Below are 207,214 nucleotides of genomic sequence, written 5' to 3'. Positions count from 1 at the left end.
CCTCTTCCCCTGAGCTTTCGTAGCCCCAGCTTACCTGTCATTACTTTTTAACAGTGATAAAATAGTTGACTTGTGGGAGAGAGTGATGCTGGGGACTGTCTATTCTGCCATCTTGACCGGAAGTCCCAAATAAACTGCCAGCTCAGTGCTGCATCCCTGTCCTTGGCATTGTGCTCCAGGGCAAGCTCAGAAATGAACCTTATTTAGTAATCTTATAGAGATTTAAGAAGATATTGCTTTTATAAAACTGTAAATAAAGCAAGCTATGAATAGTAAAAATTGGATTAATAACTCTCTTGGAAATTAAAAGTAGATTGTTGAAATTAAAAATAGATTATTTACTCATCCTTATCTCCCGTATATTTAATAGGAGCATCCACAAAACTTTCTTTGAAAGTGTTTTCTAAAATCTGTTTGTATGGCAAACCTCTTGAGGCTATGTTTATCATTCAGGGTGACCTGAACACAGATGGCACTCTCAAACTTAAGGGACAAAGGAGTGAGCAAGGCACAGAAAAACAAAAGGGGTAGTGCAGCACCTGGCCGCTAATAACAACAAAGAACTCTTCCCACCCCTGGGCCTAAAGGGGAGAGGAGAAGATGGAAGAGGAAGAGGAGGAGAAACAGAAAAAACCGAGAGAGTGAGAAAGCTGTGTGGAGAGAATAACCCAACAGGAGGGAACTATGACCTTGGGTAGAGGAATGCAGCCTGCCCCTGCTACCCCTCGTGGAGAGTGCCATGAACGTAAATATGCTGACCTGACTTCTTCCTCTGATCTGCTGGAGGTCTCCATTCCCCAATCACAATCAAATGCTAAAACGGCTCTTCAATCCAGACCTGGATCACAGTGGTACAGGAGGATGGTTCTGGATGAACAAACAGAAAATAATCCAAACACTGCTAGCTCCCAGTCCCCACCACATCCACTGTGATCCGTGCATGGAGAATGGATGCCCCATGTTCTGCTGTTCGACACCGGAGAATGAGGAGCCCAGCCCTGGGACCTCTGCTACCGCTGCCGTGGAAAGAGTAAATGCCTCCATGACTGTCTTTGCCAGCAGAATCCAGATTTTTAACCACCCTAGTTTCAGTCATTTTCAAGGTGAGAATGCTGGGGCATACTCAGATTTCCTAGTGTTTTTATTATAATTTATTTTAGTCACCCTAACTTGAGCTACTTAGAAATGCAACAAACTTTGAGAGTAATTTTCTCTTTAGGTGAAAACATCTGTCTCTAAGGCGGATTTAAATGTGTTTCTTGTTTCTTGTAGCTTTCGTGCTTTTGGAGAATTTCTATTATACTCTTCTTCATATAACTCATGTTTATATATCTGCTAGTGTTTGCATATTTTGTTACTTGACTTAAAGTTCACTTCAACTCCTCCACATTATTGTTTTTCTGAGATAAAAAACACATATTTCTGAGATAAAAAATACTTATATTTTCCACACATTTGAAAGAAGAATACCTGCATTTAAAAAGTTTGCGACTATGATGATATCATACTACAGAAACAAATATTTACTTGAAGACGAAAGAAAAAGATACAAATTATGTGACAAGGTGGAAAAAGAACTTTTTTTTTTCTTTTTTAGAAAAGAACTAATCTTTTCTCAAATCGGTAGGGAAAATAGTCAACTGCAAACCCTGATTGAAGAGTAATTTTCAAAAATTGTGCATTTTTATCCTTTGGCTTAAATCCATTTGTATTGTAGTGAAAAATAAAAGGCTCTTTGATTCAAAAACAATACTCTTTATCAAGATTTCCAGAATGCAATTTTATAAATCTTCTTCTTGCTCTTTGTTCTACCTGAGTATCTACTCTGCATTCATCGCCCATTCTTTCCCTAGAATATGTCTTATCTCTAACTTAATACACCTGATTATGTCCCAGGTTTATTTGAGTGAAATCTCTCGGCAGTTCTTTTTATTGTAAACTTTTTATTGAAGTATTAGATATACAGAGAAAATTACACAATAGAACTTTTTTAAAAAAAAATACTGATGCCAATATTGGCTTTATTTTAAACTATGTCCCATATTTTTTTACTGAGTGAAATCCCAGCATATCCCATTGAAAATAATTGTCAAATAGCATGTATTTAAATTCCTCCAAACTTGATCATTTTTGAATTTCCAGAGAGACCAATTACTACATTAGAATCTCTGAAAAATTAAAAAATACCTACCAGTTCATCACCTTCAGAGTCATGGGTGACTGTGATCTGGAAAGCATTTACATGGATCATAACTAAATCTTCCTGGGATGGGGGGATGGTAGTTTTACTCTCATTTCACAGAGGTGTAGTCTGAAGCTTAGTGAGGTTAACAGAGGTAGAGTGGAATCTAAAATCAGACCTCTCTCCAAAGCCTGCTCTCTTTCCATGCCCCAGGGTGATCAGCAGCAGCACACAAGGTGAGCTTTTGGTGGTATGCAGTTGAACATTTTAAAATTTAAATGTTGTATATTTATTGTAATACATCTTAGAAAAAAATAATGATTATATCAAGCTTATGAGTTCTCAGATATACTTGCTTAGAAAAATGCTATCGTGAAAAATAGTAAAATTTTAAAAAAGATTAAACAAATATTAGGCTTGACAGTGATAGAAAAATGACTGAAGTTTGGAAAAGACTGTACACTACCAGCTGTCCTTACTAAACAAACTGTATCTGAAATGAGAACAAATATAGTTTGATGGCTCACAGAAAGGACTTTTAGATGGAAAGCACGTGAGGCCAGTGCTGAAGACTGGCTTCCTACCTCTAATCCCTCTTGCATGGAAAGGACTTTATTGCATACTGTAGTCTGGAAACTAAAGATTACATTCCCCAGACGCCTTAGAGGGTCTGGCTCTACTGGGACCTAGTGTTGGTCTGGGAGCTAGGAGACACACTCATTACAACATATCCACCTTCTACCACAGGTAACTGTCAGTTTATAATTTTTTAAGAGCATTAATGAAACTTAGGGCGGAGGAGGACCATCTTCTGCTGCTTGTGCTGCCTCTGCAGGTAAGAATGGCCACAGTAGCATTTGGTTTTCTGTGGCAGCTTTAGCAGAGGCCACCTTGACTCATGCCTCATTTCCATCAGTAATTAATTTCATTTCTGTGTCATCATATAGCATCAGGGTTAGGTTAGAAGCAACATAATACTCTGTAGTCAGTTTATGTGAAAACAGCTTAATTAGTAGTTTTGGGGTGACTCCCCAAATTTTTGAAAGGGCTTGGAAGAGCAGGCTCTAGGCTGAGTTTGCAGGAATTACCCTCATGAGATGTAACTGGCCTGACAAGAAGCCACTTCCTCTTCCATAGTTTGGAAGATAAGGAGTCAAGAAGCCACCACCACAATTGCTGGCTTCAGGACACATTGTTTATCATGACCCAAACACTACATGATTATTTCTGTATCCCTTCTTCTTCATATTTTTAACTAAAATAAACTCTTGGAAGTGGAAAAATACTGACCTGCCCTTTAAGTGTAAAAAGTTAATATTAGCTTACTAAATGCACGTAGAAAATAGACTGTGAAGTGCTGTACTTGAAAAAATTTATGTATTATTCCACTCCCTCTCTCAGACACTTGTCATTTTTTCCCCCAACAACATTCTGTAGGTGGCGCCATTGCTGCACAATGTCAGGTCAGTTGCACAAGAATTGGCCTTTAAGAGGACTCAGAGAGCAGGTTAATTTTAAAGATCATCTGGAACTCTGCCTCATGGTTGGGTAAGAATTAAGCATTTTCAAGTTTGGCCTGTGGCTAGATGTTGGCAAATTGCCTCTAATGTCTGGAAAGTAAAGGTAAAAATATGCTTGGAGGTTGCAATCCACAAGTGAGTTTGGAGCAGGAGAAAAGGTGCCACCCTTTAAAGTTTAGTGGAATGCTCTTGACAGCCCAGTTAATGTCTTGTTTTGTTCCTTTCAGGGCTCACCTGGGCTGATGTAAAAAATGTGTCCCCCTGCTCAAGAGTCCATCTTAGCCTGTGGAAATGTAGGTTAGGAGAGTTGCTTGGGAGAGGAGGACATGGTAGTGAGGGAGATGGTTTTCATTTTCATGCAAAGTCATGATTTTTCTTTCTTTTGTACAGATACCCTTTCTTACCTCAGTAACAAAGCATCGATTGTGTCTCTTGGTGACTTTTTCTTTATGGATTAGGTCATTCCCTCAAAACTTTATTTTTGGCATAAAATTAAAGTGGATTTTGAGTACAAGCAATAAAGCCCAAGTAAAGATAAATTTTGAGTCATTAACCTACTCAGAAAACCAGACAATGTAACCGGAAAGGAACATTGGCTACTGCCCATTCCTTTCAACTCCATTTCTTCTTGAAATCCTTCTGCAAATTTGAAAATACAGGGAAGAATAAAAATTCCTAGAAAACCTCAGCAATTCAGAAATCAATTTGTGTCACCTATCTGTGAAAGCATGCAGTTGCATTAATAACATACTCAGACGGATAAATAGCCCTAACGAATAGACATGCTTAGTAGAGATTCAACTCTGTGGGTCAGCTCTCTTTAGGATAGTCCAGTGTCTTTCTAGCACTATCATCTCCTATGAGCTTTCAAAGCACAAAAATCGTTTTCATAGCATGAGGACATTTTCAGTAGGTAAAGGGTTTTGTTTGTTTGAGCTTAAAAAAAAATCTCCTAAGTGATTTCTATATCTTAAAACAAAAACTTCTTAAGCCCCACCTGCAGAGATGATGGTTCAGTTCGGTCTGAGGCAAGCCTTGGGAATCTGTATTCCTAAATGCTCTATACATCACTCTGAGAATTTGATAAGTTTTTAAAGCCTGGTTTTCAAAGAAAGAGTAAGAAAATTGATGCTAGAAATCAAAAAGAACCTGGGAGTGGCTACACTCCCAAAACTTATGATACAATTTAAAAATCACTGCATTTACAAAATTGGAAATGAATAAAAGGATGGACCCAGGGTGAGAAGTGGAGATTTGCATTTCACAGCCCTGGAATCTAAACCCCTTACTGCCTTCTGACGAAACCTTAAGCAAAATTGCTCTCTGTCAAGTTCTTTTTCATATCTTAACATATTTACTTTCTAATGATATCTGGTAGAGGAACAGGATATACTTTTGGTGAAAAATAATGATCTTTGTGCTTGCCTAATTCTTTATGAGTTCTGTCCTCTTTGGCTTTTGAATGTGCTGAGTACTTCTCTTATATTTCTTGGTGTTGTAAACTTTTTAACTAAAGTGTCAAGAGAATTGGGAAGGTGGTAGAATCTAATACACACCAATGTATAATTTAAATTGACTTATAGAGAACGATACTCCCAAGTTGTGTGTATACTGGTAGAGAGTGGAAAAGAAAATGGAGACCGCAGTAAGGTAGGTGTTGTTTCTCACAGCATATTAAAATAACATGAAAAACCCAAAGTAGAAGCTGTTAGTTCAAATAGCTCAACCTTGTGTTAAAAAAAAAAAAAAGTCAAAGTTATAATCCTTTCATTCTTTACCGACTTAGGATACCTACTTTTGCATTAATCTAGTACCTTTTATTATTGGATTTTATCTCATCCATTAGCTTTTTTTGTTATACATTTTTGTAATATTATTTTAGAGGTTACCCAGAAATTACAAAATACAACCATAGCTTTAGTCTTTCAGCATGTCTCAAACACCACAAAGAGCTTATAATAATTTAACTTACAGTAGTTAACCCTTCCTATCCTTTCTGCTGCTATTGTCACATTTTTTTTTACTTCTGCACGAGGTATAAATTCCTATTGAACTTCTGTCCTTATACTTTTGTTCTTCCATCTGGGACCACTATCCTTTGACGTGAAGAGCATCCTTTAGTATTTCTTGTATTGCAGTTCTACTAACACCAGTTGTCTCAGCTTTGGTCATTTGAAAAAGTCTTTATTTCTTCATTTTTTGAAGGATATTTTCACTCTGTATAGAATTCTAGATCGGCAGGTTTATTTTGTTTTTCTCTTTTAGTTCTTTAATGATGTCTTCTAGCATGTAGTTTTGGTCAGTGGATTTCTTACTCATTTCTCCAGCGGTAGCATGTTTTTAATCTCTGTTCTAAAGATTATCTCTTTCTATTTGTTTCTAGAAGAGTAATACCCAAAGTATTCTTTGTTTTTATCTTGCTTGGGGTTCACTGAATTTCTTGAATCTGTGGGGGGTTTTTTTTCAATGAGATTTGAAAGATTTTTGACCATTATTTCTTCAACTATTTTTTTGGTCCCAATCTCTCTCCTCTCCTTAGGACTCTAGTTATGTGAGTATTAGACTTTTTAATTATGTCCCACATTTCTTATCTATTTTCTTTTGTTCCTTCCATTCTTTCTTCTGTCTGCACTTCTCAAATATTTTCTATAGACCTATTTCAGTCTACAAATCCTGTCTTCTACTACATTCAGTCTGCTGTTAAACCCGTCAAAAGAGTTCTTAATTTCAGATTCTGTGTTCTGCATTTCTAGAATTGCGGTAGTCGGTGCTCTCCAAAAAGACAGAAACAGTAGGATAAACAGATTTTGTTATTTACCTACCTATCTGTTTATTTATGTATTATGAGAAATTGACTCACACGATTGTGGAAGCTGAGAAGTTTTACAATCTGCTGTCTGCAAGCTGGAGACCCAGGAAAGCCAGAGACCCAGGAAAGCCAGTGGTGTAATTCAGTCCAACTCCAAAAGCCTGAGAACCAGGGGAGCTGGTGGTGTGAATCCCAGTCTGAGGGCAGGAGGAAATGCGATGAGGTGTCCCAGCTCAGCAGGCAGGCGGGAAGCAAAAGAGGCATCCTTCTTTCTCTGCCTTCTTTTGTAATCAGGCCCTCAACAGATTGGATGACACCCAAAAATATTAGGGAGGGCAATCTACTTTACTGAGTACACCCATTCAAATGCTAATCTCATCTGGAAGCAACCTCACAGACCTACCCGAAATAATGTTTAAGCTTGGCACCCCCATGGCAGTCAGGCTGACACATAAAATAAACTGTCAAAAGAATGTTTGTTTGACTCTTTTTTACAAGCTATAATTCTCTGTTGTAACCCTTCATATTTTCTTCAATTAGGTCAACATTTCCCTCTACTTTAACTTATTAATCATAGTTATTATAAAGTCTTTTCAGCCAGCTTCAACTTCTAGATTATAAATAAGCCTCTATTTACTGGCTACTTTAACTCATGTCCTCTTTGCATCTGCCGCTTTATTTTGGGCTTTTATACTATTTTGCATCCTCTTCCATTTCCTATACCATTTCTTTCTTTCTTTCTTTCTTTTTTTTTTTTAATTTTATTTTGTCGATATACATTGTGGCTGATTATTGCTCCCCATCACCAAAACCTCCCTCCCTTCTACCTCCCCCCTCCCCCCCAACAATGTCCTTTCTGTTTGCTTGTCGTATCAACTTCAAGTAATTGTGGTTGTTATATCTTCTTCCCCCCGCCGGTTTTGTGTCTGTGTGTGTGTGTGTGTGTGTGTGTGTGTGTGTGTGTGTGTGTGTGTGTGTGTGAATTTATATATTAATTTTTAGCTCCCACCAATAAGTCAGAACATATGGTATTTCTCTTTCTGTGCCTGACTTGTTTCACTTAATATAATTCTCTCGAGGTCCATCCATGTTGTTGCAAATGGCAGTATTTCATTCGTTTTTATAGCTGAGTAGTATTCCATTGTGTAGATGTACCACATTTTCCGTCTCCACTCATCCGATGATGGGCATTTGGGCTGGTTCCAACCCTTGGCTATTGTAAAGAGTGCTGCGATGAACATTGGGGAACAGGTATACCTTCGACTTGATGATTTCCATTCCTCTGGGTATATTCCCAGCAGTGGGATAGCTGGGTCATATGGCAGATCTATCTGCAATTGTTTGAGGAACCTCCATACCATTTTCCATAGAGGCTGCACCATTTTGCAGTCCCACCAACAATGTATGAGAGTTCCTTTTTCTCTGCAACCTCGCCAGCATTTATCGTTCAGAGTCTTTTGGATTTTAGCCATCCTAACTGGGGTGAGATAGTATCTCAATGTGGTTTTGATTTCATTTCCCGGATGCTGAGTGATGTTGAGCATTTTTTCATATGTCTGTTGGCCATTTGGATATCTTCCTTAGAGAAATGCCTACTTAGCTCTTTTGCCCATTTTTTATTTGGGTTGCTTGTTTTCTTCTTGTACAGTTGTTTGAGTTCCTTATATATTCTGGATATTAATCCTTTGTCAGATATATATTTTGCAAATATTTTCTCCCACTCTGTTGGTTGTCTTTTAACTCTGTTAATTGTTTCTTTTGCTGTGCAGAAGCTTTTTAGTTTGATATAATCCCATTTGTTTATTTTTCCTTTGGTTGCCCGTGCTTTTGGGGTCGTATTCATGAAGTCTGTGCCCAGTCCTATTTCCTGAAGTGTTTCTCCTATGTTTTCTTTAAGAAGTTTTATTGTTTCAGGGTGTATATTTAAATCCTTAATCCATTTTGAGTTGATTTTAGTATATGATGAGAGGTATGGATCTAGTTTCATTCTCCTGCATATGGATATCCAGTTATCCCAGCACCATTTGCTGAAGAGGCAGTCCCTTCCCCAGTGAATAGGCTTGGTGCCTTTGTCAAAGATCAGATGGCAGTAAGTGTGTGGGGTGATTTCTGGATTCTCTATTCTATTTCATTGGTCAGTGTGTCTGTTTTTATGCCAGTACCAAACTGTTTTGGTTATTATAGCTTTGTAGTATAGCTTAAAGTCAGGTAGTGTTATGCCTCCAGCTTTATTTTTTTTGCTCAGCATTGCTTTGGCTATGCGTGGTCTTTTATTGTTCCATATAAATGTCTGGATAGTTCTTTCCATTTCTGAGAAAAATGTCTTTGGATTTTGATGGGGATTGCATTGAATTTGTATATCACTTTGGGTAGTATGGACATTTTCACTATGTTGATTCTTCCAATCCAAGAGCATGGGATATCTTTCCATCTTCTTGTATCCTCTCTAATTTCTCTCAGCAGTGGTTTGTAGTTCTCATTATAGAGATTTTTCACTTCCTTGGTTAACTCAATTCCTAAGTATTTTATTTTTTTGGTGGCTATTGTAAATGGGCAAGCTTTCTTGATTTCTCTTTCTGCATGTTCACTATTGGAGAAAAGAAATGCTACTGATTTTTGTGTGTTGATTTTGTATCCTGCTACTGTGCTGAAATCATTTATCAATTCCAGCAGTTTTTTTGTAGAGGTTTTGGGCTGTTCGATATATAGGATCATGTCATCTGCAAACAGGGACAGTTTGACTTCATCTTTTCCAATCTGGATGCCCTTTATTTCCTTCTCTTCTCTGATTGCTCTGGCTAGTACTTCCAACACTATGTTCAATAGGAGTGGTATCCTTGTCTAGTTCCTGTTCTTAAAGGAAAAGCTTTCAGCTTTTCCCCATTCAGGATGATATTGGCAGTGGGTCTGTCATATATGGCTTTAATTATGTTGAGATACTTTCCCTCTATACCTAACTTATAGAGGGTCTTTGTCATGAATGAGTGCTGAACTTTATCAAATGCTTTTTCAGCATCTATAGAGATGATCATATGGTCCTTGTGTTTGAGTTTATTAATATGGTATATCACATTTATTGATTTGCGTATGTTGAACCAACCTTGCATCCCTGGGATGAATCCCACTTGATTGTGATGAATAATTTTACGTGTGTGTTGCTGTATTCTGTTTGCTAGTATTTTAGTGAGGATTTTTGCATCTATATTCATCAAGGATATTGGCCTGTAGTTTTCTTTTTTGGTTATATCTTTACCTGGTTTTGGTATCAGGATGATGTTTGCTTCATAGAATGAGTTTGGGAGATTTGCGTCTGTTTCAATCTTTTGGAATAGTTTGTAAAGAATCGGTGTCAGCTCCTCTCTGAATGTTTGGTAAAATTCTGCTGTGAATCCATCTGGTCCTGGGCTTTTCTTTGTTGGGAGCTTTCTGATAACAGCTTCAATCTCCTTTATTGTTATTGGTCTGTTCAGATTTTCTACATCTTCATGGCTCAGTTTTGGGAGCTTGTGTGTGTCCAGAAATTTATCCATTTCCTCCAGATTTTCAAACTTTTTGGCATATAGTTGTTTATAGTAGTCTCGAATGATTCCTTGTATTTCAGATGAATCAGTTGTAATATCGCCTTTTTCATTTCTAATTTTTGTTATTTGAGTCTTCTCTCTTCTTTTTTTTCTTAGCCACGCTAATGGTTTCTCAATTTTATTTATCTTTTCAAAAAACCAACTTTTTGATTCATTGATCTTTTGAAATGTTTTTTGGTTTTCTATTTCATTCAGTTCTGCTCTGATCTTAATGATTTCTTTCTGTCTGCTAACTTTAGGTTTGGATTGTTCTTGTTTTTCTAGTTCTTTAAGGTGAAGTGTTAGGTTGTTCACTTGCCATTTTTCCATTCTTCTGAGGTGAGTATTTAATGCAATAAATTTCCCCCTTAATACTGCTTTTGCAGTATCCCACAGGTTTTGGTATGATGTATCATTGTTTTCATTAGTTTCAAGAAATTTTTTGATTTCCTGCTTGATTTCTTCTTGGACCCATATGTCATTAAGTAGAATGCTGTTTAATTTCCATGTGTTTGGATAGTTTCCAGAGTTTCGTTTGTTATTAATTTCTAGTTTTAATCCATTGTGGTCTGAGAAGATACATGGGATAATTCCAATTTTTTTGAATTTAATGAGACTTGATTTGTGACCTAATATGTGATCTATCCTGGAGAATGATCCATGTGCTGATGAGAAGAATGAATATTCTGAGGTTGTTGGGTGGAATGTTCTGTAGATATCTGCCAATTCCAATTGGTCTAGAGTCTTGTTTAGATCTTGTGTTTCTCTACTGATTCTTTGCCTAGATGATCTGTCTATTATTGACAGTGGGGTGTTCAAGCCCCCTGCTATTATGGTATTGGTGTCTATTGCCTTCTTTATGTCTAATAGAGTTTGTTTTATAAATCTGGCTGCTCCAACATTGGGTGCGTACATATTTATGATTGTTATGTCTTCTTGATGGATCAGTCCTTTTATCATTAAGTAGTGTCCCTCATTGTCTCTTTTTATGGTTTTTAGCTTAAAGTCTATTTTGTCAGATATAAGAATAGCTACTCCAGCTCATTTTTCTTTTCTGTTTGCATGGTAAATCTTTTTCCATCCTTTCACTTTTAGTCTATGTGAATCTTTATGGGTGAGGTGGGTCTCTTGTAGGCAGCATATAGTTGGGTCCTGCTTTTTGATCCAGTCAGCCAGTCTGTGTCTTTTGATTGGGGAATTTAAACCTTTTACATTAAGAGTTGTTATTGAAAGGTGTTGATTTATTCCTAGCATTTTATTGGTTGTTTGGTTGTCTTAGGTGTCTTTTGTTCCTTGCTTTCTGATTTACTGTTTGTTTTCTGTGTTTGTTGGTTCCTTAGGTTGTAGATAGCGTTTTTGTTTGCTTGTTTTCTCTTCATGAATGCCATTTTTATTATACTAGTGGGTTTTGATTTTTCTTGGGTTTTTATGGCAGTGGTAGTTATTTTTCAGGAACCAAACCCAGTACTCCCTTGAGGATTTCTTGTAAGGGTGGTCGTGTGGTAGTGAACTCCCTCAGTTTTTGTTTGTCAGAGAAATATACTATTTGCCCTTCATTTCAGAAGGATAGCCTTGCAGTGTAGAGTATTCTTGGCTGGCAATCTTTGTCTTTTAGTATTTTGAAAATATCATCCCATTCCTTTCTAGCTTTTAGGGTTTGTGATGAAAAGTCTGATGTTAGCCTGATTGGGGCTCCCTTATAGGTGATTTGATGCTTTTCTCTTGCAGATTTTAAGATTCTCTCTTTGTCTCTGAGTTTTGCCAATTTGACTATGACATGTCTTGGAGAAGGCCTTTTTGGGTTGAATACGTTTGGAGATCGTTGAGCTTCCTAGATCTGAAGATCTGTGATTTTTCCTATACCTGGGAAGTTTTCTGCCACTGTTTTGTTGAATATGTTTTCAATGGAATCTCCATTTTCCTCCCCTTCTGGAATACCCATGACTTGGACATTTGAGCGCTTAAGGTTGTCTGATATCTCTCTCAGATTTTCTTCAATGTCCTTAATTCTTTTTTCTTTCTTTTTGTCCTCTTGTGTTATTTCAAACAGCCCATCTTCAAGTTCAGAGGTTCTCTCTTCAACTTCGACAAGCCTGCTGGTTAAACTCTCCATTGTGTTTTTTATTTCGCTGAATAACTTCTTCAGTCCAGCAAGTTCTGCTACATTTTTTTTCAGGACATTGATTTCCTTGTACATTTCCTCTTTCAGATCCTGTATACTTTTCCTCATTTCATCATGATGTCTAGCTGAGTTTTCTTGTATCTCATTCAGTTTCCTTAGAATTATCACTCGAAATTCCTTGTCAGTCATTTCAAGGGCTTCTTGTTCTATAGGATCTAGAGTTTGAGATTTATTAACTTTTGGTGGTGTACTTTCTTGATTTTTTGTATTTCTGATATCTTTTTTTTGATGTTTATTCATTGTGGAGGGGGTTTCACAGTCCACCGGTTTGAGACTAATGAATAACTAGGATGTTGCTGTGGTTGCCAATTTCGTATGGCTCCCTCCGTGACTGTTCAGTTGGCCTCTAGTGCCTTGTGTGTGTGGTTGCCTTGGGTCTTGGGCTTCTCTGGGGAGCCACCTTTCGGTCAGCTTGGACTCTGCTGGGCTGGTGGATCACGTACCACAGGGTGTGTGATCTCTGTTGAGCTTTCACTTCCTGTGCAGGACTTCTCCCTGTTCCGTGTGCTCTGGCCCAGGCTGTTGGATCGTGCAGTGGCGACCCCACAGGGTGTGTGGTTTCTGTCGAGTCTCCGCCTCCCTGGCCGCATGTCTCCCCACTCTGTGCGCACTGTGCTGGGCTGGGTCATGTCTTGTTCAACCCTCATCTATCAGCTGGGCCTTCAAGACCCTGCTTGGCACCGCCTCGCCCAGGAAGTCTACCAGGTTTCTGGTAGGCAGATGACCGGTCACTCTGGGTGCCTTTGTAGCACTGTGTAGATCTTTCTCGGGACTTGTTCACCTTTGTATCCCTCTGGCATAGACCGAATCTAGTGCCCACCTGCAGCCAGCTCTCCGGCAGGTTCAAGCGGACCTGGGAACTCTCCTACCACACTATTCCCAACCAGAAATTGGTTAGGCTTTTTTCCAAACTGGTGGCTGCAGAGATGGTATCTGCCTCCCAGTAACAGGAAGTTTACCGGGGGCCGAAGTCCAGGGTGTGGTGGAGTGACAGTCGGCCTGCCCGTACTTCCTTGCCCTCCCGACACTGGTTGGGGACGCCCCCGCCACCTGCCCCGCCAGAGAACCACGGAGGGAGTGGGAGGGGAGGCCGGCCCGCAGGCTCCGGAAAGCCCCGCGCCGGGCCAAGCAAGTGGGAGGGCTCAATGACGGCTGAGCCGGGCAGGGCTGCCAGCACCTGGGAAAATGGAGGCAGCCCCAGGGCGGTGAGTGGCCTGGTGATGCAGGTGGGAGCCGGGTGGGCGTCAGCCCCCCGAACAGAGCTGGGCCAGGGGTCACTCACAGTGCTGTGCCAGGTCGGGTGCTCACTCTCTGCCTCTGGTTTGTCACCTTCCCCGTCATATACCATTTATTTCTTATGAAATCTGTGGAGCTGCCACGTTATTTGGGTTTTTATAGTATTTATGGCTCTCTTCCATTTTCTATACCATTTATTACTTATGAGGTTTGTGTTGAAAGACCTTTTTGTAACATAGTTTTTAATACTAGTTGCAGAAAATTTGAATTCTCTTTATTTGTAGGTTGCTGAAAATTCACACTTTAAAAATGAAGTTTTGAGAAATTGCATTTCTGTGTCATGGCCACTGCATTGACTCGAAATGCAGGAATCTAAGGATTACTTCTTCTTATTCTACTTTGCAAAATGTCGATTGCATCTACGACTCAGGAGTAGCTTTATTTATCCATGCATTCATTTTGCTTTGTGACATTATTATTGCTAGTGATAGGGAGTATTTATTTTACTGTATACTCTCAAAAAGTGAAAGAAAAACTTTCATATTTTTTCCAAAGTGAGTAAGGGTCTCTTTCTGTTAAAAATCATAGATCACAGAGAATTCATGTTCTTCCCCATTTCATCAATCTCATATCCCATGTTTCAAATATTATTATTTTTTATTATTTAAACTTTTTACAGCTATATGAGCTATACAGACATTGTTTAAAGACTGATGCCAGAATGTTTTATTTAGTGATAACTGAATTTTCTCCTGAAAAGCTAATATTTTACATGTGTCTTGTACTTGAAGAGCCTGAGTCAAACACTATTTGAGGCCTACTTAATTCTAGAGCAGAAAGAAAAATAAATCTAGGATAATAAGAGAATGCAGTTCCTTAGTCCCTTATTAGATCAGCCTAATACATTTTTGAAGAAACTCATTTTCTTTGTTGTTCATTAGATTTTATGAAACCTTTACTCTCAGGAATGACTCATAAAGGAATGTGACTTCATCAGACAGACATTCTCACTTCTTTTAAGGTTGCCATGATCTAATAGTATTCTTTTGAACTTCCAGGAGAAGATAGCCTCATATTTATTTGTCCTTTGTGGCTCTTTCAGGGTACATAAAGTAATACATATTTGTTTTACATTATGAGCCTGTTAGATTATTAGCAACTTGAAGCCAAATACTGAAAAAAGTTGTCCTTTGTGCAACTTTGTGCTCAAGAAAAGGACTTGTCAAGTTCCAGCCTTCAGATAATAAATAGAGTGTTATCCCCATTATGTCAGTGAGACAATGAAAAAGTGATTTTCCATGTTTTCCCTGTGCCAAAACCACCACCAAGGCTAAAGGGGTAAATATATGCGAAAAGAGCCAAAAATCTGGGTGGTTAGAAGGATGAACTTTAGAATAAGTACAGACCTGGGTTAAAGTCCTTGTTTAACAAGTTACTTTTTAATTTAATCTTCAGACTTCTCATGTGCAAAATAAAAGGACTGACATTTTTGTACATTGAATTTGAATAGAAATTTAATCAACTGATAAAATTTCCCTAACTGATTTTTACTTGGATATTAGTCAAGACGAGAACCTAAAGTGCAAATGCACTGGGGCTTATGATTTTCTAAATGTCTCTCATTCCTGCCTTGCCCACTTGAATCTAGAGAATCAGAAGGATAGGGGAGGGAGAAGACTATACAGTCAGCTGCTCTGTGCTTTGGTGAGGAAATGAGTGTATGGCCATCTCTGGGTTCCACGAGTCAGTAGATGACAGAGAAAATTCTTGGGATTTCAGGATAGATGTTGTCCACTGGACTCTTCCAATTTGAAGTGTTGCTCAAAATGTTTAGCCACTCAATTGGGGGTAGGTATTTTGTGGAATAGTACTGGCTTAGAGTAACCACCTTGCATCCCAAGTGTCAGACCCTTGCGCTGGGCTGAGGGTCTTACCCTTATATCTGGCCCATGGAGCTACCCTACTCTTTAAAAGACTGGCAAAATTAGTGATACTTCCCTCTTATGGTCTATGTTGGAAGTTGAGTCTTCTGATTTTCCTTTTATTTTGCTGTCAAATGCAATGCCACACAAATGCTGCTTTTTGTGCTCGTAGGAAAAGACTTTTTTAATATACCAACATTTCTGGGCTCTCAAACAGCATCACTCAATTGTCAGCAGATGTGAACCTAGATGGTTCTTTTACCCACTATAGACTAAGGTTGATTTATCATGGGGATAACTGGCGGGATGTTCCTCCAGATCATTGGAGATGGTAATCTTCTGACCTTCTTTTCTGTCTTTACCACATTGTGGACCCATGGTGATATCCAATCACTTTTTTTTTTCTGTCATATTTGAATTACATGGGGAAAAATCTTTAACATTTTTGTGTTTTATATACACACACCCACACACGCATACACACACACACACATATGAGGGTATTTAAAAAAGTGTTCATGGAAAGATTTGTACTATCTTTTTTATTTATTTATTTTTTAATTGGTTATGAATATTCATGTGATACAAAGTGTATTATCTTTCAATTCTATTTTTCCACAAACTTTGTGAGGTATGTATATACATATGTGTGTGTGTGTGTGTATAAATACACATACGTATATATTTAATAAAATTCCAAGCAAGATTTATAAACAAATTTAAAGTAGATTTGCAGCAATTATTTGTTTGTCTCCCTCAAGGAACATAAAAAGGGGTTTTTTTAATTTAAAAAAATGGATACATTTATTATACCTTGTTTAACAACAGATAAGTCATACTCTGTTGAATCCTCCTGTTCCTTTAGAAAAAAAATCACCCATGGCAGTGTCAAAAGAGCCTCAGAGACATGTAGGGGATTTCTTTGAGGATTTCCAGTAATGCCCACCCACCTTCTTAAACTGTATTCTCTGCCTTGACATAAGATTCTCATTTTATACTACACATAGTTTTTCAATGAATGGTATTTCATTCATCAGATTTAGATTTACAAAGATTTTAAGAAGCAACCTCTCCGCTATCAGCACATATAGGGGGGGCCTTTAATATATCGTACCTATCATCACATCATCAATCTTCTGTCTAATACAAAGAACTTAATTTCTAGTCTTCACATACAGTAATCCACACTCATAAGAATATTTTCCAGCACTGAAACAGAGAATTATTAGAAATTATCACTGGAAAATTGATGAAAAAATCATTAGAACTTACCATTTGTAGGAAGATTGAGACTTTCCACAAGCATGCTCCCACAATGTCTCTCTAGTACATCTGATGTGGGGTTGCTGTGAGATTAAATGATGTACTGAACATAGTGTTTAGTATGATGCTGTACATTCAGGAAACTATTAGCTGTTTTTATTATAATTATTGATATTAGATGGAAGTGCACTTTCCAACATAGTACATGGCCATTGCACTTGACATCGTTGTGTCCCAGAGTTTTTTGTAATTAAAACATGAGCCATTATTGAAAAGCCATCTTTTTCCAAAGGACAAGTAAGCAGCACACGAGAACTCAATTTTATCCATTAAGCAATATCTGTACAATACTGCATGTTTTATTTATCCTTTGTTAGGACAAAAGTTTTAAATTTTGTTTTCAACTGAACAACTTACTTTTTGGAGAAACTTGGAACTGATTACTAATTTCATCATCGTGCAGAACAATGCTAAAAGTGTGGATCATGTTGGTAAAAGCATAGATCCTTGACTGAGCATAAATCAATGATAGAAGAGCTTTCTACCGGTCTGCATAGATGGCCATAGATACCTTGCTGAGGTCTGTGTGGGTGTATAAAGTGGTGATGAAGGACAGAGTGTAAAACAAGTCACATTTGCATTCTTTTAAATAGATTTCTTCTAATTCCCTAATGAACAGATAGATGGCCATGAACTGAATGGTCTATTATTTTTAACTAATTTTCTATTGTTAGGAATTCTACCTTTTTTTCCCAAAGAAATCAAGAAAATTTAGCAAAGCTCATTTCATTAATTTTCTATCACAAGGCAGGTGTGCTTTAGAAACATAAATGACTGTCATTTTTTAGGTTCAACATGTAATTAAGTGGATCACTTAATAATAGCATGGAGGTAGGAGGTAGCGTTATAGCTATACATTTGCAGAAACCCTGTTCGTGGCCAAAATTAGGTAGATTGTGTAATTTATTATCTAAGCTGGGGCACTTCAGAGAGTGAAATGGGGCTCTATTAATAAAAACAACAGATGAGGCATAAACTGGGAAAATCTGCTGTTAACTGAAATGTATGGTCACTTTATCCATAACCCTCCCAGGAGCCTGGAAGAATATTAGAGGACATGTAATGTCTTTTGTTTCCTTTTAAAATGTCCCATAGATCTATATTAAGCCTGGCTGAACCATAGCTTTAATAGTTAATGACCTTTGATGTTAGTTGGACAAGTACAATCTATTATACAGATAATAAACCTTACAGTGGAGATGAATGCATTTACCAGCAGGACTGGGGTCAACGGAGTGATACCTGAGCATGTTTTTCAGGAACCATATTGGAATATCTAAGCCTGCCTGGGCTCAGTTTTCACCAGGTGTTTCCACGAGGGGGCCCAACTCACATTTCTCAGATATTCAGGGGTTTGGGGCTCAGTTACAGGCCATCTGAGCCTCCATCATCGCCCAATTTGGAAGTAGATGTGGCAGAGCCAAGGAGAAAACTGAGGGCCTGGATAATTATGGCCTAAAAGTGAAATGGAAGTGTGCACAAGAGTTGTGACAGAGAAAACAGACAGCAGGACGAATCCCTGGAAACCATGAGTTCGCAAACTCAAAATCCAAGCATACAAAAAGAGTTTCAAATGGAAATGATGATTCTGCTTTGGGTACCAAATACATCTGAGGGGAAATGTTGAGCCTCAGAGGAGTGTGGGCCTGTGTGGTGCTTTGGGTTTATGAGAGGCAGATAAAGCACAGGTGAGGAAGTTAAATTTCTCAACTGGGACAGAAGGAACTCTCAGGCAGTGTCTGAGATCTTCGGCAGACCCCTCATCTGCAGTTTCACTTTCTGCAGTTTCAGTTACTCCAGGTCATCCTTGGTCTGAAAATACTAAATGGAAAATTTCAGAAATAAAACAATCTATAACTTTTAAATTGTGTGCCATTCTAAATGGTGAAGCTTTGTGCTATCTGCTTTGTCTTGTCCTGGGCGTGACCCTCCCTTTGTCCCACGTATCCACGCTGTAGACACCACTCACCCGTTAGTCACTTAGTAGCGTCTCAGTTGTCAGATCGTTTGTCGCAGTATCTTAGTGCTTGTGTTCAAGTCACTGTGTTTTACTTAATAATGGCCCCACAAGCACAAGAGTAGTGATGCTGGCAATTTGGAGATGACAAAGAGAAGACGTAAAGTGCTTCCTTTAAGTGAAAAGGTGAAAATTCTTGACTTAACAAAGAAAGAAAAAAACATCGTATGCTGAGGTTGCTAAGTAAGAACGAATTTTCTATCTGTGAAATTGTGAAGAATTAAAAAGAAATTTGCACTAGTTTTGCTGTCAGACTTCCAACTGCAAAAATTTCAGCCACAGTGGGGGAAAGGTGCTTAGTTATGATGGAAAAGGCATTAAATTTGTGGGAGGAAGACATGAACAGAAAACATGTTCTGATTGACAGCAATATGTTGCACCAGAATAACAATATTAATTAAATTAAACTTTATCATAGATATGTATGTATAGGAAAAAACATAGTGTATATAGCATTTGGTACTATCTGAGGTTTCAGGCATCCTTGGTGGTCATGGAATATATTCCCCAGTGGATGGATAAGTGGGGACTATTGTAAGTCCTTCATTCAAAGGTGCTGTGAGAGAGCGTGGCTATACCTGTAAATGGCTATGGTTCCTGGCATGTGTTAGTGCCTGCATCTCTGAAAAGATAAAAATACAGGAGAATGACAGTAAGTGGACAGTAAAACAAAAGCCTGTACTTTAATGCTAAATATTTCCACATATCTGAAAATTTCTAGGAAAAACCTCATTTCTATTTCTCAGATCTAGACAGCCAACAATCCCAAACATTAAGGATCACAGAGGTATAGATAGTTCTGTGTTTGTAAGTCTTACCCAAAGGCATGAGAGGAAAATAGGTTAGGGACTTCAAAGAATGACTATAAAAACATTAACAAAGCTCCTGCAATGTTACTTTTCCAGAAAAATTCATAGAACTGTAAGATCTAAGAACCAGAAGGAGGCCTGGAGACTGGCGATTCAGGTTCCCTCAGCTGGCACATGAAGCCCATGAGGCAGACGCATGAGGTGTGTAAGTTGTCCCAAGCTGCTGTTGAACAGCTAAGCAGTGGCAGAGCTAGGATTAAAACTCACTTCTGACTCCCAGTTCAGGGCGGTGGAGGGAGAATAAAGAAGTGTTTAGATGTTTATAGTTGGGCCGACCCTGTGGTGCACTCGGGAGAGTGCGGCGCTGGGAGTGCAGTGACGCTCCCGCCGCGGGTTCGGATCCTATATAGGAAGGGCCAGTGCACTCACTGGCTGAGTGCCGGTCACGAAAAAGACAAAAAAAAAAAAAAAAAAAAGATAGATGTTTATAGTTGACAAAAAGAGTTTCTAACTGACAAAAAAAAATTGTATATATTTATGGTGTACAGTGTGATGTTTTGATGTGCAGGAGCCCAGGTGAGTGCCGTCCCGCATGCAGCCAGCCCATGCCCGAGCAGGAGCTGAGGCAGCCCACCACACACTCAACTGCATTGATACAAGAAGAGTCACCAGTGATGTATGTATATATTGTGAAAATATTAAATCAAGCTCATTAACAAATTCATCACCTCACATATTTTCTCATGGTGAGAACATTTAAGGTCTACTCTCAGTAATTTTTAAGTACACAGTACAATTTTTAAGTATTTTATTAATTAAAGTATCATGCTGTGCCATACTACACAGTAGGTCTCTAGAACTTTGCTATGGTTTGAATGTGTCCCCCTGAGTTCATGCGTTGAAAACTTAAAGCCCAGTGCAACAGTGTCGAGAAGTGGGACCATTAAGAGGTGATTAGGTGAATGGATTAATGTTGTTATTGTGGGAGTGGGTTCCTTATCTGGAGGGTGGATTTGTTATAAAAGCAAGTTCAGCCCTCTCTTGCCTCTTCCTCTCTTGTACTCTCTTGCCCTTCCACTTTTCACCATGGGATGCCACAGCAAGAAGGTGTGCGATGCCTCACCAGATGTGGTCTCCTCAACCTTGGACTTCCCAGCCTCCAGAGCTGAAAGAAATAAATTTCTTCTTCTTCAAGTTTAACTTCTTTAGATTTCACATAAGTGACATCACGCGGTGCTTTTCTTTCTATGCCTGGCTTATTTCACTTAGTATAATGTCCCCCATGTTCACTCATGTTGTTGCAAATGACAAGATTTCCTTTGTTAGTAAGGCTGAATGGTATTCCACTGTAAATATATATACCCCATTTTCCTTATCCATCCATCTCTCAATAGACACTTAGGTTGATTTCATATCTTGGCTCTTGTGATAATGCTGCAATGACCATAGGAGGGTAGATATTTCTTTAATATACTGATTTCATTTCCTTTGTATATATACCCAGAAGTGGAATTTCTGGATCATATAGTAGCTGTACTTTAAGTTTTTGAGGAACCTTTATATTGCATTCCATAATGCCTGTACTAATTTACATTCCCACCAACAGTGAACAGGGTTTCCCATTCTCTACCTTCTTGCCACAACTTGTTCTCTTTTGTCTTTTTCATAATTGCCTTTCTAACAGGTGTGAGGTGAAATCTCATTGTGGTTTTAATTTGCATTTCCCTTATGATTGGTGATGTTGAGCATCTTTTTGCAAACCTATTGGCCATTTGTATGTCTTCTTTTTTTTTTTTTTTTTTTGTCTTTTTCGTGACCGGCACTCAGCCAGTGAGCGCACCAGCCATTCCTATATAGGATCCGAACCCGCGGTGGGAGCGTCGCCGCGCTCCCAGCGCCACACTCTCCCGAGTGCGCCACGGGGTCAGCCCTGTATGTCTTCTTTTAAGAAATGTCTGTTCAGATTCTTTGCCCATTTATTAATCAGGTCATTTGTTTACTTGCAATTGTGTTGTTAGAATTCCTCACATATTTGATATTAACCTCTTATCACATGCATGGTTTGCAATTATTCTCTCCCACTTCATAGGTTATCCCTTCACTCTGTTGATTGTTTTCTTTGCTGTGTACAAGCTTTTTAGTTTGATGTAGTCTTATTTGTGTATTGCTGCTTTTGTTGCCTATGTTTTTGGTGTCATATCCAAACTATCATTTCCCAGACCAATGTCAAAAAGCTTTCCCCTATGTTTTCTTCTAGTAGTTTTATAGTTTCAGGTCTTACATTTACTCCTTTAATCCATTTAGAGTCAATTATTACATACAGTGTGAGATAAGGGTCCGATTTCATTCTTCTTTGGATATCCAGTTTGCCCAACACCATTAATTGAAGAAACTGTCTTTTCCCATTGTGTTTTCTTTAGCACCTTTGTTAAAAGATTAATTGATCATACATACATGGATTTATTTCTGGGCTCTCTGTTCCATTGATCACTTTTATGATTTTATGTTGGTACCATGCTGTTTTGATTACTATAAGTTTATAGTATCTTTTGAAATCAGAAACGTGATACCTCCAATTTTTTGTTCTTCTTTCTTTCTTTTTTTTTTTTGTTTGTTTGTTTAAGATTATTTTGTCTGTCTAGGGTCTTTTGTTGTTCCATATGAATTTTACGGGGTTTTTTTCTTTTTTTTTAGTTCTCAAAAACTCCATTGGAATTTTGCAGGAATGGGATTGAATCTGTAGATCACTTTGGGTAAAATGGACATTTTAACAATATTAATTCTTCCAATCCATGATGCAGGATATCTTTCCATTTAGTTGTGTCTTCTTCAATTTATTTCACCAATGTTTTATAGTTTTCAGTGTACAAATCTCTCATCTACTTGGTTAAATTTGTTTGTAAATACTTTATTCCTTTTGATGCTATTGTTAATGGGATTATTTTATTGATTTCTCTTTTGGGGTAGTTTGTTATTAGCATATAGAAATGCTGCTTGTTTTTGTATGTTGGTTTTGTATCCTCCAACTTTACTGAATTCATTTATTAGTTCTAACAAGGGTTTTTTTGTGGAGTCTTTTGGTTTTTCTATATATACAATCATGTCATCTGCAAACACAAACTATTTTACTTTTTTCTTTCCAGTGTGAGTGTCTTTTATTTCTTTTTTCTTGCCCAATTGCTCTGGCTAGGACTTTCAGTACTACATTGAATAGAAGTGGTGAGAGTGGCCATCCTTGTCTTATTCCTGATCTTACAAGATTAGCTTTTAGCTTTTCCTCATTGAGTATGATGTTCACTGTGGGTTTGTCATATATGGCCTTTATTATGTTAAGGTACATTTCTCACATTTCTTATATATCTAATTTAAGAGAGTTTTTATTATGAAAAGATGTTAAATTTTGTCAAATGCTTTTTCTATGTCTACTGAGATGTAGATTTTTATTTTTCATCCTTTTATTGTGGTGTATTGCATTTATTTATTTGTGTGCATAGAACCATCCTGGCATTCCAAGGATAAGTGCAACATATCATAATCCTTCTAATGAGCTGTTGAATTCAATTTGCCAGTATTTTGTTGAGAATTTTTGAATCTATGTTTATCAAGGATATTGCCCTATGATTTTCTTTTCTTGTGATACTTGTCTGGCTCAGGTACCAGGATAATGCTGGCCTTGTAAAATGAGTTTGGAAGTGTTTCCTCCTCAACTTTTTGGGAAGAGTTGGAGACCCAGGCTTTAGTCTGGTCACTGTGGATCCAGCTCTAGGCCCATCTCAGTGCCAGGCCATCCCCCATGACTCAGCATCAAGGACTCCCCCAGTAGCAGATTGGTCTCTGTTGACTCAGTCTTTGGGCTGGCCTCTACAATCACAGGCTCCACGCTTGTCCTTGCAGACCCAAGCCCCAGCCATATCCCCACATACTCAGTTGACAGGTCACCCCAGTGGACCTGGGGATCAGGCTAGCCCTGTGGACACAGGCTCCAGGCTCAACCCTGGGTCCTTCATGCCAGGGATCATGGTTACCTAGATTATTTCTTTGATAATTAAATTTTAGAGCAACTTCCCTGACCCTCTTTGTTCCCTAACACCTACAACTTTTCTTATGTGTTATCTTAAAATATCTTAAAAAAAATTTTTTTTTTATTGTAACATAGTTGAATGCACATGTCTGTGGGGTACAGAGTTGAATACCAGTACTTGTGAACAATATGTGATGCTCAAATCAGAATAATTATTATGTTCAATAATATACACTGTTATTGTTATTCACAGCCCTTTACCAATTCCTCCATCCCCACTCCCTTCCAACTTCTAGGAACCTCAGTTCTCCTTTTGAAAGTTCAATCAATATATTATTGTGAATGTTGTATCTTTCTTTCTTTCTTTTATTTATATGCTCGTTATTTTAGCTCCCACTTATGAGTGAGAACACACAGTATTTCTCTTTCTGTGCCTGGCTTATGTCACTTAATATGATTTTCTCTAAGTTCATCCTTGTTGCTGCAAATGGCAACATTTCATTCTTTTTTATCACAGAATAATATTCCATTGTGTATATATACCACATTTTCCTTATCTGATGATGGACATTTAGATTGGTTCCAACTCTTGGCTATTATAAACAGATCTGTGATAAATATGGGGGTGCAGGTTTCTCTTCGACATGATACTTTACATTCCTTTGGGTATATATCCAGCAGTGGAATTGCTGACTCATATGGCAGTTCAATCTGAAGTTGTTTAAGGACTCTGCATACCGTTTTCCATAATGGCTGCACCAATTTACAATCACACCAACAGTGCAGGAGAGTTCCCCTTTCTCTAGATGCTTACCAGCATTTGTTGTTCTTCACCTTTTTGATGATAGCCAGTGTAACTGGGGTGAGATTGTATCTTAATGTGGTTTTGATTTGCATATCCCTGAGGCTGAGTGATGTTCAGCATTTTTTCATGTGTCTGTTGGCCATTTGTATATCTTCATATGAGAAATGTCTATTCAGCTCCTTCACTCATTTTTTAATTGGGTTGCTTGTTTTCTCACTGTTGAGCTGTTTGTGTTCTTTGTATATTCTGGATATTAATCCCTTGTCAGATGCATAGTTGGCAAATATTTTCTCCCATTCTGTAGGTTGTCTTTTTGCTCTGTTAATTGTTTCTTTTGCTGTGTGGAAGCATTATGGTTTGATATAATCCCATTTGTTTGTTTTTCCTTTTGTTGCCTGTGCTTTGGTGGTCATGTTCATTAAGTCTTTGCCCAGTCCTACCTCCTGAAGTGCTACCCCTGTGTTTTCTTTTAGTAGTTTTATAGTTTCACATCTTGTATTTAAGTCTTTAATCCATTTTGAGTTGATTTTAGTATATGGTGAGAAGTACAGGTCTAGTTTCATTCTTCTATGTATGGATATCCAGTTTTCCCAGCACCTATTATTGAAAAGGCAGTCTTTTCCCCATTGTATGTTCTTGTTGCCTTTGTTGAAGATCAGTTGGCTGTAGGTTTGTGGATTGATATCTGGGTTCTCTATTCTGTTCCACTGGTCCAAGTGTCTGTTTTTATGCCAGTGCCATGCTGTTTTGGTTACTATAGCTTTGTAGTACAGTTTGAAGTCAGGTAGTGTTAGCTCTCCAGCTTTATTTTTTTCCTCAGGATTGCTTTGGCTACTCAGGGTATTTTGTTCTCCCATATAAATGTAAGGATTATTTTTTTTATTTCTGTGAGGAATGTCATTGGCATTTTGGTGGGGATTATGTTGAATCTGTATATCACTTTGGGTAGTATGGACATTTTTTCACAATGTTAATTCTTCTAATCTAAGAGCAAGGAATGTCTTTCCATTTTCGTGTCCTCTTTAATTTCTTTTAACAGTGATTTGTAGTTCTCACTGTAGAGATCTTTCACCTCCTTGGTTAAGGTGATTCCTAGGTATTCGTGTGTGTGTGACTATTGTAAGTGGGCTTGCTTTCTTGATTTCTTTTTCTGCTAGTTTGTCGTTGGAGTATAAAAACACTACTGATTTTTGGGTGTTGATTTTGTATCCTGCAACTTTACTAAAATTGTTTATCAACTCTACTAGGTTTTTTGGTAGAGATTTTGGGCTGTTCTATATATAGGATCATGTCATCTGAAAACAGGGACAATTTGACAATCCAGCTCTTTCCTGAGCTGGATGCCCTTTATTTCTTTGTTTTGCCTGACTGCTCTGGCTAGTGCTTCCAGTACTATGTTGAATAGGAGTTATAAGAGTGAGCATCCTTATCTCATTCCTGTTCTCAAGGGAAAAGCTTTCAGTTTTTCCCCATTCAAGATGATATGGCAGAAAATTTGTCATTTATGGCTTTTATTACATTGAGATACTTTCCTTCTATACCTAATTTACTGAGAGTCTTTATCAGGAAGCAATGTTGAATTTTGTCAAATGCTTTTTCTGCATCCATTGAAATAATTATAAGGTTTTTGTCCTTGATTTTGTTGATGTAGTGCATCACATTTATTGATTTGCATACATTGAACCATCCTTGAATCCCTGGGATGTATCCCACTTGACTGTGGTGTATAAATTTTTGATGTGCTGCTGTATTTTGTTTGCTAATATTTTGTTGAGTATTTTTGCATCTATGTTCATCAAGGGTATTGGCCTGTAGTTTCCTTTTTTTGTTGAATCTTTTTCTGGCCTTTATATCAGTATGATACTGGCCTCATAGGCTGAGTCTGGGAGAATGGCCTCTGTTTTAGTTTTTTGGAATAGTTTGAAGAGAATTGGCATTAATTCTTCTTTAAAGGTTTGATAGAACTCAGCAGTAAAACCATCTAGTCCTGGGCTTTTCTTTGTTGGAAGCATGCTGATTACTGCTTCAATATCTTTGCTTGTTATTCGTCTGTTCAGGTTTTCCATTTCTTCTTAGTTTAGTCTTGGTAGTTTGATTGTGTCCAGAAATTTATCCACTTCCTCCAGGTTTTCAAATTTGTTGGCATATAGTTGTTCATAATAACCTCTAATAATTCTTTATATTTCTGTGGTATTGGTTGTTGTGCCTCCTTTTTCATCTTTAATTTATGTAATTTGGATCTTGTCTCTTCTTTTTTTAGTTATTCTGGCTAATGGTTGGTCTCTTTTATATATCTTCTTGAAAAACCAACTTCTTGTTTGATTGATCTTTTGTACTGTTTTTTGGTTTTCTATTGCATTTAGTTCTGCTCTGATCTTAATTATTTCTTTCCATCTACTTCATTTGGGATTAGACTGTTCTTGTTTTTCAAATTCTTTGAGGTATAGTGTTAGGTTGTTAATTTGAAATCTTTCTATTCTTTTCATGGAAGCATTTAATGCAATAAACTTTCCTCTTGGAACTGCTCTTGCAGCATCCCACATGTTTTGGTATGATATTTCATTATTTTCATTAGTTTCAAGAAATTTTTTGATTTCCTGTTTAATTTTTTCTCGGACCCATTTGTCATTCAGGAACATGTTGTTTAATTTCCATTTGTTTGTATAGTTTCTAGAGTTTCACTTCTTGTTGATTTCTAGTTTTAATCCATTGTGGTCTGAAAAGATACTTGAAATGATTTCAATTTTTTTGAATTTATTTAGGCTTGATTTGTGACCTAGCATGTGGTCTATGTTGGAGAATGTTCCATGAACTGATGAGAAGGATGTATATTCTGTAGTTGTTGGATGAAATGTTCTGTAGATATCTGCCAAGTTCAGTTGGTCTAAAGTGTGGCTTAAATCCTGTGTTTCTCTATCAATTTGTTGCCTAGATGATCTGTCCAATGTTGACAGAGGGGTGTTTACGTCCCCTACTACCCTACTATTGTTGTATTTGGATCTATCTCTTTCATGCAGTCTAATAGTGTTTGCTTTATATATCTTAGTGCTCCAATGTTGGGTGCATATATATTTATCATTGTTATGTCTTCTTACTGGATATATCCCTTTATCATTGTATAGTGGTCTTCATTGTCTCTTTTATAGTTTTTGGTTTATAGTCTATTTTACCCAATATAAAAATAGCTACCCTTGCTCATTTCTTATTTCCATTTGTGTGGTATATCTTTTTCCATCCCTTCACCGTTTGTCTGTGTGTGTCTTTACAGGTGAGGTGAGTCTCTTGTAAACAGCATATAGTAGAGCCTAGCTTTTTAATCCAATCAACCAGTCTGTGTGTTTTGAGTGGGGAATTTAATCCATTTACATTTAGGGCTGTTACTGAAATGTATTGTGTTACTTCTGGCATTTTATTGATTTTCATTTGGATGTTTTGAATATCTTATGCTTTTTTCATCCCCTTTTATTGTTTTCCTTTGGTGTCTTTGTTTTTTAGAGGTGGTAAGATACAGTTTCTTTCAGTTTCTCATTTGCATTTTTGTTCTATTGGTAGATTTTATTCTTTCTTGTGTATTCATGGAAATGATTATCATTTTTTGGATTCCAGATGCAGTACTCCCTTGAGGATTTTGTGGGACTGGTTGTATGGTTGTGAACTCTGGTAGTTTTTGTTTGTCTGGGAAATACACTATTTCTCCTTCATTTCTGAGTGATAGCTTCACTGGATATAGTATTCTTGGCTGGCAGTTTTTTTCTTTTAGTATTTTGACTATATCATTCTATCTTCTAGCTTGTAGAGTTTCTGTTGAGAAGTCTGCTGTTAGTCTGATGGGGACTCCTTTACGTGAGACTTGACACTTTTATCTTGCTGTTTTGGGAATTCTCTCTGTGTCTTTGACTTTGGACAGATTGACTACAATGTGTCTAGCTGAGGACTTTTTTGGATTGAAACTATTTGGGGATCTTTGAGCCTCTTGAATCTGAAGGTCCATGTCTGTTCCTATACCTGGGAAGTTTTCTGCTATTATTTTATTTAGTATGTTCCCAATGTCTTTACCTTTCTCCTCTCCTTCAGGAATACCCATGATTTGGATGTTTGTGTGCTTAAGGGTATCTTCTATCTCTCTTAGATTATCTTCATTTTTTAAAATTCTTTTTTCTTTTTCTTTTTTTGTCTGCCTGAGTTATTTCAAAGAAATTGTCTTCAAAATCTGAAATTCTTTCTTCTGCTTGCTCTAGCCTGCTTCTTAAGCTTTCAGTTGTGTTTTATATTTTGTTGGATGACTCCTTCAGTTCCATGAGTTCTGCTACATTCTTTTTTAAAGTATTAATCTCTTTGTAGATTTCTTCCTTCATATCCTAAATAGTTTTGCTCAATTCATTGTGTCATCTAACTGCATCTTCTTGTATCTCACTGAGTTTCCTTAAGATTTTTACTCAGAATTACTTTTCAGTTATTTCAAGTGTTCCTTGCTGTATGGGATCTGGCTCTTGAGAGTCATTATATTCCTTGGTGGACTCATATTTTCATGTTTTTAGTGTCTTTACATTGATGTTTAGTCATCTGGAAGAGCAGATGCTTCTTCTTTTACTCTTCCTCCCTGGACTCTGCTGGTGGCCCTCTTTGTGTCAACTCAGGTGAGTGGTTGGCTGTCTGCCTGCACAGCTACAGTGGCTGCTGTGGTAGCAGGCCACCCTCATGGTGGCGGTGGTTTGGCAGGTTGACTGCATGGCAGCAGTGGCTCCAGCAGTGGTAGGCTGCTTGCACAATGATGGTGGTTTTCTGGTAGTGCTGGTGCTGGCAGTGACTGTAGCAGTGGTGGTTGCAATAGTTACTTGCTTGGCTGTAGTGACCTCCACAGCTGCCTGCACAGCTACAGTGACTGCAGCAGCAGCAGCTGGGTTAACACACAGAGGCGGCAGCTGCACTGGTGGCTGTAATTGCCTCCTTTGTGTCTACAGTGTCCACAGTGGTAGTGAGGTTACTTTGTGAGGGTGGCAGCAGCACTGTCAGCTGCAACTGCCTCCCTTGACTTTGCTGTGTCTTCAGGGACAGCAGGGTTACCTTGTGGTGACAGCAGTGTTGCCAGAGGCTGCATCTGCTTCCCTCCTATCTGCGATGACCACAGTGGAAGTGGGGGAAGTGGGGTTACCTTCTGGAGTGGCAGTGGTGCTATTAGCTGCAGCAGCCTCTGATGCCTATGCAGTGCCTGCTGCAGCAGGGGGGTTACCTCGTGGGGGAAGCAGCACTGCTGGTGGTTGGAACTGACTCACTCTCATCTGTGGTGTCCTTGGTGTTGTCCTAGGTGGCAGCAGAGTTACCTTGTGGTGACAGCAGTGGCAGTGACAGCTGCAACTGTCCCACCCATGTCTGCAGTGGCTCTGATGGCTGCAGGGTCAGTTCACTACATGAGCAGCAGCTCTGGGGTTTGCAGTTGTCTTACTCACTCCCTCAGCAGCTTTGGTGGCTACAGGGTTAATTCGTGGTGGGATCAGTGGTGTGGAGTCTGCCACTTCCTTGCTTACTCCCTCTGTGGCTCTGTCAGCTACAGAGTTAATTCTCTGTGGGAGCAGCAGCTCTGGGGTTTGCACCTGCCTCACTCACTCCCTTGGTAGCTTTGGTGGCTGCAGTGTTAACTCATGGAAGGACCAGAGTCCCTGGAGGTTGCAGCCGCCTCACTCACAACCACAGTGGTCCTGGCCACTGCGGGGTTAATTCTCTATGGCACAAATGGCATGGGCTGTTGCAGTCTCCTCACTCACCTCCACTGTGTCCTTGTTACTTGCTGGATTAATTTGCTGCAGCAGCAATGGAGGCAGTGGTTGCAGCCACTTCTCTTGCGTCTGTGAAGAATTGCTGCTCTGTGATGGGCAGTGGTTCTGGGACCAGGCAATGGCTCTGGCAATTGCGATGGTGGTGGCAGTGGGCCTGTTTCGATCTTGTTATGTCAGAGAAACACGTCCCAACACCTCTAAGTCGCCATCTTCCTGCACATTCTCGTAATCTTAAAATGATTCATCTTGGTATCCAGAAAATTGGGGATGTGGGGTTATTGTGGGGTTGATTATATTCAGATCTAGCTTCTAAACTTTATGTACAAGTTGTCCAGAATGAAAATCTCTGGTTCATGGACACAGATGGCACTTTAAGGCAGGCTGGAATATTGCTTACATATGTCTCACCATATCTCTGTAATGAAATATTTATAATGTTCATTATTGTTCCTGAAACACTCTTCTCTTACTTAGACTGTAAACTCTTTGAAGTCAGTGATTAGATTTTATTAACTTGTGCAGGTCCATTACCTACCACAGGTCTGGAACATAGTGAGTGCTCTTTAAATTTTTTGAGTTCATGAGGGGTAGATGAATGAATATCAGTCTCTAATTAGATAACACAGAAATGTTGAATTGCATATAGCCTTTCATTCAAAAGAGAACTTGTTACTTATTATTGAGACAAGGAAAAGGAGGAAGTTAGCATATCAAATTTTAGCATTTTTACAAATGTGAAAAGCCCTGATAAAGTGTGATAACCAGGAAACTACTGGGGCATATCCTCCCCCAAAATAATTTTCCAAATATGTGAGCTTTTTTCATGACTCAACTCTTCTATACTTTATCATAACCAAATACAGAAATGAAGACAAGACAGGTCTGTGTAAAATGTATTCTCTTAACCTTGTTTCACTCCCCAACCAACAAAAGTCAAATAAAAACTGCTTGAAGGAGCTAAATTTTAATAAAACAAAATTTTATATTGAAATCTAAAAAGAAAGCACCACCTGGTAATGTAACTAAGTGGATCAGGGATCCTATTTTCTTTTTCTTTTTGTTTTGGCAGTTGGCCAGTACAGGGATCAAACCCTGAAGCTTGGTTTTATCATCACCATGCTCTATCCAACTGAGCTAACTGGCCACCCTTAGGGATCCAGTTTTCATTCTGAAGAAATTAAATGTCACAGCAGCAGGGAGCAAGCGTCACCAAGCAGGAATTGGACCACAGCCCTAAACCTCCCTCAGTATCAGAGCTCCAGGCAGGCTACAGCCAGTGCAGGCTACCAGAGCCTGGAATGAGGCTCGGTCAGCCCCACCAGGTTTCCCCAAGCCCCGCCTTGCAGGATCAGTTCCACAAATGAGTTGTGATATAAGTTCCCCCAGAAAAGTGGCCAAAGACAATTTTAAAGACTTTTGCATTGTTTTGACCAACAAAACAGTGGAAGTAGGGGATATCCTTGTCTCCTTAGGATAGCTAGCTTCTTTGCAAATAGGATGTATCTGGAAAGGAAGGAAATCTCAGATCATATAAGATGTAGTGCAGCCAAGCATCACAGTCCTCCATAACCCTTCACTGGGTGCACCACTCCATCAACTGGAGGGAAAACCTATTGGAATATGAAGCTAAATTTTTCAGCAAATGAACTCAGCTTCCTCAGGGCTCCTCTCTGCTCACTTGGCCCTACCTCAGTCTTGCCGGTTCCATTTCTCTTCCTGCAGTCTGGCTGCAACTCCTACTTGAGCCTCAGCTTGTGGCCTTAGATAAAGAGCATTCCGCTGTACTGTAGTGACACTCCTCCTTTGCCTAAGCTGGTTTGCTGGAAGCACTGCCTACTTTTTACATCCTTCCCAAGGGAACTCAAGATGATTTGAATATATTCATGCCCCCTGGAGTATGATGGAGACTCTGGAAAGTTATACTCAGACCCTTCACTCTGGCCGTGTGTGTGGAGCCCCAGACAAGAAAAGTACAGAAGTCCCTTTGCCCCTGTGCTCTGTGTGTGTGCATGTGTGATGTTTTTTGCATTGCCTTTACATTATTTACAATGACTTCTACATCCAGGACTTTTCCTCAGAGACAGGACATCCAGTAACTGTGTCTCCCTATGTGTTTCCAGTCTTTAATGCCCATCCTCCTCCTGCAATCCGGCAAAACAGGAAGGGGCAGACTTTCCCAATCTTCTTCCTCTCAGGTAAGGAATTCTTTTACAGAAAACTTAAGGATCAAATCTACCAGGCCAGGATTTTGATATGTTTAGTAGTTAACAAGTTAGAATATCCCTTCATATTTTGATAAAGACTGTGCTCCAGAACTGTTGTCCTGCTGTGACCTGAAGAAAGCCAACTTTAAGATGCAAGCCTGGTGGAAGACCTCCTGTTCTGGAAGGGATCTGCCCTCTCTTCCAACAGAAGGCCTAAGAACTCAGTCTAGTCCTGCTAGGGAGCAGGACTCATAGAAGGAAATGAAATACCACAGTCTATTTATGAATAACACCCGCCCCATTCTAGGAGTGGGAAGTGGCTTCTGGGGTCTGTTCTGTTCCCTCCTTTACTTTTCAGGCTCAGCTGTGCCATCTAACATCTCATAGACCACCCCCTCTTCTTTTCCTGGCTTCTTCAGAGGGGCCAATAGTGCTCCATAAAAAACCTGACCTCAATATTAATATGAGGACTGAGGAGGGAAGCATGTGCATGAGAAGGGTAAATGATTATATGACAACCAGAGACAACCTCAGAACCATCTCTCACTGTGACTAACAAGGAGAAAGTGGCATATACAGTACTTCCAAGTCCTTTCTACAGATGACAAATCCCTGCTTTTTCCTGCATACAAGTGAAAACAGAACACAAAGTCATTTCATAGTATTTTTCCCTCTGTCATCAAACCAGGAATATTGTAAACTCATTTCTTGCTCATGTTCAGAAATCCCAGTGTATTTTGTGCAGTTTGACAGAGGTGAGTGGTATATGAACAACAACAACAACAACAGTAATAACTACAGTTCTAAGCGAGTGGAGTACAGTCTTTTCTCAGTGAAGAACTGCACTGACTCTCCCAGAGGAAGAGCCGTTTGAGGCAGAACCCGTGCTTTGCATATTTTCCTCCACAGTGGTCATTTGTATATATTGTGACTAATTTAATACCCAGAATCAAGGCAAAAATTACGTTTTAATTCCACACTATTAAAACTGGGACAGGTCCAACTTGTCCTAATTCTATTTTATTTATTGCTTTTTAGCATTTTTTAGTTTTCTAATTCTCCTGTTTTTGTGATGCATTAAAGCCTAAATGAGAAATAGTATGAAAGAATCAGAACCTTTATACCTTTGTTAAAAACAACCTTTAGAGGACGTCCACCAACTACCAGTTAGCTCACTGCCTCCAGGATCCACCAAGTCCTCTTGATCAGAACTCCTCTGATGGAGGGTTGTGGGAAGGGAGGGCTGAGAACATTCTGAATGGCCAAGCGATACAGCTTGCTCTTGGAGGGCATGATTCAGAATCTTTTAAGTTTTAAGGAATTTTGTTTTTGATTTTCAGAAAGTGACCCTGCCCTTTAGTGTGCATAGCTCAGCTAAGGGGTAGGCTAATTTGCATAAGGAGCCCAAAAACCTTCTGGGAAGGAAAGGACATAGATCCACCTCTCCAAACTCTGCTCCTTACAACTTGAAGTTAGGGAAACATTCCATAGTGGAATGAGGTGGCCTTAACCAGAATCTGAGGGCAGAAAAGAACATCTTTGAGTCTTTAAGGGAAAGGGCAATGACCTAAGCTGGTGACCCAAGACTCATGGCCTGGGGCTGATTCTTGCACGTCATGTTCAAGATAGGAAGCCCCTCTGAACTCAGCAGAGTAAAGTGCTTGAAAACAATGGCTGAGCACATAGACCTGACCTTGTAGCCCATCATGGGCACCACCATGGCTTGGATGGGGATCTGGGCCAGCAAGGACATCCCCGTAGCAATGCAATAACAGCCAGCAGAGTACTCAGGACCCATACAGCAGACACTGCCTGATGTCTGGAAGAGGAGTTGCCTCTTTCTGGACCACATAAGCCCCTGAGGGCAGATGGAAGGAGCCTTGATTAACTGAAATGCAGTTAAGAGATGTGAACATACTTGCATCCTGAGTTGGTGAGTGAGTACACCCAAGTTAACAAATCAAACATAATTGCGATTAATTGAACTACTATGTACCTTGTCCTAGTCCAGGTGATTTTAGGAATATAAAGCAGTTTAAACCATGGTACCTGTCCACAAGGACTTACTGCTGAGTATTAGAGAAGGAATTGCAGACAAAGAATAAGAGAGTATGTTGAAGGCATTAATTGTACATAAATAATTATAATGCTAACTGAGTGCTCACTAGGTACCAGATCATATTCTTGGTAATTAACATCTGTTAACTCACTTAAACCTCAAAATAGTCTGTTATCTCCATTTTGTAGGTGAGGACATTGAAGACAGAGAGTTTAAGCAACTTGCCAAAGGTCACACAGCAGCAAATGGAGGAGCAAGTCTACTTGGCAGAATCAAGAAGATGAAGCTTGGTGTATGGCTATAGCTGAAGTGAGAGGAACATGGGGGGAAGGGAGGGTGTGGGTCAGGTACAAGGAGAACTTGGGCAGGACTGTGAAGTCCATGGCTGGAGTGATATGTAATGTGCCCAAGTCTTCACTCCTTCCCAGGGTTGCATTGCCTGGCATTATGCCGAGTCACCAGCCAGAACTTCCTGTGGGAACCCAGCCCCTTTTGATTCTTCATCTGCCCTGGTAAAAAGAAGGAGCATTATAGGCCATTGCACAATTGTGTGTTTACCCCTCCAAATAGTTTCATTTTTATTTTTTAGGACCAGCTAGTGCATGCAAGTACTGATTTAATGTTACTCTAGCAACAAGGAGAAATACTATTTCATTAAGCTTCCTAAAAGTAATTTAGACACTGGATGACCATGATGAACTCATTTTCTCTCAACAAGATGGCATCTCTGGGCATCTTTAATGGTTTAAGCAAAGGCAGGTTGATTTCTTTAAGCTACCCTTTGTAAGTGGTAAAATGAGGAACTTTTACAGAAACCATCAAGATTTAGAACATTATGTGCTCAATCTCAGAGGATAACCAAAGCAGCGTAACTTCATGTTCATATGTCTAGCTTCTTATCAAACTTTTTTTTTTTTTTTTTTGTCTTTTTGTGACCAGCCGTACCATGCTCAGCCAGTGAGCGCACCGGCCATCCTTATATAGGATCCGAACCTGCAGCGGGAGCACTGCTGCGCTCCCAGCGCCACACTCTCCCGAGTGCACCACGGGGTCGGCCCACTTATCAAACTTTTTATTCTACCCTCATTTTTGTGTTCATCTAGCAAATACTTAATATGTGCCAGAAATCATCCTTGCCTTAAAAGAACTTATAGACTAATGGGGGTGATTCACAAATAATCAAGCAGAGTAATAAAACAGTGCGAAGAGTGCTATATTAGTCTGTTTTCTGTTGCTTATAACAATACCTGAAACTGGGTAGCTTATAAGAAAACAAAATTTATTTCTTACAGGTTAGGAAGCTGGGAAGTCCATGGTCTAGGGGGCAGAACTGGTGAGAGACTTCTTCTGGGTGGGAACTATCTAAAGTCCGGTGGCAATTCAGGGTAACACAGAGCAGGAATGGAATGAGCAAGAGTTCTTTCATGCACTCTCATAAAGCCACCAGTTCATGCCCATGACAACCCATTAAACCATCAACCCATTACTTCATGAATGGATTAATTCATTCGTGAAGGCATAGTCCTCATAATCCAATCACCTCTCAAAGGTCCCACCTTTCAAATACCATAATCAGGTTTCCCTCCCTCTTAACATGGTTACAGTGGGGATCAAGTTTCCAACACACGAACTTTTGGGAGACATGTTTGACCCAGGAGCCCAAGGTGGGCAGTGACTAACTTAGTGGTGGGAGTCAGGTAAGTCTAGTCTGAGGAGATAATATTTGAGCTGATGCAGGGAGGAGTAGTGAGTGGAGGACAAAGGAAGCAGCACACTTAATGCCCTGGCAAGAGAACGTGTGATGCATTTAGAATGGAAGTGATTTAGTATGTATGGGGAGCTAATTTTATGTGGGAAGTGGCTTGGGGGGCATGGTATATGATGAGACCAGGGTCTTTTACACCAAGTTAAGACTTGTTCATTCTATTTTTGAGGACAATAGGGAACTGTGGAAAGGCTAAAAGTAGTGATGTAATAAAATCAGATTTGTATTAAAGAAAAGAATCCTCGTTGCAGCCTAGACCATTGTTTGGGGCTGCTGATACTGGGGCTGAGCTGATCAGTTACAAGGCTATAGCACTATGTCAGGTGAGAGATCATGATAGCCTGGCCTTAGGTAATGGCAGTTAAGATAAACAAGACATAGATTGAGTCAAGATATGGTAAGGAAGAAAACATGATTAATTACTGATGGAAGTAATGAACAAAGGAGAGAAAGCAGCCAAGAAGGATTTCCACATTTCTGCCTTGGTCCGATGGGTAGATGGTGATATCACCACATGCGATAGGTAACAAACTGAATTTGAGCTTCTTTAAGAACAATCATGTAGATATGACTGCTTGGCTGTGGCGATACTGCCCTGGAGCTGGGGGACAAGGGCGGGGGAGGTTCTCAATTGCCATTGATGAATCTGGACATGGTTGGCAAAGAGATGGGGACTGAAGCCATGAGAAAAAGTGAGATAAAGCATGAGAGAACAGTCTGCAGAGGAGAAAAGATCCTGAACCAGACAGGTAAGGACAAGTGTGACGTTTAAGCTTCCCCAGAGATTGTTGGTGATCTTGAAGAAAGCACATTCCGTGGGGTGAAGGTGGTGGAGTCATCCAGATGGGTTGAGAAATGAGTGCTACGTCAGGAAGTGAAGATGCTAAAACAGGCAAGCTCTTCATAGGAATATGGGAATTTAGGGGAGGGGTTGTTAAGATGATATCTAGGTAGCTTTTTCCCCGCCTCCAATAAGAAAGATAAAAACTGAACCCCAAAGGAAAATAGTACTTCGTTAAGCAATCTGACCTCTTTGAGGTCCTTGTTGGCCTCTAAGGGATCTCACTGTAAGGAGAACACTTTGCAGCTTTAAGGATGGCTGGGGAAGAAGAGAAAACTGAAACCCTGATGCAGAGGATTACAGCACGTTCATTCTCCATTCTCCCCATGCTTATTCCTCCTTTGCTGGACCTGGGAAACAGACAGTATTCAAGTCTTGTGTAGAACAAGGAATTTAGAGGAAATTTAATATTTGAATCTTTTGTTTCTTGTTGATTATATAACCTTCTTCCACCTTGTACACAGTCTGGGTTAGCTTAATGAAACATAATAAATGATTACTTGGTTAAAAACAAGCAGAAATCATAATCAATATTCATAAAAAAAGAAAAGAGCCTGAGCGAACATTGGTAATTGCCTTCAGGTACAGATATATTATGGACAGTTGAAAACAAAATAATTTTAATTGCCATGAAGTTTCACAGATTTATTTAATCTCATTTTATAAATATACACTATATACTCTTTCAGAAATATTTTTAATTTTTTTGCATTAGCTACAAAAACATAAAACTAATGTCCCTTTCTTTTCTTTTTTTTTTTTTCCCAGCAGACTGACCTTTGATTAAAAAGTAGCTACTTCCCCATTTAAAGGGCTACAAAATGTCGTACATTTGGTCTAGGGACTATTTATTCATCTGGAATTTCCTCCCCCTCACAGTCCCGCAGCCTACTTTCTCTACGTGAGAGTTGCCCTCTCTCCCACAGCGAGCCCACCTATGTCTGAATTAAACTGATTTTGAGTATTTGCCCCCCACACTCACAAGAAACCAAGCACATTGTCCCAGCAGTCCTTGCCTTGGACACCTTTATTTTAAGCTTTCAAAGACAAATGGGTAATAAAAAACTCGTCTATATTTAAACGTGATGGTAATAATCCACGACCTATTTTTCTATTTGTGGTCGAGAGTTTACATGATCTATTTAAACTCTTTATACTCTCATGCTCTTTTGCTCAATATAGTTAGTAACAAAACTAAATAATTGATTAATTTAACAAAGATTTACTAATGTATGCCAGGGTCTGTGGTAAACCTTGAAAACACAAAGAAGAATAAAACAAGGTTTTACCATCTAATAGAGGAAGACAACACAGAAAGAAGAAAGTTTACTAAACATGTTAAAGATGCTGTCATGAAATTGTGTTTATTGTGGAGTGCCCACAAAGAAAGGAGCAGTTGTTTTATTGAGAGGCTGTGATAGTTAGGGAAAGCTTCATGGACAAGGTGATGAGGATGAATGAGTGATAGTTCTCAAGTCTTTACTACCTCTCCATAGCAGAATTATGAGTCCACGTCATTTTCCATGACACTACTGTGACTCTGACCACTGAATAAGCAGAATATTTTTTTCCCTCTGGGGCGTGTGACTTGCCATTGAGCCATGGAATGTTAAGGAGCATATCAAGAATTGAGGCTTTCCAAGTGCCTGTGTTGATTGACTGGTTCTGTTAACCTGCTGTCCACTGGGAGAATAGGGCCTGGGTAGAACAGGTGCCACAGTGAGAGACATGAGCAGAGGTGAACCTGACCCACAGCCCAAAACAGAGCTGCTCATGCTGACTCACGGCATGAGATAAATGATTATAGTCATAATCCACCAAAATTTTTGGATTGCTTATGGCCCAGCACATAGCAACTGAAACCTCACTAATACGAGTACAGCAATCCTTAATGAAAGTGAAAAAGACATGTCTACCAGGAGATTGGGGTGTGAAGGATATTCCAAGCAGGAGGAACAGCATAAGCAAGTTCATCCAAGCCTTAAAAGGCTTACTATGTACTGCAAGTTTTTCAATAAACAGTGTGTCAGTCCATTTCTGATGCTTATAACATCAGAGCTGGAACTGAGTAATTTGTAAAAAAATGAAATTTTTTGCTTACAGTTTCAGAGGCTGGGAAGTCCATAGTCCAGGGAACACATCTGTTGAGGGTTCTCTTTAGTGGTGGCTTTACAGCAATGCAGGGGTCTCACATGGCAGAAAATGGCAGAGCAGAGAGAGACTAATCTCTTGTGTGCTCTTCTTTGAAAGCCCTCAGAACCATGCCCATGACCACATTTTTAAATCCATTCACTAGTCATGGTCCTCAGAGTCTAATCAACTCTTCAAGACCCCACCTTGCTGTTACCATAATAGTATTTCCCACCCTCTTGACAGTCACAGTGGAGATCAGGCTACTAATACGTAAAACTTGGGGGACACAATCCATGCAAAATAGGAATGTAGGATGTGAATGGGGCATATAATTAGACTGCAATAATCAGGAACCAGAGTATCAGAGAAGTTTATTGCCATATTATGAAAGTTTAACCTTTATCTTGCAGGAACTAAGAAACCATTAAAATAGTTTAAGCAGATAAAAAATAGAATCAGATCTGCCTTTTAGAAAGATTGATTTAGCAGCATTATAGGGGACAGTTTGGAACAAGGCAAGAGAAAGCAATGCTGAGGACTGAGAGGAGAGCACAGGCTCCCAAGAGGCTAAGAAGTCAAGACCGTTGTCAGGAGCTTATCATTTTTCACAAAAACTGCTGTCTGTGATGTTTTTCAAATTGAGCTCAGTTCTCAAAAAGTCAAATTCACTGACCTTTTTAGACAATTTTTAGAAAAAGCAATGCTCTGAAGGAATGATCAGTTTACTGAAAATCTGTTAGTCAAGGGCAAATTTCTGTAGAGGCAATGGGCTGAATGGTTCATTTTCCCCCAAACCATCTGATGACAGCATAAATGAGTGTAAGACCATGTGAAGGTGAAGGAGAAAGAGAGGCAGGGCCAGATGCAGGGTTAGTGGGGGAGAGGAGGGCCATGCTGGGGGGTTGGGAGCAACCTCAATAACTCAGCAAATTAGCTTTTGCAAACTGGCTTTCACTGATTTTTTGTGAGTTGCTCAGTTCACCAACTGGAGCCCTTCAGGAAGCAAATAGTACGCTCACGGCGTATAACTGAAGAGAATTTAATGAAGGGACAATTTAGAGAAGAGTGGGTAGAGTTAAAACCAACAAGGTCTAATGAAGCATCAAGGGATGGTAAAAATGCTTTTCCATTCTGGCCTGAAGAGACAGGGAAGGGAGGTGTTCCTGGCGTTCTGGAAGAAGGGGCTGCCCAACAGGAATGAATCATCCTGCCACAGCTGCCAGTGCCCCGTGCCCCCTCTTGAAACTGTGTTCCATGGCATCTGATGGGCTTGGAGCAGGGGTAGGCTGGGGAAGGCTGGGTGCATACGTGAATGTGTGCACACGTGTGTGTGTCTGTGTGTGCAGGGAGGTGGAGGGAAGGTGAGAAGTAAGGGGTTTGGACCTCTACCTTTGCTTCAGTTAGGACTGCTCCATTACTTATCTATGCTATGTATTAGAGTTTCATATAACAATGATAAAATGAAAAACAAAAACAAAAACAGAAAGACTTATTGGACTCCAGATCTTATATTATTTGTACTAGAAAATACAAAGCAATAAGACATGGTCTGTGCTCTCAGGAATCTACAGTTAAGGAAGGGAGAAAAAACATGCATTAAAAGATAAATAACAGTACAAGGTAATAGATACTGAATGCCAAATGAGGGCAATAGATAATTAGGGCTACGGAGTTCAGAAAGAAAGGCAGGGCTAAAATTGGGGATAGTGACTCTCTTCAGTTTATCTTTTAGATTTTGTGAATCATGTAGTTGAAAAATTTTCACCCTTTTTTATTTCAGAGAAAAATTTGTGGTGCATCCTCAGGCAGTATATTGAACTTTATGATAGGCATTTTATGAGTATCAACTTTGTCCCTCGCTCTGTTTTATAGTGTGGTCTTTGTCTTTTCCTTTGCTCCACCTTTCTCACCCTAGTCTACTTTAGTTATTTTAATTGTATTGAAATCAGAAGACTATGATTCAAATTCCAACGTTGCCAATTATTAGCTAAATAACCTCAGATAAATTATTTAACTTTTCTGAGTTTCCTCATTTGCAAAAGTTTAACCTAAAACAGTTTTGTGAGAATTTATATTCTTAGTGTGAGGCACAGTGTGTATAGTCTAATCTGAGATGCCTAGTAGTGATTTTCATAGACCATCATCTTCCAAATTCAGTTGAAGCTTAGGTTTGAGAACAAGAGTTAATAAGTGTCCCCATGTTCAAAAGAGCAGCTGCTGGAGCAGTGGTCTCTATGGGGGCAGTATCACTCCTTGATGGGGAGTTTCTGGAAATTTGAGGGAGTAATTTTGGTTGTCACAATGATGAGGGGGTGGGAGTACTGCCTGTGACATTTAGCGGGAGGAGGTGGGGATGCTTGACGTCCTGCAATGCAAAGGACAGTTCCACACAACAAGAATTTTCCCACTTCCCCCACAACCTTCAAATGTCCCATGGTGAAAAACCTTTTTGTAATTCTTTGAACCCAGAAATTAACACCATTCTATATATAAATACCATTATTTTGGGCATAGTTTTAACATACTCTGATTCCTCAAAAGTGGAACTACTGAGAATAAAGGGAAGCTAATATTTTTCCTGGTTTACAAATTAACCAAGAGTCATTCACCATTTCAGAAAGTCACACAGGAAGCCCAAGGAAACTCACAAATGTGCTCAGAAAGGGCATCTGGGCTCTGCCTGTCTCACAGAGTGCACCTACTGTCAGACAAAGCCTCTGCCAATCCTGGGGACCTTTAGAGCTTTGTGCCTTTCCCCTACTCCTAACTCCTGGCTGCCACACATCAGAGAAAGAAGTGACACATGGATGGAAGTAGCAGAGAGGGAAAAGCAGAAGGAAGAAGAGGCTGTCCGCTCCTCACTGAAGTTCCTGAGCGAAAGGAACACTATAAGATTAGTATGTTGATTATAAGAATATAAGAGTAAAGTTTGACATTGGACTGAACTTGGAACTTTTGAAGCCTGAAAACAAGTCCTAAGTATTGGTTAGAGGCATAACTGAAAACTATTGGATGTGTCCAAGATGATTTCGGTGGGATGTCTGACAATGGAGATATCTAAAGGCCATGATGAGAGGAAAATATAATCAATTCCTGATTGCTCCCCCCTTGAGATAAACTCATTATATTGACTAGTTGTGTAAGGGAGCTAGATGTTATCATTACTTATCCTTATTAGGGTCCTGAGCTTCCAAATACTGTAAGCCAGGTTCTTCTGGTAATGTCGTGTGAAGCATACTAGCTTCCAGGTGAGGCATGAAAGTCTTTTCCTTCAACCCTTTTTCCACACCATGCATCAGGGAACTCTCTAAAATCTAGCCGAAGAAAATAAAAATTTCAGTGACTGTCAATTAGACAGATTCATAAGGAGACAAAACTTGTGGGGGAGGGGTGAATAAAACTGGACTACTCCTTTCGAAATCCCTTCCAAGCCCAGGGAATTCTCCTTTAGGTACATTACATTGCTGGCTTGGCCTGTGGAAGAACAAGAGTGAAGAAATCTTCCCTGATTTCAAGGAAGATGAAGAGGAAATGGAGTCATGGAATTTGTAGCCTGGTGCTGTCTTCATGTTCATGTACAGTGGAAATGACATCACTAGGGTTGGCATGAAAATAGTGATTTAGGACCTGTGCAAGCTGGTAATCAGTAGGCTTACTTGATTAGTGTATACTCTAGCCACTTACTTCTCAGGATGTTGGTGCATTTGTAGGCAGTGAGATGAAGATTTGAAAGTTAGAATCCTGCCAAATTGTTCCTATATATCCCGACTACCAACCACACAACCCAAGAACAGACCATTCTAATAGCTTTGTTCTGCATTCTTTAATACTTTCAATTATTTTCTCTACTAGGGAAATTAGTTTTGAACATTATTTCATTATGATTAATGCTATGAATTTAATGTTCCCCAAACTCTTTGAAGCTTATCCCCATTGTAACAGTGTTAAGAGGTGGGAAATCAGACTATGGCAGTGTTGAAAGGTGGGGTCTTTAAGAGATAATTGGATTGTAATGACTATGCCCTCATGAAAGGATTAATCCATTTGTGGAGTAATGTGTTAACAGTTTAGTGAGTTGTCACAGGAGTGGCACTTGTAGCTTTATGGGGGGAGCAAGTGAGCACGTTAAAGAGCTCTTGCCATCCTTGCCATGTGATTTTGGGTATCACCATGGGTCTCTGTAGGGAATTCCCACCGAGAAGAAGTCCCTCACTAGATGCTCCTCCCAGACCATGGACTTCCAGGTCCTCAGAACTGTAAGAAATAAATTTTGTTTCTTTATAAATTACCCAGTTTTGGGTATTCTATAAGCAACAGAAAATGGACTAATACAATTAATAATAACTTGGGTTAGCAATTTGACATTTCATCTATTGGGCTAGGTTTAAGAAATACACATACCAAAAGATAAAAGTATCTTATTTTAGTGACTTAGGGAGTACTACATTTTGCACACTTATTAAGTAGTAAGCTTTTATTCTACACAACTTATAATAAATGTGTTTTCACCACATTGAGATATCATTAATTATATCTGGCTCTTATCAGTTAGACTGGCTATTATCAAAAAAGACAGAGAATAACAAATGCTGGCGAGGATGTGGATATAGGGGAACTCTTCTCCACTATTGACGGGACTGTAAATTAGTGCAGCCATTATGGAAAACAGTACAGAGGTTCCTCAGACAACCACAGATAGAACTACCATATGACCCAGCAAACCCACTGCTGGGTGTATACCCAAAGAAATGGAAATCATCATGTGGAAGGGATACCTATACTCCCATTTTTATCGCAGCTCTATTTGCAATAGCCAAGAGTTGGAATCAACTTAAATGTCCATCAATGGACCACTGGCAAAGGAAAATGTGGTTTATATACTCAGTGGAACACCATTCTGCCATAAAAAAGAATGAAGTTCTGCCATTTGCAGCAACATGGATGAACTTAGAGAAAATTATGCTAAGTGAAATAAGCCAGGCACGGAAAGAGAAATACCATGTCCTCACTCATAAGTGGGAACAGAGAGAGAGAGAGAGAGAAGAAAGAAAGAATCACAATAATACAGTAAACTTTCAAAAAAAAGAGGACAGAACTGTGATTATTAGAGGTGGGAAAAGGGGAAGGGGGGTTAGCGAGAAGTTAGTTAAGGGTCACAAAGATTGATTACGTTTTGTAAACATGAGTGTACTAATCATCCTGATTTGATCTCCACATTTTGTACACATGTATTGATATTCAAATCTGTACCGTACAAATATATGTAATCAATTATGTTTCAATTAAAAAGAAGAAAAAAGAATAATAAATATGTTTTCAGGAAATTTTATTTGTTATGAGTATAAATTTTGCTAAGTTTAGGGAGCAAAAGTATTTACATATTAAAATTGTACAGATTATTGTTGGAGCTAGGATAATTGTCATTGCATAAAGAAGAGCTAATCCTTGAGAAAGCTTATGTAGAATTGGCAATTGCCAAGGGTGGATCTGTGTTGATTTTAATCTGTGTCCAAATGACACCCTCCCTGGCTTTTCTGAAAACTTGTATGCCACTTCTTTCCTTTGGGTATCTGAGCCTGGACAGTATAATAGAATAGGACAAGAAGAAAAGGAGTAACTTTAATTACCAATAGTCAGTCATGGTGCTAAGTGTCTATTTGTTGTGGAAAAACTATGTACTGAATTTTAGAGTCTCTTCTTAATGAGAACTCTGGGGGGAAACTTTTTTCTTTCCTTCCTGTTGCTACTAACCTGAACATCAATCTTTTACATAACTGATGTATGTAACTGATCACACTTCCCTTTTTTGTTCTTGTTCCTTTTTTTCATTTGCCACAAAAATTAAAGCCAAAATTGAATTCTCCAGTTTGCAAGTATTTAGAGCATTGTTAAATGTATTTGGGGAAGATTAGCCTTATTTCTGTCTCTGATGTACAACTCAAACTTCTTGTCTCTTTACATAATCTTACTTATGGTATCTTGCTACTTTGTTATGTTTTTTATAAGATGCCTTACAATAAATATGTTTATATGCATACTAATCTTTCCATGAACTTTCTGAAGCACACTCGTGTGTGTGCATATACATGTATGTATATATATATGTGTGTGTATATATATATATACATAATTATGATCTCATTTAATCTTTGAAACTTCCCTACGAAGACCAGTGCTTTTTTTTTTTGATACATAAACACAGTCACAATAAGAAATAAACTTTATATTGCAGTGTAGCATACATACACAAACATATATGACTGAAACAAAACTTGCCCATTCTACATGTGATATACATATATACTAATTTATATTCCATTCTATATTAATTTAAAAAAAAATAATGTAGGTCTTGTTGCACAAAATTGATTTATCACCTACTAATGGATTTTTACCAAGTTTGAGAAGAAATACCACATCAAAATATAGTTCCATCAGGGTAGAGATCATGTCTATTTTGGTCTTCTGCTGTAGTCCCAGTGCTTATAATATTACAGGCTCACAGTAACATTCAATACGTTGCTGCTGTTTCTAGATATTCTCTTTATACAGACAAACTAAAGTTTTGCCATGCTCTTATCCATTAATACAAACTTCCTGTCAGCAATCCAAAACTCTGTAATTATTTTTGGAAAAAGAAATCCTGTGGCCTGTGATTATGATGACATATTGAAGTAGCAGAATGGCATATGGGTTAAAAACATAAATTTTGAGGCAGACTAGAGGAATTTGGGTTCTAGTCCTGGTGATTACTAGATGGTGAACTTTGGGCAAATTGCTTACCCCATTTTTGTCTTATTTTATTTATTTTTTAAGTGGAGAATGTCTATACTCTATAGAGTTATAGTAAAGATTAAATGGGTTCATACATGTAATGCTCTTAGAATATTGCCTAGCAATATATATTATATATAATTACTTATTCAGCAGTTGCAGACATTACTCAGGGAGAGAAAGCCCAGTAAAAATAAAAATTATTTTGTTGTTCTGGAACATCTAAATCCCTAAAGCTATGGGGAATGGGTTAGAAGTACCCTTACTTTCTATAGAAAGCTGCAAAATGTATCTCTATGGACCCACTCAAAGGTGGCTAAGCTGGTCCTTTGACTCTCCATCTCAACATCTACTTCCTGCCTTTATAAAAGTCTGGAGATTCTTTGAGAGAATTCAGTGACTATAGAACATTTAGGTGTTTTTCTCCCTTTCCTGCCTTAAGACTGTAAGGGACCTTCAAAAGAATCACATAAACTCTGAATATTTGTAGACCATCTCTATAAAGCCACTGGATGAGGATTTTGTGCAATGAAAGAGCTTTGGGGGAACCTGACAGATATTTCCTAGAGTTAGGAAATGGAAGCATAGAAACTGGTCCCTTCTCTCTGAAGAACTCTTGAAGACAGGAGGCTGGTAGGAACAGCTTGTAAGGGCAAGACAAGGAGAAAGGGCAGTGGTGTGAGCAGCCAACACTTAAAGAAAATTTATGGCAAGAATATGGGGAAGTTTTCCATTGGTGAATCTATTGATGAGTCCATCAAATGCATTCTTTGTTTCTGTTACAAAGTTTTTATTTGTAGCATTGTTTTTAGACTCTTAGAGTTTTTGTCTCTCTGCTTGCATTTGCCTGAACATCATCTGTTCTTGCACATTGTCTATGTTTTCCATTAGAGCCAATATCATATTAATAATTAGTTATTTATATTCCCTGTTTGATCATTCCAACATCTATGTCATATCTAAATCTGGTTCTGATGATTGCTTTGCCTCTTCAGAACCAGTCTCTTCTTGCCTTTTAGCATGCCTTATACTTTTTTGTTGAGAGCCACACATGACACATGAAGTTATAAGAGCTGAGCTAAAGGCCTTTATTGTATGTTTTCATGTTAATCCAGCTAGGAGTTGGGCTATGTTTGATATTTTCTATAGCTGTAGGTGCCAGAGGCTTTAAATTCCTATAGTGTTCTCATTTTTGTCCATCTGTTGTCTTTGGGTTTCCCTGGAAATTCCTTCATAAAGAGTCTGAGCCATGCAGCTCTTCCAGCTATAATGTACTGTTATTATATTGGATCCCTGTTGATGTGGTGGTAAGGTATTGGGAAGGGTAAGAGTTCTATAATCTCATGATTAAAACTCAGTCTTTTAGTGAGCCAATGCCCCAGGCTATGACCATCACAAGTGTTTCTTATTTTTTTCCCCTTTTTTTGGTGAGGCAGAAAGGCTACAAGGTGCTCAAGTTGGGTAAATGACATTCTTCCTAGATATGATAAGACTGCTAAAGTATTTTCCCCTGGAGAGTGGGCCTTCCTATGGAGAATGCTCTGAGCATATTTCAAAATGGTTATTTTTCCTTCTCCCTTGCCAGAGTCTCAAAGGGGTTTTTCTTGACTCTTCATTTTCTTGACTCTTGAAGATCTAATGGGATTCCTTGAGGGAAACCCATGAAATTATCCCCCCACCACCAACACTGCAGCTCCCAGGAATTTCTCACTCATATTAGACTCAGAGAAAACTCTCTGTTCTCAAAGGGCTTATTGACTTGCTCATGCACACCCAGAATAATCTCTTTTGCCATATAGTGTAACGTACTCACAAGAGTGATATCATATTCACAGGGTCCACCCACACTCAAAGGGGAGAGGATTATACAAGGGTGAGATTTAGTGAGGGTAATATTAGAATTTCATCTCTACTGCTGTGGCATTTTGGCAACCTAAATTAATAGTAGGAATTCAAGATTAATTGAGGTGCACAATAAGCAGTCCATCTTATCATCAATCTTGAATAGCAGCCATAAATTCATAAGTTAAAAGTAAATGAATCTTTCTAAGTTTCAATTTCTTCTTCAGTAACACATTTAATTCAACAAAGTTGTTGCAAGCACTTGTATCAATGATATTTATCACAGTGCCATCTGTGTAGTACTTGCAAATTATAGCTGTATCTGAATTATCACAGTAGGTTTGATTTTCTGTGTGGCAGGATGACCCTCAAACCCTGGCATCAGGAGAGAAAATTGAGAATTCAGCACAAGAGAGTGATAATTGAGTTCAAATAGTAAATGAAAAAGCACATTCTTGTATATTAAAGATTATAAAAGCAGTCTACAACAGTGAAACTAATGGAATTGACCTACAGCTTCCTCCTAAAATCCGATGTCCTCTTTAAGGTCTGAAATATATTTAATGGCCAAGGGATCAAAGCTATTATTAGAACAGAGAAAATAATTTTTCCAACTGATGGAGAGTTATATTCTTTATAGAAATGGATTATCTGAAAGAATAATCAGGCAATGATAACAAAGATATTTCTTAATAAATAATGTAACTGGTAATGGATATAATTGGGTATTGGTGAAGGAAACTAGTTTTACAAGCTACTATAACATAGAAGGATAAATAGTGTAGTATTAACATCACAATTGGAGCTAGAGCCATGAAATTGATAGCTATGCCCTAAAACAGACTGTCTTCTAAATTTTTTTAAAAGGGGAATTTTATGGTATCTGTTTGGAAGAGAAGAATAATTTGTGACAGTATAGTTGACTAATTATTTGGAAGAAAAATCAATTCATATAATCACCTTACACAACACACCAACATATATTCTATCTTTATTTGAATAGTTTATTACTATTAATATTAACATCAGCAACAATCATTACTATTGAGTAAACACTTAGTCCTTAAATCTCTGAGAGAGTTATCTGGTTGATAACAGCCATTGGTGCATGTTTCTCCGGTGAGTAATGGTAACCTGTCAAAAGTCCTGACAGGTCCCTTTTGCCCACTTTCCTGCAGACTAATACAAGGCCACAATCCTGGATAAATGCTTCTGTTCTGCAGGCTCTTTCTGCTTCTGTTGCTTGTAACAAAATACTTGGAACTGGGTAGTTTAGAAGGAAACAAAATTTATTGCTTACAATTTCTGAGGCTGGGAAGTCCAAAGTCCAGGGAACTCACCTGGTGAGAGACTTGGTGGTGGTGACAGTGATCCAGTGGTCTCACATCACAAGATGGTGGAAGCAGAGAGAGAGAGACAGATTGTCCTCTCACTTCTTTTAAAGCCTTCAGAACCATATCCCTGACCACCATTTTTAATCCATTTACTACAACATAGTCCTACAATCTAATCACCTCTTCAAGGCCCCACCTTTCAATTACCATTGTAGTGGATTGAATTATTTCCCCCAAAACTCATTGAAGCTTGAATTGTGTCTGCCAAGTTTTATGTAGTAGAAACTTAGCCCCCACTGTGACCGTTAAGAGGGTGGGAGATCCTATTACAGTAACTGAAAGGTGGAGCCTTGAAGAGATGATTGGATTGTAGGAAGGACCATGCAGTAGTGAATGGATCAAAAATGGTGGTCAGGGACAGGGGTGTGGTTCTGAGGGCTTTAAAAGAAGAGGAGAGTCTGTTTTTTCTCTTTCTCTTGCTCTCTCTGCTTCCACCATCTTGCAACGTGAGAACTCTGGGTCACGGTTGCCACCATCAGATGGACTTTGGACTTCCCAGCCTCAGAAACTGTAAGCAATAAATTTCATTTTCGTTATAAATTACCCCGTCTTGGGTATTCTGTTATAGCAACACAGAACGGTCTAATACATCCATAATAGGACTTCCCACCCACAAGAGTCACAATGGGGATTGAGCTGCCAATATATGAAATTTGGGAGACACAATTCAGTCAATCTACAGCAATGGGTAAGGATGTGGGGGAGTATATTCAAGATAAGTCTAGCAGAGAGAACTAGATGACTCATTTGACTTTCACCCCAAGCCATCTCCTCCAGCAGAGCTTTATCAGTAGTTAAGCTTTGATTTTGATCTCATCTTCTTGACTCTGTGGCTTTCTTCTAATTGGTACTGAACCAGAGCTGGGTAAAGTAAAGGGCTATTGTTTATTGGGTCTCTCAGTGGCCAAAACTGCCAGTACTAGCCACTGAAATACAGTTAGAAAAAGAAAGAAAGAGGATACAGTTTGGAAAGGAAAAAAGTTAAAATGTTTCTATTTGCAGATGACGTTATTGTCTATGTAAAAAAATCCCAAGGAATATACAGAAAAAACCTAGAACCAATAAGTGAATTCAGCAAGGTCACAGGATACAAGGTCAACACAAAAATCTATTGCATTTCTAAATACTAACAATGAACATGTAGAAATTGAAATTAAAAATACAATTCAGAACCCCCCCTTCTGGGTATATATCTAAAAGAATTGAAAGCAGGGACTCAAACAGACATTTGTACACCTATGTTCATAGCAGCATTATTTACAATAACCAAAATGTGGAGACAACCTGTGTCCAACAAGAAATGAATGGATGTACAAAATTTGGTGCATATTTACAACGGAACATTATTCAGCTTTAGGAAACAGTGAAATGCTACAAAATGAATGAACCTTGAAAATATTATGCAAAGTGAAAGAAGCCAGACACAAAAGGACAAATATTGTATGATTCCACTTATATGAAGTCCCTGGAATAGTCAAATTCATAGAGATTGAAAATATAATAGTGGTTATCAGGGTTTGGGAGAAGGGAGAAATGGAGAATTATTGTTTAGTGGGTACAGAATTTCAGTTTGGGAAGATGAAAAGTTCTGAAGATGGATAATGGTGATAGTTGCACAATAATATGAATGTACTTAATGTCACTGAATTGTACACTTAAAAATGGCCAAAATGGTAAATTTTATGTTATGTATATTTTACCAAAAAACAAAACAAAACAAAAAAACTCCAAAACTAAGCATGCAACTACTAAACGGCCCAGCAACTTCACTCTTGGGTATTTATCCTAGAGAAATGAGAATTTGGGTTCAAACAAAACCTTATATACAAATATTCATTGACCATGCAGTAGCCAAAACCTGGAATCAGTTCAGATGTCCTTTAGGGGGTTACCAGTTAGACAATCTGTGGTACATACTCACCTTAGAATAGTGCTCAGTAACAAAAAGGAACCATTGGGAAGGATCTCCAGGAAAGCATGCCAAGTGAGTGAAAAAAGCCAATTCCAAAAGATTACGTACTGGATAGTCCCATTTATATAACATTTTTTAAGTGGCAAAATTTTAGAAATGTAAATTAGATGAGTGATTTTCAGGGGTTAGGGATAGAGGAAGATGGGTGTGGTTATAAAAGAGCAATGTGAGGATTTTTGTGGTGATGACATTATTCTTTATTTTGACTGGACACAGAAACCAACACATGTGACAAAATTATGTACAACTGAATACAAACACTTCATACACATAAGGGAGTAAAAGTAAAGCTGGGGAAATTTGAATGAGATCTGTTGACTGTATCAATATCAATACTGTGGTTGTAATATTGTCCTTTTTTTGCAAAACACATTTTTTTTGTTTTGCAAAATGTTACCATTGGAGAAAACTCAGCCGAAGATTCCTGGAATCTCTCTGTATTATTTCTTAGAACTGCATATGAATCTGCAATTACCTTACTAAAATTTCAATAAAAAGGAAAACAAGAGCTGACATTACACATCCACAAAATAAAAAAGATCCAATGGATAGGAGTAAATAAAATGTTTCAAAAGCTGTGCATAAAAAATAGAACTTTGCCAACATTTTAATGCAAAAACAGAAAATTATTTCAATTGCAAATATTATAACGAAAGCTAATGTGTATAGTCTATAATGAGTCAGGAAACCTCCAACAGCCAAATGAGCAGAAGATGTGAAATAAAAAATTTGCTTTAGTAGTGGTCTTAATGTGTTGTCCACTGACCCCTGAAAGTCCCCAAGATACTCTGTGTTGACATTATACAAAAACAACGGAGGGTAAAACTGCCGATGGCTTAGCACAAGTCAAGACAGTGGCACCAAACCAGTAATTGTATTTTTTGCTGCTATGTACTTGTGACAAACCAAACCAAACAAAATAGAGCAAAACAAAAAGGTTAATTTTACTGAAGAATGTCCTTTACAGTAAAAGTTATATTATAGCCTTTATTAAATTTTGGTCCTTGAAGATAATGTTGTTGATATTTTGTGTAACAAAATGGGAGGCATTTTTGCTGAATACTGAAATATAACAATGTCTCAAGAAAACATGGCATGATTGTTCGAATTGCAAACTGAACTAGCCATTTTTTTTAATTTTTATTTTTAAATTTTTTTAGGTGTTTGTTGTTTTTTAGGTGTTTATGTTTTATATTTTTTCTGTATCTTCTTTTTCTCAGTCAACAACACAGAGTCCCTCTGTGTCTGCTGCCAGAGCTATAATGTGTTCTTTTATTTATTTACTTTTATATTATTTTTAATTGACAATTCATAATTGTATTACGTTAATGGAGTACAATGTGATATTTTGATATATGTATACAATGTGGAGTGATTAAATCAAGCGAATTAACATATCCATGACTTTACTTACTTGACATTTTTTGTAGTGATACATTTGAAATTCACCTCCTTAGTTATTTTGAAATGTACAGTACATTATTATTGACTATTGTCATCCTGCTATTCTTTTAAATTCCATATTATTCTACTGCATAAATAAACTACAAGTTACTAAGCCATTTTCTTATTGGTGAGGATTCATTCAGGTTTGTTTGTTTGCTGGTCTTTTGCCTCTCAATGGCAAAATGTGAACTAGCCATTTTTTTAAATGTAACATTTTTACTTGAAAGAAATGACAGACAAATTATAGTTATTCAGACCTAAATATTTGGCAGACATTTTTTTTGAAACTGAAGGAAGACAATCTGTCTCTTCAAGGAAAACAATTGTTACAAGTGATAAAGTACTGAAGGCAATATCTAGTTATGCTCCCTTTGAATTCTGTTCTTTCAAGCTCAGAGTCTCAGGGTGTGAGTCTTTCTTCAGCTCTTCAACCTCTCCACAGCCCGAGTGGTCAATGAGTCTCTGAGATGTTTTCCAGGACAGCTGGTCGGAACTTCAAACTGAAGATGGTGTTCCATGAAGTCAGTGTACCTCTTGAGTCAAGGTTGATTTGAATCTAGGCCAGGAACAATCCATTTTTGTGTATTTCTTGAACCACCCATTCACCAGCTTAACCTCCTATCTTCTTACTAAATTGGTGTAGGATGTCAGATTATTTTGACATTTGTTGACACACACCCGGGACCAAGGTTGTCTTCATACAAATGTTTTTGTTTGTTGGAGAGAGAAGAGGGAGACAGTCCTAAGTGCTGGGTACAGAAAGATTCACTCCCACCTGTCGCCAAGACAATAACAAGCACAGTATACCTGTTTTGTTGTTGTTGCTGTTGTTACAACTGCGTGTACCTCTTGAGCACGTCACTGATGAGGCCTGAGAAATCCTATCACTGACTTAAACTGGTTTTTCCTTCTCATGGAAGATAGATGCCATTTCTAGACTGTACTATTCATCATTTCTAAGCAAAGTACAAGGTCTGTGTGATTATTCTCAGAGAGCAATTGCACATCTGCTTCAGGAGAGATTTGTTATACCTTAAATTCTCTACAAAGAGCCCTACTTTAGGAGTTGAGCCCAACCTCTCTCCCTACTACAAAACCCCATTGTAGTAATCCCCTTTGAATAAAGTCTGCCTCATTGTCAAAAAGAGAGAGAGCCCTTCTTTATATAGAAATCAGGATTTTTGCTTTTTGATTTATTTTAAAATTTGGGGAAAACCTTCCCTTCAATGTTCAAAATGAGAAAAGAAGCAAAAAGCAAGTACATTTCCTCCCACTGTGTCAATTCTTGGAAAAAGTACCTACTGAGTCCAGTAGAAAGTGGGCTGTGAGTTTGGGCAACACCTTTCCCATCTGTTCCCAATCCTGGAGTGGAATCATTAGCTCTGGGGCCAGAACCATTTGGGCAATTTTACCTACAGGAAGAGGAATGGAATAAGTGCTGCTATTACCTGAATATCATTTAGAATGTCAATTTTTACAAGAAATAAGAGGGCAGCAAAACCATTTAGGTATGTCTTTGTCTCTTGCCTTCTGAAATTTCCATATCAGTGTGAAAAAATGAATCAAAGTATGATTTGGCTTATACGGGGAGGCATCCAAAAATGTGGTAGTGCACTAAATATTGTAGAAGAATGAATGAGTGAATGTTTCTTCATGTCCCTGGCAAAATAATCTTCACATAAAATCATAAGAGGTTATCTTAAAATAAATTTGATGTCTTTTTAAAATACAATAATTAGAAAAATGAAATATATTTCCCTGTGACCTAAAAATAGGAAAGTTGGTCTAGATACTTATAAGCCTACTTGAATCAATAATTTTTAGAAAAAAGAAGCAGAAAACATTAGCAAATTTATTAATTAGAGTCATGTTTACAAGTGCTTATTCAAAAAAATGCTTTAAAGTGGCAAGTGGATATAGCTTTTGTTCATTTGTGCCTCTCTTTCTCTCTCTCTCTCAATTCTTACCCTTGGAATTCATCCATCATTCTATGAGGACACCAAACTGCTATATGCAGAGATCACAGGCAAAGGTGTACTGGCCACACAACTACCCATGTGGGGTGAGCACACGGTGAGCCTCAGATGACTCAAGCTGCAGGTTTGGAGTCACCCCAGTTCTCAAGTTCAGTGGATCGGATACAAGCTCTTTCCCTGCTTGTACCCTGTCCAAATTCAGGTGAGCAAAATAAATGTCATTGTAGTTTCAAGCCAAGATGTTTTAGGATAGTTTGTAACAATGGAATAGAAAATGGGAACACATTACCTATCCCTAAATCCAAGATAACAGATTTTTTACCCTATCATTATGATAGAAGGTGTATATTTTTCTGTTATTTTTTCCTCTTTGCAGGAAAGGATATGCTATTCTGTCTTTCTCTCCCACACACTCTTTCTCTTACACACACACACACACTCACTCACACACACAAAGTTTCTAAGTTTTGTAATTACTTAAAGCCTGGATCAAAATAAATTCTGAGATCAGCCACAAAAGAATTACCTGAATCTGATTCATTCCAGTAACAGGTAGCCCAACAGTATGAATGTCTTCACAGCTCAAGCTATAGGGTGATGACTTATATCAAAAGAACACATCTGGAGATGACACAGCTGATTGTGAATGATGGCAGGCTTAACAGGACAGAGAGATGGTGTTTGGAGCAAACATTAGCATCTTGTTATGACTCACCATGTCCTCGGGCATGAGAAAGGCACGGTGTCTGTTCCCTTATCTTTAGAATATTAGAGGCATTTTGTCCCTACACTGCCACATTGAAAGAACAGATGACTAAGCAAGAAGCGTTGCCAGTAGCACTGATCCTTCTGGCTACATTCAGAAGATGTCTATTTACAATAACATAAGCATTTAATTATCTCTACTTTTATCGGATGGTCATCAGCTTAAAGCAACAAATATTCATTTGGTCTTTCTATGTTGTGTACTGTGCAAGGTACTTGAGTTACCATCCTGAACAAGGCACAACCCCTGGACATAGAAAGCTTGAGTCGGGAGGAGAAACAGACAAATATACAGACAACTTTAATATGGATGATAATACCATGGGGTGAAATACAGAGGTCTATGAGATCCCAGAGGAGAAGCACGTGGCCAATTTGAAGAGGGGTAGTTTCTAAGAAGAAAGTGTGATTTGAATCCAGACCTGAAGGAAGAACAGGAAGTGAAGGAGAGACGGATGGGGATGTGTGTGTACGTTAGATATGTTGGGTGCAAGGTAGGGAGGGATAGGCTAGAGGGGAGCTGTTTCATACAAAAGGCATAGGGTGTTCTAATGACCAGAAGCAAGACATTACAGCACCACTAGGGAATTAAAAGGCCTTTGGTTTTCCTCTTTTGATTAGTTGGCATTTTTTGGTTTTTTTTTTTTTTAAGCAGTAGGATGAATAGGGGTGCCAAGAGATGAGACTAGGGATGCAAGCCCCTGTCTAATCACAGCTGAAGCAGGGAGTAATATAATCATACTTGTGCTTTAGAAAAAAACCACTGTGGTTGCATCATGGAGACCAAGTTACAAGGGGCTAGACTCAGACACACTGCTAAAGAGGAGAGACACCTCTGATAATTCTCTTAGTACAGTTCCCTGCTCAGGGTCTGGGCTAAGGGTGATGGTGGCTTTTATGTTCAATGCCTTCGTAGTTCTCCTTAGCATGTGTGCAGTGACATCCTGCCGCCCCCTGTCAGTTTGTGGGGCTCAGCACCTTTCCCAGCACCCCAGCCCCCACAAATCAACTCAGCTAGTCATTTTGCCCTCCTGTCTTTTATTTAATTCTGCTTGTTATCATGAGTAAGGAGTGAAAAATAATTACCACCCTGATAATAGCTAATTATGAGATAAGGATCAGATGTTAATATTGTTATAATTTCTGAACATTTCTTAAATCCTTTCCCAAATACGGATGTCACTTTAAAGGTAAGACTTTAAGTAACTAACACAAAGAATAAAACAAAATAAATATTCCGATCCTTACTTTTTAGCAGAAAATAGATGATATGCACAATGTTTAATGTTTAAAAGTTGATGTATATTATTTTTAAACCCTAATTTAAAAATATCAAACCTGTAGTCATCTTCTATTGTGATTCTATGTAACTAACACTTTGACAAATAAGCCTAGAAACATCATTATACTACATTTTTGAAGCCAGCTTATGATGTTGATATTTAATTGACTCATTTCTTTTGTGTTTCACAACTGCTAAATTAAGAAATGGCTGATTTGGACATTTCTAAAGATGGAATCCCAGCAAGAATTTTTGGGTTGAGTGGGTGTGAGTCATGCGTGCAGTGTTTCTGTAACAGAATGAGGATATACTTGAAGGCTGGTAAAGCCAGGTCAGGAGAGGACCCAGGAGGGATCAGCCTGTATGACGCTCACTTCTCAGTAGTGACTGGAAACAATTACATTAGGCAATTTGTTTTGGTGGTTGGAAAGCATTATCCAGACTCTATAAAGCTAACATAGGGGATTCTTGATAAGAAATGTACCTTTGTGTGTCTGTACATACGTGGGTACTTCATAAAGTTTGTAGAAAAATAGAATTAAAAGATAGTATGAATCTTTCCATGAACTTTTTGATGATACCTCATGTAATCATGCATAATCCATTGAAACAATTGCTCAATTGAAAACATCCACCTAATGTCACTTAGTTTGCTCCTCTTAACGTCAGGTGAATTACGCACACTGCCACAGAAAGGAGAATCCTTTAGAATGGTGGGAAGTGGAAGAGTAAAGTAGTTAGCAGTGCACCCTCCGAAGTCTGACAAATTTCCACCTCCAGCCATTGCAAAGTAAGTAATCTGCTTCTCTCAGCAGTAGTCCCTCATAAAAATATAAGAATACCAACAAAAGTACTCTCTCAGAGAATCGTTCTCAGTAGATGCTAGCTGTTGTTATCATCCAGGGATGCTCTCTGTAATTGTACTACTTCCATCGCCACACACTAAACATAAATAGAAGGAAACGTAAGACCATGGGCTTGGTTACACATTCTGAGTTAGAAATCTGCCTTTACCACTTTCTAGGTCTATGGCATTAGATGTGCTAATTAGTGTTTCTAAATATCAGGTGCCCACCTCATTAGATAGTTTTGAAGATCAAATTAAATAATGCATATTAAATTATTCATAGTGCCTGGCTCGTAGTGAGTGGTCAAATTACGTTAGAAGTGATGAGTAGTCTCAGCTGCTACAGAGTTTTGGAAAGATAACAGACTAGGCTCTAGGACTTAACATGGAAAAAGACTAATTCTTCATTTAAGACATTATTGCATGAATGCATAGCATGTGCTAGGTGACGGGGTCATAGGCTGTCCAATCTGATGCAGAAGGGGAATTGGTGAGGTGGAAATCTCAGTGTAAGTACAACCATAGCAGAAATTTTGGCGCTTCAGAGGCTCACATTTACTGTGCTATGTGCTTTACATACACAGATTCCTTTGACCCTCACAACCACCTTATGGGGTAAGCAGGAGTGAATTCATGCTTTGTGATGCTTGAATTTCAAATAATATTTGAGTATCTCCTTAGAGAAAGAACATAAAATTACAAATACAAACTTAGATGCAAATATAACTATTCATTTAGAATGAGAAATCATTACAAATTTTACATTTTTTAAAAGATGGTTAATCATCATAAACATCACAAAATTAGCATAGTAATTGTATTAAATAATTGCCTGATGTACCTATATAACACTTTTTTGCATAAATTTTTGGATGCATAATCTTTAATTACCTCTTCATATAACAGCACTTTTGTAATACTATTTGCAGAGTGCTGAATTTCAAAAGTGGCTCCCATTTTCACCCTTACATATGTCCTCACTTTTGTCTTGTAACTTTGTAGTGTGCTCCCACTTTGACTTTGAGCTTAATGGTGTGACTGGATTTGGCTAATGGGATGTTAGCAAATTTGAAGCAAGTGAAGCCTTGAAAAGCACTTGCACAGTTGGGTTTCCTCTCTCTTTGCAATGAGAACATACTTAGACCAGCTTAGGAGACATGTGGAGCAGAGCTCAGTCACCCTGGTTGTCACAGCTGAAGCCAGCCTAGATCAGCCTACAGCTAGCTAGCCCCCAGACACGGGAGGAAATCAAGCCAACACCAAGAGAACCATCCACTCACCTATCTGACTCCATTCTCATAAGTAATAATGCTTATTGTTCAATGCCACTGAGGTCTTTCAGTTGTTTGTTACATGGCACTATTGAAGCAATAGATAACTGACACAGTGAAAAGAAAATTTCCTCTAAAATGGCTGATCAAAACTTTGTTTATTATTGTTGATTTAGAAAAGCTTCTTTCAACTTCACAATTCATTATCAATAATGTCAATAATGGTTTAGTAATGTTATTATTTCTAACTGATCATTTATCTTGGTGATATAACTTTTTGAGATTGCTATTAAATTTGGGAAAAACTCTATTAAGTTTCTTTAGTATTTGTCATAGATAGAACCATTGTTTACATTAATAGTGCTGCTATCGGTTTGTGTCCTGCAAACACAGGAATTCAGATAAGATCTATTTTGCAGAGTTTTTAAAATTGAAATAGGGCAAAAAGCATATAGTACATTCATATTTGTAGTTGCTGAATTACTGAATATGTTCCTGATAGGCAATATTTTTTTATTTTGAATAATTCTGTATGGATTTGAATCTTCTGTTTTTTTACACATCTGATTGGAAGAGATTTCTGCAAATTTTCTTCTGGCTTTGTACATGTTACACCTTGGTTTCTCTTCTGTATCCATGTACTTCTGACACTGGACTCTGCAGGACATGTTTATGTTTTGCCATGATCTCTGGTCCTGCATCTGCATCGCATAACATCTGGTGAGTTGCCACATGGGGCAGTAAGAATATTCCTGGCAGCCATTTCTGTGTGGGGATAGCCAGCAAATTTAATCATACATGAAAGTGATTGTAAAACACATAAATATATCTTTCTATACTCAAATTAAATGTGTCATCATCTAAGCATCTCCATAGCTGGATCCCCAAAATGCCTATGGCCACTCCAAATACCAATGAAGGGGAATTACAGCAGAGGAAAACAGATAGCAAAAAATATCTTACTTTTGCAGAATTTTCCAAAAGACTTGACTAAGTAAACACATCATGAGGACCCCTCCTCCCAGAGCTTTGAAGGGGTCCATGCAAGTGGAGAGCTTCATTTTGTGCTACTAACATCCCCTTTTCATAGTCGAGAGACATTCAGAGAGATTAAGTAATTTGTTCCAGGTCACAGAATTAGCAAGAGGAGAAACTGAGACTCAAACCCAAGCTGTCTAAATTCAGGGCACAAACATTTTAATCACCCTAATATGCTTACTCTTGTGTCAGGAAAAGCTTTGCCATGGCCTGACCTAGGGTAATGGTGGTGAGGAAGGAGCAAGAGTATTTAGAAGAAAGCATCAACCAAGTTGTTACTAATTTGATAAACTGGTGAGGAAGACCTGGAGGTTCAGCTAGGAACCGTCTACAGGTAGGGATTAAATAATCTCCAACAATGGAAAGAAAAGAGATATGGAGGCTGGAAAGCCAGTGGGGCCTGGATGTCAGAGGGACAAGAGAGTTAGCATGGACTGGAAGGCCTTTAAGTCACCGAGAAGGAAGGACGGTGAGGGAAGACAGGAGTGGCTGAAAGGCGGATTGAGTGGACAAAGAGATTATAGATTTTTGTGGCTGAATGGCATTTATAAAGTCTTAAATGTTTCGTGGTGGTAGGTTATATCTGCGGTAAATTCAAAATATAAGTCTTCAGAGTTAAGAAGAAACTAATTTTGAGGTCTGAAAGAATAGGGAGCTAGGGAAAGATGGACAGAAAAAATTCAAGCAAAGTATTAAAGGCCTATCGGGAAGATAAGAAAGAAATCCATTGCCTCCTGTTCAAAACCTTCGCTTACTTGAAAACTAATATAAATTTCTTTCAAACTTCTCTGTTAACCTAGAATAAACCTTTAGGACTTTATCAAAGAATGGTCCCAACCTTATAATTATTTTTGCCTCTGAGTACTCCTTGGGTTTTCTCATTTTCCATTACAGTATCTCCATAAGACTGTTGTACAACTTTCTAATAATGATCTGGCTAAGGTCAGCAATGGAGAGAGAACTGTATTCCTACTGGTAAACCACGGTACCATGTTAGTATCTGTGGTACTGTGGTGGTGCATCACCCCTGCTGGTATAAATGCAGATTTCACAGTATGCAGGGACTTAGGGGTGACCTTGTTAGTGTCTCCAAAATCAGTACTACTATGACTTCCCTTGCAGAGTTCATGGTTATGTGTTCACGAATACTGACATGAGGTCTAAACCAGATACACTTGCTCTCAGGAGACAAGGGCTAAGGCACTCTAACTCTACAATGACCAATGGACTGCGGACTTTGTTCTTTGGAAATACTTTGCAAGGAAGAGCTGTAATAAACTAAAGACACAGATGGACATGGAGAGGTTTGTTTTTCCACCTCAAATCATGGAAAGAGAGCCCAATCTTTTCTCCACTTGACATTCTATTTAGAGCACAGCACTTTGTCTTTCTCTTCTCCTGGGTGAAAGAAACCCCAGGCTAAAAGGAAATTGAATATCAGAGGCAGTCTAACATTCCTTCTTGGTCCCTGGGTGCACTTATTGATCTAATGGGTTCTATCTTTTGAAATTATAGAGAGTTGAGACCAAAGCTTTCATTTCTGAGATATCAAGAAATCATTAAACTCATAAAACAAATGATATCAAATGAAAGCTATGGTGTTCTTGATGTCTTGGGGAGAATTTCAGTTTATATCTAAGCTTTAATTGTATAGCTTTACAAAAAAACACAGAGCAATGAAATTACCGTGATTTGGAAAGCCCAAATCAAATAATCATAGGGGGAAATGGTTTGTTAAGAATATGAAGTGCAATTTTGGCTTGCTTCATTACATGAAGAGTTCTAATCCGTGCTGCTTTGAACCACTGAAAGGAACAGGTGACCTTGGAAAGACTGTTTACACTGTCTAATAAGAATAAAAAAACTAAAAGCAATTATAAGAAATAGCCTTTAAGGGAAATACTTTCATTGTTTTTATACAAAACTTGATATTGCAAAGAATCTATTTCAAATCATTTTAAGGTTTACAGTTTGTTCATAAATAAGAATTTCTTCTACCGGTACAATAAACGTATTTGGTATATAGGGCACATAGTATTGCTCCAGTTTATATATGAGGAAGCTGAGGATTTGTGATGTTAAGTTCACTTACAAAAGGCCACACAACTAGTAAGAAGCAGAGCCTGGACTTGAACCCCGGCTTCTGTCTTTTAGGCCAGTGATTTTCATATGCATTAGTCATGTTTTCTATGTTCTGTACTTTATGATACTTTAATATCTTGGAGCTTTGCTCACCCGGGAAAGACTGCTCCTTCCAGGGCTAGCTAATTCCTAGAGACAATAAACAATTTGCCTTTCATGTGCGAACCAACCAATCCAAAGCTCATATGCCTAACCACCTCCTTTGTTTAACTCTTACCCACCAACCCACATTTCCCCTACCCTAAATCACCCCAGATACCAGATACCAGACACTAGGGAGCATGCCTCTAGCTTGTAGCCCACTGAAATTATTCTAACTAGCCAATCTTAAACGGCTTTCCTTCCCTTGCCCATTTCTTCCTGAAACACACACACACTCACACACACACACACACTCACACACACACACATACACTAAAGACTTTTTGCCCACAGTCCCCTCTCATTCCTTGTGCCTCCTGACTGACCCTGGAGCTTCCCGATGTGGCCATGTGTGGCATGGCATGCCTCTTGGGAACCATGAGTAATAAATTCTGCCTTCAAGAGCAGTTGTCTTCGTGTCTGCCACCTTACCACACCTGCTTTAAACAAATTCCAGGCACATTTCAAGACATCTTACCACATCACCATCACACACTTCTTGTAATTGGTATTAGCCTTCCCTGTTCCTAGAAACTAAGGGAGGAAGCAACTTATAGGGTCCTCCAGAGCTCCCTCTAGGGTGTGCAAGCCATAGGCAAATAATTTTTGTAGGGCCCCTGTCCTTATTAACATTTTGATTGAAAATGAACCACAGGATTCATTGTCCCTTGAGAGGTACAGTGTTTTATTGATGAAGATTTAGAATAATGGATAGAGAAGAGGTACTTATATATTTGCTTATTGTCTAGTCAGTGCACTGAAAGTTCTTTGTGGTGTCCAGATATCATCTCTTTCTGCTCAGATTTAGGAACCATCTTTTCATATTCTTTATTAACAAATGTGCAGCTTCTGACTAATTTCATATCTCTTACCACAAGCAAATGGTAGAAATGCTATTATTAGTCACAATATCAGGGATCTTTAGAACCTGTTTTTATGGGGAAAATGCAGCTCTTCTTTCCTCTGTTGTTTCCCAGTGTCATTTATTTAGTCCTGGTTACATTATTTCTTTTGATGCTATATGATCCATCGTGTCACCCATGAGTATTGCCTTCCAATGATTCTCAGAAAGTTTGTTTCTGTGCTTTGTTAATGAAGCCTACTAATGCAAATTTTGCCCCATCTCTGCAGGGAAAAGTGAAAAATAATTTGTTTTATGGTCATGTTAAATTTACCATCCAGAACTGTGTAGCAACAACATATCTTCAATCATATCTTCTCTGAACTCTTTAGGCTGTAATCATTGTATTCTTAGAATGTTCTCTCTTTTAATGTCATCTGCATCACTACCTTCTACACACTGCCACCAACAAGAAGGATTAGCAAGGGGCCAATGAGTGGAGTCAGAAGGTCAGTCCCATTTGTGCTAGGAATGTCTGCCCTCATCTAACATGATTTAAGACAGACGTGAGAGCACAGCATCATAATATCAATCAGAGACAAGACAGGACACCGAATGGAAGGGCCCTTTGGCATTACTGTGCATTGATCTTGAATGCTTTCAGACTAGACAAGTGCAGCCTGTTATCAACCGTATGTGGCCTGGAGCCTGCAAGGGGGTGGGGCGACCACCTTGGGTACTAGCAGTGGGAGACACATAAGCTCAAGGATGCATTCTGCTGCAGACAAGAGGTAGCATCCTGGTTGGAACTTGGGCAGAGGAGAGCTAAGCCACAGGGCCACACATGCAGCTTGAGGCCATGGGTCTGCAGTAGACCAGAGTCCTGAACCAACCCTGCGTCTGATCTGAGTCAGAGCCACTTCAAGTCAGTGTGCCAGCATCATGCTGTAGCCCAATTTTTTGTGATTCCATGAAATAAATACACTAGCCAGCACAGAGCCACTTACCAGCCCAACCTCCTAGAACCAGGCCTGACCAGATAGCCTGGGGAAAACCCACAGGAATAAGTCTCAAAGTCAGAGAGTGCTCTGAATGAAAAGAAGCAAAAGCCAGGGTCCACACAGACCTGGGCTCAGACCATTCTGCCCTGGTGGTCCCAAGCACCAGAAGGGTCTTAGAAAATGTCAAGAAAGGCACTGAAAACCACAGGGCTCCTGAGGTACAGGGCCTGAGCTTATCCTGCTTGTCAAGTGGGTAAGATAATGCCTACTGCTTCTTGGTACTTGGTCTGGTTAGTAAGACAATCAAAAGGTACAACATATATGATTCAAAGCCTCACTCTCTGTGCCGAATATCATCCATTTGCCCCTCTAAATCTGGTTTTGCCCCTCTTCATCTATTCTCTGCTCTGGAAGGCTGACAGGTAAGGACTGCATCATCAGGGTCTGTGTGCCCTCTGACTTTCAGCTGGACTTTACCACTGGAGAGCCCTGGTAAGGGATCAAAGGGACATAGGCAAATAAGGTTAAGGAATTATTCTCCCTGGAACCTTCCTTGTAACGCTTTGGCTGTATCCCTTCACCAAAGGCCACTGCCCCTCTCAGGCAACACTCTCCACACTAATCTCTCTCCTGGATATCGGTGGTCTCTGTCTCAATGGAACAAAGTTGGCTGCTTCTTGTCCTGGGGTACTGTACTATCTGTAGGGGTGACCTCACCCTCTTGGTAATTAACCCTTTTAGAATTATCCTACATTGATACACTTACAAATGTGATGCTTTGTTAAAAGGTACATAGGCTAGAGAGACAGTCAGCAACTGGAGAGGGTTCCTGGTTGGTGGCCCATGTCAATGCAAGCTGCTTATGAGCCTCAGGAACAAGCTAACCTCATGCAATCAGCTACCATGACCCATGCTTTCTGTCTGAGACATGTGAGCTGTTTGCAAGAGAGGACCTGGGAGTCTTCCTGCTAGGCTCGTGGAACATGCCACTCTGGCTACTTAGGAAGCTCCATTTCCTGGTCCTCCACAGACAACATTATGGTTTAGCACAGGGTTACAGCCAGCCCATCTGTAAAATAAAAGGGTCACACTAGAGTATCCCTAAGGTCCCCTCCAGCACAAGCATTTGGGGTTTGGAGAAGTTACAGAAGTGGAAATGCCTCCTCCCAGTCCCACCCCTAACATTTGCAGGGCCCTGGTCAAGAATACGAATGGAAATCATCTCACTGTAAATCTAAATATTTAGAAGTTACAAATAACGTTAACAAAAATTAGATAAAATATGTTCTATATTTTCATCCTGACAAATAATTCTTTCATCACAATAAAATTTTTAAAATGTGTAAAGCTATAGTTTATTGGCAAAATATCAAAGAGGTATGAATTTTAATTTAACCACACATATCTAAGTATTATATTGATTGATACTGTTTGAATGAGTAACAAAATATATACACAAATTATAAATAATTTTGTATTAATTCCAAATTTTTTAAAATCTTTATTTCAGTAAATGTACTAATTATGTTGTTATCAAAATTTCTTCACAATTTGTGTTCTGCTAATAAGATCTAAATGATTAAAAACTAAATGCAACTGTATTCAAAGTGTACAGATATTTCCAATAGATTTTTTTTACAAATATAAATTACAGTGAAGAAAATCAAAACATCAGAATTATTTTTATAAATGTTGTTAGTTTTCTTCCAAATATTCAACAATGAGAATTAAAATGTAAAATAATATTAATGAATATCAAACATTCAAATAAAAATTGGTTAAATAGAGCTAAAAATTTTAGGTTTTGAAAATTAAGTTAAATTTTCTTTTATTAAACAACTCCCATGATTCTAGAGTTCAGCGTCCATCCAGTAAGCATTCCTTTTACACGTGCTATTTCTAGATCTTCTATATACAAGGTGAATGTGAATTGTTCAATATTTCAGACTGTTACTCACCAGCCACATGCAGCTGTTAGGAATACTAGGCTAATTTGTAACTACCTCCAGAAACACTAATTAGTACACAAAGAGAAGAAAGAAAATGGGCAGTTGACACTACCAAGAGATGATACTTCATTACTGACAGTGTCTGACACATGGTTGGGGCACAACTGTAATTATTATTAGTAGTAGTAATAGTTATTAGTAGCAGTGTAGTAATTCTGCTTATTTTTTATTTTGTGTCTCTCTGATTATTCGTTGCTCTGTCTTGCAAAATTATTTGAAGGCAAGTTTAAATAAAGACATCCTATTCGATTTCTCCTACATTTTGACCAAATTAAGTTCTAATTCTAATTCAGTTGGAAGATTAGAGGGTTAACTACTGCTGTCTTAACAGCTGTCTCAGTTTTACCTAGAGAGAAGAGATTCTTATAAATAAAATGATTATTCTAACTGCTAGAACCTAACTGATGTGTATTTAGCAAAAAGTTTTCATTCAGATACATTTTGAGCCAGATTGTCCTCATAACTTGAACACTGAATCATGGCTTCTAATTTTAAGGAGAGAAACATAACTGCAAAGCAAAGTTTCATATAAAGTCTAATACTTTATCTTTTTCAATTTCAACAAGGCTAGGACTGTTACTAACAGAACTTGAAGTTATCTTTGCATTCAGTGTCCTGTATCAATTTATTTATTTTTATTTTAACTTCTCAATATACATTGTAGTTGATTTTCATGACCCTTTACCAGTTCCTTTTCCTCTCTCCCTCTCTCCCAATGTCCTATATCAATTATAACTTTACTGCCATTTGCTTTTTCTAGTTTTTCCACTGACTTATCAAACAGAATTTAGCAGGGATCATGGAAATTTTCAATTTCTTTGATTTTCAAAATCCATCCTTAAAAAATGTGGATTAACTAATAGACCAAAAGAATAAAGTTGATCAGAAAGTTTTTGGTTTTCTGTTTTTGTTTTTGTGTTTGTGAAGAAAGCTCTTCATACCAACAGTAGCAAGACGGTTTCTGTCACACTGGTGTCTCTTGAAAATTGGGTTCTTTCTCTGCTGAGAAGAAAAGCAAAATTGGGTTTAAAGTAGTAATGGTACCTGGAAACATCGTATTTTAATACAATATCAAAGACCACCCCGAACAAAAATAACTTATCTTAAAACTGCTAGAAATATCTCCTAACTTCTGCATGTAGAAGCACTTTTTATCAGTTAAGGTGGAACAGTTTATAGATATAGTGATGACTGTGAGGGTGCTGGGATGCTATCCTGCTTTTTCCAGCTATTCACCAATTTCTTTTAAGGCTAGAGGCCCCAAATCCTTCTCTATTCTCACTAGTGAAATAGTTATATCTGGAAGAATTTCCTAAAAATTTCCCAAGACATTCCCAAGGCAACAAAGGAAAGCCTATAGTTAGATCAATAGACCCCGAATTCACTCCCAGCCGAATGCAGATTATCCAAGCCCTCTCTGATAATGCAAATATTCCTAAAGATCCAAACAAATGGACAAGTCTCTGAAAAATGGGGCAATAATCAGTGTCTCAAAAGGGATATCCCTGGTAGTCTCAAACATGGCTTATGAATATTTTTCAGCATCTTTATTTTCAGTGGCTAGACTCTGAAAGCCCCTGACATTAACATAACGTAACGTAACGTAACGTAACATAACATAACATAACATAACATAACATAACATAACATAACATAACATAACATAACATAACATAACATAACAAAATAAAATAAAATAAAATAAAATAAAAAAATAACCAGTGTATCAGGTCAGTCTCTTGAAGACTCTTAGAATGTTGGACCTGGACTAGATTTCAGAATTCTTTCTAAGCACTATCTTTTTCAGAAGAAAAAAAAATGACACAGAGAGGTAGTGGCCTGGCCAATGCCATGCATTGGACCTTGGCAAAGGCAAAGATAGCAAAGACTTAGAGGAAGGACAGTGTGGTAGAAAGAGCAGAGGTTATGTGAGGAGGCAAATTTGGTTTCGATCCCAGTTCTGCCACTTACAAGTTTATGGTGAAGAAGTCCCTCAACATAACTGAGCCCCTACTTCAATTTTCTCACTTTTCAGAATGAAGTATACCACCTGCTTATGGATTAAATAAAATAGTGTGTAAAGTGCCTACACAGCAGATGTATTGTGAACATAGATTATCTTTTTCTTTCTCCAATCAAGCATTCTCTGAACTACAGACCCTTATGTATGATCCCACTAAGGTCATTGAATAAAGGGAAATGTATAGTAATGTTTTTTTTAAAATCTCTGACCCAGAAAGTCCTTACTTTCAAAGCAAAGGGTGGCAGTGACTCATTACTATGGGACTCAAAAAGCAGAGAAGGGACGATAGTGGGGGTTTCCTATCAAAGCAAAACATAGAAAACAGATGAATAAAAATACACACATATATGTTTTATACACCCATGTTAAAGTATCTGCATATAGGTGTAGCTAGCTAAGAGAGTTTGATCATAACCAATTCTGCTCTCTTCTGACTCATAAACAGCATTTAGTAACTTCCTGTACTCTACAGAAATGAGTTCTCTCTCTGCCCACCCTAGCACCCTGCAGCCTGAGAACCCGGCTCTAGATCAGAAGTTGAGTCACTGCCTTTACTTTAAAGACCACTTCTGCCAACAGATTTCTCCATCCAGTTTTAGAAAAGAAAGATTCACAAAGTCAGGGTGTTCAATTCCAGCAATATCTTATTTTCCCTGGTGCAGGTATAATGTCACCATACATTTAAGGTCAACATCAAAGAAACAGAAAGGTAATTTTGAGAAGTCACAAAATCAAAGAAAATTATAAAATTCAAGCTAAAAGTAAAATACCAATATTTCAACATCCTTCACAATTAAATTCAGCTGCAATTTCTCATTAGCAAAAGGAAGTAGTGATTCATCTCAGTTCACAATGTGCCCCCCACCGCCGCAAAGTGCTAAATTTCTCTTGCTTTACTGAATCACAGATTCTAAAGGGACCTGAGATATGAGAATTAACAATGTGAAGATGTGAAATTGTTTTTATTCCCTTTAATCATATTAACTAGACTATATGAACTTCTATTAATTTAACACATTTCAAATTTAAAGGAAAGATAATTTTCTTAAGAAGAATTATAAATTCATATAGAATTTAGCAATAGACACATTAACAGTAAAACGTGACTTATCACATGAAGTAAAAAACTAATTGTGGTGAATATACCCAGTTTTAATATTGCTTAAAACTCCAAAAGTGAATCGTTATGTTGAAAATGGAAAGTGTAGTGTAGACTTATGGCATGGAAGATCATGGGAAATATCTCGTGATAATGTACGGTTATATCAGATACTTTTTGTCCATCCCTGTAGCTGTGGTTTGGAGCAGAATTCAACACTGTTTGCACATTGTTGGCATGGTGTGGCATGGGAAGCCCATGAAAACCCACCTGGAACCCAAACATGTAACCTGGAAGTGCTGGAGAGTGAACACCCATGGAGCACTCTTGACCAATGAAGGATGGAGCTGATGGAAATGCTTCCCCATTTCATACCCTAGATGGACAATTGTGACACACATTTCATAAGGCTCCTCAGAAGGCTCTGCTGAGTAGAGCATCAGTTGACCATAGCAGTGACCAACATGTCCTTATACTGGCTTTTTCTCCTCCCCTGCTTGACTTCCTGTATTAGTTATCTATCACCATATAACAAATTACCTCAAAACATAGTGGCTTAGAAGAACAGATACTTCTTCTCAAAGTTTCTGTGGTCAACAATTCAGAAACAGCTTGGCTGAGTGGTTCTGGCTCAGGGTCTCTCATAAGGATGCAGTCCAAATGCCAGCCAGGACTGTGTTCATCAGAAGACCTGACTGGGGCTAGAGGACCCACTTCTAAACTTACTCATGTGGTTAAGAGCAGGAGTACTCAGTTTCTCACCACATGGAATACTGCTGACAGCATAACAACTGGCTTTCCCCAGAGTGGGTGATCCAAAAGAGAGGGCAAAGGAGGATGCAAGCAGGAAGCCACAGTGTCTTTTATGACCTAGTTTCAGAAGGGACATGCTGTCACTTCTGCTGTATGCTATTGGTAACATAGACCAGATCAGGTATAACATGGGAGAGGAGCACAGAAGAGCATGAATACTAGGAGGCAGGGAACAGTGGGCCACCTTGGAGGGTGGCTATCACACTCTCTCTATGCCTTGCTGGTGATCCCTGCGGTCACTTCCAAAAAGTCTTTGCTATGAACTGCATGTTTGTGCCCTCTCCCCCAAATTTTTATGTTGAAACCCTGATCCCCAAAGTGATGGTATTTGGAGGTGGGGCCTTGGGAAAGTAATTAAGTCATAAGGGTGGAGCCTTCATGCTGGGATTAGTGTCCTTATAAGAAGAGACACTAGAGAGCTTTCTCCCTGCTCCCGCAATGTGAGGATACAGCAAGAAGGCAAACCAGGAGGAGGGCCCTCACCAGGAACCGAGTGCCTGTACCTTCATCTTGAACTTTCCAACCTGCAATACTCTGAGAAATAAATTTCTTTTATTTAAGCCACCTAGTCTGTGTTATTTTTCTTATAACAGTCCAAGCTGACTAAGATATACTTGTACAAAAGTCTTTTATCACAGGTTCCACTCTTGGGTAGAAACTATGCTAAGACAGTGAATGATTTTCTCTATGTTATTTTTTTAATGAGGTAGATCTATATGTATATGTGTCAATATGAGAAGATTTCCAAAATATATTATTAGGTGCAAAAAGCCAGATGCAGAACTGTTCTAGTATATAAGCATAAAGCCAAAAGACTATAAAAGTAGCTTAGTAATAGTTAACAGTGGTGATTTGAAGGGAGAAGGAGATAAGAGACATTTTCTAATTTTTATTTTATTATGCTCAGCACTATTTGAATTTTTAAAACACATTTATGTAATCCTTTAAAAAATACCTTGATTTTTTTTCAATGGAGAGATTGTGGGTAATTTTTAATTTCTTTATAATTTTCTGTATTAAAAGTACCATAGTACTTTTAAAAATAACTTTAACACTCAAATAAACTCTCTTCTGTCAGGGACTGCTGAAGATGTTTAAGAAAAGGCCTAAACAGTTCTAGAGGACCCCTGTGTTCGGTCTCTCCAGGCGGTGAGCTGCAGTGTAAAGCCAATTATTTCACACCAAAGGAGAAGTGAAGAGGCATTTCAAACTATAGGAATCCATGCTCAAGGACACAGCACCCTTCTGGTCAATCAGTCATTGTGCTGCTTACTGGGAGTCCATTCTCTTAACATTATATTTAAACTGAGAACACATGGAAGAATTGCCTAGAACCATGCCACAGAGTCTTGCTCTTGTCCTCTGTACTTTTCATATGTTTCAAATAATCATAAAACCCATCAACAATATGGTATCAAGATAACGTGAATTCTGACATAAAACAATTAGCAATTGGTTCCTATGGTTTCTCAAAGGAGAACGGGTAAAAGTTCTTATCTAGGAAATGACAGGTAACACTGTGTGGGAAGCAGGTAATAAACTGAAGAGTGGCTCCCTGCATTCTCAGTATCTTCCTAGCCCAATCTCCCCCAGTTAGAGCCAGTGTTATGGGGCCAGACAACCAGAACACAGACTCCTGGAATCCCATCATCCCACAGATAGTCAAGCTGTTGTGGACAGCTGCCACCAGGTGGCACCAAAGTGCAGGAAGGATTTGGATTACGCCTCCAAATATCTCTTGCCAACTGGATGTATAGATCCAACAAGCAATACATTAACCTCACAAATGCAATCCCACACTTTAAGCTTGAATTTTAAAACCCTACCTATGTAGTTATGGCAAGATTTTACTATCATAAGTAAAAGATGTCTCTTACAGCCCAGATTCTCTCTCAATAATGCTAACTCTTGTTAAAAACAGAAGAGAACTTATTCTATTAAATCTCTCTAAAAGTTTTTAAAAATACCTATTAAATATATATTAGAGAATTTGAGTTGTCAACTTCATTCAACTATAGTTGTAAGAAATGGATGAGACAGACCAAGATGCTAACAATATTTTTCAACATCTTTTTTCTTTTAAGGAGGAAAAAGATGATTTTTAGAAAATAAATGCCTTTCTCAATTAATAGGAACATAACCTGGTAAGCAAGTTAATTTCCTACAATTTTAATTGCAAATTCAAGTGTCCTTGACAAGTTTTTTATGTGTCAGTGAGGAACAGAGACATCTGAGGCTAAGGCATTAAATTCTTCAGCTGCTCTAGTTGTGACCACATTGCTGCTTCTATTCTGACACATTTGGAGGTAGCAGGGCATGTTATCATAGTCACTGCTGGAGACTGCGAATATCTGGAGTGCTAAGATCAGTTGGTAGAGTGGTTGATACCTGTTATATAGCATCATTTTCCACTCATCCCAGTATGAGTTTAGAGTATTCCCACACTCTCAGCTTACTCTCGTTTTTAGCAGAGTTGCAAATATGAATTAGATTAAAATCTCATTAATCTGATGAAAGTTCAAAATATGATGTAAATACAAGAAAAAAGTTGAAAAAAATTTTTCATAAACTGCCTGACATACCCTATACAGTTCGTCCCCTTAAAAAGTCATGGGTGTGCTATACTCTTCTCACTGGCCCTATGAGCGAAATTATGTGGACTCAAGACTAATGTATGTTGTAGGATTTTCACTTTTGCTTTCTAATGGTCAATAGATAATATTGGATTTAAGAACACATGGAACACAGTAGATTTAGCATGAATAAGACTACATGTGGATAAAAATATCCTTGCCAGCAACAGAACGATCAGTAACTATAAATTTAAATTCTATGCAAACCCACTTCCTACTGCTCATTTACCTTAACTCCCTTTTATCAAATTGGACTGAGAGGTAAATATTAATACAATATGCAGATTTATATAAAGTTTTCTCAGTGTTATCTTCTGTAATGAAAAATCTTGAACCACAGAGAAAGGGATTCTTCCTCTTTTTTCTGTCTCCTGTCATCCTTTTGTCTGGGAGAGATGCTGTTTTTTATGGTAAACCATTAATATTCCACTCTTGCCCCAATTAACTATTTTCATAATCACTATAAAATATAACCATAAAACTCCTCCTCATTACTTCAAGTTTTTTTTTATCCTAAAGAAAAAGTAGAAAAACATTGTTTATGTGAGTTCTCCATATTGCTCATGATTTAGAGGTGCTCTTTGGAAAAGCTTCCCAAAGATTCTTCTGTCTTCAAGGAAGTGACAGCTCATCAACTGCAAATACCAGCCTTAACTGAAAGTTTTTCTTAGACATGGAGAGTATTTACACTCTGGTTTTATCTAGAGAAATAAAAAAATGCCATTTGGAAATTGACTCAGGGATATCAATATAAATGTAAACAGCAAAGAAAAAAGTATTTTTCTAGCCACATTCCAAGAGTTTCCTCTTGGGAGAGATTCAGTTTGTGACTTAATGCTTTGACAAGCCTGTTTGGAGTGTAGGTTGGCTGGCACCAAAGACAGATTGAGAGGGATGAGAGAGAGCTCTACTGTCTGCTTGAAGGGAAAAGATTTGAGACTTCACAAGGAAAAGGTGGATAGAGGGAAACCCAAACGCTAGTAATCAAGAAGAGAGATTAAGAAAAATTTATTGTGATTTTGGAGTGAAATACCACGTGTCATGCGATGCAAGTTCTCCCTTAGTGTTTCCTATAAAATCATTAGTAAATTTACATTGCTCACCTATGCTTCGTATAAAAGAGTTCCTACAGGGAAAAAAGTACTCAATCCAGCTCTAAGGCTAATATAATTTGAAAGTAACTGTCCACAGAAAAAGAGATCACATATGAGATGAGAAAGGATTTCAGTGATGTGATTTTCAAGCTGAAGAATTACTTCCTTATCTAAGACTCCACATCTCTCATAATTTGCATGGATAGAACAGAAGCTTGGATTTCCTAAAAATAAACCTTTATAGTATTTTAAAGAGAATGCCCATATTTAGTGTGTACCACTCTGGATATGGAGAGAGCAAGGACTTGAAGACAGAAATATGTCAGCCTGGTGCCTGGAGTTCCCTAAACTGCTGGAACGGTAAGTTACATCTACCAGTGATTTTACATTTAGGTTGATTTAGTTTGAATTTCTGTCACTTGCGGTGAAAAATCTCCTGCCTTTGATGCAGAGAGCAATTTTAGTTATCATCAGGTCAGTCAGAGGAGGGAGAGTCACAGAGATGAGAGAGTGAGAACAAGGAAAGAGTCTGCTAGCTCAGGCATTTCACCCTCTATCTGATGCCTGGGTGCCATCAGTAGCCAAGCTCCAGCTTCAGCACTAGGCTGGGCCTCAGAGGAAGAAATTCCTTGTTTTCCCCATGAGACAAAAGTTCTATCAAACTTCATATGTGACGTGGGTATTGAGTAATGTATTTGTCCATTTCTGTTCCTTGTAACAGAATACCTGAAACTGGGCAATTTATAGAGAAACAAAATTTATTTCTTACAGTTTAGAAGCTGGGATGTCCATAGTTCGGGGGGGTGCATCTGGTGAGGGCCTCCTTCTTAGTGGGAACTCTACAGACTCTCATGGTGACCATGGTGTCATGTGGCAAGAATGGGCTAAACAAGAGAGCTAAGCTTCTCACTGTCCTTATAAAGCCATCATAACCACACCCATGACCACCATTAAACCATCAATGGATTAATCCATTCACAAGGGTACAGTCCCCACAGTCTAATCACCTCTTACAGGCCCTACTTTTTAATTACTATGATAGGATTTCCCACCTCTTAACACGGTTACAATGGAGATCAAGTTTCAGTGAGTTTTGAGGGACATCCAATCCATTGCAAGGAGCTTGCCAGCTGCTGACTTGGGCATGGAAGACGAGTGGGGTTCTTTATGGCTGGGAGTAACTGGGATGAGGAGTAAGAAGTGAGTATTCTGTGTAAAGGTGCACAATGAACCACTAAGATCATTCCTGGTCTAAGAACTTGGGCCTTACCTCCAAACCAGCTTTGATCACTCCATGGCCATGTCTCAATCGGTCTTTCCCACCTGTCTATTCATGATCCTGGCTGAAGCCTCCTCTGTCCTTGAGCCCACTGGTCCCATCATTCCTCCCCCATACCTCCCTGGGGATTGCCTGGGTCTGTCTGGCCACGCCTCTCTATAGCTGAGCTTGTGGTGGTAGATTTGGATTCCTCTGTCTGCTCCCTCCTCACACAGGCCCTCATTAGGCAGCCAACTCTCACGATGTTCTATCCATCACGTTTTATCAGGGCACTCACTTTGGCTGTTTGGGCTCTTTGATCCCATTTACTATTGTGAGAGTCATATATGCAGGCTTGTGGGTGGTAAGATCTGAACACTGCAGTCTAGGGAAGACACAGCTTGGAAGAGAGTGAGAAAGCAGAATTAAAAATGGCTAATAATATTGATATTCACTTTCTTTCCATTAAAAAAAAAATCTCTGTTGTGCTTTCTTCCATCTCCCAAAATTAGTGGAAGAATTTATCACGACTCCCAACTGGTTCAAGACGAGCTGCCATGCTGAGCTCTGATCATTGTCATCTGGCACATCAAGGCCTGAGTCAGAGGAAGGCAGCTGAACAGTAGAGTACCAGCTTAATACTAAAACTTGTTTTGACTCCCGAGTTCTTCTATTTTTTCCTAACTTTCTCCAGTATGGCCTCCACCCCCACCCTCTAACAAAGCAGCTCTTGTTAAGGTCACCAAATAAAGTCCACTTTTTAAAAACCAGTGAGAAATTTTCAGGCTGCTTACCCAACTTATCAGGAGTGTTTGCACCATAGATTTTTCTCTCCTCCTGAATATATTTTCTTCGCTTGACCTCCAGGGCATTGCAGGCGATTTTTCCCCTCACTAAGCAGAGCTTCTTCCCAGTCATTTTTTTCTGATTTGTCCTCTACCCCATTCTTTTAACATCGGAGCGCCCCAGGGCTCAGTCCCTGGATCTCTTCCACACTCACCATGTTGGTGACACCTCTTCCATTCTCAGGGCTTTAAGTACCCACTATATGAAAATACTTCCCAATCAATATACTGACTTGGGTTTCTCTCCTTAACTCCCAGTTAATATATACGACCTTTCACTTGGAGGCTCTACTTGGATGTCTAAAACTCATCTTAACTCTAACATATCACAAGTGAATTCTAGATCTTAAAACCTCCAGCCTCCTCCTCACACAGGCTTTCCCACTTCTGTGAGTGGCAACACGACCCATCTGGTGGCTCACACCAAACACTCCGAGGTCCTCCTTGAATCCTCTTTCTCTAATACCTCATATCCACTGCAGCAGAAAATCCTGTTGGTCTGACTCAGATTATATTCCACCCATACTCCCCTGGTTGTCAGAATCTTGTGTGTGGAATAACCTCCTAACTGGTCGCCTGCTTCTATCATGTGCCCTAGAGTCTATTCTCAACACAGCAGCTAGAGTCTTTTGAAAACAAAGTCAGATAACATTATTCCCCTGCTCAAAATTATCCAATGTCTTTCAATATTGCCCAGGGTAAAAGCCAGTGGCCTCCTAGAGGACTGTGAGTCCTAAGTTGTCTGCCCCTTTCTGTCCCTCTAACCTCATCCTCTCTTCTCTCCGTCAGCACTCCCTCTGCAGGGCCTTTGCTCTTGCTCTTCCTTCTGCTTGGAACACCCCCTCCCTCCCCCGATACCCTCATGCTCACCCCCTTAGATCCTGTGCACTGGGACTCCAAAGTCACTTTCCCAGTGGGGCTTCTCTAATTACCAAATCCCAGAGTCCTGCCCCTTCTCAGTTTCAAGTTTCTGCATATCATTTATCAACATCTGGTACATTCTATGTTTTACTCATTGTTAGTATTCTGTCTCTCTCCAGTTACTCTTATGCTCTACCTGGGCACAGAAGTTTGTTTTCTTTATTTCTGGTCCCCACCTAGAAGAGTGCCTGGCACACAGGAGATGCTCAATAGATACTGGCTGAGTGAATGACGGAGAAAAAATAAACTGACATTTCTACTTTACTATACAACTTCCCCCATTCCCCCAAAATAGAGAAAATTAGTTAGTAATACTACCCTCCACAGGCAGTTTTAAGGGCACAGTTTTTTTCCCACTCATTTGTATGCATCATGGTTTTACCTTACATGTTTCAAGACATTTAAAAATAAATAAAATTGATATAGAAAAAAACTGAGAGCTAAGGTTTCCAGAAAATTAAATGTAAGAAAAAAAAAGCTTAAAATATATAATAATTATAAAATATTTGGGGGGAAATCCCATTTGGAGGACATGAAAATCAAAGCAAACATTTAAAAAATTATAAACAGGTAGGTATAAACTTGGTTTTAAAACTTGAAGCCAGATGACAAATTTTCATTCTTGTTCTTGACCTGCTATGAAATCTTTATATTATAGATAATGCAGTAATTTGGAATCAAGAGAAGCTTTACTTTAGCCAAGAAGCCCTTCATCTCGTCTACATAATGCCAACTGGAAAAGCTCTGAGGTAATTACAATGACATTCAGCAGCCCCTGCTGGATTAGCAATGAGTCGTGGTCTGTCTGACCCGTGCCATTGTTCTGATAAAACATTAATGACATAGAAGCAAAGCCACTGAACAAAGGAACAGTTCAGTATTAAGTGACAAAATTCCAATGAAGTATCATTTTAATCAGAGGAGATGTGAAACCTTACTTTGTTATATTAAAATTAGTTTAGGTAATGTATGTTGTCTATAATTTACCTATGAAGAATTAAATCATTGAGATTTCAAATATGATTTTGTAAGATATATCCTAGAGATTTTTTTCTTTCACCAAATGAGTATTTAAGGCTGTCTTCAAAGGACTAGTTTGCAGTCATTTGAGATTGATGCTGAGACTCTCAGAGGTTGACATGGTTCAGCATGGGTTTAGGTTTGCTAATGATGGGGAGGAACGTGTAGGGGAAGATGTCAGAGGGTAACACCCTCAAATGTCCTGCTTCCTTATTACCACCACATCTGTCCTATGCTATTTCTGTCTACCAACCCCGGACTCTTCTGACAGCTCAAAATTCCCTGGGAATATTTGAGGCAGGGCCCTACTTCCCCTCTTTCCTTGCTTTGTGTCAACCTCGGTCTGCCCTCCTCTCGCCTTCTCCTTCCCTATCCCACTGGAATCATATCCTGCCAGAAACCCTCTTAATTAAATAGACACAGAAGCATTTTGTACATACACGACCCCCTACACACACATGCACACATGCACGCATGCACACAAGCACACATACATCCCATGCTATTCTCATATATCACCTTTTATACTACAGTTATATATGGTGTTTCTATAAACATGAGTACCAGTAAACTTGTTTATAGACCCTAAGACAGAAGCTGAAAAATTAAATACTAAGCCAACACAGGATTTTTAGTTGTATACAATTTATTGGTACCAAATCATTGGGGAAATGTTACTGTAAAATAAGCAATAGACTACAATCTGCTTTAGAATCTTATTTGTTGAAATTATTTTTTTCCTGTAGTGTTTAAATTTCCCTTATTTCACTAATTTGGTTAATAGAATTTTTTCCCTTTCCCCCCTCACTTTCCTTTGAATGTTTTCCCTGTCCCTTGGAAACTGTAAACATAGATGTTTTACTCAATCTACTTATAAGTACATTAGAAGCTTTTTAGCACATAATTTGTAAAAAAAAAAAAAGGGGGGGGAATCACAGGGGGAAAGTTTCACAAAAGTTTATTATTGTTTCAGGGTATGTTCTAAGCTCAGGTGGAGTGGAACACTGTACGTAGCATCATTGGTTTATACTGGGAGAACCATTCCCAGAATGAGCACTCTCACCCTTCAAAGGAAACAGATATTTTCATATCTAATCATGGGGTTCATTTCTTATGTCAGGTTTTCATAAATTTGCCTGCATTTTAATTGCCTACACTAAAAGTTTAGAGAGGCAGTCCTAACAAAAAGTTTCCCACAAAAATCATCATACATTCTTAATTTTTTCATGCATCGGAATGGGAGTTTTGCAGCCTTGTCCAAGTCCCTAAAGTTCTAGAACTGTCCTTCACACATGAATTAGTTTATGTGTAGCTGACGTGGATTGGGTATTTCTATTTCTGTCATCTAAATGTCTTTTGTTATTCTGAAACTCTTCATAAACTCCTTGGAGTGTTTTGCACATCTTTTGCCAATCTTGAGAGACTTAAAAAAAAAATAACTTTTTTGGAGGAAATATAATGAAGTAGTCATTAAAATTCTCTATGCCTCTGCAAAGGGTTGAACTTGGAGAGCTAAGTAAAGCACTTCATCCAGAAAGTGTCGCTATGATGTGGATGAAACGAAATGAAAGCAATCTTCATACAATGAGAAAATTTAGCCCCTAAGAAATCTTACAAATGCTTACTAGTTAAGTCTTTAAACTATGAGTCATGACCCATGATTAGTGAAGTATTCCTCCTCAGCTTTCAGGAACCATGAAGGTAGTTTTTTAAAAAGTAGTTTTTACCCTCCCCATAGTGATAGCTAGAATAGATAAACTCCTACACAAAGTAGTGGTGGGAGTTTGGGGGAGGAGGTTACGATCTGTGTGGGAAGCTGTAAGTTATTAGGGACGCTTTCTAGTGCCAGATGGGGATCCTACTCGTCTAGCATCAGCAGTTACCAGCCACTTTTTAGTTGCTTAATTGGTCTGTTCTCTCTCTCTCTCAAATCCAACACATCATTTCAAAAAACAGTTTACAGTTCTTATTAAAACAGTTAAGTTTGAATCAAATTGCATCAGCATGTGGAATGAACTATTAAGATCTATTCATATACATTGTATTGTTCCAGCTGTGTGTTCCTGTAAATATCTTATTGAGTTGTTACATTCTAAAATAAAGATGCTGTGTCATTCCATGTATTAAATTCAGCATTTCATTTGAAATTCCCCAAGGCCTTGGGTGATACTTTTCATAGCTGTCACCAAGGAAATGACTTCTTTGTATCATCCAATTTAAAATCGTGGCTCAAAATTACCTTCACAGAGAATGCATTTCACCACAGAAGCACTTACCAAATAGAAATTGCTCTTCTAAATTTCTTTTTTCTCTTAAAACTGAGTGAATTACTTTCAAATCTTTATAAAAATTGCAATTGGTTTTTATCCTATTAAAGACCAAGTAATCTCAGACTTTCAACATATTATGTGTATATTATGTAAATATACAAGGGGTCTTCAAACACTTAGATTTGTATTATCTTTTAATTCCATTTTTCCATGAACTCTTTGAAGTATTCTCTATTTATAGGTATAAGAATCTATGTTTTTATACATATTCTGTGTATATAGAAAAGGAAAGGAAATGAAAAATAAAACAGCAGTTATAGCAGCACGTTACATTTTCAGACCCCTTCTCCGTTATTTTTACCAGTCCGCCACCACACGAACAGGTGTCTGGCGAGCAGTGCTAATCTGAGAATCTGGCAGATGGAGAGGACTCCACGCACCCATAGTTTCCCTAAAGAGCTTTGAAACGATGATGAGGCCAGGCCTGTCTGTCTTTTCAGGAACACTTTTGTTCCTCATTAGCATGGAGCAATAAAACTGAGTGTAACGCTTCCTTCACGGTCCCAGCAGCCTCTTACCATACAACCTGGGAAGGTATTTCCTCTTTATCCGTAGTTTTGGCCCAAGCCTCTTTGGCTTAATTTTCAGAAATTAGGTCTCTCAAAATATCACCCCAGTTATTTCTGAGAACCCAAGGAGACCAGACCACGTACCCTGCAGGACAAAGCCCTCGGGTTTTCAGATTTCAGCAGATTTGTCCCGCAGTCACTCAGCTGTCGTGGTTAAGCTGACCGTCACAAGCTTGTGGTCCTCTAAGAACACCAGCCTTTTGCTGTGACTCTGCTGGTGCCCCTCGGTGGCTTTGGGGAGGGTTGCTGCTCTCCCTAATTCCTGTAGCTCAAGAAAGGCCAGGCTGTAATTTTTATCAAAGGTTTTATGAAGAGTTGAAGATGTCAGACACATAACTCAGAAGGGAGCTTGCTATTGCTACTAGAGATCCAAAAGTGGCCTTTATAGCTCTGGGTAGGCTGCAGCAAGGCCGGCCCAACAACCGCCCCCCTCTCCCCCAGGAAACTTCAGACATCCACACCCCAGGATCTAGGTTCCTTCTCTTCTGCCCAAGTTGATTGACAGAATGCCTGATATGTTTAAGCCTCACAACAGCCCTGTAATAATGATAATCATAACAACAACAACAATAATAATTCTCTTCACAGATAAGGCAAATGAGGCCCAAAGAGGTTAAAAGTTATCCTGGCCATGAACAAAAAGCCAGGATTTGAAAACCACAAGTGTCTGACTCTCACAGGCAACTAGAAGTCTGACAGTGTTCAGAGCACTAACCTCAAACACATGATTTAATGAACTCTAGAAGATTCTCAGGTGAAGGAGATGAGGGGTACTGGGCTAAGGAAGGTGCCACACGAGGGAGAGCAGCAACCCATACTGTGGATTGACAGGCTAGCAGGGACAGCTGACTGAAGTAGACCCTCATGGGACATTTGAAGGACCTTCTATTTGGGCCCACCAATCTCTAGTGGAGTTAAAGCTGTGTGCTCTGAATCCAGAGGAAGAAATGTTCTTCCTGGCAGCCTCATTGTGGCAAGAATCCCCATTGATCCTGACACTGCACTCCCAATATCATGTGCAGCAGAGAGAGAGAGATGATGCTATTTCTATCGTCCTTAGGCGAAAGTTCCTTTCTACTCCAAAGAAAGTCTAATCCTACAGACAACATCAGTTAAGCCATAGTTCGTCTGCTGGCTTGGACCACAAAGATGGTTATATATATGCCAGAAGTTACAGTGCTGTGTCACAGAAGCATGGAATGTGATGTGGAGACATTAGCACCAAAAGCTAAGACCTGGGGATCCAAGGCCAAGGTCAAGAGTGATGGTGTGTGAGCCCCACAGAGAAAGTTTACCTCCGGAGAGGCCAAAGTCCTGAAGATATGGTGGGTTTATACCTGGCAGGCAGGCAGGAGTCAAGCAATAAGGTCAAGGCAAATTATTCTTTAGAGATAACCAAGAATACAAGTTCTCCTCCTCAGAAATGTGGAGAATAATTTATAGCTCTACTTGCTTAACATGATTAAATTAAACTGTAGATGATATAATTCCTTGTATGGTCTTGTGGATTTTACAGTTACTCTGAAAATATAGCCATTTTGATGGCTCATTACTTCATTTTGTCTGATACCTTAAATTATTTGAGGCAACAATTTCATCTTCATGTCATAGAACTTTTACCTTCAAGATTCTACAAGCTCCAACTAGCAATTAGGGTGACAACAATTCCTGTAAAATGTATGAAGTGTGTACACAGGTCAAAATCTGAACTGAGGAAGTGAAATGCTTTTATGAGATTTAATTGCAGAGATCTCTGTACCCCAACAACATGAAACTATCTTCAAGGTAATTTATACACAACTGAGATAATACACTTCTTCCCCCGTCAGGCTAGAAACAGGATTACTAAAGATGTACAAATATTCCTGATCAACATATTTTAGCTCTACACTCTAAGTATAACTACACTTGACTTCATGATCCTAATTCTCAGGCTAATAGCCCCAAATCACCTTTTAACCACAGAACTTCGAGAGTTGCATAAGCCTCGTCAGGACAAGCAAGCTGCTCTTCTGTCTAAAGAATAGTGTTCACGTGAGAATCCTAGTATACGTTCTACCTGAAACAACCTTCCCTAATAAGTTATATTTTAATTAGCTTTTCAGACTCTGAACCAATACAATTTAGCACTTTCGTTCAAACACACACCATGCGCGATCTCAAGCCATCCTGTCGGTGGTTAAGATTACTAACAAATAGCAAATGGATGAAATAACACTCACTGAGGGGATATCTCCAGGTCAGAGACTGACTGTGATTCTTAATCCACACCTTTCTTTTTGTTTTTACAATTTCCAATTATTTCATTGAAGCCTTCCAGATATTTTCAAGTCTACTTTACTGGGGGTCATTGCTACATTCATGTCTACCTTGATTCTTCTTCTTTTTGGCTAACTTAGCTTTGCTGTCTACCTCTAACCATCACAGCAAGGAGTCAGGAAGTATTTTCAGTTCAGGCTAAGACCTTTAATCTCCACCATGGCTGTTCTATGACTGTGAGGATGTGGACCCAAAGAAAGGCCCTGAGAACTGGGTGATTTCGCTCAGGGTCTTTGACCTTTTTCTGCCTTCTGCTGCTCAGACCCAGCACGCTTAAGTTTCATGTTCTTCTTCACCCTGGGGTTCTCCTGAGAGTGGGGCAGGAAACACAGTCCAGTTCTGTTCAACTTTCCACGTATATAGACACACAGGCCCTTTTAGTAAGGCAGAAACAGGCAAGAAATCTTCTGGGGCACAATAGCTTTTTTATTCCTGGCTCTCAAGGCTGATTCCAACATGTGATAGCTGACACTGACCCAACATCCTAAGTACTTTGGCTTGTTTACCCCTTGGTTTTCCTTCCTGAGTTTCTCCAGCAATCTCCTATCCTGATTCGATGTTTTTGGCTGAGTTTTCTGTATTAATTAGCAAGCCAAATTCCCTGGCCTCCCACAGAGAGCACCCTGATGCCCACAGTTCACACACACAGCACTCCAGCAGTACTGTCAGCTGAAGCTAATCTATGCTGAGACATAACACATTAAGGTTCTAGTAACTACTAGAACAACAGTTGCTTTCTGATTTCTCTTGTTTCGGAACTACTAGCTAACTTGAGGAAGTTATATATATTTATAAAAAGTTATCTTCTAACTGTAAACTTTGTTGCTCTAAGTTTCATTTCACTTTGTTTTGTCCCTACTTGAACTCTAGTTTGGGTGCGTATTTTGGGGGTGATGTTGGCGATATATGTCCAGAAGAAGGTATATACAGTACCCTGTGTGAAGGTGTGAATGATTCATAGACTCTATGGCTCTTTTACTTCCACTTACTATCCCCAGAGGGTTTTGCTTAGGTGACAAGGTGGAGATGTATCTTTGGAAGATCATGAGGAGTTTTCCCTGGAACAAAAGCAATCAGAGCAAGAAAAGAGTCCAGCTTTCCAAGGAGCACTGGCCACCCTCCACTGTCTCTATGAGCGAAGGACCAGAGGACATGCAGCTGCTGGGTCATCTGGCTGCCCCAGAACGGGCAGGACACAGAGTCACTCCCTCAGAGAAGCAGCGTAGCACGGCTTTTCCAGAGACACACTGGGGCAGGCAAGGTGCTAGGCAGAATTTTGAGGATGGTTTCAGACGGAGGCAAGAAGGTCTCCAGCTCTGCTTCAGAAATTACAGGACAAACAACAGGGAATTGTCTGTATTATTTTGTTTGTTTTTCTTAGAAGTGGGTCTGGGGACTGTACATCAGACACCCTTAAAAGTTTTTCAAAAGACAAAAACAAAACTAGAATTAAATCTTAAGGTTTAATAGTACATTTTTTAGTATTTGATGGGGCAGTCTATTGGTTTTTGCTGTGTAGCAAATCACCCTAAAATGTAGTGATGTGGTGAAACAAGCAATTACTTAGCTCACAATTCCATGGACTGCCAGTTTGGGCTGGGCTCAGAAAGGCAATTCTGGGTCTCTACAGGGCTCACAGGAGCTGGTCAAGGTAGACAATTATGCATTTGAGAGTTGACAGGCTTTAACTAGGGGCAGAGTAGGAGTGGGAGAGGCACCTGGGAATGTGTGTCTTTTCTTGATGGAAGAACTGAGAAGTCACATTGCTTCTCTCATCAAGAGATAGAGTCTATTCCTCTACTCCTTGGGTCTGGACTTCCCTTGTAACTTGCTTTGTCCAATAAAATACTCAGGAAGAAAATTTGCACCTTTTTGGGGCCCAGGCTTTTTCCATCTGCCTTCTTTTTTTTAGAACCGGTAACTGTCAGTTACCGATGAAATATTAATAAAAGGTAATTGAAATCTGAATCACAATTTTAGGGAGAATGCATGGTTGAAAATTGGCTATTTCAAGTAGAGAACTAAACTTACACGATATTGTGTTGTTTCTAAGAAAAACTCAAAATCTCTCTTATGAAGTTGTGAACCTGTCATCACTTTTCACGCAACACTTGTGAAGCATTAAATTTCTAAAGACATGAAAAATATTTAGATTGGTATCATTCTTGTTTTGATGATTATACACTTACTGCTCTACTTCACTGATAGAGCCCAGCTTCCTTATGGAGGCAGCTATTACTGTGCAATCAAGCAAGCTTTTGAACAATAGGAGTAAAATATTTTTACCATAAACTGCAGAATTCACAGAGAACATTTCTCTAAGAGCCTAAGGAAGAAACTTTGAGTCTTGTTAGAATATACCAGTGACCCCGATGGGTTAGAAGCCTCAGAGTCTGAGAAAACCAACAGCCAAAAAAGAGATTCCAGGACCCAACTCTGGGGTGGTTAATGAATTCAGACACATGCAAACCATGTAGAATGGCCTCACTGCCCAAAAACAAGTGACCCAGAGTAGACAGTGATGAGGATTCACATGGCTTCCTGTCGAATTTTGAAAGGCAATCACACATATCAATCGGGAGAACTGATAGAAAGACGCTTGAAGAAAGAGAAACAGTCCAGGTCCAAGTGGAACATATTCATAGCCAAGGAAGGCTGAAAAATCTTGATATTCCCACACTGGGATGAAGTAGGAAAAGATAAATCTCTAGTGGTTCTCTAGGAGCAGGACAATGAAGGAGATACAATTCTAGAAAATGCAGTAGACTTTGAGAGCTGGAAATAATGTAAGTTTGCCATAGCTTCTGAAGTCAGACCCAACGAACAAGAACTCAATGGTGGAAAGACACAGTTCCCCAATACCTCACCCATAATTTACTCTCTAACTCCACATCCTCTGGTCAGCCTGGATTTGGCTACATTCATTAATTTGTCTTCATTTGGATGAGATGTCAGAAATGGGAGGGCTACTTACCCCTGGCAATTCACAATCCCTGCCATGGATAGGCAATGAAAAGACTTTCTCCTTGGTAATGTTCTGCTTTTTGATCTTGGTGCCAATTACACAGGTATGTTTCATTTTTTAAAAATTATCAAGCTGAAAACTTACATGCACTATTTCTGTATGTTATGCATCAACAAAAAGTTATAAAGAAAAAAAAAGATTATCTCCTAAATGCATCTAACATTGAGGTTTGGACATAACCCCACATTTGCTTTGGCTGTATTGGGAGGGGACATGTACTGGAAACTTGTAACTGTGAGACAATGCTTTCTAGATAAACAAATACTTCTTTTCACATTACCTGTGGTCACAACCCTACAGCACACTTCCTTTCCAAATCCTAGGAATGAAAAGATATCACACAGGCACTGCCCAGCTGAATCTGGCAGAGGCTCCTGAGAGCAGTGACATTGACCAGGGAGGAAGGAGATTATGAACAGAAGGACTCTGGGGAGCAAAATGAACATTGACTTCCTCATTACAGAAGATGACATAGATTTCAAGAGGGTTTCACTAGAAATATTTCATGATCATTTATTATGAGAATTGCAGTCACAGAGAGAAAATTACTACATTTTGGGGAGGTCCTTTCAGGTAAATGATGTAACCCATGGAAGGTTGGGTTCTATACATCCTCAGGGGACTGGGCTTTATTTCTTTGACTGAGACACCACACCACTTTGGCCCACCTGGGGCCTGGATATATTCAAGAGGAGTGGTAGAGCAGAAGGAATTGAAGAAAATGAAGAAATGAATGGGCAGAGGAAGATCCAAAACTGTGAAATCTTTTAAGTCTAACTTCAGATCTACCTCTCATCCCAACTACTTTGAGAAATTCTTGGTTTATTTGTATAACCATCATGATAATCACTGTAGGGTATGGTGGGAAAAGTATGGGCATCTGAAACTCACAAACTGGGTTTTGAATCCTAGCTATGCTAATTACTGGCTGAGTTATTAAATTATACAAGATATACAATTGTAGACTTTATTTCAGCAGTCAACTCTGTCCATATGTGTTTATTCTTTATATCACACACTTTTTGTATTTACAATTTTAAAAACCAGAGAGAATTATGAAAGCCTCTTGAATTTATGACATTTTTTAATTTTTTCTCTCCATGTAGTAGATACAAGAGAGATTATAATTTACCAGATTGCACAAAGTATTCTTAGTTTCACACAATTAGATATATTACTGCCAAAAGTAATGCTTGTTAACTTTATTCAGTAACAAAAATATTATGCCTGGTACAATGCCAGTTATGTATTTGAGAAGGAAAAAAATGGGAGGAAACTGCACCAGATTTTCTGAAAATTGTCATCTTTGGAAATCTCAGCCTAATATCACAAGTTGATTCTCCAATATTTTTCTTTCTGTATAATATAGCTCTATACTGCTTGAATTTTTCGGAACTCCTGTGTTTGACATGTGTGATTTAAGCATTTTTAAAAAATTATTATTTTGGGTCTTTGGCTATCTTTGACTTTCTGAAACTCTAGGATCTTTGTAAAATAGAGAAAATTTTCTTAATAGTGAAGCACTTCCTCTTACTGTCAGATGTTTTTACAGCACAGTGTACTATATGATGTGACAGTTTTTCCTAAGGCTTAGTTACTGATTGGAAGTAAATTAGGCATCCAGCTATATAAATTTTTAATTGTCTGGCAGTCTAACTCTTCTAGGTCTTTAATACTTTGGCTAAATATCTGAAATAGTTAATAACTTTTCATGAGTAGAATTAACTCAGAGTAGACATGCTGCAGAACAACCTGAGAGTCACATTTTGGGGATATTTTTTCCCAACTATACAAAGAATGTTTCAGCAAACATTTCATTCCTGAAAAAGACTATTAACCTTAAAAGACTATTGACCTGAAAAAGACTATTGATTTCATACCATAAAACCAGTCAAAATGGGGGGCCGGTCCATGGCTCACTTGGGAGAGTGTGGTGCTGATAACCCCAAGGCCACAGGTTCAGATCCCTATATAGGGATGGCCGGTTGGCTCACTTGGGAGAGCGTGGTGCTGACAAAAGCAAGTCAAGGGTTAAGATCTCCTGACCGGTCATCTTCAAAAAAAAAAAAAAAAAAAATCAGTCAAAATGGAAATGTGTCATTTGCCATTTTAGACTCCAACTTGGAAGGAATTTCTAAGCATAATCTACCTCAATCTCATTTTTAAATAAAAGAACTGAAACTTCCAGAAGTTAAGCACATCTGATATGTAATGAAGTTGCTACAACAAATGCCACTGGAGACTAATGCATTAGTTTAAATTAAGCAGATTTAATATCTGTTTAATTTAATCTTTTATAAACAGAATTCTCTCCTTCATATATAAAATAACTTCCCATACGAGCTTGAAAATTATTTGTGAGTTTCAAAGTGCTGGAGGCAAAATTTTACATTTGTTATGTAATCTTCTGAGTCCTTTGGTATAAAACAGCGAGGACCCCTCCCAAACTTCAGCTTAGTAAATGACTTTACCTTAAAATATCCATAAACTTAATCCTTTTAGTAACTGTTTTTGTAGTTCTAAAGTTCCTGTCTGTTCCTGAGCTCATGAACCTCACAACACTATAGAGTTGGAGGTAAGATCTAAAGATCACATGAAAACAACTGACTGTAAATGAGGGTAATAGAAGGTGGAAATCACAGCTTAACATCAGAAGTTATTTTTCCATTTTAGGTTTTCAATAGAAAACAAGAAACTGCTATAAGAAAAATATCCCTTCAAGTAGGATGTGTAGAGCTTCTATAACTGATCTCCATTTTCACATGGATGTCTTTAAATTATTCAATGTTGATCTTACAGAATTTGGTCCAAAATGCCTGGTTTCTGAATTAATGCTCTTTGGGTGGTAATCTCTATAATACAGGAGTGATCAAAGGCAAATTTAATGTTGAAAACAGGTATGGTTTCTGAAATTGGATGAGAAAGTATATGCATATGTATTGAAAACAGGAAAGGATACAGTTATGGTGAGGGTAGAAATCAAAGACACTGAGCGTCAGAGTTCTCCCGGGACTTGACTCTGTCAGCACCTGACATCGCCTTTTAAAGTTCATCACATCCTTTGGGCCTGGCTTGCAGTGATAACTGGACTTTGGTCCCAAACAGCTGCATTTCTGATTTATCTACATTCGTGATTCATCTCCACCCTTTCATCCTCTGTAGAGAGGAGATTTATGTCCATCCTCTGTCCCGATTGTTTGCATGATATATCCTCCTTTTGGCAGAATTTTGCAAAACAAAAGTTAGTTCCATTCCTTAGGAACAAGCAGAACTGTGATATTTTAGTGTTTTGAATCACGTGCTGTTTAGCCTTTTGCTATGTCTACAGAAGTTTTAAAAAGAACAAAGCACACACATATGGTAATGGGGGAGACCTCCCCCAAAATGCATTGAACCACCCATTTCTTTACGATAGTCTTCAAATATTGAAGTCAGCTAGACATCTAGTCGTTATGGAAGTTCAGCTCTTGAAGGAAAAAATGCCATTCTTTTTTATGAAGCAGAAAGCCCAAATTAACACAAAGGTTTGTTCCTAATAATCTGGGCTAGGTGATAGTCAAGCACAAGCATTTCTAGTTTGATATCCAGGTTAGCTGAGGCTCCTGGCACAACCATCTTTGTCCTTTAAGTAGTATTACAGGTGATGTTCTGAAGTCATAATGGGAATATACTCTCTGGTTTGGATCTCTCATCAAAGCCATGAGAACCGAAGTTTAACAAGAGGCCTTGACCTCCCTCTTGAAAGACTCTGGAGGGACTTCAAATGTCCCTGATCCACAGAAAGCTCACACCTAACAGACAGAATCTAATCTGAACAAGTCCTGAGGAAACTGCACGTGATTAGGACAAACATTGCTGGATTGTCTTTACCACACTTTTTAAGAAAACCTTATGATGGTGAAGTCCTTGAAAGTAAATTCCTCCCTGTGTTAACTACATTCTTGCTTTTCACTCGACTTCCATTTCTTAACCATGATTTGGAATCTGTATGTTGGGAGGCTAAAAGGGAAAGGAGCCTCAGTGTGTGGCAGAGTGAGAGAGTGCCTGGCCTCTCACCAGAGAGCAAGCATGTGGAAGCGTGGTCCCTCTTCCCAGGACACCCGCAGACCTCCTACACGTGAGACACACAGAGTCCACAGGAGCTTATTACTGAGTGACGCACTCAACTCATCCTTAGAGACAGGTTGGGTTTGCCCGTTCCCAAGCCTAAAGCTTGGAAGCTACCTTATGTTAGACTCTTTAATACTCTTGCTGAATAAATGAAGACTGCTTTCTTTTTCCCAAACTCAACTTGAAAGGTTTGTCTTTCTTCTCTAGTCTCATTTTGTCCTTTTTCTCCTTTTCGTTCAGACACTTGCACCCATTAAGACATGTGAAACTAATTTTGGATCAATCACTTTGAGGCACTGGTTTTCAAGTTTTATTAATTTTTTTCTAACTTATTTCCCTATTTTTCCCTGAAGGTGAATCACTAAACAAAATGCTCTTTTGTGAACAGTAAAAATTATTTAGTTGGCAGATAGCCAGCTTTTGCTTACAGTTGGTATTAAGTGACTTAGATGTACACAAGAAGCAATACAGCGCTGCACGGACCAGTAATGCTTTTATTTCATGGTGACATTCTAGAGGGTCCAGTTTCTCTTTTACAGTTGGAATGGTAGGAAGTAGTGATAACAAAGTTTGTCCTTTTCATAGACTCTTTCCCTCCCCTATAACATTTCCATGAAGTAAATAAAAATGGTGTCTTGTCCCATTATCCATTGACTAGCATCACTTTCCCCACCATCTATCCCATTGTTTTTAATGCAAATATCCTTCCTGCTTGGATCAGCAGACTCTGAAATATGCTTCTGTGCTTTCCCCACACCCTTTAATTTATGTGATTATCAAATAGAGAGGCACATGGCTTGAAACAAGATGGTCTTTGACACACTTTGGGAACACTTCAGCGTTTTAATAATAGCAGTCACATTCTGCATTTGCATAGCACTCTGTAACTTTAAAAGTACTTTCAGAAAATAAAGACATGAGTTAGATCAGAAGATTCCAGTTTGTAAGAACAGCTTAACTTTCAACCTTCTTGCTGTTGGCTGATGAATTTCTCCTTGTTCTTTTGACATCACACTAAAATGGCACATCCTTGTGAAACATTAATTATTTTTCTCACATGGGAGAAAAAAGGGTAAATATCATTTTGTGTTAATTCAAAAGATTTTTTTAAAGACATATTCAAAATACTTCAGGAGATCTTGAAACAATGGTATTTTCATATCAAATGTGTTTACTTTATTAACTCATGCTAAGGACAGACTGCTTACTTCCTAGGTTCTGTTTTATTTTATTTTACTTTTTTTATTTTATTATTATTATTTTTTTTTAGAATGATTGCATGTGCAAGCTACCTTGTATTATGGACTACTTTTTCTTTTCGAATTTTTAAAAAATACAGAAAAGCATAAAGAAAAATATAACACCTTCTTGACTTCACCACCCAGGATTGATATTTATAATATTTTGTAGTAAAAAAGATAATTGGGAACTTCCCTTTGTGATTCATTGACTTTACAAAGCATGTTTGTAAAAATGGAATTATAGTAGTGGGGTCATCATTAACTCACAGTGTCAATCTACTTCTCTGAAGTAACAGTGCCCGCTGTGATAGGAGCTCACGTGTAGCATAACAGTCAAACTTTGACACAATCTGTCTCCTCCAGCATATTGCCAATATGCTTTTTGCCATTTTATGCCTACCTGAAAAATGAATACTACAATATAAACAAATGGTGTAAATAACCCATAATAATTATTACTGGGTACTTTGTCAGCAAACATTTCATTCCTGAACTGGTACACATTTCTTTATTACTTTGGAGAGGTGTGTCATTGTTAATGATTATGCAGACTATTTTCTAGTTTAAGAAAAATATACATAATTCCTAATCCTATAACACTAGTGAAGCAGCATGGAGACTCAATATCATTTCCCATCTAAGTAAGAAAACCACTCAGCAACTCCTTTTTTAAAAGGTGACGGGCTGATTTCTAAATTATTTAAAAGGTGACTTTAAATGTTAACCTGGGTGCTAGCTCTCTCAGGGAAAGAAATAGGAAGATGAAACAGAGGAACATTCCTAGAAATGAGTGTGTGACCTATGTGGTCTTTACAGTAAATTATACTAATTCTAAATTTATGTTTATGTGTTGTGGCCCTATTAAGCTGATATAACTTTTCCATTAAGTGGGCAGGTGGATTTCCTGTAGTACCCCCGATTGCCTGAAGAGGTATATTGTTTTCTTGTGTTTCCATTACAACATAGAGACTAAGAGGGAATCCTCTGTGGTATTTTCACATAGGTCGTGAATCTTTTATCTGTAGGTTGTATTTGTATCAGCGAGGTGAATATTAATAGCCTCTTGGCAGCAGAGTGACTTTCTTAAAAAAGGGGTTTCCCTGTGTATGGGTGGATTAACCTTTCAAAATACATGTTTCTACTTAAGCCACTTAGTTACTGTTTGATTCAAAGAGTCCATAAAGACAAGGTCTCCGTACTAGACCTTGCAGTACACTTACCTAGATCTGAGAGGGACTTTCAGTACAGAACATGGTGAGTAACATGATGCCTTGTGCCTTTACTTTCATTTTGCTTACTTACCAGAGTTCGCTGAACCTTAATTTCTTTTTAAAATGCCTAAAGTTCTCGTATTCAAAAGGCACGTGTGATTGATTTTGAATTTGTAATATTAGCAATTAAGGTATGGTTTCATATGTTCCAGGTGGGAGATGGGATAGAAATTGTCATAAATGTAATAATGTGTGATGTTTTCTTTTAAAATTTTTATTTTAGAGCTTTTACCGGTTAGCCCCTTTGTCCACATGAGAAATAAGGTTTTAAGATAACATGTTTAACTATATGAATGTTATTTTATTTGCTTCATTATTTCTAGAAATTCTGTAAATATTAGCTAACTTTAACAATTCATATGAGTAATTTTGCTTATGGCTGTCCTCTTAGGAAATTACAGAGCTTAATCTTGATTAAGCATAATTAATACAAGCATCCATTCAATGTGTTCCAGTGCCAGGGGTAGTTTTCATTATATTCTTCGTGGTACTATATCATCATGTTAATGGGGAGCATAAAAAAAATTCTGAAAGAATGCATTTCTAACAAAAGTTACTGGACTTTTTTATATAAATAGTCCAATTTTCCACAGGAGATTGGAAAATAAACTTCGCTAGGAATAATTTCAGTGTAAATGGTCAAATTGTCTGCCTAGAAAGGTTAACCTTAAAATTCTGCAGTGGACAAAGGTAGACTAGATGCCTATGGGCATAGTGATGATGTTTTATTAATCTAGGAACATTAAGTTTCTGGTTTAGCCACACAATGGGCTGCACAATGATGAGGAACTTCACTCTTGGGAACTTCAGGTAACACACTGTTGCAGAAGCTCCGAGGGTGTTCTTAAAGTGAAATGGCATCCACAGACCTGTTGCCACAATGTAAGGCCTGCACAGGGCCTTAACAGAATGGGCAAGAAGTAAACACGTGTGGAATGAGTCAATGTTAACAAACTATTTTTAGATATAGTCTCCTGAATTTTTTGAGGCTCTTTTTTTAAAAATCAGAATTGTAGTATATTTTTAAAGTTCAGAAAATGAGAGAAAATATACCTCCTCATTTTCTCCTTTCCTTTTCACTTTGTCTCTACCTCTCTCTGTGTCTCTGTCTCTGTCTCCCCCTCACCTTGCCCCTGCTCTCTCTCTCCCACAAGTATACATTTAATTTGTATATCATTGGCTTCCAGTACAACTTTTCCATCGAAATTTGCAGCCACTGATCAATTTCCCAATTTTAATGAAATTAATAAGGCATGAGTGAGGAAGAAATAATAATTTTTAAACATAGGAAACTCAACGTTAAACTCAGTTCCTCCAGGTAAAGGAACCTAAAACACATATCTGTCAAAGAGACCTGTGGAACAATGTAGAAGAGACAGGCAAAGTTCCCATATACTTAATCAGCCAATGTCCCTGATTCCTTGAAAGTCCTGTGGGCCTCTTTAATCAGGTGGGAGTGGGGGGGGCAGGTGCACAGAGGTTAAGGTGAAGTGCTTACTAAGTTTTTTGTTAACTGAATACTTCCTGCTGAGGAGAAAATCTTAGTCCTCATTTTAACTGTTAACTTTTAAAAATTGCTCTTTAATGCTTTACTCTTCAGCTCATTAACTGTTAATTTCTAAAGATCACATTCTCATTAAAATTGAATAATGAAGAATTCTAAGAGAAAACCTTATTAGTCACGGTTGTTCTCCCATCTGTTTGGAGTTGTGACAGTTTGGATCTTACAACTATTTGTTTCATTAAGGATAAAGGCCTTAGAATAAAAGAAAATCACTTGTCATCCTTATGTCCTCAAGTCTTGCATAAAGAAGCAAGAATTAAAAATGTCTTTCTATTGAAATTGCACAGAGCAGGAATAAAAAATTAATTTTATTTGAAAATGCTACCAAGATTAAATATCCTCGTGGTTTTAAAAATAAAAGACATCACATGGCGGAAAATTATTCTAGTGGTTGCAAAACACAGTACAAACAAATAGAACCCTTGATTGATCTAAGAATGTAAAAAATCTTGGATGACAGAAACAGTCACAGCGAGGCAGTTAGTACACAGTTAATAGATTATTGTGGTAAGTAATTAAAGTTGATCATTTTCTGTCTTTACTAATATGACCTGTGTAAATTCTGCAAGAAGAAAGAACATAGTCTGTAATGTAGTAGTAAGCAGAGTAATTAATAAAATACATTTTAATTGGTAAAATACATTTGACCCCTTTCACAGCTTTAAATTATATTGTCAATTGCGAATGTGGTGAAATGTTTCCTCTTGATGTTGAATAAATATAGGTGAGTAGAATAGGTTATAGACAGATGTCTCTCAGGTAGATTGTGCACTTACACACTGTATTTAGTATTCTCTTCAGTTTGTTGCTGTATCCCCTTTTTTTCTGTCTTAGAGAACACATTTTCATTTTTTACAAACTTGGAAAGATGTTCATAAGTCTTCTGGGAAGATAACTTGCATTTTTTTAAATTTAAAAGTCAAGCGAACTGTAGATATTAAAATGAGAGAAACATTGTTCTGCTCAAATAGAAATGAGTATCCCTTTTTAACCTTTCTTGTAGAGAGAAACATAAAATATAGAAACAATATCAAAACAATCAAATTTCATTAATAATGAAAAGAAACACTTAATATCACTTAATTGAGAAAAATGAGTGGAAAGATTATCAACTTTAAAGTGTTTAATACAGACAAATTTAATCCCGCCTAAATATGGGTCAAAATAATAAGACAAATGTCTGCTTGGAGAGTTTTCTGCTGCTTGTTTTAAAACAAGGAAAACATCAAAAAATAAAACCATAAATGTTAACGTTAAAATATAATTCGTCTAAGAGGATTTTGAATTTCACACGTAATAGCCGAAAGATGGATTCTGTATCTGAAATCCAGTGCCAAGGAATCAAGTCTCATCTCAACTTTTCGTGATGAGCAGAGAGCATTCATTAAAATCACAGAGCCAAGCTCAGTCTTATTCACGATCACAGTTGAAGAGACATTTACTTTCATTTGAAGAATTGAGACAGGATAGTTTATTATATTTACGTTTGTTAATCTGGTGATAATCACCTGGATATAAAAATTACAAGGCAATTTCTGCGTAGCCCCAGGTACATAGGTTTAGCATATTTGATTGATCTTAATAATAATGATGACACATGATTATTTTTTGAATATATTGTCTCTTATACGGCTTCTCTCACTAAAAACTTGGTGCAGGTCAGAATAAACTATCCTCTCTCCTTACAGCTGCTTATGATCTGTTTAGTGACAGGAGTAAGAAAAAAAAGTATCACAATTATACAGATACCTACTGGGCTGGATGGATGGGAGAGCTAGGAAAGGTGTTCAAGGACCTCACAGCTTTGGCTACTCCTCACGTTCCGCCTCTAATAAGGCAATGATGATACATAGGTGTGGTCTCAAGGTACTCACTTTTTTTTCTAGTTTCTGTGGAGCCTTGTATTCCCCACCATCTTTCAACTATCCTTCATAAAATAATTAGAGCTACTCCAGCATTAAAGTTTGAATTATTGTTGTGCAAGACTAACTTTCAATTTGGTAATTATTTGCTAAGATGAACTACAATTTAATATATAATAATAAAACCAAATTTATTACTTGTAAACAAATCCTAGTACACAAAAATTCCTGATAAATTGACTCAGGCTGACCTTTAATACCCTTGCAAGTGGGTGAGAATATATCTGGATGAATCGGAACTGTAGCAGGAGGCTAAGGCTGGGGCCAAGGCTGACTCACCAGTAATGGATATGAAAGCGATTCATTACAAGTCTGACCTGAAGCACATTCACATAAACATTCTTAATCCCATATTCTCATGATTTTCAGCAGAGTAGTCAATATTCATAAGTAATAACATACATGATAATATTCATGTCCTAGAAAAATCAATTCCCCTAGTCTTTCCAGTGAGTTGTGAATATTAGAGATTTAGATTCCACCACATTTATTTAGAACTTACTATTTGTCAGGCAACAGTAGACAAATCATCTTGTAGTGCAGGTGAACTGGAAGTTGCTTTCAGATGCAGTATCTTGTTTAATGGTTATCTTCTTCTCTTTGAAGAAGGGAAGTATTTTCCTTACTTCATGGATAAGGACATTGAGGCTCAGAGTGCTGAAATAATATGCCAAAAGTCACGTGGCCTGTTGGGCATAAGAGAAAGTTTGGGATTCACATCTTTTGACTCTAAATTCAATCATCCTTCCAATACACATGTTTAAAAAGGCAAATTTTGCAATTTGAGGGACTTCAATGGAACTCTTCAGCAGAAATACATGATACAAGAATATTTTCCAAAAATTTGAACTGAGTAAAGACCCAGAATAAGAACATGCTTATTCTGCTGCAGAATGAGGGACCATTCTATAGACAAGATCCTCGTCATAGAATAAAAAATTGGCAACATTTTACTAAGCTTTTAAGACACATGCATCAAGAGCAATATAGCAATAATTCTGGAATGATCAATTTTCATAGCACTTAAATATTGGAAGGACTCTTGGCCTCTATAATGTCCAAGCTCTTCTCATTTCAAAGATAGCAATAAACACATCATTGGCTTATCCAGATGATATTAGCAAACTCAGTGACAGCCCTGATGGCAAACAGGTTCTTGGTCTCCTGACTCTTGGTTCAAGAACTTTTCCAATTTCATTCCCTGAAAGTCAGTTTTGCATATAGAAGAAACACAGGTGGCCTGATGTGATTGAGCTAGAGAGAAACTGTGGTGGCAAAAAAGCTTTATTGCTATAAAACAAAAGACTTCTTAGAAGGAAATAGGTGATAAAAGTCCCCTGATTTGACACCTTTCTCAGAAATATGAAATGGAAAAAAAAGAAAAAAAAGCTCTTTACCTCTGTTGGGTATTTCTTTCTTTCAATTTAGTCAATTTATGTATAACCAAAAATCTCTTTCTTGTTCTCAATTCCCCTTGAGTCATTACTGTAAATGACAGTGGATTGTGATTTTCCTCTCTTCCGAGTTCTTCCATACTACCATACTGCAATTAAAGGTCCTTCTACTTGTCAGGTACAGAAATCTTATTTGCTAAAGAAAATAAATGAATGAAAACATAGAAAATACGCTTTATTTTTTGAATGGCATTATCATATTCTTAAAAACTTTGAGTATTTGCCTAATTTTGCATAAAATTACATGAAATATTTTAATGGTATCTTAGCTCTGTAGTTATAAATTTAGGTTAGTTTTATAGTCACCTGATGTGCTTTATTTTTCCTGTTTGTAAGCTAAGTGGATTCCTTTATCTTATAACCCCAGGTCATAGGTTTGGATCCCCATACCAGCTAGCTGCCAAAAAGCACAAAAAACAAACAAACAAACAAACAAAAAAACACCTTCTATTAACCCATTAAAAAAAATTAAAAATAAATTTTTGTGAAGATGCAATGACTGATAGGGAGCTCTAGGAATAAGGCTTTTTGAACATGCAACCTGGTTATTCTATGTATAAAGAGTGATTTAGACTGAACTAAATGGTGAAAACATTATTAGAAAAACATTCAAGATTTTGTATTGAAAATGTCACAGTTCTATGCAGACTCACTGCTGGCACAATTAGTATTCTTCAATTCATTCATTCTATGTTTATGAGGCATTTAACATATTCCAGGCACTGTACTAGGTACTGGGGATTTGATTGTGAACAAAATGACACAGTCACACAGAATTTACAGTCTAGAGAAGAATAGCCTGGAGCAAATAGTCCCACATCTAATGAAAATAGTGAAATTACAATTACAATAAGTGCTACCACAGGGAGGTGCATACAGTTGTAAGAGTATATATTAAAGGAATTTATATAATACAGTAGTCAAAAAAGATTTATTTTTATTTATTTATTTTTTTTCCTCCTTTAATCACATGCAATGACCTGAGCTAATGTTACCCTATCCCTACTTTACAGATGGGAAAACTGAGAGATGAAGCAATTTGTTAAAGGCCACAGTGCCATTATGTGGCAGTCCTGGGAATTAAACCAAATAAAAAAGATTTATTTTTGAGGGAAGAACAACTCCCTCAAGTTCCAAGGTTGTGGCTGGAGGGAGCATGGCACCTTCAAGGAACTGAGAAAAAGGCTAACGGTGTCTGGAGGGTGATGGGAAAAAAGAGGTTGGAAGTTGCTTCTGGGTCAGTGGGGGACAGAGGAGCATTTTCAGTCATCATAATGATTGGGGGCCAGAGATGTCAAGCATTTGAAATACCAGGAAAGTTCCCACACAGCAAAGAACCATCACATCCTACTCAGTAGTGGCCCATCTGAGAAATGCTGAGCCCTTTAGCTATGTTAAGGACTTTTGTGCTGTAATGGAAAACCACAAAGGTGTTTTTTTGTGGGGGTGGGAAGAGGGGTAATGACAAGATCAAATATATGTTTTGAGAAGAGCATTATGGCTTCAACATGGAGAGCAGATTAAACGGAGCATGAACGGGAAGGGGCAGACCAGTTAGGACTTTACCATAATGGTCCAGGCAAAAATTAATGGTGTTGTCAGTGGTTTGAGAGCACTGGAGAGAACCTATAAGATGCTTGAGATTATTTCTCATCAGCCAACATAATAAAACACGAAGCACAAATAAAAGTTCGTTTGACCATTTAGCTCCCCAATTCATTCTTCAGTTTTATGCAAATCACTTAATTCTGCTTTAAAGAGAACGAAACATGGAGAACAAACAGCTTCTGTATTGCTCTCCTGCCTTAAGCATTAACCCAGTAGTGATCACACTACAGTCCCCAATGCTGACACTATATATTTGCCAGTAATAGTCACAGACTTTTAGACTTCAAGGAGTACCAAAAATGATCTAATAAGGCCTAGATTCTTCAGAAGAAGACTAACACTCAGAAATTGGCATGCTCAAGATCACACACCTAGTGCATTTAAGAATCAGACTAGCAACAAATAGGTAAAAAGAGAAAATAATATGATTTCTAATCTAGGGCTTTTTTTCTTCACACTTTTTCTTACTGATAATAGCAAGGATCTTAAAAAAGTTTCTCATTACCACCTACAGACTGGCGACAAATATCGTATGCCTTGGAAATTACAAAAAAACATGGAAAAGGAATTTTCATGAAGGCTGCTAAAAGTAAAAAGGAATTTTTTAAAGAACATTGTGTTTTATTTGTTCACATTGCTCTTTCTAAACATTAAATTTTAATGCTCTCAGGCAGGACATTCATTCACTGGTTTACCACAGTCCCTACCACCACCTATTGTCACTAATTCATGCTAGTTCCTGACTCTGCAGGCATTTTCCCACTCTTGACAGAAACGACTGCTCTTTTTTCAACCTCCACTCAACCAGCTCACAGCATGATTCACCATCTGTCCATTCCCTCTGTGAAACATACAGAGTGGCACTCAAAGCGTGCTAAATGCTCACAGCTAAGGACATTCATTTGTTTCCACCAGTAAAAGTCAAGTGGTACGTTTACCAAGGGTCAGCTTTGTTCGTTCCGCCAAGCTACTGATGACAATTTTACTTTTTACTTTTTTTTGAAATCACATAATTTAAACAAAATTTATGTAAGCTGATGACACATGAGTACAAAAAGGTAAAAGAATTGTTGTTTCTTTATAAGCTAATTTGAGAGCCTTGGAATGATCCAATAAATATGGGTTACTAAATTTAAATTGGATGTGGATGAAGCAAATACAAAAGATTGGGAAAATTTCATAAAAATTTAAAAGCATTTTGTTTTCAGACTGTTTCGTAGGTGCTTAAAATTCTTATTCCCTTGCATAGAAACTAAAACTAGAATTCACAGAGAATTCATTGTGGGCCAGAAAGCCCACGTGGAGAAGCATCAGTAGATCTGTACTTTAAAAAAGAGGGCTTGAGTATTATGTGCACTTACATATTTTAAATTACACTGAATTAATATGACATTAATATATTATTCTTTAATGGGTCTTAGTTTTAATCAATTTTTTTGATTCACTGACTACCTGTAGGTCTCTTATGTGATCAGTATGAAAGGATTTTATGTATTCTTAAATGCCAAAATTTAATTTCTAAAAAAATCAATATAAGTGCTTTTATATATGTGTGGGAATGTACATATATATGTATATGTACATTTTTCAGCATATCTTATAGAATCTTCACTATTATTTTCATGTATAGATATAAGGATAATAATTTTCATGATGGTTTAGTACTTACTGAGGACATTCCATCCTAAATATATTGAACCTGGTTAACATTTAATTTTGAATTTAGTAAAGGCAGATACTGGAATGAAAAAGAGTTTGTAGGCAAGTCTTATGAGGTCTAAATCGTATGCCCCAGAGAGAACATCTTGTACAGATAAAAATTACTTGTCATCTTCTAGTCCTTTCTGTCTTAAGTAAAGTTTTCAAGGCTTTGATTGTACTTACAATTTTGACACATTCCAATGCTATAACACAGACTTGACCAACATAACAAACTTATACCATCATAGAAGAATTCTTTGGCAGTTTTTAATGTGATGTTCTCAAGGTCTGTAAAGTCTATTTTTATAGACTTTGATTATGACCGGTAATACTCACACCCTAGCCCTTGAACCTGACTTTAGAAATCCAAGTGTATTAAAAGCTATCATCATGAATGGTGAAAAGCTCATAAAACTTGGTTTACTCCCCAAAGTAAGTTTATCCTCTAATGTTGGGTTATTTTGGAACTGTGGATTGTGTGAACTTCTGCTTAAACAATCAAACAACTCATGAACTTCACTGATGCACTGAAATTCATCCAAAAATTGAGGACATATTTTGCTTAAGTTAAACAGAAAGCAACAGCTGCTTATTTAGCAGTGTAGGAACTCCTTAAACAGAGGAGAAAGAGGAAGAGGAGAGGAACATAAAGGAGAAAGTAGTCAAATGATGGAAACAAATAAATGTGTTTGCTTTTAGCTTGAGAGGATGCTGTCAGCCAGCATCTTTCTTCTATGGTCTTTAATTGTAAATCTTCTTTGTTTTCAAAAATCGTGTTTGGTTCATACATGTCTTCTCCAGGAAAACAAAATTATAGAACAACTTTAGGTAAAAATTTAAAACCTTTTGGATTCAAATATCTTGATATAAAAAAAGGCAAAAGTAGAACAATGTAAATAATCCACTAAAAATATCTGAGAAACCACTGTTGGCTATAGTGAGTCCTATTATCCCTAAGGTCTTAATTGTCAATGCCACCTATTTTTCATTTTACCATCTTCTCTCCTGTACAGTTAGGTGTCATTCCTTCATTCTTCTGTTTTTAAAATACTAGGCCCTCACCATAAGTTTGGTACCATGCTGGGCCCTGGGGATACGAAAATAAGAAACACCTGGTTTTTGGCCTCTAAGACTGTCATCCTATTTTCTCCACAGAGTGATGAATTCTTTGAAGGCAAGCACCTATATCTTTACTTGAAATCTTAGAGTCATAGAATTTTAGAGTCAAAAGAGGTCTTAGAAATAATCTATACCAACCCCCCATACACCAAGCTCTCCCAAGATGGCTGAGAGTCCAGATGGTGAACTGACCAGAATTATTTACCACCTTCCTGCTAAAACTCCATTAAAATGACACCCATTAACAATTACAGAATACTAACCACATGCCAGGCACTACTGTACCAATTTTACACATATCGCTGTATTTAAGCCTCATAGCCGTCTTGTGAGGCAGGTACTATTATTACCCTCATCTTACAGAAGAAGAAACAGAGGCACAGAAAGATCGTCATCTCCCTGTTCAGAGTCAGTAGAGGAGCAGGGATTGTACTTGGACAGTCTCACTTCTGAGCCTGCTCTTAACCACTATGCTGCTCTGCTTCTGTAGATCAAAGAAAATGTATTTTAAAAGGCAGGTTATTAACAAGGGAAGAAAGCCAACTCTATTAGTTTTCATCCTATGATATTTTTAAGTCAGCTGATATTATGTAGCTTGACTTTCTTCATCTTATTTATCAAACTTTAACCTGTTAATTTAGGCCTTTTCTAAGAATTTCCAAAAGAATATGTGCCATATTTCTAGAAATAATTTCAGAAGAGGGGTTTCCATATTTAACTCATAGCAGCTTTGCTGGAATAAAGTAGATGCATTACGGTCACTCCCCTTAGTAACAATGATAGCATACTAAGGTTCTATGTCCCATGGACCACATACATGAACATATCTGAGCAAAATTATGGCTTCTCAGATGACCCTGCAGGGCAGAGAACAGATGTCACAGACATGAGAGAAAGGCAAGATCTGTTACTTTTTATCTGAAATCTAACAGAAATAAGAATACAGCAGGCAGACCCTGTGCACGACAATCAAGCAGTAGAAAATTGACTAGTTATATTTTAAGCACTTCAGGATGAAATATCTGAGAAATCAATCTTGAATGGGCAAAGATTAAGAGGGGTCAGGTACCCATCTTTTTTTTTTTTTTTTAATCTTTCTACTGTTTAGTATTAAGATACAATTTGCTTTTATGAAAGTCCACAGTGTATGTATCTTACTTGGTGGTTATATTTAGGATCTGTTTCAAATATTCAAATTGTTTAGCAAAGTAAAAATGTTTTGAATTACATTATACAAGAAACTAATGAAGGATAGTTAAAGGAAACTGCAGTGTGCTACTAAAATCGGGAGTTCCGACTGCAGTGTCTCCCGGTTTGTTATATTGGGTGTTTTCCTACTGTCTGTTTGTAGGTCCCCACACCAGCCAATAAAAATTTAGAAAGTTCATAATCTCCTCTCTGGATTGATTCTATGCTTTTTGCTCAGTGAAAAATTGTAGAAGAGAGAACTTAAGCAGAATTCCTTATCTTATGGTTTAACGTCACCCCAACATGTAATTAGCAGAGATAAAGTTCAGAGAGGCATGCAAATGTTTGCTAAGTCCTATGAGACTTCTGAAGTTGCTCATTTTGTCTAAGATTTTTAAAAAATGAGGTGCTGGGGCCCCACCTGGGGAACCAGGGCATCGAGTCAGGGACTGGACACCCCACCCACAACCAGGCACACCGCCAGCACCAAGGATCAGGCCAAAAACATCACCTCTGTGTGGGTGGCCTGCCACAGCCACAACAGTAACCATGGCTGCTGCAAAAGTGGTCAGACGTCACAACCACCACACAGAAGGTCCACCAGCCACTGGAGTGCATTGACGCAAGGACAGTCACCAGCAGAGACCAAAGAAGAAAAGAGGATATCTCTCTCCACACAGCCCATTCCAGAGTGACAGAAGAAACATCTGCTTTATGATAATATTAGGGGAACTGAACACACCTCTCAGCATTGGACAGATCATCTAGGCAACAAATCAACAGAGTAACCATTACTCTTTCAGGAGGAGAGAGAAATTTAGGGTTATCAGTGGTGGGACGGAGAGAGAAGGGATAGGGAGAGATTAGACAAGAGGCATAAATAAGTACAATTTGTAACAATATACATACTAATAATATTGATTTGATCAACCTGTCAACGTTGAATCCCAAAAATACGTATAATCAATTATGATTCAATAACAACAACAACAACAAAAATGAGATGCTGGTATTGAGAGGGCTCTGTGTCCTCAGGCTAAGCTTGATTTTATTTATTTGCTTCCACTTGAAAGAGAAGCCCTTTTAGTTGCTGAGTGTCTTTTTTCTGATTGTCTCCTTTGTTACTGTTCAGTTAGAAAAACACCTCTTTCTGTGGAAATGAAAAGGAATTGTGTTGGAAACAAACTATGGGAAATTATAATTATGCCTGGGATATTGTCTTTTCTGATTATCACTAGTTGATATTTTTTGGATAGAATAATAACAAATGTAAAATTCCAGCCTATGAAATTCTATCCAGAAAGAAAATGCAATATTTGTTAAAATAATTAATCCCTTTGAGATGATACCTGTCTTGTCTGTTGCCTTGTCTATCTTAAACTATAAAATTTTAAGTCTAGAGATTTCCCTTTCCATATGACATTTTGGGAATTTAATACCAGAGTTCAAATAATACAATGCCATTGCCTAAGTAATGTATTTTATGAGACTTCATTTGTAATGTAAAAATATTTCATATTACTTTAAAAATATATTAGTATTAAAATAAATCTCATTTTATTTCATACTTGAAATTTCACTTGTACAATGTTCAATTATGTAACAATAGAAAATCACAGACTAGGAGTAAAATTGCTTGTCGCTTAATTCTAGATTAGCCATGAATTAGCCAAGTCATTTGTCCTCTCTGAATTTCTGTTTCCTCTCTTGTAAAATGATGGTTATAATTCTTAGAATATTCTCTAAAGTTTCAAGTTCTGATATTCCAGGACTCCATGTGTAATTGCAGATACACTGGTAAATTAGCATTTATAAAATTTTTTTTTAGGAATAATTAAACAACCAAGGACATTTTTAAAACCTTACTATAAATTTATATTATTTAATTTATTAATTCAGTTTATAAAACCTCATCTTTCAGAAATAGGCACTTATTGCCAAGCCACTCTTTATCAGGTAGCATGTCAATTGCTTTCCTCTTTAATGCAGTAAGTTGCAGAATTGCATATCTCCAAAATGCCACATGAAGAAGCTGGACAGCTTTGCAATTTTGCGCAATTAAAAGATAGCTGTACTTGTTGGTGGTCCAGTTCCTACAACAGTCCTGAAAGTCATTTGCTTTCATCTAGTAACTAGCTACTATGGTGGTAACAGATGACTTTTAAACAGCTGTCACAAGCTGAAAACAAAACAAAACAAGCCACCCACCCATGTTATGTACAGACAGCTTGCCAATAGCTGAAATGAATCCTTCTTGGAGCATTTTAACAAACAAACTTTTTTTAATGGTTGTTACAATTAAACAGAAATTCACAAAACTCAGAGAAGTTGGCTTCATGTTTCCCGTAGACCTAATTCCCTATATTTTCTAATGGGATCTCAGTAATTAGTGGTTTTCCAGGTGCATTTAAAATGTGTTAAGTGCCTGCAGGAATTGGCTTTTTAAAACATGCACAAGCCTTCAAATTTTTCAATCTCAAGATTATACTACACGCCCCACAAGGAACTATGCTGTCTTATGTTTGTCCACAGTTTGGTGCTTAAGTTGCAATTAATATTAAATAGAAAAAAAATGAAAATGAAAAAATTCTGTGTCATAGGCACAGTTTTTCTTTTTTTAATTCCTTCTCTTTTAATTGTCACATTGCCGGTTTCCTTGTTATCCTGAAAATCATGAAAGTAATCACTAACTCCTACTGGAGAAAAAGCTGGGGTGAGTGGTGTTCTGGGAGGAGAGCTTTTAGGGTTTGGGGGTTCTTAGGCACTCCTGGAGAACTCATTCCTGGGCTGTGGCTAATTGAACTACAAACATGTCAGTCTGACAGCTGTAACGGCTTATGCCTTATGTGTTGCAATGTCTAGCTTTCTTTTACTTGCTCCTGGACAATTTCTCCCTGTCATGAGACTCTGCCTTCGCTGAAAGACTGAGCCTGTGTTTACACCTGTGTTTACCTTTGATTGAAACTAGGCAGACGTCAAGTTTGTGGTCTGTCTTCTCATGACTGGCAGGGCTAAAAACAAGACGTGAGAATAAAAACATGGCTTTTGATGAAAAATGCACTCAACAGGTGGTTTTCTCCTCTGGTGACTGACATAGTTATCTTCCCTTGAGACACGCCTGAGCCTCATGTCCTCTATATTTTTGCTTTCAGATTCCATGTGGACGCCTCATAAACAAAAATGAGAAACACGATGAGAAACTGGTAATGTTCACCAATCAGTCTGAAGATTCTGAAAGGTAATAACATTTTATTTAGAAGTTATATGCCCCTAATAGTAATGTACTGATTAGAGCATGTTTGCTTTCAGACAGAGATGACAAGTCTATTAAGATAGGAAGAGAACTATCTTGGTGGAACCTCATAGCGTAGGAAAGAAAAAGACGATGGGTCATGGTGTGGACTATTTAAACACCTTTCCTTTTTTTGCTCTCTGACAAGCAAGAGTCATGGCAGGTTATGGAGGTTATTTGGTTTTTAAAGTATTTGGTAAGTTTCCATTGACAAGCATTGGTGCTCAGGATGATTTCTCTTCAACTGAGCAAGTTTTCTCCTAGTAAACAACTCTGTTTCACCAGTAAGGTAAAGAAATAGCTTTATTTTTTCTCCTAATTTGTTTAATCTTTAGTTCAGGTACAGGGTGAGAAGTTTACTAAGAACCTTATCAAGAAATTGCTTCCTCAGCCTCTTTCAACATTCCATCACTCTTTCCAGGATTTTCTCAAGCCCCATTCTACTCATTGGCTCAGAGTTATTTCTTTACTTGTCTTTGACACCTTTTATGTGCACAGTATTGTGCTAGCTGCTTGCAGAAGATGAATCAGATACTGCCCTCAAGCTGCTTGCACATACCTGAGTAAAATACATGTTCTCATTTTACCTCATAAAAGAAGCACAGATAAACTGCTCTTGGGAAGTCAGAAGAAGGTGAGATTTTTAGATATAAGAATGGAGCATGAAGAAGTTGTTTGACCTAATTTCCAGCAAAGAGAAGATGGAAAGAAAGATGGAAAAAGAGAAGTCTTGCCTCCTCAATAAGATTTTATCTACCTTAAGGGAAAGACTCAGCATACAGCAGTATATTCCCCTTGAATATTGGGGGTCTACAATAAGCATTGATCTATTTCATATAACATTCTATGAAATGTAAGTAAAATATAAATTGACATCACAGGAGTTGTCTAAGGATTAACTCATTATATTGACAACCTCTAAGATACATAGATGTTATAGAAACATAAAATAATATGTATGATGTTTAATGATTTCTAGGAAAGGTGATACCCCATTTTCTTTCAGTAGCAGAAGTAAATATTTGGCAAAATTTTACAGTTTGAAAAAGAATAAAAGAGGGAAGAAAGGAAAGAAAGAAAAAAGAAAGGAAGGAAGGAAGAATGAAAGGGAGCAACCCATTATTAATACAAAGAGGTAGGGTCACCCCCACTGTCCCCCCATACCCACAAGCCATCTGCTTCCATGAGGAGAATTGTAAGGACTCTGTAAGCTCCTGAACACCACTCTGTTGCCTCCTCTTGACAGCAATGCATGTTAATGTTTAGATTCTATTTACCAATGACAGAAATTACAAATAATTTAGTAGTTAACATATTTTTTTCTGCAGTGGCTAAAAATTTGTATTTCTGAGAAAAAGGGAGAGGGATAGGTCCTTTGATAGTAATCTAAAATGTTCAGGAGATGATTTTCAAGTTAACCTTTAAGGTGTATATGACTTGGGGTGCAGAGGGAAGGACGAGGAGACAAGGCATATTCTACAGTCCCTGCCTCTGTCTCCGTGGAAGTGGGAAAAAGAAAACAGAAGAGAGATGAGGGCAAACGGGGCAGCAACAGGAGAGCCAGTGCCTGCATCATTTTTCCCTCTTTCTCTCCTGAACTCGCTCCTCTGGAATGAAAACTCTGTAGGTTCTGCAAGGGTAAAACCTGCCTTCTCTTGAAGTATTATATGTTGGTTCTATGGTTGCTATACCCAGCTTCCTTTCAAAGAAAAAGTAAAGGAGTGGAGGAAACAACGTTGATTCTCAGTGTGGGGGATTACCAAAGTAAAAACAATATTTTATAGTTTTTATATCTCCCTTTAAAATAGCCTTGAAGCATGTTGTTTTAAAAGCAGCCCTACTCATCACGTGAAGATCCTTGGGTCATCCTTTTTTTTTAGTTACTCTCATAAGCCCAGTTCCTCATTTTAACTTTTTCTAAAGCAGATGTTTCCCTGTCCTCACATTTATTTTTGAGAAGTGCATTTTTAAAAAGTGGATTATGCATTCAGAAAAGTACAATTATAACTTAGCAAGGAAAACTATTATGATTCACTTTAGCCTGAAGTAGAGCTCATCTCAGAAGAACAAAATGAATCCAAGTTCTCATGAACTGCCCCCTTATCTGGCGCTTAACTCATTCAAGATACAAGTCATTCAACCTAGTATTAAACATGACCGAATACCATCAGTTATTCATTGCCTTCTGGTACCAATATACTGGTTTTCAGATGCACTAAGGAGCTCTTATGTCTTTTCCTATATTCAAACCATTCAAATGTCTTTATGTAAAACACTGGCATACTTTAAGAATATTAAACAATACTTTTGTCTTTATTTATTTTTTTTATATGAATAGCACACTCCCTTCCAGATGCAGTATTTAACAGCCAAACAGCTGCTGGCTATTAAAACTCTCTTAAAGCTCCATTTATTTGTTCCTAAAGGGAAGAGAAGTGTAGGGACATTTATGAGGTGACAGGCAGATGTTTTAGTTGGAGCAAGACGATGTATGTGATAAGTGAAAACTAAAATGATCATTTGTATGATATCAGCATTTTTACAATTCTTTTGGCTTCTTTATTTTTAACCACCTTCTTACCTGACCCTAGATTAAACTATTCTAGAAAGGCAAAATAACAGGCCATTTATATAGTTGCTGGCCACACTGGAGAGAAGTTAATGGTATTATACACTTTTTCATGAAGACAGAAATCCTTAAAGATTATTTTCTGTCCCTTCATGTTATTTTCTTAGAAGAGAAATCTATTTCGAAAAGCTGAATAAGTATTTTTAATGACACAAAGAACATCATAGATCATCATAATTTTTCTCACAAATTTTACTAATTTGTTTATTTATTGCAATATAAATTTCAGAAATTACATTTCTTCCAATTAATAAACATCAAAGTCACTTTGGGTTTCTGGGCAACAGTCTGATTAAGTTTCTTCTCTTTCCAAACTAAGAAAGTAGCCTCTCAACCATGTGTTTATGTGTAATATATTAAGTGAAATTAACTTTTCTGGGGTGGATAAATTTACAGAGACTTAAGAGGAGGGGCTTTGGGAAAACTTGTGCTTTTAGCCGGGCTCCATAAAGCACATTTCGGAAAAGCCTCTTCCATGCAAACAACACCCATGGGATAAACACCAACTTTCCATTTTCTGAGGCCTTGCTTATACAGAAGGCCCAGAAAGATATCTACAGTGTATCTTTTGTTCTTTTTAAAATATTTTCTGATTGCAAAAACTCTTGGATTCAATGTAGCGATCACTTGTAAAGCTGTTAGTATGTGCTAGGAAGTATTTGGGAGATATTGCTGGCAAGAACAACAAATTAGAATTTTCCTTAGAATCAATTTATTTATTTGGGAAAAGTATACCGCCTGCCAGCATGAAATTTGAGTGTCTGGAGACTGGAAATCGGCCAGTTTTTATCTCAGTGGAAATGTCTTTGATAAAAGCTGTGGAGGCACAGAGCTTGCTTGGAGGTCTGTCTATGTAGGCCGCAGGCATGTAGGAGACAAGATGTAGGCAGTTGAATAAGTTATAAGTCTGTTCTTTTTGTGTGTGGCAACTGTTAAGGGTTGCTGTCTTTTTGCAGAAGGCTTCAGAGTTACTCCTTCTACTTGGTAATTAAAATGCACAGACCCTCGAAGACAGTACACTGAGTTTCTGTGGCTTGAATTTGAAGCAGTTCCAAGCTGATTAACATGATGGAATATATTGCATTAGCAAAATTCTCATTTGCAGGGCAATTTGGAAATACCAAATTCGCAACTCTCTCTGGTACTCTGACAAAAAGTTATGTAAATACATTAGGTGAGGAAATAATGGGAGAAAAAATGAAGGGACTCAAGTTTGGAAAATTCAATTTGGTTTTGGTTTGGATCTTTTCTCTTTTATTCCTTCACATAAATTGAAAATTTAAGGCTGCTGGGTGAGGGAGCCATGTGGAGCCGCAGTTCTGCTGGCTGGCACCAGGGAGGGGGGCAGGGGGAGCTCACCTACGCAATGCCGGTTCAGGGCACCAGGGCATCACATTACATCAACAAGCTCACGTACAAAGACCATATGATCATCTCAATAGATGCTGAAAAAGCATTTGACAAAATTCAACATTCCTTCATGACAGGCTCTCAACAAATTATGTATAGAAGGAAAATATCTTAACACAATAAAAGCCATTTATGACAAGCCCACCACCAGTATTATTCTGAATGGTGAAAAATTGAAGGCCTTCCCCTTGATAGGAACAAGACAAGGATGTCCACTCGCACCACTTCTATCCAACATAGTGCTGGAGGTACTAGCTAGAGCAATCAGGCAAGAGAAAAAAATAAAGGGAATCCAGATTGGAAAAGATGAAGTCAAACTTTCTCTATTTGCAGATGGCATGATACTATATATAGAAAAACCTAAAGACTCTATCAAAAAACTCCTAGAGCTGGTTAATAATTTCACTAATGCTGCAGAATACAAAATAAATGCCCCCAAATCAGTAGCATTTACATACTCAAATAATGAATTAACAGAAAGAGAAATAAAGAAAGTAAGCCCATTTACAATTGCCACAAAAAAATGATACCTAGGGATCAATTTAACCAAGGAGGTGAAAGACCTCTACAGTGAGAATTACAAACCACTTCTGAAAGAAATTAAAGAAGACACAAAAAGATGGAAAGATATTCCATGCTCTTGGATTGGAAGAATTAACATTGCGAAAATGTCTATACTACCCAAAGCGATCTACAGATTCAATGCAATCCCCATCAAAATACCAATGACATTCTTCACAGAAATGGAAAAAACAATCTTACCTTTCATATGGAAAAACAGAAGACCCCAAATAGACAAAGAAATCCTGAGCAAAAAAAACAACAAAGCTGGAGGCGTAACTCTGCCAGACTTCAAATTATACTACGAAGCTGTTGTAACCAAAACAGCGTGGTACTGGTATAAAAATAGACATTCAGACCAGTGGAGTAGAATTGAGCATCCAGAAATCACTCTTCAGGCTTATAGCCATCTGATATTAGACAAAGGCAACAAAAATCTACATTGGGGAAAATATTGCCTCTTCAACAAGTGGTGCTGGGAAAACTGGATATCCATATGCAGAAGAATGAGACTAGATATGCATCTCTCACCATACACTAAAATCAACTCAAAATGGATTAAGACCTAGGTATAAGACCCAAAACTGTAAAATTACTAAGGGAAAATGTAGGTGAAACACTTCAGCAGTTAGGTCTGGGCACAGACTTTATGAACATGAGCCCAAAAGCACAAGCAGCAAAAGGAAAAATAAACAAATGGGGCTATATCAAACTAAAAAGTTTCTGCACAGCAAAAGAAACAATCAACAGCAGAATGAAAAGACAACCTACAGAGTGGGAGAAAATTTTTGCCAACTATGCATCTGACAAAGGACTAATATCCAGAATATACATAGAACTCAAGCAGCTATACAGTAAAAAAAATAAATGACCCAATTAAAAAATCAGCAAAGGAGCTGAATAGACGTTTTTCAAAGGAAGACATACAAATGGCCAACAGATACATGAAAAAATGCTCAACATCACTAGTCATCAGAGAAATGAAATTTAAAAACACATTGAGATACACCTCACCCCAGTTAGACTGGCTATAATCAAAAAGATGGTGAATAACAAATGCTGGTGAGGCTGTGGAGAGAAGGGAACACTATTGCACTGTTGGCGGAACTATAAATTAGTACAACCACTTTGGAAAACAATTTGGAGGTTTCTCAAACAACTACAGATAGATCTTCCATATGATCCAGCAATCCCTCTTCTGGGTATATATCCAGAGGAATGGAAATCATCATGTTGAAGAGATACCTGCACTCCCATGTTTATTGCAGCTCTGTTTACAATAGCCAAGATATGGAACCAACCTAAATGTCCATCAATAGATGACTGGATAAGGAAACTGTGGTATATATACATTATGGAATACTACTCTGCCATAAAAAATAATGAAATACTCCCATTTGCAAAAACATGGATGAACCTGGAAAAACTTATGTTGATTGAAACAAGAAAAGCACAGAGGGATAAATACCTCATCTGCTCACTCATATGTGGGCTCTAAGAGAGAAAGGAAGGCAGGAAAGAAAGACCACAGTAGTGCTGTGATCCAACAGAGGGAGGGAACATTCCTAGGGCCACAAATTGGTGTTGAGGGGAGAAGGGGAAGGGGAGGGAGGTTGGGGGATAATTGGGAGGGGACAAAGGGTACAAAAATAATTTCTGGTAATGGGTATGCCACCAGTATGAATCTGGCCCCCACATCATGGGCAGGAGCGGGGACAGTCGGCTTTGTATCTCATGAATATTTGCAATAAATAAATAAATAAATAAATAAATAAATAAAATGTGAATTTAGAATTTTAAAGGTCGAGAAATATCTCAAATTTTTTTTTATTTGGGAATTCCAAAGAGTTTGGCCTCATTTTCCTACCAAGTATTTTTTTGCCCCTTTTTAATATCAATATCTGGGATTAGTTCTCTTATTAATAGACTTTTTCATGAGCTTAATTTTTAAAAAATAGTACAATCTTAAACCAAGTTCAGGTCACTGTAGATTATTCAGAAGATTACACAAATGCAATTTTGTTCTTTCCCATTAAATTTTTTTTTTCTCCCTCCGATATCTAAGTAACATCAAAGAATACTCTGGAAATTGGGTTTTACCTATAGTCCTTTTCAGCTAAATTCCACTACAAATGGTTTCTGTTATCCTGAATTTAAAACTGAAACTATACCGACCTGGAAGGAAATTTGGCATACAGTTTATTTTAACCTCCAGCAATACAGTCTTATTTAGAATATTATGCATAATTTCCTCCTCTAATTAAAAGATTACCAGTTAATTAACAAAATGTTATATAACTCAATTTTCTCTTTTGCTACCATAGACATTTTCTCTGTGGTCCTATAAATATGACTCTATGTTTTCTTAAGGAAATGGAGGAAGAAACTAATATTTGCTGAACATTGGCTATTTTACCAGACTGTAGTGGGCACATCACATAAACAATTTAATGTAACACTTTCAAAAAAAAAAAAAAAGAAAAAAAGAAAATTTAAATTTAATACCATCAGTGGATGGGTTGTTCATCTCTGGTAGGCCTGCACTTGGTGTGCTACATATGGGTCTGTTCAAATATGGGCTTATTTCAGAGAATAAGCAAGAGAGGTCAAGAATTCGTTTGAAATACATTGAATACAGCTCACTTTCAGTGATCTATATTATTTGCTAGTTTTCATATTGACATAAGACTCTAACCATCACTTCATATATAGTGCTCTGTTAGACAGGATTATAATTACTTAAATCACACATCACCTCACTTTCTAAGCCAACTGAACTAGAGAATTATTTTTCCATTTCACATCTAGGAAATATGTCTAAGCCAGGGATATTTCTGGTTTCCAAACCCAATTATTTGCATTGTTCCTACTATATAAGTTCCTTCATTCTCTTTATATTACCATACCATTGTTATCAATTGTCACAGAAAATACCAGCAAAATGAAAATGCAAAATGAAATTTATTTTAAGATTCAAACCATTTGGTGATTTTCCTTTTTTCCTTATATTTTTCTTGGTGCTACATCACACTTTGTTTTAGAACACAACAGTAGGCTGTGCCCTGGTACACAAACAGGAAGTTCAATGTAAATTTTAGCAAGAAAACTTAGATGAGTTTCTGCCCTATACCATCATTATTATTAATGCTTGAATATGTTACTATTGGGTGCTATTATTCATAATCATACCTCATATTTATGTAACGTTTTGCACAGTTTGGAAAATCTTTTCATATTTATATCTAAATTTAGAGTAGGTTACAATTTACATAGAAAGGTAAACTTCAGTGTGTGGTTCTTATTTCCAATTTTATCCACATCTTATCCATTGATTGGCTAGTTGCTCCTACAGGAAAAGAACTGTTCATGGTGAGGGGCGTGTGGTAAGTGCTCTGAAAATGTTTATTGAATGGATGGACAAGTGGAGCCCAATGTAGCCTGTAACGTTGCTCTGCTCCTATTCTAAGCAGAGCACTTCTCTGATCATTACAAATTAACCCCACCTTTCCATCTTTCTATCCTCTTTACTTTTCTCTTTCTTCTTTGAAAGTAGTTTTTATTTTCTAATTATAAAATTAAAGCATGAGTTATATTAAGTCAGTTCTTTCTGTGTATGGCAGTTCTAAGAGTGCTGTATTTATACACAAGTCTTTAGTGTTTGCAAAATATGGACAAGAAAAAAGAAAATAAAAGTCACATTTAATCCCACCATCCAAGATAACTACAGGTAGAATTTTTCAGATCTCTTTCTCCCTCTCTTTATTTTTTTCTTTAAAAGAGGGATCATAGTAAAAAGACTGTTTTTAAAACATTTTTTAAGTATGTATATTATGAATATTTTCCCAGGTAAATATTTATCTTTATAGTATCCAGTTATGTATCTGTATCAGTATTTATTTAATTAATGCACTGAAACATTTAGGTTGAATTCAGTCTTTTACTATTTTACTATTAGGAACAATGCTAATAAAAAAAAAAAAAAAACCTGTACTTAAATTTTGGGGCACGTTCACTTTTGTTTTCTTATGGTGAATCCTAAATGAAAAATTGTTGAGTGAAAGTGCAGAAAAACTTAAGACCTTTGATGTGTATTTCACAGAGGTCTCAAGCAAGACACAGCACCAATTCACCTTCCCTACAGGAATAAAGAGAGTAATTTTGCTACATTATTATTTCTCCAAGTATTATTCACCGTTGAACCAAGTACTTCGCTGTGGTCAAAATCTCTTTCCTAACAATGGATGCTGTTTTTCCCTGGAGTTGAAATTTGCTCTTTACTTCAGTTGGTTAGCTTTCTAGATAGATGTCCCTCTCACCAAATGAGACAACCTATCTACAGTATTTTCTCAAGAGTAAATCCCATTGGTCTTTTTTTTTTTTTCTTTTTTCTAACACACTCACTTCTGTCTTTCTCTCCAACCTGGATGGTTGCTCTTTAGCCTGCAGTGCAGATTTTTTCTGGAATTTTCTTTACCACCTCAGAAATTCTGATTTTGGATCTTTCCTAGCTGTTGAATTTTTCCCATTTCTACTCATGGGCATACAATATTTAAAGCAAAAGTACGGGAAGAGATATCAGACTACTGCAGTTCACTGTGGAGATTTCCACGCAGCCCTCACCTCCACCTCAGTCCTCCTCTGTCCTGAGGTCCTGAATCCAGAGGCCTTTGGTTTCCACGTCCCAACAGAATCAGTCTCTGGCCATGCCTGTTGTATTAAGAACAGCTGCCTGACTACATGGGTTCATGTGAGAAAAGACAGCAAATCTGTTCCTTTGTTTTCAACTTTTTCTTCAGTCCTCTCCAGTGGTCAGCCTCTCAGAGAGTCTATGGGGCAAACTGTTCTCACTTCTTGATGGCTTTTCTCTCTGAAGACATTTAAGGTCCTCTGCTCTGGTAAGTCCATTACAATTTCTGCTTTTCTTCTTCCAAAAATTGATTGAAAAAAACTCATCCACTGTTTTCTTCTCTCCCAATTCTTTTTGTCCTCGTGAGTTAATAATGGTTTAAAAAACCATTTCCTGGGATTTTAACAGAGCTTTGAGAAAAAGAGAGGAATGAAATTTGTATGTGCTATAGACTTTATCGATATAATGCTTATCAGCTTATTATTGAAACAGAGTAAACCAAGATCAATTTTAAGAATCGTTTTATAAGACTCAGTGTTTAAATATTAACCAGACTTAATGTTTTCCAACATTTTCAAAGTTATGGCCAGTGACAGGATGAATTATCCAGTGTATTTACTTTCAATTAACTTCATATAATATTAGCTTATCTTATTTAATAATTCAGGCTTTGCACCTCAATTCTACCCCACTCACCTCAATCCCCGCATTGTTACGTTTGTATTTGTCTGGTATACCTAGACCCATCCTTTATATTTTAGCCTCTCTGAATCAGTTGGTTTGGGTGTGCCTCTTCTATTCAGCATACATAGATTTGGGTTTGGCTTTGTAAGCCACACTGAAAATCTTACTCATTAAATAGCTGAGTAAAGCCTATTTAGATTTGCTGATATGACCAGTATATATGATCTCAATTCCGTCTCATTATTCAATATTAATATTAGATTTCTGTGTTTCTTTTCTTGATCTGTTTTCTTTGTTCATTTTTACTATTTATTTTTGTATTTAGGAAAGCTTGTATTTTGTTCTAGTGGCTGCCTTTACGCTAACTACTTTTAAAATTCCCTTAGTCCTTTTTTTTTCTTTACTGAGGCTTCTGCTATTTGGCTTGTTAGATTTAAATGATGTCCTGTGACTCCTATGAATTACCTATAAAGCTGTCACTAAGCTTCTCCTGAAATTTTTTAAATTACTTTTGCTCAGTAGGAACACATACCGTTTGCATAATACTTTTTCATACTAGTTCTCACCTTTGTTTTAATCTTGGGTATATTCTTAGACCTGATATTTTAATACTCTTCAGTAGTCTTTTTGCCAAAGTTTCCTTTAGATTTGCTACATGTAAGACAGCTTAGCTGGATACAAAATTCTTTACTCATACTTTCCTAAAATATTTTGAGAATACTGCATCTTTGTCTTGCTTTGCATGTTTCTGTCAAGAAACTTTGCAAGTTTTTTTTTTCCCTAAAGGATTGTACTTTTTTCTGATTCTTTAAAATTGGATAGTTTTACTAGACTCTGTTTTGTAATTTCTGAGGTATATGACAAGTGTTTTCAACAATAAGGTTAAGATTTTGGTTTTTTTCCTCAGAAAGTTTATTTAATTATATTTTAAAATTGTAGTTCTACTCTATTGTTTTCTTTTCTTTTCTTTTTTTAATTTTTTTGGATTGACTCTATTTTAATATTTCATTTTCATTTTCTGTTGGCTTATTAGCAGTCCCTTATTTTTGTTTCCATTGTTTTATTTTCTTATTTAGGAATATCCAGTGCATATTGAATCTTTTTACGCTGTTCTTCTAAATCTAGCACTTTTTTTCTGATCCTATTTTCTTCTTCATTTTATTTTTGGTCCTCTACTTAAAGTCCCTTATTACATTTGCAGTCAAATTTATTTTCCCTTGAATACTCTGTAATTTAATTTTCGCCTATGAGATAATTTATATCTTTTTTTTTTTTCAGTTTCTGTCTTGAATTTGGTCATCTCATTTTAAATTGTGCTTTTTGTCTACTTCTCTCCTAAATTTTTAAAATTTATGATTTGTCGTGTTCTTTTATATCTAAAAATGCTTACTTAGAGATGTTCAATGCTTACTGAGATGGGTGTCTTGCCATAGTTTTCCTCTGCTTCATGTTTGGTTTCTTAAAAAATACTTTCATTAGCTGAAATCTTTTTATTTTCATTTTCTATTTTCTTCTTGCAGTTTTTAATGGATGCTACCTGTCATTTTATAATGCTTTTGAAATGTCATATTTTCCTAGACCGGGGATAGTAAGTGTTTCTGTGTAGATATGGTGAGGGTGTGTCACTAGATTCCTTGTTCGAGAGTACCCTTCTTAGTTGATATAGATAAATGCTTTTTCTTTAATAGCTGGTGTGTTTTCAAGGTTGGTTTATTTTCTGATTTTGTTCTGTAGACTCGATTCCACAGCTTGCTTGCTTCTATCCTTTCACCACCAAGATTTGGCGCTCCTTTCCTCCTTCTTCAAGTCGCCATCCTCTCCCCACAGTGGTGGCTTCCCAAGGCTGCTGCTGTTGGGAGACAGTTCTCCATCAGTCTCTCACATTCATGGGTGTCTTTCGAGCACAGGCCCTGGCTGCCTTTGTTCTGGACTATCTTTCCAAAGATAATTATAAAACAAACATCTTTGGAAGATAAAAGTAATGTCTCTTTCTGAACCAAAGGGCACAATTGTTTACAGTCTTGGAAGAGAGTGTCTTCCTTTGTAGCAAGAGTAGACATTCACTGTTCAATAAAAAATATACAGCTTCCCTCAGATCAGATTTCCTCTTCCGTAATGCAACCCATTATTGCAAGTGCACCTTGCTCTCTTTGCACCTCACTGTGGGAATTTGGCTTAAGGAACTAACTCAATTTATAACAAATGCTGATACTATGGCTACTGCTATTGCTCTGAGCAATGAAGTCCATTGTCTCATATAAAAGTCCCACCTTCTCTGCCAGTATCCATGAAACAGTGACAGGCTAAATTGTTAGCTTGCATGTCCTCATATTTGGTCTTTGGGTCCCCAGCAGCCAGGTCTCACATATGTTCTGAGTATTTTCCCACTCAGAATAGGACTTTTTCTTCTCTCTTTTTTTTCCCCCCAAAATACACAATTTTTTAAAATTATGAATATTTTCAAACAAATACAAAAGCAGAGAGAATATTATGATAAACCCCTTCACTATCACGGCAGCTTTTATAATATTCAATGGATGACCAATCATTTCTTCTATGTCCATACCAGCTCCCCCAGCTTTGGATTATTTTGAAGAAAATCCAAGAAGTCACAGGAAAGGCAGGATACACAATTGATTCTTTCATTTACCTACTTTCAGAATACTGCATACTCTTTCTCTGGGAGTTTTTATTGTTCATCACCACTCAGCTCCCATGATTTGCTCCTCTTTTCAACCCAGTCTTCACCAGATTCTGCTCTGGCATGGCTTGCAAACCTGGCTCAAACCTGGTTTAAACTGAAATTTGTGGTATTCTCTGTCTCCTATTGCTATGGACTGAGTTGTGTCCTCCCCAAATTCATATGTTGAGCCCCTAACTCCCAACGTGACTATATTTGGAGATGGGGCCTTTAGGAAGTCATGGATGTTAAGTGAGATCATAAGGTGGGGCTCTGATATGATAAGATTAATGTTCTTACGGAAGAGACACCAGAGCGCTCGCTCTCCCTGCACATGCTCAAAGAGGTTGTGTGAACACACAGTGAGACGGTGGCCAGCTGCAGGCCAAAAGAACGGGCCTCAGAAGGAAATCCTCCTTCCGGCACCTTGCCTGGACTTTCTAGCCTCCAGAACTGCGAGGAATAAATTCCTGTTGTTTAAACCACTCAGCCTATGGTATTTCCTTATGGCAACCCAAGCAGACGAAGACAACTATTCATGCTACAGGTGCCTGTTAAGAATTTTATCTGGGGCCGAGACCGTGGCGCACTTGGTAGAGTGCTGCACTGGGAACGCAGCAACGCTCCCACCGTGGGTTCGGATCCTATATAGGACTGACCAGTGCACTCACTGGCTGAGTGCCAGTCACGAAAAAACGACAAAAAAAAAAGAATTTTATCTGCTTTTTTTGTTGATCTGTAAAGATTTAGGAAAATGTGTGGAGGAATTTGGATTAGGCAGCTACTAATATCTGACAGGCATCTAGAGGTCCGGGCAATAACGTATTGGGAAGTATTCCCCGAGAGAACCACAAGTACTTCTATTATCAAAGGTATGATTACCAAAAGTGATTCAACTTAAGACTATTAAAAAATGTCCAAGAGTGAAAGGATTTATTTCATCTCTATGCAATGGCAATCTTTCCTTTATCATATGGTATAATTTATTAGAGTATGGTGAAACCCCTTCTCATCAGCAGCTCAGGGTAACTCACATCTACCCTTTCGAGCAAGGGTACTCTTACTTATTTATGAATAAACAGCATCCATATCTCAATGACACACTTAAAATCAGTATTGTGGTTGAGTGTGGTATTTTGAGTCAGACTGCTTGAGTTCAAATCATACTTTTTAGGTAATTCTAATCTTTCTAAAACCTTCCCTTTCTCATCTTCCTGATAGGGATAATAATAAGATTAAATAAAACATTACTTGTAGAGTGCCTGACACTATAGTAAGCATCAGTCATTACAGAGATGTATTTAAAACAACCAACTAGGGTTATGGCATAGAAAATGGCTTACCTTAGAAATATTTCAAATTTCAATAATTTTCTCTTTACTTAGAAGCAGTCATGTAAAATTAGGTATAACTATACATCATCACCAAAAACGTAACACTTACTTATTTTTTTCAGTAAGAGATATTATAAGAAGCACCTAAGGTAGTTCTTGGCCCACAGTAAACTTCAATAAATATTTGCTGAGTAAGTGAATAAAAATTACATAATAAAATGATATAATTGATATTTATCTAACCCCATTTGGGGTCAAAGAGTAGAGGATCTTGAATCTTCTGCAATTATTTTATGAAGACTCAGAGGTCCAAATAAATATGATTTTTGCCATAATTTTATTGGTCCACATTTACAAGGCTAATCCAGAGCATTTTTATTTCCTCTGGACTCACTATTCCTTCTATGTATAATGTTGCTTACTTGGGTTCATGTAAACATCAATTATTATAGTGTGACGTCTTTCCTCTTACAACAAATGCTTGGTTTTTTCCGCATCAATTCTCCAACACCAACTGGCTGTTCCACAATTCAATTCAATTCTGACACTATTAGGAGTCAGGGCAGACCCCACAGGTTAAGGGCTTATTCTCATAAGACTACCCCCACTTCAGATGCCAGTTGCAAGTCCAAGTGACCATCCATACTCCTGATCAACTGACTTTAATTTCAAGGGTTCTCACAATCCCCTCCTCGGGTTTGGTAACTTGCTAGAGTGACTCACAGAACCCAGGAAAACACCTGTTTTTTACCAGTTTGTTATAAAGGGCACAACTCAGGAACAGCCAAATGAAAGAGATGCATAGGGCAAGGTACGAGTATGGGGAGGGCACCAGCACAGAGCTTCTTCCAAACGTGCCACCATCCCAGCACATCAAGGCATTACCAGCTCAAAAGCTCTCCAAATCTCCTTGTTCAGGAACTTTTGTCTCCCTATCTCCAGTCCCCTCCTCTCTCTGGAGGTTGGGGGTGGGGTTGAAAGTTCCTACCTTCTAATCATGCATGTGTTTGGTCTTTCTGATGACCAGACCCAGCCTGAAATTATCTAGTGGCCCCACCCTGAGTAACCTTATTAGCATAAATTTAGGTGAGGTCCAAAGGGACTAGTTATAAACAACAAAAGACATCCTATCATTTAGAACATTCCAAGGGTATTAGGAGATCTGCGCCAGAAACCAGAAACAAAGACCAAATATACTTTTTATTATATCACGCCCAGTTCTTGGCCTCCTTATCTAAACTGCTATTCTCTGTGTGGTCCACTGTGCCCCAAATCTGTAGGCTCATTGCTGTTGTTTTCTCAACAATACCTTCACTCAGTGTTAGAGCATTTCAACAGAGCATTTTAAAATCACCAAACTTATGAAGTAATACAGACAGTAAGATTTAAAGATATATAGCATCTGCATAGAATTAATTGCCTAATTAATTCACATTTAATTATTATTTCTTCATTGATGTGTCGGTTTCTACCAAATTGAATAGATTTAATTTTAATGGAATTTTCTTTGATTTTCCTGGGACTTGTTCATTGCTCTTTTTGATTTAGAAGTTTCTGCTTTACAACTGTCAAAGCTTACTGTCTTCATGTTCTGAGTTAAAAATATATCATTGATCATTGTTGTTTTTTTACTGATCTTGAGGCTTTTTTTCTCTGAACTTCTGAACAATTCTCTGACCATGAAGGGTCCCTTCATATTTCTTCTTCAATTTCCAGTAGTTAACCATAGCAACAACAACAACAAAACAGCAAACAAACAAAAAAATATCCAGACCATATTTTTACTTATATGACTTTTCATGACTGCTCTTTCCCAGTAAGAAGATTTTCCTCTACTTGACCACCTCTTTCACCTTTTAGCTCTTTGCCCTTTGGAGCCAATACTTAAATTTGTTTTTATTTTGAATCGAAAGGTGAAGGAGCAAACCCCATAAATACAAAATTAGATATTTCTATACCCTCACGAGCTTAGTACAAGAAAAAACTCAGGAAGTATCCAAATCTATCATTTCAACATCTTTAAATAAATTTGTCTTTAAAAATTCAGAACACTAATGTTTCTATGAGAAAATTCCTCTGACGATAATGAATAAGTTGTAGATTATTTTAAAGGAACAAGTTTATCACCATTATAATTACCTTACCTGAGGATCGGGGAATAACAGCAGTTTCCTTCTTGTGCTAAGGTGCGGATTGAATAAGATTACACATGTAAAGTGTTTAGCAAAAGGCTTACTTGGATCCAGGATTGCATATTCATTTGCCTCCTCAGTGTGTCTACTTAGGATGTCTAACAGACATCTATCCCAAATGAGGGTCTCAGAAAAAAAGAACTCATCTCTCTATCGCAAATTTACTTCTCCTTCAGTCCCTTTCTCAATAAAAGGCAACTTAATTTTTTGCAGTTGCTTAGTGTAAAATAACTTGGAGGCATCCTTGAGCTCTTTCTCTGTCTCTCTTTCTCTTCCTACAGGCTAAATTCAAATTACACCCAGAATCCAACCTTTTCTTTCCACATCCCTCATTACCACTAGTCCAAACCACTAGCATCCTTCGCGTGCATAATTTCAATAGCTTCCTAAATGTCTCAGTACCTTTATCCTTGCCTCCCTATAAACTATTCTAAACCAAGCATCCAGACTGATCTTTCCAAAATATGTTACATCAAGACCCCGTATACTCAGTGTTAAAAGCCAAAGTTTTTACAATACCCACACAAGCCCTCCTGGAGCTGGCTCCCTTTTACTTCTCTAATATGATCTGCTACAACTCCCTTTTTGCTCCCCTCTATTCCAGTCCTATTTTTCTCCTTCTAGCTCCATTCTAGTCATATTTTCCTCCTTACTGTTTGTTGGACACGACAGCCAAGCTCTAGCCTTAGAATCTTTGCACTGGCTACCTTTACAGGTAATACTTTCTCCCCAGTAAGCCACATGACTCATCCTATACGTCCTGCAAGCCTTGCTCAAATGTCACTTTTAATGAGCCCTACCTTTGATCACCCCATTTAAAATTACAAACCCTACCTCCCCAATCCAAAACCCCATAGTCCTGATTCCACTTACATTGTTCTATATTTTTTCTATGACACCTGTTATCTATTGAAATTCTAACTAGTCAAAGAACTATTGCAAATAGGAAAGGGAAAAGATATTTCAGTGGATTGAATGTTCCCCCAAACTCATTGAAGCTTAATCCCCACTGTAAATACTTAGAGTGGGAAATCCTACTATGATAATTGAAAGGTGGGGCTTTAAAAAGGTGATTAGATTGTGAGGACTGCGCCCTAGTAAATGGATTAATAGGTTGATGGTTTAATGGTGGTCATGGGCATGGTTCTGAGGGCTTTAAAAGAAGAGCATGTGAGAGTTGTCCCTCTCTCTCTACTCTGCCATTCTGCCACGTGAGACCCCTATTTCACTGTCACCACCAACAAGGCCTTCACCAGATGTGTTCCCTGGACTTTGGACTTCCCAGACTCTGAAACTGTATGCAATAAATTTTGTCTTCTTACAAATTACCCAGTTTCAGGTATTTTGTAATAAGCAACAGAAATACAGACATCCATAAAGAAAAATCAGTCAAGAATCATACCTAACAATTACAGAGGAGAATAAGCAAATGAATAATAAACAAATTGAAATATGATCAACATCACTGGTAGTTAGGAAAATGCAAATAGAAACAACAGTGGAATACCCATTGTTGGCAAAGATATTGATAACATCTAGGGCTGACTTCAGTTGTAGAAAAACAAGAATTCTTACATATAGCTGACAGAAATGAAAATTATTATAACCAATTTGTAAAATAACCTAGAAGCATTACTAAAATTTCAATGTTCATACCCTTTGACCCAACAATCTAACTTCGGTAAATCTATTCTACATAAATAAAATGCCAGTGTCTAAGAATATATCTAGACAGGTATTTCTATTATGCATTAATTGTAATGACATTAAAAAGAAAAAATAATTACAAACAACTTGATTCCATCATAGAGAAATGATTAAATAAATTTGGTCTGTTCATAATTTTTAAATATTATTTGGCTATTAAAAATAATTAGTTAGAGCCATATTATAAACATGGAGGAATGTTCAGAGAAATACAAAACAACCAAATAATTAGCAGAGTAATGTATGAGGGTACTTTAAAAAGTTCATGGAAAGATTTGTATTATCTTGCAATTCTATTTTCCCACAAACTTTTTGAAGTACTCTCATATAGGACTATACTTATATTTTAAAAAGAAAGGAAGAGGAGAAATATCCTGTGCATTAGCATGTACTATATGTTTATATATATACACACACATATATGTATACTCATATTTGTATGAGCACAGAGGAAAATATGGAAGAGTGGTGTTACTATTCATTATCACAGCAGAGTGGAACTGAAGGGAGAATAAGAATTCATTAACTTTTTTTATGTTCTCTAATGTTAGCTTATTATCTGGGTGTACTTTTATAATGTAAAAATGTGCAATAAAGAAAAAGTTAAACAGGCTACTATTTGAAAATACATGGTCTAGTACTTTTATAAATAAATAAAAAGTTTATGTATCATATCAGATGACCTAGATTTTTACCTCAGTGTTCCAAAAAAAGTGACATTTAAAATCAATTATATGATTTCAACCTTAGATAGTTCCTTTTATTTATATATGAGAAAAACAAGATCCTCATGCACACAGCAGGTTCTTGGTGTATGAATACTGAATAAATTAATGCACGTATTAATATTAATTAATACACAAATGAATGAGCTAAGTACTTGCTGAAATCACAGCTAGTTAGTATGAGGTATGTCTAGAATCCAGGTCTTCTGATCCCAGGTCCAGGGCTCTTTCCATGACAACAGTCTTGGGAGAACAATGTGCAGACATGTGTATTGCACAAAGCAATGATGTGCTTAGCTAGAAAAGGGCCACAAACATTCTAACACTAAATTTGCCTAAGGCAAAAATCATTATGCTTCTCGTGAAGAACCATAATTATGTTTTTCTTTTAGAAAACCTGTTGTTTTTTATTTGGGTTTTGGGGGTTTTTTGTTTGTTTTGTTTTTGCTTGTTTGTTTGTTTTTTGAGGTTTACAAAATAATGCTTAGAAACTAATTTTAAACACATGAAACACAAAACAATGCCTAATCACCAGATGTTCCACTCTGGAGCCTGCTGCTCTGTAAGAAGCCAGCCAGTGACCACACACCGTCTTGCATGGAACGGCCTTGTGGTTTCTGTGGGGCATCCTCCTGTGGTCCTTTCAAGCACTAAATGAAACATCAGTACGGCCACCCGGTTGTTCCCTGTCATGGAACATTTGATTAGCATGTTTTCTGGACTTTCCTCACACCTCAAAACTTCCTTTCTTGCCCCTACTCATCCAGGCTCATCAGAGGCATCCATTGATGTAGCTTAGAGTCCATTCACAAATCAACCATAGTTCTTACAGCCACCAAATTTTCCCCTTGACCTTCAACTCCTACTCTTGTCCCCAGAACACAGTTCCACTTTTACTAATATTCAGAGTGTCTTACCAAAAAGTGACCTTTACTTTCACTCTCCCCTAGCAGATCCAAAGAGCCAGTTTCACTTTGTGAAACTTCCCTTTGGGTTTAGTTCCACCCATGATAAGTTATTTTCCGGCACAGCTGTGTTTGTTCTCTTGATAGAGCCTGAGCAGAGGACTTGAAATGGACAGCTGGGCTGGGGTTCCAGATATCTGCTGAATCAAAAGGAACAAAAAGCTTTCTAATTAAATTAAAACAAAAACAAACAACAAAAAATTTGTTGAGGAAAAGATAGCTAAGGTGCCTGACTGCTGACAGTAATTCCCTAATAACGAAATCAATAACTTTGGTAGTGAGTGTCAGACAATTTCTCTTTGAATGAGTTTGACCTGTCATAGGAAAAGGGTTTTTTCTAATAGGCAGCTTGTTGGTGGTTACCAAATGCACCACAGGAGCCTGCTGGCCAGAACACATGTGTTCACGGGTCTCTTTGGGTATCTGGTGACTACCAGTGACCCAACAGCTGCCAACTGCCAAAACTCTGTGTAAAGATGAAAAACGTTGCTCAGAAGTGTGGAAAACCCCCTCAGCCTGACAAGTTTTAACTAGGTATAGTTTCGAGAAATCGGGTCTAAATAAAGACTGCTAAGGGCCCTACTATAAAGGTTTTGAGAAATCTTGGACTGTAAATATTCCTTTTCTTAGTTTAAGATTTCTCAAAGGGAAATGTGTAATTTTTATAGTGTCTCCATAAAAACTCTTCTGCATTTGTCCCAGTAAACTCATTGTTTAGCATTCTCAGGTAGGGAAGGTGTTACCTATTTGGTTGAGAACAAGACAAGAGGAAGTTCCATTAGCATGTCTGTGTCCTTTTGGGGGCAGTATGGGAACGAAGTGAAAGTGGTCGCAATGTCTCAACCTACAATGGAAGAAATGCCAAATGCCATCCCAATATTGCCAGGTAAAGGCTCTGCCTCTGGCAGTGGTTTTTAAGAGGTGACACAATTTCCAGAGCACTGCTAGCCTACGCAGTGCCTTTGTGTAATTGAGAAAAAGGTGTTCCTCTTCTGGGTATACGCAGCCCATGGGAGGGCTCCTGGCTGGGCAGTGGGCAAGAATGGAATGGGCAGGACCCCAGCCTTTCCTCCTGAGCCAGCTGCTCTTACACAGCAACCTACACAACTGTACTTAGCTGACAAATCGCCCGCTCTGATGTCACCTCAAAAGATTAAGCTTCCTCAGCTTCCTTTCTTGTCTGCGGGTACCAAAGGGGTGCTTCCCCTCTGGACATTGTGAAGTTGGGTTTACATGCTCGGCTTTCACTTCTCTGGGACATTCTTCTCTAGCTGTTTCAGCCTGGCACACACAATCAGTTCCAGTTGAATATGGGGGAATTTGGGAGATAAAAATCGGTTCGGTGATAAATTTAATCTCAGATCTCTCAGCTTGTCAGGGGTGGAAATCTTTAATCAATGGTTCCCAGTTGCCACTTCCTTTCTAATCCATTAGCCCCTGCTCATAACCAGGGCCTTCGAAGTCCCTGTTTTTCCTGCCCATCTACTGCTGGCAGGCAGGGGTATTTCCAAGCTACAAGAGTAGCAAGATTCTTTTCTTATAGGCCCCATGCCCAGCTTCTTTTACTTTTAAATGAAAACTGCTGTCTTAGTAACAACCAGCTTTGTAGGTATATCTTTAAGCTCAATATCCTACAGATATCATAAATACTCGTATTTTACCCAACACTCCCTAGCTCTAGTGTCCACCCTTCCTGGTTCCCCGTGGGTGTGCCACCACGCATCTCCATGAGTGCTTCCCAGGTTACCTTTTCTCTGGATTTTCTCTAGATTTTTTGTTTTAAGGTTTTGTCTGTTTTTCATTTCAAACTGTCTACCTCTTCTCTCTTATCCTTGTCCTGATGTTTTCAATTGGGCCTGCCATGTCGCATCTGGCTTTGCTCAAGGCTTTTTGTTTGTTTGTTTCCTTTGTTGTGTTTTGTTTTAGAATTTCATTCAACTTCCTCTTAATTTTTTACAACTTTGTATCTCTGGCCATCAAAGAAGATCTATTTCCTTTTTGAAAGATCACTTTGAAATGTTTACCATCTCTTTCTTATTACCCTCCCCAATTCTTCATTTCCATTTAAAAATTTTAGATACCTCAGAGCTATATGTATATTTTATGACATTAAGCACTAGATGCTCCTGTAGGGTCACAGATCAGGCCATACTCACTTTTGAGAGGAGGGATGTTCTTATATTCTATGATTTCGTTAACATTCTCTTTGAACCTACTTATATTTTCCAAACAGGTATACTAAATTTTTTAGCTTCATCTGAAGGCAATCAATCTTCCTCTTGATCAGTTTAGTTTACCTTCGCTAGATCTTCTGAGTCATGTTTATTAAAGAATTTCACTGTAAATTCACTATAGGTTTGTTCAGAGGCAGGACAACGTTGCTGTTTTTGTTGCTTTTAAGAGAAAGGTTTTAAAAGCTCCACAAAAGCAGGGATTTTTTTTTTTTTTTTCTCTTCTGTTTCATTCATTGATATGATATGCCAAGAAAAGTGTCTGGCCCATAATAGGTGTTCAATAATTATTTAACAAATGAATGATAAAATCTAGTCATTTAAAATTTTTGCTCTGTAGCACTGTGAGGATGATTTTGTAAGCAAACAATCTACAATGCCTTGTAAACCTCTTTGTAACTGAAAGTTTAGTCCATAAGTATCAAACCCGTGTGTTTTGGGTCATTTTTCCTCTGAATGCAGTTCTTTACAGTGAGGATCATGAGCTACTTTTTTAGCTTATTCCCATAAGCTTGTGCATCTTTCCTGTAGTTTGTTCCTTTTGCTTTAGCATTTTGGTTTGAAAAGGCTTAAAAATGTCATTGTTTACTTTATCTTTCCAGTAATTTATAAAAAAACAGAATGAAACTTCTCCTCGGCCAGGTCCCTAAGAGAACCTAAATATTTATACTCACCTAGAAATATGTCTATTATCCATTCCTTTTAGTTCTTTTCTAAGATCTGTTCTTAAAAACATAACTAAACATTTTCATATTTACCCAATTTTTAAAATTTCCTTTGCTTGTAATTTTATTGAATGTTTCACATGTGTATTTGTTCAGTCAAATTAAGATTTGTCCTTACAGAAACTTTTCTTTCTGTAGCTTAAATTACTTTTAAAGTAGTGACACTATATCATGACATTCCACTGCTCCCTGATAAGGTCTTTGACTTTCTTAAATGGCTCGTCTTAATAACAAGAATAATATCAGCAATCTTTATTTCTCTTTACAGTGGCTAACATATTTTGAGCAAGATTCCGAAATTTGCCCTCGAACTTCTTCAGAATTGGATGATTCCTGATTTTTCTTTTATGTTTAGTATCCTGGCTAGGTTTGGAATAGATACTCTCTGTGCTGGAGCTTGGATTTTGGTGTTCTTAAGGAGAACTTAGTGCAGGAACACCCCAAATCTTTAACAGTAAAGCCCAAAACCAAGTTTCTTAACTCTTAACAGCTATTTGCTTGTCACTTATGAGTACCATTTTACATTGCACTGATAAGTAGTCCCATCACTTTCTAACTGTTTTTTGCCCATCTTTGGTATATTTGAACACTGAATTTTTTAAAGTTCATTAAGCCTCACATTTTGAGTCAAGTCTGCTTGTGTTTGTTCTTGAGTGATTTAAACTGAATTTTTACTCTACCCATGGATCTCTTTATAAAAGGGATCCATGGGTAGAATAGAATTTTCTTATTATATATATATTTTTAAAAAGCTTTTAATGCTCTGATGATACATTAATCAGAAAAAGTAAAATATAAAACATTACCTATTCCTAATCCCAATTTCAAGAATACATCTATACATAGAAAGAAAATAGGAGCAAATCTACCATGATTTTATTCTAAATTTTCTCCCTTATTTATTTATTTATTTATTTATTTATTTTTGGCAGCTGCCCAGTACAGGGACCTGAACCCTTGACCTTGGTTAATACAGCATGCTCTAACCAACTGAACTAACCAGCCAGCCCCTATTTATTTTAACAGTTATTACAAAAATCTTTATACAAAAGATTAAAGTAATTGTTTTCCCTGTTTATTTATTCAGCATTTGTTGAGACTTTGCTTGCTACATATCTATACTTATTTTCAATATGAATGTTTATGTTTAAGCAGTTATTAATTTTTTCAACTTCAAACTATATACTTTATATCATGGTTAGTTTATAATTCCATTTAAAATATAAGTGTGACAGATTCTCTGGTTTTCCAAATCTCATTGGAATTCCAAATTTAATTGTTATGATCTCCATTACATAGTCAACCACACACAACTACTTCCTGAACTAGTTCCTGATTTTTAGTTCTTCAGGACCAAATATGTATAGGTCCACTTCTTTTCTTATGGTCTTTTTTAAAACACTATACTTGTTGTAGAAAAAAGATCTATTTATTAGTTTGTCTATTTATTAAAGGTGTATTTCTACCATCATTACTAGTTGATCTGTCTAATTCTTTACCTTCAGCAATTTACTCACACAAGTTTAAAATGGATCTTTTATCACAGAATTTTTTTTTTTTTTTGGCAGCTGTCCAGTTTTATAGCTTTTGCATCCAAAAATAATGCTGTGATAAAAATCCCTTTTAAACCATGTGATGTTCTCTGATGTCAAGGATCATAACATTGTGCTTTAAAGAAAAATATTTCGTTAAAGAAAAAAATCCTTTTATTAACATTTCTTTCTTCTGCAATCTCATCCAAAATTATAAGGATACAGGCAGTTGATTTTAAAGGTTAATGGGCCTCACACAAAGAGATTTTTTTTAAAAAATGGTTGTCGAATTAAATGGGAAAAATGTCTTTCTGTGTTTTTTTTACTGTGCATGGATATTAGCACTGACCCACATTTCTAAGGGCAGGCTTCTATAATCCAAGGATTTCAATAGAGCCTATTTGTTTATTATGAGAAATCCACAGGGAGGTGAAATGCCACCCATTAGATAGAACAAGGGTAAGGACATTCAAGGTTTGGGGTTTTGTTCATTTATTTTGTGTTTTTTACAATTTGGACTTTAGATATTATGGTGGGAATATTTTATTTCATTTTCTGGAATCCTTGGGAATGAACAGACCATGAAAATAATTGATTCACACAAATGCTCTTCCTCCACGTCCTTTTAGAAAAACAAAATAAAACACTAAATCATCTTAGTTGCTTTGGTTTGTGCTAATTTCACAAATCCCAAGAAAGATTTATTGGCCTGCATCTTAGTTCCTGCTACATAATGAAATGCTAATTTCATTTTGATAAAGTGATTCCCGCGGTAGACATAAGATAATTTAAGTATCAAATAAGATCTTATTTTTAAGTTTAATATTTTAAGTACTTTTTCTTTCACTTTTAAGATAATTCCTTTTTTTTTACATTTTTTTAAACTTTGTGTTTTTAAGAAATTTTAATTGGCACATTGTAATTATACATACTTATGGAGTACAATCTCATGTTTTGATACACATATATGTTGTATAATAATAAAGTTGGGATAGTTCAATCACCTCATGCATTTAACATTTCTTTGTGGTGAAAACATTCAAAATAAATTAATTTCAAACTTACCCAAAATTTCTAAGAAGTGTACAAAGACTTTTTCCTCAGCCATTAGGAAGTAAGTAAGTTACCACTGGGTGATTTAGTGTGCATTTCCTATGAACAAGGACATTCTCCAATATAACCACAAACAAACATCAAAATCAGAAAATAAACATTGATACAGTACCACTATCTAATCTTCAAATCTTGTTCAAGTTTGGCCAATTATACTGGTAAAGTCCTTCATGGAAAAAAGGATTCAATCCAAGATCACACATTACATTTAGTTTTCATAACTTTTAGTCTTCTGCAATCTGGGACTGCCCTCAGTCCTTGCTTGACTTTCATGACACTTTAGAAGATTACAGGCCTAGTATTCTGTAGAATGTCTCTCAATTTGCTTTAGGCTAATGTTTCTTCATAATTAGATTCAGGTTATGCATTTTTTTTTGGCAGAAATATCACAGATGTGAAGCTGTATTTTTTTAATGCATCCTATTACGTGTCGGACTTCAAATTTTTCTTATCACAGGTGATTTTAACCTTGGTCATGTGATTAAGATTCTCCAAATGTAAAGTGTGCCAAGATTCTCCAAATGTAAAGTTATTCTTCAATATTTCCTTTAGTATTCACTAAGCATTTTTTGGGGGGGGAGATTATGAAATTATGTAAATATCCCATTCTTCATGAAAATTTCAACCACTAGTTTTAGCATCCACTGATATTTCTTATCTGAATTATTTCAATGATGGTTGCCAAGTAGTGAATGGTTTTCTAATACCATAATCTCCTCTGCATTTACTAGTAGACATTCCAATGTAAAAATTAAAAAAAAGCTCTTTAATATAAAATCCATTTATGTTTATTTTAACATTTTTATCAGTATAGATTAATAATTCCTATTTTGTCTAGTAAATTATAATGCATTCCTGTCATTATTTATTTTGATGTTGAGAATGTCCCATATTTAATCAGTTCTTTGAGTTCTTCCTAATTTCAGGCACAAAAAATAAATTTGAGGTTCATCAATTTTATATTCATATCAACACCACAAAAGAAAAGAATAAATATAGATTATTGCAATCTTTGATAGAATCAACTTACATATGGCAACTCAATGTCTTTTAACATCTCCGATGGCATGTTCCCAATCCTTTGATCTAGCTGGTAAAGTGCAAGCCACTTTTTGTCAGATCCCTTGCATTAGTTTTGTTAAAGGTGGTACAAAATAGCTGAATCAAATCACAATCAGTTATTAGTATGTTAGGGCAATTCTATGTATTTATTTAATTTATCTATTTATCTATTTACTTTTTGGCAGCTGGCCAGTTCAGAGGTCTGAACCCTTAACCTTGGTGTTATCAGCACCAAGCTCCAATCAAGTGAGCTAACCAGTCAGCCCCTAATTTTATTTAATGAGAACTGTTTCTCCAAAGCTTACAGGAAGAAAGCTGCTTGATGTGTCTATTACATAAATATTCAACATTGATTGCAACTTAAAAAAAAACTTTATTGAAAAAAAATTGTGCTCACTTCGGCAACACATTACTAAAATTAGAGCAATACAGAGAAGATTAGCATGGTCTCTGAGGAGATGAAAAGGAAATTCACGAAGTGTTCCATATTTTATAAAAAGAAATGCTATCTACCCTAAGTGAGTCTTTGTGCAGTACATGTATGTATTGAAACAACACACTGTACCCACAAAATATATAAATAAAATTGAAAAAAGAAAACAGTTTTAAGATAAAACAAAGAAATGAGCTATAACTATTACATGCACACCACACATTCTCTACCCCTCACTCTCTGTCTCTGTGTCTGTCTCTGTGCCTTGCTTTCCCTCAACTAAAAATTCAAAAGGAAAACCTAAGGCAGAGTGTGAGCTACATCAGAAACTACTTTCTACCTGAACTAAATATAGACTGCCCTCTAGAGGCACCATAAAATAAATGCAATATTTCCAACAGCAAATAAATCTACTTAAAACTCTGTAGATTTTTCAGAAACAGTTCTTATTAGAGAATTACAGAGAATTACCCTACACATAATTATAACTTATCATGATTTTATTTGACATATTTTGTACCACCTATAACAAAACTAATGCAAGGGATCTGACAAAGAGTGACTTGAAGTTTATCAGCTAGAGCAAAGACTTGGTACATACCATCAGACATGAGAAAAGACATTAAGCTGCCATTTGTCAGTCTGTGTAAAACTGTTATGGAATATCCCAAAGATTCCATGCAAAAAAAAAAATGTTTGCAATAATTTATTCGATCATTTCTTTAACATCCACAGACAAATAAGGTATAGACTGAGACTGGCAAAGAGCTTCACCTGTCAGTCTCACTAGGCTTTGTATCTCCTTGTGTATGTGAACACAAACCCAAAAAACATTGAGGAGTTTAAATCAATAATTTTAATCTTATCTTGAAATGAAGTTCAAAAACATGTGTGAAAAATGTACATTTAAACTAACATTTCAAATAATTTTATTTTTCTCTTGTGGCTGGCCATTTCACCCTGGTCCATCACACCCTGAACGTTAGTGTTATCACCACCATGTCCTAACCAACTGAGCTAATTGGCCAGCCGTTCAAATAAATATCGTTTAATGATTAATTAAATAGAAAAGTAAAGTATTTCTACTGTAAACTTTTGTACAGTTCTCAAGTATGTGGGTATCTAAGTAATTTAATATCGGAAATATAGTCATGAAAAGCACACCTTTCTCACCATTCTTGCTATAACTTAAAAGAATTTGAATGAAATTATTGTATCAATGGTTGTTTCTTAAAGAAAAAAAGACATTTCAAATATTTGTCCTTATGAAACTCAGCTTTAATAATATTGTTTTGAGTTAAGAGAACTATTTTAAAATAGTAATGTTTTCTTATACTAAAACAACTTTTATCTAAATACATAGTCAGTACATAATATGAGAAACTAGGGAAAATATTGTAATGATGGAACATGACTTTAGTTTTTCAGTCTTCCTAGTGAATGTCACAACTTGGAATTGTATCTGTCTAAACATTAAGATAAAGTAGAGATTTAGGGCTGACCCGTGGCTCACTCGGGAGAGTGTGGTGCTGATAACACCAAGGCCACGGGTTCGGATCCTATATAGGGATGGCCGGTTGGCTCACTGGCTGAGCGTGGTGCTGACAACACCTAGCCAAGGGTTAAGATCCCCTTACTGTTCATCTTTAAAAAAAAAAAAAAGATAAAGTAGAGATTTGAGAGCAACATTTTGATAAATTAAAAGAAAACTATAGCTGACATAAAAATGAGGTTATATCAGGTGAGTATCTTAGACCTAATGTATATCCTATTTTGCTTTTGCAGTATAGACACAACCGTATAATGAGTCACTTAATGTTCCTGTAGAAATGCCCAATACCAAGAACATTAGCGATAGAATACATAACTTTGCTTTGCATGTATAGCTAGCTTAATTTTGTTCTCTTCCAGATGTTCAGAAAATTGGTGCAAAAGCATTAACCGGGTGATACAAATGTTAAAGTATAAGTGCCGAGGTTTTCTTAACATAAATATAGAAGCTTCACTTTGTTCATAATGTTGGTTAAAAATTATGTTTCCAAATTATATTAAGTGAAATAAGTCAGGCACAGAAAGAGAAATACCACATGTTCTCACTTATTTGTGGGAGCTAAAAATAAATAAATAAATACACAAACAAACGGGGGGGGGGAGAAGACACAACAATGGCAATTCCTTGAACTTGTTAAGACAAGTGAACAGATGTGATGTTGATGGGGGGAGAGGGGAGAGGGAGGGGGGAGGGAAGAATCGGTACAGGGACATGAATATCAACTACATTGTATATTGATAAAACAAAATAAAATAAATAAAGAGACTCTGAACTTTGAAAAAAAAAACTATGTTTCCTATTATCTGAATCTTTAAGATTGTTCACTTTTTATAGACTCTGCTTCTTCAAGAAAATGGAATCTTAAATAAATAGAAAACCACCTTGATGACAGCATTCCATACTAAAACAATAGCAATAACAAAAACATCAAGGAAGCTACTACCCCCTATTGACCCATAAAGCCATTAATCTGTATTCTTCCTGTGTTCCTGTCAGAGGAGAATTTTGTGTAATTTTCAACTGCGTAATAAATGGCAGGGAGAGCAGCAGTGCTTGCCTGACTTCTTAGTTTTTCTCATTTTTGTCTGCTAGGGTTCCTGCTCCCTGGAGTAGAAGAACTCCCATCTTAGCATACCTTGATCTTCCAGGCTTTTCCTATCCATGAGATCTAATGTGGCATCATTCTTCTCAATAAAAAATCATGAGAGTTTGTTAGGGGAGTATCAAGTTTACTATTTCCTTTGGTTAAGGTTTTATTCTTATTCATATTTCTTCTTGAGTATAGACCTGTGATACATTTAATTCCGGGGAATTTAAAAAGGACTTCTGATAGAAGTACATGCAGAGTAGAGTGCATCTGAAGAGGACAGGAAAGCAGCCTGTGCAGGACTTTTTAATAGAAGCTTCTCTTTCAATATCACCTTGTATCTGTTGACTTCAGATCTAGTTGTTCTTGATGATTTGTTCTCTTGTGGTTTAATAATCCTGCGAGGCTCTGGAAATGCAATGATAAGCAAGCTAAACCTGTTTCTGCCTCCATGGGGTTTATAATCCAATGGAGAATACACGTAAGTAAATACACACTTATAATAAAGTGTGATAAGCTGCATAACAGGTGAAGTGCAGGTTGTTATGGAAATACATAGTTGAGCAACTTACCCAACAATAGAGTTCAGTGTTCTTCCCACATCTAAGGTGAGAACTGGAGGACGGCTGAGATTTTGCCAGGCCCAAAGGCCAAAGTACGCATGTATCAGAATATCTTCTGCTGAAACACTGTATATTCGTAGGTTCTGTGTCCCGTCTCAGTTGTCATTCTGTTTTGTGAATGAGATTGTTTCACCCATGCACAGCAGTCCCAATGAGGAGGCCAAACCTATCTCAGGAGGATATCTGTAGAAGGATGTGGTTTCTACAGAACTTTGCTCATTGCTAACCTTTCACTGGGGTTGAACCAGCACCTGCAACCACACCATCTCTTCTCCCATCTGGCTGCTCTGCCCGCACGGTCCTCCTGGCACAGCCACAAGAGGATTGGCTCAGTGTGCGGCATGAGTGTACGGTGACCTGGCACATCACAAAGGCGGAAAGGAAATAAACAAGGATCCAGCCAAGAGTGTAGATTGAGAGCAAATAACAAAGTCCATGTTTATATAAAGTGGCCCCCATCCCCTGGGCTTTCGTTTCAGACATGCAAATACATTTTAGACACTTATTTAAATTACTAAAACACAGCCTCGGGTAAAACTTTAGAAATATTCATCTTTTCCTGAAGACAATGCTACTTTAAAAATTCTCTGAGCAAACCCTTTCTCTTCTACTACCTTCTTAAGCCACGACTGTTAGTGTTTCCAATTACTGAAATAATTAAGACACCAGGACTTAACCATTTAAAACACACATACACAGAGTTGAAATTATCGAGAAATTTGTTTCTCTCAAAAAGAAGGAGCACAGAATACTAATCACAATAACAAAAAGCAAATTCTAAAAATCGCTGCTTGATTAGAGTCTTTTAAAAGACAACACTTCTCATCTGGGTCACCAGAGATTACAATTCCTGGTCTTTGAACATCTGGAAGCATTTTCATTATAGAAGAACCTACTATCAATTTTTTCTTGTCTTATATTTGAAAATATGCTTTGTTCTCTAAAATCTTTCCTTAAAAGAATGGCTTATGTCATGGGATCAAAGCAGAAAATGTGACCTTGACAGTGGGCTGAAAGGAAATGTGGACATTTGAGGTGGGCGAGCATGTGGAGGAAGGAGCAACACTAGCATCCTAAATTCTTGCTCCGGCTTTGCTGTCTGTCATCAGCACCGCTAAGCCTCGTTTCTCTGCCATCAAATGCAGGAGATGAATTAAATGATCTTCAAGTTACCTCCAAGATTGTGGTTACCTGTTTTATCTATTGAGTGAAACTATCTTCTTCAGGAATTTACACTACCTGCCAATACTAATGAGACCACAATACCATGTAACCCTAAAAACCAAGTCTAGTGGCTTGGGGTTGCATGCTCACCATGGGTCATTAATATCAGCTAGAAATTCAATGGTCTTAAAGTACCCATACCCAGCAGCATTAACGTTCTATTTACAAAAAGTTAAAAACATGACTCTCAAACGTAAAATGAACAGTGCCCAAGGTTTTATTCAACTCACTAGTTAATGAGGTATCCAGAAAGACAAGAAGGTTCATTCAAGGAGCATTTGAAAATCTAAATATTTACAAGCAATTTAATAAAGAAATGTTAGAATAAGATAGTTAGATGATATACAAAACTGCCCTACAAGGCAGTAAACCATGATATTTGAGATTATCTTTTCTACCAGACAGGATTTTACAAGTTAACAGTGTCTAGGCTCTAATCAACTGGTAAAATTTGAATAATTAAATTATCCTTGGATGAGCTTGTTAAACAATGGCATTCAAAGACAGGCTGCACCCTTTGGATAAGTTTTTGGAGACTTCTGTAGTGGAGAACTTTGAACAAGTAATGAAAGCCCGAGGGCTCCAAATACACCTGAAAACCAACCATCTCTTTCCCTGTCCTCTCTGGTTGCTCACTGGGGTTACTTCCCAATGTCAGTCTAGGGAAAAACAGCTCACAGTCATACGTATTTATAACTTAGGAAAAACTATCTTTTTAAAAAAGCTTTGTTGTCAAGTTGGTTTAATCTACTATTCTTTTGGTAAAATATAATTTATATTAATATAATTTCCATTTACTCTCTATATTGATTTATTCTTGTGAGTAAAGGGTAGGAAGGAGGGTCTGTGTCCATGGAAGTTTAACATAAGCTGTGAATAAGCCAAGAGCCCAACGGGGATTTACTAAATTTCATTTAATCCTGTTGCCTTCATCTTTAACTGTTAGACTAACAATATTGCCTCAATAATCCTCTGTTCACTTGCAATTTAGGAAAGATGCCATCTCAAATAGAGATTTTCGTAATAGTGTTTGATTCACAGAATCATTTCAAATTTTTATAGTTTCTCCCTAATAAAAAAAATAAAAAAGAAGGAAAGAGAGGACGGACGGACGGAAGGAAGGAAGGAAGGAAGGAAGGAAGGTTAAGGTGTACTCTTAGACAAAGAAAGGCTTGATGAGATTTTATTTTAAAGTAGTCACTCATGACAGTGACTAAAGTTGGGTCAGTGCTTTTTAGCTTCTTGAGGAATCAAGAATTTGCTAAAACTAAAGATCCTGTCTTTGGAAAGAGACAATAAGCATCTAGCACACATACGAATTTGTATTTAATTTGAGTTGGGATGATACATGGACCCCCTGAACCCTATCTCTGGACCGTGGTCAAGCTCTCCCAACTTAGAAAAATGAGTCACATAAAAGATGGACCAGGACTGAATATCTGATCCCTATATCTTATCCTCCAAGCCTCTCCTAACATCTGACTTTACAAGTCGGTTACATTTCAGTTGGAGGCACCAATATGTTCTTTTCTTGAGAACTGGAACAGAAATGCTAGTATTAACGATGTCTAAGATCACTAAGAGTGCAATGGTAGAGTAAAGGGTAGTGGACTTTACAGTGAATTCTCATAAGTCAGTTACCTTAGAGAAGACTCATGTTTCCCAACTGAAAAATAAGGAGGAATAAGGGACAGGACCCGAAGCACATACCACTGCAGCCATAACTCTCACCTAATCAACTGAGCTGAATCAGGGAACAGATCCCAGCGTGAGAATAACACGTGCCCAGTAAAACTAATGCGAGAATTATGTAGCATTTGTTCCATTTGTGTTTAAAAGTTTGGTAAGGTGTTTTTCTTTTTTTAACTATGTGGATGAAATTATCAAGTGATCCAGAGAGAAAATCAGGATTTACCAACTTTAATTCTGCCTCTCAACTGTGAAAATTTTGAGCTTCACAGGAAAAAAATAAACTTTGATAAGTACTACTTTCTTTTGTAAAATAAATTTAGGACAAATTGAAATTCACAAAACAAAATAAATTTCACTAATTAAAAATAGAATGCAGAAATATTTTCATCCACTAAATTCTTATGTTAAAAAGAATAATCTAAAAGATTTGCAAAGGACACCATAAAACCCAAGTAGGTGACATGGCTGTCTTTTATCCAAAATGTGACTAAACTTTTTACCTTTTGAGCCAAATTGAAAATTTTTGTGCTTTTTAAATTATTTTTCTTTTCTTTTCAGCAATATACTAAATTTCAAACTGGTTTGTTAGTGTGTTGGGTAACTATGCCAGACATGCAAGATAACAACGGTATCAATCATTGCACATCTCCAGCATGCCTGGCACTGGGCTAAGCACTGTGCATATGTTACCACTGATTGTACTGAAAGCCTCATAATATTACACTGTTTTCCTTTTTTTATAAACCAGGTCAATAGAGTTCACACAAGTTAAGTGACTTACACTAGGTCCCACTGTTATGTTCTACTCTGAAAGCCTATTTATTTTCTACTGCATCACGATGCTTCTTTTGGAGGCCTCATATGTAAGTTGTGAGGCATACTCATTATAGTGACAATGACAATGGCAGTAACGGTAGCAATGAGAAAGGAAAGTGAGCTCAACTCCTAACTGATACTCCTGTGTAATCCCAGGAGCTCCACCCCTCCCATGTCCTTTCACTTCCCATCTGGGTTTCTGCAGGTTCAAGCCCTGTCTCTGACACAGGGGTCAGCACTGAGACCTACTCGCTCCCTAGGTGTGACCAAAGCTCCCCACCTGTGCTCTTCACTATGTGGTTCTCTTCTTCTTTGCTGTCACTTCTCTTTCCGTAGTAGCCAAAGTCAACGAAGCTGTGGTCACCACACAGCCTCACTCTGCACCGAGTCCGGTAACCCATCATCCCCAGGAGGACTCCCCTCTTCCTTTGTCTGTGGTTCTGAGGATGTGTGCCGAACCCTGCTTACAGGAGGGGGAGCAGGGCCCCAACTGCACATCTGAACCTTCACCCACTCGTGCAAATGAAAAGGGAAAGGTGGATGCTGGCCTCTAAAGATTCGCACCACTAAAGCTGAAACAGTTTGAGCATCATCACTGTATGTGATTATTTCTGTGAAAAAATCAGAATCTTGCAATTCTGTAAGATTTGCCAGTGGATTCTTAATTAATTATTGTTAAATACTGAAGGACACATATGATTCAAGTATAAAGGAACGAGGCAGCCATGAAGGCAATAACAACTGAGCTCAAGGGTCCATTCTAAAGCTGCTGTTAGTGTTTCCTTGGTTAATGATTTATGTTCCAATTTCATCAGTCCTGTGAGTTTGAGGTTATTTGCATATGCTTTAGATAAGCATCTAATTTAATGGTTGGATTTGAGTTAATGGTTAGGTGTTTTGAGTTAAATCTCATCGTGGAGTCACATTTATTCAGTAACAAATATTTATTGAGGTCCTTTTATTTGCTAGAAAACAGAGCAGGGAATAAAAACAGACAAAGGTCCTTCTTCCTTTACGGGAGATACATGGGGCACACATGGGGGTGAGGCAGGGGAACAGGAGACAAATAAGAAATAAAAATAATAAAAAATTCTAAGAAAAGAAGACAGAATTAAAGGACAGTGTTAATGGGGCTGAGAAAGCTACTTTAGATGGGTTAGTCAGCAGAGGCTTTCTTGATAAAGTGACTTTTGAGTCAGAACCTGAATGAAGTGGGGAGTGAGTCACACAGAAGCAGCAGTGAATGCCAAGGCCTTAACATGGGAATCGTCCTGGCGTGTTCCATGAAGTGTGATGGGGCGAGCATGTCAGGAGGAAAAAGAGCAGGAAGGAAGGGGAGGAAGTTGAGATCAGAAAGATGGCAAGGAACCCAGATAATTTGGGGACTGGGCGATCATAGTGGGTCATCACAAAATGATCCTGTCTGGGGTTTGAAATGGCTCAGTAATGTGTTTGCCACGGAGGGAAGTAATACCAGAAAATATTGTGATCTGTTGGTGGGTAAGTCTTGTTCAGGATAGGTCAGAAAACTGCCTCAGGGGCTTAAAGTTCTGTCTAGTCTAATTCTTTTGCTACCCTGGAATCTAATTAATCTGAAGGATTTAGGGCAGTTACTAAAGAAATTTTGTGACCCTTCTCACAGGTCTGTGGGAAGCCTTGAAGACATGTCCAAACTCCATGCTATGCATGTGCAACATTTTGGGCCATGGAGGATTTGCTGTAGGCCAAGTAGCCTGTGTTTTACAGTGGGAATATGTAGGACATGAGGTACAGACATTTCACAAAGGAACAAAAAATACAAATAGGTCAAGATGCATATTTAGGGATTTTTTTTTTATGACAAATCACAGAAATCAAGCTAAGCTGGCTTTAAAAAGAAAGAGAGGGAATTCATTATAAAGAAATGGAGTGGTTCACAGAATCCAAGGGAAGGAATGCAGCCAGGCCTCAGAAAGGGCTGATTCTGAACTAGAACATTGTCAAGACTGTCTCCATCTCTCAGCTCTGCATTTCACTACTCATCTGCTTCATTCTCAGCTCCTTCTGCACACAGAGGAGAGTCTCACTGGCTGTATTAGCTTCTTTGTGTTGTTATAATAGAATACCTGAGACTGGGTAATTTATAAAGGAAGGAGGTTTATTTGGCTTACAATTCTGGCATAGCTGCATCCGGCTGGGCCTCGGGCTGCTTCTACTCGTGGCGGAAAGCGGCAGGCAGCCGGCAAGTATAAGATCACACTGCAAGAGGGGAAGCAAAAGAGAGAGGAAGGGAGGGTGCCAGGCTCCTTTTAACAACTATCTCTAGCAGCAACTAACAGAGGGAGAACTCACTCACTACCCTCCACCCCAGGGAGGACAGTAGCCTATTCATGAGGGATCTGCCCCCATGACCCAAACACCTCTCAACACTGCCGCACTGGGAATCAGATTTCCACATGAGCTTTGGGGGGACAAACATATCCAAACTATACCTCTGGCTAAGCTGAGATCAGTTGTTCACTATTGGTCCAATCATTTATAATCAAGGTAGCAGGTCAGTAGTATCAACAAGCATGGCTGTCAGAGCCTGTTCCTGGGAGCCACTCACAAAGAAGGTGGTGGATTGAGCAGAAAACCCAAGCAACCTCTGCCACACAGACATACGATTAGGCCATCCATCTTCATATTTATTTCATTGGAGACAACTTTGAGAAGTCCTCCTGCAAGAACTCCCTCTGTCCAAGGGGTTATTTTTAGGGGGTAAGATATGATGGGGCAGGGCCGAGCCTGTGGCGCACTTGGGAGAGTGCAGCGCTGGGAGCGCAGCAACGCTCCCGCCGCGGGAGCGGGTTCGGATCCTATATAGGAATGGCCGGTGCACTCACTGACTGAGTGCGGGTCACGAAAAAGACAAAAAAAAAAAAAAAAAAGATATGATGGGGCAGGCAAAAAAATATGTAAAGAGAAGTTACACAATTAATGCATTTTTCTCATGAGTTCTGCTTTTAATGAGAAAATATCTCCATCATGCCAACATGGTATAAAGGGAAAGAAGAATTTAATGTGAGTCAGAAGATCTGGTTTAAAAGTCCATGTTATCAATTAATGGTCATGTGACTATGAGCAATTCACTCTGATTCTCAACTAAATGAAGCATTTGGACTAGATTCTCCTTAAGGTACTTCCAGATACTCTTTGGATATAATATAATAATATTTTCATTTGGCAGTAAGTAATTTCTTAGGAATCTGTTCTCAGGTTAATTGAAGATATACAAGAAAAATGATAGAGACAAGCTATAAATTCTACAGGTCTGAGTGTGATCTTGGCCCTGCCAAAGTTTCACAGTTTGACTTTGTGGAAGTCAGTAAGTTAGTTAACTTCCTAAACTTAAGTTTGCTTATCTGTAAAATGCAGGTAACAGAGACTACTTCAATAGGTTGCTGTGCCCACGGAATGAGAAAATGTATTACAGTACCTTGCTCACTATGAGAGCTCAATTCTTGTCATTGTTATCAGATTGTGAAAATGCCTAAACTCATCTGTATCTTACTTTATCACTTTGTATAAGTGTACAACTAAGTGAAAATTAAATCTAATACTCTTTCAAAGTGTTATGGCATAGACTAATGGAAATCAAGTGAGATTAGAGTTCGGGAGAGTCTAGAGAGGTATCATACACAAATAACTCCTCCATATCATTCATAAAATCACTGTACCTTTGAATAATTTTTAATAACTTTTGTAAAATGTAACTTGCCCTGTCTTCCTGGGCAGATGTGAAAGCATGGAGCTGGACAATAAAATCCGGGATCTGATTGAGAGAAATGCTTCTCCTGATCCAAAAGGGGTCACCCCAGAGGCCCCACCAAGTCACAGAAATTCATGTTCTCCAAAGGTAAGAAAACACTTTCTTTTTACTGCATCTCAAGATACCCTTCACCAGTTTATTCACTGAGAAAAAATTATAGGGACAGTCCCCAAATCATTTACAGTCAGTTATGTACTTCCTTGATGGCTGAGAGGATAAAGTGAACCAGTATAAAACTTTTCTTACATGGTCACTTCCTGTTACTAAAGAAATCCTCCAGTAGAAGGCACTTTACAGTTTAAAGTGAGCAGGCAGCTATGACTGCAGAAGGCGAGGAGTCATGCTATTAGAAAGAATGTTTGATATAGCGACAACTCTTTTTTGGGGAGGAAGTAACCTAATTTAAGTAAACCCATTTAAATTGGGTTACTAAAATCAGCACAACTCATGTCCATGGTTTTTTGTAGTTGTTTTTGTTTTGTTTTGTTAAGAAAAAAACAAGGCTTTACTGATTAAAGGAGTTGTTTGACTTTAAATTTCCTCTTGTTTCAGGATATTTGTCTATGGTGCTTTATATAATTAAATACAATTCAAGGTTAAGCTCAAGCTAGGAATTCTGTGGACAACTTTCTAGAAATGCACCATAAATGACAACATAAGCTTTTAAGCTCTGTAGTCCTCTCAGTTAAAAAACACCTTTAGTATCATTACAAAAAATCTAACGTGAGTAGATTTGAGAGCGTGATTGGCATGAAAGAATTAAGTAATTTATATTTCTGCCTAAAAATAACTTTAGTTCTTATTTCAAAAGTAGTTTGTACTCATTGTCGGAAATTTATATGAATAGGCACAGAGAAAACTGTAAAAGTCACAAAAAGACAGATTTACTGTGGAGAAAATGGGGCTTGGGATTCCTTAAACAAATATTTACTTTTATCACTAACATGAATCCATAAACTTGTATCTTTTTCTCCTAAAGAAGGTCCCAGAATTGTATAGACCTCTGGTCTCACAACATAGACCTGCCCCTGAAATGACCAGTAGGTGCACCACTTCTAGAGAGCATCTCTTGGCATGGGGTCTGTATTAGTCCTTTTTGTATTGCTATAACAGAATACCTGAGACTGGGTGATTTATAAAGAAAAACAACATTTATCGCTCACAGTTTCTGAGGCTGGGAAGTCCAAAGTCCATCTGGTGTTGGTGACAGTGACGCAGGGGTCTCACATTGCAAGATGGTGGAAGCAGAGAGAGCAGAGACAGAGAGAGAAACAGACTCTCTTCTTTTAAAGCCCTCAGAACCATGCCCCTGACCACCATTTTTAATCCATTCACTACTGCATGGTCCTACAATCCAATCACCTCTTCAAGGTTCCACCTTTCAATTACCATAATAGGATCTCCCACCCTCTTAACAGTCACAGTGGGGGCTAAGTTTCTAATACGTAAAACTTGGGGACACAATTCAAGCTTCAATGGCTTTGGGAGGCATGTAATTCAATCCACTACAGGGTCTCTCTGTGTTTTTCTGATGCACAAAGACACACACACACACACACACACACATGCACATGATCTTGTTTTGTTTACTTTCATTTTTCACATAATAATATGTTGTGAAGAGTCCTGTACCTCTTTCTTTCATTCACATAATGAACAAACACTATCATGTACATTCTGCATCTAGACACTTTTTCCTGTTTAAAACTCATTTCTTCTTGAAAAGGTTGTCTTTATTTTCAGTTACGAATAAACATTTGCAGATGGTTAGAGGACCACAGAAGGCTTCTTTCTCCCCTTTCCTTCTTCTCTTCTTACCCCAACTCCCAGCCATCATATATACACCTCTAACTCCCAGCTAGAACTTCATTCCCTCATAGAAATGTGTACTTTTCTTCAGGCACCTTGTCTAACCCCAGAAAAAAAATGTCATGATGATCATTTTAATCTCCTCCAGTGCCTTTATTGTCTTTTTTTCTGGTTACCCTCTACGTCTCATTTGCTCATGACTGACCTCCCTCACATTTGTGCATTCTGTTGTCTGGGTCCCTTCTCACATGATGAAAACCTCAGCTACATCCTCATTAACATCCTCTTGGTAATAAGTTCTGTCTACTTTGGGGACTTAACTGAAACCCGTGTCTTCCTCTAAGACACAAGTCTTCCTCACCTATCAGCTCATGGATGAAATTTGCTCATTCTCCTACACTCCATATCTCCATGCAGAAGGACAGCAGATTCTTAGCTGATGGTTGCAAATCTTCCCTGTGAAGTATGAGGTAAAGACATCTACAAAGAGCAAGAGGGTAAGAGGTAAGGTCCAAGGTCTAAGGAAAGGTGGGAAGATATATGAAATGGCCATTGGAGGACAGGAAGACAGAAGGGATGTGTAAAACTACAAGGTGTTGCTGAGTAGCAGTGAGGACCTAGTTGAGTTTTATAACCATCTCTGTGATAAGCGCAATCATTAAACAGTGTTGGGATTCCTGTATCTTCAATACTAGAGACTGGTGCATGGAAAGGGAAGGCGAGGAGAGGGAGAGGGTGGTTAGTGGACACAAAATATTAGAGAGACAGGAAGAGTGGGATCTAGCGTTCTATAGTAATATAGCGAGACTACAGTTAACAACAAAGTACTGTGTATCTTCGAATAGCTATTCAAGATGATGTTGAATGTTCCTAACACAAAGACATGACAGATGTTTGAGTTGGTGGATATATTAAGCACCCTGATATGATCATTGCACACAGGATGGATATATCCAATTATCATATTATACTCCATAAATATATACATATTATGGGTCAATTAATAAAAATAAATTAAAAAGAGAGAACAAAGAGAGAAATAGAGAGTAGAATGGTCATTACCAGAGAAAGGGGGGGGAAGGAGGGATCAGGGAAAGGTTGGTGACTGGTACAAAGTTATAAAGTTACAGTTAGATAGGAAGAATAAGTTCTGGTGCCCTAGAGTGACAATAAATAATAATATTGTATATTTCAAGATTGCCAGAAAAGAGGATCTCAAATGTTACAACCACAAAAAAAAATTATAATGGTTTAGGTGATAGATATGCTAACTTTTCTGATTAGATCATTATATAAATATGCATGTATTAAAACAACAAATTGTACCCTATAAACATGTACAATGAAAAAAGTAAAGTAAAAACTAAAAACAAAAATCTGCATCACCTCTCACCAGCTTAAAGTATGCTCGATTCTCCTCCATTTTAAATATATATGAGATCCCGTATTATTTTATGGGTACTGTTCTAACTCACTCATACACATCATAGCTGAGCTTACTGATCACAACGTCTAAGACTTTCCTTCTCTTATCACACCGCTAATTACCTCTACCCTGGTAAACCCAATGATCATTTTGCATATTATTTTTCACTTGTCCTTTCATCTGCATTTGACACTATTCACTAATTTAACTTTTTAAAAATGCCTTACTTCATTGACATCTATAATACTAATCTCTGAACATCGCCCCCTGCCTCTTTTTTTCCTCTGGTCTCTCCTTCTCGCTCCCTTTCCCCGGCTTCCCTTACATCACCTGCCTATGTAACATTATTAGTACTCAGAGACCTGTCCATAGTCCCTCGGCTCATTAAACTGCAAGACATATGCTGATTATTCTGGACATATGTATTTGCTAAACATGGAGTTCTTTTCTACATACACTTCAATTTCACTCAATATTTCCAAAAGAGGATTCAATATCCTTCCTGGTATATCTACTTGTCCAGCCCTCAACCCCATTTCCTATGCTGTTAATGGATTACTATTCACCCAGTCATCCAAATTTGGGCATAATCCTGGATTCCAGCAGGGCCACCATACTGCACAACTCTAGGGGGCACCATTCATAGAATAGTACCATCTTTCCTTTACCCTGGACCCTTCCCTAAGGGTCTTGACTATTCTACCTTCATATCACTGGACTTAGTCATTTTTCCTTCATTCTACAAACATAGATCTTACAAATGTACATGTGCTTAAAACTTAAAAGTAGGTTCCCTTTTCCTACATCACAGAGTTGAAATGTCTTTGCACAGCATATAAATTCCTCCATGATCTAGCCTCTGTCCACACTTAAAAGAAAACATTAGAAGAAGGGTCTAATATTTCTTGGGCATCTACCAAAATAGGTATTGGGTAAATATTTTATATTTTGTTTGATATGTACAATATGGCTATCTTCATCTTCATTTTACAGATGAAGAAACTGAAGTTCACAGAAATTTTTAAATGTTACTTAAATTCATGAAGTTGTAAAGTGCTAATCTCAGGACAGGAAGCTGAGCTTGTGCATATTTTTTTTACAGTTTCATGTAATCTACATATTCTGCCACTTCTCAAAATGCATTCTATGTTCTAGTCACCCGTTAATACTTCAACAGACTGTGAAGTTTCATGTACTATGCCTTTTCACACTCTGTTTACTCTTTATGGAAACCCATGCCTCCTTGCCCGTTGGATAAACTGTCTTTTATGACAATTCAAATTTTTCATAGTACCTTTAACCACCCTCTCTAGTCCCACACAGCATTACTCAAGTCCCCCGTGCTTTGTCATAAGTCTTTACTTTTTTTTATATGTCATTCACAGGCTTTATCACTTTGGTTTTATAATTATTTATATACATATGTGTTTTCTCTACAAGTCATGGATTTCTTGAGGACGGGGTATAAAGCGTCACGTGAAGGTATAATGTATAACAATGTAGTTTTTCTAGAAGACACCAGTGTAAACGATTTGTATGATTTCATGAGCTATGGTAAAACTAGATTACAATCAATTTATCCCTAGAATTCCTCTACGAATTGTTCTCAGAGTCTGCAAGGGAATATCAAATGCACACTCCTAACCCCAGTCTCTCAGTTCTTGTGTGAAAACCACCATTTGGTCTTGTCCATTCTGGTCCCCTAAAGTTACTGATTGCTGATGATTTTCAGAGGCTCAGTTGTCACTGCTGCTTTTAGGTGTCTGCTGTACTGCTTCCAGGAGCACCGTTGGGTACCACTCGCTGTGTCAAGTGTGTCAAACGTGAGATATGTCCCCCAGAGCCCTAAATGCAACTAAACACTACAACTCTCACCACTGAAGTGCAGAGACTTCTTTCCCAAATGTAACTACACAGGTCCCTAATGCTGTCTTGCACTTCCAATGTTTGCCAGAGATATGAGTCATAGTCCTTCAATTTTCCACTGTTTGGGTTTTAGATGCTGCCTATTGAGCACCTCCTCTGGGCCAGCCCTTTGCAAAGCATTTTTATATATTAGCCCATTTAATCCTTATCTCTCTACATATGGGGAAACTGAGATTTAGTAAGGCTAAATAATTTTTCTCATGGTCTTACAGCTAAGAGAATTTAGATTCTGCCCCTGAACTCAAATCTAACTAGAACCATTGTTTTATACTTCCTCTCTCACATAAGAGTCATTTGAGGACCAGGCCAGAGCTCAAGCTGGTGTCAGTAACCACGCTGTCACCAGAGTGCCCCTCCTCTCTGGGCTAAAAGCATCACACCTGCATCAAGTCACTGTGACTTTACTCTCTCCCTGGGATAAAATCTCCCAGAACAGCCCCTGAGAGTCTCCATTCTTCACCTCAACAGACCTCCAGCATATCCTCTTCAACTGTCCTCTGAAGATATCTTTAAATATTTGATTCCTGGAGTAAACACAGCTTAGCTTTCAGCTGGAATCTCTGCTGAAATACTGTGTACACAATAACACTCTGCAGAAGGAAATCCTATATTCAGAACAAAACAAAAACTTTTACATTCTTGCTGAGATATTGATAGAACTGAAGAAAATATAAGAAAATTTCTGTTTGGGTAAGACAAGGTTGAGCCAATGACAAAGGCGCTGTGGAGGGCCTCTCTCATTTTCCCTCTGAATTTAGCAAGCATAAGAACGGTAAGGCAGACTCCCTTTCCAGGAGGAGGAAATTAACTTCTTTATGACTTCATGATATGGGAAGGGTGTAGCTGAATAAAAGAGACATGATTTAATAAAAGGGCCTGAGACGTATGTCAAGTTCCCTTTTTGCTCAACTGCTATTGCCAAGAATAAGTAAAGAGGGAGAATGACTATAAGAGAAATGAAAGGCTGACTCACTGCTTTGAGGAAACAGAAAAACATTATTGATGAACCTGAGGAACTCCATCAACATGAAAGTATGCTTTAATGTTCTGGGAGAGCTGAAGTAGAAAGTTGGCGGATGAAGTTTATTTAAAGTTTTGTAAGCAAAGGAAAAATAATTGCCTAAGTGAGAATGATATTAAGATTGCAAAATGAGTGCTAAATGGAAGTTATACTAAACCAAGATATAATCCTAATATTATGAGAAAGTTATTATATGAACACTAACAAATGCACCTACAATTGTATATCTTCAAATACAAAAGAAAGGGATAGAAGTCTTGAAATGTATTTCCTGGGTTAAAAAACACTTTTCCAAGAATGCTTGCATATAGGGATGCAACCTGGGAGTAAGAAGGAAAAGTGCCCAAATTATTAAGATCCACCAGAACTGAATTTGCTTAAGAACCTTGTCTTTTGGGGGGAATTTTTTTTCTAATATTAAGCTAGAGACAGCACCAGAAATTGGCTTTTAATAACTTTGGATACAAGTTGAGAGAGAATCAATGACTGGGAACAAATTCTAGAAGTGGACATTCTTCGTAAGGTAAAAAGACTTGAGAAAATGTTGTGCATGGTTCAGATTCTAAAAGATTGGGGAAAAACTTCTTTCAAACTACAGTAAGTTGACACATGTTTTCTGTAACCAGAAAAAAAAAATCTAGTTTCCCTTTCTTTATTTCCCTTTTTTGAAACTATTAGCTATTTTTATTAAAATAAAATTTTGATTATCAAAAGCTTGTTTTTTCATCTATAAAATGGATTGTGATAAGAATATAAAGTGAGTGAAAATGTGAAAGCACTTTGTAAAGTATAAACTGCTAAACAAACACAACACCATCATCACTGTCACCATCATCATCATCATGTTACAATGCGAGTAGGACTGGCTTGAGCCTCAAAATTTTCTTTAATGGTTTTCTCAGACCATGACTGGCTTCCTCTTTGAATCCTGTTATCTAATTTCAGCAGTTCTAATTGTAGAATGTTTTGACTCTTTTTGTTTGTTTGTTTGTTCTTGTTAGGAAAAAAAAGCTGCATTGTTGTGTGAGGATCGTTTACCCTTCTTTAAGAAATGTTTAAATAGCTGGCTAGGGAGGGTGTTTGTGGGAGGATAGGTCAAGTAAAGAGCATAAAGAAAAATCATGATTTGTAGTAATGAATATGCTAATAATAAAATAAATAAATAAATAAACAAACAACTGGCTCTCCAGGCTCTGCCACAAGTTCTCAGGCAGTGAAAAGTCTGTCAGCTCAACTGCTGTACCTTGTGGCTTTGAAGCTTGCTGCTGGCAACCCAGGTGATGTCATTTAAATGAACCATAAATCTTTCAGTTATCTGTAAAGTTAGGCCCGTTACTTTCTATTTGTATTTACTTTTATTTATTTATTTGTTTTTTGTGGCTGGCTAGCACAGGGATCCAAACTCTTGACCTTAGTGTTATAACTCCACGCCCTAATCAACTGAGCTAATCGGCCCGCCCTAGTTTTTAGTCTTCTGATTGTAAAAGTATTACAAAATCTCAAAATTAAACAGATTAGTGGGTAAAAAAAACAGGTTGTATTTCCAAAATATCTCCATTGAGTTAGGTTGATCCTATTGCTAATCTATGACATCTTTCTCTCTTCATTCATTAGAATGATTTTGAAAGGCTTCCACTATACATGAACATCAGGTATAAATCCAGATAAGGAGATCTTGCTGCATATGCCCAGCTCGAACTCTCTTTTATAATAAAGAAAGTATGCCACTGGACATCGCAGGAAGACAGAGACATGGGTCTATAAACTAAAATCGGACCCCAAAACGAAAGAATTAAAACTCTTAAAAAAAATCATGGAGACAAAAGCTCTCCCTAACTTTTGAGAGGCATCCACTTGTTAGACAGAAGGTTCTCTGCAGGATAGGAGAAGTGAGGCAATTGGAATATAAGCTGTGACATCCTCTTTTTTGATAAGTTAGAGACACTTTTGAGTAGAGCACTTCTTTTCTTACTCAAATATTATCTGTTTTATCAGTGAGAGAATTTGTCCCAAGTTCCACAGAAGAGGGAGTTACAGAAAACTGGGAGATGCAGGTTGTCTTTTGAAAGATGCAAGGAGTAGGTGGAAGAGGATTCTGTCTGCCTCCATGAGAACAAGGCCCTGCCAGCTCCAGCTCAGGTCACTGGGGCAGTCAGGGCAGCACGACCACACTAGGCGGGTTGTTGGAGGAAGCCACCATGACTTGAAGTGGAGAGAGGCATCTGTGCAGAAATTATAAAAGCTGATTAAAAGAATATAAGGCACCCAGGACCCTACAAAGAGAAGAAAGAGAATTTGGGGTCTCAGGGTTTCTCCTGAATGGACACCTGGACCCAAAATTATTATCCTTTCTTTTGGAATTATCGGTCTACCTTTGCCTTCTTCCAAACTTGTATGACTTCAGCAAGAACATTTGAAGAATTTGGGGATATGTCTTCCTTTTCATGCAAGAAAAATAACATAAGGCTGTGGGTTAAGAAATGTATAAACTAGTGATAATATTAAGGAAGCAAAATATGTGCTGGGGAAATACTATGAATAGCATGTCTGTAAGCATTGCTTAGCAAATGTGTTCTTTATGTTCTTGATCTGTTTAGCTTTGTGACAGGATGTGAATCTCTCATAGGGACTTCCAAACCCAAGCTGGGTTTTGGAATCTAATGCCTCCATAAGCTTCCTTTCTCAAGTAAGCCTTCTCATTTCTAGTTTGGTTGAAAACCATTTTTTAAATGCGTATGGGAAAGGTACTAGTAAAATGGATACCATTAGCACTCACTGAAGAATGTTCATATCGTTCAAATGTTCACCTTCTAGATGAAATGTATTGTAAGACTCTTGTGACCTTATTTTGTACTTGTGGGGAGAATTAGGTATGATCCACAAAGTATATAAGTATCTTTTCCTATGGCATTCTGGAATAAGCAGCAAAAAATCAGATCAATTCTTCTTTTTTTTTTTTTTTCAATGAAAAAGATAGCTATACCGATTACTTTTTAAAATACATTATTGTTTTTTTATCATTAAAGACGAGTTAGCAAATGTTTGCAATTTTTTGGGCTAGCATATTTGGAGATTTTCTTTTGAATCAGGCTCATTTTCAGACAACACTCCCGATATGCTCTCTTTGTATCACCCATGTTTTCAGTCCTCGCCATAGGCTTCCGATATCCCGACATCATCATTACGTGAACAGGCTTTTTATTAATTTTTGTAATTATAATGTTATTTTAAAATAGTATCTAAGTCTATGGACAGAGTATTGGAATGTATTGCCTCAGGAAGAAGACAGTTCTCTTTCATCTGAGGAATCCAAGCTAATCCGGACAATCACTTGGCAGAAATGATGCAGAAAGGATTCCATCAACGGAGTGGTGCCCTCTTAATCTTCGGATTTCTTATTCAAAAACATTAAACACATGAGTGATGTGTGTTTTCTCAACTGTATATTCTCATACTTAGCATAGTGCATGATCCGCAGTCTATAATCAGTAAGTATTTATGATGAGAATGCATGCATGAATGAAGGTGAGTTCAACACGTGACCAAAGTACAGGAGAAAAACACAGTGATCTGCGCTGGTATCAAATGACCAGAGATCAATTTCCTTCCAGAGAAGAGAATTTTTTTTTAAAAATTTCAAACATATAATTAAGATTTTTGAAGCTAACTTTCTCTTTTCTGACCACTAGTCTTTGGCAGTAGAACTTAATCCCTAGGCAAGCAGTGGTGGAAACTGGTGAGATTATATTTGGATGTGACTTAGAAGTCAAGCCAGTTCACATCTAGCTCAATTCCCAAGAAACTGTACTGAATTATATTCCTAATGGCTCAGGCATCAAACAAGTAAACGTTGTCTATTAAATGAATTTTAGGTGTGTTATTCATGCCTCCCTATACAGGTAAAAGATACTTTGGTTTATTTTAAAAGGAATAAACCAGAGAGTCTAAATGTGTTGTGATACGGGTTCAACCTCCCCCATGTCACGTGATGACTACAGGTAAGTCACTTAACATCTCTGGATTTCAATCTCACCCTCGTTAACATCGAAGATGACTTTCCTAACACCTCAAAGGCCTATAGGTTTCAAAACACAGAAATCTTTTGTACAAAATTGTGTTTGTTTTGTTTTGTTTTCTAAACTGAATTTAGTTTTATTCTAGGACCTCCATCCTGTCTCTTAGAAAATAATTTAATCTATTTAACTATGGGAAATCTCAGTCACTTCAGTGTTTTCTCAGGTAATTTACATTTTCAGTGCAGTCATATGTAGGAATTCTCCCCTCTCCCTCCTTTCCCCCATAATAGCATCTAGGTTCTATGTAGCAGATTTTATGAAACAATATGAGTGTGGTAGAGTTGCCAGATATAGCAAATAAAAATTAAAAATTGGCGGTACTTAAGTTTGAATTTTAGGTAAATAATAGAATGTTGCATGGGCATACTTGTACGGAAAAATTGCTGTCTATCTGAAATTCAAATATGTCTGGATGTCCCGTATTTTTCTGGCAACTTTGGCGTGGAGGCATCAGGGCTGCAGTGATCCACCTCCTTACACCGCCATTGGCGCTGATGTTATCTGTCCCTGCACTGATGTTACCTATCCCTTATGGTCTTTTCATCGGCTTATATCTTCAGCGGCAACCCTGAAGCTTCCAGGTCACTTGGTGTGTCTCCTGCCCTTAGGTCCATGTGGTGAATGCTGCATCCTCCTCAACCTGGCTCTGAGAACTCTTCTTTTTTTGGGGGGGGGGGGGGGCTGGCCGGTACAGGGATCCGAACCCTTGACCTTGGTGTTGTAACATTGTACTCCAACCAAGTGAGCTAACTGGCCAGCCCAGAGGCCTCCTTAAATCCACTAAACCTCACTTAATCACGTTGGCACCCTTCACGGGAACATGAAAGTTTCCGGCTCTGCTTCCACACCACTTTGGAAGTGAGCTGTCTCAGGACCTTTTTACCCCGACATGCCAGATAGCCCCGTCCGTAGCTGTGTACCATGCTGATGTGCGGAAATTCTCTTCAAGACTTAGCCCTTCCCCAGATAACCCAGTGAGTAAGGCTGAAGCTGTCTCTGCTCTTTGCTGCTCAGTCTGGGCAGTTCAATAGATAATGAATAAATATCCCCAGAAGTAGGGGAGCGGGGCATAGTTTTCTCACAAGAACTAAGCAACATCCAGCAACTCTTTTTCCCTGATTCTTTCCTCAGTTTCCCCAGGCCATGAAGCCTTCATCTTCTCTACTGGGGCAGATGGTGGAAGTGGTGAGGGTAGGTTGTATTGACTCTTCACCTATCCTCTCTTCTATCACTTGTTCATAGTATAAGTTTTTATGCCTTGATTAAGATATTTTTCCTAAAATTTTATTACGAAAATTTCAAACATAGAGCAAAGTTGAAGAAATTTTATGGAGTACACCCATGAGACCTCTATCTAAATTCTACCATTAACGTTTTGCTCTGCATGTTTGCCACATTTATCCATCTACCCGCCTTTCTTTCCATTCATCAGCCCATGTTACTTTCTGAGCCATTTCAAAATAAATTGCACAAAGGGAATCAGTCTTTTTAAGAAATTTTAAAAATTGTTTTCAGAAGACTAGCTCCTGCAATTCAAAGCTATAGTTTTCAAGATGGTCTCTAGAGTTTGGAAAGTCTATTTTGACATTCAAAGGCTGAACAGGGGCTGTTTTCCACTTTCTATTCTATTCTATGGCAAACTTGATCATCCCTGAGGCAAAAGATATCTCTTACTGCACAAAGAAAGGATTCGTTATATTAAAAAAACAAACAAAAAAACCCCCACAGTGCTTATTTGGGGGGATCATCAATTAATACTTTAAGACATCAGTTTATCTCATAAGATGTTATAAACCACCATGAAATGCAGGAAACATTGAAGATCACAGTTATGCCTTTTAAAAATTCCCCCACAGCATGCATAATTATTAATATTGTTTATTTAGCAATATTAACCAAGATGAAGGGTGAAAATTTTTATTTTTATTTTTATTTTCTTTTATCATTTTTTTTGTCATTTGTTGCGACCAGTAAGGGGATCAACCCTTGGCTTGGTGTCATCCGCACCCTGCTAAGCCAGTGAGTGCACCGGCCATCCCTATATAGAATCTGAACCCGCGGCAGGAGCGCCGTTGCGCTCCCAAGCGCTGCACTCTCCTGAGTACGCCACGGGGCAAGGGTGAAAATTTTAAAAGGGGTTTTGTATGAAGGCAAAATAATATTGATCATATAAACAAAATAAGAAAGGATGAAATATTCACCCATAAAATGAATAAAAATAAAATACACAGGATCGCCCTTTAAAAATGTGCTGACACTCCTACTTGATCATTTCTGGTTTGGAGGCAAAGCATATAACTTTGTGTACCCCTGTGGTCATTCTGTGTTTTGGGTTGTGTTCTGAGAAGCTGAAGTGTGCTATGATTTCCTACTGGAGATTCATACACAAACAGATTCATTCAATAAAAATGAATGAAATACCACTATTCTGTACCCTTAAGGTACTCTGTTAGCTCCCAAGGCTAAAACGATAAATATTGACCCAGCCTTCAAGAAGCTTACAGCCTCTCAGGGCAGAAAGTTTGCCTTGGATTGAATTGTGTTCCCCAAAGTCCATGTATTAGAAACTTAACCCCCCACTGTGACAGTGTTAAGAGGGTGGGAAATCTTATTATAATAATTGAAAGGTGGGGCCTTGAAGAGGTGATTAGATTGTGAGGACCAGGCCCAAGTAAATGGATTAATCTACTGATGGTTTAATGGTGGTCATGGTTGTGATTCTGAGAGCTTTAAAAGGAGAAGTGAGGAGTTTTCTCTCTTTGCTCTGCCATTCTCACCACGTAACACCCTGCATTGCTGAAGAGTCACTTCACCAGATGTGTTACCTGTACTTTGGACTTCCCAGCCTTTGAGACTGTAAGCAATAAATATTGTTTCTTTACAAATTACCCAGCTCCAGGTATTTCGTTACAAGCAACAGAAATGGACTAATACAAAGATACGTAAAATTAATGGCTGCTTTACAATAAGTGCCAGAGGTGAATTCGGGAACATAATAAATTTGTTTTGGAATACTAAACAAATAGTAGACACTATGGTTGGTTCTAGAGATATGGAGTAACACAACACATAAAAATTGCTATCATGGATTTTGTAATCTATTGGTGGGAGTCAACAAAGAAGAAAAATATGTAGTATATTTTATGTAGTGCTACGCAAAAACAAAGCAGAAAAAGTGTACAGAAAATGCTTGTGTGAACAGCAATTTTAAATAAGGAAGTACTATGGTTTGAATATCCCCTCCAAATCTCATGTTGAAATGTAATTGCCACTGTAACAGTGTTGAGAGGTGGATCCTTTAAGAGGTTATTAGTCCATGAGGGCTTCTCCCTCATGAATGGATTAATGTGATTATCTCAGGAGTGGGTTATTATTGTGGGAATGAGCTTCTGTTAAAGGATAAGTTTGGCCCCCTCCCTCCGTCTTTCTGTTTTGCACATGTATTGCCTCTCCATGTGATGCTTTTTTTTTTTTTTTTAAAGATGACTGGTAAGGGGATCTTAACCCTTGACTTGGTGTTGTCAGCACCACACTCTCCCAAGTGAACCACAGGCTGTCCATTCCATATGATGCTTTCTGCCATGTTTGACCCAGCAAGAGGGCCCTCACCAGATGTGCCCCTTGATCTTGGACTTCCCATCCTCCAGAACCATAAGCCACATAAATTTCTTCTTCATAAATCACTCAGCCTGTGGTATTACATTATAGCAGCAAAAAATGGACTGAGACACCAAGTAAGGTCTCAATAAATAGATGATATTTATGCCATTTCCTACTAAAGGCGAGGGGATGGGCCACATGGACATCTAGGGAAAATAGTTCTAGGCAGTGTTGGGTGGGACTCAGAGGCTGCTACCCCAAAATGTAGTGCTTTCACATGCTGGAATATAGAAGCAGCCTCAAGGTCTCTCTGACCTTCCTTCCCCTGTCATCTCTCAATCCTCTGACATTCTCCAAAGCACAGGATGAAGCTGTTCCCTTATCTACCTAAAGAAGACAATTACCTCTGGTTCTTTCCCTAGGTTTTCATTAACCTATCTTGTATTACAGGAAAGAAGACTAAAGTCTGTCAACACAACTGGACAGACTTTTGTCACAGACCATTCTCTTCTGTTTCAGTCCCATTCAGTAATTTGAAGAGAATCATTTACTATTTGTTGTCTGCTCTGCAGGCCAAATAGACTTTGTCCCAGGCCACTATATGTTCTCCAGGCCCATTGCATCCCCCCAAAAATCATTTACTCCTGCACCCCCCAACTCCCCTCTGTCCTAAGAAAATTGATACATAAGCTTCTGTACTAAACTGGAAAATTGGAAAATCACTTTCTTGTGATTCCTTTATGCATTGCCCCATCTCAGTAAGTTAAAATAATAAGATTTGTTATACGTTTTCTTCATATTAATCTGTTTATCAGTTGGTTTTTCAGAGAACCTTCAGAGAGCTGAAGGGGAAGCTGTCTCTTGACCCCAAAAGCAGAGAGAACAGGTTTGAGGGACAGCAGTGTGGCCAGGATGTGGAGCAGAGTAAGCAAATGGGAGGATACTGAGAAAAGTCAAGAGGCACAGGCTCAATCATGTAGGGCCTTGCTGGCCACTGTGAGGAGTTCAGCTCTCTGAGTGAGATGGGAAGCCACTGAAAAGTTCTGAGCAGAGGAGTGACATAAAATGATATTTAAAGCCTCACAATGACTACTGTATTCATAAGGTGGGGTGAAGTTACGAACAAGAATGGAAGCAGGAAAGCCCTTTGGTTATTTCAATAATCTAGCTAAGAGATGAGGGTGGCTTGGTGTCAGTCCAACATGCTGAGCATTTTGCTCAAGGTCACATGACTAGTAAGTGAAAGAACTAGGATTTGGCATAAAGCTGAAGATCAGTCACTGCTGGAAATGCTCTTAAAAATGTTTCTATGAATAAAACCAGAAAGTAAACAGTAAAGTCCGTTTTGCAAAAGATATAAACAGGCATGTTTATTTCACCTTGTCACTCTCTCATTAAACTGGGAAGTCTCTAGGCTCTTGCAGCAATGGGCTGCTCTCCTTTCTGTATATATTTTCAAAGAGGCTACAAAATATTTAGATAGATTGGATGCAGACTTTGAGAGAAAAAGAGAAGACAAGGATGACTCCAAGATTTGGGGTCTGGAGAATTAAAATTGTCATTAATTGTGATGGGGAAGACAAGTTTTGTGAGGAAAAACAGAAAACAGGTTTTAGACAGGCGGAGAACGAGATGACTAAGCATCCACATAGAGATGACAAGTAGGCAGTTAATATAGGAGTCTAGAGTTCAGGGGTACAGTCCATTCTGAGAGCCCCCGGAGAACTGATTGTTAAATATTTTGGTTGCCATGAGCTGTTAAATATTTTGAATATTACTTTTGTTAATATATGTTAACTGGTATCAAAGTTGCCAGTCTCTACCATATAATTCATAATATACATCTCCAGGTTTATTTTTATTAAAAAGTCACTTTGATCATGTAATTCCTTTGCTCAGGAGTCTTTAGTAGCTCCCCATGGCCTATGATATAAGATCAAAATTTCTTAACCTGAAACTTAAAGCCTTTCACAATTTCATTCAAATCAACTTTAGATATACCACGTGAACCCTACTTTAATTAAACTGGGCTTGTAGAATCCTTCACACTTAGTTTGTCCTACTCTGTTCTGTTTGTTAAGTTGCTTCCCTTACAACACCGTATCTCAGCTTCCACCCTCCATCAAAGCCTTATCTACCTTCAAGGCCCAGAGAAAACTCCAACTCCTTCCATAACTATCAAAGCTGAGAATGAGCTCTCTCTCCTCTGAATTCTCACAAGCTTTATTAGCACTACCACTGATGTGCTGGCTTTCATTTACTGTCCAGTTTTTCATATTTTTATTGACACATACGTAGATGTGTGTTTGTATATAAACTTCATTGTAAGCAGAAAACTTAGCTTATTTTCCTTTGGAACCCACTCAGTGGCAGGTGAACAGTCAGTGATGCATAAATCATGGATAGTCCTTTCCTTTTGTCACATTATTTGTTTCACAGAGAATTTGATTGATGGCCCTATCTTTAACGTCAAGTTGTTATTATCTAAGTTCTTACATGTATTACCACAGAAAGCAAACCCAAGAGGAGACACTATTACTATCCAATTGTATAAATGTGCTAGTTAAGCCTTAGAGACCTTAAGCATCTTGCCCAAAGCAGTGAGTGGTAAAGCTGAGATATGAATCCACATGATTTAACTGGAGAGCCAGATCTTCTAGTCATCTCTAGATCCTCTCTCTTCTATCTAGATAGAAAATTCACTCAAAAGTTCAAATGCAAAAACAAGTGCAAATAGATTAAGAAAGCAAAGAAGCCTTTTCAATCCCCGTTATAAAAGGATATTAAAGGAAAAGCCATGTTTATTTAACCTGCCCAAGAATGCCTCCAAGCATTTATAAAAATGCAGTGTTCTCCTCATGAACTAATTTCAAGAGAATTATTGTCAACTCAAATGATAGTTACAGACCAATGACTGGTAGTTCCTTGTTCCTTTCCTTCACCATACTTCCCTTTGTTAATTTTTTTCCTCTGTATAATATTTCATAAATGTGAACTTTTCAAAGTAGTCTTAGAAACACGAAGTGACACCTCTGTTTCTCTGAAAGTTATTTCAGCTAGTGAGATTTCCCATGAAACGAAGCTTGACTGAAAGCCACACTCTTAAAATCTTTAGCACACGTAAGAGGGGTGGAGGTGAGGCCAATAGGGTATATGTAACAGAAAATATTCAGTTCATTCCTAAGGCTGGCCTATTGCAAGTTCCACCTTTGTCAAAATAAACCTGGGGTTCTCCATAAGAGTTGTTGATTACTCACAAATAACCATATGGCTTTCTGGAGCTAATAGAAAACTGTTTTTTGTTAAACAGCATAGCAGAGAGGCAAAGGTATCAGATTTCCATTGAATAAAAGTCATCACACTAACAATGAGTGTGCATCAGGATACCTTTAAGGGGAAACCCAAGAGACAACAATGTCAAGGATAGTATTTCCGGCAAGAAAACATTCTTTCAAACCACTTTTCTAGGTCAATGTAACCACATTCACTGGGTTATTACTATCAAATACAAAGAAAATGTTGAACAGAGCCTTGAACTTTACATAAAAACCCCATGTGTGTTTTAGAGTTTTACATTAGAGTTTTTTTCCTTCTCTGATGAGCAGATTTTAATGTTAATAAGGTGTCAGTCTCCAGAAAATCTCTGTTTCTATCCCCTAAAGTCAGATTGTATGTGAGTCATAACTTTCATTTTCAGAATTCTGAATGAAAAATTTGACTCCCACCTGTATTTTTGGATATTGCCTAAAGGCAACATCACTCGCTTCCACTCAAGCGTACTGCCAAAACAGACCAAAAAACCAGCAGAAGGTAAAAACACACATACACACACAAACTAGCAAAAAGTTCATCAATTTGGGGTATAGTTTAATTATACAGATATTCATCAATTTATTCATTCAGTGAAATGTGCTGAACGCCTGCTCTGTGCCACACAACTCTGTGGCAGGGTACTGTGGATACAAAGCTGAACACAGGAATATGTAAATAAATAATTGTAGTGTTTAAGGAAGTCTTCTTTTTGGCTGGTTGGAGGAGGTCAAGATCAAGTCAGAGGGCAAGAGAGGCATTAGATGGATTTTCAGGTCACCAGGTTGGAGGGAAAGCTCACAGGGGATGTTGGAGATGGAGAGAACAGCATGTCCAAGGGCCCAGGGATGTGAATTGACACAACTCACTTCGGGAGATAGAGGTAATTCAGTGTGGCTGGAGCATAGGGGAGAGTTGGAGACTAGTGAGAAATATTAAAGAGCAAAGGCAGGGCCAAATCTTGGGCACCATTCATTACCTTTTAAAGAGTATGGATTTCAGTTGTTTTAGGCTTTCTTCTACATCCAAGTACATGGGGATATCTCATAGGCAGCTCTAATGAAAAATTTAAGTTATTGACTGTAGATTCTTTCTCTTCTCCTATCGGCAGCACAATCTTTCCTGTTTTGTATTCCTTGCCTCTTCATTTGCTCCCTCTGTTCCAAGTCCAGAATGAAATATTCTACTCCATCGTGGTCCATTTGTGTAGCTCCAAGTATCTATCATTTCCACGCTTTTATCTGCACTACTTACCTAGTGCTCTGTTACCTCAAGAGCCTGTAAAATGACAGGAGCTGACTAGTTTAAGCTAAAATGTTAGTGCAAAAAAAGATTTAACTTTAAATGAGTCATGGAGAAAATCTGGACTTGACCTATGGAAAATACAGTCTTAAACTTGAGAGCCAAATTTAACCTTTCTGCCAATATAGAAGATTAGATTTGCAAACACAATGCCCATTTTTCTTTTTAATGATTTGTTTTTTCTTTTAGTTCCATAAGAATTAGCAGCACTTATAGAATTATGTATGACTCATTAAGTTCTACACAGTTAAATTCACATTTAGAAGCACTGCCAGAAAATCTTGCCTTTAGGGAAACAAGTAATGGAGCTGTCGAAAAGTCAACAGTTACCTAATTGCTCTGGGAAATACAATGAATTTATGGCAGTTAGGCTACTGAGGAAAGACTCGGTTTGTCCGGGCTTTCTGCAGTAGTAACTTCCTCCTCCAGTGGGAGCAACTGCCAGTAAAGGCAGAAGGACAATTTACTTACTATAACAAGGCTAATCTGCCCCAGGTCTTAGTCACAGCCTGCCTACTTGAGACATCCTGGGAAATCCCTATTTGGAGGAGTAGAATAGTTAAAATCACAGTTGCTGTACTTACAATCTTATTCTGTGTAATTCAAGTCCAGAGTCTCTTCTGTTCATTTTTAATGAAAAGTCATTGCTGTTATTTTCTATCATGAGTTAACTGTGGTGTTTTTTAAAATATTGTATATTTGCTCTCACCCTGAAAGACACCATAAGAGATTTTTTTCTCTCTTTTTCTTTATGCTTTGCAAGACTCCAGAGAAAACAGCTTCCATAGCACATTTTGTGCAGGACACATTGAGAATGAGTGCTGCAGAAAGTTCTACGGAGCATGCAGAGGTAAGTGCATTTCTAGGGGATGAACTGACCTCATCTTGTATCCATAGCATTTCTAGCAGTTAATTGTGCAATGACTAGTACAAGTAGAAATTGCTAGTTTGCTTTTTAAGCTAAGATTTGCTCTATATTTTTAATCAATGTTATTTAACATAGAAAAAGTGCCTGGGTGATCATTGCATTGCCTTTCATCCTTCTGGGCTACATTTCTTCTTTTACAAAATGAGAGGACTAAACCCGTCCAAATTCCTTTCAGCTCCCAATTCCATGGGTTCCACATCTTGCTCTTGATTAGGGAGATTTGGTTCAATGTAGAGTCTAAAAAGAATACTATATTGACATGGCTAGAAATAGAATATATTAAAGAAATAGAGTATCTGTAATAAATATATAGTCACAAGTGATACCATAGTTTTTGTTCAGTTACTGCAATAGATACTTACTAATTAATTAATAGTTAATTATTAATTAAGTGCTTTTTTAAAGTTTTTTTTCAAAGAGATAGCCAAGGTATGATAGGAAACTAAGTGAAACTCTTGTTCATTTTGGTATTTAATTTAGTAGTGTCAGACCTTGAATATATTAGAAGTTGGTATGGGAATTATGACAGAAAATAAATGCTTGGATACTTTGAACACATATTCTACCATTCAGGAATAATTATAGGGAATTATTTATAGGGAATAATTGTTCCATAAGCAGTTCCTTACTCAAACCAATGACTAAAAATCTTTGTACTTATTTCAGCCTCAGATGCCTGCATTAGCAACTAGAAAGCAAAGCAAATACAAATGAAAAATTCCCTCAAAACCTTTGTATTTGACGGATTTTGCTTCATATTAATACAAACCTGATACATATAAACTATGGTAAAATGTTGGTCAACCCTCAGAGAAACCCCTGATGATACATTTATGGCTTATAAGCCATTCCTATTCACTGTTCCATTCCTATCCTTTCCTCCCTCCCCCCGCTTATAACTGAGTATTACTTCTGAGTTTCAGAAATTAGTACTCCTACAGTTGCAAAGAGATTCTCTTGCAGATTTAGTATCTAGCTTTTCAGGAATTCTTATTTATAAAATTAAAATCAAGGGTCAAATATATTACAATTTTCTTCCAGAGAAAATTATATATGAAAAAAGAAAGAAAAAAAAAAAGCAGCACACTGTCATATTGCTCCACATCTGGGTTCCCAGAAGTCAGGGACATACAAATGTTTACCAGGCACAAATTATTGTCTACATTCCAACTACAGTGGAGACTTTTCTGCTTACCCAAAATTCATATTTCCAAACATGGTGTAGAATGGAAGGATCTAGAACTTTGGTATGAATCATGATTACCTAGGACATTTTTTAAAAACAGAGGTGCCCTGGCTCCACTTTCAGAAATTTTGGTCCATTTTTCAGGATGCTGTATTTTTAGCAAGCTCAACGGTGACTTTGATGTGCACCGGTTTTGAATCCAGTCTTACTGCACCTCTGCTTTGCTGAGCTCAGGACCCACAAGGAGGGTTGGCTCACAGCATTTTCCAGATCAATGATGCTTAATGTTTAGTCTGTTCTAATCCAGAATGAGTCCAGTGTCTTAGAAGTCTTACCAAAAGAGAGGAGATCCAATTACAGGGCCCAAAATACTTGTCCCCTGCATTTTGATGTCATTCTTGGTGCTCAGCCAAACCAGCTTCTTGGGGTCAAGAGCAAGTATAATCATTCTGAATTTATTGACACACAAAAGACTGTTTCTTTTAAAATGTGGTCTTAATTACAACATGGGTCTGCATAGGAAGAAGCTAAGGAAATGAAGAATAGCACCTATACAGATATAAAATATCATCAAACCCTAAAATGCTGAAACATAAGTAAGCAAAGATTGAAAACTACAGTTTTATAAATAACTTTTAATAGAAAAAGTCCTTGAATTCCCATAATGATTGCAAAAGAGTATTTCCTGTAAACATTTCTGGCAAAGGCCAACATGTTTTGATAATATTTCTTAATTGTTCATGAATATCTTTAAGCAATTTTGCAATCCACAATAACTAAGAAGACTAAAACTGAATACCCTCATCACTCAACTTATTGTACTATTTATATGACTCAGCGATGGGATGGTAATAAGACTATTGAATTACAATAAAGGAAACAGTTCTTAAGTGAGTTTTGCTGTTGGTCAATTTAGGCAGATGGCAGGTAGTTTCCAGAGTTTTTGTGCTTTCTTTAAATGAATGCTCCCACCCCTGAAAAAAGATAAATGAAAAGAAAGGTGGTTAACTTTTTCATTATGCCAATAATTTATTTTTACTCTAAATTTGTAATCTAGTGGCTTTATTCAAACAGCTGGTGAAAATTACACAGTACCAGGTAATCTGTACCCACCTGTTGGGAAAACAGAACAATTTAATCAGGCCCTCTCACCTAGGCCGGTTGGGGGTGGTTCAGTAAACAGATTATGTTGGGGGTGTAATTGGTGGCATGCATGGCACCGCCACCTTGGCTGGCAACTGCCTCAGGCGTCTGCTCCAGGCAGCCATGCTTTCCAACCTATGGCTTCCAAGGACCTGTCTGCCGGTTACCTAGCTCATAGACCTGCGTCTTAGGGGTCTGGTGACCCACCCCGGTGTGTGAAGGGTTCGTGACCCAGTCTGGACAATGGGCTTGAGGGGTCTGTGAGCTCCAGACCTAGCCCTAGCTTTACAATCGGCCCAGTCGGCAGAATTACTGGCAGGTAAAAGAGCCTGACAACTGGCATAGTCCATCCAGTAGCTCAACAATTGGCATCACGAACAGGATAAAGAGCTCCACAATTGGCTACGTTGGCAAGATTCCGACATTAGCTGGAGCATGACACCACCTCTATAACATACTTGTGTCATGGTCATTGAGGTAGTTAACTCATTGGAGTTTTAGATCAGTTTGCTGCATTTTAGCGATATGTGTTGGTCTTTTTTCTCGGTAGTTCTGTCACTCTGATTTTTGCTGGGGCCACTCTTCAGAATCTTACTGGCCTACATGTTCATGGGCACAGCTACAAAAATGATTTCAGAAATATTTACTTTGTAAATATCTAAAGTGTATCAATGAAACTTGCCTTATTTCTATAAGCCATTTTACTCTGAATTGTCATAATTTTGTGGAAAAGATTGAAATCCAAAATCATGAATTTCTTATTTCTGGCTTACCCATTATATCGATACATTTATAATTTATTAGAGAATTATTTTGGTAATTAATCAATATAAAGGAGTCTAAAATATAATATAAAGGTGATTCATCAAGTCAATATGAAGGACTTATGGTGTGAGGACTATTACTGGTAAAATCATGTATTTTTATAAATCACAACATGACAGTTGACCAAATCCATGGGGATTGCAAAGGACAGTATTTCTCCTGTTTATTTTGTAGACTGTTTTCTTTCATCTTTTTTTTTTTCAGTGTTCTCAATCATCCAGAAGAAAGAACTTGACAAATTCTCTTGAACCAAAGATAAGGTACTTGGAAAAACAGAGAAAAGAGGTAATTTAGATATAATATTAGAAATATTGAAGCCACATGTGCCATAGATGAATGCTGAGAATAAGATAGTGTGTCACCTAGTGCTATTTTATTTTTATCGGGTCACAGTATTTATGTCTCAGATACTGGACTGCAATATTTTGAGATCAAATGCTTTTTCTTATTCACCCACATACGTCATACTTGGTGTTTGTGCAGTGACGAATGAAAAATGACAAAGTCATAAATCCAGTAATTATAATTCTAATTTTCTCAAAATTCAGGTTTTTCCTCCACATGCACCATGTGAGCTTATCACCTGTGCCTTTTACGTCTTGCAATTTGACACACCTTGAAATTCAAATTGTCAAAGGCTTTAAGTGCTGATGACTTCATGAATTGGGCATCCAAATGCGTAGGGCTTAAGGAGCATTATTATTTTAACAAATGCTTGTTTCTAAAATGTTACTGAGAATTAATGGATATTATTTTGAGTTGTGGTTTTTGTTTTTGTTTTTTAGTTTAATGAATGTTAGAACCTCTTTGCTCCTCTTGACAGGAGAAGTGAAAAGTATAACAATGTTAGCACTCTCTATATTGTTGATTTTGTAATTCCTTTTCTAGCCCATTCTGTGTCTTAAATTCTTCATGTTTTCTTCTGTGTGACTTCTACTCCTCTTTCATACCGCACAGAGTATTGTGCCCTTCTGGAAAATTACTGAACTACAGCAGAATAATGTTACTGAAGCAGAGGAATGTTAATCCCTGTAACAGCGACAGCTCGAGTATCTTTATATAATAATATTCTATAGTCTTATGCTAAATAACCATATCTATTTCCAGCATTACAGTTACCTAGTACCTGTCACGGTGGGTTAGGTATTTTGCTTTTTAATTAGAAGAAAGTCTTGCTATCTTTTAGTCATTGTTACTATCTTCTCAGTGTCTATCCCATGTTGATAAGTGTTGAAATTTCTATTAATATAAGAAACTACAAACTTCCTCTACAAGAAAACTAAAACATGGATCATGGTGTTTTTTCTTCCTTCTAATTAACAGATAGTTTTAAAATCTTTAAATTGTTTGCAGCCTAAAATATTTCTAAATACTGTCTTATAACAAAACTATTATTCCTTGAAATCTATACTTTCAAAAAAGTGATATTATCCATTCATTTCTGAGTATATATTATAAATTATGTGTTGACCTTTTAAAGCATATTATTATAAGCAAATGATGATTAGTTAATGGATTCTAGAATTTGTTCATATAAATTCTGCTTTTAAAAAGCTGGAAAATATTTCATTATAATAATCAGTTTAATCACATAAAAAATATAAAAGGTTTGGAAAAACCCTTCATATATTAATAAATCTTACAGAAACCTATCAATACTTACAAATTTTTATCAGATTCTGGTTGGATTAAACAAAGATGAAAATTCAAATAACTAAGAAAAATTAAAATTTGTTATAAACTGTTCTGCTGACTTGTGAAGATACACCTAAGACTTAATAGTTTTTCATATATGAATGAGTTATAAAAAAGAGTGTGTCCAATTACATCATCTCCACCCAACCAGAACTTAGTGGAAGGACTATTGTCTTCATCCACGGCTTGAAAATTCTCAGTAATCTCAAAAAGTGATTTCATTTTGGCCAAATTTTCTTTTTTTCTTTTTGACAGTTTTTTTATTGAAACATAATTGATTATACATATTGGTTGGGTATAGATTTGAATATCAAACCTGTGTACCATATGTGGTGATCAAATCAGGGTAATTAGTATATTCATGTTTACAAAACACAATCAATCTTTGTGATCCTTAACCAATTTCTCGCTAACTCCTCCTACCCCGCATCGAATAACCAGAGTTCTCTCTTTTTTTGAAAATTCATAGTATTATTGTTATTGTTGTTTGTTTTTTTCTTTTCTTTCTTTCTTTCTTTCTTTTTTTTTTTAAACTCTCACTTGTAAGTGAGGACATGCAGTATTTCTCTTTCTATGCCTGGCTTATTTCACTTAATATAATTTTCTGTACGTTCATCGTTACTGCAAATGGCAGAATTTCATTCTTTTTTTATGTTAGCCAAATTTTCAAATTTGGGCAGAAATCCTTTGTTGATTCACCAAATTTTAATAATTTCAGCTCCTGGAAGTTAACCAGCAATGGTATCGGCAATTTAGAAGTATGAAAGACTTATATGAAAGACAGGTAAAAACCTCTCTCTATTTTTTTGGCATTTTTTTAAAACCAATAATCCTGGTGGGGCCATGTGTGTGAAGACTCTCAGTGATCTCAGCTACAAAGATTTGTGGGCAGCCAACTGTTGAAAAATGAAGGGAAGGGCTGCTGAGTGCATTTTTTGGCCTCTTGGTACTGAAAATTAATGAACAGTGTCAGTGAATTGCCTTGCTCATGGCTAAAGAAAGGTGCTAAAAATAGCCTCCAGCAATGTTTCAAGAGTTCTTATGCACATATATCATACCTTACATATTATCCTGTCCTCAGCTTTGTTACTACACAAGGTTATACGTAAGGTGAGAACCAATTAAAAGATCATGCTGTTCTGTGCAAGGCCAGCTCTCTAATTATTTTAATTAGATAGCATAAGCTATTTTCCACAGACAAAGATACAGGTGTAAACAGTTTGCTGGCAAAAAGCTTTTGCTTTGGTGAGAAAGGAATTTTTTGGAGAAAATCTCCTTTAATAGGTAAAAGTCAATTTGTAATTTAAAATCATTCTATCTTCAAAAAGAGAGAGAAGAGAGTGTAAATTCTTCTAAATAATTCAGCATTAAGAAACTTGACCACAAGTAATACAGCAGCATTGCTCTTTTCTTTCCCATTTTGATACTCAGAAGTATTAGACTTACAAGGGGCAGGATAGTGTTCTCCCTGCACCAGGCAATGGCCAGGCCACCTTGCAATACCCGTTGTGGGGCAGTTTGGGTCTCCACGTTTTTAAAATGATGATTCCCAGAGAGAAGGTTCAAGCTGCTTTCCTGAAGGGCTTGCAGGCGTTTGAAGATACAGAGTTAACAACGGGTATAATTCCCATATTGGAAGCAATATCCATCTCTAAGGTTCTCTCATTGGACTGCTGTCGCTCCGACTTTAATTTGCCATTTAGTGATAGGTCAAGGCTGCAGATCACTAAATCAAAGGCTATGTCTGTTTTTCTCTGGTGTAGGCATGTTCTACCTACCCCTGACCCTCGCTGCCTTTTCCACGTCAGGCAGGGCACATCTTGAGAGCTGACACTAGGATGACAAACCTAGAGGCTTCCTGCCTGGGGTCTGTCTGTATTCCCTCTGAAGTGGGGGTGGTCTGGAGGAAGGAGGGAAGAGCTGGACGCTGTCTGGGTGTGAGAAGTGTGCTTTTCCCGTTGACCAAGCTCCTGTTTAAATGCAAATATTCTGATCTACGTTAGGGGCGGTGGGAAGTGGAACCTCTCCTTTAGGGGACGTCCAGGAGGGGGGCGTTTCTGTCCCCAAGTGCGTATACCCAGGGGTGTGTGGGCTTCCGAAAAGGTGTCTGCAGCTGTCTGTGAACGACTTCCTCAGGTCGCGGAGCTGAAAACGAAACTGGACGCCGCCGAAAGATGCCTCAGCACACAGGAGAGGGAGCGACATCAGAGTCAGAGAGCGAGCGACCCGCAGCGCCACCCGACCCGGGACCCGCGGCAGCGGGAAGAGGTGGGCGGGGCTCGGAAGGCGACCTCCCTCCGCCGGAAGGAGCGCAGTCAAAGCCACCGTGGCTTTCCTACGAAATCCTGTCGTCTTATTAAAATCAGCTAACTTCTGAACAATGACGTTCACCCTAGGGTGCACGGCGTTTCACCCTAGGGGAAAAAAAAATTTTTTTTTTTTAACTTTGCTTTTGCGTTTATTACTTTTATTACTCGCGATGATAATAATAATAGTATGGCAATTCCTTGCATTTTTGCAGTAGCTTTTCAGCTTACAGAGAACTTTACAAATAGGTACCACTTTTGTAATCATAAAAATATAGCGTTTTTAAATGAACCTCACCGGCATTATCTCATTTAATATTCTCAGCCCACCTGTGGGAAAAAAATATTATTTTTGCCATGTTAAAGATGAGAAAGCTGAGATGAAAGAGACTGACTTGCCAATGTTGATGAAATGTACATGGAAAAATGGGACTTGAGGCCAGGGATTAATTGGGTGGGGGACATGGGCAATAATCTCAGTATGTGGTAATAGGCATCCTGATCTGACCAGCACATCCTAGGCATGGATCCTGATGGTCCGCTTTGTGTCCCGTGAATATGCATAATCAATAAAATTAAATAAATGAATAAATAAACGGATGCCAAGCCCACATAAAATTATAAGAATTCACTGCAATAAATAAATAAATAAATACTTTTCTAAGAATCAAAAAAGAAAGAAAGAAAAATAGGACTTGAGCCCAATCTTTAGATTCTAAGGCTCCATCAGTTCCTGCTGAGAATTACATGGTGACAACTGAGATGACAATTTTTCCTAAAACAGGCTTTTTCTTCCCAGTTTCACTTTCAGTTATTGGACTTCATGGCTATTGTAGAAGTTTGGAGGAAACCTTAAAATCTAATGACCTCTTGTTTTTTTTTAGGTATAGTAAAAATAACTGAAAAGTGCAAATATTCTCAGATGAAGTCCTATCACTGATGTCACGAGGCATTGGCAGTGTTTTAAAACATGCACAAATCTTAAGACAACACGAGTCCAGGTTTTCCTACCTTACTAAGGATGTCTTTGTCACAGTGAGTCAGAGGAAGACAGGGTTTAGCAATTCCCTTTCTGCCATGTAGCAGTCATTTCCTTTTCCAATTAAACCCTGACTGGGAATCTTAGTAATTTTTCCCTTATACAGTGGAAACATTTTCTAGTTGGAATAATTTTCTCTTAAGTTATGCGAAATTAGAAAATGATTAGTTCATTTTCTAAGTATATAGGTTCATTCTATTTATACAAAAGCAAATATAAATGTTTTCTCTTAAAAAAATGAATTACCTAAATTTAATTTAAGATTTCTTAAGTTTAATAATTGTATTGGGAAACGAATTGCTAAAGTAACATACTTTAACACATATATTAGGTATTTTGTCATCATGAGTTGCCTAAATTCTGCAATATTTTTTCTGTAGATTAAACTCTCACTCATTAAAAGTAGAATTTACTCCACAAAATTTTTACTATTTAGTGTATAAACTTAAGAGATAGGAGCCCCAGTGCCTGTATCCAGAGCCTGTTAGTGTCTGAGCAACTAACCTTCAGTTATTTAAAACACTGGACTTCCTGATGATCTAAAACATGGAAGAGTGATGGCAGTTGAACTAGTTAATCTCTACCTTTTAAAAATAATAACAACAATATAGTGTTCTGAATAATTATCTGTAAGTGACGGGTCTTATTTGCCTACAATTTAGTCTCTTCTCCATCTCTCCAGTACAGAACGATGTAGGATTAGGCTTTGAGATATTAACTACTGTTTTGTTGCCGTGACACTTTTTTCTGTTTAGGATTTTCTTTATTTTTTTATTTTACAATTGAAACATAATTGATGATACATATGTATGGGGTACACAGTTGACTGTCAGTATTTGTGTACAATATGTGATGATCAAATCAGTATTATTAGCATGTTTGTCATTACAAATCATAATTATTCTTTGTTTTAGGATTTTCAATTACTTTTACTCAATTGCTTATTCATCAGCTAGTAACAGTACAAGGAAACTAGCATATTCTGCAAACCCATTTATTTGATCATTGAAAATGAGGATTGGGGATTTTGGTATCTTTTTCTGGGGTCACAGAACTTCTAAGTAGCAGCACTAAGTTTTGATGAAATAATGATTTCTTCAATACTAACCCTGTCCTCCACGCAAAGAACATTGCTCAAATGGCATGTTAAGTGAAAATATTGCAGGTGCTCTTTTTACAGTATTTCCAAATGGTGAGCTCTCTATCTGCCAGGAGCAGCTCATGTATCAGGATTCCTACAATATCATCTCATTTGACTTTTATTAATTTTAATTTTTTCCTTGCTCTTTACTTCAGAAGGAAAAGGAAAGCCTAAATGAAGAATTACATGAATTGAAGAAAGAGAATAAGCTGTTGAAGGAAAAAAATGATCTCGTGAACAAGAAGAAGGAATATTATGAATGTGAAATAAAACGCCTCAATAAGGTATCAGGCCAGGTCAAGGGTGAGAGATCAAAATGAGATATCCCTGCATAAAAGCACATTCCTAGTGAGAGTCACAACAAATCTAGGCTGCAATGTGGCTCCCAGACTTGGGGGCTTGGGAGACATTTTCTGTCATTTTAGCTTTCAGCCCTACTTGGCTAAGGAGGCTTTAGGGAATTCATGTCCCTGCAAAGAATCATCATGAAAAAGATAAATGAGGAGAAATTATAGAAGACACTAAGAACATTTTCTTTTTCTGGTTTGCAGAACCACATAAAACAAGTGGGTGTTTGCGAACAATAACGTATCTCTTGGTCAACCACAAAAGCTTCCTGAGGAAACAAGCTATTCTCTAAAATGATCACTGTGGAGCTGGGTGTGATGCACACTATATGGAAGCATGCTGAATGCCAAACCCAAGGCTGAGATGGCAGCCCTCCCAAGAGCAAACCTAAAACCCACCTCACATTGGGGCAGGGGCAATGGGGGAGAGAAAGCAGCAGAAAAATTCAGGACTTTTAGGAAAATACAGGTGGTTTTAAAACCTTAGCTCCAACTTAACTCTTCAAAGGGACAACCTGTGAATTGCTGCAAAAGTGTATCTGTGTGTGTGTGTGTGTGCATGTGTGTGTTATTTTGTCATTTTATGGACTAATTGCTTAATTTTCTGGTGAAAGGAGTCTCTGTCCAGTTCAGGGAACAACATTCAATCCTTTGCTGTTGACTTTTCCAAGAGCCAAGCCATAGGGAACATAGGAATGCTGTAGCACATGGCTGACTTGAGATACACATCTCTCAACTGGGTATTTCATAACCAAAGTAACAGAAATTGTCTTCTAAAACAAGAGTGGGTGATTGACCTTGAAAACGTGCTCAATCCCTGTATTTTGGACTGCGTGCCCATGGCCATAGTTAACTAGTATTCAGCGGTGTCATTTTAAAGATCCCCAAAATTTTAACTATGTGCCTATATAGTTGACAGAATGCTTTACAAATGCAGTGCTATACTAGTTCTGTTTGTGGAACAAGTTATTCTTCAGGAGAAAATGGGGAAGTGGAGATTGACTTGATAAACAATGTACTTTATCCTCTAAGAGAGAAAAACAGTGTTCAGACATACAAATTCAGAGCAAATACATATCTTTTCCATTTTATTCTCTGTTGAGAAATCCTCCACAATGAATTATAGGAACTAAGGATAATTGAGATTATATTTGAAATTCCTCCTGTTTTGGATACCTTATTATAAGTTTTCTTACATTGTCTAGTTCATTTCCCTAATTGTAGGCACAAAGATATTAATTCTGTAGATAATAAAACATCCAAGAACTGTTTTCTGAGGTCATGTTCATTTGCACACTTCATTTTAATGAGTCTGTATTTATAGTTCACAGAAATTTTTTAAGGCTAGAAAAATAATTTTAAAATTCTGGTGATTATAATTGTAAAATCTCAATGAGAAAAATTAATTTGAATAATATTCAGATCTTATACAAATGTCACATTCTCAAAGGGGACCTTTCTGGCTATGCAAATTAAAATGACATACTCTATTCCTGGTATTTTCTGCATTAATTTTCCCTTGAAATTTATTACTATCTTATACATGTCTAATGTTTCATATTTATTACCTTATTTTCTTTCTGCCTCCTAATATTGATCATAAGCTCCATGAGGGTAAGATTTTGCAGGGTTGACTTCTCCATTAGGCACAGTAGGCACAGTGTTTAGGGGCTCATGAATATGTTTAATTTCTTTTAAAATCAGAAGAAAAAATAAAATTTAGAGTTGAAAACATGTTTTCATATATTATACTTATCCTGATAACAATACAGTTGTAAAATATCATGTTAACATGTACTTTTATGGAGGGAGGAACTCACAAAGGCAATGTCATAATGTGGCCCTGTGTTTTTTCTGTGTTGTGCACTGCTGTATCCCAGGTGCTTAGAATAGGGCCTTGCTCATAGTAAGTTCATATATACTTGCTGAATGGGTCAATGAATGAATGTATGAATGAATGAATGGATTTAATTAGCTAGTATATGTGTTCAGTAGCCAATTCTAGACCTGAGATTCATAATAATAACAGGCATGATACATTACTTATGAGTAGTGAGGAAAATAAATGGGTGCTTAAAGCAAGAAAGATTTCACCCTACCATCTATACCTTAAACTGTTACTTAAAAGCATAGATATAAAGTGATGAGTTACGAAAAGTTTTCTTTACCGTTTAGTGCATGTATTAGTACCCAATGAAATGAAAGATATTACGACTCTTATCTTTTACAATGAATATTCATCTTTTCTTTTTTATCACTGTGATAAGAAGGTATTCAAAATTTGATTGGGTGGCTGGTTGTGCACACCACCCATCACAGCATGAAATTTGGGGTCTACTCTACTTGCACAGGCCGACCGCCTGCTAAAATTTGTAACATGTCAGCTTAGTTATTAACATATGGTTTTCAAAAGTTCACACAAATATGTGTACTCAATTCAATCTATTTGCTTTGAAGAAAATACCCAAAGGTTTTGTTTTCAACTAATTCATAAAGAGAAGCCAGCTGTTAACCAAAGTGAGAAAAATTACCTGAGGCTAGTCAGCCAGTGCCACCCACAGGCAAAACTGATTTGTTTGACATCTCAGCATTGTGAGATGGGTAGATCTGTTTAGCATATCTGTACTAATAGTAAATAACTATTCTAGAATAGTTTATAGGTGTTCAAGGGAGTTAGAAAATGCCAACATGGAATAAATGTCTGTTAGACTTTCTTCACTTATGACTCATTTGCAAAATTTCTGGAATCCTGAATAGCATGAAAAGTAGACCATGAAATTCAAATAGCAAAATCCAGAAAAATAGTCTGTTCATAAGTATAGGATATGGAACCAGCATATTTGATTGCCATCATTCATTTGGTTGACCCCACCCTAGATTCTCTCTATTACTGGTCATACATTTAAAAAATTTTAAAAACTAATCTGACACTTCCTAGAGCTTAATACTGACAAAATGGAAATTATTTGACAACTTTTGTTGCTTCTTCACATTCCTTCTGGAGGAAGAACAATTTCTTATTTCTCTTACAACTTCCTGAAAAACAATTTATATCCATAGACTCTAAAATATTCTGCTAGGAAATTTCTAGTTTGTTCGCACATACTCAAGACAGAAAATTTGCTTTTCCTTTTCTACTTTTATGATCATATTGTATAGCAATGCAGGGGAGTGACTTACTACTAATAACGTCAAACGAACACCATTAAATTTGCTAAAGAAATACAGAGGACGTGAATTCTTCTTAGAGCTCTAAAAATGAACTTTTTCTATTTGTACAGAAGACTCATTTGATTATGAACAAGTAGTCATATTGTGGGCTCTGAGACCACACCAGGATGATATGTGTTCTTTCACAATATTTGGAAGCTGTTTTTACTGAACCCATCATAAACCAAAGGTCTTCAGAATAGAGGCAATCAATGTGTTTTATGTGATCTAAGTACAGTATATGTAAGAGCATTATGAGCTAATGAGTAAGGATGATAATGTTGCTGGCAAATATAAGTATCTTATTTCCTTTACCTCCTCATTCCACAGTAAAAACACCAAGTTGTCCTGTATGTTAAGAAATTAGAGCACTTTCTCCACCTCGTAGTGAGTTAGTAGATGTTTCAATGGAGAATAAATATGAAAGTGGCTAGGCCCAAGCATGGTGTGCTGAAGCAGGACTGAGCAGAAGAGCAGCACAACAGATCTAACAGATAGCGAGCCTGTATGCGCTTGCATTTCTGTGGATTTCCCTTTCTCCTGCTGGGGGCATGGTATGGCCATGTAAGAGAATATTACTCAACACGTCATCTGGGACCAGCAACATCAGCTTTCGAGAAATGCAGACTCTCGGACACTACCCTCAGATCTACTGATTCAGCATCTCTGGGCAGTGTCCAGGGACGGGTGTGTTTTGCTACCTCCGAGACTCCCTAAAATTTGAGAATCATTGATAGAACATACAGTTGATTGGAGCAAAGAATTTTGAGAAAGGCTGTAGATACAAGCACTTCAAAAAATCCATGGAAAAATAGAATTAAAAGATAATACAAATCTTTCCATGAACTTTTTGAATTACTCACGTATGTTTTTCTTTCATATTTGGCTGGGCAGAGGGGGGTTCAACATCAAGTCCCCCTAAATAATAATGGGGAATGAGAAACATAAGCATCAGCATGGAGAAAAGTCAGAGATTCTAAAAAAAAAAAAAAATACATTTATTAAGAAAACTAGAAAGTTATTCAGTCATGTAAGCAGCACTAAAAATGAAATTCTGCCTTGTGGGTTCACTCACAATTGTAACAGTCATAGGGGAATTTATACAATGTGGTAAATCTCAGATCAACAGTGTGCTTGTCTTATGACATAGGCTCTTCAGGATGCCCTGAAAATCGAGTGTTCTTCATTTTCTGAGGACTGTTGGGGGAGGTGTAAAGTGGAGTGCAGCCATGAGGAGATGAGAACAGAAATGGAAGTTCTCAAACAGCAGGTGAGAAGCTGGGAGTGGCGTGATCATGTGGAGAACACAGGCCTTCTTTGGATGTTTTTGGATGGCTTGCTGTTCAAAATATATGAAATCCTTTTGTATTTATTTTAACTAGAATTATCTCATTTTATAGCTTGATAGGGAGAATATAGATCAGCTAGTTCACTTGCACACTTTGTAAAAGAGGACACTGAGTTTTAGATGGTTAAATGGCTTGTTCAAGATCACAGTTAGAAGAGAGACATACTAATTAACCTTTGGGTGAGATTCTATTAACATCAGGTCTAGAGAGTTTTTGTAGATATGATTACTTCTGAAAACACTGTTAACCCAAACTCTGGACATTTTCAGTAAAAGGTAGTAGCCAGGTTGTGAATGCATAGCTGCTGACCTCCAGGCCTTTGAACAATAAGGGCGGTTTTAAAGAGAGTACTTTGCACTGATTATAATCATTAAAGAGCCAGGTCTGCTGAGCTACTCCTACGTATGGATGGCCCCAGCTAGCCATTTACTGATGCACAACAGCTTCCTCCTCCCCACTCACCCAGCCTCACTCACAATTGCCAGGTGGACAGCATGAGTGGACGCACTCTCTACAGCTTCTGCTTGTACCATCAACACAGGGCTTTGCGGTTATAGCACTGCCTAGACTACTTGCATTTAACTTTAGTTCAACTAGCTGGAGTTTGCTTAGTTCAAGGGCCAACCATGCATATCACATCTCTTTTCCTTGAGAGTTTAAATAAACGAATGTAGGTAAAAAGCTGGAACAGTTCATGGCAATAGATAAATACAGGATATATATAGAAATCCCAATCCCTGAAGCACACATTGTCAGTAACAGCAGTGGGGAAGAGAGTGTCCTAGAACACAGGGTTGAAAAGTATTATCTTTCTGATGTCCCTAGGTATAATTTGTTGACTGTTTTTGCTCTGAGCTGTTGCCAGTTACAAGGATTCTTGATGCAATACATGGAATCAGTTGTGTTATTTTTATTTTCTTTATTGCTATTACTTCATATAAAGTAGCCTATCTGTAAACAGATCTAAAAAGTTCATAGCGCTTGATGGTAAAGCTGATTTTCTCTTCTATCAATCCTATTTGAATGGTCTGCTTCATTACATTCAGTATCATATACACATCTTAAAAATAAGCCCACGAAGAGAATAAGGGTAATATTTAGAGTGTCAAAGCTCTGCCAAATTCTCAACCCCTAATGTACTGTTGGTGCTAGCCAGGATTCCTCTGGGAAAAAATAGAAAGCACTGCTTATGTTCAAATACTTGAATCATCCTCCGTGCTCATATATCATGTACACCATGTGCAAGAAAGTCACTCTTACACATGGAGTTTACAGCAATGATACAGAGAGTGACAGGTACTCTTTTCTTCATAATCCCCAAGGGTAGGCCAAAATCCATCTCCTTAGTTTTTGGGTGGCTGTATTCCTGACTTTTTGCACACACATTCTAACTGTGCATGTTTCAAATTGGGCACCCCAAATTGTTGCATCATCAAGTGCCACTAAAAGGTTTAAATTCACAAAGAAATTGAGTTAGAATCTTGTCTCCTACCTATCTAAAGTGATATTGCCAGAGTGTTCAGTTCTAATCAGATAGGCTTTTCCTATTTAAAATGCCACTGGTGATTGCTTACAGAGCATTAGTTTAACTGTGTCTGAATTAAACCTCAGTTCTCAACCAAAAAAAAAAAAAAAATCAAAATGTCTGATTGGCCGGATGTAGTTTCCTTGCAATGTTTCTGGTGAATAAAACCTTAAAAATCTCAAAAAAACTAAATCCTTAAAATCATTTAGGTTTATATAAAATATTTAATTTCTTCTCTTGTCTATTGCATTTTATTCTATTATTATTGACTTAAAATTTGTTGCACTGATGAAGGCACCATGTGCATTAGTGTTAGACAAAAATCTAACTACTAGGTTCCAATATAAGTAGTAATTTAAATCATGATCTTAGAGGAATTCTTTTGCTGCATTCACTAAGTTTCATTTATTTTCAGTTTTATATGCTAGTCTCCAAGCCATCGTCAACACTATGGTATTTACCAGCAACAACAATAATGAAATCTGTTTTTCTTTTTAGTTTGGTCACTTTTCCGAAATATTTGTGGTGACTTTCAAGAAGCATTCCACTAAAATATTAATATGTTTCTTTTTTATGACATACCCCAAAATTATTTATAAAGGCCAAAACGTGTGAATACCTTTTAGCAAGTGTGCTTTGCTTTTCCACATACATCAGCTTTCAATTCTTAATGTAGTCAAGTTATAATTTATATTTGAAAACTTTGGCATGTCAGTATTTAGTGGCTTCGCTCAGCTATTGTCAGTAAACTGTCTTTTAGAAATTCAAGCAGCTATTGTCAGTAAACTGTCTTTTAGAACGTGAAACAGTATTCATAGATCAAAGCCCTCGTGTTGGGAATGGATGACCTGCTCCCAAACAGTTAAAACTTGACACTAGTTGAGAGGCGTCTTCACAATGATAGAGTATGCAGCAGAAAAACAGTGAGGGGAATTTTTTCAACATATGCACATTGTCACTTTACTTCTGAATTCTTGATACATGCTCAAGGAGGAAAAGGTTGAGAGCTGTCCATCTAAACAAAGAGAAAGATAAAATTACAATCATATCTATTTCTCTTTCCCATCATGAAGAAATATTCATGCAAAGAGGGGATTGGAAAGACCCACATTGTACCTTTTCTGAAATCACTTAAATAGCTTAAGAGAAAAGAAAGCCAACAGTGACAGCAAGTTAATATTTCCTAGGTGCAAATATACGAAGAAGACTTCAAAAAGGAGCGATCAGATCGAGAAAGACTTAATCAAGAGAAAGAGGAACTACAGCAAATTAATCAAACTTCTCAATCCCAGTTGAACAAGCTAAGTTCTCAGGTACAAGTAAAAAAAAACCAATAATCTTTGCTCACACACGTGCATTTTATTTTATATTTTGTTATGTAAAAAAAAAAAAAAATTCAAGACTTTTTAACTTCTGTTAATTGACATTGGCTTTTTTTGAAAGGTCAGCACCTGGGATGAAATCATTCTTGAACAATCTTGTAAGGAGACGAAAATGACTGGAAATTTCTTTTAACTTAAGTATATTAAGGAATTACTCAAGAAATTGGATTCCAAAGTCTTTTATAATATACAGTTCTTTTGATCTTTTTCTCATAATATTTATCTTGGTAGAAAGGGAGTTGAACTGTCTAGTACTCAAAGTGAAGTGGTTTCTAAATTCTTGGCATTTTCTTTGAAGAACTGTGTTGGAATGCTCTTGTCTTCCAAAAACATATATGTTTCTAAATGCCGTTAATATGTCTAGTGAAACTGAGGATTTTATTTGGTGGGTTCCCAGATTTAATGTAACTGGAGCACTTTCAAGAAAGCCAGACAATGGTCATCAGTTTCATGAAATAGAATATGTTAACTGTAAACACAATAAAATTAAGAGTAATAGATTAGAATGGACTCAGGAAGTTGCCGTGATGGATAAACACTGATGTTAATGAGGCTAACACAATTTTGGCTTAAGAAAATAAAACAAACCACAACATTTTTAATTTGCAAAATCATGCAATGCTTTTCAATAAATAGGAAATTGTTGTGGGACATGCTGTGGCAGCTCTTTAGCTTCAAATTTTAAACTATTATTCATCCTCTTCTTCCAAATACAAAGTAGATGAGAATTTAATTTCATCTCTGACATTTTTTCAGGGATCAACTTGAAGTTTCTAATTTTATATGGAAAAAATATTTGGCAGAATAATTTCTTCTCCAGAAATTAGAAGGGATGAAATAGTGGTAAAATGTAATTAAATGATTTCCTGAAAAAAATTTATGTGAGCTAATAGATAATTTATATAACAATGGGTGAGAAAATGTTCTGATTACTCTTGATGAAGAAATTACTCTTTCAATTTTCATTTATTATTACATTCAAAGTTGCCTTAATTTTCTTTTAAGTTGTCACTGAACAAATTATTTTACTTCCTGCCATATTTTAATTTTATTTATTCTACTATATTAAGTTCATATTGGTGATAAATTGGTGTCTAGCATTGTGAATGTCCTTGCCATTACAGAACTTTTCAGTCTGGCCAGGAATGTATATCCATCTACTTAACATTATAGACTATAATCTACAAGTCATTTTCTGTGTCATCTCTAGTGTAATTTTTGATTGATATCAGAAAATAAATGTATTATCTAAATACAGTATAGTATAATTGTTCTTATAAACTAAGGGACAATCTTAATAATATCTAAGTGACATCTGAAAACTATAAAAAATTTTCTTTAAAATAATGATACCCAATCATTTAATTTTCAAAAGTCTTATTCTCTCTAGTAAAAAGATGATAAAATTTACAAAGAGATGTAGTAGATGGTTTGATGATATATGTTAAATGTATTAACAGCAGATTAAATGGCATGATATAATAAAGACAATTGGCATTACCTTAGTTGAATAGCATATTATTTGTTGTCCAAATGGACTTTAAAAGGAATTTTTAGGTCAAATCATTCTGGCACTAGTTGCTTACATACCAGAATGTATCCATTCTATCACTCAGGATGTTTTAAGCCAATGGTAATGGTAAAATAGGCAATGTGGTAAAGTGAAAGAAAAGTAGAGTGGAAGGAATTTAGGAAAAAGGATCTGGTATTCCTGCCTTCTCTGATGCTTGACTGGTGATGACCTTGAGCAAGTTATTTAAGTTTTCTATGTTTCCCTTTCTTCATCTGTAAAATGACAAAGTTGGACCAGATGATCTCTAAAATGTTTCTTATAACTCCAAAACCTCTGTCTCTAAAAATAAGTTACCTAACCTTTATTAATATACTCACCTGTAAAATATGGATAATGATACCCACCCATAACTTCACACAGTTGTTCTCAGTGAAGAAAACCATTGTAAAATCACCTAGCTCAAGTCATGGCTCAAAGGTATTTTATAAATTATTATAGTAAGGGGCATGTTTAACAGTTTCATTTAATTGTACAACTGGTGCACTACTTTCAGTTCCTTGTAATCAAATTTTGATGCTTTCTTTCTGCAAGGCATTCTGCTATATGCTAAGAGGGAATAAAAAACTGGTCTTTACTCTTAAACACTCACAGTATAGTGAAAGAGACATATACAGTCTATTTTCATCATTTGCAAATTCCATATTTGTGAATTTGCCTACTTCCTAAAATGTATTTGTCATCCCAAAATTAATACTTGGTGGTGCTTTCACGGTGCATTCAAGACCATGAGCAGTGCAGGAAACTTGAGTCACCTGTCACACACATTCTCAGCTGAGGTTGAACAGAGTGACACTCTGCCTTCTTGTTTCAGCTCTCATACTGTAAAGAGTGTCTTTTTCATGGTCTATTTAGTGCCACGTTGTCCAGGCATGTATTAAGTGCATATACAACTTCTAAGATTAATTGTGGAAGACTTTGAATGTCAGGCTGACCAGTTCCAATTTCATTCAGTAAGCAATGGAAGCTGTTTCTTTTTCTATATCTAAATAGATTGACCTACAACTGAGAATTGTAATGGCCTCAACAAATAAGAATAATGATTTAAAATTATCCAACTTTCCAAACTCCATTTGAGAATATCAAGATAGAATCAATGTATGTCTGGAAAAACAAAACACAACTGTTTTCTTTGGCATTACTGCTATTGGTGCCTCATCCCTTGGGCTTCTGAGTAGGTCACTGCCAGCTGGGTCAAGAGTAGCTTTGGAACTATCAATTTGAATTCTTCTTGATAAAAAAATGCCTTTGTTTTGTCCGTAGATAAAAACTTGTCAGATGGAGAAAGAAAAACTAGAAAAGCAATTAAAACAGGTATGTTGATCCATACTTTTTGTCATGGTGGAAATGGCAACTTTAAGTTTCACCCACACATTTATTCCCACATACAGTATTTCTCATGGTCCCTGTTAAAGACATATTCAAGCTCTGCTACATATGGCCTAGAACAGCTCATGCTTTTCATTATCAACTAAAATGTCCATAGATAGATAGTGCTTAAGAACCACAAGGCCTTTCAACCCTAACACTCATGAAAAACAGATGCTTACAGGGCATATCACCAGTAGTGCAAGCTTTAGCATGTATTCACTCAAATGGAGATTTCTTCCCAGACCCACAAACACCTGGGAAATACACATCCTTCGTATTTCTTGCAATTGCTTGCACAATTTGCACTGGACAACTACATCAAAGACTGCCTCTTTTGAGAAAATAGAATGTCTTCTTGGGTATTGAAGCATTCTATCCCAGTGGTTCTCTAGTAGCCTTAAAGAATGCATATTATATCTTTTAATTCCTAATTTTCTCCCTAAGTCTTAGTCATGTCCCAGGCTGCAATTTAAGAAAACTTATTTTATGGCTTAATGGATGATTTTTCTTCAGTGAAGATCCTCCACAAAGTTAACTCAGAAACATGAAGTTAACTGTATATACTTAACATATGTTTCTAATTTCTCCCAAATGGAGAAATAACTGCAGTCATGTGTCATTTAACAATGGGGATACTTTGTGAGAAATGATTTTGTCATCGTGTGAACATCATAGCATGTACTTCCACAAACCTAGATGGTATAGCCTACTACACACCCAGGCTATATGGTATGTCTACTGCTCCAACCACCATTGTACATGCAGTTTATTGTTGACTGAAACGTCATTTTGCAGCACATGACTATATAGTCATAGGCACACTATAAAGTTCTGCCTTAGGCAAAATTTGGCCTGGAAGCCTCATCTGTATCAGTCCTGAATCTGTATTCCTTTTTTCCTAAGAAACAATATATAAAATTTATTTTAAAATATAGATTATATGATATTTGCCTCATTCTTCAAGTTTTCTAAGTTTCATAATTTAAAAAGACTGTTAGTATAATGAACGCATGTGTAAAAATAAATGATCACACCCATTAGGTTGGCTATTTTTTTAAAAAGCACAAAAAACAGAAAATAACAAGTGTTGGTGAGGATGTAGAGAAATTGGAACCGTGGTGCATTCCTGATGGGAATGTAACATGAAGCTGAGTCTGTGTTGACATATTGACTATTTTGAGTTAGAATTATGCCAGATTAAGCGAAACTTTAAGATTCAAGCCAAACCTTGTTGTGTAAAGCAAGTGTCAATGTGACTCCCCAATTTCAGCCACTGCCAGAGAACTAACATCATTATTCTCCCCAGATGTGTTTTCCAACCTGCCACTGCAACTTGGTTTTCCCCCTGCGGGATGCACAGGTAGCAACAGGCCTTGGGGCTGTGCAGGATCAACAGGAGCACACAGTAAGTAAGAGTTCCCATTTCAACAAATACATGCTTAGTATCCTCTTTTGGTAAAAATTATGTGCACCTCTGGAATTTTGGCACATAATATTGGTTACAGAAAGAGCCACTTTTTTTCTCAGTATCTAATTCATAAAGTTTCAGTCAGTGGTAAACATACATTATAATCATCTTTGGGACAGTGAGTCCCCAGGACATATAGATATGAATAAATTGACTGGAAGGTACCAAATAGAGCTATAATTCCTCAAACAAACCTATACATCTGATATGGGTCATTTTCAATTGGCATACCTGACTCCACCCAAAGGACATTTTTCTGTATGAAGAAAAGCAAAGTGGATATAGCAAAACAAATGAAATGCTTTTTTTTTTTCCCATTGTAGACTTACATTAAACTACTATATATATTGCTATAGATTTTCTTAAAGGGTCCAAGAAAAAGTGACCCACTTAAGTTGTTCTCCATGGCTGTGTCTACCCAGGCAAAATGAAATGAACAGTTGAGCAATTATTTGTGAGTGGAATTGATTTGGACAGTCAATCTGAGCAAGTTAGACCCAAAGTACCCTTCTTTTCCTTCTCAATAGCAGTATTCCACCCACCCTACCTCCATGATCCATGACTCGGATGCTTGCCTCTACTGTCTGTTTTCCCTACATAGATAGACTCTTTATCCAGGAAAAAAAATTATGCATTCTTCAGCATTTTGGATTTTCTCAGACAACTCCCCATACCCCTTGGTTTTTATTAGCTGTGTTTCTAATTATGCAAAAAATCTGAGACTTTAACTGGGATTTTCCTAGCAAAGAGCTTATAGAGAGCATGAGCCTCTTGGTTGCCTGAAAACTTTCCTACTTTTGCATTTGAGTGTGACTCAAAGCCACTTTCTCAAGGGAGAAGATGATGATTCTTTGGGTGGCAGAAGCTTGTCGGGATTTAATGAGCATCTCTTATTTCATCCTGGTATGACACAGCATACTGCTGAGAATTTTGTTCTTTCATGTTGTTGCCAGTCACTGGTTCTGTCTCTCCCTCCCCCGTTTCCTTTTTTAAAAAAAATATTTTTTTATTTTTTATTTTATCTCTTTTGTTACTTTTCAGTCTTTACCAGAAGCATTTCTGGGAATCTTTAAACATGATTCTCATTTCTTATATATATACTTTTTAAGATGTAGACAAAAACTAAGACTGTGGGAACCAAAGAGATGGAAATTTACCTAGAAGTTAGCTCCTATTGCTGGGGAATTAGAGAAATATTCTTGAGAAAGGTAAACCATAAAACCAATGAGTCATTTAAGTTTATCTAGGAATAAAAATGACTGTTTTGTCAAATCTTTATTTATGGAAAGAAGGAAGGAATTGACCTTCTATAGTAGTGAATCAAACTTTCCTGTCAATTAGAAGAGGCACAGCAGTCCAGATCACATAAAATTATCACCAAATAAAGGTCTATATTTGAAAAAGGATTCCAAGCCATGCATAATGGCCTATATTTTCAAGCAGTAGTCGATTGAACAAAATCTTAGTATAAACAGTAGAATTTACAACAAAACCCTCAGAGTCAATTTTAAAATATTTCATGTTTCTTGCTTGTATCTAAGCCTGAGTTAAATCATATGCAATAATGTTGGTAAAATTACAGTATATTTGCCTTCTTTTGGCATCTCTCCTGAAATATAAAACTGAGGCTTACGTCACTTATCCTATGTGTTATTTGAGACATCTAAAAATAAACGAGAAGATAAAAAACAGAGGTGATCTCATTTCCTCTTCTAGCTTTTTCATGGGCCAAAAGAAGCCAAGAACCTAGGTGTCTGAGTAGGGGTAAAATGGGGTTGGATTGTACTAAAAGCAGCATTTTTCAGTGTCTTGTCAGATAATTGAACTTTTAGGCTACTTTTAAGTGGTCTTGCAGCCTTGTAAATGCTCCCTGTTGGCTCATTGTCAGAGATATTTTCCTTGAGTTATTTTTAGGAGATAATTGAATAATAGAACAAAAGGTCTCCATTTTCTATATCTTATGGGGAAGTGAGAGGCAGGAGTGATCATTTGGAGCGGGAAGACAGACTTACTTTGTGGGCAGGTAAAGCTGAGTTTGCTCCATTCCAAAGGGTTAAATACAAAGATGCTGGCCTTGGAGCTATCTTGACAGTTTAGGTCTATTGCTTATTATTTATTCAACGCAATTTCTTTCAGGTGTTCCCTGATATTCAATATCTAGCTGTTCTTAACTTGTGTAAACCTAGGAGAAAATCCCAAGAGAAAAATCTGGTCTGTCTAGTCTAAACTACCTGTACAATTTAGAGAATAGGTTCTGCCAAGGAACGGTACAAAGGGAAAGATTTATTCTGTTTCACCATCCTTAACTTCTATACACCATGTCTCCATTTAATAGCTTAGATTTCTTCCTTGAACCACTAGAAAAACTAAACTTGTATTTTTTTTCCTGGCCTTCTCATTGCCTCCAGTGTGAGGGTTTTATAAAGACTATTTGTTGATAGTAAATTGCTTTGTTTTATTTATGGGCTATAGTAAGTTTTACAAAAGCGTTTATACTTCTGCAGATATCCAAAACACATCTGTTTCCAAAAAAAAAGAAAAAAAAGCAAACATGCCAAAATCCCAAAGTAGTAGAAATTCTGGCCAAACGCGCAGTGAATTTAGGAGGGGGTAGGGAGAGACGGTGGTACTGATGTGGGAGGTAAGGCGTACGAGCAAGATTGGCCACAGGTTTGGATAGAAATTACTTTTGTGTTGCCTGCTTAATAAAAGCCACATAGCATAATTATATTTTTAATGTGCCTGTATGTTTTGTTTGAAGTCCATATTGCTGTAATAATGTTTTATGGTTCCACACAGCCAGACTATCAGTGGTATGCTCTTGACCAGCTTCCGCCAGATGTACAGCACAAGGCAAATGGTAAGACCACAGCTGTATTGCTCATTCTTTTATGTTTACATTTTAATGGGATCTTTAGGGGATGTTTACTCAACATACATTCATTCGTACTTGAGGAAGACTTACTATAAAGTTGTGTTGCATACACAACTTTAATTTGATGCACCTGGGGTTAAATTGCACTCCTTAAGACAAAGAAAATGTTCAAATGCAGAAACGTTTGATTCTCTGCAAATGATTCTGGCTTCTGTTCCCATTCTAGTCTCAAAGTCAGAATTCCATCTGGGGTTAGAAATGAAAACTTTAAGCAGAGCTGTATTATAACAACAACAACAAAGCTCTGTGATTCTACTACAAAGGACAGATGCATGTCCACTATTCCAGGTTGGGTTTGCTAGACAGATGTTTTAAATGTCATTGGCAGACAGACAGAGGAAACTAAAGGCTCAGAAGTGTGTTCCCTTATGACTAAATGTCAGACTCCTAGGCAGAACTCTTAGTTTAGGCCAGGGTTGCCCACAACACCCACCTCCAAGTATGCTGGAAAAGACTAAAAGTCACCTATAAAGTACTCACAACCAACAGTACTTTTTAATATTATTTTTCATTGCTTTATTCTCCTCCTTTCCAAAATCTGCTATAGTTTCTACTGCTTGTTTCTATGGTTTCATGGGGCCACCCACGAGTGGGCTGTATAAACTGAGCTATAATCATAATCCTACTTCTATTCTCATCACATATAATCAAAAGCCAGCAATGTCTGCTACATGTTTCAGGTCTCATATGAAACCCACCTGTGATTCTAACTTAATTTTCAGATACTTGAATCTATCTAGAAAAGCTGAAGATGAGCCATATTCTAATTTTAAGCCTTGCTTGAAATTTGATCTCATTTAGCTCAGAGCTGAGATCATAGAATTTTAGTTCTTAATACAAGAAGTCCATTATGGAGTAGAAGTAGAGAGCCAGGGATACCTCATGTAGTTTTGCAGGTTGTGAACTTTACAAGTCTGAGGGGCTTTTCATGATAGTCTATGTGCATGGAGCCTCCTGGAGTTGTGCAATACACCACCTGGACAGCTATATACAGCAGCACCGGGAGTGGCAAGGGTCATAGCTTACAGTAGCATCATAGAAAAGAAATATAAAAATTGAGAACTGTATAATAAAATGTCCAGGTCTTTATAGGAAAACTATAGGGCTCTCTTTCTTCTTTGCTTTCTACCACAAATATAACCAGTGGTTTTAATGAAGTTCTTGGGTTCTAGCCATAATGGAGAGCTTGATTAAAAAGGCATAATATTAACCAGGATGATTATTGCATAATGTCTGTGTTCTTGGAATCTATTGTTGTATAATAGCTGAATTGCCACTCAATTATAATTTTCCATTTTATGTCGGCCTGGAAGGAATAATAAAGATATTTTCTCCCTCAATTTGAGTTTAATCACTGGTAAATTCAGTTACTCAGTAGAGAATTCAGTAATATCATAGGCCATTTATATGTCACTACTGGATTCTTCTTGGACCAATGTTATAGAAGCTAATAATTATATAAAATAGAAATGAATTGTGATGACCTTCAGAAACTAATTAAAATATGCAAAAATTAAACTTTGTAGTCAGCGTATGAGAGCTACAGATTTTTGTCTACTTAGGAAAAATATAATAAGCTTTGTCATATATAAACATACTTTGTAACAGTGTCTGAAGATGTAAAATTACAGTAAAAAATAAACCTCTATTACTTAGTAACCTATTTTTAAAACATTATTTATTTTAATCTTCACAACAATTCTATAAAAATAGGTTTTATTTTATATCATTTTACACATATGGAAACTGTGACTTAGAGAATTAAAGTAACATGCTTAAATCACAGTTAGTAAAATTTAGCACTGGGATTAGATTCTTTGATATATAGGATTCCAAAACCTGTGCTTTGAATCACATCCTACAGTGACTTTGAAAATCTACCCCTCACTATATTAAAATTTCCAAAAGTTATAGATATAAAAATGAGAATGGGGGCTCTAACTTAGATAATATGATTAGTGTCTAACCCTCAACAATTTTTTCCTCCTATGAACTCACAACATATATTATCTGTGCTACTCATTTGACATTTAGAATATCATAGGTAAAAGACACAGTACAATGTAAGTGTAAGTGTGTAATAGATATGCTGTGAACTAATCCGTGCATGGACAGCCCTGGAGGAACCTGACAGGGGTATGCTGCCATTTGAAACCCATCCTTCTCTGTACCAACACAGCACGACAGCTGACCGTAGATTGTCTGCAGCAGGAAAGAAGACTGATTACGGCTAGAGGATCACCAAAGAAATTTATTACTCAAAAATGTACTTGTCTGGGACTCCTATTGCTACTTTTCTAGTTTCCACAGCTGATGGTGTTTATTTTATAGCTCAAGCCAAGTCATAAGAATTGGCAAGAGCTCTGAAATCACCCTTGTAAAACATGATTCATGTGCCATTTATTTAATTTTACTGTGATTCTTGCTATTTTTTTGTTCATTTTAATAGGAAAGCTCATTTTGGTCAGCAGCTTTAACCCATCGCTCAGAATTCTCATACAATAATTTTGTGGTATTGATTATTAAGAAATCACAGGTTTAAAAATCTTTTGATTATAAGACATTTTTGTTATGATAGTAGTCATTGTTTTATTATATGGCTAATATATTTATGCACCATTCAAGAATATACTGCTAGTCAACATACCAAGTTTTAGGCTGGAAATACCAAAATTCAAGCAAGGAAAGGAAAAATTAATGGAAAAATTAGACTCTATCTCTGATCATCTATAAACAGAAATTATTTCTTAAAATTTCTGTAATAATTACTTAAAATATTTTACTTATATTTAAAAGAAGTGACCTTTTCAGAAATGTGGATATTTAAATTAATATTAATTAGTATGTTGTGCTTTGTAGATCATCCAGTTCTGTTTTTATTAATTTCCTATGACTCCTGACAAATTTACCTTTCTGACCCCCAACAAATATATCACATTATATTTTTGTCCTAGTATCTTCCATTATAATTATTCCTTTTATGACAGTTAAATGTGAAATCGCTGTTTTTTATGCATCGAATGTTTATTGAGAAGTAGCTTCAGGCATTTTAAAAAGGTTTTGCAGGTAATAAGTGATTAAATTTCAGTAATGCCACTAGACCCTCTAACATTCCTGGGACCTGGAGCAAAAATAAATGGAAAGCTTCATGTATATGTATAAATATTATGAATCAAGCTTAGAAACTGTTAAAGCATAGCCTGTGCTCCTGCTTTGATGAATATACCTGGAAGGCAGGAGTAAAATTTACAACGCTCAGATCCAAAACCCGTTCTGTGCCAGAAAATGGTGGCACAGGGAGACCTGAGCCTTGGTCTCCTGCCTGGGATCCACCCCTTCCCTTCCCAACTTCTCACTTTGAGTGTGAACTTGAGGACAGCCCAGCTGGCATGTCCCAACTTCATCCACACACTCTTCACCAACCCACAAACAGCATCCCCTTGGACAGCCTTGAGGCCTTGAGAAGACAACCATGTGAGTCCTAGAAGCGGGCCTAGGGCCATTAGGGCAGGAAATTTGGGGGTTTGCATTTGGGTACCAGGATCCTGTTCTGGAGGAAGGGATGCTCACATTGTGAGGAGGACCACAGCAGAGTCCTCTAAAGACTGGAGACCTAGTGAAGGGCCCCTGCCCAGGGACTCAGGGTGGTAGGTACCACATCAAACACTCTTCTGGTCAGCTAATTTCCAGCTTTGCTCTCAGTTGCTGTCAGTAGTTATTTTAGAATGCTTTGGAGACACATTGAAAATCAACTCTTCTTTCAAAAACTAGATTTTAAATGAAGGTTTTCAAGGCATTTGAGACTTACTTGGATTTCTCTCTACATAGCATTAAATAATGGTATTTTTAATATATTGAAGTCTATAGATGTTAATTGGCTATAGTTTCTGTTTAGAAATAAGATTTTACAAAGAAATTTTAATCTTGTTAGATCTGTTATCAGAATGGGATGCAAAATGACTTCCATATTTCTAGAACAGTTTTGGCATAGTTGAATTAGTATAACCTTGAAAACATGTTGTTCATTTCCTCCTTTCTGAAACGTCAAAAAGCTATGTTTTCTGAATACATTGCATGCCAGTCACTTCTCTACATTCCAAACTTTTCATATGGTCCAGAGTTGAACTTTGTCTAATGAGCTTGAGCTCAATTCTTGAATATTTGAAAAGGCATGAAATGTAGGAATGTGAGATTGGGCTGTGAGCAAACATAATTATTTCTTTACAGTATAGATCAAAGCCTAAATATTATAATTGGCCTTTACCAATGTCCGATAATAACTAATTAACTAAATATGACTGAATTCATTTCCTAGGACTGCCATAACAAAGTACCAAAATTGGGTGGCTTAAAACAGCAAAAATTTATTTTTCACAGCTCTGGAGGCTCCAAGTCCAAAATCAAGGTGTTGGCAGAGTCACAATCCCTCCCAAGCCTCTAGGGAGGCTCCTTCCGTGCCCCTTTCAGCTTCTGGTAGCACCAGGTCTTCCTTGGCTTGTGGCAACATAACTCCAACCCTTGTCTCTGTCTTCACGTGGCCATGTTCCCTCTGTGTCTGTGACCAAATTTTCCTCTTCGTATAAGTACACCAGTCATATTGGATTAAGACCCACCCTGATACAGTGTGACCTCATCTTAACCTGATTACATCCTATTTCCAAAAAAGATCACATTTGCAGGTTCCAGGGATTAGGACTTAAATATATCTTTTGGGTGGACACAGTTCAACCCATAACACTAAATATATGCCAGACACTATTTTAGGTGCTTTATATATATATTACCTCATCAAAACCTTATAGTGATACTATGAAATGAGCACTGCTCTTGTCCCTGTTTTATAAATATGGAAACTGAGGCACAGAGAGATAATGTAACTTGTCCAAGTCCACACAGCTAGTTATTACGTAGGACATAGACAAGCACAGACAGTCTGACTCCAAAGCCCACATTTTAACCACTAAGCAATATGGATTCTTCTATGCTATATATTAAGTAAAATATAATAATATCATAGTTTGCATGTATTTTATTCAAATAAATTCTGATGGTCCAGTCCTGAAAGTCAATATCTTTATTTCTCAGTTTGTACCTTTTTAAAACTACCTTTATATCTCAGCATTACAGATAATTTTTATATTGGTAAAATGGTTGGGTTAGTTGAATTAATTTTTTTCTGTTCCTGACAGCATGAAAAATAAAAGAACCACTGTAAATAGTAAAACATACTTAGATGTAAGAAACAGAGAAAATTTAAACACCATATTTAGTATAATTTTCAATACAGATGGATAAAATATTAAGAATATTTTTGTTTTATAAAATATATTTATTTCTTAATTATTTTACCTGTAGTTATATAGAAGATTAATAAAAATTCAGAGACAGATAATTTTATGCCTATTTCTAGAATTTTAAAAAAGAATTACAGGAGAAATCCCTCTTTACCCATATTATAATGCTATAAAGTTCAGCTTATAAGTAAACTCAGTGATTTTGCTAAAGAAATATTAAACTGTAAAAGGATATACACACACACACACACACGAACATATAGGTGGTAAATATATTTCTATCTAAGCATAGATTTTATAAGCAAATAATAAACATTCTAAAATAACAACTATTATGAGGGTACTTCAAAAAGTTCATGGAAAAATAGAATTAAAAGATAATACAAATCTTTCCATAAACTTTTTGAACTGCCCTTGTAAATATACACACACAGAGAGAGAGAGAGAGAGAGAGAGAGAGAGAGAGAGAAAGAATAGAGCCTAGATGAAAAAAATGCACATAATAAGTCTACAATACTTAAAATTCCACCAGGTAAATAAAATTCCAGTAATTTTCTTAAATGGAAGATAGAAACCTGTAGGGAAGGAAAGCAAGGCTACCTATTGCATGTCAATAAGAAAGTATGTTTACCTGCCTAGGTTTCCTTAAACATCCACATTCTTTGAAGCTAGCGGGCAGGTAGAGAGCGAGGTCATCTCAGCCCTGTCAACCCCTCTTCTGCATTGGCACCCCTCCCCTCTGAGGACCAGCTGAGCTTCAGATTCAGCTAATCTTTGATGAGGAGTAAAGATAGGGTTTCTGGGTCATATTCAGATCACTTTATCGTCAGACTGTTTAGCCTTCACTGTTGAGAGCATAAAAGCATGGAATGCAACATTAATGAACAATCAGGTGCACAGTTAGTGGGTGGAGTTCTTCACCAGCCAATAAGGAAAAGCCAGCTCCTTCTGGCACTGTGAGGACCCATGATACCATTGTGGCATTTCTCTTCTCTTGCCATTATAAATGTGGAGCCAAGTTTCAGGACAGAAGTCTCTTCCCACCTTCACTGTATAGGAAAACTTTGCCTTTTTATAGAAATTAAAGACCTGTCTTTGTTTTTATTCAAATCTCCGTTCTACCATGGATTATCTCATAGGCCACAGTCTCTCTCCATCTAAGACATGGAGATTATGAGCCTTGACTCTATACCTATTTCACAAGAGCACTGTACAACTTACAAAGGAGTTAGTTTTTTAATATTTTAAGATACTTAGGGGTAGGTATTATTAACAGATTAAATCTTAACTTCAGATTGGTCAGACCAGTGGATTATACTTCTGGGTTCAAATTTAGGTTTTCAACATATTGGATATCTATCTATCTATCTGTCTATGTATCTATCTATCTATCTATCCATCCATCTACTTATTTATTTTTGGTGGCTGGCTGGTGCAGGTGTCCAAACTCCTGACCTCGGTGTTATCAGCACCACACTCTAACCAACTGAGTTAACCAGTCTGCCCTAGATATCTTTTTAATGTAATGGCCCCAGTTCTCAGCAGCAAAATTTTTAAGCCTGGATAAGTGATTTCTTATCTTGCTGTCTGCTTTTTTGTTACTAAAATGTTAGTTTAGAATGTCTTTGGTATACCAATTGCAGGGCAGCAAGTCTAAAACATTCAACCCATTTTTAAGTTATTATGAATAAGAAAAACACTTTATTTCTTGGCATTTCTGATTTTTTTTTTCCTCTTGTCAAGAGTAAACCTCTTTGATTTTGTCTTCCTTGTGGTACTCACTTATGGCCTTCTATCCTGGTCCGACTAAAATAAACTAAATTTTTTGTATTGGTCTTCACAATACACTAACACATCTTAAGAACTGTGATCTTTTCTATATCTTTGACAATAATGTACCCAGCACCATATTTTAAAAGTTAGTTCATTTGGCAAGTTATCCTTCTCTGCAATAAATACTGAACCTAATAGCAATATATATGACTTACTTTCATAAGCAAATGCCCAAGCCTACAAAATGCCAGCAAGAATGAGAATTCATATAGAACATTCCTCTTCAGTCATGATTAGAACTAGGCCACAACTGATTTGACAAAATGGTAAGCATATGTCAATGCTTAAAATAATAACTCTCCATTTCCCGCCTCTTGGTTTCTCAGTGTAAACTTGTGGGGAGCTCATGAATAAAATATCTCTCTTTCTGCCAGCTTAGAAGTTTGTGCTCACTGTAAGCCTGATGAAAAGAAATGAAATTTTAATTTTTAATCTGAAACATTGTCTTGCTCTTTTTCATAGGTTTCTCCTCAGAAAAGAAAGTCAATCAGTAGAAGCGTACAGCAGCGGAGGACATGGGCAAAAGGAGAGTTTGGCTGAGGACCTCTTTTTTATTTTTGCTGTGGCTTGTTTCTGCCACATGGCACATCATACACTCAATTATTTGTGCCTGGTAGTGTTTCCCTTTGGCATAGATGGAGGAAAAGGCTTCTGACAGCTGAGATCGTGATCAAGTCTGAAGAGCCAGTTATGATAGAACCAAACACAACTTCCAGAATCTTCAAAATGAGATTTGGAAGATGGATTATGTGCCACTCCTTGAAGCTCTTCAGCATACTGCTGTTGGATTTACAAAGTTGATTCCATGATTTAAGTAACTCTATTTTCTGGTGCAGTGATGTTGTATGTTGATTTAAAATATATATATATATATATATATATATATATATATATATATATATTTCATGGGGGAAAAAGTTTCTGCAGTTGTAAATTTTTAACATTGTTCCTATTTTTTTCACAGGGGCTTAGTTCTTTAGCCAGTTTGACTAGATACTATGCTCATCATTATAGGCCTTAAAATAGGATTGAAGAGGTGTATATACTTCCTTAAATTAAATGAGTGATTCAATCTGAATAAAATTTTAAACATGAAGCTATTTCTTTAAGATGATAAGAAATTATAAGCCTACTTCATTTTTAGGTAGAATAGATTATGAAAGATAAAGTCCTAATGAGATGGTGATGGCTTTGCTATGCCCACATATGTTTATAGAAGTCGTTCAGAGATATATGGATTTATGGTTAAATCTGTATCTTTTCTTCCTATGGATCTGAATAATTATTAATGAAAAACATAACTGTGACTTCTCAAACCAATTAAAATAGAAATTAAATGTACCCAGATTTTATTGTGATTAAATGATACAGTGATGTGACAGATGTCTAAAGATTAAGCAGATTTAAAAGTATTGTTTATCCATTTAATAAGGATTCTGCTAGGACCTACTCGAGATCCTCTTTGTGAGGTTATTCATAACTTAGAAGTGTGAGATCTACAGATATCTGTGTTTCTAGAAATACCTAAATAAAACCAGGAGGATCAGCTGAATATGTACTCTAATCAAACAATCAAGACATACTGCTGAAACTAGTTTCCCAACTTCCAAAAATTATGCTGCTTAATTTCATCTCAAACTATTTTTCTTTCAATTTTTGGATATACTTGAAGATTTGTGTAATGGGAAGGTGAAAGGCCTCAGGAAATTAAATATTTTCAGCATCAGTCTTTGGCTACTACAGAACATAATTCTTGAGAAAGAATTATCCTTCTCCTATATTAATTTGCTAAAGGTTTGTTTTTGCTTCTATTTATCAAAAAGACAAATCATTCTCTGTCATTACTTCAGTATAAATAAATCAGAAAAATAACAGAGTTAACAAGTCAGCTGCATGAAAATATTTTGGAGTATTCTTAAACATTCATTTCCTCAGATTAGTGAAAAAATCATTGTAATGTCAATTTCTAGTGGTGGGTTAAGTTTGCCAACTGAGGCATGCCCAGCAGAATAAAAACCAAACATACATACAACAGAGTGTCCCTCAATAGGCCAGTTACAGATCTGTTCAGCAGCAGTAAAACAGGATTTATCTATCCAGTCTAAAGTCATCCTATTACTAATTAGCGAATTGCCAAACATTGGCAAAATAGTATAAATGCTAATGTAAGGGGAGAAAATCCAATTTAAGTGAAATCTAATTTAATTTGAACTCCAAGTTGGGGGCTACGCATATGGGAAGAGGACTCCTTGCTTGGAATGCAACTGCGGTTCTCGAGGACGGATTTCCACACCCTGGACTAAGCATCAGGCAGTCCCTCCTATCGTCTGGGGACTTCTTTGTCTCAACTCATTCTCATCTGTGGCTTGTACTTCATTTTCACAGGCAATTTGTGGAAATTGTGTGAGGAACATCTGTATCCCTTTGAAAGGAGAGGAAGTCACATGGTCAGTCTTACTAGGAATATTTTAGGTTTTTGGTGACCTGGAGAATTTGATCTATGACTTGAAGGTATCACATGAGGAGAAAACTTGTTTTGTTTGTGATGTGAGGTTAGAAGAAAATCTTCTTTGGGGGTCTATTTAGGTCTGCGAGTTTGGTCAACCCCTACTGCTCCTCCCTAACTTACTTTTGTTTTGTCTTGGACTCCATTTTCCTTACGAATTTTGGACTAAATTGCTAGTACTATTGAGCAAGGCCTTACTTCTAGCTGACTTTCCTTAGTTTATTTACTGAGCTCTCTCACCTGGCAAGAGAGAGATAATTATCCCCTCTTACAGATGATTAATCAAGGGCACAGAAAGATCTCATCATTTTCTCAGGGTCTCAAGGCAAGTAAATGGCACAGCCAAGATTCAAAACTGTCTGAAGCACCTGCCCAGTCTGTTTGCCTGCTGCAGTTCTGCTTTGTAGATTACCTCAGCAAGTTGTACATGTTTTTATGGTCCTTTGGGGTTTTCATCAAGTTGCATTACAGGAGCTTACTTCTTAGGAGAAAATATTTTGATAAGAGAAAATGCTACATATTGTGTGGAATTTGTAAGTTATCTCCTGAGTTAAGAGAAGTGTTATTTCATTTAGACTACTACATGGGAAAAGAAAAGTGTACACATAATGTTAAAGTGCATTAAACAGTAAAAGTATGGACCTGAATGATTGCTTTTCTGTATCAATAGTTTTAATGCAGCTCAGTTACTAGTAGAATCAAATCTAAAAGACATATAACCTCTCAATTCAATGATTCAATTTAGCAATCATTATTTGAATACTTACTTATTTGTGAAAAAATGTCTCGGCAGCACACAATATCTCATATTACTCCTGTTTCTATGCACTGCTCTTGGATGAATCCATATTAGGAAGGGATAACAGAGTCATTTACCAGCCATTATCCTCCCCAACTTGAGAGTCCCTTTGCCCTTTTTATTTCCGCCATTTTTCTTTCCATCTCTCTGGGGATCCCCATGATATTAAACCATACAGAGATGGAAAGTCCGTAGCCTCGCTGCTGCAGACACACTGTGATCCTTCTTTCCCTGGCTCACATTTGCTTAAGTCCCAATTACACGGCTCAAAAGAAAAGAAAATATTTGCTATAATCCCTACTTTCTAATAATTTTAGAAATAATGTTTCTTGCCCAGTTCATTCTTACATATATATCTCTTCACTTTTATCAGACTTTTGCTCCAAGGGAGAAAGGTGCCGTGGGGAACAGTTATATACCCTGTCATTGTGATTCCATAGAAAAGGAAACTTCTGTCAGCACACACGCACACACCACACACACTTTACATACACAGACACACACACACCACAAACACATATGTACACACACACTCCACATATACATACAACACACACACAACACATAAACATACATATCACACACCACATACACATACATATCACACACACACACACCACGTACACTGCACACACCACACACACTCCACATACACGTGCACACCACACACACTGCATACACATACATACACTCCACATGTACATACATACCACATAACACACACGTTCCACACACACAGCCCACAAACATATGTACCTCATACACACACACACCACATACAGACACCACACCACACGCACACACCCCACACTCGTCACACACTCTCACGCACCCTCATATACACATATCACACACATGCTCTGCCTCTGCCTCCCCAATCCTGTAGGCAGTACTAAAGGTCCCTGTGACTGGGTAGATTTATTCGAATTGAAAAATTTGTATAATAAAGCTAATAATTTTTCCCAATTTTGTCTCAAATCCTTGTGTGTATAATATGTTGCCAAGAATACTGACAAATGCCACTTTAAGCCTCCTAGAGGAAGTGATAATTTTGAGATATAGAAACGATTAACTTCACCAGTAATTGCTGAGTAATCTGAGGGGACTTTCAACGTTTATGGGAATTTAGTCGCATGAATTTCACTGTTCTGTGTACCGCACCCAGAAGTTAAAATAATTTATCCGCTTCCCTTCCACTTTCTTTCATTTCAGTATCAGAAGGAAGAGTTCAATGTATGAGGGTAAGGACATACTGTTTTGGTAAACTAAATCCAACCCTTAGGGCTTCCCAATGTGCTTGACATCACTGAGAATTTTTTGCTGGGAGAATCCACGTTACTAACTGATGTTCCCGGGTCTGCTCTTTGCCGGCGCGCGTGTGCTCAGATGGCCTCGAGGCCCCTTCTGCAGCTCGGGGGCCCCTTGCGTGCAGCCGTGGGACGGCGACCCCCGTGCCTCAGCCACACACGCTCCAGCCCCCTCCGCCCAGAGCCGCCTCTGCGGGCGGGAGCACCGCTGGCTGAAGCGGAAGAAAAAGGGAGCACGGAGTCAAAAGAAGACAGCCTTTCTCTTGATGTCCCCCCTGAAATCCAGCTCGTAGGGGTGCCTAAAAGAAAGAGGACGCGGCACCTCCCGGGGACAGGCAGGCTCTGAGGACAAGAATGTGGTGGCGAGAATCGACTGCGGAAACAAAACCCTGATCCTGACGTACTATATCAGGAGAGTATTTGAAGAGACGTCAGTGCTGGTTAAAAGGCTCAGGTTGTCACCTCATGCGTGTTTGTCACCCTCAGGGCTGTATCCTTGCCCTGGGAAGGTAAACTGAGGGAACGCGAGTGTGAGATCTCAGGGTCTGACCTCGGCTGACACGCTTTGCATTTCTCTCAGGGGATTACAAGATTGGGCGAGATTTGGCATGGCAAGAATAAGAATAAACACTTCTCTCTTCCTTTGATTCTGTTGATGGATGTTAGAATAGATGCAAAGAATATAACCTCGAAATTATCTCAAGAGATGAGGTAACACTTAATTTGAGACCTCCGCATTCCCATTTCTTAATCCAGGCCTCTTTCCTGATTCCTAATAGAAAGCTCAGCATGTCCTAAGAGGAACTGATGGACCCTTCCTTTACAAACCCACCGTCCTCTATTCCCTATCTTCATTTACAGAACCGCCATTCACCTAGCCCCCCTAACCAGACACCTGTGAGGTAGCAGCCCCTCTGCCCTCTGTGTCGCTTCCTCTTCAAATTGCTCTTCTGGGGCTGCCGTTTCACCGCTTCACTCCTCTAGAGCCCCCATGTTCCTCTCCAGAGCCTTCACTCTGGGTGTGGATTGACAACTGCTTAACCTTCACCTGGGCTGCAACTGTGGTCCACATGTCAGCTGGGTGCCCTGCCTTGCACCCTTGCTGATCTCTCCAGGAGCAGCTTGCTGTGTTCCAGAAGCACTGGGCCTTGAACTTCCGCTGAATGAATTAAGTTTTGTAAATCATCTCAGTGCTGGTTTCTGCTCCATACTGAGCCACCCCTGCCCCGGCACCGAATTCTTCCCTCAAGTATCCTTCACACAAGCCGTGTGTGCCATAAAAGCCTTAGGGAAATCAGCGAGAACACTTTTATTGCAAACACTGAAGAAAATGATTATGAATAACCAAGACTGTAATTGCTTAGGCCTTCTAATAGGATAATGTGGGAATATAATTCATGGTGATGAAAAAAAAATCCCTATGCAGATCCCATACACTCATAAAGAAGAGCAGAGGAGGGAGAAATGGAAAGCACAAAATTCAAATAATGAATCAGTCACTCTCTGTTCCACCCTTTGGCAGCCCAGTAAAACTGGCAGAGGCACTGGTGTTTTCCAGCGGGTATGACAGAAGTGCCCCCTCGAGAAGTCCTAAGAGCCACCACCAGGGGCGACAGGGAGTTAAGTGCTCAGAGCCCTGATCGTCTACCTAATTCACAGAGAGAAGCTCCACTTTCTTCTGATTTGTAGATTAGAGCTCCATTTAAGAGTTCACTTGATGAAAAGGGGGCTCTGTTTTTTTAAAAAATGGAAAACCAGTGGCCTGTAGAATAAAGAACAAACTCCTTCTTATGGCTTCCATGACAATGTACAGTCAAACAGCTCTTCCCAGAACACCCTCCACAAGCAGCAGTCAGCAGCCTTCTTCCTGGCCTAGTAAAGCTTCCCTCAGAGACGTCTTCCCGAGGCACCTATTCATTTCCTCTTCTATGCTCCTAATTACACCGCTCCATACATTTGGTCATCATCATACTAATAACATTGCTTTATCAACTACTGTGTTTATGTGACTGTTTCCCTTTCTTCTCTATTTGCTCCTAGAGAGCAAGAACCCGATTTATTTTTATATCTCCAACATGCAGCACAGTAAGTAACTCAGGGAGTTTGACCAAAATATTTAAGCTCTGTGAACTTCGGGTTTTCCTTGACTAAGAATCCCAGAAATCAGCTGGAGGTGTCCAGCCCTTGATATGGCTTGCCATCTCTCTTACCATTTCACCACAACCTCCAAACCTCATGTCAATCTGCATATAAACTTGGTTGTAAAAATCAGAACGTATCAGAGTTTCCATAAGTAATCTAATCCCTGCAAGGATTTTCTCATGGTTTGTACAGTCTGTCCTGAAGATTTGTGGAGTCTCGAGGAGGGACGGCATTCATAACATGCCACTGTCATTTCCTATCTAATACCTGTGTATTCTGCCTTTCCCTCCACAACTTTATCATTTTGTTATTTTTATTTTTACTTTCTCTTTTGCCTGTCTCCCTTTAGTGTCTCTGACTTCCTACTCTTTCCCTCTCCTTGGTAGCAACAATTATCCCCCCCCCTTGTCATAAATATAGCTGTTTAATGGCCACCACTTATTTTTCAAATGTGTCCAAGAGAATTACCAATGCATTTTATCTCCAAGAAACAAACCAGAAAAAATTTCAGTGTTCTCTCTGACAACTTCAAGCCAGCACACTGCCTTGGGGAGGTAGTAGTCACTCCCTAGGCCCTTAAGATTAACCGTGTTCTTACAAAGCAGAACCAAACAGCCCTAGCAGGATAAGGGGTTAGATACGAACCGCATGCTCACAAAGATATATTAATAACTGCCACAAGGTTTTTCTTTCCTCTAAGTAAGCAGAAACCAGTACCTGAAAAACACTGTACAAACAACTACAACTGGAAATTTCCCAACGTACCTGGACAGAGCACCTGACACCAGCGAACTGACCCCCTCTTTTGTGGTCCCGTCACAACTCTGATTGGACAGAGGACCGGCCTCAGAAAACTCCTTTCCTGACAAACTGCAGCACACCCCACACCAATTGGGAAGTGTTTATAGAGACTGCATAAACCATCTTTGTGCCCTATGACTCACCTTTTGACAAAAAGAGCCACATTCCACTTCATTTTAATATTAAAACCCCACCCCGAAATGAACATGGAGAGTATGCTCTTTATGTATGCTTACCCACTGTGCACACGCTTGGCCTCTCTCATAAATATTCATAGAATTTCCCCAAACCTGCTAAATACATATGTAGGACTGACCCTGTAAGACTTCAAACGCTAGCCTCCCCTTCCCTTTTTCGGAGCACGTACTTTTGGTTTTCCCGGGAGGCTGCATTCCTCAATCTGCAGATTGCTTCTTTCTTTGAAAATAGTTTTCCCCTTTCCTTCCTCCCTAGATCTCATGGTCTTTTGTCACATAATCATTGTTATGCAATGAATCTTGTTGCCCCAAATTCATATGTGGAAACCTCAATCCCTAGACCCCTTCAGAATGTGGATGTATTTCTAGATAGAGCTGTAAAGAGGTAGTATATTAAAATGAGAGCTTTAAGTGGATCCCTAATCCAATCTGACTGGTGTTTTATAATAAGAAGAGATCAGGACATATGGAGGGACACCAGAGATGCCTCAGTACAAAAAAAGACCACATAAAGAGGCAGCAAGAGAGTGGCCACCTGCAAGCCAAGGAGAGAGACCTCAGAGGACACCAGCCCTGCTGGCACCTTTATCTTGACTTCCAGCCTCCAGAACTACAAGAGAATAAATTTCTGTTGTTTAAGGCAAAAAAAAAAAAAAAAAAAAATTAACCATGTTCTACATCATCTCTGTGAGTCACTCAGCATCTCTCCAGTCAAGTTTTTAAGTCAGCCAGAGTTACTTTCTCTAGTTTGAAACAGAAGAATCTTAATGAATCACAAATAAGGGAATTAAAGTTCAGAAAGTTTATGTCAAGGGTATTGTAAGGAATACATATATATTGTTTTTTTCTTTATAATAACTTGGAAAATGAAAAGTGGGACTGGTGGTTGCCTACGAGAATATAATCAGATATGATATAATCAGATAAGTTAAGCAATGTCAAATGTTATACTTGCCAGTCTTACAAAATATTAATATGGATCATAGTGCAGTAACTTTTAATATATTTTCTAATGGAAAACATCATAATAAAAATAGAATACAATGCTTTATTTGAATTTTATCCTAAATCTGACAAAGCTGTTTAGAAGATGTTTTAATGAAGCAACAAAAGAAAAAGTTACAGTGAAATAAAACCACCAAAGTCCATGTCTAGTCTCCTTATTTCTTTTTCCGCAGTCCTTACTTGCATATACCTGATAATTTACGTATTAATAGGTTGTTAATAAATAAACCGTAGGAAATGGAACTTCTCTGTGAAAGAACTACACTAAATGAATTCTACTTTAAAAATCAGTGGGATGATGACGTTTCTTTCCAGCAAAATTAAACTCTAGTATTATAAACTTCCAGTTATTCTGTAGCAAGATGTCAATTCAAGTACAGTAGCTCCTCAAAGAGAGGTTAAAGTAAAATTGCTGATGTCTTCAAAATTTTCTGTAAATTAGTACATTTTTGGACAATTGATGCATTCAACACATATCCTAACTCTCATATTGATCAGTTATCTGTTTTGGATGTTACTATTTGTCAATGTCATTTTATTAGAAGTTCCTTTCATTTGCAGAAACCTGTACTGTATGTGCAGTGATGGGTGACACAAAGAAATAGAGACACTTCCTATGCTTTCCACTGTCTAAGAAAAATTATTAACAGCTGTGGGAGGATACATTGAAGCAAGGAGAGATTGAAGCTCTTTTTTAATTTCCAACATATTCCTTGGTCTTTCAATGTCTCTAGCAGTATCATTCTCCTTATATGAAACACAGGAGATAATCAGTCAAAAACTAGCAATTTAAGTTAGAGGAAAATACTACAATATTCAAGTGTTCTATCAAAATTTTATAAGTTTTGTTTTGTTTTTACAAAAACGTATTATTTCAACAATCAGAAAATCTAGATCCATGTTCCCCAAAAGGACAACTAGCCTTTAATTTATTTTTGCAGTATTTCTAGTTCCCTAAGCTTCTAACAGCATGACGGAAATCCATCTTTCCCATAAAACATTAAAAATTAATCTTAGAACACAGATTAATTATTAAGAAAATTTACAAAAATAAAATAGATTTTTTTAAAATATAAAGACATGGGAGATCATTGTTTCTGACATCAAAACATTAAATTTTTTTTCCATTTTATAATGTGTTTATCAAAAGAAAATTACCATTAACAATATTTGGGAAGCTTTTAATTTATCATTGGACATTCATTCACCAAATAATTTAGCATTTATTTCCTTCTCCTCTTCTACCAATTAGGGAGAGAAGGGATGTGCTAAATTGCTTTCCAATAAACTTTTTTTTAAATCAGATAAAAATAATTTTTTTACCAACAGAAGTAGTTAAGGTAGTTTAAGAGCTTTTATCCTTACATTCTTCAAAAGATCTTACTTTTACCAAATAAAAATGTAATGAATGAGTGCAGCAAAATTTTTAAGAAAGAGCATGGGATTTAGAGTTAGGTACACACTTCGGTCCTGATTGCGCCAGATGTTAACATGAGCAAGTATGCCTAGTATTAGTGAAACTCAATTTCCATAACAAAAAATAATAGCAAGAAAGCAATCTCACAAGAATTTGATATAAAATTAAGTTATATCAAATATGAAATGTTTGCCACTTGGTTGGCATTCAAAATATACTAGGTCCCTCCGCTTACTACTATGATTAAAGAGATTTTTCCAGCACATTTCCCAAAGTTTTCATAATGGGAAGTGAGTAGAAGCTGTGCAGGAAAGAATTTCCTGTCCCACTAAGTGTAAGAAACTCTTTGTCAAACTTGGCATTTACTAAAGAATTCCCATATCTTCTCATATTTATATAAATGAAATTGGAAGTGAAAGTTTCATATTGTGAGCTATTCCCAACATGTTAAGATTTTAACATGTTGTCATGTTGATAAAGAGAACATAAATAGAATTATCACAAAAATCAGTTGTCGTTCAAACATTAACCTCTGCACAACAGAAATATAAACAGTAGTTATTCTCTAGTAAGTTTAGATATAATATGCTTATTAAAAGATTAGAACAAACACAGAAAGGGTTATTGCATCACATATTACCCAAAGACACAGAAGGATTAGTTTCAATAGGATGGAAAAGGCTAGAAGTAAGGAAAAGGAATAATGCCTACAGGGTGGGTGATACAGACCATGTTGAGACAGACACAGCTGCAGATAACGGGAGGAAGCCCAGCCTGGTCAGTGGGTGTGATATACCAAGTAGATGGTGACAGGTAACAAGGGCAGACCAAACCATATTTAAGCCCCGAGAAAATCCAACAAGAGTAACAATGGTGTTCAACCTGAAAGCTACTGAAAAAGGATCAAAGAATGCAAATTAAAAGGCTCATCCTGCTCCAGGCAGAATAATCCGAAAGAGAAAAATATATGGACACATTCTGAAAAAACATTGTATTATAAAGTTAAAAATAACAAATTAAATAAAAATTCTTGTACAAGTTTCTAAGCTAAAAAATCAAGTAGTCTGTAAAGCAACAATAGAGGGATACCAACCAATCATAGACAACCCAACATAGAAGAAGATAATGAGGCAGCACTTGTAATTTTTTTGGCATTATACTTTTATTTTTCATTTATCTTTTCAGTCATCTTTCAGGTATCAATGTGCAAGTAGTATATTAGGATTAAATTACATTAAACGTTATATAAATGGCTATAGAACATCTTAATTTATGATAAGGCAAATAAATGCCTTATTTCATAGTAATATATTTGCATTTTAAAAAATGCATTAAAGTGTTACCATACCTAGGGTTAGTTAGAAGTAGCAATGACACAATTCAAAGAGCCTGCCTCTGTGAGAGTTTATGTTTCAGTTTTGAAAATCTGAAGGTTTACTGGTTTCATTATGTATAGGTCCCACTTCAAAGCTGAAGGCTACTTGAGTCAGAAGTGTTCATGTTTGAAATCTAAAAGCATTTTACCTTTTGGCCATTACACAAAATCCTTTTTTATAATTTTCATTGTATTTTGAATTCTGAAGGATTTCAAGTAAAACTCTGATTTCAGAGTTTTTAAATTCATCTTTTAAAAAAAATCGTATCACTTAAGGAGAAGCTAAATCACAGGTTTGAACATAGAAATAACAATTTGGCAAAATGATAGCTTTTTATATCATATTCTAGTTTTAGGCATCCTGATGAATCCAAACTTACAAACGTCACCTTATATAAAATTTTGAAAAAATTTGAGAATTTCTTCAAATTTCTTCAAATTTGAGAAAATTTGAAGATATGACAATATTTCAGAGTAAAGTAGCTTTAGTTATATTCTTGATGTGATGTCTGCAAGGTACGTCCAATTTCCAAGAGACAATCAGACTGTCAAATAGTTTCAACAGAGTATGCATCCTAGTTCCTAATTAGGTCATTTCAAAAGTGGGAAGTACAAATACGCCAAAGATATACTTGAAGCTATTTGTTTAAGTAACAGGAAATTACTGTAAGAGGCATATACTCCAAATGTTTTTCCTTTATAGCTCATCTGTGAGAATCATTTTTATAAATCTCATGGTCAGTTTGAAAACTAAAATTCTTCTTTGACTCTTAAATCTTAATTTTATGTATTTATTAATTTCTAAGTATAGCATAAAACAGCCAGAGGGACTATTGAAAAATTCTGACAAACTTAACAATGAAAGATCCAAGCTTATGATAAAAAAAAAAAAATTCTTCTGGAAACTTTCTAAAAGTTCTTTCGCACCAATAA

The 207,214-nt window shown here is 37.4% G+C and overlaps 1 protein-coding gene and 1 non-coding gene across 2 annotated transcripts; both read left to right on the top strand.

Annotated features, from left to right (window-relative positions):
• Positions 1 to 83,853: 83,853 nt before the first annotated feature.
• TNIP3 (TNFAIP3 interacting protein 3) lies at positions 83,854 to 199,690 on the top strand. Its single transcript, XM_063107475.1, has 14 exons — positions 83,854 to 84,183; positions 106,183 to 106,268; positions 143,683 to 143,803; positions 162,949 to 163,035; positions 166,472 to 166,552; positions 168,681 to 168,746; positions 170,099 to 170,230; positions 172,604 to 172,732; positions 177,156 to 177,275; positions 180,067 to 180,192; positions 183,095 to 183,145; positions 184,509 to 184,607; positions 187,470 to 187,530; positions 199,320 to 199,690. The coding sequence occupies exons 1-14, from the start codon at positions 83,854 to 83,856 to the stop codon at positions 199,688 to 199,690; spliced, it is 1,860 nt and encodes a 619-aa protein (XP_062963545.1).
• LOC134386684 (U6 spliceosomal RNA) lies at positions 132,888 to 132,992 on the top strand. Its single transcript, XR_010024514.1, has one exon. It is a non-coding gene; the product is annotated as a U6 spliceosomal RNA (small nuclear RNA).
• Positions 199,691 to 207,214: the final 7,524 nt, after the last annotated feature.

The sequence above is a fragment of the Cynocephalus volans genome, chromosome 9 (genome assembly GCF_027409185.1).
Source record: "Cynocephalus volans isolate mCynVol1 chromosome 9, mCynVol1.pri, whole genome shotgun sequence".
Classification (NCBI taxonomy): domain Eukaryota; kingdom Metazoa; phylum Chordata; class Mammalia; order Dermoptera; family Cynocephalidae; genus Cynocephalus; species Cynocephalus volans.
This window is presented reverse-complemented; position numbering and strand designations above follow the sequence as displayed.

Excerpts from the sequence above, each read along its gene's own strand:
- TNIP3 (XM_063107475.1), top strand. The coding sequence starts at position 83,854 with ATGTATCTTTGGAAGATCATGAGGAGTTTTCCCTGGAACAAAAGCAAT. Across the intron at positions 143,804-162,948 it reads GAAATTCATGTTCTCCAAAG|ACTCCAGAGAAAACAGCTTC; the intron begins GTAAGAAAACAC and ends ATGCTTTGCAAG. Across the intron at positions 166,553-168,680 it reads TGGAAAAACAGAGAAAAGAG|CTCCTGGAAGTTAACCAGCA; the intron begins GTAATTTAGATA and ends TAATAATTTCAG.